A 246,644-nucleotide genomic window follows, 5' to 3' on the forward strand; every position below is an offset into this window, starting at 1 on the left:
ATTCCTGCATAAATATTTAGAGCTCATTGACTTCATTCCTATTTCTTAATATAAGTGTGTTCACTAATTTGTAATAATGAAGTAAATATGGGAAATTTACTTCTGTGGTTGAGCTTAATTATAAAATACTGATGAATGTGCTTGTCAGGGTTCCAAGTAACACCCCCAAGTTTCCTCAAAGTTCCATTTTATTAGAGATGTCATATTGGCACATCTGGGAAAACCTGAACCTGAAAGCTTCCAGGTTTTCCCCACCCAAAGGAAAGTTTTAAGTCCCTGCCCAACACCCACATGTCCATCACATAATCCAATCCAAGCACCATCCCAACTGGAGATTCTCATAGTCTGTAATGACGAGTGTTATAGAACAGTGTTAGTTGGGGGTGGATTATGAGGAAATAGGCTTCATTATCTATCTATCCATCCATCCATCCACCCATCCATCCATCCATCCATCCATCCATCCAGAGAAATTCCTAATCAGTGTGCTTGGTTTGTGCAATGGAGAGTTCTAGTGGTTACGGTCTAGTGATTAAGGTATCAGGAAAGCAAGAGATTGTGAGTTCTAGTCCTGCTTTAAATGTGAAAGCCATTTGGGTGACTTCAAGCCAGTCACGCTTTCTCAGCCCAGGATGACTTTGGGTCCAGGCACTCTGTCAGCCCAGGATGTCAGGCTTGGGCAGCAAGCTGATTGGTCAGTTCTTGTCATAGCCAATGGATCAATTCTTGGTTAATCAGAAAAAAAAGCGGACCCTGCACTTGTAGGAAAATACTAGGAAGAAAAATTGTGCTTGGTTTGTATAGCATATAGCAAATATAGATCTAGAGTGTGATTAAGTGCAGCTATTCAATATCTTTGACAAAATCAAATTTTATTATTGACTGCATTGTTTCCTTTGTGCCATCATGTAGAAGGTTGTAATTTGCACAGCTAGGATTGCAGCTTTATCAGGAGAAAATGAGAAGACAGATGTTTTCATGAAATCACTTCCTTACCCTATTCTGTAGATAATCCCTTGGTTTTCTGATTTAAAATATATTGATTTCACTGACACTAATGAAAGACTCTCTAACAACAAAATGATATATTGGATCATGCGTTATTTGGACATCGAGGCTAGGATGGCTATTTTCATTTATTAAACTTTCTTGGGGCAAAGCTGGCCCCTAGAAAAGGTCATCAGATACATTTCTGAACCAGCATGCAAGGTAATACTGAAACCATGAGGTGGTAATTGTTTCTTGTACAGAAATGTAGAGAAAATGTTGATGGAAGGAATTGCAGGATCCATTGGCAGAACCATTATGAAATGATACAAAGGACAACTCAGTTGCAGGAAAGGAAGAAGCATGAAAAAGAAATTAAAAATAAGCCTGCTTTGATTCTGTGTGATTTAAGAGGGAGCAGGGGGGAACTTTTAATGTTTTATAATGATCTCCTATCATAATAGAGTTCTAGTAGTCCTTATGGTATCTACTGTATTCCCTGACCTGGCTGATACTCTGAGGTCCTCTTCCCTTATTGACATGGAAGTAACTCTTCCATATAAAAATGGAGATTCTGAATGTCCGGATGTATTTAAATAAATTTAAATAAATTTAAATTTCAGATGGCTGGATTTATTAGAATATTTTAAGGAGCAATGTTCTGTGGTACTATGCAAATGGAGATATGGCAATAGGTGTTGAAAAACAAATTGAATAGAAGAGTTCAGAAAGAAAGGAAAGCAACAACACAAAGGAGGGTTTGGGTGGGGGGAATGCAGTGCTAACTCTTTGGCCCATCTTGGTTTTTCTGTAGGAGAAGAATAAAACAGTCTCAAGTCATTGTGATCCAAACATAAACTTTCAGTGGGGTTATAATCATTCTTGCCTACTGGATATTTCTGTGTTGTTTGTTTTTCTACATTTAGGATTATCTTGATGTTTGTATGCCTTACATCGGTTATTATTATTATCATTTAACAACTCACTATGATATAGTAAATTAACTTCAGTCTTTAAAGCCTTGTCACCTTTACAAAAGTCACTCTTTGAATAATGCACAGAAAAGTTAGAAAAGGGAAAATAGCAGTTCTGTCTGTCTGTCTATCTGTCTAGTTAACTAGCTGTTAAGTCTAATGTTTTCATTTAAGATACAAAGTAAAGATAATTTATTCTTTCTACAACCTGTTTAATTATAAAATAATCAAATACCTGTTAATTTAGGAAAGAGAAATAACTTAAAACATATTCTCAGCCTTCAGTTGAAAGCAAATTTAACTTGTTCATCTGTTTCCCAAGAAACCGAAAGATAATTAAGCTAGACAATCTATTATTGACATTTACTGTTTTATAGGAAAAGAAGGTCATGAGAAACAATACAACCATTAATTCTAATTTCTGGAGTGCATGAAGACTGCTTTTGTGTAAATTCCGATTAAGCTTGCAACTTTGATCAGTTTAAAGCATTATGGATGAAATGAATGTTGGGATTTAATATGCTCCTATTGTTCTTTTTTCTTTCTTTCTCCGCCCTCCTCCCCTTCCAATCTGCTGCAGCTCTTCAGTGGCATATCTTCAACCTCCAGGGTCAGAGCAGATACAGTTTCCTAGAACAACATCACCTTGTAATTCCCAACAGCTCCAAGGACAACAGTGTGCAGGTGTGAAAATAGAACACTAACAAATTAGTCCATTCTTCTTCACTTAATTAGATTTTTTTTTTTTAAAAAAAGATCATTTTTGTACGAGTGCATTATGGCAAAGAATTAGAAGAGAGTCATTTTGATGCAGGGATTCAAGTGCTGCATTAGAAACTGAATTCTAATCCTCCCTTAGGTATGAAAGGAGGCTTGTTACTCCATCTCAGTCCAGCCTATCTCGCTGGGTTCCTGGGATAAAATTGGAAACATTATGTATATTAAGTTGAGGTATATTAAATAAACACAGGATATAAATCTAATGATAAATGAGGAAATGAGAGGCTTTAAATACTGTACAAATGGGCTTAAAATTCGCTTAATTTTAAATACGTGATACAAAAGTATTTCATCTATTCCTCCATACTAAAACAGTCAGTATAATTGATAACTGAGTGTAGACAGTTTTTGGAATAAAAGGCTTTTTGGAGAGGGCAGAGAGAAGAGGGCTTGAAAACATTTTTTTTTTCCAGAGCAAAAGGTGGTGAAATGGCCATCTACTGATAGTAGATGAAAAAAAGCAAGATGATTCAATATTAGATGAGGTAAAACCTGATTACAGACTGAAGACACTAATCGTGAAACTAAAGCTTAAATACTTAAAGGTAAAGGTTACCCCGCACATGCGTGCTAGTTGTTTCCGGCTCTAAGGGCAGTGATCATCTCTGTTTCTAAGCCGAAGAGCCAGCACTGTCCAACGACGTCTCTGTGGTCATGTGGCCAGCATGATTAAACACTAAAGGCGCCCGGAGCACTGTTACATTCCCTCCAAAGTGGTCCCTATTTTTCTACTTGCATTTTTTACATGTTTTCGAACTGCTAGGTTGGCAGAAGCTGGGACAAGTAACAGGAGCTCACCCCATTACACGGCTCTAGGAATTCGAACCGCTGAACTGCCAACCTTCTGATCGACAAGCTCAGCATCTTAGTCACCGAGCCACCATGCCCATTTCTTAGATACTTAGGACAATGCAAAAGCAAGAGCAAGACCTCAGAGAGCTCTTTAGATTTAGGTGTGTGGTAATACCACAGTTCAACAACAAAGAGCAAATCAGACTAAATGCCTAAAGTTTCAATAAAGACAGATTTCTCCCAGATACTTCCTAACAATAACAGGATAACAGAGTTGGAAGGACCTTGGAGGTCTTTTAGCCCAATCCACTGCTCAAGCAGGAAACACTATACCAGTCCAGACAAGTGCTGTAGTCATTTGTAGCTGTTCTGGTGCACCTGATTCTAATTTTAGCGATTCGACGTATGTAGCTGTATGCTTACTTTTCCCACATGCATAATTTGCATTGATATTTCCCAATGGACTACTAAAGGTAAATAGTACAATACATGATATTTGTTATATTTCCCCCTCTCATTAACTATATTATTGAAATGAAGATTAAATATCTCTGTGATAAAAAGTTAAACATTTCAAGGGGGTATATATTTTTGTATGACTATATTTAATAATTAGAATATTTTAATTATCCACTGTGGAAAAGTTGAATAAACTTACCTATCATTTGGAGTCTATGATAATTGAATTCTTGCGTAATTTACTTAAGTACTTTTTTTTAATTTGATGCTGTATGAGAATCCCAAGAACAGATTTTTAAATTAACTTTTAATTTAATTAAATAAAGAGTCTTAAAAACAAAAGGCCTCCCATTTGGTAGAAGTGTTTGAGCTCCAGCAGTGGTAATTCTTTTGAGCCATCCTTGTAAAGCAACTTTTCAAGAAGTGTGTGTGTGTGTGTGTGTGTGTGTGTGTGTGTGTGTGTGAGAGAGAGAGAGAGAGAGAGAGAGAGAGAGAGAGAGAGAGAGAGAGAGAGAATGAGAATGAATTGTGGAGGGGGGAGAGGTGTCAATTAAAAGTTGCCTTGTCTTCCTCCACCTCTGATTAACAAAGTCATGATAAAGTGGAGTCCAACAAGTCTCCCATGGCAGAAAGTTCAAAGTATTGGGCTATATTCAGTGTTACTTGCATTAACGAGTTCAAATTTTTAAAAAGTATGCAAGTAAATTGGGCAAGAATTCAATTATCATATGGGTAAATTTATTCAAGTTTTCTACAGTGGATAATTAAAACATATTAATTATTAAATATAGTCCTACAAAAACACATACACCCTTGAAATGTTTTGACTTTTTTATCACACAGATATTTGATCTTCATTTCAACAATATGGTTACTAAAGAGGGGAAGAATGTAACAAATACTGTGTACTGTACTATTTACATTTAATAGTCCATAAAGTAAACATCAATGCAAATTATGAATGTGAAAACAAGTAAGCATACCCCTATGTTTATCACTATCTCAAATCCCTAAAATTAGAATCAGGTGCACCAGATCAGTTATAAATGATTATAGCATTCGTCTGGACTTGTATAGGGTCTCCTGCTTGAGCAGGGGGTTAGACTAGAAGGACCTCCAAGATCCTTCCAACTCCTATTTATTCAAGAACTACTTTTCCCCTTGCCCTCCCATTGCTCCCAACTCTGCTTCAAAGTCCTCTGCTCCAATCCTCCTAAGCAAACTGTGTTTGTCTGCAGGCAAACACAGTTAGACAGAACCACAGGAGTTAGAATCAAAACGCTCTTAACTGCAAGTCTGGCATTGACAGAGCATTCAGCAGGCCCTTGATTGATAACATCAACCTAAAGGCAGATTTGTTTAGATTTTTCAGAACGGCAAAGGAGAAATATTAACACCTCTTCTTTCCAATCTTGTTTTGCAGCAGTAGCACCACCACCCAGTGGAGGAATGGTAATGATGCAGCTCAATATTCCCAATAACCCTCAGCCTCGGCCCCATTCCCCTCCTCAGTGGAAGCAGAATAAATATTATTGTGATCATCAAAGAGGGCAGAAATCAACAGAGTTTGGTTCATTGGAGAGTTGCCCACAGGTATAACTTATCCTGTGTTTGGAAAACCTAGATACTTTCGGGAAGGGAAACCTCTCTTTTACAAGGTTGTTGTGGAATGTTTGTTATCCACATTGAATTTTTAGACATGGAAGGACGGATGAAAGCATTATTCAGATAGGAAATTCATTCTGGTTTTGGATCCAGGAAGGGCTGAGTTTTCCATAATTCAAATGCCAGCCCCCACCCCAAGATATATTAAGGAAGTGATCCAAGTCTAAAGTCCAGTACCGTAGGAAAATTAACAGAAGGTTACATTGACTGAGATTAGAAATTAATAAGAGTTCTTAGAGTATTGATCCTTCTACATAGTATCCAAGAATGTGTAGAAATAGAGCGTTTTTCTCTTCATTTGTTTGTCACTTACGTTGATGTTATGCCTCATAACTATAGAAAAGGAGAATCACGCTTTCAAGAAATTGCTAAGTGTTTATGCTTTCGTTAGAAAAAATATGTATATATATGATCAATCATGGATAAGAATGTACATTTACAATATGTGTATAAGAAATAAAAATAAAAAACTTTTTTCAAAAAAAATGGCTAAAGTGTGAGAGTTCAACAGGGTTGCACATCACAGAATGATTTTTACTGAGCGAAGATGATTTAAACTAGACACTTGAGTGTATTAAAGGCATATTTTTTCCCATGCTCTGACAAAATTGTACATTTTCTGTCTCTCATTAAATTAACAGCTACAACATAGTCCACAAATAGGTAGCCCTGCCACATCTCCAGCTCAGTCACCGGCACCAACTCAACTTTCAAACATGAAGAACATCCGTCCCACTTTAACACCTCTTCCTCTTGTGCCCCCATTTTCACGACATTTCGTTCCTGGACAAGGTAAGGATTCCCGTTTGCTAAATAACTGATTATGCTCTATTACTACTTTTAAAATCTAACTAGGAAGTTATATTTTGTTTCTTTCAAAAAAAAAAGGGGGGGGGGAGTTTTGCTTTCCCATTGTTATTCCTATTCAACTGCCTGCTAAGTAAGGACACAGCTTGTGTCAATTTATTTGCTAGCAGTGTGGGATTTATGAATTTTGGATAGTGAAGTTGTGTCACAGAGATTTTTAATTCTGTTATTAGAAGGGTCAAATTGACGTGTGTGTAACCTTCGCCTCCACACTTTTGGGGCACTTTGCATCCTCATTGACCATTTGCCAGGCTTCGGTGGGTTATTGTAGTTTACTTGAAGTCTTTATTGTCAGGCACAAGTAACCAGACTTGCCCATATAATGTTAAAGTTTACCACTTTATTACATTCTGCGTATTATACAGGAAACTCCCCCGACTGACAGCCTTTGGCTGAGAATAGATAGGTGAGGTTCTATGGATTTTAAGGGGACTCAGTTCCAGACCCCTTGTGAGTGCGCAAGGACTTGAGCCTCATTCCTTCCTGGAGGCCTCTCCCCCTGCCTGGCTGGGTCTCTCCCAACATCATTTCATCAGCTGTTCATTAGTATACTCTGCTAACTTTAATTGACTTCATATAAAAGGGTTTACAATGTTTGGGGCTGGCAATCCTGATTACAAGGTTTTGCATTTCTATCACATTCTTTTGGGTCATTTCTTTTTTGCATGTGAAGGTTGTACTCTTTGTACCCTCCAGTTTACAACGTAATCACTGTACATACATTTTATTTTACTTAGCCCATTCTTCCCTGTGATCCCAGACCATCATATGCGGTACTTCTTCTTCATTTTTTTTAAATGAAAAGTTCCCCAAATTAAAATTTTCTCCAACATTTTGCTAAAAATAGATCTTAAAGAGTACAAAATACTCTTTAATTTTTCAGTTACCTATTCTTAACATAAAATAGCATTGGTATTTGAAGTTGACATTATCTTTTTCTTCAGGAGATGCCAGATATCCCCTACTTGGCCAGCCTTTGCAGTACAATCCTTCTCTGCCACATGGGCACATAGCAGGTCCACAGGTACGAAAAAAGAGCTTTCTTTACAGCAGGTTACCAAACAGAATAACACCAAATGTTGTCATTGTTCAGTCTCTAAATCATGTCCGACTGCAATGAACCATAGCACACCAGGTTCCCCAGCCCTCCTCTTTATCCCGGAGTTTGCCCAAATTCATGTTCATTGTGTAGTTGATACTATCTAACCATCTCATCCTCTGCTGTCCCCTTCTCTTTTTGCCTTCAGTCTTTCCCACCATCAGGGCCTTTTCCCACAAGTCCTCTCTTCTCATAAGGTAGCCAAAGTATTTGAGCTTCAGCTTCAGAATCGGCCCTTCCAAAGAACATTTAGGGTTGATTTCCATTAGGATTGACTAATTTGATCTCCTTGCAAATCTCAAGAGTTTTCTCCACCACCAATAGCATAAAATAATCTGTCAGAAAACATGATGAAAACTCTTAATCCCACAACACATGGACAGACACAACCACAATTTCAACCAATAGATTTTTAGCATTTGAAGCCAAGTCAAATCCAAAAATACTAGGGAATTCTTGGAATCTTGGCATTCAGACAAATCAGCCGTCAAAAGACATAGAGATAAACCAGATTTACAAACCATTCAGAAGAGACAATAAAGAGAAAGGAAACAAAAAAGACCAGAACCCCTCCTTTCCAGCAGCCAACATTCAGATAAACAGAGATCAGCAATAGATAAACAGAGATCAGCACTAGACAAACAATCAGGTAGAAAACAATATTCTAATCAAGGAACCACCAAGGAGGAAACTATTCTGTCATCAAAACTAGCAAGTCAGGTTACTATAGGTAGTCCTCAACTTAACAACAGTTCATTTAGTGATCGATCGAAGTTACTGAGCACTGAGAAAAGTGAGTTATGACCGTGTTTCACATTTACAACTGTCGAAGCATCCCATGGTCACATGATCAAAATTCAGATGCTTAGCAACTGTCACATATTTATGACAATTACAGTGTCCTAAGATCATGTGATCACCTTTTGCAACCTTCTGACAAGCAAGGTCAATGGGAAAGCCAGATTCCCCCTACCAACCAGGTTACTAACTTAACTGCAGTGATTCACTTAACAGTTGTGGCAAGAAAGGTCGTAAAATGGGGCAAAAACGTATTTTAACAAATGTCTCACTTAACAGCAGAAATGTTGGGCTCAATTGTGGTTGTAAGTTGAGATCTACCAGTATATACAAACATGGAGCAAACCCTATAATCACATTTATGATGTTACTTAGTTAGGTAATAAAACATCTGCAGGCAAACAACTAAGCTCAGAGAGCACCAAGGTCTTCACAGGTTAACACGTATTTGTAAATAAAAATGTATGTGCCTAAAAAAAAACCCTTCCATCAAATATTAGCTGCTTCCCTGAGTCAGAAATTGCTTATTACACTGAGAAAAGTGTTTTCTCTAGAAAGTGATCCTTTTGGACATGTGCACATGGGAATACCATATGTATTTAGCAAGATGTAGTTATGTTCATTATCAAAATTAGGGATTATTTGAGGTGTAAACATGTGATGGTGTTCTATATCAATCACTTTGACTGAGAAAAGTGTTTTCTTTAGAAAGTGATTTTTAGATATGCTGTGCATATCAGTTTCTCTTTAAAGTAAGTCTTGGATAATTGTTCCTTAAGTCTATTGAATGTGACTTAAGTGGATAGTTAATGCTGCAGACATAGCTTATATTTGCCTCTTGAAACAGCATAACACTTAGAGCTACTAGTGTGTGATCAGAGATGTCCAGTTAAACCTAGATTTGGAGATAAACAATCACAAAGGCTTTACTTGGATCAAAGATACTTACTGTATTTTTCAGACTATAAGACGTACCGGACTATAAGATTCACCTACCTTTTTGGTGAGGAAAAGAAGAAAAAGAAATCCGCCTCTGCCTCTGAGCAATTTTTCCTCGTTGCAGCAAACAGCCTGCTTTACTTTCATTTTCGTTTTCAGCATAGCTTGATTAGCACAAGGAAAAAAAAAATCTTCTCCAGCAATTTACCTCCTTGTAGCAAGCAGCAGAGGCCCCCGAAAAACAGCTGAGAGTAAAACAGCTAAGAGTCAGGAGGCCGATCCAATCAACTTGTGCTAATTAGACTGTGCTGAAGCTGAAAGGAGCTGTTTTTTCTTGCTGTTTGCTGCAAGGAGGTAACTGCTAGGAGGCAGAGGCCAAAGGGTGGAGGCCAGTGGGTGGGCGGGGCTACATTCGGTGTATAAGACTTGCCTAAATTTTCACCCCCTTTTAGGGGGGGGAAGGGTGCTTCTTATACTCCGAAAAATACGGTAATTGCCCATATTGAATTACCTACAACAAATCAGGAGCTTTGGTGTTTTGCTATTCGGATATCATTAAAAACTTTCCAGTGCAATGAATAAATGATTTGTTATTTATATTCCACCTTTCTGTCAATAGGACTTTGAAGGCAGGTAACAATAACAAATAAAACAAAAGACCTTAAAATAGTTAACAGTTAAAATATGAAACAGTTAAAAGCATAGCTCTGTTTCATGAATTCAAGTTACAGGGTGCTAGATCTCTTTCCAAGAAGAAGCTGTAATATATCATTCAAATGACTCCATTAACATTTGATCATGTGGCAATCTTCATTCTTTGTGGTTGGAAAATATGTATGTGGGAAGTAGAAGAAATACCATTCCTGATCAATTTTTTTGTGTATATGCATCTGATCTCACTCTTTCTCTCTCTCTCCCCCTCCTCCCTCCCTCCCTTATCTCTATCACACCACTTCTATTTTAGTGTCAGCCAGGAAACAGACATGGAAATAGAGGAAGAAAACCAGCTAAAAAGGCTGCTTCAGCTGATCTTGGTGCGGGAGAACCAGGCATGTACCTCATTGTCTGGTATAATTTTGTGATGCAACTGTAGTACTGTTGGAAGTATATTCATATATTTTTCAGACTATAGGACGCCCCAAAGTATAAGACGCACCTAGCTTTTGGGGAGGAAAAAAAAAAAATCTGCCTCTGCCTCCCAGCAATTTGCCTCCTTGCAGCAAACAGCATGATCAGCTTCAGCACAGCCTGATTTAGCACGAGCAGCTGATTGGCAGTTGGATCTGCCTCCCGGAATACCTATCAGCTGTTCCAAGCTATGGGGATCGCTGCTGCCCATTGGTGCTGGCACCGCCCATCACTGCTACCACCTCTCGCCGCCTCCGCCTGCCCCATTTTTGGCATCTGCGCATCCCTTTTTCATCTTCTGCGCATCCTATTTTTGGCCTCCGCGCATCCCATTTTTGGTCCGTTCCAGGCGGTGGGGATTGCCACCGCTGCCTATCCCCACCGCCTGGAACAGGCCAAAAATGGGATGTGCGGAGGCTGAAAATGGGATCTGCGGAGGCTGAAAATGGGGCACGCAGAGGCAGTGATAGCTGGCAGCGGCAATCCCTGCAGCCTGGAACAGCTGATAGGAGGTATTCTGTGAGGCAGATCCAACTGCTAATTATCTGCTTGTGCTAAATCAGGCTGTGCTGAAGCTGACTACACTGTTGCTGTTTGCTGCAAGGAGGCAAATTGCTGGGAGGCAAAGGCCGAAGGGTGGGGGCCAGTGGGTGGGTGGCGCTTCGGCAACATTTGCTGTATAAAACGCACAGACATTTCCACCCACTTTTTTGGGGGGGGGGAGTGTGTCTTATACTCTGAAAAATGTGGTATATCTCTTTCTATTCCATGCTGCTCTGTAGGCATAACTATGATCTGGAGATGAATACAACTTACCTTAGTAATTCTTAACCTGTAGGCTGGCGGCCCAAAATGAATTGACATGCATGGGGTGTGAGGTGGGGCACCATAGTAATACTAAGAACTTGAAATTTTATTTGGCACAAGCATGATCCCCAGATGTGTGATTGATTGGATTTAGTTGATTTGACAATCTATTTTCCTTGAACAGGAGAGGGCAAGTTTGGCCTTATATGAATAGGTATGTTTTCTCATACCTTTGAGAGCCATCCACTTCTCTCACCAGCTTCTATTTTTCAGTGTCTATACCTTCCTTTTCCTGCTATTTTAAAGTGGCTATCCTTTGATTATGGAACCCGTTTGCCCTTTTCAGATCCCAAAATTGGAATAGTGATAGGTTGAGGAACAAATCTAATATATTCACACAGTTTTGTACTTGGGCCACTCTTTACTAAAAGCACCAGTATATTACATCCCCTAACAGCCATTTTAAATCCTGTGTTCTCCTTCAGTTATAGGAAAAGTTTTGGAAATTACTGAACTGCCAGAGGGAATAACTCGTGCAGAAGCTGAAAAATTGTTTGTGGAACTTCTTAAAGTTGGTGCCAAGATTCGGTGGCTACGAGACCCTCCATCAGTGCAGGTGCATCAGCCACACCAACACCACCATCGCTACTGTGGGAGTGGAGATAGCAACGTAAACACGGAACCCTCCAAACTTAGTGACTTGGCATCCACGTATACAGTCCTGGCAACGTTTCCCACCATGTCTGCAGCCCAAAATGCATTGAAGAAACAAAGTAACTCACTGAACAAGTTTAGGTTGAGAACAAGCAAAAAGCATTACGACTTTCACATCCTGGAAAGAGCTAGTTCTCAGTAACAGTTACGGCACTGAACATTCAGCCTTTATTACTTCCATGTCCTTATCTCTCTTCTACTTGATTGGCTTGATGTTTATGGTTTTTTTTTTGTTTTGTTTTTTTGTTACTGTCTTCATAAAACCCCTTGGATGTCAGACACCAGTAAAGTCTTTTAAGAATTAAACCCAGTGATCCCGGAGAAGATGCAGGGGAAAAAAATTAAGTTCAATCATCAACTTACAAAACACGGCTGTGATAGGATAAAACGGACAGTCAGCCTTCTGTAATGAATGCTATTAAAAATCCCTTTTTGTAATACTTTTATTTTATATTTCCAAATTCTTGTACCAGATCCAAAGCTTTGTTGTACAGCAAACTTTTATTCACAAGGAATAACCATATTCTTACCTGCATTTTGTAATCCCTTTGTATAAAGCCAGCACGCGTCTCTCAGTTTAAGAGCAGGGAACTGGGGTCAGAAAAGAAAGAGAAGAGCTTCAAGGGAATTACAGTCTTTCTTGCCCAATATGCAAAAGGCAAAGAAATTAGCTGATTTTTTTCCCTCCCTTTTCTTCCTCTCCAAGATAACAGAGTCCTACAGTAACTACTGAAGACCTTCTCCACCCCTTCCCTTTCTAGATTTCTTTAGGAAATGTGAATGGTAACTGCCAATAAATTCTACTTTTGAGCATTTTGTTTCTATTCCAACAGAATAAATATTAAAAAGGAAAAAAAATGACCATCACCAATGATTTTAACTGGAACCCATTAGTTTTCAGTTAACGGTTAAAAGGTGACTCTCCAAATGGTAAAAAGTTTGCACTTTAATTGTGTTCCCATCAATATGTTTATTTCTTTACTTTTTTTTTTACTGTAAGTGATCACATTTGATAAGTGCTGGAAACTTCTTAAGTGGTTTAGATATGTTTTTTTTTTTCATCATTTGTAGAGGATCACTGGACATCAAATGATTCATTGCACATATAAAGGAGACACCTTTTTCAATTTCTGTATAATTTGCAAGGCTGTACAATGTGTGCTGATGCAAGTTTGGGAAAAATAAATGTTTACAAATATACATTTTCTGGAGTGCTGTTTTAAAGAAGACGAGTTCAGAACTGAACTATGTTGGGAGATGGATCCTCACTGCAAAGGGTCATATATCTAATGATAGTTTGGTTATAAATGTGAAAGATTTTAATGATTTATTAATATTTTTAACTATTGAATTTGTATTGTTCAGGTCTTCATGGGAGAACTTGAGTCTATTCACAAATTCAGAAACAAAGATGGGTTTAATAAAAATGTGATATTTTAGATACTGATTGGAATATATGCTGTAGATACAACAGAATATAGTAGAAACTCAGCTGTGGGTCATTGATTAATCATGGGAAGTCTGGTACAATCCAAATGCTTGCCTGAAATTCCCATAAATTCCGGTCATTAACAATCCTAGTTGTGATTCTGGGAATTTGTGATCTAAAATAACTGGAGATGTATGATTATTTGCTCTATACTAGGCCCTAGAAACTACTTGAAGGATGATTTATAGGCAATCAGGCCTTTTTTGCAGTCTAAGCTAGTTTGGCCAATTACAAGGAATTGATAAATTTGTATTCCCCCAAAAAAAGAAACCTGGGAAGACTGGATGCCATTTATCATGCAGTACAACATGATAGTTAACATGTCAGTGGTCTGGGTAAAGCCACGTATGGTGTCTGGAGCAGAAAGTTATATGCAGTTCTTTCATGTGACTGCTAGAACTCTTGAAACCAAGATTTGAAAAGCAATTTCAAAAGGAAAATGAAGGGTCCTTGGTGCTATCATGAGCTTGGTTGTTTTCTTGCAGACATTCCATTATCCAAACATCAGTGATGATGTTACCTAGTTTGGGAAATGAAAACATCTGCAAGAAAATAATCAAGTTTGGAGAGCACCAAGGACCCATCATGTCAACCCTGAGCCACAAATATTCTCCTTTATTGAAAATGTAAATGTAAAGTACAATATAATAAAAATCTGTTTATGTGAAAAAATAACCAAGTAGATAAGAGCAGTTCTCTTTTCTTTACATATCACACTATTAATTGGTGTATAATGAGAACATGACAAAAGATTTATATAACATACATGTACACTATGCCACAGCTTAAACTATATTGTGCAGGATTCACATCATAAACTTGTTTACAAACTGCAATGGCTAGTTCACTTATGGATTTGGCTTAAAGTGTTCCATGAGCCTAACTATAGTAAAAATCACTGTATTGCTCTGGATTTCACAGAGGGCTTGTGGGGTCTCATACAGAATCTCTGCAAGCAGAGGTGGGTGGCACATAAATGAACAACCGGTTCGCCCAGCACCGAAAATTTGAGAATGTGTACACGCTCACTTTGCTCGTGTGCGAGCCTTCCGCACATGCGCTTCACTCACCTGCGTGGCTTGCACACATGCACGCGGCTTTAAAAACACGGCTAAATAGGACTGCATAGTGCCGGGGCCGCAGGTCGCAATTATTGGTTCGCCTGAACCAGTCCGAACCGGCAGCAGCCTACCGTCTCCAAGTGAATATCAAATAGTAAAAACAAAATGTAGTGAACTCAGGACTTTCAGTTAAATGGTCAGGAAAAAAAAGTATGTTCCAGTCATGAAAAACCAGTAAAACTAGATATTGCTAATTGTGTCTTTGAACAATTGGTTTTGGAGAGAGGAAATCTTGAGTTAACTGCCCAAAAGTGTAACAATGACTAAGGTGGGTGGATTTGAAAAGGAAATTCATAAAAGGTAAGATACTAATTGTGATAATTGTTAATATGGCAAAGAATATTTAGAAGCAAATCTAAAAAGCCATCACATCTAGTGCCCTGCTCAGTACCGAATCCACTAAAGCAACACCATTAGTCTTTGTTTAAAAGACCCCCATGTTGGGCAGCCAGCACCAAGCACAAACAATCAGAACAGCTCCAAGACTTAGTCAAGTTTATTGAATCACCGGTTTACAAGAATCTCTCTAGACTTGCCTGCTTTTCCCTGGGAAAGCCTAATCTAGAGTTGTTTTTGATCTTGTACACTTCCTCCCACCAATAGCATCCAAGCTGGAATGTCTCATTGATTCCATCATTCCACCACAGCCATTACTCTGGTTATGATTATGAATTAATAATGGTTTTCTCAATTTTTCATAGTATGCTAAATGTTAATTTTAGGAGCTTGGATTTGCACAGCACAGTAGACTAAAATGTTGGCTAGTCTGTAGTTTGTTGCGTAATCTAATGCAAAAAAGAGTATCAGAACAAGTGTCTCTCTAGACAACAGCTTTTGATGAAAATGAGGATACAATTACAGTAGCCTTCCATTAGTAGTAGTTATTTTCATAAAATCATGGACCTGTAAGGGGCCATATAGGCCATCAAACCCAATTATGTTCCATACAGCAATAAAAATTAAAATATGACCAACAATAGCCATCTCACCTCTGAACCTGATTGTAAGGCCTGCCACATTACTGGACATTATTGCAATCTTTCAATCTAACTCTTTATTATCTTTGTTAGTAAATGTATTTGTTTCATTAGAAAAAGAGGCATACTCTTCCCTAGGCACAAATTGCAAACCTTTTCAGCAAACTAGCTCCTTATTTTTTTACAACTTGTATAGTGATCAGTAAAAGTTTACGTTACATCAGGGAGGAGAGGTGCAATAACATTTATCAGTCATTGAGGACCACAGTGATTAGAACTGACTGCCCTGTGAATAAGGTCCATGAGCTCACTTTTATCTTGATTTGGCATGACAGTTTTTAGTTTTTAAAATCTGAAGGAAATTTTAGCATTTGACCTATTTGGGTGTTTGTCAATTGAATGGAAACTACCATACATTTCGGAGTATATGACGCACTTTCCCCCTCTAAAAGACGGTGGAAATGTCGGTGTGTCTAATACACCGAATATGGCCATTTTTGGCCGCCTGAAACCCCGCCTCACGCATTGTTTTTGCCAAACATGGGCCCGTTTTTTTGCAAAAACAGGATGTGCAGACGGTTTGGGAGGCCTGCAGAGTGCTCCTGGAGGCTGGGGAGGGCAAAAAAGGAATGCATGGGAGGTTTGGGAGCCCAAAAACAGGCCCGTTTTTTTACAAAAACAAGCCTGTTTTTCGCAAAAATGGGATATGCAGAGGGTTTGGGATGCCTGCAAAGTGCTCCTGGGGGCCAGGGAGGGCAAAAACCAGATGCACGGATGCCAAAAACTATTTTTTTTCTTGTTTTTCTCTTCGAAATCTTGGTGTGTCTTATAGTCCGAAAAATACAGTATTACTTTTAGAAATACCAGAGGCTTCAAAAAAATTCCCGAGTTAACTCACTTCTGAATTAGACTGGGGAAAAAAATTAAATAGAGATTTTAAAAAAGTGGCAACACATTTATACAATTTTAACAAGCTTTTAGATGCTGGAAAGTGTATATTTGTTGGTCTTGGTTACTGTAATTCACAGCTAATAATTCTGAGGCAGAAGTATTGCATTGTGCTTTGCATGGGCCAGCCTTGGAAGACCGATCAAAAATTGCAATTGTTATAGATGGCAGCAGTCTGACTGTCAGCCGGTGAAATTCTGTAGAAATAGGACAGCAATATACAGGTACTGCATTAGGTACCAATAGGTTTCCGGATACAATTCAAAATGTTGGTTTTGACTTTAAAAAGCCTAATGTGGTATAGTTCTAGATATCTCCAGGACTACTTCCTTCAAACAGAATGTCCAACCTGTTTGCCCAATGCAGGTGAAAATGCTGCAACTCTCCCTCTCACAAGAATTGGGGGGGGGGAAGTAAAGTGCTTATTATGATACCTAGCCTCTGGAATGATCACATTCCAGAGACCCCAATGGCTCCAAACTTGGTGGTACTCATAAAAATAGCAATGAGAGGGCCTTTAGATTCTGGTAGATTGTTCATTGGCGGGGGCTCTGGTTAGTTGCTCCCGTTGATCTGTAATTTTGCAAACTTTCTGTCTTTGATTGGCACCTTGTCTTTGATTGTTTCATGGTATAATTGGAGGGTCTTGTGATCTTAAGCTTTTAAATAAACCGCCTTGAAACTGAGTGCCAAAGAATTGAGACCTTTGAATTATCGTGCGACTCCCTTGGACTGCAAGGCGATCAAACTGGTCAGTCCTAGAGGAGATCAACCCTGACTGCTCTTTAGAAGGCCAGATCCTGAAGATAAAACTCAAATATTTTGGCCACCTAATGAGAAGGAAGGGCTCATTGGAGAAGAGTCTAATGCTAGGAACGGTTGACGGCAAAAGAAGAAAGGGACGACAGAGAATGAGGTGGCTGGAAGGAGTCACTGAAGCAGTCGGCGTGAGCTTAAATGGACTCCAGGGGATGGTAGAGGACAGGAAGGCCTGGAGGAACATTGTCCATGGGGTCGCTATGGGTCGGACACGACTTCGCTACTAACAATAACAAACTGCCTTGAGTTATTTTGGAACATAGCGATATATAAAATTTGTAATAAATTAATAAATAAGCTCTTAACCATACCATAAAATTGTATAAAAGTTCATCAAAATGGGTGCTTTACACACTGACAATATATTAAATTAGGGGAACTCAAATGCTGCAGTTCTTTGACCCCCAGAATGATGAGATTATGCAATCCCCTAAACAAAATTAATAGTTTAATTAGAGTCAGGATTCAACAAAAAGTAAATATGCCAGTTACATTTAATAATTTAATTTTAATCTATATAGCAAAATAAGGGTAAACTGCAACAATGTTTTTATAATCTGTTTTCATATGATGTTTTATTTTTGTTTGGCTGTGTTGCTTTCAGTGAGCAGTTTTTCTGATTAATAATAACTGAGTTCATGCTACTCCAGTGGCAAACAGACTTGTGTTGTCCAAAGATACTTAACTTTCGTCATACTTTCTTGAAGCGTTAATGATAGATTGCTCACCTCCAACTCTTCTATCATTTTGAAATGCTAGAAAATTAAAATAGTGGATAAAAATATTTAATTTCACTGCTATGTACACTTCTGATAAACTATTCCATACCACACCACCAAAGATAACAAAAACACCCAAATATTTCTGTGATAATCCAAGGCCAAGTATTTCAATGGTCTGATCTGACTCCTTTAAGTTGTATGTGATCTACTATATATCAACAGTCACAACTCAAAATTTGAGAACCCCTGACATAATTATTGAAATGTTCCAAAGACACAAAATTGCTTCAGTCATATTGTGGTAATATCTTTTTCCTTTAGTGTGAAAAGAAGATAAATGAATTAAATATGTATTTCACTCTGATATGTGTTTATTCAGAAATAAATCCTTTTAAGCTTTGCAAGCACAAAAGGATAACCCAGCTGACTTGGTTAATATTCAGACTGGAGACCGCTTTATATTAAAATGCAGGATGACTCATTCCATAATCCCCAAAGAATTATAGTTTTGATACCATAATTTAAAAAAAAAACTGGTTGGCAACTTGAACTTATTTCCTAAAATCAAGTTTATTATTACCCTCATAAAATACTTAGGGATCTTTATAATAAAAAAATATAACTGAAAGCCCAATCCCTACCAATGTGGAAAAAAAAGTGCACATATAGATTTAACAGTGCAAACATATGTATGTACATAAGTCCAACTGAACTCAAGGGACTTAGTCACAGTGAAGTATATCTGAAATTTCAGCTTGAAATATTAACCCAGACAGCTACTGACGCTGGTAGAAACATGCTGTCTGGTAACCATGTGCAATCTAATGGAGTTTCCTAAAAGGGTGTAATAGTGGTAACATTTATCTTGGCTTAAAATCAATAGTTATTTTAACTAAAGTTGATCCATTATGAATCCTGGCATAATTATAATGCTATTCAAATTTCAATTATGTTTCTTTAGAACAGTTCTTATTCTGTTCTTTGCTATCAATGGTCACAAGGATGGCACACATATTCTGCTATAATCGAGAGCATACTGTCATCTTTGCTAGAAAGGCTTACTTCAGGCCTAACAGTAGAGAAAATTTCACCTGTTAAGTATTTGCCTGCCTATCGCATTCAAGGGAGTGGGTAGGATGCATTAAATCCATGAGCTACAATGAAACAAAGCCAATGGTGCCAATCAAACTTCATGAGCATTATGTTTACATTTCTAAGATGCCTGTAATTTAGAATATAGAAATAACCTATTGAGGGTCAGCCATAATAGCCAATATCAATTTCTGCCCCAGAGGTTTAAATTTCTGAACAATGTTTTACAAATTTCACAAAGTGGTTTAAATCTCAACAAAACAGTAAGAACCCAATTTTAAAACAGAAGGTATTTAACATGAAACAATACAATAATGCACGATTATGATTATCAAAAGACATAGCACAATAAAGCAAAATATATCATCATTACAGAGTTCATTTCTTCTAAATAGAAAGTTTATACACCCATAGTTTATGGGTGAAATTCCCATAAACCCCCACAACCACTTAAGGTGCAAGATCTCTTCTGCAAGTTCATCGAGACACAGAAAATCTAGAGCTGATCCGCAATATTTATTTGAATTAATCCTAGCTGCATTACTTGGTATAAGTAATAACTGGCGGAGGGAGGGTGGGGAAGGGACATAGTCATACCAGCCTTTCCTCCTATTTTCCCCACAACAACCCTTTTGGGGTGAGCTGGGCTGAGAGAGAGTGTGACTAACCCAAAGTCACCCAGCCGGCTTTCATGCCTGAAGCTGGAGCAGAATTCACTGGTCTCCTGGTTTCAACTTTGGTGCCTCAACCACTATTGTGCAATATTGCACAACTTTACATGGTACTCCAATTCTGAATACGTGGGAAACGATGTATCTGTGAAATCTGCTAATCAAACAACTTTCCCAAAAATGGTCAGAGTGTATCTAGGACTAGATCATACTAGAACTGCAATATTCTATGCCAGGGGTCTCCAACCTTGGCAATTTTAAGCTTAGCGGACTTCAACTCCCAGAATTCCCTAGGCAGCAAAGCTGGCTGGGGAATTCTGGGAGTTGAAGTCCTCCAGGCTTAAAGTTGCCAAGGTTGGAGACCCCTGTATCTATGCAGTTTGCCCATGCCATCCTTTTAATTCAATTAATTTAATTTAATTTAATTTTTGTTTTGTTTTAATTCCACGCAACACCCCACATTCATCCAGCACCTGCCCCGCCTCCAATCACCGGGGCTCTCCTTACTCGCCGCTGCTAAACCTCAGCAAGGCGGTCCTCCTAGGCGTCCAATCGGAGCGCGACGGGACCTTCCTTTCTTCCCGTTCGCCTCGCTAACTCGTTGCACCCACAGCGCTTTATTAAAAGGCGTGCCTGCGTCCTCGGCGCCGACCTCCTCTTTTGAGGTGGGGGGGAAAAAGGGGGGGGGAAGTGGAGCGGAAAGTCACCGCCTCCGGAGTGAGGGTGACGTTTGTGACGTGTGTGTGTATGCGCGCGCGCGCGCACCGACGCGTACGAGGCAAACGGACTGCGGGAGGGTCAAGGGGCCGGAGCGAGGAGGGGCCCGCGCGCGCAACGTCTCACTCTCTCTCTCTCTCTCACGCACACATACACTCTCTTGCCCCCCCCCACCGTTCGTCTTCCGCGCGCGGAGTCGACGCCGCCGCCATTATGCTGTGGTTCCCTGGCACCATCCCGGCCGCCATTGCCGCCGCCAAGCAGCGCAGCGCCGTTTTCGTGGTGTTTGTGCAAGGTACGGGCCCGTCCGCGGTTGGTTAGCGCCGCGTCAGCTCTCTTGTGTCGTCCCCCCACCCCCCCGGGAACCTGGGGGCAGCCCCGACACGGAGCCGCTGGAGTCGTCCGAGGGACGCTTGGGCCTCTTCTTCCTCCTCTCTGAGGGATGGGAAAGGCCTGCTGCGAGGGGGGTGAGGGGGGTGACAAGGGACCTGTGCAGCCTCTGACCCGAGTCTTAGCCTGGAAGCCGAGCGGAGGGTTCCGTTGAAATACGCTTTAGAGAAACGAGGAGGGAGTGTGTGTGTGGAAGAGAGAAGCTTCCGAGCTGCCTCCTGTGGTTCTCCTCACGGCTTCGGCCAACCCCTCCGGACGGTGGGGTGGCCTGTAAAAAGTATCCAGCCTGTTTTGTGTCAGCCTTGACTCTTGTTAACTGCACAGCCGTAGCCCCTTGGCAAATTACTCGGTTTGCTGTTGCCTTCTTCAAGGGACTTTTGGTCAACTTTTCAGCCTGCCCTGCCGCCCATGAGCAAGAGTGGCTCGTCCAACCCTTCCTTTAATCCGGTTTTGCCTTTTGGGAATCAGGCAAGATAAGCGTGATAAGTGGGGCATTATTATCCCCAGTAACTATAAACTGGCTATGATTGTTGAATGGGACGTACGCTGGTCGAAGCAACAGCCCAACCTCTTGCAAAACTGAATATTTATTTCTCTAAGGTACAGACGTAAGCAAAAAGCATGGTACAGATAGTCCTCAAATACAACCTTTCGTTTAGGGATCATTTGAAGTTAGGGCACTGAAAAAGTGACTTACGGCCGTTTTTCACACTTACGATGGTTGCAGCATCCCTGTGGTCACGTGATCGAAATTCAGACTCTTGGCAACTGGCATGTATTTACTACTGACTGTTGCTGTGTCTCGGGGTCACGTGATCAGCTTTTGCAGCCTTCTGACAAGCAAAGTCAATGGGGAAGGCAGAATCACTTAATAACTGTATTAACGTTTGCAGTCATTCACTTAATTGTGGCAAGAAAGGTGGTAAAACGGGGTAAAACTCACTTAATTGCCTCGCTTAGCAGCAGAAATTTTGGCCTCAACTGTGGTCATAATTTGAGGACAACCTCTAAGTAGAAATTACCACTGCTGTCATGCATTGGTTTCAAATTATTATTTTTTCAGCCCAAGAATTTCATCCAAAGAATTATTTCTGCCTGCTTTCTTCTCTGCATGTTTCCTCTTCAGGTTTTCTCCATGGCAAGACTTCTAGATTTGGCATTTGAGCTTCCTGCTGTTCCCCATTTCTTTCTAATATTCTAGATCAGGTGTCTTTTATTAATCCTTGTATTCCTAGTAATTGTATGCTTATTTGAATGCTGGTGTGAATCTTTTTTCCCTATTTTTCTGACCTTTCTGTGAGAGGGCTTGCAATGTCAGCATAAGCAGCAAACAAAATGCCTTTGATGTTTCACTGACATTGGATAGATTAAGAATTGACAGTGGTCCACATTATAGTAAATCTGATTATTTTTGGTGGGAGAGAGAATGCATTGGGCGCACCTGGGTTTAAAATCTTACCTTGTCCAATTTACCACTTTCCAAAGCTGGAATGTGGTATTCCAGACCATCTCTTCACATTTGCCCTTCAACTCTTGGGCTTCAGTAAATAAGAAGAATGGAATTTTCTACTGTTTTCAAAATCACTCTCAACTTTAACTAGCCAGTTTATCAAGTATAATAAATCTAGCAATTCTGCTCTAGTGGATTCAGTTGAAGTGACCATCTAGCTAAGTTTTCCAGAATTTTATCCAAGCACATAGTGATCTGGTTGACATTTCCCAAACTATCTCAAATCTAGCGGGTCCACACTGAAGAAAAAAAAAAGCCTTGTTCAATCAATTGTACATGCACCTCCTGTCTTTATTAATTATCTGTCTTCTTAATTTCTTTGCTTCTCAACTTCTCTAATCATACTTTTTGAAAATTCTTTCACTGCAACTGAAAAGAATATCAGGAATTTCTATGAAGTGGCTTAAAATGTGTAATATTCTTTGGCCTCTTATTTGCTTATGGTAAGTAAAGATAAGGAGCCAAGAAGAAGGCCTTTGGACTAAACAAAATGTGCTTTGTGCTACAAGCTAAATCTGTCCAGGAAAACAATAATTGTGCGACAGTACTTCACTGATAAGATGATAGAATTGTTGTGTGCTAAACTATCCTAGTCACTGTATTTTCAACTATTAGAAGTGAATGTGAATTCAATTTCTAAATATTAAACTGAACATTGATAATGATATCTCTTATAGTATAGTTGACAGACAGAACCAGTGGTGGGATTCAGCCAGTTCGCACCACTTCGGGAGAAGTGGTTGTTAACTTTCTGAGCAGTTTGGTGAACTGGTTGTTGGAAGAAATCATTAGGGCAGAGAACCGGTTGTTAAATTATTTGAATCCCACCACTGCATAGAATTTAAGGATATTCTCACTAACTCGATTATTTCACTGCTTGTTTATCTTACAGCTTATTATATAGCTGATTGTTTTATTCAAAAGTGAAACCATTTTATGGTCTATTCAGTGGTAGAATATAAAATATTTTAACTCTTAGTACAAAAGGCTGTTTTCATTTGAAGATGGATTTTTTTAAGATTTCAGAATTTCTTTATATTTATTTATTTATTTTATTTATTAGATTTAGATATAAAACATTTAGATACTAATCTGATTGTCATATGATTCCTGCATGTGTTCTGCATGTTACATCACATAGGAATATCCTCTAGGGGACAAGGATACTCTTTATTTTTCTGTCTGGTTTTCTCTAGGGTAGTAATTCTGAGGTCACAGCTTGTATCTCTTTTAGCAATAGGCAGACTTGCCTTTTTCGCTACAGATCTTCCTGTTCCTATCAGTAAGGTAAATGTTTTAAGCAATGATGCTAGTTAAAACATCATCTTGTCATTTTTTAAAATTAAATAGCAACAAATATTTATATATGGTGCTATGGATTTTTCCCCCTTTGTATATTTCTATACTGTACTGTAATCAATAAACTAATGGCATAATTCTAGCACATAACTCAATGTCAACTAGAAAGTTAATGGCTAAACCATTGGATTAAATGATATACCTAGGTTTTCCCATTCTGGTTAGCTAAACCAGAACATGCTGTATGTGAAACACCATTATTATTTATGTGATCCAGAGGTCTAGATTTTACCCCCAGTAAAATCTAATCTCAGTATTCTTTCCTGAAAATCTGATATGGGAATTTATTGGTCTCTATTTTGAGGGAGTGCTATTATAGTCATATTAAAATATAATTCTAGAATAATATATTCAGATTAAATTGGTAATAAATAACATGGTGCCTTCAGTTTTCATTCACCTCAGTCAGTCAGTCAGTACAAGCTGTCCCAGATCTAAAGTGTCAAAAATCCCATGCTTTTGTTGTTTAGAACTTGTTTTAGATGCAGAAAAGAAAAATATCAAATTATATTAGAGGAGATAAAACTGTACCTACCATCTCACATGAAAATAAAAAAAGAACTTATAATAAATATTTTCATTGTTCTTCCTTTTTAGTGTAAGAACTGTCATTCCTTCCAATTGGTTGATTCCTAGTGACTTGATGGATAACAGCTGTCCAGGTTATACTGTCTGTCACAACATTATGCCAAGTACATTTCTACCTTCCCCAGTATGAAAGTATTTACCATAGTTGGATCTGCCCTCACAATGTGGCCAAAGTATAATAGTTTTTATTTCATGACCTTTGTTTCTAGTGAACATTCAAGCCTAGTTTTGATTTCCTCCGGTATTAAGTTGGTCCTCTTGACTGTACAAGGAATGTGAAGCAGTTTCTTCTAGTATCATAATTCAAAGAATAATTCTCATTCATGTGCAGCATCTATCTATTGACCCCCTCAATTTTTGGGGGATGAAATCTCAGGGTCTTTCATGAGTTTTCATAGTATCCCCCAATATCTTTTGCCTATTATTATCTGGACATTTTGTATACCCATAATCAATTTTAGAGCCTTGAAAACTGAAACAGTCAACTACTTTTAACGTTTCACCATTTATCCTAAATCCTCTACTTTTACATAAGTATAACTTTTATTTTCTTGATGTTCATAGAAAGCCTAGCCTTTTCACTCTCTTTTTACAATTATTGTTCTTAGGTCTTCTTCAGTTCCTGCAGCTAAATAAGCCTATTGACATTCCTTCCAATACTCTTGGAAATCCCCAGAAGTCTTACTCCTTTTCATTTGATTTATATATCTCATAGTAAAACAAATAATAAATATATTACCCAAATAAAATCATTATTTTATCCATATTTTAAACAAGACAGTTGTTAAAGTGGAATGGGATGTGTACATAATTCTTTGCAAACAACCACACTGGATTCATTCTTAACCTATCTTATTTGAGCACTGATATGAGTTTAATGTTTTTGCATTAAAATAAGAGGAAGTTTTTGATTCAATAAAGAACCTCTATAGATCAAAGAGATCCTCCTGCTTCAGAGATTCATTGTAAAATTGAGACTATGATTACTGAGATGGAAATATGAAATCAGCATGCTCATTCTTATTTTCCCTTCTTGATGAAGGATTCTCTTGATTTGGTTTATCTGGAGCTATTTGTCTGGGTATTACATCTATTGCCCATACATGTCTGGTCTGGATTTCTTAAAATTGATCTATGAGAACCTGATTTGTAGGTTCCCTGTTTTTTTTTTGTTTTTTTTTTTATCAAATCTGACTTTGGAATTATGTGAGCATTTCTGTTTTAAAAGTAATAATTTTTGTGATTATATTTGAAGTATGTTGTAATTTGTAATTGCGCTATAATTGCATCCCTAAAACTAAATGTTTTTTATAGGACAAGATGAACAGTCCACAGAAATGGCTGCCAGCTGGGAGAATGCAAAAGTGTCTGAGGCAGCAACAGATGACTTTGTGGCTATTAAAATTGATACCCAAAGGTTTGGCAATATCTTTTGTATTTCTCAATAAATGTTGTATTTTCAGATACTTTTAATCAGCTATTTTGGAAAAAAATGTTAATTTAGAGGGAAGAAACACTTCATTTTGTACAAGTAGACATCAGGAATATAGTTTACATAATACTTCACTTCATATTTTTCCTACTGTTTGGCCTTCAGCCAAAATAAGATCTGGCTGATATTTTTCACACTAAAAATTAAAATTCCTAATGCTTATTTGTAGAACTTTTCTTCTAGCCTCACTGTTCAGAACAGTGATGGTGTGCCCTTAAGCTTTTTCTTACATTCCCCCCCCCCACTTTTCCAGGATCTTTCTCGTCCTAGAATCTAAATACATTTTTCTCTCTAAAAGGCAATTTAAAACGGAGAAATGTTAAACTATGTATGTTTATAGGTATATATACACCAATTCATTTTTCATGATAACTCAACAGTCCTTCCCTCCACAGAAATAGTTAGTTGTATAAGATATAGTTTCTTGCTCAAACAATAAATGTTTCCTGCTTCTATCTACTTTTACAATAATGTTTGTAACTGATAACATTTTTAAAACAATGTTTAACTTCTTAGGTTAGTATAGTTTTTTTTTTTCTTCTGTTCAGTTGTGTCTAGTTCTCAGAGACTGCCTGGACAAGTCCCTGTAGTCGTTTCTTTTCCTTTCTTCTCCCCTCCCCTCTTGTGTTTTGCCAGTGCCTCCTCTCTAAGACTGAGAGAAATTGACCAGCCCAAGGTCACCCAGCTGTCTTTCTAAGACAAGACTGGAACTCAAAGACTCTTGGTTTCTAGCCCATTGCCCTAATCACCACACCACACCACATGCTCTGTAATGTAGTTTATTTTTTATTCTCTTAAGTAGGTGTATCTAATTTTTTTTAGTCAAAGGTATGATTTGCATAAAATGAGTAATGGAGAAAGGAAATATGATGGAATAAAGAGGAGGAAAAGCAGTAAGGTTAACCAATGTGTGAAGCTAACTTTGAAGACAGACACTGGGAACTGGAAGTACCAAGCAAAGGAAAATATGAACTGATCCATTCTTACCTTTCATTTCACTGAAATCAAATGAAAGAACTTAGCTGTGTAAAAAATCATAAAGCCCTTTCAGCAAAGAAGCTTTTACTTATGTTTATAATAGATAATAAATGAAAACTTTAGGATGAACAATGTTATATAACTTGTGTAGCATTATATTTATCAGTTTCAGTATGGTATCCTAAAGAATAAGAAACTTATTCGGTGCAATCTCAAAAATAATTTGCAGTAATATGGATAAATTAGGTATACTTAATTTGTTTTGTGACATTTTTTGTATTTATGGTTATAATAGTAAACTAATGCTTTCTCTTCCACAGTGAAGCCTGTTTGCAGTTCTCACAAATCTGTATCCTTTGAACACCATAGAATTATACAACTTCATAGTACACAATTGCAAAACTAAAATAAATGGTCTAGTGAATCTCTGTTTCTTTGCTATATTTTTAAGATCTCCTGCTTCCTCAAAAATATTTTGCACTTGCTGTTATATAGCTTTGGAACTGACCTTTCATTTATGTGAAACCATCAGATCGCTCCATTAAAATCATGCTTTGAAGCCTGTCTGTATCATTTGCGTAGTGTACTGTTCCACACCCTTTAACAAATTGCCTGCATGTTTTATTGAGATAGCTTCATATGCTTCTCTGTTCACCATTATATCTACTTTCCACAAGTTCTTTGCGCTCCCTCCAGTCTAGGTAGAGCTTTTAGCTGTACAATCATCTAGGACACCACTGTTGTTTTAATATTACAGTTGATGCTACTATAAAAGCAGGATATGTATGCATGCATACATACATACATACACACCTCTTTATAATTTTCAGTCAAGGAACACAATAAAAGCATTTTAGTCTCATAGATATTTTTCCTTATATTTTTTTTTTACTTCATGCTAGGTTTCATAGAACCATAGTTTGCTGAAAACGGATTCTGACAGTTACATACTACATGGGAAACTGGTTCTGAAACAGCATCTAAATGATTGTAGAATGGTTTATTGCTCTCAATGGTTCTAGAGCTAGTTTTCATATGAACTGTTTGGTGTCGATTTATTTGACTGAAACATTTGAGTACTATCGGTTATAACTCACGAGATTTCACTCAAAAGGATATGGTTATGGTCACTAATTTAAAAGACACTATTAATATAGAATGTTACACTAACATCTTTATTTAATATCAGTAAAAATAAACTAGTGCACAGAGGCAACTGACATTTTGGTACCAGATTCTTAGGAAACTTCCTTCTTTCCTACTTCTGAACACCTCAAATATCTTCCAACTTGTGGTTGGAAATGGACTGCTTGACTAAAAGTTAGGATTAGTAATTAATTCTAAAGCATGCATAAGAATTTTGATAATGCAATAATAATCTCAAATGTGGAAGACTGAAAGTCTTTAAAACAGTAAGGTTCAAGTACTGCTTCTTGTTTAGACTGTCTATTTGGTTTCAGGAGACAGCAGAAAATGGTATTTTGGAGTACCTTTAAAGTTTGGCAGATCTGCTGTATGCAGAATGTAAATTGCGCATTTCCTTTTAGTAATCCCATTTCTTTTAAACTCATTTTCTTTGCTTTTCTATTTTACTCTTAAGATAATATATTATCCTTCACTATTATTGCAAAGATCCGGTAGTATGTATTCCATCTAGTTTCTTTATAGGAGATAATGGAATCCCTCTTGAAGTAATTGCTGGCAGTGTTTCTGCAGAAGAACTGATTGCAAGAATTCATAAAGTCAAGCAGGTAAAACAACTTTGGATCTGATTTTTTTTCCCAGTAAAGTGAAGGATTGTTGAAAAAAAAATTATGCCAAACTTGTAAAAGATGAAAAGTACATTATCAGTAACAAGTCTATACTTCACTGGCCCACTCCTTACATGATGGTTCATTTATCCCTATTATTTATTTTGTTTTGTTTTTAATCCTACATTAGCTGTCAAGAATTACATTTTGTGAATTGGTGGCCATACAAACTGTATACATAACTACATAAATATATGCACACAACTATTCATTTTGAAGTTGCCTTCAATTAAACAAATTCATTATTATATTCAAAGCTTGGAAGGTAATGAGTAATGAGAACTTTCATCAGAGGATTAAAATATTTATTGTAATAAATTGTTACTTTCTGATATATATTGGATTGGATAGCCAGTTCGGTTCATGGGCTGGCCTATAAACCAGGAGGCAATTTGTTCTAAGTTTGCATTAAAAATGAATGCCACCTGTGTGATGTCAGGCCAGTCACTGTTTCTCAGCCAAAATACTTCACACTTATTGTGGGGAAAATAGGAGGAAGGAGTATTAGATGTTTGTCTCCTTGAGTTTTTATATAGATAGGATTAAAATTTAATAATAATTTCAGCTTTTGTACAATAAGAAAACTTCACTGTAAATGAGTTTTTTTCCCCTTTAAAAGCCCTGTGGAATTAATTTATTCTTTGCACAGAATTCAAATCCTCTTAATTTTTAACATATTGTTCACAATCCATGCTAGCTGCAGCAACATTGTCTTTCAATTACTCCACGTTTGGCTTTTGTTGTCAGAAAAGAGTCTTATTTACTTATCATTTAGTATTGCAGATGGCTCTTGATTAACCATTTGTTCAATGACTGTTCAAACTTACAATGATGCTGAACAAGTTGTAGTTATGATTGGTTCTTGAAATTTTGGCTGTCACAGTGCCTCCATGGGCCTATGGTCATGATCTGGTGCATTTCCGTGCGTTGCATGATTGTGTTTTGCAGCAAAGTCAATAGGGAAGTCGGCTGGAAGTTGGTCACATGAACTCCTCATTTAATGACCTGTAGTGATTCATTTAGGGTAACTAGGGACTCCTGGAACTATCAAGTGGCATTATTGCACTTTATGCCCATGTCACTTAGTAACAGAAATTCCGGTCTCAATTATTGTCATTAAACAAGGACTACCTGCAGTTACATCTTGAATGCATAGTGAGTTGATATTAAAGTATTTATTATATTTTTCTATACACCTTTCTGAAATGTTACTTACCAGGGTCAGAAGGCCCACATCATCTAAAATAATCCCCTTTTTTATATAATTGCATCATATATGTGGCCCGGTCTTTCTTGGAAAAGTGGGCTAATAACCTGTTGATATAAATGCCACCTGGTCTAGTAAATAAAGTAGTCCATGGGCAAGCAACCTGGTGCCTCCAATTATTTTGGATATCAATTCCTATCTGCTCCAGGCCTCATGTTCATACCAAGCATTATAGAAGTTGTAGTTGAGACATTTAGCAGCGATTGTGTTGCGTACTCTAGAAATATTTTTTGAAATATAGCCTGACATAGTATGTGCATACTTGGTGAAAAATAATTGTGTTTTGTTCTTTAAAATATAACAAGAGTGCACATTTTTAAATGTAAAAAATGGAATCTAAAATAAGTGCAACATTTATGTATGACAACACTTCCTTCTTTCCTAGATGCACTTAATAAAAACTGAAGGGTTAGAAAGTTCTGCTTCATGTTCCTCCTCTTTATGTAGCAACCCAGAAGATTCTCAATCACAAACAGTTGAAACCTCTGAAACAGAGCTAGAAAGATTGCGTTTAACTCCAGATGGTAAGTATTACTAGCTCATTCTTTATAGATTACTTTTCCTCTGAGATATTACTATTCAACTCTCCCAAGTTTAATGTTTAGTCTAGTAATAACTAATCACCCACTGGATCTGCCTCCTTGTGTTAGTAACCTTTAATTGCTTTGTGTGTCCCTCCAACCTTCTATATGTCTCACTCACATCTTTCCTAGTTTGCAAATGATAGTAAAGAACTATTTCTCTTTTTACTATATCTTATAATGTAATAAAACAATTTTTTAAAAAAACACAGACAAAAGTGGTGTGTTATTTTTATTACCAGAAATAATTGATATATACAACGCCCATATTAACTAATACAATTGTATAATTGTTATAACAGAAGTGTCAATTTTTGTCTTTTTTTTAATATGGGACTTCTCATTTATGAGAAGGTGAAGTAAATTTGGTCCAGACAAATGAGAAAGATGATAGACCGGTAGAACAAACTACAGATGATCTTGCTGCTAAAGTAGAAAGGTATGGTTTTATAAATACTGTTTAATGCAACTATTTAGTGCAACTTTGGTAAGTGTTAGCCTCACTGAGGTTTAATTAGGCCATTTTGTATTTGTACAAAAATATTTTTTTAAAAAAATTAAATGAAATCAGAAGGAAAATGAAACTTGTATCAATGCTTTTTCCAGAATTGTCATCCTTAAGAAGGAAGCCAAATTTGGAAAAGTAAATTTTATAAGGAAAAACAAGGATGTGTGAATGGACAAAGCTTGGAGGACAAAATAGAAATATGTATAGCATAAAATACCACTTGGAATATCTTCTGTTCATAGGAACAAATTTTTTTGCATTTTCTGAACATACATTTTTTGTCAGTATGTTATATCCTAAATACATGGAATTAAGCTATTGTAGCATAATTATCACTGGTGAATTGTGAAATTTGGATGTGACTGATATGAGATTTCATTATGCAGAAATTGTTTCAGTTTGAACTTATTATTTTCTTTCAAAATACAGAGTGACACAAAAACTTGAAGAGAGAAGAGAAGAAAAGAAGAAAGAAGAAGAACAGGTAGAATATAATTTGATTTTTTTAGCATTGCCAGCGTCTCTTCGGAATGTTCTAGTTGGAAGAACACAGATTTATTTTAATACTTCAGAAACGTGTGGAGGGGTGGAGAAATGATGCCTGCTGCATGTTTATTTGACCCTTGCCTTTGTGGATGGTTCATTCAGCCAGGCTGGGACTGGGCCTTTGATTCTGAAAGATACTTAAGTGTCTCTTTGAGCACCAGATTTTATTCTAGTATATGAAAGGATATAGTTATAATTTTTATATTTATATTTTTTAAAAAAACCATCCCTTTGTTGGGTATTGTTTCTGATTTCTAATTATAGACAAGATTTAGATATTTTATTCCCAGGCAAGGTGGTTCAAAAATTGTTGCTTGCAATTCTAGGTACACCTGGATAAAATGATTTTTTTGGACTTGGGTTAATTTGGAATTAGTTTAGAATAGAGTATTAGGGCCATTTGCTTTTGATGGGCCACATAAATAGGGGAAATGCAATTTTGCTAGTTCTTTGGGGCCTTACAGTGGCTTTCAATATTTTCAACCCACAAACCTTTTGATAAGATTGAGCTTTGGGGGCACTGTTTTGCAGTAGTTCTCTTCTTTCCTGTTAGGACATGCCAAGAAAGTAGTGAAATTACACCCTAGTAAGATGGCTGAAACTACTTAGTGTACCCATCCCATTATTCTACAAATGGCTGCTCCTGCATTGTGTTACTTGGCAGGAGAGTATGCCAGCCCCATTTGGGACCAGTCCATGCACTATACACAGGTGGATAGGGTGCTTAGTGATACATGTTGCATTGTTACTGGATATCTGTACCACATCCCACATTATATATGTCTTGACGGGAATAGCTCCACAAGGCGTTAGAAGGAGTATAGCACAAGATGTGGAATATGGAAAGGTATTACATGATCCAGCAGACCCCTTATTTGGCCGAGTACCTCCTACAAAAAGATTGAAATAAAGAGCTTTTTAGATTGTGCCAAGGAGATTGTTACTATCCTTCAAAAAGAACAATTAAAAAGATGGAAACTTCAAATCAACGTTTTCATAATTGGGTAGAACTGCTTGAGTTGTGTGGAGGTTCAGAGGTGGAATGGATGGTTTGGAGATTTTTAAATAGACTGTGCACTGGTTTTAGTTAGAACTAAAGACCACAGGGAAAAATGGGGGTTTCTCCCAGAGGACAAGGATATTTATTGTAAATATTCAAACACTATCAAACAACTATCCATCTTTTACAGTTTCTCCTGGGACCAACATGTACAGTTGCACACAGAACGACTTGCTGGTCGGAAATATCCTGCCATCAGTGTGGTCCAGCATTGGACTAGAACTATAGAAATCTGTTTTTATTAAAGTTTTTATCTTTTTAAATTTAAATTAATAATTTCTAGTGCCTATATTTCTGACATGAGATGAGACACTCTAATCATTGATCTGTGGTGTGTCCCTAGGTCACATATTTATATTTATATTTATATTTATATTTTATTGAATTTCTATACCGCCCTTCTCCCGAAGGACTCAGGGCAGTGTATAGCTAGAGATAAAACCATAACAATATAAAAGTTAAAAGCAATTAAAACAAATAAATTGGCCAAAAACTCTAATAAAACAACCCATTAAAATAGTTAGGCCAGCCCTGCTTGTTGGAATAATAATGTTTCTGGGCGCGACGAAAGGTACGAAGGTCGGGAATCCTACGAATCTCCGGGGGCAGCTCATTCCAGAGGGTAGGGGCCCCCACAGAGAATGCTCTCCCCCTGGGGGTCATCAGCCGACATTGCCTAGCTGACGGCACCTGGAGGAGCCCCTCTCTGTGGGAGCATACTGGTCAATGGGAGGCTATCGGTGGCAGAAGGCGGTCTCGTAAATACCCAGGTCCCAAGCCATGGAGCGCTTTAAAGGTAGCAACCAGCACCTTGAATCGCACCCGGAAGACCACTGGGAGCCAGTGCAGCTCACGCAGGAGCGGTGTTACATGGGAGTGTCGAGTCGCTCCCGTAATTACCCGCGCAGCCGCATTCTGGACCATTTGGAGCCTCTGGGTGCTCTTCAAGGGGAGCCCCATGTGGAGAGCGTTACAATAGTCCAGACAGGAAGGGATGAGGGCATGAGTGACTGTGCGTAAAGAGTCCCGGTCCAGAAAGGTAAATCTGGTAAATCAGGCAAACCTGATAAAAAGCCCCCCTGGCCACAGCCGTCAGGTAGTCTTCTAAGGACAGCTGCGAGTCCAGAAGGACACCCAAGTTGCGAGCCCTCTCTGAGGGGGTCAAGGTCTCACCCCCAATAGTCAGTGATGGAGTCAACTGAATATGACGGGACACCGGAAACCACACGGTCTTGGAAGGGTTGAGTCTGAGCTTGTTCCTCCCCATCACCGTACGGCTTCCAGGCACTGGGTCATCACTTCAAGAGCATCATTGGGGTGGCCCGGGGTGGATATGTACAGCTGAGTATCATCAGCGTACTGATGGAAATCCACCCCGAAGCCACGGATGATCTCGCCCAGCGGTTTCACATAAATGTTGAACAGGAGGGGCGAGAGGACCGACCCCTGTGGCACCCCACAAACTAGGTGCCTTGGGGTCGACCTCTGTACTACCTACAAATCTCTGGAAAAGGTTATCTAAAGCTTTCTAATTGAATGTTCTTCGTGAATATGCAGATGACACCCAGATGTTTTCTATTTCAAGAAAGCAATCGCCACTATTTACATTGCTTCATAATTGGCTGATGATTTATATTGAAACTAAATTCAAATAAAATGGAGGTGAGTTGGTAAGGAAAATGCTAACTTCATGGATTGTGGTTGAAACTTGGCCTAGCTGGGATTAAAAATGTCTAGAAATTGCAATTACTACAAAATATAAGCAGATTCGTGTACTGAAAGATCTGTACTGTCTATTAGTTGTTTACTAGCCACAGCTGACAGTATTGGTAATCTTTAAAAGTCCAAATGATAACCTATACTGTTGTAAACTGTCCAGTTACCATAAGAAATAAATAAATACTCAGATTAATAAAAAATGCTCTTTTGAAGACACTCCCATTACCAGAGGTTCATCTTGTAACATTGTCTTTTGTGTAGTTCTGAGGCTATGGAATATGCTTCCTAGGGAGATGCACTTGTATCCTAATTTCCCTTCCCCTGGAGGTTGGTTACATCACTTCCACCATGCTTTTAATTGCGAAATACATTTTTACATGTTAATGTTTGATTTTTAGCTGTTTTAGCTGTGCTATTCGTTTGTATTTTGCATTCTTATTGCTGTTTTGGTTATTAAACATATAGAACGGTGATTTAAAGTCCAGTAAATAAAATACATCTTTTTATTTAGAAAGAAATAAAAAAAGAAATAGATAGAAGAAAAACTGGGAAAGAAATGTTGGAATATAAAAGGAAACAGGAAGAAGATCATACAAAACGAATATTGGAAGAAAGGAACCGAGAAAAAGCTGAAGATAAAGCTGCTAGGGAACGCATCAGGCAGCAAATTGCACTGGTAAGTATTCAAGTGTATGGTTTACTTGTACAAGGAAAACTTCAGCCCATGGGTCTTAAATATAGGTCCTTGATAATTGGCACGGATTATGGTACCTTGAGTACAGTTATATTTAATCGGTTTAAGAATAATATTCAGTTGCTCATTATTGATTTCAGTGAATCTATCCAAATATAGTTTGATCTGGATCTAACTCAAATACAACAATTCCTTTTACATCAAAATCACTACGATGTCTGATTTTTGCAGCTAGTATTAAAAAGTTGTGTTAATACGCTACTTTTTTGTCTTGTGAAGGATCGTGCTGAAAGAGCAGCTCGTTTTGCAAGGTCAAAAGAAGAGGCAGAAGCTGCAAAAGCTGCTGCTCTTCAGGCTAAGCAAGCTGAAATGGAAGCTAGGAAGGAAACATCCCAAAAGGAAAAAAGGTAATTGGTTTTTTCAGTCCCCTGTTATTCTCAACCTGTATTAAACCACCCTTGCATTTTGCAAGAGCCTTTGGATGATATTCTAGCCTCATCCCAGCTCTAGTTTCAGTGCTTATTTTTTCCTCTTCCTACTCTAGGGCTATAAAGCTTCTTGGCAGATAATTTGGTTATTCTGAATTCACAGATATGTTTGTCCATTGTTGTAAGAGAAGGTGTGGCAGAACCTGTGGGTGGGATCCAAAGCAGAATCCGCCTAGAGTCACTTCATAGCCACAAATTACCCCGTTTGTGGCTGCAGAGCGATTCTAGGTTGATTCCTCTTTTGACTCTACCCCAGATTCTACTACTCTTCTCCCACAATTGTTGATGTAAATAATGAGCTCTTTTTTTCTGTAGAACCACCTTTTTCTATAATTTAAGGTGTTCTTTGTAAAACCAAATGTTTTAATGTAAAATATCTTCCCTAGTGCTATAGCAAGAATCCAATTTCGCCTTCCAGATGGATCTTCTTTCACTAATAGTTTCCCTTCGGATGCCCCCTTGGAAGAAGCTCATCGGTTTGCTGCACAGGTGAACAAAATAGCTGTTCTTCTTCAAAAAGTTAATTAAATGGAAGCTGCATTAATAGTTGAACTAAATTATTGTATTGTATTTAAAATTTTTAAGGAAATAGGTTTAATAAGGAGGCTTTTTAAAAATTGAATTACCATATTTTTCAGAGTATAAAACACTCCGGACTATAAGATGCACCTACCTTTTTTGGTGAGGAAAACAAGAAAAAGAAATCTGCCTCTGCCTCTCAGCAATTTTGCCTTGTTGCAGCAAACAGCAAATAGCCTGCTTTACTTTCATTTTCATTTTCATCATAGCTTGATTAGCACAAGAAAAAAAAATCTGCTCCCAGCAATTTATCTCCTTGCAGCAAGCAGCAGAGGCCCACGCAAAACAGCTGAGAGTCGGGAAGCCGATCCAATCAATTTGTGCTAATTAGGCTGTGCTGAAGCTGAAACCAGCTGTTTCTTCTTGCTGCTTGCTGCTTGCTGCAAGGAGGTAAACTGCTGGGAGGCAGAGGCCAAAGGGTGGGGGCCAGGGGGTGGACGGGGCTACATTTTGTGTATAAGACGCACCTAAATTTTCACCCCCTTTTGGAGTGGGGGGGAGAAGGTGCGTTTTATACTCCGAAAAATATGGTACATACTACAAACATAGAAGTGAGCAACCCATAAGCATCCTGGTCAGTGTTTATGCTATTACAGCCTGTCTGTCTATCTACCCACGCATTGATTGCTCCAATAGTGCAATTGAAATTTGGTGTCTCTCTCTTTCCTTGTTGTGGGAAAAGGATTGTTCTATAACAAGAAAAACGTTGTTGCCCTACATAAAAACTGGGTAAACAAATGAGAGTAAGCACATTTCTTTTAAAGTACATTCAGGACCTAATAACCTTTTTAATACTCCTACTTAATTTCTGCTTTGAAGGATCATTTAAATTATTGGACATAAGTAAGGCACGTTGTCTGCTACCGAACATATCAGTAATCATATCAGTAGTTGAGCAATCGCTGAAAGTGAACATCCAAATATTCATACTGTCAATGAAGAATTTTTCAATTCCTCATGAAAACAGTTTTGGGATGAAAGTTTATTTGTCTTGGAAATAGCATGTCATTTATATTTCCTCCTGTTTGTAAAGAATATAAATGAATTTGACTTGTTCTGTTGTTACAGATTGTTGGCAACACATATGGCAACTTCTCACTGGCAACAATGTTCCCCAGAAGAGAATTTACCAAAGATGATTATGAGAAAAAATTATCAGACCTGGGACTTGCTCCAAGTGCTTCAATAGTATTGCTGCCTGTAAGTGTGTAAAAAAGGGAAATGAAAGAAATGTGCAGGATTCAAATAAATAATTATAAATTTACTACAAGTTATATGTGTTACATAATACTGTACGAGGTTTTTTTAAATAAATAAATTCTAGTTTCTAAACAGTACTTGCTTGTTTTCCCATAAATAGGCAGGAAGGCCGGCTACGGCAGTCGTACAGTCTTCCAATGGAGATTTATGGAAGTTCCTTGGCACAATCCTTTACCCACTGATAGCTGTTTGGCGATTTATTAGCAATTTCTTGTTTACCAGCCCTCCTTCGTCCCAGCCTCCTGCAAGACATCAACAGCAGCACTCAAATCCTTCAGCACCTAACACTGCAGAACCAAACAGGTACAAACACTTCCTACTAAAGCCATCAAGGATCAGATTTCAAGATTTTTATCAGTTGAAGAAACGATTTTTTAAAAAAATTTTAAAATACAAACTTTATTGAATTTAAAAATATTGACAAGAAAAAAAGAGAAAATATACAAATTTTCTCACTCATAAAATTTACATTTTCAATCCACAATTACAAACTAAATATACGTGATTATATAAACACATATATACAAATATACAAACTGACTTATTTACCTATTCTATCCATCTGACGGTGCATTTTTTTGTTACATTTCCCCTAATTCTTATCTTTACCTTTTTTTCCTTTGGTTTATCCACTTATACCATCTATTCCATACTATAAAATATTTTGAGTCTTCCTTGTCTTTTAATTCTAGAGTTAATTTATCCATTTCTGCGCATGTATAGATTTTTTGAATTACTTCCTGATCTGTTGGCATACGATCTGTCTTCCACAATTGTGCTATAGCCAATCTGGCCGCCATGATTATATGTAGTGTCAAATATTTTATGTCTTTTCTGATATTCCTTTTTATCATGCCTAATAAGAAAACTTCTGGTTCTAATTCTATTTCTTGATCTGTTATTTCTAATATCCATGTTTTTATTTTTTTCCAATATTTCTTTATTTCTGGGCAAAGCCACCAAACATGGAAAAAAGTATCCTGAGCTTTTTTACATTTCCAACAAACAGGATTTATATTCAGGTACATTTTCGCTAGTCTCGAGGGAGCTAGATACCATCTGTACCACATCTTATAAGGGTTCTCCTTGTATGCTGCCGATTTTGTCATACTATATTTTCCCATACCCTCTTCCAATCTTCTAACTGTATATTATGCCCGATGTTCTTTGCCCAAGCTATCTGTCCTTTTACCAGTTCTTCTGCCAGGTCAAATTCTAATAAGTATTTGTAAAATTTTGAAACTAATTTTCCTTCCTTGGATTCTAATAATTTATCTAATCTGTTTGGTTTTGGATCTATTCCTCCCTCTTCCTGATCTTTTCTATATCTTATTTTTATTTGTGAATAGGGCCACCAGTCTATTAGTATTCCTTGTTCTTTAAATTCTTCCCTAGTTTTCAAAACTCCTTGTGGATCTAATATTTCTCTATATCTTAACAATTTTTGTTTTACTAATAAATTGGGATGAGTTATTGCTTCTATCGTTGATAACCAACCGGGGGCTTTCATATGTTTTCTTTTTATCTCTTGCCATATGTCAAGTTAATGATTTCCTAATAATATGGTTGTTAAAATGCTTGAATATTTTATTTCTAGGACTCCATAAAAAGGCATGCCATCCCTTCATTAAATCATGGCCCTCTAAATTTAATAATCTTTGATTTTCCAGGGTTACCCATTCTTTGATCCATGTTAAACTTGAGGCTTTATAATATTTTTCCCATGCCGGGAGTCCATATCTGCCTCTAATTTTGTCATCTTGTAATATACTTAATTTAATTCTTGATTTTTTTCCCTTCCCACACAAATTTTGTAGTTATTTTGTCCAAATTGCTAAAAAATTTCTTGTCTAATTTTATTGGGATTGTTTGGAATAAATAAAGAAGCCTTGGTAGTATATTTGATTTTATTGCTGCAATTCTCCCCAACAATGACAATTTTAATTTTCCCTATTTTTCCAAATCTTCTTTTATTTTTGGACCAAAGGTCCATAGTTATTCTCTTTTATCGTTATACTTCTGGCTGTCATGTTTATCACTAAGTATTTCACTTTCTTAACTGCCTGCAATCCTGAATCTTTTGCTAATTTCTCTACCTGTTTTGCTGTTATATTTTTTGTTATCATTTTAGTCTTCTCCTTGTTAATTTTTAGACCGGCTACATTTCCAGATTCTTCAATTTCTTTTATTAATTTGGGTGTTATTTTTATTGGATCTTCTATGAAGAAGACAAGGTCGTCCGCAAAGGCTTGGACCTTGTATTCTTCTTTTTTTACTTTTAATCCTTTTATTTCGTTATTCAACCTAATTCTAATTAACAAATTTTCCAGTGTCATAATAAAAAGTAAAGGCGACAATGGGCAGCCCTGCCTTACTCCTTTACTTATTCCAAAAAATTTTGTTGGGTCCCCATTTACTAATACACTAGTCTTTTGGTTCTTATATATTGACAATATCATTCTTGTAAATTTCTCCCCGAATTTCATATTTTTAATTTGGTGTATCATAAACTGCCAATTAACTTGGTCAAACGCCTTTTGTACATCCAGAAAGATCAGTGCTACCTGTCTTTCTGGATGCATCTCATAATATTCTAAAACATTTATTATCATTCTTATATTGTTTTTTATTTGTCTTGTAGACAAGAAACCATTTTGATCCTGATGTATTCTATTATTCAGTATTTTTTTCATCTTATTTGCAATTATGTCCATAAAAATTTTATCATCGGTATTTAATAAGGAAATTGGTCTATAATTTTTTATTAATGTGGTATCTGCTCCCTCTTTTGGTATCAGGGAAATATATGCTTCCCTCCATGTATTTGGTAACTTTGCCTCCGTCAATGCCCATTATATAGTTCTAATAATATCTCATTTAGTGAGTCCCCTAAACTTTTATAAAACTCCATTGGTAGGCCGTCGGTCCCCGGTGTTTTGTTATTTGTTTGTCTCTTCAGTGCTTCTTTTAACTCCCCCATAGTAATTTCCTTGTCTAGTAATTCTTTTTCTTCCTCTATTAGTATTGGCATCCCTTCACCACTTAAGTATTTTTCTATTTCCTCTGTTGTTATTTCACTTTCTCATAAAGCTCTTGATAGTATTGAATTATTATTATTTTTCTTCTCTAAACTCTGTTGGGTTATACCCTTTTTGTCCTGTAATTTCTGAATTATTCTCTTTTCCCTCTCTTTCCTCAACCTCAATGCTAACCACCTCCCCGGCTTATTTACTTGCTCAAAATAATTCTGTCTCATGTATTTCAATGTCATTGCATATTTCCCCTGTTCTGATATGTTCAGATTATGTTTCGCTGCCATCCAATTAACCTTAATTTGCTCATCTCCTGGATTCTCTTGTAATTTTCTTTCCCATTTTTGAATTTCTTCTAATGCTTTATTGTAATCTTTTTCCCTCTCTTTTTTCCGTTTTGCATTATAGGCTATCGTCAGGCCTCTTACATATGCCTTAGTTGTGTCCCATAAATTTTGTAGGGAGGTGTGTTGTTTTGTATTTTCCTTATAAAACAATTCTAATTCCTTCTCCATGTACTCCTTGTATTCCTTTTCTTTCAAGATCTGTATATTCATTGTCCATCTACTTTTTTTTCTCCACCGTCCCTTCCATGTTAACATTATTGGGTTATGATCTGCCCATTTATTAGACAATATTTCTACGGATTCTATTTCTGGCATCAACGTATTAGTAACCCATGCCATGTCTAACCTGGACCAGGACCTATGTGGGTTCGAATAGTATGTAAAATTTTTAACTTCCAGGTTATAAAATCTCCAGCTGTCTACCATATTTAACTCTTCTACTAAGTCTTTAAATGTTCTAGGCAATACATTTTTCTTGTTTTTATTTCTCTGACCACTTTTATAATCTTTTCTTACATCCATAATCACATTAAAGTCACCGATCAAACACACATTTTCTATTTTTTGTTCTATTATTTTCTCATGTACATTTTTATATTAAGTGAATCTGGGTTCCCCATTGACTTTACTTATCAGAAGGTATTCATATGATCTGGGGACACTGCAACTGTCATAAATATAAACCAGTTATCAAGCATCCAAATCTTGGTCACGTGACCATGAGGATGGTCATAAGTCATTTTTTACAGTGATGTCATAACTTTGGTCATTAAATGAACTGTTGTAAGTCGAGGGCTACCTGTACTAAAAAGCTCATTCCTGTAGCCATTAATTGGGCAAACATAGGCCAACAATTTTGGAACTAAGCTACTTAAGTTGGTCTAATTTACAGAATGCATTCAAAATCCAGGACCCATGACTCCCATGGAATTGAAATACAGCAATTTTTAAGAAATATTTTATGACACAAAACAGTTTAATACAAAATGTCATAAAACATTTCCTGTGCTGATATTTGTGCTGTACAGTTCAACTTGGCCTATTCTCAAGGGAGATCCATCTCTGAATGTACCCCAATCTTTCCAGTGTAGGCAGTACGTTAGCTCTGCCATTGTTAAAGACATTGAGGAATCTGGTAAGGAAATACCTCTGAAACAATGACTCAAAAGATCATGGGTTGTCTAGTTGTTTTAAGTAAAGCCCTGAATTATGCTTGTTCTGTCTGATCTCATGGGATGGACTGAAAACTTCAACAAGTTTTGTCCTAGTTTGTTGCATCTTCACTGATGAAGTTAAGCCATTCTCAGGAAATGGGATGGGATGACACCATTTGCAAATAGCTATTATATAACTTCCATGTTTTAGATGCTCATTTATGCTTTGAAAATAAGTCAACAGTCCACCTTACGGTTAGTCCTTGATTTATGATCACAAATTGGGACTGGAATTTCCAGAGCTAAGTGATGCGGTCATAAAGTGAGACATTACATGACAGCATCACGTAGCGACTGCAATCCCTGCATCCTGGTTGCTATCATTAACTGAGAATTGAATGGCAAAGGATGGCCCAACAGGACCTGTGGAGCACAGGGCAGTGGTAGCAACTGGGACTTGTCCCCTCTATTTTAGCCCCAGCCCCACTGCTGGGTACCACTGTGCAGTGTAAGCCAAAAAAGCATGGATGGGTGGGGAGGAGTTGTAGCACCCCTGGAGTTGTAAGTGTGGGTGGGGCTCCAAGCACCCAAATGTTGATCACATGACTTCAGGGTAGCTGCAACAGCCATAACGTGGGCATGGGTTGTAAGTCCATTTTTTTAAGCATCATTATAATTTTGAATAATCGCTGAACAAATGGTCATAAATGCTGGTCTGTGTATACATTGTGACATGAATCCATGCTTTATGATCAAATTAAATCTTCTCGTCTCATAGAAACTTCCTTAAATTTGGAATGAAAAAGACAAAAATTTGATCAAGAATTAATATTGGCCTGAATTCTGCCACTATTGGAATTTGTATTCAATCTCTCTTTCTTTCTTCTTCAGACAAGCAGTTAGGAAACGAGTATTGGAAAAACGGAATGAAGAGTTTAAGAAAGAAGGCAAGATCTACCGATTGAGAACTCAGGATGATGGAGAGGATGATAATAATACTTGGAATGGAAATTCGACCCAACAAATGTAACCTGACTAAACTGTACATAGAAATCACTGATTATTTTTTTCCTATTTGATTTAGCTTCAGTTAAAACATTCTGCTGCATAGTGGGCTTGGTTGGGTATTCTGCCTGGAATAAACGCTAACCCACTTGTGCAGCTAGATTCTGCAAATGTAACTACTGCCAAAAACAATATAAAAATCCTCCATGTCTCATCAGCATTTAGAATTTCATATTTACTACTTATACAGTCCTCTAAAGACACTTTTTATCTATATAAAATCTTTGAACAAATAGGCATCTCCAAATACCAAACAAATCATTCGGCCTAGAAGAGTGTAATCCTAATGACTTGGATAAGGGTTTTTTTTCCCCTGTAATGCTTCTGTAACAGCCCAATATTCATAGTTTTTATCTCACAGCATTCAATAAAGTTTTTTTCCCCAAATACTTGGTACATAACATGATCATTCTTTGAGGTGTCATACTTTTTATAAAGAGCGCTATGGAATGATCCCCATGCTGTAAGAAAGAGACTCGGTTCTTACAATTTCTTGTCTTCCTGACTTGTATACATGGGGATTTGGAAAAGAGACAGATCCTATTTGGGGCCTAGGCCTGGTGATTCAACATGGCTGCTGTGGTTACCATTAATTATACTGTATCACGTGTTTGGTTCAACTATTTATTTGTACATAGCAACAGAAATACAGGAGGGGTCAGATTAATTTTTAATGTTTCTTGCCTCAAGACCTTTTAAAAATCAAAGGGAAAAGTAGAGTACAACAGAAAAATGAAAAACACAATTACTCAGATTCACAGTTCAATCTAGTTCACAGTCTTTTTACATATATAAAGTATGTTAAAATACAAAAATAGATGTCCTGTTTTTCTCTTACACCTTTTTGGGTACAGGATCAATATCAACATCCTTCTTTGTTGCCTCTTATTTGACTTGAGATGATCCAGGGGTGTTCAGAAGAGATTTTAAAGTCCTTAAATGCTTGACATTATGGCTAGCAAGTTCAGTCCAAGCCAAATGTCTTAATAACTTGTGCTGCTGCTTGAAAAGTAATAAATTATAGTTCTTTTTTCAACCCCACATTTGTGCTAATGTGCTTCAGAGTCATGTTTGTTATATATTTATTTCATGCAGTATAGTGCAGTAGAACAATCGAAAGAAAAGACATTTGTAGAACTGGCTACAGCAGGCAAACTACCCATAGGAAAAAAAAGGGTTCTTTTTAGGCCTTCACTGAAAATGCAGAGCTATCATAGGCAAAGATTGGATAAACACTAGCCATTAACCCCAAAAATATCGTTTTGTATAATCTGTTGACTACAATTTCTCCAGGCATGCTTTTTTTTTTTTTGGGGGGGGGGGGGAGGCTGATTGGATTGAGGTTGGTTGTTTTATGAATGGACAGATTTCACAGAAAAACAATTCAATTCTGCCCCTTTTTCACATCGAAGTGTAAGCAGAATTCACTAACCACCTATCTGGCTAAAATTCAGTATCTTTATCATAGCAAACACTGATATTGTGAATGTGTTAACTTTAAGCTATGCTTTCTGTGGAATTGAGAAAGTTAATGTCACAGTAAATGAAGCCCAAAGGTCTCCAGCTAGTACCTGTTACAATTATTTGGTTCTCAGAAATAATTGCGAAACTTGGCAAATGTAGTGAAGCCATTAACTATTTTTCTTCTTTATTACATTTGCATACAAGAACCAATTTTCATTGATTAGTTGTGAAATTCTGAACAAATGGCCCTCTTTTTCTGAAACACACTTAAATACTTTTTACGCACAGGTGCATGTGTGTTTCCCACTACATTAAGAGTGTGTTAGTTTGAACTTCATAGTCACAGCAAAACAATGTCCCAAAATTGTATAATTCTTAAGGAATTATATCTTGGGTGCAAAAAAAAATCAAAATGATATCCCTAATTGATGCACATTGTTACATACTTGTACAAATAATGTACTTTTAAAGTTCATAGATGAGAGGGAGCTTCAAATATGCATGGCTCAAAGTCTTCAGATGAGAAAGCAAAACATGTTCCTGATTACTAAAATGCTGATTATCTCCTCATATTTTTGGCCTTTTTAAATGCACATAGGGAACCTGCGAAACCTAGTATAGCCAGCAAGCATAGGACAAATAGAACATAAAGAGCTATTTCAGCCTCAGATGAAGTCAAGTCCAGTCCCAAAAATGGCACTTTCTTGATATCTTCCAGTCCTGTTGGGCTTGTAAGTGGCAGAGTAGTGTTTGTAATTGGTGGTTTAGTAGCTGTTGAGCTTGTAAGTGGCAGAGTAGTGTTTGTAATTGGTGGTTTAGTAGTTGTTGAGCTTGTAAGTGGCAGAGTAGTGTTTGTAATTGGTGGTTTAGTAGTTGTTGAGCTTGTAAGTGGCAGAGTAGTGTTTGTAATTGGTGGTTTAGTAGTACCTACAAAGGTAAAGTAATTATGTAAGATTTGTAAACTGGTACATCAAAATATGCTGCCTAAAAAATTGCCCTGGTAACTTTCAAACACCTCAAATCAGGGGTGGGTTCTACTTACCTTTACTACCGGTTCGCGTGCACTCTTCTGCGCATGCGCAGAAGCTTTTTGGTGACGTCGGGATCAGTGGGCGGGGCCTCCCGCCGGTTTTACTACTGGTTCTATAGAACCAGTGCGAATTGGGGGCAACCCACCACTGCCTCAAACCAACCTCAAGTAGAGAAGATCATTACTGTCAGTGGCATGTATAGGGAATAAGACCCATTGGGTTTGCTTCATAGTTGTAAAAAGGAAAATTCCTGTATTCTAGCTTCAATCTCGGAGGCTGTTCTCTTGAGTATTCCTCTTGGGGATGCTCCAAAATCAAAGACAAATAGATGCGGACTAATTTGTTTTGGCATTTTTAGAAAGATGCTCATTAAGCTGTTCCTTTCAGCACCAGATATGACAGTATTTCGTATCAATACTAGCTGACTATTGCATTGCAACTTCCTTCTGAGAATCTCAATCTCTTGGGGGGTTTTCCTACCATATAAAATTGTGTCCAGACTGGTACAATTGTTACAGTTAAAAGAATAGTAATACTTTTAAAATTCTCTTAACATACCCTTTAAAGCTGGTCCTTTTCTGCTTATAATATACCTACCTTCAGGCTGTGGTTCCAAACACAAATGAGGTCCATTAGCTGGATCTGGAAAGCCGTTACAGCGGATAATAGATGAGTAATATTTGGAAGACTCTTTTGGAATTCTAGTTAGATTGGGGTCTGTGTAGTTGGTGTAATACAGGCCAAATTTTTCAGAGAAGCCCACTGCCCATTCAAAATTGTCCATCAAAGTCCAAACTGTGTAACCTCGGAGATCAACACCATCAAATACAACTCCTGTTATATATATAAAACAGGGAAGGGGAGAGATTCTTACAGTGTGGTTTTATACAAGTTTAATTACAAATTCATACACAATGCAGACTCCTAAATAATTTGGGTTGCAGCCTCTCTGTAAGCATCTGGACTGCTTTCAAAACTTCATCTTGAAGGAGTATGCACAGAAGGAAATCCTACAGCCAGGCATATAGAGTGAGTAAACTTAAGTTTAATGTAAAGTGTGTTGAAAAAATAGCTTTTAAGATAGCCTACTATACATTAATTTTACAAGACCGCCTGCTGCTACCAATAACCTCCCACCAGCCAATTCGCTCCCACAGAGAGGGGCTCCTCCGGGTGCCGTCGGCCAAGCAATGTCGGCTGGCGACCCCCAAGGGGATAGCCTTCTCTGTGGGGGCTCCTGCTCTCTGGAACAAATTGCCCCCCGAGATGTGGAGGATTCCCGACTTATGCACCTTCCGCCGGGCCCTCAAGACGCTTTTATTTCAACAAGCCGGGCTGGCCTAATTTTTAAAATTTTTTAATTGTCAATTCTTAATTTTTTAAACATTTAAATCGGGTAGTTTTATTTTAATTAGATATGGGCCAACTATTTAATATTTTTAAATTGTTTTTAAATTTTATATTTGTGTGTTTTATGCTGGCTGTACACCACCCTGAGTCCCTTTGGGAGAAGGGTATATAAATTAATTAATTAATTAATTAATTAAATTGAAAACTATGCACTTTTTATTTTTTATTTTTATTACTGCACACACACACACACACACACGATTATGAACATGCCATGTTCCTTTTCCCTCCTATTTTCCCCATAACAACAACCCTGTGAGGCGAGTTAAGCTCTGAGAGAATGACTGGCCCAAAGTCAATCAGTTGGTTCTCATTCCTAAAATGAGACTAGAACTCAGTCTCCTGGTTTCTTGGCCTGCACCATAACCATCTTAACTACTACACCAAACTGGCTTTCAATATTTTCAGTAAGGATAGCTGAATATAGGCAGTGAATAGATGGTTGCCATTTTGCTGCTTTCATGTTTTTTTCAGGGAGAGATTGATTATATATTAGAGGTAGTTGATCATTAGCCTCTTCCTTCCTTTAGTAAAACATCAAGCCATCAAGTTGGAAGTAACCTCAAATGGTCAACTAGTTTCGATTAGCTCTCTTTTCAGGAAAATCTCCATTCTAGTAGTCCTGATAAAGTCTTAGCATCCTTATGTAATATATTTTAACTAATTTTTAATATTGTTAACGTTACAAATGCTAACCTATTCTTGCTAATATTTTTAGAGTTTATTTTTTCTCTACACACCATACACAGCATTTAACACACTCACAAAGGTTTAAAAAATAATAAATAGCAATTACTAAGCTAGCTTGTTCCAATGCTACACAGTTAGCAGAATAACTAAATCTGCAATAGGGATTAAATTTTCAAAAACTCTGGAAATTCTGCACCATATCATTCACTATAGTCATTCACAAGGTTAGAATTTATTTTCTCACTTCTGTACTCAAAACCCATCTCCATGCCAGCAAAGGTTCTTTCTCCATTACATGCATTCATTGGAAAATTAGCTAAATGCTCACTCTTTCAGGGAAAATAGAGATAAAGTAGAAGGATTAACTGGATTTGGAGACAATTTGTGGAAGGAAAACCACATACCTTTTAATGCTTCGTTGATGTAACTCTTTAAATAATGCATACGCCAGGTATCATTTAAGCCTCTATCTATACGTTCAGAAACTCCATTCTCAGTCACATAAATAGGTGGATTATTGTATTCTTCTTTGATCCATTTTAAGAGCCTTCTGAAGCCAAATGGAGTCACTTTCAACCAAAACGAGCCAGAACCCAGCCAGCTGTGGTCTACTATGGAAGCAACACCTCTGTCAAAGCAAACATAAATATATGGGCTCTTTGGTGCTATTAAAGACTTCTCATTACCCCCCCAAGGTAACATCATCAATGCTAGAAGGGTATGGGTTTACTCTCTTTTTATATGCAAGTGGCTTGCTCTGTCAGTGTTGGTGGAAGTGGTCTTGTTGGTTCCTCGATTAGGCTGTTTACTGTTAGCTTACTTGACTGACTTGGTTAATTCTTTGATTGGGGTATTGTTTCCTTTTTGATTGTTGGTCTAATGTTAATCTTGATGTTAATCTTTGCTCATCTGGGTTTTGATTGCTAGTGAGGTGTTTTATTTCTTTTTAGGCTTTTTGATTGTCTCTTTTGAATAGCATGTAGATGTTGTTTATCACTATGGGATAAACAATGTAGAGATAAACAACAAGTTGTTATTTGGTTTTGAACCCAGGCTTTATGCTTACCAAAAGGATTTACAATTTAGAGTTATATATAAGATTATTTTCAAGAAATTATTGTTGAAATAATCCGTAGTTTTCAAAGCATTGGCTTTCAATTTTATGCTCCAATTATTTACTGGTGGCTTGCAAGGATACCATAAATGGCCCATAGAGCAAGGCTAAGTAAAAATGAAAGTAACAAAAAATTGGCCAACATCTTATGCGATGTCATGAGATGTTGACATTCTCTTAAAATCTCATGAGATTTTGGCATTCACTGTGATCTGCAAAAATACTGGTGTCCCTGTAATAAAATAAACGTTTGGAATTGTTGCCTTAATTTGAACGTACATAATGTTAAGAACATTTTATGTATTTACATTTCTTTTTAAAGTTAACATTCCAGTGATTCCCAAAGTAACAGCATCTGAATATTGATCACTTAGGCAATGAGATGCATAGAGCAAAAGTGAGGACACAGACAACTGTAACTATAAGGAGTTGGGCCACTTATGCACTAGGATTTCATTTAAGGACCTATTCGATAGAAATGATATCCATTTACAGACATGCTGGAAGTAGTAGAGGTATCCACAAAATTTATTTTTTACTGGACAAACAATACATATGTATACCAAAGATCAATACATAACAGTTTCTGGCTCTTTGAGAACCAGCCATCTACATAGTCTTATGGAAATTTGTGCCTGTAACAAGTGATGTATAAGTTGCTTCAAAATTGGCTTATACACCACTCCACACTGCTTTACAGACCTCCCTAAATGGTTTACAGAGTCAGCATATTGCCCCCAACAATCTGGGTCCTCATTTTACTGACCTTGGAAGGATGCAAGGCTAAGTCAATTTTGAGCCCCAGCAGGATCGAACTCCTAGCTGTGGGCAAAGTTTGCCTGCAATACTGCATTCTAACCGCTGCACCACCAGAGTTCTCAAAACATGGGAAGATTCTCATTTTATCAAATAACAACATAATGGTAAAATGCTGTGCAATCACAAAATCCAGTAATTTCATCCTCAACAACGGCTAACTTTGTATTTTATTTTTATTAGGATTACTTGGTGCAAAATTAATGCAATACAAAATCATGCTGGCAGCTTACCTATCCGCATCATAGGATGTTATAAAAGCAGGGAAATTTAAATTGGATGCCAGGATTGTGGTATAATGATTCAAGCCAAAATAGTCATATGTGCCTTTAATTCTTCGCTTTTCACTTTCAGTAAATTCAGGGAGCCTGCATCACACATAACACAAACATATATGGAAATAGAAAAATAGATTTTTACATGATACATTTATTACAAAGGAATAGCAAGGTTACATATTACTATATCAGCTGGGCTCTGTGATTTATAATGTAGCATAAATGCCGATGTAGGCACTTAGTCATCGCAAAAAGGCAAAAGCAGGGCACTGAAAACTGACCTTTTATCAAGAGCATAAGAACAGTGGATGTTCTTCGGTAATTCAGAATTTGGTCTGAACATGCCCAGTTTCATTCATTCATTCATTCATTCATTCATTCATTCATTCATTCATTCATTCATGCGATTTATATGCCGCCATTCTCCTGAAGGACTCAGGGCGACGTACAACAACAATCAATAATACAAATCACAAAATAAGTTAAAAACCCCTTAAAAACCATATTTAAAATTATTACAGTTTGTGCAACCCCTAGCAGATCAAGTTATTTGACGGAAGAGCCACGTCTTCAGTTTGCAGCGAAAGGAGAGGAGGTCCAGGGCTATCCTGAGCTCGGTGGGCAAATCATTCCAGAGGGTCGGCGCTCCGACAGAGAATGCTCTCCCCCTGGGGGCCGCCAGTTGACATTGTTTGGCTGACAGCACCCTGAGGAGGCCTGCTCTGTGGGAGCGCACGGAGCGATGGGAGGAAGGCAGAAGATGGTCCTGCAAGTACCCTGGGCCTAAGCCATGTAGGGCTTTATAGGTAAGCATCAGCACCTTGAAACAGACCCGGAGAGCAACTGACAGCCAGTGCAGCTCGCGCAGGAGAGGTGTTGCACGGGAATAACGAGGAACTCCCATAACTACCTGCGCAGCCGCATTCTGGACCAGCTGGAGCCTCCGGATGCATCCCAAGGGCAGCCCCATGTAGAGGGCGTTGTAGTAATCCAACCGAGAAGTAACAAGGGCGTGGGTGACTGTGGCGAGGGCATCTCGGTCTAGGAAAGGGCACAACTGGCGCACAAGACGTACTTGTGCAAAGGCCCCCCTGGTTACGGCCGTCAGATGGTCATCCATGGACAGCCAAGAATCCAGGAGACACCCAGATTGCGAACCCTAGCAGAGGGGGAAAAAGTCTCCCCTCCTATCACTAAAGATGGTACCTCTAGATCCTGAGATGCTGGCATCCACAGCCACTCAGTCTTGGATGGGTTGAGTCTAAGTCTGTTCGTACCCATCCAAGCCCGCACCGCCTCCAGGCAACGGGACATCATGGAAAGGGCATCCCTAGGGTGATCTGGGGTGGAGATATAAAGTTGGGTATCATCCGCATATTGGTGATACCTCACCCCAAAACCACGAATGATCTCACCCAGCGGCTTCATATAGATATTAAAGAGCAGGGGGGAGAGAACCAATCCCTGAGGCACCCCACAAGTGAGGGGCCTCTGGGAGGATCTCTGACCCCCCACCGATACAAGCTGCAAGCGGCCCGAGAGATAGGACGAGAACCATTGCAGAATAGTGCTTCCTATCCCCAACCTCCCGAGTCACTGCAGTAGGATACCATGGTCGATGGTATCAAAAGCCGCTGAGAGGTCAAGAAGGACCAGGATGGAGGAACAACCCCCATCACAGGCCCGCCAGAGATCATTCACCAGGGCGACCAATGCCGTTTCCGTGCTGTGACCGCGCCTGAAACCAGATTGGTAAGGATCCAGGTAGTCAGTTTCCTCCAGGAATTGAGGGAATTGCTGTGCCACGATGGATTCGACAACCTTCGCTAAAAAGCGGAGATTGGAGACTGGACGGTAGTTATTAAGGGAGTCAGGGTCCAGGTTGGGTTCTTGAGGAGGGGGCGAACCACTGCCTCTTTGAGTGCAGTGGGGAAAACCCCTTCCCTCAGCAAAGTGTTGACAACAGCCTGGATCCAGTCTCTGGTCATCTCCCTGGCTGCCGAAACAAGCCAGGAGGGACACGGGTCTAATAAACACGTGGAGGTCTAATAAACACGTGGAGGTCCCCGACCCATAATCCTGTCCACTTCATCCAACGAAACAGGCTCAAACTCAACCAAGATGTCCCCGCCCCAGTCTCCTCAGTGGATTCTGCCCAGTCAGAGTCCAACCCGGTCCGGATCTGAGCGATTTTATCTTGCAGAAACTGTGCAAAATCCTCAGCTCGGCCCTGCAAGGTGTCCTCCCTCGCTCCAAGATTAAGGAGGGAGCGGGTCACCCTAAACAGGGCGGCTGGCGGTTTTCTGCAGATGCAATGAGAGCGGCGAAGTACTGCCGTTTCGCTGCTTCCATTGCCACAAGATAAGACCTAATATGGGTTCTTAGCTGTGTCCGGTCAGATTCCGATCGGGAGGATCTCCAACCACCCTCCAGGTGTCTTTTCCGACGCTTCATTTCCCTGAGCTCCGCAGTAAACCATGGAGCCGCCCGGGATCTGGAACCAGGAATTAAGTTGTTTTACTGCTGGTTTTGTTGTACCACAGGGGTGTCAAACTCAAGGCCCACAGGGCCAGCAGGGAAATAGCAAAGGACCGGCCTGCTGTGCCTCTGGCAGCCAAAATCGGGTGTGGGGGGCTGAGGGCAGCCTCCCCGTGCCCTGTTTTCAGCCTGGACAGCCTCCTGCAGCACTCTGCCAGCCAAAATGTGGCCCCAGGGCCCCTCCACACCCCATTTTGGCCAGCAGAGTGCTGCAGGAGGCCATCCAGACTAAAAATGGGATGCAGGGGGGCTGCGAGTGCCCCCCATGCCCCATTTTGGCCAGGAGAGTGCTGCAGGAGGCATTCGTTCCATCTCCCCCTGGCCTGGCACATGGAGAATGAGAGTGCTGATCTGGCCCTCAAAGAAATCCAGTTTGACACCCCTGTTGTAGTAGAAATGAACACTAGCCTTCTCTTGAACTTCTGCAGTTTCACAAATTTCATGAACATTTAGTATCTATGGAGATTTTCAGTCATCCAAGTCATGGTTGTCTCAAGGTGCTTTTTCAAAAGGCAACTGGACTATGTTTGTTTTCCCTCCCTCCTTTCTTTCTTTCTTTCTTTCTTTCTTTCTTTCTTTCTTTCTTTCTTTCTTTCTTTCTTTCTTTCTTTCTTTCTTTCTTTCTTTTTCTTCCTCAATGAAAAAAAACATAGTCCAGTTGCCGTTTGAAAAAGCACCATTGAGATGAGTATTTAAGTGTTTCCACTAGCAAGAATCCTCTGCTCCCATGATTTCATTTCATCTCACCTTATCCCACCTCCCAGCATCTTTCTCCTCTTGTCCTTCATAGCTTTTTGAAGTCACCAGAAAAGAAGATATCCTGACAGTGGGTTGAGGAAGCTGACCAGATTGTTCCAAGGAGTTTGCCAACAGACTCCTCACCACCATTTAGAAACATTCAAAAAGCTCTGAAGAAACACCAACCATCAGGGCCCCCCAATTCCCATACGGTTGCTGAGATAATTGGTCATCCCCATAAGATTATTTCATTTTTAACAGCTGGCACTTGGATTCCCTTTTCCTTCTGTCTCCCATTCCTTTTCCTTTTGTGACATAAGGCAGTGGAGAGCGATGGCTTATTCAATGATTTTTTTAAATATAGTTTATCCCGAGAACTATTCTGCATTAGTGAATCACTTACCGTGATTTGCCAGAACTTCTTTCCTGTATCCTCTTTTTCATCAGATCACTATAATCGCCGGTTTTGAAAATGGGATGAGCAAACCAACCAGCAAAAAACTGTGGCGGGACATCACAAGAAATCAAGAACTATACACACATTAACCAACTTATTTTTGAAAGAGCAGCTCCTCAAACCTCTTCCCCAAGACACCAGTTGAGTCTCCACATTGTAATCTTGATGTAGCTGCTTGGTAGTTACAGCTGCAGTCACTTGTCTTCCGAGGACATCTTGTTGGTGTCCTACTAGCCCTAATCTCTGAGAGTGTCTGAGCTATACTCTCCATCTGCTGAATGTCTAATCTCTGAGAGTGTCTACCTATACTCTCTGAGAGTGTCTACCTATACTCTCCATCTGCTGAATACAATGCAAAAATAGTACTAGTACTTATAGCTACAGCTAGAACACCAGCTCCTATCCACATAGCATTGGCGGTGTGTGATTAAAAGCATCAGCCCTTCCCTCCTTAGAAATAAAACAACATCTACAAGTTTTTTAAAGTATTCCCAAATATTGCACATTTATTTCATACTACTTTCATTTAGGAGCTCAAGGCAGCGTGTATAGGGGTCCCCCTTTTTTCCCCTTCTTCAACAAACTATGAGGTAGGTTGGGCTACAAGAGGACTGCCTCAAATTTATCCTGTGAATCTCTGTAGCTGAGGGCAATTCGTACCTGAACCTTCCCATTCCTAGTCCACCAATTTAACCATTACAGCACAAGTAATAATAGAAGCATGAAGCTCTTAAGGTTCATGATTCCCCTTCTGAAAATGCTTTCTTAAAAAGGCATGAATTAAAAAAGACAAAAAAGTAGATATGAATGTCTACTCATTAGACTATATTTTTCTTCCCAAGGAATTCACTAGGTTCCACTTCTAAGTGTGACACTGAAAGGCATGTATATGAACAGATGTACCCTAAAGCATAGCCGCTTTGAATTATTTACAAAGATAATAAAAATGGGCTATACCGTAAATAAATGTTGCACATTTCAGCTACTCATAATCTTAACCAGCCTATTCCAAATAAACCACCTTCCAGATTTCTGAATATAAGCTTACAGTATTTCTAAAGTAGCACAATTATTCTGAACCAAGTTGGAAAAATCTGAGCTGGTCTTACTTCCTAGCATCTTAGGTGTGCATGCTGCCATGCTACTCTTGTTTTAAAATTGGAGTAAGCAAGGATTAACATATAGAAGGCATGTTCCATCTAGAAGAACACAAAACCTGATCAATTGTTGTTCTCTCCTCATACTTGAAGACTGAAGCTGATTGTGCACTATTTTATATCTCAGGGATATTAACATTTTTCATAATCCAAGTACAGATTAGATACTGATACCTACTGAATACCCAAACTGTTTCTGTTGATTTTATTTAATAGAACAATACATACTCTTTGGCTTTAAAACCAAGCAAAACTATAGACCTTATTGGGATTACATGATAGAGTTTACATCGTAGTGTCCAATCTGGGCAACTTTAAGATCTGTGGACTTCAACTCCCGGAATTTTGAGTGTTGAACTGCACAAGTTTTAAAGTTGCCAAAACTGGACACCCCTGGTTTATATCATTATTTAATTTATGAAATGGTGGACCTTCTCAACATTGTGTCCTGATTACCGATAGCTTGTATCTCAACTGCTCCTTAGGTAATACTGTATAATTTGTGATGAAACCAGATGGAAGGTGTGGTCCAGCAACAACCTAGAGTCCAGGGGGGGGGGGTATCCTCATTGTTACAGATATTGTATTACCTGAACGTATCTCTCAGCAGCCTCATAATCCTCCTGTTTGTGAGGGTTCTTTGGTTCGGCCCACTCGATACTGATGGAAAGTGAGATCAACCCTTTTTGTCTGGGACGGTAGGTTTCATTGTAGAGATGCCACACTTCTGCATGTGCCCTGATCAAATTGTGTCCCACAATGTAAGGGGCACGACCAGGTCTTCCAGATATGCCTGAGAAAACAGTGACAAGGGAATGGTTAACTCTGCAGCTACAGGAGTACCAATGGTTATATTTTAATCATAGATTTTAATCTATTTGCTTTTCTGCAAGGAGATAACCTCTTAAAATGTGCGTTTTCTTCTTCTTTCAGAATATTATACTAAAGTGGTGGCAGAGATCCATTTTACTGCTTTGATGATTGGACAATCACCGACATAACGATACTAAATTTAAAGGCGATCCTAAAGAAATAATTCCCTTGTTCAAAAAAATAAATTATAATTAAACATTATACATATTATATTTCTGAAATGTATATCAGTTTCTGGCCTGTGTGAATCCCCACTCTGTGGTTAACTAAAAACTCTAAGCTGAAGCTTTTCCGCAACTCATTTACACAGTTACACGTCTGTCTTAAAGCCATTCTTCCCTATGCCCCAATATCAGTATATAATATAATATAAGTGGCTGAGAATAACTTGTGTTGCTTAAAGAACAGCAGACTTCCAAATACATGCAGTTGAAGTTTATCACGGCCCATTGGCTTAAGAGGAAGAACTAGAAAAATTTGAATAGGTTTGGCAGCATAGCCACAGCAGATCTGGCCTAAGATAACAAAGGAGTAAAGGGCTTATACATGGCTTATAACAATTTCTTGCACGCTCTGTTGTTCCTGTAGAAATCTATTGGATGTTTCCTGTGACTTTCTCAGACATTCTAACAAGATTAATTAACAGACCCAAGAGAAAATTCAGAACTTGTTCATCTAAGAAGAGATTTGCTATTCGGTTTTTCCAAAGCTCTTAGCTCCATTAATGTCTTTCATTAATTACTTCTGTTCCTGATGCTCTGTTTAGAAGAGTTAGGAATACTGGGTTAAGGGTAAGGAACCCGTGAATCCCTCACAATTGGTCCTGATTGGTCCTTGAAGTGGCCGAAATGTATAATTCAGTAACACTTGAAAGCAGGGGTGAAATCCACTTACTTTTGCTACCGGTTCGCAAATGGGAGCATGTGCATGCTCACTTCGCTCGCGCACAACACCTCTACGCATGCGCAGGACCTTCTGTGCATGCACAGAGCGTCAAAAAGGGGACGTGATGACGTCCGGGCGGGTGGGCGGAGCATCCTGCCGCCAGTGCTACCAGTTTGCCAGAGTCGGATAGAATCAGCTGCATTTCACCACTGCTTGAAAGGCTAAAGGCTACTTTTATATTAGATTAAACCTGGAATTTTAAGTTCTCTGTTAATTGCAAAACTATCCTTTCCTGGGTCAACAAAGATTTTAATAATCAACAATATCCTCCCGTTTTTCTAAAGTATTCTTCCTACAAACAAGAAGAATTAGCAAAAGACCTTACCTGGTGCAGACACTCCATAACCATGACCAAGGTTGGAAATGACATAAGGCTCATTTAAAGTTATCCAAAATTTCACCTTGTCTCCCAATCTTCGAAAAACGAGGTCTGCGTAATCTTTAAATTTCGGAATGATGGTCTCGTTTTCCCACCCTCCAATATTCTGGAGGGCCTGAGGGAGATCCCAGTGGTACAGGGTTATCTAGAATTTAAGACATGCATTTACAATAGTCTTATCTTTTTTTTTGTTCAATTAACTAGTTATCTGTGTAGTGGCAAGCTGTAAAATATTACTTTGGGAGAAATGGTTTATTAAACTCTTCTACAAAACCACAGTCAAGTCATGGGGTGCAACTATATAATGCTCGAGTCAACAAACGTGAAATGCTTCCACGTTGAAACCTTTATGCTATCAATTAAGAGATGTTGTACATGCAATCATACTGTATTCGGCTTCTTTGCAGATATTTGGGTGGAAATAAAGAAAGAGTAGTGCAAATCTCACAAACATGCATATTCTTGCGACATTTTGTTTATTTTAATTTTTGGGAGTATTGGAAATCAGTTGACGGTACAGGTAGTTCTTGACTTACAATAGCTCATTCAGTGACCGTTCCAAGTTACAACGGCACTGGAAAAAGCAATTTATGACCATTTTTCACACTTACAATCTTTGTATCAACCCCATGATCATGTGATCAAAATTCATATGCTTTGCAACTGGTTCATACTTATGACCATTGCTGTGTCCTGGGGTTATTTGATCTCCTTTTGCAACCTTCTGACAAGCAAAGTCAATGGGGAAGCCAGATTCACTTAACAACTGTGGCAAGAAAGGTCATAAAGGGGGGGAAAATTCACTTAACAAATGTGTCATTTAACAACAGAAATTTTGGGCTCAATTGTGGTAATTTATTTATTTATTTATTTATTGGTTCGATTTATATGCCGCCCTTTTCCAGAGACTCAGGGCGGCTTACAATGCGTTAAGCAATAACCTTCATACTTTTGTATATACCTGCTTAGTAGGGCTTTCGCCCCCCCCAAAAGCGGTGTTCTTTTTTATACAAAGTCAGCTTATTGCCCACACAAACTGGGTCCTCATTTTACCTACCTCGAAAGGATGGAAGGCTGAGTCAACCTTGAGCCTGGTGAGATTTGAACTTGCAGTAATTGCAGGCAGGTGGTGTTACTTAACAGTGCTTTAGTCTGCTGCGCTACCAAGGCTCTTGGTAGAGGAGTTCCTGTACCTACCCTGTTTCCCTGAAAACAAGACCTACCCTGAAAATAAGACCTAGTATGATTTTTATGTATGTGCCTAATATGAGTCCTACCCCCAAAATAAGCCCTACTTAAGAGCCTGCACAGCCAGCCTCCTGCCCCACCATGAGCAAGCAGAAGAACTGGGCCTCCTGTACATGGGGAAAAAAATAAGATACTCCCTGAAAATAAGCCCTAGTGCCTATTTTGGGACCCAAAAGAAAATAAGACCCAGTCATATTTTCAGGGAAACACAGTAGTTCTTCTGAGTCTTGTATACCCAACCTTGACTATAGGTAGTCTTAGACTTACTACCATATGTTTCGTGACAGACGTTATAGTGACACTGAAAAAAATGACCTACAACTGGTTCCCATACTTATAATTGTCACAGCATCTCCATGGTCACAGGATCAAAATTCAGGTGCCTTGGTAACTGGCATATATTTACAATGATTGCAGCATCCTAGAATCATGTGATAACCATTTTTGACCTTCCCAACCGGCTTCCAAAAATCGAAGTCAATGGGGGAAACAAGATTCACTTAACAGCCATGCCATTCACGTAACAACTGCAGTGGTTCCCTGACAACTCTGGCAAAAAAAGGGCATAACACTGGGCACAATTTACTTAACAACTACCTTCCTTAGCAATGGAGATTCTGTCCCCAATTGTGGTCATAAGTTAAGGACTACCTGTATATAACAAATCATCTCATTCTAAACCTGAATGATGACATCTTATTCCCCCTTACAAACATATGCTGCAGTACAGAGGTCTCCAACCTTGGCAACTTTAAGTCTGGCGGACTTCAACTCCCAGAATTTCCCAGCCAGCTGGGAAATTCTGGGAGTTGAAGTCCGCTAGGCTTAAAAAGTTGCCAAGGTTGGAGATCCCTGCTGTAGTAGATTGTAAGGAATCTCACGCTGTTTATTTTACCTGAGGTTGGATATTTGCTGCAAGAAGTGCATCCACAAGTCTTTCATAGTACTTCAGGCCAGCTTCATTGATATGCTTGGTGGTCCCATCTGGGAGAATGCGAGGCCAGGAAATTGAAAAACGATAGTGGGTCACCTTGATATCGTTCAGAGCAGCCACATCTGCCTCTATTTTGTGGTAGCTGTCACAAGCTACATCTCCATTATCATCGCTGTCGATTTTCAAAGGCGTGTGAGCAAACTGGTCCCAAATACTGAGGCCTTTCCCATCCTCTCTCCAAGCTCCTTCGATCTTTAATAAAAGGAAAGTTATTTATCTTAGGTTTATTACAATTTTCCTGCTAGTAAATAATCACACATATGCACCCTGTTTTGATGTCCCAAAAGTGCTTTTTCAGGAGGCAACTGGATTTTTGTTTTTTCTTTGAAGACATTTTGCTCCTCATCCAAGAAGCTTCTTCAGCTTTGACTGGATGGTGGGGAACGGAAGGCTTTATATTCCTTGCAGACATCTGGTCATTTGCATCCTTTTAGAGCGTCGTTAAGGCCATCTGCAGGTTTATCTGTGTTCTCAGGGTCACCTGAATGGTGCAAATGGTTTCTGTAGTCTGCAATTTTTTTTCCCTCTGGAAATCTGTTCATCCAGCATCCAGTCAGGGCTGAAGAAGCTTCTTGGATGAGAAGCGAAATGCCTTCAATGAAAAAACAAGAAAAGTCCAGTTGCCTCCTGAAAAAGCACCTTTGGGACAACCATGACCTGGATAACTGAGAATTTCTATAGACTTTTAACCCCATTTTGATCCTTACCAAAAGACTGTAAATTTAGATGGAGAGAATGCGAATGACAGAGGCTCTTTATGGTTGAACAGGAATTTGAACCCAGCTCTGCTGCCCAACCCTAGACTAAGACGTTGGCTCTCACTTCAATGACTCACTGCTAAGTACAAATTAGCAGCATGATTATACTGACTATAAGAAAAAGAGAGACAGTTTAAGAACTGGCAATATGTTTCCTCCCATTTTTTTTTCTGGAGTTTGAATAAATTTGCCAAGGGAAGAATTCCTGTTAATCTTATAAACTTCATCTGGTCTAATAAGCATGTTTCTTTATTATGTGATTTGAATTATCATTAAAGTGGTAGCTCACCATCATCAAGATAAAGACTAATTTAGAAAAAAGAGTAGTCCAGACATCCTAGAACCAGCATACAGTTACACCAATTACCATTTGGGAGAAGCCAATCTCTACCACGTAGTCCATGAATTTCTCAACCAGTCCCACTCTCACAGTGAATGGATTCTGAAGTTCCCCAGCACGACCAGATGGGGAATCCAATCCCTGTCAAATTATCAAATCCAGCAACTCAGATAAGGACACTGCTGGCCAGCATGTTGGGTGATAAACAAGCAGTACCGCTAGCAAAGCAGAGCATCTGATCATAGCCAAGGGGATCATTGCTCTACTCTGGCCCTTCCTTAGACTTATAGCTTTTGAAACATGAATATCTCCAAATTAGGATACAGTTATACATACAGGCCTACATACAGACTTCCCTTTCCATATAGCAGAGGATTAAGGCCTTATTATAACAAGATTTGGCATTTAGTAATAGCACCCTGAGTCCAAGTCTCCCAGCTACCTGGCATCCAAAAATGCAAGTAAATCTTGAAACTTATTATTTCAAGGGGTCACATTGTCGTCACGTGACATTTAGCGACTTCCCCCCTTCACTAAACTGGGGATGGGCGTGGCTAGTGTGTAACGCATCCGGCCCGCAGGCCCCGAGTTTGATACCCCTGGTCTATATTGCTCTCTGCCAATCTCATTCCTTTGCCATACTGTCCAGTTCCTCTTCACCCTTCTAACCCCAGTCTGTAATCTCACAAGCTTTTCCCCCACACAAGCCCCTTCCATGGTAGTCTAGTTGGTGAATCCCCTAATTTTCCACTACCACCACTTCATACAAGCATTCTAACGGTCTATCCAGTGGCTATTCAGGCCAGATCTAACAAATCTCTCAATAATTTCCACAATTTTCTTCATAAAGTTCTATATCAAGGCATGTTTCTTTTTATAACCTGATATGCTGCTGTGGCCACACTCCAATAGAAGTTCTTGGGAAATTCTCCATAAAGGAACTCATCGTCTTTTGACAGCGGGAATCCGTTGTTACGTATGATTTCTGAATAATATATAGCAGACTCCTTAGGGGTTCTAGGCCTGTTTGGATTTTCAAAATCAACCTGATGCAGGCCAAATCTTGGCTCGTAACCATGCAGCCATTCAAAATTATCCATAAGTGACCAAGCAAAAAACCCTCGAAGATTTACTCCATCCAGTTTGTAGGCTAAAAAAACAACAACAGAAAAATCAAAAGACTGTTTTTGTATTAGATATGTTTACTGTAATGCTAAAAAAGAAAATGAAGTTAAGAAACAAGGAAAAGAGTTGATGATTTGCTCCTGTTGACTTATGTGTAAGTGTAGGTAGCAATCTTGGGAATAGCTGGAAGTAAATTGTCCTTCAGCCTACAGTTTTATGTACATTTAATGGATTTATTCCCAGATTTCATGATCCATGACACTAAGAATACAAACGCAGCCTTTCTGAACTCGGTTCTTCAGACATGCTGGATCTACAACACTCAGAACTACTGGCCAGAACTTCTGTTGGACAAGGCTACAGTACTACATGTTTTTTTCTGGGAAGAAATCCCTTTGAACTCTGAAGAAATAACTTCATTTGCAGGAGACAGAGAATACATGAGAAATTTCCTCTAAGAAAGCATTACTAAAACTCAGTGGCCATTCCAGAAAACAATTATTTTTCAGATGTAAAAGTAATTGAAAAGTTAATTAAGACTTATTGTATTTAAAATGATGACTGATACAACCCTGCATACTTTTATTCTGAATTCCTACATGGTCAATAGCATTTACTGTCAGGAATGTATGCTTAGGTACGCATGCTTGATTTAATTAACTTTAAATGTAATCATTCTTAATTTATATTTTTATCTAAGAGTGCAATCCTAAGGATATTTTGCCAATGCTAAATTCCACTGAGTCCTAAGTACTTTGCTTCCTTTCAACATTATTTAAAGCTTGGATTAGTTTAGCTGAGTAATAAGATGACTATAGGCAATGTGTCAAATTTGGCTTTGCTCTTTTTTTGTTTAGCTTTTTCTAATAAAAACAAAATTAAATCGATACCTAGCTTAAAGCAAAGCAAAACAGCCTCTAGTCTAGATTATTTACAGGAATGCCTCTGGGCTTGCATTCATTGCTTGGAAGAGTCCAAAGGTGAGCTGAATTAGTGCACAATACTCAAGGTTCCCTCTTGGAACGTAGATGTTCCATGACGTCATCTTGGCCACCAGATGATCAGGATGCCCATGATAAGTCTAAACTTTCCAAGGAGGTCCAGTAACCACTGAACCCAAAAATGTATCCATGCTTCCTATCTGGTACCTACAAGCAGATGTTAAATTGCTATTCTTAAAGCATCATCAAGAGCCATTGGAAGTTGGGCAGCATATAAATTTAATAAATTATTATTATTATTATTTTCATTACCTTTCAAAGCTTCATCAATGTGGGTTTTATAATAAAATATCCTTTTGGTATCATCAACATCTGACTTAGCTTTTATTCCAATTCCATTTTCGGTAATGTAAATAGGTAGATTGCCGTACTCCTCTTTGATCCAGTTGAGGAGCCTCCGGAGCCCCCATGGCACGGCTGGCGTATTTGCCAGGGCTGTGGTTGGCCATGAAAAATCTCTCTCCAGGCCTCGTTCTTGGTCAGTTTCATAAGAAAATGGTTTCAACTTGGTGGTTTTGTGCTGTATAAAGCTGGCGGTATAATAGTTTAAGCAGAAGACATCTGCTGTGCCCCTGATAAATTGTTTCTCTTCTTCAGTGAAAACGGGAAGGCGGGTGACGGGCAGTTTCTGTAAATCAGTCCTGTTTCCTACTGTCCATTTCATGGCACTTGGATAATCACCGTTTTTAAAAATTGGATGTGCAAACCATCCTGCAGTGAACTGGAGGAACCGATCTGCTGCTTCTACATTGCGGGAATTTCTCCGTGTCTTCGGCTCGACCCAATCAATGTTGAGACTTATGGAAATTACACCTTCCTGGCTTTTCCTATACTTCTGGTCATATGTATGATATACCCTGGCATGAGCCTTCAGTATTGTATGACCAACCTTATAGAGGGCATCACCTGGATTGTTTTCTACATTCGGAGGATGGACTCCTGTGTCATAGCCAAACCATGAAATTATGATAGGTTCGTTGAAAGTAATCCAGAATTTAACCCTATCTCCAAAAGTCTGAAAACAGAAGTCGGCATAACTATTAAACAGTTCAATCAGATCAGGGTTTTCCCATCCACCAATATCTTGGAGAGCTTGAGGCAGATCCCAATGGTATAAAGTGGCCATTGGTGTAATATTTGCAGCCAGTAAACCATTGATCAATCGGTTGTAATAATCAACCCCATGACTATTTATAGATTGGTTTCTGCCATCTGGAAAAATTCGAGACCATGAGAAGGAGAAGCGGTAACTGTTCACCTTTAAGGCTTTCAATAAATAAAGATCTTCATCTACTTTATTGTAGCTGTCACAAGCTATATCTCCAGTGTGATTGTTCTTAATTTTTCCTGACGCATGAGTAAAATTATCCCATATGCTAGGCCCTTTCCCATCTGCATTCCAGCCTCCTTCAATCTGATAGGCCGAAGTGGAAACACCCCACAGAAAATCTTCTGGGAAAGTGTCATAAAAATACATGTCTCTTTCAAAATCAGTCTGACCAGAAAACTTTTCCCAAACTATCTTTGCCTTTGATGGGACTTCAGATGCTGACAAATTAGGCAACCTCGAGAACATGGAAAAATGCTTTCTGAATGGCTGGGTATGTTTTATCATGCTTGCATTAGGAAATCCATTATTTTCAATCACAGAAGAGAAGAAATATGCAGATTTTCTTGGCGTCCTTTGTCTATTGGCATCTTCAAAATTCACATTATGGAAGCCAAATTTTTGACTATAACCTGACATGCCTTCGAAGCCATCAATCAATGATCGGGCAATATATGCCCGAACATCCACACCATCTTCCTTTACAGCTGTTGAGCAAAGAACAAACAATTTATTTAGTTTTTCATTCAGTCCTGTAAAATACACAGAATAACCAAAAATTTATCCTTCTTTCATCTACACAAAAGTGATGTGAATATGTGCAGGCCATAAGTGGTCTCTCAATAGGATCACAACCTATCAGGCATGAAAGATCAGGTCCACATATAAGGATCCAATTCAACTGATTTATTGCTAAATATGGACAGAAATCTTTTCAAGTAAGAGCACCTGCTTGGAGTTAGATAAGGGTCCATGGAATTCAAAGATGGTTGATCTTAGTTTACTTGTGGCTATGTAGACATTCTAGACCAGTGATGGCTAACCTTTTTGCCATTGCATGCTAGGAGGGACGGGAAGGGGGGTCACGCGCACGTGTGCCCACACCCATAATTCTATGCGGCCCGTCCCCACGTATGCACGCATGACCCCCACGCTCCTGGCATGTGATGGCACAATGGGCCCAGGAGGCCTGTTTTTCTCTCTCTCCAGGCTCCAAAGCCTTTCTAGGAGCTTGGGGAGGGTGAAAACAGCCTTCCCCACCCTCCCAGAGGCCGGAAACGGCCCGTTTGCCAACTTCCGGTGGGACGGAGCTGAGCACGCGTGCCATAGGTTCGCCATCATGGTTCTAGACAATCAAAGGCCTTTTATCTCTGCCCCCTTTTATCTCCGCCCCCAGGTTCTGCCATTCCTTCCCCTATAGAACCAAAACTATATTCAATTTTATTTAGCTTGAAATACAACTGTTAAAAGTTATACTTTGGTATCGGGTTATGGAAAAGTTCTGGGATTATACACAAGACTTTGAGGAACTGCAGCCTACCCTTTTTGTTGTACCTTTTTGACATACAAAAGGCATAAAAAGGGGTGATATCTTAACAAACCTCTTAATTCAGGGTAAAAAGCTAAAAACATTATTGATTGTAATCATACATAACTCACAGCTGGACAAGTGAACTAACATTTTAAAAAGTAAGTAAAGCCTTTTGACAGTTACGTCAGCAGTCTCTGATTCATCGGGATGTGTAAGTCTCCACTTATGCTGTAGTGACTAGATGACAGAGATGCTTCTTTGATCAAGGATTTCATTGCAAGGGGCCAGGTATTCCAGCATTACCCATCAAGCTTCCCTGAGCCTTTCTGCCCAACCCGTAAGACTATGCATGAGAAATGGCCTTTGATTCTATCAATTGATTGGCTTTACCAGTGATGGCTGCCAATCCTTTGTGCTACCTGAAGCTCAGTAGTAGACCCCAAGCCAGTGCCATCCATCTTTCATGGTCTGGTATGAGAAGGCAAACAATAGATTTGTATATTTTAAGCCAGGATAAATAACAGGCCAATATGAAGCCTTGAAGGAATGCTTCTCTCTGGCACAGCTCTAGGAAATGAAGTAGCTCTCCATTTCTGGGCAATGTCATCAAACTGATTATTTCACTAGACTGGGGCAATCTTCTGAGCAGAAGACATTTCCACCAAAGTATAAAAGTCAAATAAGGTGCCCAGTCTTGATGTTTTCAGTTGGAGGCAAAGAGGCACTCTCTTGAAGAAGGCCACAGCAGTGATTGAAATCAAGTCACTCTAGAAAGTGAAGTAATACCCCTTGGAAGTTTTATAGGAAAAACCTTTGCAACTGGAGTCACTCTGCATGTGTTTTAATGATTTGGCTCCCGAAAGCATGGGAGATATGAAGTGACATTCAAACATTTTATGCGTGTTTTGAGAGTATGTGAAGTTGATTGAGATGGAATAGGTGTGCTACACCTAGCATCTAAAACGGTTACATTGCCAATGGGTTTCAGCAGAATGATCTTTGGAGCTGTAGGGACTGCAGGTCTTCCCTGATTTTTGGGTTGCTCAGGTAGACATGCAAATTTAACCTATCAGGCCAATATAGATAAACAATACATGGGACACTAACAACTAGCATCTGGTGAAAAAGCCAAATATTCACCAAGCTTTCAGACACTCGACATGAAAACCTTCTGTACCTTTTAAAGCCTCATTGATATAGAGACGATAGTAATCCACCCTTGCGGTATCATTAATCAAATCAGCTCCATCATCAATAGGTGCACCGTTTGCCGCGATGTATATGGGGATATTGCTCTTTGTATATTCTTCAGACACAAATTGCAGCAATCTCCTCAACCCCCAGGGAACAACATGCAACCAAGGTGCAGCTGTCGTCGGCCAAGAAGGATCCACATGCCGGGTAAAGCCCCCAATGGTCTCATAATCTGAATTACAGGTTTGATTATCCAAAACGCCAACAAGTCTAGAAGTATAATGAGAAAGGCCAAAGAAGTCAGCTGTTCCTTGCACCATCTTCTTCTCCTCGCTGTTGAATGTGGGGAGCTTGGCAATGTTGACAGAGCACTGCTTAATTGTCTCCGCAATCTGGGTTTTCAAGATCTCTGGATAATCACCATTAATAAATATTGGGTGAGCAAACCAACCCAACATGAATTGCAAGTAGCGCTCGGCTGCTTTCAAATCCTGGGGAGATCCGGGATTTCGGGGTTCAGCCCAATCAGAGTTCAACACTATGCCAACCTTCCCTTGCTGTCGGGAACGGTACTGCGTGTTGTAAACATGCCAAGTTCGAGCATGTGCCTTGAGGATGATATGAGCCACCTGTTGGAAAACAGAAACATACAATAAAATCAGTAAGACGTTACTCCACTGAATATTTTATTCAAAGTTACAAATTCAGATGCTACAGTAGTATCTCTGACAAGAAGGAATACGAAAAAGTGCTAATCCAGGTGATATTATATCAGCAGGTGCTAATGTTCATCTATTGAGGCTCCTGATTTAGGCTTGACTAACCATACTCTGAAGTATGAAGGGACACAGTAGCTCAGTGGCTAAGACCCTGAGCTTGTCGATCGAAAGGTCGACAGTTCAGCAATTCGAATCCCTAGTGCTGTGTAATGGGGTGAGCTCCCGTTACTTGTCCCAGCTTCTGCCAAAATAGCAGTTCGAAAGCACATAAAAAATGCAAGTAGAAAAATAGGGACCACCTTTGGTGGAAAGGTAACTGTGTTCCGTGCGCCTTTGGCGTTTAGTCATGCCAGCCACATGACCATGGAGATGTCTTCGGACAGCATTGGCTCTTTGGCTTTGAAATGCAGATAAGCACCGCCCCCTAGAGTTGGGAATGACTAGCACATATGTGCGAGGGGAATCTTTATCTTTACCTTTAACCATACTCTGAGAAGAAAAATCTAAGGATTTTTCTTAGCCCATTTTTGGCACAGATAGCAAGCAGATGGGTTACAATAGGCCAAGCAGATGGGTTACAATAGGCCAAGCCGGATTTAAGAATTTGGCCCTTTCCATTCCAGATATATTTGAAGGGTTCTGAGAGTGTTTTGGGGACCATGAAGGAGAAGTTGGTACCATGTGCAACCTATCGGTCACTGGTTGCCCACTTTTCTCTTAAATGCTTGGCAGTTTGATCTTAGTCTTCAGGACTTGGATTTCTCCTTCTTCTTTTCAAACTGTTAAATACGTGATTTATATTAATTCAGATTAAGTAGCAATTAACAATGACCTTTTGTCCTTCAACCTTTAAGTAAGGGCAAGTTTTATTGCTTCTGGTACCTGATAGGATGCCGTGCCTGGACTGACGATTCCTGGAGGATGCTGCCCTGTACCGTAGCCAGCATAGCTAATGACCCAGGGTTCATGGAAGGTAATCCAGAGCTTGACGCGATCTCCAAAAGTGGCAAAGCAGAAAGCTGCGTAGTTGACAAAAGCATCAATGATACTTTCATTCTGCCAACCACCAAAGTCCTGCAGCACTTGAGGAAGGTCCCAGTGGAACAAGGTCACCATGGGTTCAATGCCAGAATCCAGCAAGTTGTCAATGAGTTTGTTGTAGTAATTCACTCCTTGAGGATTCAGGCTGCTGTTGTCCCCATTGGCAAAAATCCTAGACCATGATATAGAAAATTTGTAGATCTTGGGCTGAAGGCCTCTAAGCAGATAAATATCATATTCGGCCTTGCGGTAACTATCACAGGCAACGTCAGCGGTTTGATTCTTATGGATTTGGCCTTGATGTCCATATCGATCCCAGATACTCTCTCCTTTCCCATCTTCTGCCCAGGCTCCTTCAACATTAAAGGATGCTGTTGATGTACCCCAGAGAAAACCACTGGGAAACGTATCTGCCAAAAAAGAGTCTCTTTCCAGCTCAGTTTGGTTAGCAAATTTTCCCCAAGTCTTTTGATAGTTTGAAAGCGGAGTCCCAGCTCGTGTAGAGTCTTCCTTCTGCTTTGGTTGAACAGCTGGATCCTTGTGGGAGCTTTAAAAAAATGTGACTATATCAATAACTGCACTTTTTATCATGACTCGTTCAAATGAATTCATTCAAATCATTCAAATGAAATTTTGGCAAGTAATTTCAAAATACAGATTATGTTATGCAAACTTGATGTGAAAACCATTATATTTGTTGGGCGAATCATCCAGGGTTTTACACAATCTTTAGTGTATAGATTTTCATAAAACCCACCACGAATATAGAAATTCAAAGCAAATGTTGAATTGGCGGTTGTGATACCTGCCTTTTTGTACATGCGTCATGACATTACACCCATGTACGCCAAGGGTGGAATTTGTGCCCAACAATATGATGCATGTTGGTTATTCTGATGACTAGTCTAGTTTTGCCTCTGTAAATCAGACTAAAATGTAGAAAGTCTGTTGGCTGGCCCAATGAGTCATCTCTTCATTGGTAAGAGAGATATTATAAAGTTCAAGCCATATTGGCTAATATTTTGTCTGCACGTAGGAATGTGTTCATGTGTATGTGTATATGTATGTATATGTACACATACACACATGCATGATAAAAAAAACCCTGCATTTGAATCTGAATCCCTCCAAAGATTTTGATATTCAGCTCCAGGGCATCAAGAGAGCTGATCCAGCCCATCTGAAAATCAACTATGTTGGTGATGTACGCACCAGATTGGGAAGGAGAGTGTACAGGAAGTTCTTGACTTACAATCACAATTGAGCCCAAAATTTATGTTGCTAAGTGAGAAATTTGTCAAGTGAGTTTTGCCCCATTTTACGACTTTTCTCGCCAACTTTATTAAGTGAGGCACTGTGGTTCTTTAAATGAGTAACACGGTTGTTAAGTGAATTTGGTTTCCTCCTTCACTTTGCTTATCAGAAGGTCTCAAAAAGGTGACCACATGATTCTGGGACACTGCAACCGTCATAAATGTGAGTCAATTGCAAAGCATCTGAATGTAGATCAGGTGACCATGGGGATGCTGTAACGGTCACTAAGTGTGAAAAATGGTTACAAGTCACTTTTTTCAGTGCCGTTGCAACTTTGAACGGTCACTAAATGAACTGTTGTAAGTCGAGGACTACTTGTATACACCACCAACATGCTGTTGATGAAAGGAACTATTTCAGAACTGGGCAAAATGTCAGCAATCTCTTCTCTTGATCTAGTTAATATCTCTTGATCTAATTAATATACTAGGTGAAGCCATTTTATGAGAGCAGCATGAATAAGAGTTCCGCTTGATGTGGAAAAGAATGAAAATCTGACTTTGGGTTTTACTGATTAGACTGATAGATCTTTATAGAAATGGCCTTGTTCATATGATTATGAAAAAGCAAAAAGTTGTGATTTGATGTTAATCCCTTATTTTACTGTAACAGAGAGAGTCGGAAGTCAATGCTTCTTTTTCTTAAAAAAAAAGAAAGGGGGAAAGGGGGAAGAGAAGTGAAGAAAGATAAGAAAAGAAATTCTTATCTTTCTTCACTTCTCCTCCCCCTTTCCCCCTCCCTGCTTTTCTATTTATTTTTGTATTTTGTCTTTTATAATACTTTATAACTCAATAAAAATGTTAATCTAAAGAGCAAACAAAGCAGCCAGTTGTAGGACTGACTTCTCATGATCTGATAATCCAGGGGTACTTTAGGAGGAAAGCAGAGGGCAGTAGTCAAAACTTTGGGGAAAGAGCTATGGCTTAAAGCAAAGTTTCCCCAAAACTTTGGGGAAAGAGCTATGCCAGGGCTTTAAGAATTCCTGACTAGATCCCAGGATTCCTTATTTTCAAAGCAACCAAACCATTGTCGGAATATTTTGTATGAAGTTAAGAATAGCGGTAATGCGTTTAGGCAATACAGTGTTTGCCCTCTTTTGAACTGCCAGATTGCTCTCCCAAAACATTTGAAGTTTAGAACAGTTAGACTAAAAATATATGGCCACATATACAGCACCCCTGAAGTCAAAAACACAGTTTTGGTCAAGCACGGGATTTCTGAAGCTAACACGAAATATATTTTTGATTTACTGCAATGGCATTACCCTGTTTCCCCAAAAATAAGACATCCCCTGATAATAAGCCGAATCAGGCTTTTTGAGCACACGGCAATAAGGCCAAGCGCTTATTTCAGGGTTCAAAAAAATATAAGACAGGGTCTTATTTTCGGGGAAACACGGTATTTAAGTGCTGACCAAAATGCTTGCACTTACCAAATATTTATTATAAAAGAGGCATATAAGGACTGTCAAAAAAAACCATGCACTTTATTTATTTAATCACACGTAAGAAAAAAAAATTAATATTTCATACCTTGCTTTTGGAACGGCTAAGTTCTCTAAGAAGGAGTTCACATCGTAGCCTTTCACCTGTGCTTCGGCTTCATGTATGGTTGGAAAATAGAGAACAGATTCAGTGCAATGAATAGAAAAACAAGAATAAATAAGAACTTTCGGTTTGACTACTGGCCCTTCTTAGGCATATCAGCTCTTTAGCAAGAGAGGTCTAAAACATTCTGCTAAGTGCAATATCCTCTATCACACTCAAGAGAAACTGCTTAATTTGCAGCTCATATAACAAGGTTATCCTCTAATGTGAAGTTATTGCTCTCAACCTCTAGTATCCATTTGATTTCCCCCTCCCCATGGAAATAAATAGCATTCCCCCGGGCAGTAGTGCAGGAGGAAAATTGCTGTATTTTTCTTGCTTCCTAATCCATATGCGTCTAAGCCACACAAAAGAAACGCTTGTCCTAGTTCCCACACAAGAAACATACCACTGAAAATGGAAGCCATTGTTGTAGGTAGGTTTTCTTCAACAGAAGAACATCCAGAGAAGTTTAGAGTAAAGAGTAGAACATCCTTATCATGTATGAGATGCTGAAACCAAAACATATTAAGTTATGACATGTGCTAGTCTTAAGTGAGAGTCAAGATCATCTTGGAGAAAATCTGTGTGGTTGCTAGGAATTGAATGACTTGACAATCAATCAGTCAAATCTTACTTAAGGGAGAATTACTCCAGTGGTGGGATTCAATTTTTTTTGCTACTGGTTCTGTGGGCGTGGCATGGTGGGCGTGACATGGCTTGGTGGGTGGGTGTCGCATGGCAGGGGAAGGATACTGTAAAATCTCCATTCCCTCCCCATTCCAGGGGAAGGTTACTGCAAAATCCCCATTTTCTCTGATCAGCTGGGACTCGGGAGGCAGAGAATAGATGGAGGCAGGGCCAGTCAGAGGTGGTATTTACCAGTTCTCCGAACTACTCAAAATTTCTGCTACCGGTTCTCCAGAACTGGTCAGAACCTGCTGAATACCACCTCTGAATTACTCCCTATAAAAAAGGCAACATTGCTTTTCCTAAGTGCTGTAGAAAGGTTTGGTAAATGCTGGTGATTAATGCTGTATGAATAAAACTCTCCATCAACATCCTTCCTCACCCTGAGTTTTCCTGCTATGTTTGGTCAAAATCCTCAGACAGCACATCAGAATGGCCCTTAATTGAAAATGCCTTCCCATTTAGACCAAGGGCAACATTAAAGACTCATTCTCATGCATGCTTAAAAAAAATAGGTAGTCTGAACCAAAATGGATATTGATCAAAAGGAAAGATTTGGAGGATAGAATATCAGACACGCACACACACACACACACACACATACTGGATTTATTACCCAGTTAGATGAAGGCCAGAGTTTTCTATTCAGTGGAGCAAACCCAATAAACACAGGTCTTATTTGCAAATAAATACATAGAGAATTGAGCGGTGTGCAAGGTTCAGGCAAATTCTGTGGCTTGTTTCTAAGTGAACATTCTGTAAAATTAATTGCAGCGTATCTGCTTTGGAGATGAACAGCCAGCTTAGCACCAAATTGCACTCACATTAATTCAGGGAAACTTAGTTAAGGTTTCCTTAGATAGGCAACGTATCCCACCCAGATGTGTTTGATTACAGAACCTTTGGAGAAAGGTCGATAGTTCAAGACATCGGAAAAGCACTGAATTGAGGAAGGCTGCAAAAAGTCTGTATTAATATCAGCAAGGCCATTCAAGAAAGTTTGCAGAATACCACAAAGTAAATTGGTGCAATTGATCTGAATTACCTTGATTTCACTGAGCATCTTTTCAATACTCGCTTCGGTCTTACAGTTGTACCGTAGGCTGAGGGACAGAAAATCTATAGAGCCCTAAAATGAAACAGAACCTTGTTATGGAGAGGCCATAAATATCTGCAACCATTTCTGCAGTTATACTTCTGGAAGAACATTCATCAGGATAATCAGGGATATCTGCCAAGGGAGGTGCCTACAGGATCAAAATGGGAGGCATGGCTAGCCCCGTTTTGGTGCATGTGACACATATAGATTCTGACGCTGCTGACTGTTAATCCACACCTCCTCCCTCAATGCTCCTTTTACATTATATTTTGGAACGAGGTTTATTTTTAAAACACCCATTTATACTTTGATGGCTGGCTGGTCTGAAGGAACATAACAGCATTATACAAAGAGAACGAATTATGAAGCAGAATTATTTTAGCACGGTGATGCCCGATTTTCAGATTTTAAAGATGGATTAGCTACTCTTGCATGCTAATGCAAATCTGAGAAAAATCCATAACCCCTGAAATTATGCAAAACACAAAATCTCAAAGATCTATTCCCACTATACATCCTCCAAATGTAAAGGTGGAAAAAAAAATTACTGCAAAAGCAGAGAAATCACCATTTGCAAATCTTGAATAAAATATATCAAAGTTATGTATGCATACAGCAAAGTACATCAGCAAACAGGTACATTTTCTTCTAAAGCATAGTACAGTAATGGCTAACCTTTTTGCCGTTGCGTGCCAAAAGCAGGGGGAGTGCAGAGGTTGCACTATGGTGTGGCTATGCTGAATCTAGCTACAGGCCTAGCTACCACCTAAGACATGGGTGTCAAACTCGCGGTGTCACGTTGCAGTCTCATGACATTTTGTGGTTTCCCCCCCTTCGTGTAGCTGGGGTGGGCGTGGCCTATGCATGATGCATCTGGCCCTTGGGCCACCAGTTTGACACCACTGATCCTACCATTATTTCTATGGGATATAATTTTCAGCTGTGAAGACAGTGATCAGTTGCAGTTCCCCATGGAGACCAAAAAAGGCACATGCATTCAGTTGGATAAAAAAATAAATCAGATCACTTCTGAAGATATTCTGAGAATATTAAAGTCTTGTTAGATTCATCTGATCCAGCATCTTGCTTCCTAAAATAGCTCACTTGCAGATTTAGGAAGATTTCTCAGTTAACCTCAATGGAAAAGTCCTCTTCTACTCCCCAAAGGCCAGGCTTCAAAGGTTGGTATTCCCATGGTGTCATTATAACTAACAGCCATTTCATGGGCTTATTTCTATAAATGTGTCATATTCCCTTTTGAGATTAGCTAGGCTACTGGCCATGGTAACTAATTGCTGTGAATTCCATAAAGACAACAGGTACAGTACAAAATGTTTTGTGCTATATTCTTTTCCAACAGGATCTTCAGCTTGCCAGATGTTGGACAATCTCAAACAGGCTACAAGAACTGCTTCATTAAACTGCTAATGGGCTGCATTTGCTTTAGGAAATTCTGTGTCATGTTTTGCAAGGTAGAATTCTTTTTTTTTCCAGCTACAGGTTGGAGACTAATCTGATTCCAAGAAAATTAAACACATTACCCAAACTGAAGATATGAATGATTCTGGAAGAACCAGCTGATTATCACTAAAGTCCAAGGAAATAGATACTTTTCCATCTGAAAATTAGGGAAAAAATACATTGTTAAAAGAATCCAAGGAGAAAAATGAATGGAAAGAAAGAACCAGTATTTAAGTAGTTAGGAGTCTTCAGGTAAGCCTTGAGGATTTGGCAGTACTAGAGAATGAATGAATGAATGAATGAATAACTAATGAACTATTCAAAAAGCAGGATGCATGCTTTTGTCTGTGCCTGTGGATAGGGAAGATGCATTTGGCTTTGATGGATTTGAGATAATAGAAGAAAACAAGCAGCTTCTATTTAAGAAAGGCACAATAAGAAGTCAGGAATTCAACTGAATTAAGACTGATAAAATTCTCTTTGAAAAAATGTTCACCCTTAAGATTACTCTGCTAGTCTTAAAACACCTTGTGATACTTCCTAGAATATGTGGTATTAGCTCATTAAGCATTGCACTCACTTACACTATGTTCCAATCTCTAAAATTCACGTTGTCCAAAACTGCAATTCATTCATCGATTCATTCATTCCAACTTACCTTTAAATGAGTGCTTTTCATGGTAGATTTTATAAGCTTTTTGATGTGCTGAAACTAGCATTTCTAGAGGAAAGTCTTTTGGATCCTCAAGAGGTAATTCCTTGATATTTTCAGGCAAATGGCTGAAAGTGATCCAGGTGCCCACTGATTCACCAAAAGTCCTAAATGAAAAGTCTGCATATTCAGCAAAAAGATCGGCAAAAGTGGTAGATCCAAGCCGAGCGCCTAAAGATTTCGGCAAACCATGTTGATGCAGAATCAAAACTGGCTTAAGATCAGCATATTTGAGAGTTGTGAGAAGTTGTTGGTAGCATTCCACGTTTCTCTTGTTGGGCTTTTGAGCCTTCATTTCTGGCAGGATACGAGACCATGGCAAGGCCACCTTAAAATGCGTCACACCTTTTGCCCGGAGCTTGGCAAAGTGTGATGACAAAGAAGTGAGTGACTGTTGATGGCAAAGACAATCTAGCCGAGCTTCTACAGAATAAAGCATAGGTTCTCCCATACATCCACTCTTGAAATTTAATGAATTCATTAACTCAACAGAAAGAGGACCTGCGATGAAAATACGCCCTTGACCAGGGCCAAATTTCCAGCCTTCTCCAAAGCAAAAAAAAGGAAAGAGAAAAACTAAACATATTTTATAAACTAGCTCCATGTCTGTGGATGCTACAGCACAAGGACTCATGCTGCATTTATATTAGATCAGAGATAATAAAATTTAACATTTAACTTTTATAACTGCTGAGATACAAAGGTGCCTAATGGTGGTGTACTACAATAACACCATGAGATATTTAATTCTCTGAATGTCTTTTATTAAAGGTAGGGAGCAAGCATTAAAAATGCAACTTAAGTGGCAGAACTTATTACTTATTAATGTATTGCCAAGTCCATAGGTCACTAACTATCCAAATGGAGTCTAGGCAGATGTTGAAAAGATAACAGTCAACGATGCCAGTGTAACTCTTGTGGGATACTTGGTATACAGTATTCATAGTCACATCCCGAAGATTTTTTTTAATCCAAATTGTGCTTCAAAGGATCAGAAGGGGGTTAGAACCAATACAGAGGGTATCTCTACATCTGGCTAGCTCACCTGGATTCTAAAATACACACAGAAACTATGAGTTTCTCCCCAACATGGTATTCTCAATACTAAAAATTCACCTTGACTAATAGGTAGCAATGAGATTTTCTGGATTAAAAAAAAAGTGCCATGTATGAGAATTAAAACGATCCTTGTAGCATGAGCCAACCTGAATTATCAGGACCATATACCTTTTCTTTAAATTAGATTACATTTACATCTTAATCGGTGTGTACGTGAATTTCTTTCCATTTGATCAAGGCTAAATAACAAAATTAGCTTATTCCCAAATTATCGTAATAATATTTTAGCATCACAACTGTAAAATTCAATTTTGATGTTTGGACTAATGATCTTTATCCAGCAAGATCAACATATAAGGATGTGTAAAAGGCTATAGAAATTGAATAAATACATAAACAATGAATAAAAGGCTTTGACCATGAAACCCCTGAACTTGTGGCATTCTGAGATCAGACAAACAACACACATGCTTTGAAAACTTTTGTCCCAAACATAAAACAAAACTTGACTGTTTTTAGTTTAACAATGTGTTTTATCTTAGTAATTCCAACCTGAAAGTGGTATTCCAAAAGTATGAAGCAACGTATTTTCTGTGCCACGCATAAACAATTCATTCTGAAACTGAATGCATTTATAGTGAACTTTTTTAAATTTATTGGACACAAATAAGAAGAGATTTACAGAGTAAGATGGCACTACTGAACTACTGCATACAATTTTTAAAATGTAAAATACAGAAGCAGCAGATGTCAGCTCTGAAAAAAATGGTTTCCTTTACCAGGTTTTACAACTCCTCCTTTTATCTCTACAAAAGATTACTTAAAAAGGCAAGGTAGGCGAATTCCGAGATAAATCTCGGATTAGTCAGCTATCTACAACTAATGCGTATCAGCTAGTGAGCTATTATCTCACTGGTACGAAATGGATTTTGTAGCACTGCTTGCTCAGTCTCTAATCTTCCAGCAAGTAGTTAGGATTAACTACAAGGTAGGGGTCTTCGTCAAAGCTCTGTACCTCCACGGAATCTTTTAATCCTGAATGTGTGAGTTCAATTAGAATGTGATCCTGAAAGAGAGAATTTTTGGTCAGATCATGTTTATAAAAGACCTGAAGTGCAATCAAACTAAGTGCAATCAGTTTCACCTTATGCCAATTTCCAAGTAGCAATTAATATTTTGCTATCTTAGTCTTGCTTGCTATATTATGATGAATACATCCATTTTTACAACGTTGCAATTTTAAAAGTCAGGAGGAGAAAGGTGTAATTTGCATAAATGCTAACAAAGCTTAACGTTGCATTTTTATATATTTCTGTTCCGAAACTAAAGACTTTCCATTTTTTAAGAATTCTAATGTTTATCTAGGAGTAGGAGTACATATTTAAATACAAACCCACTTAACTCACAATTGCCTTGCTTAGGAACAGAAATTTTGGTCCCTGTTATGACTCTAAGTCAAGGACTGCCTGTAATAACGAATAAACTTCATTTATATCAATGAAGTTTATTGATTATTACAAATAATCCTTGACTTTAAGAGTCACAATTGGGACCAAAGTTTATGTTGCTAAGCAAGACAATTGTTAAATGAGTCATGCCCTATTTTACAACCTTTTTTGCCATGGTCGTTAAGCGAACCACTGCCATCATATTCATCATCAAATCTTTATTTGGTTAAGCCAGCACGGTTGTTAAATGAATCACATTAACAAAAGTTGTTAAACGAATCTGGTTGCTTGTAGGAAACCAGCTGGGAAGGTTGTAAATGGGGATCACATGACCCCAGGATGCTGTAACGTCATAGATACATGCTGGTTGCTAAGCACCCAAATTTCGATCATGTGACCATGGGGATGTTGCCATAGTCATAAGTGCAAGGACCATCATAAATCACTTTTTTCCAATGCTGTTAGAATTTTGTATGGTCAGACTATATATAAGGAGCCTTGCATAATATCTGCGTTCAAACAGAACCCCAGGCCCTGGAGTCTATGTATACGTACATAGTGTGTAAGACGATGAATTACTCTTTCAATTACTTTCTTTTTATTGATGAGTTCTTCTTCAGAATCTATTTCAGATTCAATCTCCTTTAAATACCAGTTGATGAGCTCACTCTTTTTAAAGGCAGCATCATCATTTTCTGCAATCAAGAGAAAATATTTTTATGTTACGTTAATAATACATTTGACAGGTATGTAATTTTAGCATACTTTAGCATATTCACATCTCAATTATCTTTATATCCTTGTAAAGTCTGATAAAAATGCTGTGCCTCCATGGCTAAGCAAGTTTATGGCTGACATGAAAACCGCAGCATTTCGTACAAGGTCCCTGCCTGCACGAGAACTGAACAGATACATATCACAAAAGGAAAACACTCAAAAAAAGCAGGGCATTGGAAATAAAGCTTTTGCATAGCGATCTTGAAACTTATAAGTCATCTGCACTCTGAATATTATTCATATAGAATTCAATTCTTTTTCTTCTACCTTCGTAGCAACAGGATTGTTTGAAATATTGCAGGCATCCAGAGGTAGGATGTAGAGGTGAATTCTCTTAAATAATGGGACTGGGATGTATGCAGTTACTCAAACATACAAAAATGGGCGACTATGCCTATATCTATAGTAGCATGGAGTTTTTCCTATAAAGATGGCAATTTTAGAGTAATTGGAACTCCCAGCTTTGAGCAGCGTTGTTGATCTATCTCTATCTCGTGAATTGTCTTGTTCTGACTATCTAGAACTATCCAATTTCATTGTTCCGGATCAATAACCATACACATCTGAAAAAAGATTATAATATATCTGTTCTATCAGGATTTATATTTAAAAATCTTCATTCCTATCAGAGGTGAAGGAAATTTGCATATGTTCTAACATCATTTGTCCAATGAAGGGCGGATCTTAGAAGTGGAGGATGCTTGCTTCCCCTGAGGGAAGATCCTTACCTTCTTCAGATCTCCTTAGATGCATTACAATGAGGTTAGAGATTCTTTGATATTCAAGAAAACTAAGTCTCAGAGAAGCCTTTGGTGCCACATCTTTATTTGAATCATCTACAGGGTCACTGGTACCATTTACTAAGCCATTAGTAAGTATGTTGTCTTCCTCTCCTTGAAAACATAAAACAATTTTCATGCATTAGGCTGGAATTGATAAACCACAATGAAACTTTATCAAGAAATGAATGGGATTAATGAATTTCTTGCTTCATTCATTCAAAATAAACACTCACAAGCCTAATGATTTCTATTTGTCAACTCATTTTCTCCAAAGCTTCTCTTATCATTCCTTGCAATAGGAAGGAATAATGCCTATGCTGGTTTGGGAAACTTATTTTGAGAGGTTGAGGATTTCAAACTTGCTTTGGTTCAACCCTCCCACAAACACCCCCTTTTTTGAAACTTTTAAATGGCTGTAAAAGAATGTAAACCTGGTCCCAGGAATCGAAAAGGGATGAACTGTAAAAGGAGCAGTAATAAAAAACAGTAATAAAAAACAACTTATTTCTGGGAAAGAAGAAAGGGGTGAGAAAGAATCTCAAACTAACCCAGGTCTGATTTTGTTTTAAGATCTGAACAAAACTGATAGGTTTTCAAGATTCTGTTATTATACCCTATCGCAATTAAAGCATTCCTGAAATCCTTGCTGTTCCTGTTCTTTGACTTTGCCTACCTCAAAGGACTGACCCTGGCAAGGCAATGAGTTATATCCTCCTAGATTTAAAAAAAAAATTTTTTTTTTGCCCTTCAGGATGATTTCTCTCATAATGTGTAACCATGTGGTTTATGGGCCTTTTTTTGTGATCTTGGAATCCCTTCTAACCATGATTGTTGAAAATTGATGGCAGTTTCTTTTTTCCTGAGGTGTAAAAAGGATAAAATTTGTGGTTGAAATCCTAAATAGCTAAAAAAAAAAAAAAACAAAAAAAAAAAAAACCCTCCCCTTCCCCAATGATTACAAATATGTGATGTGACTCTATTTATTTTGTGTACTTCAGTTTCCTCAATATTGTGTTGTATTTTTGTCTATTCAATATATATATTTTTTTGCCTCTTGGGCACAAAAAAAGGGGATCTTTACCACAGCTGTTTGAAAACATTCAGTGGGAACATTATTTCCCTTCATGTTACAAAATTTTTCCAACAAAAATATTCACTGACTCCTTTCTGCAACTATACAGGTTTGGAGACATTGTCTTAATTCCAAACTAAAAATTATGCTAGCTAGCTTTGTTTTGGGCACAATTTTCTCATACTACCATATTTTTTGGACTATAAGACGCACCAAGATTTTGAAGAGGTAAACAAGAAAAAAATAAGCTTTTACCCTCCCCGGCCCCCAGGAGCACTCTGCAGGCCTCCCAAACCCACTGCGCTTCCTGTTTTTGCGAAAAACAGGACATGCACAGGCTTTGAGAGGCCTGAGTGCCCCTGGGGGCTGGGGAGGTCAAAACGTGATGTGTAGGAGGCAATTTTTCACAAAAACGGGGGCATGTTTGCCCTCCCCAGCCCCCAGGAGCACTCTGCAGGCCTCCCAAACCCTCTGTGCGCCCCATTTTTGTGAAAAACAGGCCTGTTTTTGGCCCCCCAACCCCCAAGTCATGTTTTTGCCTTCCCCAGCCCCCAGGAGCACTCTGCAGGCCTCCCAAACCCTCTGGGCATCCAGTTTTTGCCAAAAAGGGACATGCAGGGTTTTGGGCGGCCAAAAATGGCTGTATTTGGTGTATAAGACACACCAACATTTCCACCGTCTTTTAGGGGGGAAAAAGTGCATCTTATACTCTGAAAAGTACGGTAACTCAGAAATTAGCCCAACATTCAATGAGTCTTACTCCCAAGTAAATGAGTAAAAAGCTCATACAAAGCTCTGCAATAAATCTCTCTTGGCATTTCACAATAGGTATGATGAAATAATGAAGATGTATAGAAAAAAGTTGAACCAAGTGCATTCAACTAAAAGCCTTCTGAAAATAAAAGCCTTCCTAAATTATCACTTAAAGTTAGTTAAAATGGTACCAAGCATATCTATGGTCAAGGCATTATTAAACTTAACGGTAGTAATAATTAAGTAAGATAGACTTAAAGAGGCCCAACATCACTCAAACTGGATTGGAAACAAGCAGACCCTAAGAAGTAACACTCAGGTGGCCCTGCTACTTTGCCTTTTTGCCTTTGGTGGGTATCTCCTCACTTGAAACCGACATACACCCTGGGCTAGACTTATCTGGAAATCACTCACTTGCAACTCCATCCTGGTCCTCAGGTTCTTCAATTGATTGTTCTTCATCTTGGTCTAAATTGATATCTGGAGTTTCAACTCGGATGATAGATTTGTTCAATAATCTGAAAGCTTCCTTCACGTGTTTTGGATGAACCTTGTAAGAACATTTAGGGAGATTCAAAGGAAAGGATTTTGCTTCGTGTGTGTAGTATAGTATCACACAACACTCCTGCACAAGTTTTACACATAAAGCATGGAAGAACACAACTGCTACCACAGATGGGAGTCTGTGGTTCACCAGGTGCTGATGGACAACTTCCAGCAGCCTCCCCTATTAGCTGGGCTGGCCAAGGCTGCTGGGAACTGGAGTCAAGCAACAGCAGAAGAGACACAGATTGTTCTTCTCTGAGGCTTATTATTCCCTCTTTTTGGCAAGGAATAGAAAAAATAAAGGACACTAGATTTATTGGCAAAGCCAAAGCTTTTTATATACATGAAGGAAGGCACATAAAATTACACAATATGATACTTTTAATGAAGTTGGTACAGCACTGCACAACCTTGAATTACGAAATTGTTCAAGAATATATATTAAAGGCTTCCTTGATATACACATACCCTTTCAGGTAGTTCTCGACTTATGACCACAACTGGAACCAGAATTTCCATTGCTAAGTAAGGTGGTTAAGTAAGTCATGCTCAACATTACGATCTTTTTGCCACAATTGTTAAGTGAATCATTTGGCCATTAGACAAATCCTACTTCCTGCAAATAGCAATAGCACTTAGACTTACATACCGCTTCAGTGCTTTACAGCCCTCTCTAAGCGATTTACAGAGTCATCATATTGCTCCCAACAGTTTGGATCCTTCATTTTACCAACCTCGAAAGGATGGAAGACTGAGTCAACCTTGAGCCAGTCAGGGTCGAACTCTGGAGTGAGCAGTGAGTTAGCCTGCAGTACTGCCTTCTAACCACTGTGCCACCACGGCTCCTGTAAATACATGCTGGTTGACACGCGCCCAATGGTGTGACCATGGAGATGCTGTGCGTGTGAGAATCGATTGTAAATCACATTTTTCAATGCTGTTGTAACTTTGAATGGTCACTAAAAGTGGTTGTAAATTCAAAGCAACCTGTAATCCAATTACTGAATTAATCTATTTTCTGAGTTTGCACAATAAACTAGCTAATCACACTAAACTGCATATGCTAATCCACACAACGCAAACTCAAGATAAAGCTAACCATGGTTAGCATACTGAACAAATGCAGCTGTTCGATTTGCAGCTTACCTAATTAAAGGTCTGCATGAACACAAACTTGCAGATTGTTGTTTAAGTTGTACTTTTTGAATAATTATGCTATCTCTTAAAACTATTCTTACCAAAATTAGAAATGGATAAGAAAGCACCAGGCCACTTAAAATTGAAAACTTTATAGATTTTTTCAACTTGAATTCTTGCAATCCTACAATACCTATGCAAATATTAGATAGATCGTATGAATAATTGGTGAACATTTGGAGTTTAAACAAGAGGCAGCATATAATTTGGGATCCAAAGAAAAGCAGGGAAGGGACAGTTGACAGTCCTACTGATAGGAAGCCATGATGGAAATGCAGGGCTGTAGGTCAGATTGCAAAGTTGAAAAATGAATCCAAAGAATGAATCGGCAAATCACCTCCATTCCACTATCCAAAAACCTGTGCAGATGCATCCAGGTACTCATTGCAGTTTAACTCAAGAGTATCTTACTAACCATAAAAATTTCCAGCAAACGCCTTACTGGCAAGTATGGTATATGCCAGCGATTCCCAATCTTTCTGGCTCTGCACAGCGGTGGAGTTGGCAGCAAGGAGATGGTTTCGTGTATGCACGCCACTTTCAGAAATGCAGCTTTGTGCATGCGCACTCACCCACCACTTCTGTGGCTCAGTTCCTAACAGGCTGTGGCCGGCACCTGGCCACAGACCATGGGTTGGGGACCCTGGTATGTGACATAAACAGGAACAAACAAATGGACCTAAACAAAGCAAGGAATGATCTCCATTCCCCTTTAAACTCCATCAAGTGTAGCTACCTCATCACTGCAATGCATCCGTGCCATGGCTTCCGACAATCGTATCATGCTTTCCAGTTGTCGTACTGTGATTCTCCACGATGATTTTGTGACACCAGAACCATCCCTTTGGCGTAAGCGCTTATAGTGCTCGACAATAAAATCCTCCGACTCTTTAGAAATCTATTGGAAGTGGGGAAAATGATGAAAGTAACAATCCGCTCTGCTATGGTGGAATTCAGTAAAATTTCCATTGAAACTTATTGCAGAATTACATCATGGATCAAGCAATAGAAGCCCTAACCTTTATAGAGAAATTCAGGGAGTCATTTCAGCAAATTGGACGTAAGTGCTAAAGAGCCGATATTAAAAATATACTATTTTTAAATAATAAGGAAGTTTAAAGATTCTCGTTACCTTTGGTTTAAATTGCCTGGCAAAGAGTAGGTATCTTCGGATGTCATCAAGCGTATACATACGATCAATCGATTCATCTATCCTAGAATGAAGATCCACAATGCGCCTTGCAATAGCATAATCTGTAACCTAGGGAAATATTAGGCACCATTACTAAAGGCATAAGGAGCAACATAACAGAAAAACCTTGGTATGTCTAGATCTCAATTACAAATATATTACTGTTACCTTACTCTGTTAAATAATTTTAACAGAAACTCCAAAAAGGGATCATCTATGACATGTCTGAGTAACATCTTTATTTGGACAATGAGTTAGTTCATTTGGATTTTGCGACATTCTGTTTTAAAATTATTATGTGATTATATTAGGTTTATACTCTGCCTTTATTTTACATCATTCAATGATACACATAATGCTTCTGCCTCTTAATAGCCCAACAATGATTGCATGACACGGGCTGGGTGGAGAGAGAGAGAGAGAGAGAATGAAAAGCCAGCTTTCTAACTACTAAACCAAAGTGCCACTCAAAATAAATACCACGATCACAACCAAGCTACTGCATCTTTAATAACTTTTACATAATGCTAACTCTACAACCAGCGGTTTCATAAATGTTTTTATTTCTCCCATTCTGCAGACTATTCTTATCACTGGCAGTAGCATCCCTCAAGAGTCCTTGAGTGGTTTTTAAAGGGAGAAAAGAAAGATGAATGTAATAAAGAGAGAGAGAATTTAATTCATCATTTCCGTCTTTTAACTTAGGTAAAAGGTTAAAAACATTGTCAAGTCAAACTTGGCTTCTGATGGATCCAAGCCATTTCATATGTCCCATGATCAGCACTTAACCAAGTATCACTCTGACAAGGTTATTCTTACTACTCCTGGTATATTAAATAATATGCTACTTCTAACTTTGTAACATTTGCATATCCTTAAGAGCTACTAATATGTTCAGAATGTTAGCATAGTGTAGGAAAATATATTAAAATATAATGCAGCTAATTAAGTACAAAATCCCCTTTAAAATCCCTCTTAACCAGGTAAAATATATATATGAAAGAACAGATTAAAAAACACAGAATTGTAATTAATAAGTTGCATATAATTTAATCTACCACGCATTACATATACTTGTAAATTCTGTGTTACCTCATTGCATTCATCCACAAGAATAAAGAAGAGATCAAATCTAGACATGATAGGGGCTGATAAATTTATATTCTGTTTCAAAGACTTGGCTCTATCATAACGTCCACCGACTGGATTTGCTGCTGCCAAAATTGATGTCCTAGCATTTAAAGTGGCCTGTTAAAAAACAAAGAAAGTAAATAAAAAATATAACCCCCCCCCCCAAAAAAAACCTTCCTGAGAAAAATAGTTAATATGTACACATTTATTTCATAAAGCTGATCAAACTGGGAACAAATAGTAGAAAGCAGGAAGAACAAATTATATTCTTTCCCTCTCTTATCTTTAAAGACAGATATTACTAGGTCAAGCAGACATTTTTTGATGTATTTTGTTGGTAGATAGCAGAGGCTTCTGTTTAAGCCTTGAATCTAGGCTCAGTTATCATAAACCTACATAGCTAGCTCCATCCAGACTATGCATATCTGCTGGAAACAAAAACTGTAGCCTAAATAAAACAAGATGTTTTTAGTTCAGAGCAATCAAGGTACGATTGTTGCCTAAACATCATGGAGCAGAGATAAATGTTATTTTCAAACAGTTTGGAGCACCAAACTCCTCGTTTTGCATTTTTCGAGCTGTTTTCCCAGCCAAAATCAGCCTGAAAAAGCAGGCTGCGAGAGGAAGAGAAGCCAAATGAGACACTTCCTGGGTTTCCTCGTCTCAGAAAAAAGCAAACTTGCACTCTTTCCCTCTCTGCTAGCCCCCTTCTTCGCACGGGATCGCCCAGCAACGGAGAGGGAGAAGGGGGCAGCGTTTCTGTGTGACACCCCTCAATGCTAGCGGCCACCACTGCCCTCTTCTCCCTCTCCGCTGCTGGGCGATCCTGTGTGAAGAAGGGAGCTAGCAGAGAGGGGAGAGTGCGAGGTTGCTGCTTCTGGGATGAGGGGACCCGGGAAGCATCTGGGTCCAGCTTACCCAGCTTCTCTTCCTCTCACAGCCAGCTTTCTCAGTCTAGCTTGACGCAGTCTCTCACTCTCTCACACACACAAACAGGTTGGATCTTTCTTTCCTCCTGCACCCCCCCACCGGAAACCACTGGATTCTCTCCCCAACCCTGCCTGTCCCATACAGGTACCACCCACACAAGTGACGTAGAGTTGGCCATGCCCACTCAGTCACATGGAAACACACACACCCCCGCCAGTCATTAGGGCAGAGAACCAGTTGTTAAAAAAAATTGGAGCCCTTGTGTGCTCCAGATTCCTTGGATTAAACAAGGTTATCTATTGGGATTCCATAAACACGATTCCTCTGTAGCAGCTCCTGGAATCTGGAATGAGGTTCCCCTGAAATCTGGATGGCCCCCATCCTACTGATGTTTTGAAGGGGCTGGAAGATATGGCTTTTCTCCCTTAATGATTTTGTGTGCAATCTCTGCTATTGTTTATTCTTTTTCCTGCTTCTTATTGCATTTTTAAAAAAGTGATTTTACTTGAGACTGGAGCAACATATTAATTAATGTAGCCCGACTCCAAGTGACTGATGGCTTATACTTATGTAAAGACTGATTCTTTTATAGAGCATAACCTCTCTAAATAAACAATTTAGTCACAGAATAACATTCCGAAAAGAAATGACCAGAGTGGATCCAACTACATAAACCTGCCAAATAATCCATACTAATCCTAAAGACTAATAATATCAATTGGTAATTCTGGCAATGAATTGTTTACCTTAACTCCAGCCTTGGTAATGGATATAGTTTGCTGCTCCATTGCTTCATGGATGGCAACTTGGTCTCTCATATCCATTTTGTCAAATTCATCAATGCAACACACTCCCTGGGGAAGAATTGCAACAGGAGGCTTGTCAATTCCCACTTCCATTACTGGGATAAATAAAATGAATGGTTATTCCTTACTTGAAGCAGAAAGAATCACAATTTGGAGAACGTACATTATCTGCCAACATTAGTGCCCCAGCTTCAATAACGAATTCATAAGACTCTTCATCTTTCACCACAGCGGCAGTTAAGCCAGCCGCGCTCGAGGCCTTTCCACTGGTGTAGACGGCTCGGGGACTGAATTCTTCCACATGTCTGTTGGATCACAAATTGGCGACTCAATGAGCAGCAACTTTACAAAAGATAGCAACAGCAGCAGCATTTAGACGTATACAGATAGGCCTCAACATGACCGCAATTGAGCCCAGAATTTATGCTGCTAAGTGAGAAATTTGTTACGCGAGTTTTGCCTCAATTTACGACTTTTCTCACCACATTTGTTAAATGTGAATCATCGCAGTTCTTAGTAACACGGTTAAGTGAATCTGCTTTCCCGATTGACTTTGCTAGTCAGAAGGTCACAAAAGGGGATCGTGTGTCCTTAGGACACTGCAACCGTCATAAATGTGAGTCAGTTTTCAAGTATCCGAATGTAAATCACGTGACCATGGGGATGCTGCAATGGTCGTAAGTGTGAAAAATGGTCATGTCATTTTTTCAGTGTGGTTGTAACTCCGAATGGTCACTAAATGAACTGCTGTACGTCAAGGACTACCTGTTCACTGCCCCATAGTGCTTTATAACTGTCTTGATTCTCCTTTTACCAACCTTGGAAGGATGGAAGGCTGAGTCAACCTTGAGCCAGTCAGGATCGAACTCCAGACTATGGGTTGAGTTTGCCTGCACTACTGCACTTTAACCACTGTGCCACCAATGCTAGGGTGACATAAGTGCAAAGCATAAGACTAGATTCTGAATAAACACTCATCAGCAGCAAATAATAATAATCTGTGATAGACTTGTCTCCTGCTTTGGATTCAAATAATAAATAGCACTCTGAAGCTTGCATGAAGTAGTCCTCAATTAGGACCAGACTTTCCATTATTAAGCGATGTGGTCGTAAGCATGACCGCAACGCTTAGTGATGACAATCCCTAGAGTTCTGGTTGTGAATTTCATAGTCTTTAGATAAGGCAACTTCCTGATAAATTTTTATTTTTGAGTTTAATCATCTCTTCAAAAATTTGCACAGCTGTACTAATTCTATGTCAGGCAGATGTTTCCTAAAAAGACCAAAGTAGATCATATTTGGGTCAAACATTTGCAAGATTTCATTATATCTTTTCATTTGTTGTAAAAGAAGGTTGCAACAATTGTACTCCACTGAATATTTGTTTAAAAAGTTAGCAATACAGCATAATCTTTTCAACTTTTATCAAAAAATTATTTCACATTATATGCAGAGATCCGTAAGCCATGCTGATCGTACAGCTAACCTTGCCATAGTGTTAGAAAAACTTACTTTAAAAACTGGCTTTTGGCAGTACTTGGATCACCAACTACGCAAACATTGATGTCACCACGTAATGAAGTGCCCTCTGCTGTTGTCTTAGGAACTCCACCAAATAGCATGAGTAAAATCCCTCGCTTTACTTCATCATTACCTAGATCACAGCAAGTGAATGTTAGACGTATTAAAGATTTTAGAAATGCACATTCAAAATAAATTCCTTGGGTAAATGTATATAAATTAAAAGGCAATTTACTTTCCAGCTATTGTGATGTTGGCCTTAAAAAATGCTCAAAACTCATTGCTTATAACTGAGCAGCATCAAACAGGTCAAAGAATCATAGGAAATTCTCCACATTCATTATTTCATCCCATCTTTTCAAGATGTACAGAACATGAGGAAAAAGCATTACACTGGAACATTATGTCATAAGGCCTCCTTATAGCCTGTAATCTAGTCTTAGCTTGCCTTTAGACTGCTTATTGTATGTTTTGTGTGCTTTGAGTTTGTTTTTGATTCCTGGTAACAGGCTGGTTAAGCCACTGAAGTTTTCATGGCAAGATTTTCAGAAATGGTTTGCCTTTGCTTCCTTCCTAGGGCTGAGACAATGTGACTGGCCCAAGATCATCTAAGTGTCTTTATGCCTAATCTGGGTGTAGAACTCAGTCTCCCAATATATAGCCTGGTCCCTTAAATGCCAGACCAAACTAGCTATCTACTGCATGACATACATATATACACCTTGGCTCTACCCACAGTGCTTGGAATCTACTAAGACCTCAAAAATTGTGGATGTTTTGTGCATGATAAATAGCTACAACAATCGTTTAAAATATTTGGAGAAAAAATCTACACCCGATTTCCAAAAAGAACACTAGCCTGTGTCATTTATAAACATTTGGTATTTTTTAACAAGGGATAAGGAAGAAACTTTTTGAGCAATTTGACCACTTTAGAAACTATGTGAATGATGTAGTTTTTAATGCCTTTCCCCACTTCCTTTAATATTATTCACATTATTAGTGTAGTCATATATATGTAAACATATTTAAATTTATTTTTCTATTATTTCATTTGTTATAATAAAGTATACTGTAGATATTCGTTATTTTATATCTTTTTATGGCACTGAATATAACTATTCGTAAAGAGAAGTCCTTTCTGGGGAAAAGGTTAAGAACCAACAAAACCTTTCAGAGAAAGATTGGAGGAGACAAAATTATTTTCACTAATGAACAATTTGTTATGAACCATCTCTCACTATGTTTTGAAGGGCCCCAATCTCCAGAAGGAACTTTCCAAAGGACTTTGGGGGGGGGGGGATAATAAAATTTGTCTCCTCCATTCATGGCAACTCTAGATTCAGCCCATTATCTCTAAAATATGCCTAAATCAGAGAATAATCATGGTTCAAAAACAGTCTATATTGGACTGCTGACACAAGATAGTTTAACAGGCCAATGTTGCCTTCAGTTAAAATAAGCAATTTAAAATAATCTGTGAAACAAAGTCCAAGTTTATCATTTTGTTATTAAAGTGCAACGGTTACTTGATAAGCAAAGAGACAATGAGGTATACTGATTAAAAGATTATGGCAAACTTCTGAGTCCTTTCTCCCTTCAATATCTATGGAGATTCTCGGTCATCCAAGTCATGGTTGTCCCAAAGGTGCTTTTTTTCAAGAGGCAACTGGACTTTCTGGTTTTTCTTTGAAGATGTTTCGCTTCTCATCCAAGAAGCTTCTTCAGTTCTGACTGGAAGGTGGGGAATGGAAGGGTTTATACTCCTTGCAGACAGCTGGACATTTGCATTCTTTTAGCGGGTCATTAAGGTCACCTGGAGGTTTATCTGTGTCATCGGTACCATCTGAGTGGTGCAAATTGGTGTGGAGCCTTCTTGGAACTGTTGAAAGGACTGTGTTATAGATTGGAGATAGATGATGTCATATCCCCCCCCACCCCCCCCACCCCGTTGAGAGATGGCTGTTCAATTTTGGGATTAAAGAGGCCATCTATGTCAGAATTGAACAGCCCTCTCTTAACAGAGAGGGAGGGATATGACATCATCTATATCCAATCTACAACACAGTCCTTTCAACAGTTCCAAGAAGGCTCCACATCCATTTGCACCACTCAGGTGACCCTGAGGATAGAAATAAACCTCCACTAAAAGAAGCAAATGTCCAGCTGTCTGCAAGGAGTATAAATCTTTCCATTCCCCACCATCCAGTCAGAGCTGAAGAAGCTTCTTGGATGAGAAGCAAAACGTCTTCAAAGAAAAACCAGAAAGTCCAGTTGCCTTTTGAAAAAAAAAAAAACACCTTTGGGTTCTCCCTTTGATGGATTGCCAGTCACTTCAAGTCAAATACAGGCACGTGCATGTGTCTGAAGCCTATATTATTTTCTGGATCACAAACACACACACCACACACACACACACACACACACACAAAGACTCCTAACAATTAATTGTTCTGATCTCTTCAGAAGAGATAATATTTATGGAGAGAGTTCGAGATTAGAGTTTATATAATTCTTTTGAAAGATTTCCAAATAATTTTTAAGATCTTACCATGTATGGTGGGAAAGAGGCTTGTACAAAGGTTATGGTACAGGTTTTTATCTTGGCTCATTTCAAATACTTTTTCCCATTCCATTACAGACATCTGATTTTTAATGCTTTCTGCAGTTTGTTCCTCGTCTCGAAGTTCTTTTCCTCCGAACTAAGATTAAGACAAAATAACAACAAATTCAAAATACTGCAGCAAGTAATTCAAGAAAATTTAAATCTAGTCATCAAATCAAGAGAAAAAAAAATTATGGATTGTGTTATTCCCCCATGAATAATTTTTAAAGTGAAATGACAGTGAAGAATGTGTGATCTCAGAACACAGGTGGCAGAACAATCCCAAAATTAAAACAACTTCCATGTGCAGAAAGCAAATGTATCAGGGGAAGAAATCTTCTAGGGAAAAGTTATTGTTGATTTTGCAGTCAGTACCTATAGAAGAAGCTGCAGCAGCCCAACAATTCTACCCCCTCATTCTTATGCTGGACAACCTGGTGAAGGCACACCCAGAGAGCTCTATTTTAAATTGGGCAAATTTGAATGCAATGCATTTAAAAATAAGTATTGCATGAATTTTTTTTTTTTTTTTTTGCTAATTATTTAACCACATACTATTATCAACACATAAAAATGTTTAGGCAAAAACTCCCAACACTCAGTAAGAGGGAGTAGAACAACAATAAAATCCCACAACTGGTTTCTTTAAAATGATCCTTGCCGTTATTTTTCCCTTATCAAGACTCACCCTCGGGTTTGTTGGGGCCACGTAACAGGCCAGAAAGACCAATTTATAGGACAACTCTCTGACTCCAAGTGCCCGAAGACCTCGGATGCCTTCAGTTTCATAGCCTTCTTTTCCAGTCACACGAGAACCAGTTTCTGCTCGTACGCCTATAAAATTAGGACTTTGAAAGTTGTGTTTTGAATATACTGGGGAAAATAAACCCAGCTACCCACAAATATCCTTCTAAAGAATTGAAGAGGACATTGGGCAGGCTACCATCAGGGTCCCAATTCATGCCTCATATTAAGTCGTGGATAGCTTTAACCATAGATCACTGAAGTAGCCACAGGGACCAGGATTCATACATAGCGCTAAGCTAAACTCCATGAAAGTTTAATATATCTAACCCTCAAAAGAGAATAGTTCTACGATTTTAAAGCAGTAGAATAATAGCAAAACAGCCATCTGATACGGCCATTTTAAAAATCAGGCAGTGCAGATACTTGGTGATTGTTCAAACTTCCGCCAGATCTCTGCAGGAGGTACTTACAAATGGGCCCAAAGGTTGACACCCCGTGGTCACATGGTATCTCAGATGCTTAGCAACCAGCCTACACTTACAACTGTTTGCAGCATCTCAGTCATGTGACCATGTTTCTGCTTTTGCTGAAAAAGTCTCCATTTACTTAGGTTTTCAGCATTAATTGGCCCATAGCGAACCACTGGTTTACTTAACAACTGCGGTGTTCACTTTATGACCATGTTGGCTTAACTGCCAAAAAAATAAATAAAAAAAAAATAGTCATGTGATTTATGACTGTCATGACTTATGACCAGAGGTGGGTTTCAGCAGGTTCTGACCAGTTCTGGAGAACCAGTAGTGGAAATTCTGAGTAGTTCGGAGAACCAGTAGTAAAAATTCTGACTGGCCCCGCCCCCATCTATTCTCTGCCTTCCAAGTCCCAGCTGATTGGGAGGAAATGGGGATTTTGCAGTAACCTTCCCCTGGAGTGAGGTGGGAATGGAGATTTTACAGTATCATTCCCCTGCCACGCCCACCAAGCCACACCCACAGAACCGGTAGTATAAAATTTTGAAACCCACCACTGCTTATGACTAATGACGGGCAGGCTCCATTAAGGTCGTAAGTCAAGGACTACATGTAATTATGTGATTCCTAACCTGCAATTTAAAGCAACATATTTTAAGACTACAGGTAGTCCTCGATTTACAAGTTCATTTAGTGACTGTTTGAAGTTACAATGGCACTGAAAAAAGTGACTTATGACAGTTTTTCACAATTACCAGCGTTGCAGCATCCCCATGGTCACGTGACCAAAATCCAGACAACTGGCAAATGACTCATATTTATGACGGTTGCGGTGTCCCGAGATCATTATCACCTTTTGTGACTATCTGATAAACAAAGTCAATGGGGAAGCCAGATTCACTTAACAACTGAGTTACTAAATTATCACCTCCAGCGATTCACTTAGCAACTGTGGCACAAAAGATCGTAAAATGGGGCAAAACTCATATAACCAATGTTTCACTTAGCAACAGAAATTTTGGGCTCAATTGTGGTCATAAGTTGAGGAGTACCTGTATACCATATACTAGGAATATATAAAACATCTTCAATACTGAAGACTCTAGATAGGAGTCACCAACCTGGGGTAGACAGTTGAGATACATCTGGCACAACAATGAGAGACCCTGTGAAGTCACACTTGTCACCAGCCTGCGCAGACTCTACAGCTTCAGCACGCAAGATGACTTCGACGCTGCGAGGAATGCTCCCCCGAGGCAATTCAGCCTGGGTTTCTTGAATGCGAACCTGGGAAGGCAGGAAAGAGACCTTCAAATGCCTGACCTTAGCTTGATTAAAAATTAAACCTCAATATTTCTAGCACACAGACTTGGAAAAACAAAAAACAGATGCTTGTGTTTTATTCCAAATTGACATGTAGCTAAAGAAGTTCTAAAAGAAAGCAAAAGGAAGATCTTTAAACTGATTCCCTTTAACTTCTGAAGTAGGAAAACAACAAATCTTAGGAGACATAACGCCAGAAAAGCAAGCTTATTTTTATCCTTGGTTATGGCAAAAAGCAGAAATAAGATATTTGGGGGATGGGGGTGGGGTTATTATTAAAACAACAACAAAGAAAATAGAAATTTCACAAGTAAGCATTAAAATAGATACATGAATTGATTTAAGTTGGTGTTAACGCACTTTTTTTGGTAACCAAAATCTCATAATTTGTGAAAAGCAAAAACTTGCATACGATAGCTAAAAGACTAATATGAAGATAAATGTATATACATAAAATCAGAATGTATTATATTATTATAATATAATTATATTATTACTAGAATTGTTAAAATCTATGAGAAGGCAAATATTGAATTGTGAATTACAAAAGCAGAATATACATGCTGATACAGAAAGCTGTAAAATTATATTACACAGTTGTGTTGGTTGTGTTTATTTGTTTGTATTTGTATTTATAGTTTCTTTTTTTTTACTTGTGTTTTTTAAAGTTGGAAAACGTTCAATGAAAACTATTTCAAAACAAAAAACGATAGCTAAAAGTATCTTGTCAACAGCTCTACTTTTCTAACAAGTTATAAAATCCACCAAATTCCACTAGAGATTCAGTATTAATTCAGATATAGTATAACTGGTGAGCTGTTAAGACAGGCTTGTGAAGATCATACTGTTCCTCCTTTGAATCAGGAGTCTCATGCTTCACTGCACCAGCAATGACAAGATCAGAAGGGAAATAAAATATGGCAAAAGGCAGGAAGAGGCACCAATATCTTGTTCACATTGTACCCAAAATTCACATATTTAAGTACAGGTAGTCCTTGATTTATAAATCGTCAAAGTTATGATGGAACACAAAAATGGGACTTATCACCCGAATGAGAAATTCTAACATTGGCTCCCCACTGCAGTTATGTTACTGCATCTTGGGCACTTGGCAACCAACTCGCATTTATGGCTATTTGAGTAACAGAATAACAGAGTTGTAAGGGACCTTGGAGGTCTTCTGTTGAACTCCCTGCTCAAACAGGAGACCCTATGCCATTTCAGACAAATGGTTGTCCAATCTCTTCTTAAAAACCTCCAGTGATGGAGCACCCACAACTTTTGAATGCAAGCCGTTCCACTGTTTAATTGGAAATTCCTCACTGTTAGGAAATTTCTCCTCAATTCCAAGTTGCTTCTCTCCTTGATTAGTTTCCATCCATTGTTTTTTATCTTGCCTTCTGGTGCTTTGGAAAATTTATTTATTTATTTATTTGTTTGTTTGTTTCCATTTATATACCGCCCTTCTCCAATAGGACTCAGGGCGGTGAACAGCCGAAATAAAAACAGAACATACAAAATTTAAAAGCAGTTTAAAATAATTAAATATTTTTTTTGGCCGTAATTTAAAACAACCCAATTTAAAATCAATTAAAATTTAACTCAAAACTGTGGGATCAAGCCAGCCCAGCTAGTTGAAATAAATAAGTTTTCAGGGCCCGACGAAAAATCCGGAGATCTGTTATTGTACGTATCTCTGGGGGGAGGTTGTTCCAGAGGGTGGGCGCCGCCACAGAGAAGGCTCTCCCCCTGGGGGCCGCCAGCCGACACTGTCTGGCGGACGGCACCCTGAGGAGGCCCACTCTGTGCGAGCGTACTGGCTGGTGGGAGGCTATTGGTGGCAGAAGGCGGTCTCGTAAATACCCCGGCCCTAAGCCAGGGGTAGGCTGACTCCCTCTTTGTGGCAGCCCCTTCAAGATTGGAACACTGCTATCATGTCACCCCTATACCTTCTTTTCATTAAACTCAACATACCCAATTCCTGCATGTTTACTCTCCAGGCCCTTAATCATTTTAGTTGCTCTTCTCTGCACTCTGCTCTAGTCTCAGCAACTTTTTTTAATAATATGACCAAAACTGGATGCAGTATTCCAAGTGTGGTCTTACTAGAGCTTTATAAAGTGGTACTAAGACTTCCAAATGATCTTGATTCTATCCCTGTTTATGCGACCTAGGATTGCATTAGCTTTTTTGGCGGCTACAGCACGCTGCTGGCTATATTTAACTGACTGTCCATTAGAACGCCAAGATCCCTGTCACAGTTTCTGCTATTAAGCCTCGTTTCACCCAGTGTGTACTCTTGGTTTTCCTTGCGTTAAGTGAAAAACATTACTTTTCTCTACACTGAATTTCATTTTGTTAAATAGGGCCCACTGTTCAAGTTTGTCAAGATCCATCTGGATCTTGAGCCTACCATCTGGGGTGTTGGAAGAGGTATGGAACCTTTGGAGCATCTTGCTCGTCAGAGCTGCACCTTCCACTTCCCACCAGGTGAAAGCCGGATTCTGTAATGCCAATGCAGTAATCCCTAGTCATGTGAACACGATTTGCAATACTTTTTTGCTGGAAACTGGTGTTTAATTTTAGTTTCCAGGAAAAGCTATCACAAAGCAAATAATGGATTCACTTAAGTGCTCATTTACAATAGCTGAATCTGTTTAATCATCATCATCTTTTCTTGGCCCCATAATCCCTTGCGGGGTGGAGTCTGGGCAACTGAATGGAGTTGAGTGTTTACTGGCTGGATGCTCTTCCTGTCGCCAATGTGGAATTATAGCTGAATGTGTTTAATGACCTTAGCAAAAAAGGTCATAGAATACGTTGTGTCGTGACACACTTTATTACCGTCATGACTTATGATTAAAATTGTGGACTCTATTACAGTTGTAAGTTGAGGACTTCTTGCAGCCTGCTTGAGAAATTGAACTGAGAATAGCACACTGTTGTTTAAAAACCAAAGGCAGCAATTCCAACAACAATACCTTTTGGAAGTCAACAAACCGGGATCTGTTTGTATCCAGAAGAAATCGCTTCCTATTGGCACAGACTGGGTTTCTACAGATGTTGGGCTGTGTGTACTTGAACTGCTGCTCCACGTCTTTTATCACCGTCTGGCAATCCAGACAGAGAAAGGTTCCACTGACAAGCTCTGGGTGAACAGGGTGAGTGCGAACTACCTGTCCACTTATACGCATGAGGGATCCGATGCGAGCTGACGTCATTTCTCGAATTCTTTTCAGAAAATAAAAAGTCAAATTTAAAACCTTTTCATCTTTAACACACAATTCAGAAAATCAGATTACAATTACCCAGCTGATTGTAGCCTATTGTTTTCTATGGAATGGTAGCCTTGGCCAAGTACAAGGCTTTCTGTAACTAAGGAAAGAATGTTCCTGCTGTGCTATCGGTTAAGACAATGCATATGGCTGTGCTGACGTCTGTGACATTAGGAGCAGAATGTAATCAACCCCTTATAGCAGTGATTGCTAACCTTTTTGCCGTTGCGTGCCAAAAATGGGGGGAACGTGGGTGGGCACACACACGTGCCCACACCCATAATTCAATGCCCCCCCAGTGCCCGGCCCCCGTGCATGCACACGTGACCCCACTGCACTCCCCCTGCTTTTGGCATGCGACGGCAAAAAGGTTACTGTGAGGCTTTCTTGGAGCCTGGAGAGGGCGAAAACAGCCTTCCCCATCCCCCGGAGGCTGGAAGCGGCCCATTTCCCAACTTCTGGTGGGACAGCTAGGCCCGAAAATCAGCTGGCTGGCGCGCATATACGTACTGGAGCTGAGCTAGGGCAATGCTCGCGTGCCCACAGATATGGCTCCACATGCCACCTGTGGCACGCGTGCCATAGGTTCGCCATCACAGCCTTATAGCATTATAATCCAGGAACATCAGTTGCAGAATTTCCACTATGCTCCACTTAGCTTTTAAAATGGCTTGGGTAAGATACCTTTATTAAATCCTATACAAATTTCAGATGAAAAATTGCACAAGTGCAAGACTACATTAGACAAGCTGTATGAAACTTTGAGACTATCTTTTATATACCCAATAGAAAACAAATATTGCAAAAGTATTTTATTTATTTGTTTACGGGGTGCTCAGCAATACATAGGCAAGGAATAAAAACAATCAAGATGAAACTAAGCCAATTCACCATTCAGGCAAATAGTTACACCAACGCTGTCCCTGAGGCTTAATGAAACAACCAAGTCATTGCAAGTTTCTGAAAGTCAAATATATGCAAACATCTGAGAGGAAAATATCTCAGAAGAGTAGTGATTGAACAGGCATGCTTCCATGGTCCCTATATATGACAGCCTGTAAATGAAGGGGCGTGTAGCAAGCTCATATTTTTGTGTCTTAGCAGGTGGACATAATGATACACAGGCTAACAAAATGCTCCTTCCGCTTATTTAGAGACAAATTGCATAGATTTGCCAGTAGCCTTTGCTTATCTGTTCAGGGCAATGCCAGAATGGATTCTCCTGAATTGTGGATAATCACAAGCAGAAATGCCTTCAATACCAAATTACTACCCTGTTTCCCCGAAAATAAGACTTCCCTGGATAATAAGCCCAATCAGGCTTTTGAGTGCATGCGCTAAAATAACCCCCCCCCCCGAAAATATTTAAATGCATGCCCAGCCGGTCCCCATTTCCTCTGGTTAGGGAGTCAGCGCTGGAAAAATCAGATAAGATGGCAAGAGGAGCCCCGTCTTGCTCCACGCGTCCCAAAATAATAAGACCTCCTCGAAAATGAGGCCAAGCGCTTATTTCGGTGTTCAAAAGTATATAAGACAGGGTCTTATTTTGGGGGAAACACGGTATTTCCTTGTTACATAACACTGTAAAAGTGACAATTTAATCATTAAGATTCTTACTTGTGCCTGGTAGGTAAATCTTGGAAGGCCACATAAAAATCTTTGTTAGGAGGAACATTTCCGTGATCTTTGGCAAATGTTTTTACAGCCCGACACAAGAAAGGGTACACTCTAAAATAAAAGATAGATTTGTAAGTGAAAGAATTACGTAAGCTTTTGCATCACCCTATGGGTATGTTATAAATTTCTGTTGGCTTAGAAGTTTAATGAAACAGACAATGTTTAATGCAAGTTAAGTTTACAAGTATAAATACTGAATTATTTCCCACAAGTCATAGGATTTTGTAAACCCTGAGTTTCTGTTTCTATTTTAATTTAAAAGGCTGGACATTATAGGAAGCAACTGCCAAACTATCTTGAGATGCGAATGATAAATCATAATTTTTCTTTAATTTTTCTTAAAGTAAGCTTTATAAGTTTTTGTTATCCACAAAGTTAATATAGGTAGATCTCAACTACAACCAAAATTGAGTCCAAAATTTCTGCTGTTAAGTGAAGTATTTGTTAAGTGAATTTTGCCCTATTTTATGACCTTCCTTGTCACAGTTAAGTTAGCAACATGGTTGTTAAGTGAATCTGGCTTCTCCATTGAGTCTCATTAGTCACAAAAGGTGATCATGTGACCCCAGGACACTGCAGCCATCACAAATACAAACCAGTTGCCAACCACCTGAATTTTGATTATGTGATCGTACAACAATCATATGAAAAACAGTAATGTCACTTTTTTCAATGCTGTTGTAACTTTGAATGGTCACTAAACAAATGGTTGTAAGTCGAGGACTACCTACCTTAAGTAATTCCCTGATATGCTTGAAAAATTTTCCATTAAAACCAAGAATATTCAGACTAGTGATCTTGAAACTACCACTTTTATGATGATTATTATATGAACATTTTGGATATTCTTACCTATAGAACTCTTCTTGGATTGTGGTAGCAAGTTGTTGATTGAATTGCTCCAGATCTTCAAAACTTACAGTTAAGGTGTTTCTCTCTGGACGAATTAGCTCTTCTGCATCTTGCAAGTATTTAACTTCTCCATCACAATTCTGGAATCTTTTAGGGAACAATTTTGTAGAATTATTTCCTACACAGCCAGTTTAATTATGCATTACCATTATGTAGTTAAAATGAAAGGATTATACTGAGACCCCCCCTCCCATTACTTAAATATTTCTGTGAATGGAAATTATTCTCTATGTAACCTTTCAAATTGCAAAGTTTGACACAATTATCTCTGAAAATTAACACTGATGTTTTCTCTACAAAAGTAATAAAACATTAACGAATCAGTTCTGAACTGTGTAAAATAAAAAAGAAAACATTCGTTTAGGCTGTCTTTTCCCCATCTGATAAATTAAAATCAGTTCAAGGAAAAGTAGCTTGTTTTGATGCAACACTGTAAAATAATTTCAAGCAAATGTTACCCGGTTTAGTATATCAATAATATCAACTAAGATTTTATTCTTTAATAGATACAAGCCTTGATGCAGTTTACTTTTCATTCTCTTACTCAGAAAAGAAATGAATAAACAACTGAATTTATGTGGGGGTAAATAAACCAGGATAGCATTGCTAAAAAAATAATAATCATGTAGCACATAAATGTTCAGTTGCTTAAGAAGCAGATTGAGTTATTTCTGCTATTCATTTGTTAAAGGGATATATTCCACTATTGCTTTAATGTTGCTGTTTATTAGAATGTCATCCTGCTTTATCCTCCAGACAAATACAAGGAACCCAGAGTACTTTTATTATTTGATACATGAGATAATAAACAAGAAACTCAACATCCAGAATGTACAGTTCCTGTATTTCCTAGAACAGGATCTAAGCGCATTCATATATCTAACCTCAAAAATTTCGGAGAAATACAGTCAAATCCATTGAAGGGCTGTAGAAAGATACCAGGACCAGAACTGCAACCTTAGGATGTGTGGAATACAAAGTTTTCCCCTCCACTTCATCACAAAAGATTGCATGTGTATAAAACCACAAATGTCATCTCGATGAGCCAAGCTTGATCTGGGCTAAAAAGCAAGAAACTGTTGAGTTCCAGTCCTGCCTTAACCATGAAAGCCAGCTGGGTGGACTTCAGCCAATCATTCTCTTGTCAGCTCATCCCACTTCACAGGGTTGTTGTTGCAGGGAGAGCAGGAGGGGGAGGCTGTGTGGGATGTTTGCCACCTTGGGTTTTTTTGTAAAATAAAAGCGGGATAAAGACAAATAAAGAAAATAATATAAAAAAATGGTATTTCTTCAGAGCTACCTATGTTGGAAAGCTGCAGCTTTTATAAGGAATTATTTGCATTCTGCATTATTGCATTCTGCAAACAGCGCCCGCGGAATTGGAACGGCTTTACTCCAGGTGTAGTTTTTAACCCAGTGAATGCAGGAGAAATGGAGGCAAAACACACGGTTCCCCCACCCCCAAAAAGATGCTGTTGTGTACAGTGGAGCCCACCGTCCACCACCCTGTCTAGAACCAGGGCTGTCACTCACTGTTCGAGAAAGTCCTGAAACAACTTCTGGCATTTCTCGGCCACCTCATCGCGGAGCTGTTTCTGAGCAGCGGCCAACCCAGCCTCCCCGGCGGCTACCAGATCCATGCCAGTTCCTCCTCCCTTCCGACAGCCACCCGGGCAATGCTGAGAATTCGCGCCACTGCTGAGCCCCGCGTGGCCCAGCCTAGCCAATCGGAAGCTTCACAGTGGAACGCCCGCCCCCTTCGAATGTTCCCCGGGGAAAACTTTTCGCGCCAAATGCGAGTCAAAGGAAGAGGAAGCAGAAAGTAAGGGGAGGAGAGGAAGCGGGGAGCCGCGCACGGCGTTGCAAGGGCAGTCTGGGAGTCGGGAAACCGAAAGGCGGGAGGGGTTAAACCTTGGTTGAAAACCACCGCCAAGTACGATCGTTGCGTACTTGATTGCGGAAGCGTTAAGTCAGTTTTGGAGGAAAGGGAGGGGAATGCGCCACACAATGCAAGTCTTACAAGTGACTTTTCAGAAGCAAGCGACGTTGCTCTTGCAGGAACGAGCAAGAGATAGTGGGAGAGAAAAGTGGCTTGCTTGCAGAATGCCGATGAATCCCCTGTAGAAACAGAAAAGGGGAAGGGTGTCATTATTCAATGCTCTTTTTTTTCGTCGTAAATCTTCGATTAAACTCGATTAAACCCAACATGCCTTTTATTTTAAAGAATCAAATCTCAAATAATTTTGATGCATATAATAATTATAGAATTATTATAAGTTGCAAAATACCAATGACTTAGTTGACAGCAAATAAGGAATGTTTTCTGCGCGTTTTGTCGTCCAGTGTTTGCAGGTAGTTACTGCAATCCTAATGTTTTACATTACCAGGGACTTCAGAGGATAATTAGAACTGCAGAAAAAACAATTGCTACCAACTTGCATTCCATTGAGGACCTGTATACCGCACGAGTCAAAAAGAGGGCTGTGAAAATATTTACAGACCCCTGGCATCCTGGACATAAACTGTTTCAACTCCTACCCTCAAAAACCACGCTATAGAGCACTGCACACCAGAACAACTAGACACAAGAACAGTTTTTTCCCAAATGCCATCACTCTGCTAAACAAATAATTCCCTCAACACTGCCAAACTATTCACTAAATCTGCATTACTATTAATATTTTCATTGTTCTTATCACCCATCTCCTCCCACTTATGACTATGACTGTAACCTGTTGCTGTATCCTCACAATTTATATTGACTGTTTCCTAGTATGATTTAATTGCTTATTTGTACCCTGTGACTATCATTAAGTGTTGTATCTTATGATTCTTAACGAATGTATCTTTTCTTTTTATGTACACAGAGCATATGCACCAAAGATAAATTGTGTCTAATCACACTTGGCCAATAAAGAATTCTATTCTATTCTATTCTATTCTATTCTATTCTATTCTATTCTATTCTATTCTATTCTATTCTATTCTATTCTATTCTATTCTATTCTATTCTATTTGGAATTTGGGAGTTTCATTTTAATCGTTTGTGAACCCTCAGCATTTTTTAAAAAAAGAAGATTAAAAAAACTCAAAGCAGAATACATTGCAGATGGATTCAGATCTGTCGATCGCAGACAACAGACACAGAACAACTTAAGACAGGTAGTCCTTGACTTCTTATCAAACTGAGCCCAAAATGTATGTTGTTAAGTGAGATGTTTGTTAAGTGAGTTTTGCCCCATTTTATGACCTTCATAGTCATCACAGTTGTTAAGTGAATCATTGCAGTTAAGTTAGTAACACGGTTGTTAAGTGAATCCGGCTTCCCCATTGACTTTGCTTGTCAGAAGATTGGAAAAGCTGTTCACATGATCTTGGGACACAGCAACTATCACAAATTTGCACTAGTTGCCAAGCATCCAAATTTTGATCATGTGACCACAGCAATAGTGCAATGGTCATAACTCTGAAAAATGGCCATGTCACTTTTTCCAATGCTGTTTTAACTTTGAACAGTCACTAAGCAAACTTGTAAGTCAAGGTCTACCTGTATAAAATTCATAATTGGAACAAGTAGAAAGCAAATAGATTTCACAGTAAACAAACATCCTTTAAAAATGTCTGAGTAAATTTTCATCTGGTTTTAAAATGATAGCAAGATAGCAGTGTTGGTGGCAGCTATCACTGAGTTACAGCTGAGTTACTAGAAATGATGTAGTGTAGTCCTGTCTTTGCCATAGTTAAATCCTGATTTTCTAGGTATGGTTTTCTGCATTTGTACAAGACTCCATAAGTAAACCATAAATCATAAGAGCTGAGTTTACACAACATGGTAGCCTGCAGTAACACATAACAGAGCCTCAGTGGTGCTAGTACTGCAGGCCACTTCTGCTGACTACCGGCTGCCTACAATTGGCAGTTGAAATACCAGGCTCAAGGTTGACTCAGCCTTCCATCCTTCTGAGGTGGGTAAAATGAGGACCCAGATTGTTGGGGGCAATAGGCTAACTCTGTAAAACTGCTTAAAGAGGGCTGTAAAGCACTACAAAGCGATATATAAGTCTAAGTGCTATTGCTATTACATTTGAATGTTTCTGAGCAAAGAACCCAAATAGAATTGTTCCAATAATTTTTTTTTCTGACACCAATTATAAGTTTTGTCTCCTGAATTTGTTCATCTTCTGATTAAAGAGTTACAGTATCTATATTACCCCGAATATTTGGACTTGATCAAAATATCCTCTGAAAAGTTGGCAATAATCAATTAAATTTATATGCTTTTCATCTCACCGATAAAGTGACTCTAGGCCTTTTGCCAGACTTCCTTTATCAGTTTAAATTGGATTTCCCTGTTAAGTTTTTGAATGTCAACTTTTATATTTCTTGTCCATTTTGTTTTATTGGATATTTATTAGTGCGAGTTAAATATATTCTTTTGAACTGGAGAATTGGTAAAGAGAAAAGTCAAAAAAAGCAAGACAGAATAACCGACAGCAATTTTCTGTTGAAGCTGGATTAAAAGCTATAGGTTAGCTGCCCAACTAATGAGTTTATCCTTGAAGATTAGGATGGATGTACAGCAAGGGACATCCCCTCAGAAAGGAAATATGCTGAGGCTGCAATGGGAGCAATAAATTGGTGGCTAAATGGAGCAAAGTATTATTTAAAGCTATAAGTAAGGGGTAAATGAGCAGAAAAAGGCCTTGATACTGCAATTATTTAAAAGAAATATGTACTTTGCTGCCACTATCTTTCACTCTTGTTATCTCTCCTTTGCTGCAAAATGAAGATAAAGTAGTTTAAGGCTTGTAAATCAGCTGTACTTTGATATGTTACTTCTTTGATATGGAAGTATCATCTCCTTTAGGAGACTGAAATCATCACAGGAGTCGTCATCAGCAAAATTAAAAAATGATAACTACCGTAGATACTTCTCACATTGCTCTGGAGTCAGTGACTTATACACAGTCCATTTGTTTATGTAAGAGCTGCCCATGAGTTCAAGGGGACAACTGAAAAACATTAAAATGTCTTCCAGTGAAGAGCCTGCACCATGTTTTCCAGAAAATACAGTTTTGTTAGTTTCCATGTAAGACTAAAGTCTTTCCCTTTACTAAATGTCTATAGAGATTCTCACTCATCTAGGTCATAGTTGTCCTAAAGGTGCTTTTTCAAGAGACAACTGGACTTTCTTGGGTTTTTTTGAAGATGTTTCGCTTCTTATTTAAGAAGCTTCATCAGCTCTGGATGGAGGGGAATGGAAGGAACTCCAGTTTGAAAGAGGGGTCAAAGAGACCGTCTATGTCAAAATTGAACAGCCCGCCCTCAACAGAGGGGGACGGATACAACATCATCTATTTCCAATCTACAACCTTTCAGCAATTCCAAGGCTTCACACACATTTGCAGTATTCAGGTGACCCTGAGGACACAGATAGACCTCCAGGTGACCTTAATGACCTGCTAAAAGAATGTAAATGTCCAGCTGTCTGCAAGGAGTGTAAATCCTTCCCTTCCCCTCCATCCAATCAGAGCTGAAGAAGCTTCTTGGATGAGAAGTGAAACATCTTCAAAGAAAACCAGAAAGTCCAGTTGCCTCTTGAAAAAGCACCTTTGGGTTTCCCTTTACTAAATTCTAATACAGATACCATGTTGGAAAACTAATGCCGTTAAATAGGTTTTTGAAATAGCAAATTCAGCAACCTCTGCATTGCTTTGTGCTTTGCCATGTCTTTAGATACCTTAATTACAACTTTGAATTATGCTCATGGACAGAATGGGGGCCAATTAAGCTGCTGCATTTAGCAAACAATTAGCACACTCAGATTAACAGGCCCTGCTTTGGCTCCAGCATTCTGGAACTGTTTAAGCTGTCTAAACCTTTTAAAAAGGCACCTCTGTGGAAAAAAACCATCCACAATAGATGAAATGGTGTGTAAACAAGGAGCATGGCCTCTCCAGGAACTGCTACATTCATTACATTGCTTTTTACTGAATCTGGAGTATTCCCAAATTGCAGACCTGGGTGTTTTGTGGGTAGAAAGTCCTGAGTTTAACCCCTGGCATCTCCAGGGATGGCAGATAAAGTTGTGATCAATTGTAACCAGTATTGACCGTGATAGTCTAAATGGGCCTTTTTCAAACTGGCTTCCAGGAACCATAGCTTTAAAAACATGAATGGATTCCACAAGAGATTAAGCGGGGAGGCGGAGAAGAGGAGGGGAAAGCCAATTTTTCTTGGGAAGGGACTATGGGGAAAAAAGCCACCTTCAAAAACACTGAGCCATCTGTTCTTACCTCAGTGTTATAGTTCCTTTCATTGGCTGGACATCACCAGCATTTGCAACTATGCTGCACGCATGGGGTAGCTAACTACTGTTCCCTCACAACGTGCACCCAGACAAAATCTGATTCCCTGCCTACCCCCAAATTCTGGCAAACTTTGCTAATTCTGCAAGACTGATTGCAGTGAGTTCCTCCTCCTTCACTTCCCTATAGTAGAATATGCATTTGTCTGTCCCCCAAAGTTCCAGCCAAAGGCAGCATCATATGCATAGCTATAGCACTTAGACTTATATACCGCTTCACAGTGCTTTACAGCCCTCTCTAAGCAGTTTACAGAGTCAGCCTATTACCTCCAACAATCTGGGTCCTCATTTTACCCACCTCGGAAGGATGAAAGGCTGAGTCAACCTTGAGCCAGTGAAATTTGAACTGCCAAATTGCAACTAGCAGTCAGCTGAAGTAGCCTGCAGTGCTGCACTCCTTTGCACTGTGCCACCTCGGCTCTTATGCATAGCTACTTAGGAGTACATAGAATTGAGCTGTGTGGCAATTAATCAAGAAACACAGTTGCATCATTCATCTGGTCAATTGGCCACCCTAGTTGCATTCCTTCTATCCTCCTTTTGTACTGTCAACCAGAGTTGCCTTATTGGGGAAATGGGTGCCATATAAATGTAATTAATAAATAAATACAATTTGTTTCCTTTTGTACCGTGACAGTGACACCTAGAAACTCTGGAGATGATGGCAATTGAAGTTCCAAAGGTATAGAGCAGGATTTTTCAAATTGTTTGATGGGGTGTTGTGAGGAATTAGAAAACAATTCATTCTAACACAGCCAATTTGCTATTATTGTGCTGTCTTTTGATTAGAGGTTCTGAATTTTTATTTTAATTAATAGGTTACTTAGACTGAACATTTTGAAAACCTCAGGTCTGGATGGTCTTAGCTGCCTACGTTCCTAACATCAAACCTGCCCCATATTCTTAGTTGCAAATATTCAGGAAATTCCGAGAACTTCATTTGGAAAATAACTTTTCAAAATCTCATTTAGGTGCTGTTTTAGAATTATGTTGTCGGCATCACAGATGAGTCAACAACTTTGCTTTACAGACTTGCTATATTTACGATAAACCTTTAAAAATATTTTTCTATTGGGATTAACATTATTTTTTTGCTTATTTTGAGAAAATGTTGCAGAATGATTAGGTATGTTCAGCATGTAATATAGGGTGTGTTTGCGTGACATGCTTAGGTGAGCCTGCCACGGTCCATGGGTAAGTGATTTCCCAAGTGACCAAGCCCTATACAGATGCTCAGAGGACTGCTTACTTGAGTGCAGCTATCTTGGCTAGTGTCCAAGCCATCTTTGCAGGGTTAAGCAGTTTCGCAGTAAAAATGGTAAAACCCAGAGTGTTCTAATCAGTGTTAGTGCTAGTTTTATCATCCCTTCCCCCAAATTGTGTACCTGTTTCACCTTCTCAGCACTTGCAAAGGAATGGAAGAAAAAGCCAAGCATGGCTAAAACAGCCCCATTAAGTAGTTGTTCTAGCTTCCCATTTTTCTGTTTAGAAGTTGAAAGACAGTAATCCCAAATTTGTCTTCTGAATTTGAAACTGTACCCAGGATGACAAATTACCAATAACAAACCTCAGATACTAACTGGGATCAAGATATTCTGCCTTTGGCAATTTCTTCTCAGGTTTCAGGGCCACCCAGTGAACTTGGTCTTATGTATTACAGAAGCACTCCATAAAATAGAAACTATGTTTTTGAGATTTCAATCTCGGGTAGATATAGATCTACACATACTATTATCTAACATTTACTTGAACATATCCTGTGGAGTTGATCTCTCTGGGTAATTGGATCCACTGTTGAATTGTTCTGTTGGGAATTTTTATTCTAATGTTCAGTTGAAATCTGGCTTTTTGTAACTTAAATCCATTATTCTATCGTACAATCTAGAATGAGGAAGGTCTTGATTTACTTCTTCAGTTTTCTTGGCAAGATTTCAGAAATGGCTTGCCATTACCTCCTTCCCAGGACTAAGAAAGAGTGTTTGGCCCAAAGTCACCAAGGCAGCACTAGAATGCAGTTTCCTAATTCCTAGCTGTATGCCTTAACCACTAGACCAAACTGGCTCTCATAATTTACTTCCATTTAGAATAGAATAGAATAATAGAGTTGGAAGGGACCTTGGAGGTCTTCTAGTCCAACCCCCTGCCCAGGCAGGAAACCCTACACCACTTCAGACAAATGGTTATCCAACATCTTCTTAAAAATTTCCAGTGTTGGAGCATTTACAACTTCTGCAGGCAAGTTGTTCCACTGATTAATTGTTCTGTCAGGAAATTTCGCCTTAGTTCTAAGTTGCTTCTCTTCTTGATTAGTTTCCACCCATTGCTTCTTGTTCTACCCTCAGGTGCTTTGGAGAATAGTTTGACAGCTTCTGAGATAATGTGAAGATTCATGTGCTTCAGCCTTTGTTGGAACTCATTTCTAATCCCAATTTTTTTTTTTTGTTGCTCTTCTCTCAATCCTTCTTAATGCATTGTTCCCAGAATTGGGACCTAACCAAGGCCACAACTAGTTCCAAGATTTAAAAAGTACATTTACATTGATGAAACCTAAAATTACATTTGTTCTTGTTATAGTCGTGTTGTGTTGCTGGCTCATATTCAATTTGTAATTTACACTAACAATCCACACATGCACCGAAAATACTAAGATGGAGCCCTACCCAAATAACACAAGTTCCAATCACAGCACCCATGAAAGAAACAAAAACTATTACTAGCCCCTTCACCCGTCATAATTATTAATCCACAACCTACTTTGAAGATCTTCCCTCCCCTCTTGCCATGTTATAACTGAATTTTTTTTTTTAATGGAAAACATTACAATTGTCTTTTGGTTACTTTCAGACCATTTCTGTAACTTGCTGAAATCTTCTGAAGTATAGCTATCCCATCCAATTTAATTGAAATTTTGATAAGCACTCCCTAAATCTTTTCATCCACTGATAAAAGTACTAGAATAGAGGATGTAGGGTTGATTTTTTTTAAAAAAAGTACTCTACCTGATACCTCTTTTTGATTTAGCGAATTAGTCAAAAAGTAAGATTGAGAAAAGAGTTTTATCCAGAAATATTAGATCTAATTGGGGAAAAGTAATTGTATTTGATTCCAATTGGATTAACTGAATATAAGATTACTAGGAATAAATCTGAGATAAATTATTATTTTTATATTCCACTTTGTAACATAAAACACGGATAATTGCAAGCAGCAATTATAGGTAGTCCTCATTTAGTGACTGCCTTATTTATTGACCATTTTTAGTGGACAAAAAATAACTTTGTGATCAAGCTTGGTATATACAATACAACCCTGGCATATATGACTTTTTTGGAAAGAAGTCAGAGAAGAAAGATGATTAGGGGTCTTAGAAGCTATAACATACAAAGAACAATTTGTTGTACTAGGTATGCCCCGCAGGAACGGGGCATACCTAGTCTAGTAGGACCAGGGGTGACCTGATAAGAATACTTGAAGGGCTGCGACAAGGAAGAGGGGCCCAAATTATTTACCAAAGCACCTGAAGGCAAGACAAGAAACAATGGATAGAAACTAATCAAGGAGAGAAGCAACCTAGAACTAATGAGAAAATTCCTAACAGTGAAAACAATAAACCAGTGGAACAAATTGCCCCATCACTGGAGGCTTTTAAGAAGAGACTGGGCAGCCATTTCTCAGAAATAGTACAGGTCTCCTGTGTGAGCAGGAACTAGAATCTGTTGTCTGTCTTACTGACATTTGCAGGTTTGTAAAGCAAAGGAAAGCTGAAGTAAGATTGTAAACACAGTCACAAGTTCACTTGGCAACCACTTCACTTAATGACCATGTTGCTGGTCCCATCTGTGGTTGCTAAATGAGGACTACCTGTATATGTTGCTGTGTATGTATAGAACTGCTTTACTAACATAATTACGTTGCTTGGTTAAGTTCACAGGTCTTAATATTTGAAGATATGTATTTTTTTAAACTTTCATTTCATCATAGCTTTAATACAATTTCTTTAACTCAGTATCAGTAGTGAGTTGCTCCCACCTGCACCATCAAATCTACTCCAGGATCCTTTGGAAAAATCTATGGATGCACAGAATAGTTGGGGAAGCAAGTGGAAGTTCTAATGTACAAGAATAAATCTGATTGTGTATTGCTAGATCTAGCTTTAAATGTACATTTTATATGTACATTTTTGCAATGTACCTTAATTTGTGGTAATGCCCTATGTAAATAAAGCTGGCATAATTTTAGCATCAGGTAAGCATCAAGTACTATTTCAAAATAATATATTTCTCCTACAAAATGAAAAAACTGACACACAGAATTGTTAGAAGTTTTATTGCAATCTTTTTCATTTTAGTAAGATCAAACTGCTCACTATTTCCAGTTGCTTCTCAAGAAAATTCTTGCTCAATTTACTTTTCACACTGCATTGTTATTGACAAAAATGTAATCTGAGATTTTATTACCTTGCTGTCACATGTTGAAATAAACTATGCAAAACTATGAATTTTATTAAAATTTGAGGTTTTTTAAGAAATTTGCTTACCTACAAGGCAATACTGTAGTACTTTGATTTATTATTTTCTTAAAAAGTTATGACATTTTCTGTAGCACTCCAGATCAGTTAAAGTAGCTGAATTTAAACATTAGTAATGAGTTGAATGATTGTTATTGTGGCACTTGAGTAGATGAGATATCCTCCCACTGCATATTGATTTATGCTGGATTGTTGGAAGCAACATTAAATCTTTGAAACCTGACGTTGTAGTCTTCTTAAGGTGTGAGACGCTTTGGATCACGGGGAAACATGGATGTCTGCCGGACATTGCTCAACCCAAGATACAACATGGTGACTCTTTCCAAGCCTGTCAAAATTAAATCCAATCTAATTAATCTGAAGATGGAGTTATATGTACAACATATATTGAAATATTCACAATAGAGAACAAACTTGCTGGGTTATTTGTGATAAACCAAAGTCAGTACCAAATATTTTTCTCCAGCTGCCTCTGCCAAGTGCAATCTGGCAAAGGTCTGAGACAAATATCAGCAAAGTGGAATTGAAAGAGAACATTGGCAGGGTGGTGCAGTGCTTTCTCTGACCTATCTAGATATCCTGTAGTCTTCCACATAATTTGCGTTTAAAGGAAAAACTGGATTACATTTTTTATAATATCTAAATTGGATTTTGTAGTAAAAAGGCGGTGGGTGAGATAATAGCAATTATTTTTATCACATTAGTAATATGAACCATAGAAACAGATCCCCATCAAACAGCAATTGTTTCTTTTCCTCATTATTCTATGCCCTGCTAGATGAAATAGAAAGAGGAACATGGCAAATAAATGTTATGATTTCTTTTGTGATTAAGGATCTTTCACTGTCATTTCATTACTACTTTGATAACTGGTTCATAAGAAAAGAAGAACACAAGGTTTATAACAAAATTTTAAAAAAAAACCTACCCTCAGAGATAAATGGTCGGGAATTAAAATCATGTGAATACAGACCAAAGTGAAAATATAATATAATGAATGTAAGCTACATTACCTATGCCACCACCTGCATGGGGAGGTGCACCAAAACGAAACGAATCGATATAAGACTTAATTTTCTCTAAATCTGAAAAGAAAAATTATATTTCAGATCAGGCCAAATTCTAATTAGCATCATGGAAAAAGTATTCAACATAGAAGAGAGCACCAATATTAACCAATGTTTCAGCTCTTCACAACGTTCCAATACATGTTTTTGCATTAATTCAACATGACTATCCAATGTTAGACATCTAGGTTGGTTTAGAGGTTAAGGCATCAGGCTAGAAAGCTCTTAAGTTGTTAATGGACTTTTGCTGCTTAGAATTAAATGAAGTTTTATCTGTTTATAAGTAAGAGATGAGACATGGGAAGAAAAGTGCTTTGTTGTAGTATTAGAGAAGATGAAAAGCTATTGAAATTGTACTGATGAAGGGGGAACTTGTTTATTTATCATTTTTTCTTTTAACATATTTTCCTTTTTGCACTTTTTAATTTTTTCTCATTTTACTCATAATTTTCTTAGCTTGTATTAGTTTCTTATCTTTGTATACTTTTAAAAATTTATTATTTTGTTGCCGAAGGGCAAGGCAGTTTGGCCAATGTAGTAGTTTTTGTTAGGTCAACTCACACATAGCTAGTAAATACACTATGAACAATGGCCTTTTTCCTAGCCTTAAAATACACTGACTTTCAGATGTCTAAAAGTACACGGAACGCCTTGTAAAAGTCCAAAATATGGAGTACCCTCTCTCAGATTTTATATTTTCCCTTTTCTCAACTAGTTTTAATAATGATTTTGTTATTACTTTTAATTATTTTCTGTAGGTATATTTACTATGTTAGTGATCCAGATGGCGTGCCTAGGGTGGGATAGTATGGAGTAAATAGGTAAGAAATTTATAAACCCATTTTAAGAAAAATTCCATACAACAGCTTTTATTATTTGAATGATATGTACTTTTTACTTTCCGTTAGACAAATATTTGACTTTCTTTACAAGGGAAAGGATATTCTAGGAGGCAACAATCATCTGTAAAAATTCCAAACTCCAATCCTATTAGTCCTATTTTGAGTTCTGACTCTGTTCTATTTGCTATCCAACAAGCTACTCAAATCATGATGTGGCCCAAGGCCCAACTTTTAAAATACGGATAATATAAAAGTATTATTTCTAGTTGTGCCAAATGAAGTATAGCCAACATTGAAGTCCACACATGTTCAAGTTGCTAAAGCTGAGAAATCCTGAACTAGGGAAAAAATACAGAATTATCTTTTTGCAGTCACAAGGATCATATGAAAATAAGCAATACCAGGCTCCTCTAATAAAGAGGTATCTTTGTTAGAAATGATATATTTAACTAATAGACCTTAGGAATTACCAATGCCATGATGTAAGGCTCTCTCAGTCAACAGCTCTGGATCATGAATTCTCTGTGCCCCAGACAGAATCTCTTCTCCTCTCATGAACATATCATAGGAGTTGGAGGTTATCTGGGGGGGAGGGAGGGGGAAATGTGATTTAGTAACCAATGCTTAAGTATGCTTCAAAACTGGAATCTATAGATAATAAATGACATAGGATAAAGGCACTGACTACCATAAGCAATGTAACAGGAATATCTGCATAGGAGAAAAATACTGCTTGAGGCAGCATCTGCCTGCTCCAACAATGATTGTATCCTTCCATCATGGTCTCCATGAGAAAAAGCACTTTTCTCTTTCCCTTGTGTACAGTTTTCAGAACTGCTGCTGTGTATTAAATGGTGGTTATTTGTTTTGTTTCACTTTGTCTTTCTTTTCTGGTCATAAGATTTATGTTTAGCCTGTAGGATTCTGACTACTGATAAAAAACTTGCATTCTTTAATTTTATTTCTTTCAGTTTTGAAAGCACAACATATGAAGGAAAAAAGAAAAACTCAATAAACTGCTTTATTCTGTGAAGATTATCCGGAAAGCAATCTTTATAACAGAGGCAGAGACAATACCCTCTTCTTGTACTGAATTATTTCAAGTTCACAGAAAACATTCTAGGGTCCCTGTTTAAGGAAAAAGCCTTTTCTAAACCTCTTTTCCAATTAAGATGATGTAATTTTTAGTGTTTAGAAGGTTCTGCCTCCTTAAATCAATTTACTCAGAAGCTATTGAGTAAAACACATGGTATTTGTGTTTTAGCAATACCTTACTAATACCACCACCCAGTTTTCCAGTGTGAGACTCAGTATGATATACACTGTAATATTGAGAAGATATACCACAGGGGTGTCAAACTCACGACGACACATCGTCATGTGATGTATCACAACTTTCCCCCCCTTTGCTAAACTGGGGGTGGGCGTGGCCAACGCATGACACTTCTGGTCCGTGGGCTGCGAGTTTGACACCCAATATACCATGAGATACAGAAATTACCTCTAATTTGCATAGCTGTAAAAATAACTGGAGGAGAAAAACAGATCATTCCAAATAGGTAAAATGATAGGGAAAATTTACCCTTCTTTGGCAAGTGGCTAATGTAAAACAAGGCTTTGTGGTTTCACCACTGCTTAAAATGGGAGTATTTCAGCAGGTGGTACTACCTAGAAGACTTTAGCTCATCTTGGAAGCTAGTGCCTTGGTTACTATTCCTGTATAGGCAAGATTAGGCAGTTGAAAAAACATCCTGGAAAAAATCCAATGGAAAACCAGTTCTATAGAGCTATCATGAAAACAGCATAGGTTTATATAATCACCAAGAATAGGAAATTAGAAAGAACCAAGACACTAAGAAACATTTGATGAAAGCTCAGCTTCGTATTAGGAGAGATGGATGCTTTCTAAATTTGATAAGCAAGCAAGCAAACAAACAAACAAACAAACCCTTTATAAAATTATAAAATAGGCATTTCTGGCTGCAAACTATAAACTGCATTCTAGTCAAATCACACTTTTTTTTATAATGTCCATTTACTAAGTTAGAACTAAATACTATCAAATAAACTTTTCCTCCAGAAATCTATGCAAATTAATTTTTTAAAGTGTTTGTCATTTCCCCATTCTTTCAATTTTTTTGGCATTCATTTTTTGTGTGTGGATAATTGTCTATACATAATTGTCATGACATTCTCCCCAAAACAGGAAGGATAGCTGTAGTAATATCTATGAGGTATAAGGGTTCTTTGGCATAATAGTTTTTTCTTGCATCAGATATTTTTCACAGCTATTAGAAAGACAATACTTAACTAGAAGGATTTTGCTTTGGACACTGAAAATCACCTAAGAATTTAAAATTTCAAAATTTCAGGATCAAAAGACTATTAAATGATGGTATCCATATCTCTTATACACTGCTTAAAAAATAAAGGGAACACAAAAATAAGACATCCTAGATCTGAATGAAATATTCTTAGTAAATACTTTGTTCATTACATAGTTGAATGTGCTGACAACAAAATCACACAAAAATTATCAATGGAAATCAAATTTATCAACCCATGGAGGTCTGGATGTGGAGTTACACTCAAAATTAAAGTGGAAAAAACACTACAGGCTGATCCAACTTTGATGTAATGTCCTTAAAACAAGTCAAAATGAGGCTCAGTAGTGTGTGTGGCCTCCACGTGCCTGCATGACCTCCCTACAATGCCTGGGCATGCTCCTGATGAGGTGGCGGATGGTCTCCTGAGGGATCTCCTCCCACACCTGGACTAAAGCATCCCCCAACTCCTGGACAGTCTGGTGCAATGTGGCGTTGGTGGATGGAACGAGACATGATGTCCCAGATATGCTCAATTGGATTCAGGTCTGGGGAACAGGCGAGCCAGTCCATAGCATCAATGCCTTCGACTTGCAGGAACTGCTGACACACTCCAGCCACATGAGGTCTAGCATTTGTGTGCATTAGGAACCCATGGTCAACCGCACCAGCATATGGTCTCACAAGGGGTCTGAGGATCTCATCTCGGTACCTAATGGCAGTCAGGCTACCTCTAGCGAGCACATGGAGGGCTGTGCGACTCCCCAAAGAAATGCCACCCCATACCATTACTGACCCACTGCCAAACCGGTCATGCTGGAGGATGTTGCAGGCAGCAGAATGTTCTCCACGGCGTCTCCAGACCCTGTCATGTCTGTCACTTGTGCTCAGTGTGAACCTGCTTTCATCTGTGAAGAGCACAGGGTGCCAGTGGTGAAGTTGCCAATCTTGGTGTTCTCTAGCAAAAGCCAAACGTCCTACACGGTGTTGGGCTGTAAGCACAACCCCCACCTGTGGATGTCGGGCCCTCATACCACCCTCATGGAGTCGGTTTCTGACCGTTTGAGCAGCCACATGCACATTTGTGGCCCGCTGGAGGTCATTTTGCAGGGCTCTGGCAGTGCTCCTCCTGTCCCTCCTTGCACAAAGGCAGAGGTAGCGGTCCTGATGCTGGGTTGTTGCCCTCCTACGGCCTCGTCTCCTGATGTACTGGCCTGTCTCCTGGTAGCGCCCCCATGCTCTGGACACTACGCTGACAGACACAGCAAACCTTGCCACAGTTCGCATTGATGTGCCATCTTGGATGAGCTGCACTACCTGAGCCACTTGTGTGGGTTGTAGACTCCGTCTCATGCTACACTAGAGTGACAGCACCGCCAGCATTCAAAAGTAACCAAACCATCAGCCAGAAAGCATAGGAACTGAGAAGTGGTCTGTGGTCACCACCTGCAGAACCACTCCTTTATTGGGGATGTCTTGCTAATTGCCTATGCTTTCCACCTGTTGTGTATTCCATTTGCACATCAGCATGTGAAATTGATTGTCAATCAATGTTGCTACCTAAGTGGACAGTTTGATTTCACAGAAGTGTGATTGACTTGGATTTACATTGTGTTGTTTAAGTGTTCCCTTTATTTTTTTGAGCAGTGTAATTATTAGGAGGAATTGAAGAATCTGGTTGGGCTCTTATATTATTCTTTTAGACATGTTTCAAAAACTATTTATTTTAAAATTTAATAAAGCAGCTGTAACAATTAATTCCAAAGAATATTACCATCAATCTAAAGCTACTAATAGTTTATATTATACTAATTAAAACAGAACTTTTACTTGGCAAACAAGATAGAGATCGCATAATCTTTTCTACTCCTTTCAAACAGTATTTCTTTTGCACTGAACAAATGGTAGAGTTAATATTCTCAATCCTTTCCTACAATTATATTATCTCAACAATATCACACACTACAACGATTCTGTCATGGAGAAAATCTATCTATGTGACTGCTTGGAGTTGAAAAATGACTTGACGACACATAATCAATCGTTCAATCAATCAATTCTGTAAGCAGGCACAATGCACTGGGAAGCAAAGGAAAGAAACACAAGACAACTAATGACTGTGTAATACGAAAATAGATGTTTTCATTTTGGGAATGACCTATATCAGACTGTGAACTTGCAATATGTTTATGGCACATTTGTGGCACAAATCCCACATCAGATTTGCAATGTATTCATATTTGTCATTATTTCACAGTATTTTTTCAATACTGAGAGACATACTTACAGGATTTGCTGGGTCAGGCATTGTGTAGAAAGGTCTTACAGCCAGTGGATATTTGTCAAGAATATAAAAGTCGGTGTCATACTGCAGATATTAATAAAATAATTTTTAAAAAGAAAAAGAAATGGTAGAAATTAATTAAAACCCTACAGTGATATGAGACCTACTACAGAAGAATATGCACCAATACTGTGATATACAAATCACAAGTAATTTTATGTGACAAGGTATGGTTATTTAAGCTTATATCAGAAAGAAACTTCAGTGCTTTTTAAAGAGATTTTTTTTTTAAAAAAATTACCTTTTCCTTCACCAGACGGCCCAAGAGCTTTTCACTTGGTGTACTGAAAATAAACAATCAGATGTAAACAATGTTAGCTTTTAGCATGAATGTCTCTGAGGTATTACTGGGTTTGTGTTGTGTGCCTTCCAAAAAAATGTAAGTGAGATAAAATGTTTATGGTTAAAAAATGCCATTTAATGCTATTTACTAGCTCAACTATAGCAAACTGGGAATTAAATCTTGGATTCAGTTTTTGTTGAAATAGGGCGTAGGGAACCTGACCAGTATACTCAGAGGTGTATTTCTTATAGCACACTAGATTCCTTGCTTCCTGATTTTTAAAAAATCCTTCCTATAGTACTGTTTTTTCCTATCAAGCTCCAATCCAAGTATTAGACATGTCAGGTCCTCCTGAACTCTTGAGCTGAGGCAAGATCAACTGGTGCTGCTACCTGCTCAGAACATGTTTCGAGTCAGAAAGAACTACCAGAGCTCCTCATAATTTGCAGAAGATAAAACAGTAGCATTTTGATAAAATGAATTGATTGCTTCTGAAAAGTTCAGTTTAGGATTGTTTATGTATGTTTTCTATAATTCATAGTTTGATTGATTCAGAAAGCCCTTTGGTAATTCCATTTGTTTTAATCTTATTCTCTGAAGATCTATCCATGTCTTGGGATGTGGAGGTTTTACTGTTACGGGGGGATGATGTGTTATTTTATAGAGAGATTTAAATGTTTTTCTATTCTCTGCATAGATGAACAGCAGTAGCCGATTCCTAAATCCAGAAATAGCATCAGAGGATCCCAGGAACGGGTATACTCTTGCCAATAGATGGCGCTCTTCCTTCTCCCTGGAAAAATCATACCTGAGGTCATCTTCATCACCCATCTCCACTCCAGCTTCCCGAAGCATAGCCAGGGCCTCCCGGTACTCCAGCCTCAGTGTTGGCTCCAGGAACTTGAATGGCTCACATGGAAACTGTTTGCACACTGTCTGGATTTCAGTCTGAAACCTGTATGTAAAGACAAAAGACTTTTCAACATAGCCAAGCAGAAAACAAAGAGGTATTGCCTTTCATTACCACAAGAGTTCACTCTGTCACTGTAATATTTAAGATTCAGTTTATTGCTTTCCTGCAAGGAAAAGTAATGTCTTGCGATAAGGTGACCGACATTTACACCGTATATGTCAAAGCATTTACTGGGCTGTCTGATGTGCTAAATGACTAAGCAAGTTAAATTTTACAAAAATTATTCTCTATAAATTGAGCTTCAGGCAGTAATCTCTGAATAAAAGCTGCATAAACAAAAAATAAATGAAATAAGCTACACCTCTTAATTCTATTTTAATCCACACATGGATTTTATATGTCATGGTTCTTTTATTTTAAAAATTAAAATGAGATTTTCCAAGATGTGCTATAAAAATATGATGCTGAAGTAAAAGTCCAATAATTTCAATGAATAAGAAGAAATATATATAGGCTCTTAAATATTTTTTTACTTAACCTTAGCTTGGAAACAGAGCGAAAACCATAGGACCTATAAATCTTAGATTCTGGGCCCTCAACAGCTAATGCCAGAAACATTTTGACTGTTCACCCATTACCATTTTTAGTTGGTCTTCATATGGAGATAGTAATGAGCTATTTATTGATAGAAATCAGAATAGAATACCTGTCATATAAACTGAAGCTTATATGCTCTTGGTTACCATTTCAAATAGGTTTCAATGGGGAATCCTAGTGCAGGAACTTCTATGTTCTCCTAATCATTATTTGTGATATTATGAATTTGCTACATAGGAAATTTAAGGACCAATGCTAAATTATGATTGATTTTCTTGCAGAAAGACTAACAGCCATCCAAAAAAAAGGTACGTGAGCATGTAAGATATTAACTTGTCAGCTTCTAAAATCTAGTGATGATGTTTTACCAGACATTTCCCCAGTTTTTCTTTAAACTGGCTAAAGTTGTTTTGGTCAGAATTATAAAATTATAAAACACATGCCAATAAACCTTCTGACTTAAATTTTTAAATAATTTAAAGTAATTAAAGTAATTAAATTATTCTTATTCTTATTCAATAAATAATTGAAACCTAAGAAAAAGACAATGGGTTTCCAGGTGAACTCAAATACTAATTACTGGACACATCTGTTAGATTTCTTTGCAGCAATATGGAAGTGGTTTTCTATTGCAGCCTTCTAGGCATCTTTGATTTCTTAGTCTAATTTTCTGTTTATTTAACCTTCCATTCATCTGTTTCACTGGATAAGTAGTCTCCAGCATTCTTTGATAAAGAGTAATCACTATTTGACTCCAAGATTTGGCAGCTGAGGCTCACATTCTTGTTGACTAAACAAATCAGATACTGTTAAATCTTTCTAATTGCATCATTGCTGCAGCTATGAACCGGAACAATAGTTTAGAATTCCTCCAAATAGGTAAAATAAAAAGTAGCCAGAATATTTGTTTGAATATATAAAAACTGTTATTGCTACTACTTTTTTTACTATTTAGGCGCAATGGTTAGAATGCAGTACTGCAGGCCACTTCTGCTGAGTGCCGGCTACGGGCAGTTTGGCAGTTGAAGTCTCACCATCCTTCCGAAGTTGGTAAAATAAGAACCCAGATTGTTGGGGGCAATATGCAGACTCTGTAAAACTGCTTAGAGATGGCTGAAAAACACTTTTGAAACTCTCAGGTTTACTCTTATTTCCTAAAGTAGTATAAAAAAACTTTTTTTTTTTTTTACCTTTCTTGGAGTCCCTTGAAAATTTGCACCAGGGTATCTGCAATCTCATCCACCACTTCATGATAATGGTAATTAAAAGCCATTTCAATATCCAGACCAACAAATTCCGTCAAGTGTCTATGAGTGTTAGAATCTTCTGCTCTAAATACTGCATGAGAAATATACTTTTAAAATTATATTAAATGGTTCTATCGATGCAATTAAAAGAAGCCCTGGAGATATTATAACATCCATTGCTACTATCAATTGCTCTAATATGAAATAAAGTTCTATTTCCCTGAGAGGAACTCAAATCCCCAAAGGGAGAACAGGCTACTAATATTTACGCTAGTCTTGCATTCATGTCAGGAAAAAAATAAGAATGGGCAAAAGCAATATTTAAAAGCATTATTTTTTTAAAAGGCTACCATCCAATATTCTACAAGAAAACCTGCAACTTAAGTCACATGTATTTTCCTTCCTTTTCTAACAGTTCTGAGGGGCTTGATTCTGAGGAACCGCCACCCAAAATATTTATCTGAGTAAGAATTCACTATCCCAGCAGTAAGATAACAAAATATAAGTGAAAATCTTCTATAATCATGTTTAAGGATTAATCTGTTAGGAGATAGTCATTCAGTAATAGCACATGCTTTTAGTTTATAATTTGGGTAGTGGCATAACAGTTACTGCATCTGTATTGGTGATGAGCATGTATGGTTTCATTGTACAGCTGCCAATTTAACTCAAGTTACATATTGAAAGTGTCAGGATCAATAGGATGGGTGAGGGATAATATTGGTTTGGCTTACTAATATGGGTTTACTTACAAAATTGAGAACATAAATATTTTGCACACATTTTGTAGGGCTGTATTGATTTCCAGTGAGCTGCTTATAATAACAAACCCTTGGCCCTGCTAAGCTTGTATGTGTGCAATAAATTCAATAATGGTTGAACCATGCCAAGTACAATCACATTTTTAAAAATGGAATGTTGTGTGATATTCTAATAGCCACTAGAGAACACCATTGCTCTGTTCATAAGCCAAATTTCCGCTCAACATGTTATTTGTTCTGCCTGCAAACACTGAAACTGTCATATTGATTAGTTGTTTTCATGAAACTTTTGTCTGTTATAAATCAGATGGGAAAAGGTGTTGGAAAGTTAGTGTTTACATAATCTGAACATTCATGATATTCTTGCTCCAGAGATATGACAACTGCCTTTCAGACAAAACACTTCCTTACCTGGTCCAATGCAGAAAACCTTATCAAAGTCAGCACAAATACACATCTGCTTGTAAAGCTGAGGGGACTGTGCAAGGTAGGCACTGCTTTTGAAGTAGGACACAGTAAATACATTGGCACCACCTTCACTGGCAGCTGGAAAGCAAAGCAAGAGCCAATTTGGTGACACATCTTGAACAAGGTACCTCATGATAAAAATGTTTATCCCACTCCCTCAGTTTAGTTACATTTTCTTTCATGGTAAAATAGGTACCTGGTATGTATTTGGTTTCAGGCTCCTCCCCCACTTTCAAGATACAAAAAGTACAAGCTAGAGACTATATGTGGCCTGCCAACATACCTTCTGTGGTCCCCAGAGGCCCTTATAAGTGAACAGCCAAAAAAAAAAAAATTGGCTATTTTCTTTTTTGGCATTTTTGGAATTGGGGGCAACTAAAAGGAAAGGCTAATCTTCCTTGATCTATTTCACCCCTTAACCTCCCTCCCACAAACCTTTGATCTGTCCCTGCCTACTTTGGGAATGCTGCCTTCAACATTTCACCCCAAACCGTGGTGCAACCCTCAAGCCAACCCAAGTTAAGCCCTCCTACCCTACTCCAAAGTTCTGGGTCAACAGGTCAAGTTTTCCCCAATGCCTACAACAAAGGGACTTTCCAACTCAATCCTCAATTGGTATCTTTCACTTTAGCAGAGCATCAAAGCTTGTTTCAGAAGAGAAGGAAGAGGCAACAGAAACTCATAGAGGTGATTAGGAGGAAAAGGAGGAATCACAAGCATGAAGGTCTTGCAATCTCTAAGACTAGAGAACTCTTTGCTTTGTGTGACTGGCAATATTGAGACTAATAGGTAAATTCTCTAATCCAGTTTTAGCATATAAATTCTTCAGTTCCACCCATTGCTCTAATCCCACAGGACTTTTTTTTATATATACTCTTGATATAAGTGTCAGTTTCAAAGATGAAAATGACAGCACCAGAAACTAAACAAGGATAATTTTTTTTCCATACCATACTTGAGAATGGAAAGTGCTTCAGCTTTTTAAATCAGCTACTGTTTCAAAGGAGGCAGTAGCAATTTAAAGAGAAGTGCTAATGAGCAACCAAGTATTTAAAATAAATTCATGTTGGCTACCGCAGAAATGAGATTTCCCCAAATTCATGTGTTCAATGTGTGAATTCTTCTGAATCCATTAAAATAATGAATGCATACCAGAAATAATCTTTGGAGTCTGAATTTCCACAAATCCCTTATGAATGAGAGTTTCTCGAAAAAGTTGACAAACACCAGACTGGACACGGAAGACAGCTTGACTAGTGGAAGTCTGGAAAATAAAGATACTATATTAAGATTCATAACTTAACTTTACTTGCTAGACCAACTGTTTGCCTTGATCAGGACTATGGAAGTCATTAAAATATTATTTCAAAGCCTGAATATTATTTCAAAATATTATTTCAAGACCTGCATGTTTACCCAAAAGCAGTAATATCAAGCAGTAATACCAAGAGTAACAGCTAAAAACACTTACTAACAGTATGTAGTATTGTAGGCAAACAGTAGATAAAGGAGATTATTATTTATTTAACCATTCACCAAAACTATTTTTAATTGTTTTTCTTTTCTTGGAATATCAGTACTCAAGTAGAATACAAATCAAAACATACTGTGCAACATAATGATATTCCAAAATATCACAACAACAACACAAAAACAAAGCATGAAAACATCAAGCTAAATAGATTAGTGGAATATTTTAACATGCTGGCAAGTAAGAATATGTTAGCCTAATGATAATATAATAGCAGTGTTAGTCAAGCATTAGTGGAGATTGCATTTTAGCTATATGAGTTGATATAGAGAAGGTAGTTTCCGAACAATGAGCTTCTCCCGTCAAAGGAACTTGGGAAAAGTGCTTTTGGAAGCTCTTAAAATGCTGTATAGTATACACACTTCTTCGACAATATGGATCTCAAATTGTTTAGAGCTTCAAAGGTAAGAACTGACTCTTTGAGCTTGAAAACAAATATAACTAGTGTAATTCATTAAGAACATGTATAACCTACTCCCATCTAGCTGCTTCTGTTACAATTCTGACAAGATTATCTGTAACTATTTTTTTTTTTATTATCTTCAATATTAACCCAACATTAACCCTATCAAAAGGGTGCACAGTATAGACAATCTATTTCTAACAGGAACAGTTGAAGCTATCAAATCAATTAAAAGTTATTAAAGGCCTTGCTTAAACATACTAATCCTCATCCAGCCCATTATTGATTCCAGGATAAGAGATTAATTAGCGTTTGATACTTTACTACAGATTGTAGATAATATATACACACACACACACACACACACACACACACACACACACACATATACATGTATGTATGTATGTATGTATGAATGCAGAAGATCAAATTCCAAGGGACCTTGCAGCAAAAAATATGCATTTCAGTATACACCCAACTTTACAAAACCTGACTTGGATTACAGAAGCAGAACTATCTTATTACTCCGTTTCTACACTTATACCATAGTTATACCAAAATACAATAAATAATAGAAAAACTGAAAGATCAGAGAGAATGAGTGAGTATAATCCTCCACTTCTTTTCTGACAGAAGTTGCTCATCGAAATGACCAAGGCTATTCTATATCAACCCTAGCTCTGGGGTATATTAAAATGGACATATTTTAACATATCTACGTTTAGATAAGAGAATTCTCTGCCATGCCATTATAGCCACTAATGATGGACGCTGTTCCAAAGTGATACTACTCTTATCCTAATTAGATCTATGGTTGTTGTTGTTAGATGTCCGACCCATCGCGACCCCATGGACAATGTTCCTCTAAGTCTTCCTGCCCTCTACCATCCTCTGGAGTCCATTTAAGCTCACACATACTGCTTCAGTGACTCCATCCAGCCACCTCATTCTCTGTCGTCCCCTTCTTCTTTTGCCCTCAATCTTTCTCAGCATTAGGCTCTTCTCCAGTGAGTCCTTCCTTCTGATTAAGTGGCCAAAAGATTTGAGTTTCATCTTCAGGATCTGGCCTTCTAAAGAGCATTCAGGGTTGATCTCCTCTAGGACTGACCTGTTTGATCGCCTTGCAGTCTATGCAGATCTATAGTATGGGCATGCAAAACATTAAGAATGCAAACTGTTTCAGATTCAAAATGCTCTGCTTTAAATATGAAGTGGGTTTGGAAATGTTTCAAGCGCCAATGTTCCAAAATACTTTCAAGATGAGAAAACAGTCCATTTCATACTCCAAATGGGACATTTTAAGTCTGAAATGGTTCAAATTTAAAATATTTTCCACATGTCCAAATGCGGATATAATAATAGTTATAACAAAAATAGATGGGATGGAAAAGCTGAATTGTTGAAAGAAAAGGAAAACAACGACAAATCAATCTGTTAAAATAAGAAGTGCTTCAATATTACAGCATTCAAAAAGCAAGCAACAGGTGGCTGTACAAAAAAGATAGTTCAACAATAATAAAATAACAAACATTGTTTTGTATGAAGGTGAAAGGATCATTCCTTCTATTAACTTCTCCAAAACAATATAGACAAGCTAGCTAGTTTTAAAAAAGGTTACAGGGACCGTTTACAAACTGGCTAACCCACATATTTATAAACAGACTAACAAGTTTTGTGGCTCAGTGAGAAGGAAAAACAATATGATTCAGACATCCATAGTAAGTGCTAAACCCACAACTGATGCATTTTAATGTTGGTGAAGTACTAGGAACATGCAGCTGCCAAGCTTAAAGTAGTTACAGTTTTTGGGGGGGTTTTTTGCTAAAAGGGATATGCGTCATAGAACTCTGTTTACTATTAACTTTTTTTAGGATGCCTATCTTTTTTGTTAGGTTAGAACATGTGGTTTTTCACATGATATATCAGCAAGCCACACACATGCAAAAAAACAAAGGAACTGTAACATAACTGTCACTGTTATGTGGGTGTAGAAATTTTAAACGCAGCAGATTGTATTCTTCAAAATAAATCAAGCTTCATCTTCTTTGCATCGATGGAAGGCTAGCCAATCGAGTTAAGAGAGAAAGGGACCAATACAATCTTGCTATGTTGTTGTAGTAACTAAGTTATTTACAAGTTAAGTTATTTACAAGTTAAGAGCTTGTAACTAAGCTCTTAACTACAATTATGCTCAAATTTCTAATGATTAGCCAGTCTTGTTCTTGGTTATTTAGCAGAATTTACTCATGGTGGGCACCGCTAATTATAAAATATTCATTTACTGTAAAGGGTAGGCATCTTATCTCTTGTTGGAAGTTGTACCTTATTTTTATTTTTGGTCTCTGAACATTGCAAGAGGTATGGACAGAGGTCTCAGATGTTCAGGTTCTTGTTTCTGAGATTGATGGTTTGCTCAAAATATCTATAGTTTAAATAATTACTCTTGAGCTTAAACATGTCTGTGTTTTAAAGAAAAATTGTCACCAAAGATTGTCAAGTATTTGGAAATGGGGTCTAGAGAGCTAGGAGTTCTCCCTTTAGATTTATTTGAAGAAAATGATTAATGTAATATTCTCTAGCATGCACCTCTCAAATAATTTCTATTACACCTTTGCCTTTTCTTTCTGAGCAGGTGAGCATTCTGCCAAAGGAAATACTGAACGTTTTTATTTTCTAGGGATGTAGGTTAAAGTCTATGTAGGAGACAGAAGTCTTCTTATAAATAAAAATGCTAGGTAAAGTTGGTGTTTTGCACTGTAGCAGTTTTCCCCCTTTTCATCCAATCTTAAACAATCTTAAAATAAAATAGAATACAATAAAATCAGAGAGTTTGCCAAGTACAAGAAAGGAGACTGAAGGTACACTAATGACCACAGGCACCACATTATTTACCAACAGAGAAAAGCATATGAGAGATCTACTGCAAGCTGTAAAATACCTGGATGGTATTGAATTAATTTCTTTGTTAGTATAAAGGCTTCTGTCAGGAAGAGAGGAAGGGGGGCATTTTTCTTGACACTGAAGCCCCATTTTTTTTACAAATTTAGAAGTGGGAGAATTGATAGGAAGAGAATCAGACAAGTCTCACAACCTATAACGCAAGGTTTCAACAAAAGAACCAAATGATTTATTGATACCAATCTTTCTTCAAACCTTTTAGGATTTGACTAGTGCATTTATTTACTTATTTAACATGTTTAGACACCTCCCCAATGAAAGACTCTTATGACTCACTAATAAAAAAGACAAGTAATTACCAATGCCTTTAAAAACAAACATAATAAGTAAATATCAGTAACAGAAATCTGGAAACCTACTGGCAACTGTATGGCTCTTACCCACTACCAAATGGGCTGCTATATTCTCTACCTACCATTGTTTCTGAGTAGTCTTCAAAAGTAGCTCCAATTAAAGCACATTACAGCAATCTGAAGAGGCGATAAGGGAGAAGGGCTCCAAAAAGTTGCCACTGTTCTACCAATCACAGCTCTCTTGGTCACCACATCAACTGGCCTGTCAAACAGGAGCTAGGAATCCAAGAGAGGCCCCTGATCATGAAGCTGCCTTATTGGGGGCTTTGATAACTTTATAACTTTGATAACTGAATTACTTTATCCAAAGTAATTCAGAGCTAATATAGAGCAAATAATAGTTTCTGGGCAGTCATTAGCTCTCTTTTTCTAGGATTCATCATCCTATGTCTGTTCCACTCCATCCAGTCCCTCTTAGTCTTTAGAGGGTGAGTTAGGCCCTTCACTGTTTGGACTGGAGTTCAACTGTATAACCTGGTGCCTTCTGTGTAATGATAATATTCATCCAACTAATAGATTTAAGCCAATTCTTGAGCCATTCCACCCAGGAGTGACCAGGAACTCAACTTTTCATTTCCCACCAATATCGACTGGAACAGTGCATTCAAGGATCAAATCATTATAATCTAGTGGAATCAATTACCAACCCTTGCAAGTGGCTCAATAGGATATTCAATGGTATCATATAGGGTCATAATTTCAAAGAAGATGTTGACACCCTTGAAAGAGTGCAGAGAAGAGCAACAGAAATGATAAGGGGTCTGGGGGGGGCAAACCATATGATGAATGATTGAGGGAACTAGGTATGTCTAGTCTAATGAAGAGAAGACTAGGGGTGATATGATAGAAGTCTTCTAGTAACTGAAGGGCTTTCACAAAGAAGAGGGAGTCAACTAATTCTCCAATGCAAAACAAGAAGCAATGAGTCATTAAAGAGAGATCCAACCTAGAACTAAGGAGAAATTTCCTGACAGTGAGAACAGTTAAACAGTGGAATGATTTGCCTTCAGAAGTTGTGGGTGCTCCATCACTGGAGATGTTAAAGATTGGACAGCTATTTGTCTGGAATAGCATAGGATCTCCTGCCATGGGCAGGGGTTGGACTAGAAGACCTCCAAGGCCTCTTCTAACCTTATTATTCTATGTTCTATATTCTAATGAGATGTAGCAAAGCCAGAATTGTGGTAGTCTATTCAAAACTTGCTAAATTCAATTTCTCTTTCATGCCCAGGTCCAAATCCCCCCCAAAAGGGATCCAGATAATTCATTTCATCCAGGATTTTCTGCAGCTGTCCCCTTACCTTCCCCAAAAGAGAGAAATTTGAGTTTTGCCATCTCTCAAATCGAGTCACATGTCCTTTCCTTAGTTGTTCAAATGAACTAGGAAAATCAGGTGCTGGTCTACTAGTGACTGAATTCATACTGTAGGACAGGGATGTCAAACTCAAGGCCCATGGGCTGGATCCAGCCAGCAGGTGCTTAAATCTGGCCTGTGGGGCTGGCCTGGAAATATCAAAGGACCAGCCCATTTTCGGCCTCCTTGGCCTCCAGTAGCATTCTGCCAGCCAAAAATGGGCCACGCAGAGGCCCCGCGTGGCCCATTTTCAGACGGCAGAGTGCTGCTGGAGGACTGAATTACAATTATGTGGCCTCAAGTAAGTGCCTGATCTGAATATAAAACAAGCAACATCCTATGTTAATACTAGAGTTTTATGGCAGATTTTACATACTGTGGGTCCATATTTAATCTACAATGAGTAATCTCTAACTGACAGCCATTTCTATTTACTATCCTGGAAATTTATGTATCCTGTAAGATCTTGTATTATAGTAATAGCAATTAGACTTATATACCACTTCGTAGTGCTTTTACAGCCCTCTTTAACAGAGTTAGCATATTGCCCCCAACAATCTGGGTCCTCATTTTACCCACCTCAGAAGGATGGAAGGCTGAGTCAACCTTGAGCCGATGAGATTTGAACTGCTGAACTGCAGCTAGCAGTCAGCTGAAGTAGCCTGCAGTACTGCACTCTGTATTTTTATTATTAGTTGAATAATGAAAATACAATAGTATATAGCTTTTCTGCCTGGAAAACCAACTTACTATTGAACAATGGGGTATAAATTTAGAAATAAAAAGTTTACTGGAGTATGAAGAATAAGTAAAAATGTTTGCCAGTAATATCTGGTAGAAGAAACAGGAAAATGGTTATAGTAAAGAACTGTGGAAAGAAAGAAGGGAAAATAATCCATCTTGAGCCTGTGTCAAACGCCTACCATAGCCACATACCCGGACACATACCCACATACACCGGCCCTCTGAGGTCAAACACAACCCTGATGTGGTCCTCAATGAAATCGCGTTTCACACCCCTGCTGTAGGATATCTTTCATGTCCATTCCTTTAAGACTCCAGAAAATGTTGTCAGTCATTTAATTTGATTTACACATGTGGCATCTAACTCTGAATGAATGTGAGCAATCACAATGGCATTACACTATTACATGGAAAATATAAATAGTCGATAGAGTATTATCAATGTTAGACTGTAAACATTAAAATGAATTGCTTGGGTTATTTTATTGTTTTGAAATAAATTGGTATTAAAGTACTTATTGTAATGTATTGAAAAGTATTATTGTTGCATTACTGTTGCACTGTTCAGATGCTATGAACAGAGTTATTGAAAAGAAATGACATAGAAAATGGTAAAATAAGAGAGTTGATTGTCTGTGGCTCAATAGTTTCTCTCAAACAGCCTCATTATATTTGTTCTAAATATAGAAACAGGTATAATGAGCAGAATGTATTGCTTGGATTTTGAGGTCATCTTAATATATTGAATAATTTGATAAATCAATTATGATAAACTTATGATTGGTATACCAAGATACCACAAGATTAAACTGCACATTAGTTTTGTAGCAAAAATAAACCCCCCAAAACGTATTATTTATTCCTTTCCAAAACCTAAAATTAAATATTTCTCAAGCATTTAAGACAGTGAGTTTTATGAAGTGGGGAAAATCCTACCCAAGATATATAGACATAAACAAAGAATATGAGGTTTCTTCTCTGAAACATAGCAACCCTAGGAGCAGACAGACTACTCCACAGTTATTTTATATAGATTGCCTCTCTCTAAACAAAAAAAATAAATAAATCAGTAGAATAAAAAAATCCCTGGAATAATCTTCCCTATTATAATTAGAGCATTGACAGCATATTAGACTGAAGCACAGTAGTTCTCATATCTCAGTGACAGTGATAGTGCTTGTAATGGGTGATGATCTGAATAGTTCATAGGACTATTTGATGCAGGTCCAATGCAGATTAACTGGAAGTCTTTCCATGTAGCTTGGTCCAATATAGGAATAAGGAAAGAATGTGTGAATCCTCTGGTCATATTAAGCTGCATTTAAGCCATGGTTTGTTGAACATTTTAACAGTATATTTATATCAAATTATATTTAAAAAGCTGGAATATATTACTCTAAAACGCAAAATTAATATTCCTACTCTAACACTCCGCTCTCATCTCTAAACTTGTCTTACTCTCTTGTACAATTAACTAATGCTTAATTGGAAAAGTGTTAAAAGTGTTAAATTGATGGAATGCAGTGTGAAAGAGAAAACTTTTATTGTTGGATCTTCCATTCTTTTGCAATATATAGTAAGATACTGAACTGAAGAGTGCTAAAGAACATGTGAAATATATTCCTGAAGCTTCAGTTTCAAAAACAAGCCTTAGATAATTGTGAAATTCCTTGCTTCACTACCTCTCATAAAACGTGAGTACTGCTTTTCGAAAGTTAGAGGCAATATTTTATATTTCAAGTACATTTCCAGTGTTCACATATGCATAATTCTATGTTGGTACAATACTTTGCTACAGTTTAAGGAAAACGTTGCAGCCTCCTTGTACAATTTGAAAGCTGGCATATTCACAAGGGCCCAATTAGTAAAATGCTAATTTCTTTTGGGAAACAAACAAAGCGTCTCCATATAGAAAAATCAATGTAAAACCTTTAGCTCATGGAAATGCTGCCTCCAATATATGTATGTGTTCTGATACTTCTCTCCCTCCTCCCCTCTCCCCTGCTTTGCTATGTGCTATTTTATTTGGTGGCCCTTCTCCCAATATCTGAGCCATAGGCACAGTTCAAGTCACCGCTTCCAGTGGCATCGATCTAGATGCAAAATTGTAGGCAGTTCACAAAGATGTCTGTTGTAATTGCTGTTACTCTAAATAGGTCTCCTGATGCCCTCTCTTAAGTACTTGGCTTTTACTAGTAGTTTTAGAACGAGAATACCTGTCAATATACTAAGATGACGACAATGATGATGATGAAGAGACCTGCAGCTATGATTCCTACTGTGAACACTAGTCTTAAATGGCTGAGATATATTTACATAGTATCTTTCTCTAGCCTGGGATCCAGTGGTTCCTATCTCACCAGCTTCAGTCTGGTGAGACCTGTCTTTTGTTTAACCCATATGCCATCATGAAAAATTAATTTAAGCAATCAATATGAAAACAGATGAAGCAATAAAATTGAAGAGTTTTCAGTATGTACAGTTTTTTTCCCAAAAGAAGGCCTTCCCTCAGTGCTGAGTTATTAATTTAAAACATAACTGGAAAATAGAGAAAGGCAGTTGTTCTAAAACTGAATTAACATTGCTGAAACCAGCAATCCAAACTTAACTCTTGTATCTTGTATCACATATCTATACCACCCTCAGAAAGATAACCATTACTAGGGACTGGGCTCTATCAGGCTAAAAGGTGAACATGTTGCAACAAGAAAATATGGCATAACAACATATAAATGACTCTAGTATCACTTTAATTTCTATTAATTTATTTTCATTTTTTTCTATATGTAGGAAAGAGCATTTAATCCTGCCTGAAATGGGCACTGACCATATATTTTCAGCATATACCATAGTAAAACAGGCTAAAAATATTTTAAAAATAAATTTAATTCTCATGAGGCTGTTTTTATGCAACAAATATATTCCATCCCATAAGTGTGAACAAAACTATCACTGGGATATTGGGAAAAAAAGAAAAGGCACAACAGTATCCACTTCAGTTGTGATGAACATATACCTAATATGTTAATAGTGCTAAACAACTTCATCAATGCCATCTGATCTAACCCAGATGATTCAAATAAGAAATTTTCAATCTTGAATTCACAGAGAGTGATGTGGTCTGTGACAGACAGTCACTTATGTGAGGGAGAGGCAGTTAAAAATAATTTGAGACAATTGTCCAAATCCTATTGTATCTTGAATTTTGTAAGATTTTGGTATTCCCATTCAAATTCTTATAAGGTTATTTGAATTTTTATTTAAAAACTGTTTCTGACCCTTAGTTTATATAATGCTTTGCAAAAACTTTCCATGAAGTTTACATAACAAAAACATAACCCCAAAAGTTCATAACTGCTGACTTAAGGTTGATGCAATCTGTTCTACAGAGACTAGAGAATGTCAACAAATTACTGAACTTTCCATGAGTGCTCATCTTCCTTATAAGTGAGTAATTCTATGGGTTAAAACAATTTGTAGTCAGGTTTCTTAAGAAATCATTTTTGATCTGCGTAGTTTACCCAGAGTTTAACTAAAATACCAGTTATAATAAAATTCAATCCAGATTTTATGAAACCCGAACTTTGCTAGAAAAAAAGAGGAAATACTTCACATATAACTGAGCAGTTCTTCATCATGTCATACATTTGTGACTAGAATTATTTATATAATTCTAGTTGAATAAATATATATAAATATAACAGTTGAATTGTTTTTATTCACGTTTTATTTTAAAACCCACAAAAGATACGGAAATACACCCACACATTAAATAATACTTGTATTTATTTGTGTAAACAAACATAAAATAGAGTCACTTTGCAGAGTGAGATAGGTGGGTGGGCATATAAATGTAATAAATAAAAATGTTGAGAAATGAAAAAATCTATCCTTTTTCAGACTACAATATAGTTTTAGCCCTATGAAGATTAAATGAGTACGTTTTGTAACTTGGCTTTCCTATTGCTAGTTGGAAAGGTGGTTGTATTACTTCACCAGCAAAACAACTCTGATTTGTCTCTTCCTATATCTGCATGTATAATGATCTGTATGTATTACAATACTGTAAACTGGAATTATAAGTTGTGATGTTGTGGTGGAATACACTGTAGCCAAACTGCTGAGCAGAAACAAGGATGTTCTGGGTTTTGACTGATGACATCTGAGATTTCTCCTGCTTTCAGCATGAAGATAGCTAAGGGGTCAGAAACTGTTCTCTAAATTTTATAGATCTTAATGTTTTTGTTCTGAAATCTCATATTCATAGGAATTGTAAACTTTTGCAAAATTTCAGCCATTTTTACCAATCATTTTTATTTAAGGAAGTTCTAAAGATACTATATACAGGAGAAGAAAGCAACGGCAAACTCTATGTCATACTGCAGCTAAGAAAATAACATGGACATCTTCATGAAGATATCATTAAGTTGATGTGAAGACACCTTTATCCTACTTTTTAACCGTATACCGCAAGCTACCAAAATTATTTTTCTTCAGGAAACTTTTGCTTCTGTTGAGAAAATTTTATACCTTATGATTTTAGTTGTTCTGCCTCCATTCCATTGCATTTTAATGTTGTAATTTTAGAGTTTATTTATTAATTTACATTTCATCCATTTCACTATCCTCTGGGTAATTTACAGTAGTATAAAAGCACAAATATAAAAATATTACAATTAAGACTACTGTAAGTTTAATAGTAAGCTACCTCAATTAATCAGTATATTAAGAATGTGATACAAAACCCCACATATAAATAAAGGAATGTCTATCTCTTTGGATGTTTGTTGACCAAAACAAACAAACAAAAAACCTACAATAACTGTCAATGTCTTTTGAGATATATTTCATTCTTAGATGAAGAATGCAATGAGTAGATTATAAAGAATGTCAATTTTTAATTGAAAAGGTAATGTAATATTTGTGAGAGATTATACTTATTTAAATACCTCTAAATACCTTGTGACTGACATACAACTAAAATATAATTTAATTTAATTTAATTTAATTAAAAAACAGGGGTTTGCATATAGCTGACGAAGTCTGGCAATGAACCATCTTTCCCTTTTATACAATTTACATAATGCAGCTTCCTGCCACCTATTTTCCATGCACATATATTTATGAACGTTTAAGAATACAATTTGCTTTATATATTCAACCTTGAAATTACTCTACATAAATTTTCTATCTCACTGTCACCATTTAGAGCATCAGAAATAGCTAAAATAAAATTGGATATCTCTGATAAGAAAACTAAGTGGTATATGGTATGGGGGGGGGGATTTTAGCAAGTTATGCCAAAGTCACTTATGGCTTGATTATTGAAAATGATATGCTAATTAATTAATGATTGTCAATTAAGTTAATTAATGATAGGAATCCCATATAGTTCAACTAAACTTGAAGGGATGATATAATACATTATCTGGTTAGTTTCAACTGTGCAGTTGAGAAACTAACCATTTTGAAGGATCTAGAATAGAAATATTTTAGCAAAATTCTTTTAGGAAAGGAAGATTGGATAAAATTTGTTCAATCTGGTTTTGAATGCCACAGAAAATATAGTTAGGTTAATTAGATAAGCTAATAAAATCTTCTAGTGTTTTTGTGCAATCCACACCTTCCACTATTGCTAAGTAAAATGTCTTTATAACAATGTATTATGCATCCTTTGAAACATACATTTTTATAACACTGTTCTTGCCAGGTTTTGATCAATTTGATCAGTTACAAGTCATTAGGTTCTTACCCTCAAGTCAATAACTCTGTTGTCCAATCTTGTATCCTGGTTCACTGTAGCTCTTCCTTCCTGAATGGTTACAAAGAAATAAATATTGAAAACCACATGTAGGAAAGAGGGAGAAAGCAAAATATTTTATAGAATAAGAAAGACTTACTTTGTTGCATGTTCAGGACATAAACATGAAAGATGTTTAATGTCCAAAGACACAGAAACAGATAGTCCTTGTTTAGCAACCATAATTGGGACCAACAACTCGATTATTAAGCACAGCAGTGAAATTACAATTGGGCTTTTGATCTTACTTCAGCTTTACTTTGTTTTAGAGACCCGCAAAGGTTGTAAATGCAAGGATTGATGGTAAAGTTACTTTTTCAACACCATCATAACTGTGAATTGTCACTAAATGAGATAGTCACTAAACAAGGATTAGAAAGTCTCTTAACACAATAAGAGTGCTTGACTTTTCAGTATGGAGAGATGTAACTATGTGGTCTGTATATTGTATACTGCATTAACTGTATAAATATATTTGTGAATGAGGGCTTCTGATATGTATTTCAGTTTTGATATTTAAATGTTAAATCACAAATGCAATGTGACCCCCCCCCCCAAAGTAACAGATGTATGTTAGTTCTATCATCATAACCTCCAGCCTCAAGTGGAGAATAGATAGTTAAACTTTGGACAGACTATAGAATTACAACATCCAATTAGTAATCTCCAAGAGACTTTAGTCAGTCAGTCAGTTATCAAATTTATAAGGCCACCAGATTATATAGCAATTCTGATGGCGCAGACTATTAAAAATGATTTTTTAAAAAAGAGAAAAATAAACAACAAGAAGAAATAAAAACGAATGCCATCTCTCAAATAGACAGCATTTCCACGAGGGACCACCCAACTTAACCCAAGGCCTAGGGGAACAGGTTTTAAAGGCCCTTTTAAACAGACACCAGAATCAAACTCCAACAACAAAAACGAAAGAAAAGCCAGATGGCAAATCCATTAGCAAAATATTTCTCCACTAATTAAGATTCATTAATGCTTCCAGCAAGTCTTACCACTGCTCAAACTGGCTGGGACAAATGCAATACAGTTCAATAGCATCTGATAGGGGACATTTCCCCCACTTTCCTCTTAAAGCATGTGTTGCAAGCTGGTACCTGCAACAACTTCAATTAAGAACCAATGTAAACACTGAATGTACAAATTACTAACCGACTACAATCTTATGAGATTTTGCAACATTGCAGGTGAAAAGAGATTGTACTATATTTCAGCATTCCCATAAGGTTTTGGCCATTTGAAATGTTTTAAAACTGAAAAAAACTCACTATGTTTAAGATCCCACAATGACAATGCTTTTGACACTTGCCTCCAACATTGTTTTTTTCTTAGCTTTTAAGAATATTCCAAGCCTAAACCTTTTTTCAACCACTACATTGAGAACATTTCTTAGGGTTAGTTTTCAATCTCTTTAATTTTGAAAGAAACTAGTACTGTCGTTTTTGAGGTTGCTCTATTAACACATATACAAGAAAATTCAGACATACATTTCCCATAGGATTAATCAAGTCCCCTTTGAACTGAGATTTCTGTTTAGAAGGGCCATTCTGGATATGGATATCTATAAAATTTCCCTTATTAATTTATTAAGTCTTAGAGTGTAGACCGTAATTGTGAGAATATTTCCATATTACTAAGAAATAAATATGGAGCATACTCTATGCACAAAATATTGGCATACTAGATATTGCTTAAGGCCAGGTCACTATGTGTTATCCAGCAGTAAAAATTATTTCCCATATTTATGAACTAGGAAACAGATAATGTTGGCTGGCCCAACATTCAGGATTCAACATAACAGTATTATTAACAGCAGCTAAAATTTCAAGCCTTTGTCTAAATATTATTTTTAATACAATGTTACTTATTAGAAAGCACATCTTCACCTCTTCTCCTTCAACCTCTGGCCGAATGGCATCATCCAGCTGCAAGGGCAGTCGCGGTTCAGCCAAACTGATTACATATATCTGAAAGAGACATGATATATACATAGTTAATAAATGCACTGCAAGAACTACAGTGTGATTTAGAGAGGGATGGTTCTGCAAGAAATATGAAGCCAAGCCAATTGCTAAGACTATGGAGGTCAAAAAAAAAAGATACAACATGCATGTTTGGATAGCCCTTGATTTATGACCGGTTGTTTAGCAGTTGAAATTCCAACAAATTTACCTGGGGAGTACTTGCATCCTATATTCAAAGTTTCTACAGTTGCCCCCCCTTGCAGTCACATGACTGCACTTCAGATGCTCAGCATTTACAGCTGTTTGCAGTGTTCCATGATCACATGACCAAGTTTTATGACTTTTTTTATAGAAAACCAGATTTACGTAGTGAATCACTGGTTTGGTTAATAACAGAGACAACTTTTTCTTAATGATTGCCACACCAATGGCTGTAAAATCAGGTGACCAACCCATTTTACAACTGTCATAAATTAGAACCATGATGGCAGGCTTCCTTACATCATACCTAATAATAATAATAATAATAATAATAATAATAATAATAATAACTAATAACTAATAAGTAATAAGTAATAATAATTACTGCAATTCCCTCTACATGGGCCTGCCCCTGAGATGCACCCGGAGACTCCAGCTGATCCAGAATGCAGCTGCACAGGTTGTTATGGGAGCCCCTCGTTACTCCCATATAACACCACTCCTGCATGAGCTGCACTGGTTACCAGTGGTTCTCCGGGTCCGCTTCAAGGTGCTAGTCCTCACCTATAAGGCCCTTCATGACTTAGGTCCGGGATATTTGCATGACCTTCTCCTGCCTGCCTCTCACCGTCCTGTTCGCTCACATAGGGCCGCTCTCCTCAGGATTCCAACGGCGAGCCAATGTCACCTTGCTGTGCCCAGGGGTAGGGTGTTCTCTGTGGGTGCTCCCACCCTCTGCAATGAATTGCCTACTGAGCTCCGGACAGCTCCTGATCTCCGCTCCTTCCGTTGGGACTTGAAGACTTGGCTTTTCAAACAAATAGGCTGAGACTGATTCCGGGCTTTATTATTTACTACTAATTAATTATTTGGATTAAATTATGATTTTATTGTACTTGTTTCTTAACTTGTGTTCGCCGCCCTGAGTCCTTTGGGAGAATGGCAGCATATAAATACATTTAATAAATAAATAAATAAATAACTCGAGGGCCACCTGTATTTGGTTAATTTTCATATTTCTAACAGAATTATTGAATAAAGATAGTATTTTTAAAATAAAATCCAGAAACTGTATTATAAAAGATATTAACCCAACTTAATCACTTAAAAAATAACGGGCCTGAAAGAACTGAACTGTTTTGAAACTACAAAATCAGTTTCAGTTGTAGCAAAAACGAACAGATAAATACTGCTGCAGTTGAATGAATGTGAAGGTCTTGAACAGAATTATAATCTGCCTGTCCTGTCCTGTTAAATGTAAAGTATAAACATAAACTTATATACTAATAATATGAGAATCTTCTGGGGGAAGTATAAGAACAAAACAGCAAGAAGGAAAAAAATAAAAAAATAAGTTCATAATTTTAAGTGAGTAAATATTTAGGAACCTGCTTCAATAAGTGATTGATAAATAGCTCTTTCTTTTTCTCTTGACATATTCTTAAAACTGTCTTTTGTTCCAATGACAGATGATTGAATTTGTCCAGAAAAAAAAAGCAAAGATAAATTACAGTAATATGGAACTTTATTATGAGCTGGTGGAGTTGGCATGAAGCCGCTTCACCATCCCGAATTCAAGTGTTTAGTGCCTGACTATTCCCACCATGACAGTCATTTTATGAACATGTAAGCCTGAACCTAGGCAGCCAATTTGCAAGTCTGCTCATAATTCACCCCCAATATTGCAAAATTCCTAAAAGGTTCCCTACATCTTTGCCTTCCACTTCCCTTTTAATAGGGAAGGCAATATTTGAAAAATCCTGGAGTCTGGACATCTCCCATTATTTCTACTAGAGGAAAAACTATTACACTGTCTGAATTTGTTTAAAAGACAGCTAGAATTTTAGTGGCTTGTATTGAGGGATGCACATGTTTATTTGGATTACATTATATATCTGTTCTGAACTAGTCATATCTACAGAAAAACAGAGCCTGTATCTTTTGTCATTGTTAGAAACCAATTTAGAATAGGTGAAAACAAATCTTCATTGCCTTATGAAACTAAAATTACTTCTTGATTTCTATTTCAGTTGAATTTGCTACATAAATGAGGAATTTTTTATTTTATTTACAAATGTAAACCAACAGGACTGCAGTTAGGGAAGTTATCCCTCAAAAGGGTAACCAGAAACAATATTGTCAAGGCACATTTTAATTTGCTGATAAAAATATTACCCTCTGAATGTGGAGTTCAACATCTTGCTGGGTGCAGCTGCCAATTTTATTTGGCACTTTTCTTATTACACCTTCTATGTCAACAATGCTCTCTTTGTTGATGCTGTTAATAAAAATAAAATCAGTAATTAGCTCAAAGATTCATTTCTGTTTGGAACAGTTATTTAATTATGCAGATAGCTATAGGTAATTTCTGTCTTAAACATTTGTTTAACGATAGTTGAAAGTTATGACAACTTTGGGACCAGCAACTCCATCGCTGAGTGACACAGACAAAAAAAAAAAATGAAACGTGACTGTTTTTATGATTTATGGCATCAGTCCAGTTGTAGTCATTAAGTAAATTACTGTGGTAGTTAAGCATGTCACGTGACTGCAATTTGTGACTTCGCTATTAGTTTTGGTTATCAGAAGCCAACTGTGAAGGCTGCAAATTGAGATCATGTGACCAGATTGCTATGATCGTCGTAAGTGCATGGCGCCTGCCACATGCCTGAATTGTAACATGAAGCATGCGGTTCTTCAATGGCTGCAAGCTTGAGGACATGTTTATAGGCAGGATTTGGAGTATATTGTTCAATAATTCAAATCGCTGGGATCAAATAAATGTCCAAGGATGTTGATAAAGGTAAAGGTTCCCCTTGCAAATATGTGCTAGTCGTTCCCGACTCTAGGGGGCAGTGCTCATCTCCATTTCAAAGCCGAAGAGCCAGCGCTGTCTGAAGTCGTCTCTGTGGTCATGTGGCTGGCATGACTAAACGCCAAAGGTGCACAGAACAGTTACCTTCCCACCAAAGGTGGTCCCTATTTTTCTACTTGCATTTTTTACGTGCTTTTGAACTGCTAGGTTGGCAGAAGCTGGGACAAGTAATGAGAGCTCATCCCATTATGCGGCACTAGGGATTCGAACTGCTGAACTTTTGATCGACAAGCTCAGCATCTTAGCCACTGAGCCACAGAGTCCCTTCTAGAATGTTAATAAGGCATCCCTAAAAATGTGTTCAAGTAGTCCTTGACGTACAACAGTTTGTTTAGTGATGGTTCGAAGTTAAAACGGCACTGAGAAATGTGACTTATGACCGTTTTCACGTTTATGACTGTGGTAGCATCCCCATGGTCACATGATCAAAATTCAGATGCTTGGCAACTGACTCACATTTATGACTGCTGCAGTATCCTGGGGTCATGTGATCCCCTTTTGTGACCTGGCAAGGAAAGTCAATGCGGAAACCAGATTCACTTAAAACTATGTTACTAATTTAACAACCGTAGTGGTTCACTTAGCAACTGTGGTAAGAAAGGTCATAAAATGGGACAAATTCACTTAAAAATGTCTCACTTGGCAACAAAAATTTTGGGCTTAATTGTGTTTGTAAATTGAGAACTACCTGTAATCTGCTTGGGCACACACACCGTTTGCACTTGTAAACTGAATAGATAGAAAAACCACTTGTTTGTATAGCTCTTAATTAAGCTAGGGTTTTCAAGCTGAAGTGATGTTGAAATGAGGCCGTAACAATGCCCTACATTCAATTGTCAGAGAGTGTTCAATTTCAATTTTCAAATGAAAACTTCAGTTATCCAAATATTAGTCAAGACTTTCTATTTTAACCACAGGACTGCAGCTTGGTAAGATCTGTATAAACATCTTTCAGCAACAACTCTGGATTGCAAGATCAAACCCACTTAGTGGTGAATCACTTTCTATCAGTTTTCTCACAAACAATTCTTTTTAAAGAAAAAAACCCCTTCACGTCTTTAGTTAGGAAACAAATACATTTGAAGTTGTTTTTAATTAACTAAACATAGTGTCACTGGACCAGTGACTACAGCCTGATTCAATGAAAAACAAATTCGTTTGTTTTTCTCAATATGATTAATTTGGTATCCATTCTGAGAAACATGACACCTTCCTAGCTGTTTTGTGTGTGTGTGTATGTGGGTGTGTGGGTGTATTTATATTGCCTTAAGGCTAGTTTTTAACACAAAACACAGTATCCTATTTCCCCCCCCTTATCACTTATTGTTTCTGTAGCTTATTTTCTTACATTTTGTATGCAATTAATTATATGGATTATAACTTTGAAATCTAGCATACTAGTGAACAGGTAAACTTGGATTCATTTTAAGTATTATTGGTATTCAAAAAAGAGCCATTCAACGGCATTTCCCACTCTTTTATAAGCCCTAATAAACCTGGTTCTCTTGAAACAGTTAAAAGTTTTGAATTTATCTCAGAGTATTTCTTGGCATTTTATTCAATTTCATCATCTGCAATCTGAAGTCTTTGATTTTGAAAATATTGTCAGTCACGAAGTTCCATGTTATTGTTTTATTTTTATAATAACTGTATTAAACATCACAATTAAAAAGATTAAAAAAACTAATAGAAATTAAAAAAGAAAAGAATAAAAAGAAAAAGTTTGGAAAAGAGTAAAGAAAGAAAAATAAGAATATAGTAAAGGGAAAAATATTTTTTATTAAAGAGTTTTACAGAAAAAAAAACAAAAACAAAATTTTTTTTACAAGTATTTCCCCCTTCCCCCTCCCTTCCTTATCCCCCCCCCCGAACTTCCCAGAACAAAATACAGGGTATAACAATTAACAATCATATGCTAAACTAAGCTAATAAACTAAGGATTCCTATCCCCCCCTTCACACTTTAACTCCCCTTTTACTAACTAAACATAAATACTCTTAATTTTTCTATTCATTCATAAACTATTTGATACTTTTTAGTCCGATATTTGTTTTGAATATAATCAATCCATCTTCTCCATTCCAATATATATCTTTCTTGTGAATGATCTTTCAAATATGCTGAAATTTTCGCCATTTCTGTCAGATTCACTACTTTTAATGTCCATTCTTCAATAGTAGGCAAATCTTCCTTCTTCCAATATTGCGCCACCAAAAATCTAGCTGCAGTTATTAAATTTAAAATTTTGTTATGATTATTATTATTTTTGCTATCATTATTTTTGCTACCATTAAAGCAAAAAAGGGGAATTAATTATAGAATGGGTACTTTATCGCATAAAATGCAGAGGGACTTGGTAACTACTAGTATAGTTTTATATTGTATTTAATATTTGAAAGCATATAACTTCAAAGGTAGATAATTTGATGGAATCTTTAGAAATTCTCTTATGATTAAGATCCCGTGCCATTTAACATGCTAACTGGGACTGATAGGATTTGAAATCGAAATGAATTAAAACTTAAAATGAGAATGAGCAATCATTTTTCTATCAAGGATGTAACCTGCTGACATTTGACTGTATAGGACAGGGGTGTCAAACTTGATTTCATTGAGGGCCGCATCGGGAGTGGCCAGGGCCAGCTTGACATAACTCGTGTCAGGGGAGCCTGTGGCGGCCTGAGTGCTCTGCCAGCAAAAACGGACTCCCAAAGTGCTCTCCCAGTGAAAACGGAACTCAGGAGGGCCGAGGCACCGTGGGTCAGTCCGCTGTTTCCAGGGCGGCCCCATGGGCCAAATCTAAGCACCCCACAGGCTGAATCCAGCCTGCGGGCCTTGAGTTTGACACCCCGGTATAGGAAGATGTAAAGTAAGCAGCAAGTAGAGCCAGAACAAAAGTGATTAAATATCCATTTCTTCCTCTCCCATCCCTTTTTCTATTTCTTCCTCTCTTCAAAAACAGTGTATACATTAAGGTGAAGATTGCTTTTGATACACATGTGAACAGATCAATTGTAAAGGTGATCATACATTTTGAAACTGTCATCATTATGTTAGAATACAGAATAAATATAAACTCAGATTTTGGTCAAAAATACCTATATTAATAATATATTAATAAGCCCGAATAGTTAACCTACTGAAATGTACTAGATTTTTTCTAGTAAAGAAAAAAGTAAAGGGATTGTAAAATGAAATCCAGATTTAATAATAGAAGGATATTCTTGTCAATGGTTTTCTTATGTACAATTAGCAGAAAGGTTTAAAGTGGATAAAACATTTTATGTTTTTGAACAAAGGACGACTGAGTTTGAAATAGAATTATGTATTAGCGATGAATGTGTAAAATGTATAAACTTTTACTGAAGTATCAGACAGAAGAACAAATGAAAGAATGCATGATAAAATGAGCTAAAACCTTTTGCTATAATGTACAGAAAAACCAGTTGGAAAATGCATGGTTGAAAGGACTGAAATTTATGTTCTAGTCTTAAAGATATTTTTATAAGATATGTCATTGGGATTTGTCACTGGAGAAATTGGTATATAATGTATAAAGATACTTTGAATTGTTGCTGGAAATGTGAACAGTATCAAGGGACATTGTGTCATGTTTTATGGTTGTGTAAATATTTTGGATACAAATATGTGCATTGATTCAGAAGATTTTAACGATTAAAGTACAACTGAAACAAGAAACTTTTCTTTCTGGACTAATGGGCAAGCGATCAGAAAAAACTCATGGGACTTTGTTTTTATATATGACAACTTTGGGAAAACTATTATATGCCCAAAATTGCAAAAGATCAATATTACTTACAACGGAAGAATGGTTAGTGAAGATGATTGAGATTGTGAAAATGGCTAAACAATATCTATGTTTAGAGACTATGGTATGGTTTGTAATCAATATTTGCAATCAATATTTACATAAATTACAGTAATATGAATTTGGAAATTAGGACAGTGATGATATTATTACTTTTTGTTAAGTTGCCCACTACCTGAAATATATGATACTTATTTTCCATCTAAATAAAATATGGTTCTTCCAAAATGTTAAATATTTACAACAGCTGAATTAAAAAAAAATCCTCAGGGAAACTCTGCTAAATGAACATATTAACACCTCCTTTTGACCTGAGCACCATTCTTGTTGCATTAAATGTTGAGTTGCAAACAATAATCTTTACTATTATTTCTGAAGAACTGGCTCATAGCAAAGCTAGTAAAGAGAGTAATTGATCGATTTTACCTCTATAAAATGTTCTCCTAAATCTCAACATTTTACCATTAAATCAAATCTGGGCAAGAACGTTTCACAGTTAGTAATGCAAATTTCATCTCATCAACAAGGAAGTTAGGTTTTCCTCTAAAAAAGTTGAACAGCAGATGACAATGGTCTTTTTTCCCTATTTGGTGTCTTCAACTATAGTTTAACAGGCTGAGAATGAGCAATAGATATATTTATTCTTCAGCCCATTCTTTATTCTTTCCAATCCTATGTAGATTAAATTCAGTTCAATATTACAGTTAAAAGAAAAACCTGTACTATTGTTTAATTCCAGATGCTCGGCAGCATCCTAACAATAGGAAATTATGGTACGATTACAAATGTGATTCAAGATCTTATTAAACCAACATTAAACTATTTTCCATCTTCAGTCATGGAACTAGAGTAGAACACTAAAGCCAGATAAAGAAAAATATGTGAGAAGATTGAGTGGGCTAGCTAACATTCATTTTCAGATATCCTTTATAATAAATTGGGAATACTGTATGTATTTCAGTCTATTCCAATTTCAAAGCATCTTCTTTTTGGTTTTAGATAAAACTAACAAGTTTTACCATTAATCACTGTGTATTTGTAGGCTTGGAAAGACAAAGGGATCACAAAATTCTCTGTCCAGATTTACAGTGAATTAGCTTCTGACCAGAAACATTATTTTAATTAGGAGTATTATCTAATGCTCTTGAGGTATCAAACAATTAAAATGTCCAACTGAAACAAATCGTACACTAAATTAAGTCTTGTAAAATAAGTATTTTGAAATGTTAAATTCTAGGACAATACAGCAATGAAATGAAAGCAGGAGTGAAATGCTCCCGGTTCAGACTGGATCGCCTGATCCGGTAGCGATGGTGGCGGGTGGTTCGGAGAACCGGTAGCAAACATCCCTGCCCCCCCCCCATGCTCAGCTGAGCCGCACAATCATCAGAGACTTCTTAAAAAAATTTTAAAAGCATTTTTTCTACAACCTCTTCAACCGAAAAAATGCTTTTAAAAGTAAAAAAAAAAAGCCTCTGATGATCGCGTGGCTCAGCTGGGATCGTCAGAGGCTTTTGAAAGCATTTTTTTACAACCTCTTTGGCCAAAGAGGTTGTAGAAAAAATGGTTTTAAAAGTAAAAAAAGTTGGCCATGCCCACCCAGTCACATTACCCCCCCCCACCAAGCCACGCCCACAGAACCGGTAGTAACAAATTTTACATTTCACTACTGAAACAAAGTGATAGTTTTCAGTTGTACACAACAGTGAGAAATCATCTGGCCTATAATAAGGGGAATAAAAAAGTAATTCTCCAATAGGTGAGGTGAGTAAAATAAAGACACCATGTTGACCTTGACCTTGGAGTCCCAGTGGACGATCAGTTAAATAGGAGCTAGAAGTGTGTGGCAGCAGTAAAAAAAAAAAAAAAAGCTAATACAATCCTTGGTTGTATAAACAGGCATAGAATCAAAATCACGTGAAGTATTAGTACTGCTTTATAAAGCCTTAATAAGGCCACACTTTGAATACTGCATCCATTTTGGTCACCCATTACAAAAAAGACTTTGAGACTTTGTAAAAAGTGCAAAGAGCAACTAAGATGATTAAGCCTGGAGCAACTAAGATGATTTAGCCTGGAGACTAAAACATATTAAGAATGGTTGCAGGATTTGGGTTTGGCTAGTCTAGAGAAAAGAAGGACTAGGGATAACATGATAGCAGTATTCCAGTATTTGAGAGATTGCCACAAAGACGAGGGGGTCAACCTATTTACCAAAGTACCTGTAGGCAGGACAGGAAACAATGGATGGAAACTAATCAAGGTGAGAAGCAACCTGGAATTAAGGAAAAACTTCCTAACAGTGAGGATAATTAATCAGTGGAGCAGCTTGCCATCAGAAGTTGTAGGATGTTTTTAAGAAAAGACTGGACAGTCACTTGTCTGAAATGGTACTATAGGGTACCCTGCTCGAGCAAGGGGTTGGACTATAAGACCTCCAAGATCCCTTCCAGCTCTATTCTGATTGATTGACCATCTCATACATGATTTACATGTGAGATAGTAAGAACGGCAACCTTAATCTGGTCTTCCTATTACATAGCCCCCCCTCCCCCCAAAAAAGGTTAAAGCTGTGAGGTATCTCCTGCAATCAATGAGTTCTTGCATTAAAAAAAGCAAAATGAACATTGATACAGAAATAAATATATACAACTTAAACAACTCCATACCCTTTTTCTTTGAACTTCAGACATAACAGCTTTACTCTATTGATTTTTTTACTGCTATTAAATCTGCAAAATGCTTTCCGTTTAAGAAACCGTTTCTTATAACGAGTATGCAGTAGAAACCAATTATCCAGAATTTGCATAGTGTGTGAAAGCCAAAATAACATCAGCTCAGTGCAACTGTGCCTACAGTTACCCCCACAGTTATGAAAGTTCTCGGTTATGTGCTAATACTAAGAAAGAGGAACTATTATTTAGTTGGCTAAGGAAACATTGTAGAAAAATGGACAAAGCTGCATAACCTCCAAAACTCTTCTTTCCTTATTATAGGAACCTCTCTCTTATAAGCTGTTCAAAGCAGGTTTCTTGAAAAGGCTTGAAAAGCCAGACTCATTAATTCAACACCAGGTTGTTCATTTGTGTGTTTGTGTGCACGCATGTATTGAGTCTTCAAAAAGAAGCTAACATGTTAACATTTTTAAAAAATTTCTTCTCTACCAGTTTATGGAAAACTAATCAAAAATAAAATTAAGAAGCAGCCATAACTTCTATAAAACATCACAGAACAGAACTTCTTTGTAGCTCTCACAATACAGATTTATTTTGGCGCGTATGACTGGGTTGCTTCTTTTGAATTTTTTTCTTGCTTAAGCAATAAAGCAGCAGGGGCCAGTATTTAAAAACAGAAGGAGAATTAAAAAACGATCTTAATCACCAGACATGCTACTATGTTAAAGAATGGAAGAATTTCTTTTATCCATAGCTATGTGTCTTGTACTTTAAATTTTTTATCCTTAACACTGATCATCCAGGGCAGTAATAGGTTCTACTTACCTCTGCTACTGGTTCGCAAGGGAGCGCACGCTTGCTTTGCTCGCTTCTGCGCATGCGCAGATTGTTCATGACAACGTCCGGGTGGGTGGGCGGAGCTTCCCGCCACCGTTACTACCGGTTCACAAGAACCAGACCGAACTGGGAGCAACCGACCACTAATCCAGGAGTTACTTGTGTTTTTTCCCCTTCAAAATACTGGCATGCAGGTAAACTCTGCACATGCTCTGAGAGATGCTGATGTGGGATTTCAATGTGTATTTGATATTGAAGAGATTCTATGTTAATCTGGGTACATTTGTTGAGCTTTGAAATGTGTGTGGATTTTTCATATGTTCTTATCTTACTGTTTTAAAATTATTAGTGTAATTAAAAAGCACATGGGCTGTGAATGAGTGCCTTTGAGTCACTCCTGACCCTTAGCAACTTCCTGGAGAAGTGCATGAACTGCCCCTCTCAAGCTAGCAATCATCTCTGTGAGTAAAGTAAAACATTATAACTAAACAATGTTGTTGTTCAAGCTGGGCTTGTGATTGGCAAATAGGTTGCAATACAAAGTTCATCAAATCTGTTGTTTAGACTTCCTAACTAAGTGAGGTATTAGCAGCTTCACCAAAGAGTCCCATACACACACACATATATATATACACACACACATATATACATACACACACACACATATATATATATAAAATATCAAAACATTAGGAAAATGTCATAAGGGAGATGTGTTCATTGAAAGGAATCTAAAAGGGGCGAGCTGTTCTCTTTGTTTTATAACCTGTGGGCTGCGCAACCTAGATTTACTTAATCTAAAAACTTCTGTTTTTTCCTCCCTTTTGGGGCGGGGGGAATAGAGAAATGTTTTGAAAGCAGATTCTTACTTAAGAAAATTTCAGTGGGTGAGAACAGAATAGGTTTTGTTGTTGTTTCCAATTGAAAATTATTCTCAGAGTTTCAAGAATATTTTAAAAACCACCCCTGAGACAAATTTTCTGTAGTCTGACTGGTAGGTAGACTCTCAGCACACTACTTTTTCTTGAAGATGTGGAGTGAAAAGCAAGGGAGTTACAGCTAGTGTCTAATTCCTTCTGTTTTCTATGACCAGGACACTTAAAACAGTTCAGATTTTACACCAGCAGAATACAGAATACTCAAGTTGAATTTTATTCTGTTACAACTAAAAAAAACAACAGGATTTTATGCAGCTACATTGGCTCCAACATGTATTCTGTTGTCTCAGACAGCTAACTTGAACAAACCAGAGTAAAGCATGATAGAAGACATGCTCTTGTTTAGTTACTAAATCTGGTAAAACTACTAACTTACTTCTTACTTTCTTACTCATCCAGAGGGTACTCTCCAGGAAAAATGACATGTTAACTCACTGTTCAAACCTGGTTGTTAACGCATAACCTTCAATAAGAATCTCTCCCTCATTTTTCTGACTTCTGATATCTGATATTTGAAGTTAGTACCTTTACTAACCTTCCAGATTACCAGTAGCTAGCTGCCCACAGCTCAGATATGTATGATCAGAGGTGAAGAAAAAGCGGTGCTCCTCAAACACCAACTTATGATTATCACATTTTAGAGTAAATCACTGGTTACATTATTTGGCTGATATACAGTGTAGGACTTGCAGGCATGCCTAGTTGAGTGATGCATCCTGCATGAAGACCTGATAGTGATCACTCAGATAGATCTGAGTGATCCATACTGAAATGTTCCAGTCATGCTACTACCTAAAGAATGCACCCCAGAGCCTCTGTAGTCATAATACCACTTGACCTAATATAGGATTCAGACACTACTGCCTTTGATAACTGACTCTATCATGACTATTTCCATTCTAGAGGAGTGATGCAGCACTGCAGGCAAACGTTAAAGAGCAGCACTGCAGGCAAACTTTGCCCACAGCCTGGAGTTCAATCTTTCAAGGTTGACACAGCCTCTCATCCTTCTGAGGTTGGTAAAATGAGGACCCAGATTGCTGGGGACAATATGCAAATAATGCTTTTACATTGTAAACTGTCCAAGGAATGCTGTAAAGCACTATGGGGCAGTATATAAGCCTAAAACATTACTGTTATTGATATACTTCAAGCAAGGTTTTGATGGGCATCAATCATGGATCAGTTAGAGTATGTTTATCCTGAGCCTATCCATCAGCGCTCCCCAAACTTTTTTCCTTCATTACCCAAAACTGCTTATCAGAAATCTCTTATTTAAATGTCCCTGTGGTGATTGAGTAATGGGTTTGTGTATCATTATCCAAAGAAAAACCACTTTTCTTAAATTTTGGGTAATTTACCCAGGTTTGGAAGAAGTACTGCTATTATAAACACTACACAGAGCACATACTGCATTTGTGGATAAATCCAGGAGCATTAGGCTTGTCCCAAATTCAACAGACTGAGCACAGCTCTGCTCTTTGAGGAGCCAATGGGGCTGAATTAGGAGCTAGTGAATGGATTGGCTCCTTGGAATTCTTCTCCAAATTAAGGAGAGAACAAGGATCACCCATGTTTGGCTCTATACAGAAACTCCCTACAGCCTTCATGAAACAGTCTTCATCAGCAGATTTGAGAGGTCTGGAGGCTGGGGGAACTGTGCCTAAGCCACAGTTTGTCACTTTTCAGAGATAGTGGGTTCGCCTATTTTCTCTCTTAACTACTTTAGGAAGTTGCATGTTATACGTTTCTTTGGAGTTAAGAACCTTCAGAAAGGCAAGTATATTGCATCCCTGGGAAAAAACTCCTTCTATCCTGGATGAAAGAAACTCCAATGCAAAAAGAGGAATAGAGGAATTTTTAAAAAAATGCTGTTTACAAAAGTTGTATGGTGAAATATGCTGTGGATCTGAAAATGGATTTTAGAATGTTTGTGTATAAGAGTGATATGGAAAACAACGCCAAAATTGATTTACAAATGAAACAGTTGGATGTCTTAATAATTAAAGGGCACATACAAATAATAAATCAGAAGAGTGAGCTGGAAAGCTTTTTTATCGCTATTTACAAAAGGACTGTATGAAACCAAGGAGAAGAGACAAAGAGAAACGTCTGCAGCTGTCCTTGAAAGAAGACAAAGAGAAAATGTTAAGGAATCAATGTGGGCCACTATTTGATGGGACAAAAGATAGAACATTTTTTAAAATAGAAAAGTTATAAAATGAATCTGCTCAATCAAGATTATATATATATATATATATATATATATATATATATATATATATATATGCTATTATTTCTGATTTATTTATAATGGGATTTCAGCTTGACCAGGACTGAATCATAAGAAAGCTATTTTTTTAAACTGAAGTACAAGAAAAGATGTTAAGATGTTGCCTGGAGGAAGGGGGAAGTCATCTTGTATTTATTTGTTTTTCTTTTTTCATATCTCTTTTTACTTTTAGTTTTTATCTTTTCTTTAATTCAGTTTAGATTTTGATCTTTGTATTTGTAAACCTTAATAAAATTATTGTAAAAAAACAAACTCTCAATGTTTCCCAAAGCAGTATGAATTACTTCTCATACTGGGCTAATAAAACAGGGAACTGATGCAACCTATTATGTCTTCATAAAGAAGACATAGAGCTTTTAGCTCTAGACAAAAAAAAAGTGGGAAGAAAGCAGATAGGAGTAAATTTGTAAACAGGGTACTAGTTGCAATTATGTTGTAACCGTAACCTTTCTTCTACTAAAAATTATTAAGAAGATTCTTGTTCTATGAATTAACTGTTGCCTGTTTAGACTTCAAGGAAAGAAATCTGACAAGCTGGTAAACGCTTGGGATCATTCAGCTTTTGTTACATTAATATATGGAATACTTGACACCCCACACGTTATTCCATAGGAACTCTATGGGGAGCTTTTATTTTGTGCACAACCGTGTACAATAGTTGGAGAAACCCTGCCTGGCACTATACTTTCAAAATTGTGGGAACAGTGTCTAAATAATGTGGAGGACATCAGATTGGGGAATACTTCAATAGAGATTGGTTCTAGTGAAGCTTTATGTCAGAACAGTTCAGAAAGGAGAAGTAATAATCTCCATCTTGCTAGATCTGTTGGAATTTCTCTTTTTCAGAAAGTAGAAATCTCATCATCTCCTTTTCTTGACCATCAGAAGTATTTACACTTGTGATATTTCTATAGGTTAGAGCACAGATAGACACCCACCTCTGGTGGCTATAAATGGCCAACTGGGTCTCTACTGGCTTTTGGGGGGAAGCCAACGTTTGCAATAGTAGATTTAATATTTCTGCTTACTTCAGTTCAGAAGGGGCTTTTAAAAACATATTAAGTCAAGTTTAGGCTTACATTGTAATTTTTAATAGTATAAAAAATTGAGACAGGGCTAGAAAAAAAGGGGGGGATCCTGTTCTGAGATTTCAATTGACTAAAACCTGGATTATCACGAGAGTTCATTCTTTACTGACAAAAGGAAGGAAAACAGCAGCATTTCGAATATCTTGTACTAGTATGTTTTTAATCACTGAAGTACCAATAATCCTTAAATATGGATACAACATATTAATTAAAAAGTGAATAATTGTAAGTATGTACATTTTGTTATTCATTTTAAGAACAAAAAGACTCCTTAATCCCCAACTCCCTTTCTCATTCTCACGTTTAATGTAAATATCAGGAAACAGACTCAGATTTAAACAGTTCTAAAAGCAAGCCTAGAAGTACTCTGGTCCATTGTTTAGTTTGTTTCCAGGAAATCTTGCTTTCTGTACTTGTTTCCAGTTTTTATTTATTTATTTGATTTGTATCCTGCCTTTATTATTGTCTATAAATATCTCAAGGCGGCAAACATATTCAGCTCACCTTCTTCCTCCTATTTTCCCCACAACAACAATCCTGTGAGGTAGTTTGGACTAAGAGTTTGTGTGACTGGCCCAAAGTCATCCAGCCAGATTACTTTGGTAACCCAAGGAACCGTCACATCATCAGGCCAAAATTTTAAAGACATCTACAAAAAGGAGGAACCCATTGATTGCAGTCCTTTTTGGTAAAACAGAAACAGAGTCAATTACTATTAGAAAAATGTTTGATGAGGGGAAAAAAATCCTACGCAGAACAAGATTAAGCACCAGTGAGACCAATTAATGGAATGTAAATTAGGTTCTTAATGCTTTCCCTTTTAAGAAAAAAAATTGCAGTGCTGAACTTCTAAACACCTTTTAATTTGCCCTTGCTCTTTAGACACGATAAAATACATCGCATAGCTAGGAACTGATACTTAAAAGGAAAAAAAAAGTTGAGACTGAGTTCACAGGGACACAGAGACATCCAAGAAAATAACGTCTCAGAGCTGAACTTGCCAATTGTTTTGTTAGCTGAAATAAATGGGAACTGTCTGTGCAAAGAATGTCCCTTTAGCAGTTCAGAATGAACTTCAGGCCTGGGTTCCATTTTGTCTTTTGTAAGTGTTAAGACGTTCAATGTTATAGTGAACTGACAAATTTTAAATACCTACATTAAAAAAAAACAAGTACAGCATTGATGTTAATGTGTGAAAAGGGTCCCAATCCCCGGGAGCCAGAATTCCCACAATTGTCCACTGTGGTAACAGGATATAATTGCTTACTTACTTGGCAGCAAACTTTACCATCTGCTTACTTGCATGGTCTCCCACAGCCACTAAAGCCTGGATGTTAAACTGCTGCTGACGTATGACTAAGAAACACTGTTTTCCTGAAAAGAAAGACGAAGAAATAATGCAAGTGTTTCCAGGACAAATTACATGGGAAGTTTCTGAATGAATTTTTTTTAAAAAATGGTCTATTCCTTTAATATCAGGCTAGACTTTAGACGTATAAAGCAAAGTACAATCACAGACATGTACTGCATAGTCTTTGCTGCGGCTTTTCCACAATAATCTTGAATTTATTTTTCTTATTTTTGTTAAAGGAAAGTGTCCTTCAGGAAAAAAAATATCAGGAGATAGTATATACAACATTTCAGAAAAAAGCTCAGACTTACCTTTGCTAAACGATAAAAATAATATGATGTAAAGAATAATGTAGTTACTTATTTGTAAAGATATGCAAACATTTTAGATGAAGATACACAAAGCAAGGCAATACCTCCAGATCTAAGGTAACTAAGGTTCAAAGCAGAATAGGCTGATTCTGAGGTTTCTAATCCGCCTCAGTGGTTTTACCTTTCTGACTTAATTTGGCACATTCAAAGCACTTAATAAATATCATTGAATAGAAGGGAGAAGACAGACACTGAACAAACACAGATGCTTTTTCAGTTACTTCTTTAATACAGAGTTAAGCAACCTAATGCTTTGCAGATATTTTAAACCACAATTAGAACTGAAGGCTACAGGTTGCAGATTCATGCCCCATTCTTTGCTAGACTATAATTTACTTCAGGTAGAGCAATAGCAATAGCAATGTCAAGCAAAGCCTCCAGAGCTGGCTTTCTATAGGTTTTCTCCAGTACCCTATGTTGGATGAGCATTTATCATTTTAATTTGGCTATTCCAAGATGTCAAAAATGACATTCAGCATCCATAGTTCTGCCTTCTCCAACTCATCTACCATTTCTTCCCGGTTGCCCAGTACAAAAATGGCATCATAATTGTGAATCAAGCTCTATAAACAGGTAGCTTAATCTGGATTGGTTATCGGGTTAAAAATACTCTAATCTTTCTCTTACCTATGTCTCTTGACAGATTTGGTTTCAAAAAGGAATCTTGGCCTATGGTATACTTGTTTCAAGTAACGGTAATAAATAAAAATCACAAACAAAAAAGATGAACTCAAATATTTAACACGTGTATCAACTATAGCAAATAAATACTTTATGAAGAAAAAAATGAAACCGAAGATCATATAATTAGTGGATGTAGCAACACTGCTCAAACAACATCTTGACAGAATAGTCACTATGATTCTTGAGCATCTGTACAAAAAAAATAAAGTTACACATTTCCAGAAGGTAATATGACCACAAAATTGAGCAAGCAGTTGAAAATTATGCTAAAATTTTGTGGGATTTTCACTTACAAACTGATCGCCTTCTACAACACAATACACCTGATGTAACAATAATTAAAAAGAGTAATTAAGAGATATAGCTAAACCTGGGAACAAAAGAATCAAGGAAAAAAGAACTGGGAAAAGATGAAATAGAGATTTAACATTCAAAACACATAGATTATGGATAAAATTTGCAGAGTCATTCCTACAGTTATTGGCAGTGGGTGAAATTAAAACAGATTAAATATATTTAACAAGAATTAAATATTTGTACTATATCAGCTACATATTTGCAACAAAAAAAAATGATGGGGACATGTTATATCTTATAATATTACTTGGATAATTCCTAGGTTCCTGGCTAGAACTCAAATTTTCAAAGAATACCAGTGAAAGATGTGATTTTGTGTCTTTCATTGTGCTTTGTTATTTCTAATAATAACACTTAGTAGAATAATAACAATATAAATAATATTTTGGGAATTTTCTGTTAATGCCTTATTGTAGGTTAGTTAGCAAGTTATGCCATATAACAGAACAGATATTGTACTAAAAGGAGTTTCTAAAATTCATTTTCAATTAATTTTTAAATATGAACCTGCAATTAACCCTACTCCATAATATACTTTTATATATAATTTTTATTCAAAAGATTAAAATACAAACTGCAAAAAAAAAAATACAAAAACAAAGCAAAATTAGCTAAAACAAAAAATGTGCATAAAAAGAAAAAAAATCAAGCATGCACATTGTCTCTCCTAGTTGAATACTGATAAATGTATTTTAAGAATAATGGTTTCCTCCCCTTGTGAAACAAGCCCAGTTTATGAACTTCCAAGACTCTCTTTGACCTGGCATCTATCTACTATATAGAAATAATATAGAAACATATGAAAAGAGACATTTATTCAGATACTATAAACTCAACATCATGAAGAAATCTGTAAATCAATACAAGAGTTTTGAATTGGGCCTCAAAAATACTGGGAACCAAGGAACAACATTACTATCATAATCATAAATATTAATTCCAGTTATTGTATTTAATACCAATTGAAGTTTCCAAACTATGTTTATGGAAAACTCACAAAAAGCAAAGTACAATAATCTAACTGAAAGTATATGAGGGTATGGATAGTGCACTAAAGTCTTTTGTATCAGACAGAATTATATCTAGGATTTCACCCCAAGACATTTTGTGCCACAGAGGTCACTTCTATGGCAGCTTGTGCAAACATCCACCATGGTCCCTTCCTGAAACAACTCCATTCAAAAGAACATGGTGGTACAAAGTAGAATATTTTTTCAGAATAGTGAACTAGACTACCTTCAACCCTAAGCATTTAAATTGCATTATTATTATTTATTTATTTTATTTATTTGTCAAGTACGTATTAGATAATATATATATAAGCATGAATTGAATACATAAAATGAATACAAATAAAAGGAACATTAGGACAGGGACAGTAGGCACGCTGGTGCTCTTATGCACGCCCCTTATATATTATATTATATAAGTCTCCCTTGTCTCCAATAGTAATGTCTCCTGAGAGATGCTGTGAGGGAGCAATTGGGAAGAAAATAAAAAAAATCAGGACAATAAAAATGCTTATGATGTCTATTTTATACTTTGAATAGGACAGAACAGGACTTTATTGACCTGTTAACAGTTCCCCTAAAGAAGTAATTATGATTTTTATAGGAGGTCACCTTGGGGAAACCAACTGGAAGCTGTTAAGACAGTAACAGGTGCAGAAGTATGCACTGAGACTAGGGAGGCATGGAAGACTGGCTCCTCTGGACTCCCTGGGGTATAAGAGAGAGGGAAGGAGAAACCCAGGCAGACTTGCAAGATTTTATTACTACAGTATTGTATGTCTCAGTAATATACAATTCTAGTCTTCCTATGGAGTCAGTTTCCAGATCTGGTCTACCTAGTAGGGATGAGAATTAAGATGTATTCCTTGATCAAGCTTTGATATTCTAGGTCCATGTGAGCAAAGTGGCAATTTTTAAATCTTGATGATTTGTTAGTTGAAACTCCTCTTGCATCAGAGCAACCCACATTTTAGTGAACTATGCTATAAGGCTTTTAACATTAACATTTTGTCAAGACTTCCCTATTTCAATTTGGAACTGAATGCGACTGTCCAGTTATTAAGTTGTAGTACAAGTCAATATGCTTTATAATCTGCATTGGCTTTCTTTTTATTTGTAGCACCTTAAAACCTCATTCTTTTTGAAGAATGCCACGTTATTAGATCATCTTCACTGATTGTTTAATTGTATTGTTTTAACAGCTTCTGCTTTATACTTTAATCTACTTGATGATAAACCTTTGTAATATCACTTAAACAATTTTCCAATCTATAAATATATAATAAAACTGAGAAATACATAAGCCTGATGAGCCTTCTGTTGATAAATCAACTTTTTAGTCTGTAAATCAGAATATTGTTATATGCGTTCTAAACTTTCACTTCACTATTACAGTACTTAATTGCACAATGTGAGGCTCATGAAATTAACTCAAAAATCTTACTAAAAGCAAAAATAAAAAAATCCTAAACTTTTATTTTAACAATTAACTTGACTATGGATTATTATTCTACTACACTTAAGGAAGGACAACCAAATCTTCCAAAGAATTTCATGTTATTTTTAAAAGTATTCCATTCCATGAATTGCAGTAATCGACATAGTTTCTAAAACATTTATTTTTTTATGTATAAGTGACATTTTTATCTCTTTAAAGGTGAAGGAAAATCACCATCTTCCTCACTACAACGATGCTGCCCAATTTTTATAAGTCACAAAAGTTGAAAAGTTGCCATAGTTGTTAAACGAATCTCTGCAGTTGTTAACTTAGTAGTACAGTTCTTAAGTGAATCTGGTTTCCCCATTGACTTTGCTTGTCAGAAGGTTGCAAATGTGATCACATGATCCTGGATCACTTTATAAATACATGCCAGTGCCAAGCATAGAAATTTTGATCTTGTGACCATGGGGAACCTGCATCACTCGTAAGTGCAAAAATGGTCACAAATCACTTTTTGGAATGTTGTTCTTCGAAAGGTCACTAAAAGAATGGTTGTAAATCGAGGACTTCCTATACTGAATTGATATGCTTATTCATCAACAGAATTTTAACAGAAAATAATTAGCAGCGGGATGAAATCAAAGACGATATTGAAGAACAAACCTATTTACAGTTGCAAGAAAAAGTATGTGAACCCCTTGGGATTACGTGGAGTTTTGCATGAATTGGTCATAAAATGTGCTCTGAACTTCATCTAAGTCACAACAATAGAAAAACACAGTCTGCTTAAAATAATACTACACAAACATTAGATGTTGCCATGGTTTAATTGAACATAACATGTAAACATTCACAGTGCAGGGAGGAAAAAGTATGTGAACCTTTGGACTTAATAACTGGTTGACCCTCCTTTGGCAGCAATAACTCAACCAAACGTTTCCTGTAGTTGCAGATCAGACCTGCACAACGATGTGGAGTAATTTTGGACCACTCCTCTTCACAAAACTGTTTCAGTGTAGCAATATTCTTGGGATGTCTGGTGTGAATCGCTCTCTTAAGGTCATGCCACAGCATTTCAATCGGGTTGAGGTCAGGACTCTGACTGGGCCACTCCAGAAGGCGTATTCTGTGCTGTTGAAGCCATTTTTTTGTTGAATTACTTGTATGCTTTGGGTCATTGTCCTGTTGCATCACCCATCCTCTGTGGAGCTTCAGTTGGCGGACAGATGGTCGTACATTTTCCTGCAAAATGTCTTGATAAACTCTGGAATTCATTTTCCCATCAACGACAACAATCCGTCCAGGCCCTGAGGCTACAAAGCAGCCCCAAACCATGATGCTCCCTCCGCCATGTTACAGTGGGGATGAGGTTTTGATGTTGGTGTGCTGTGCCTTTTTTTCTCCACACATAGTGTTGTGTGTTCTTCCCAAACAACTCAATTTTGGTTTCATCTGTCCACAGTATATTTTGCCAATAGTGCTGTGGAACATCCAGGTGCTCTTTTGCAAACTTCAAACATGCTGCAATATTTTTTTTGGACAGCAATGGCTTCCTCCGTGGTATCCTCCCATGTCCTCCATTCTTGTTTAATGTTTCCCTTATTGTAGATGTGTCAACAAAAATGTTAGCATGTGCCAGAGATTTCTGTAGGTCTTTAGCTGACACTCTAGGATTCTTCTTTACCTCATGAAGCATTCTGCGCTGTGCTCTTGCAGTCATTTTTACAGGACGACCACGCCTAGGGAGAGTAGCAACAGTGCTAAACTTTCTCCATTTGTAGACAGTCTGTCTTACCATGGACATATGAACATCAAGGCTTTTGGAGATACTTTTGTAACCCTTTCCAGCTTCATGCAAGTGAACAATTCTTGATCATAGGTCTTCTGAGAGCTCTTTTCTGCGAGGCATGGTTCACATCAGACAGTGCTTCTTGAAACCAGTAAACCCAAAACAGGTGTTTGTTTAAAGGGCAGGACAGCTGTCAGCAACACATCCAATATCATCACACTGATTGGAGTCAAGGTTGGCTCACTCCTGGCTCCAATTAGCTCTTGGAGAAGTCATTAGGCTAGGGGCTCGCATACTTTTTCCTCCCTGCACTGTGAATGTTTACATGTTATGTTCAATTAAACCATGGCAACATCTAATGTTTGTGTAGTATTATTTTAAGCAGACTGTGTTTTTCTATTGTTGTGACTTAGATGAAGTTCAGAGCACATTTTATGACCAATTCATGCAAAACTCCACGTAATCCCAAGGGGTTCACATACTTTTTCTTGCAACTCTACATATAAATATACAACACCTCTATAATTCTAGGAATTACTCAACTTCCTTGACCTGTTTTAAGAAGTTTTGTTAAAGAAATACATTTCCTAAAATTGTGAATCAGCTTCTGCAGAAATTGATACTAGCTCTAAAACTAAGGGAGACTAAGGGAACCCAAAGGAGACTCAATCTGAAAGTTTTGAGTTATTATCAGTCCAACAGTTCAGGATACAGTATTATAGCTTACACCAAGAAAATAGGGGAATTCCGTTTTTCCCCAACTGCTTACCAGGATCTACCTATTGGAAATCTCATATAGTAAAAGCTTAGACTTGGAATAATATTTTTTTTAAATTTGATTTATATGCCGCCCTTCTCCGGAGACTCAGGGCGGCTTACAATGTGTTAAGCAATAGCCTTCATACTTTTGTATATTTATACAAAGTCAGCTTATTGCCCCCACAAACTGGGTCCTCAATTTACCTACCTTAGAAAGGATGGAAGGTTGAGTCAACCTTGAGCCTGGTGAGATTCGAACTTACAGTAATTGCAGACAGCTGGTGTTAATCACAATGCTATCAGTCTGCTGAACCACCAGGCCCTATAATGAACATGGCTCTAACCAATTCAATTACTAAAAGCAAAATTAGTGTCACAATACAAGAATGTGAACTGACAGTGGCTGGCTCTGTTCACAGACTTGATGAGCCACAGAATGAATGCTCTTAACATTTGTTTGTATCCTACTTTTCAGAGGTATATATATGATTTTCACAGAATTAGTGGCACAAAATAATATGTCATTTAATCTACTTTACTATAGAACTATAACGTACAACCCTGTTTGTTGTTTCCAGCATCAATAAAATGTTTTTTTTAAAAAAGCAACAGCTTTTGTCCTAACTACTGTGATCTTATATAACACTGTTTTTGTCTATAGAAATAAATTTTGACCAACACAACTGTTAGTTTCAGATGTCACCTAAAGATGTCAAAACATATTTAAAGTTTGTGTGCTAGAAGCAGATGTCCAAGAAAACTTGTTTCCATAGTGAAGAAAAATGACAGGCAGGTGGGTCTGCATAAGACATAGTATGGAGCTCAGACTGAGAACTTCCTCTGAGGTCGCTGTTAAGAGCAGATTTCTTTTCTTTTTTCTTTAAAGAACTGAACTGAAGCATTTGCATTTGTACAACATGAAAGCTCAATTTGTTCCAGAGTTTCCCATTTCTTTAAACTGTATGATAGTACATAAAAAGCCATGATTTTAGCTTGAAAAAAAGAAATTCTAGCATGACTAATTAATTCAGGAATGCTTTGAGACTTTAAATCTAAATGAATTCTAAATATTTTTATGACCTTAATGACGTTTAAAAGGGTACTTAGCTGTATTCTCATCACAAAAAAGTTTACCAGTTGTAAAATCCAACATAACAATTAAAGTAAATATACATGTTTATTGTAGAAGTATTCACAAAACTTCAGTAATTAAGAGAATGTGCTTTTCTTATTTAAAAAAATCCATAAAAATCCATGAGGAGGAGAGTAGAAAAAAGGAGGCAGAAACCTAGAGCATCTACTATCAGAATTATAATCTAGAAGCCAACACTTTGTCATGTTACACCTGTCTAGAACATGGCATTCCCACGGTCTCATCCAAAATGTCATGCTGACACATATATCTCCTGTATTGTTCCCATGAGCAAACTTCCCAGGCTGCTATTTCAAACAGAAGATGGGAACACTTTACTATCTTAGTCCTTTTATCAATTGTAACTAGCAGCTACAATTATTAAAAATATTTGTATTTGCTTAACTCAAGTTGTGCTTGACATAACCTGGAATTCTGATTTGCAAACTTCCTATGCTATTACTAATTTTCCTGGGTATTTAGCCTTTAACAAGTTGCTCTAGAAATGACTAAAGTCACTCACATCCAAATTATTTCTCATCTGGATTATTGTAAGGTGCTCCATATGGGGTTGCCCTTGAAGCTATCACTGGTCCAGAAATTATTTATTCTTAAAATGTATATAAAACAATTTATATGTTATGTTTATATGCTATATGCATTTATATAGCTGCCCATCTCTCAAACCAAATGACTCAGGATAGAGTACAACAAAGTTAAAAAAAAACTATAATTCACAAATAACAATTATTAAAATTATTAAAAACTATAAAACACAAATAATGGGCAAAGAGATGTTAATAATAATGGCTCCACCCATTAGTCTGGGAGTCTGGGAATTCCAGGCCTGATGGTACAACCAGGTCTTGAAAAACTTTTGGAAAGCCAGGAGCAATGGTGCTAGAATAGCCTCAGTGGGAAAGATATCCCACAACATGGGCACCACAGCTGAGAAGACCACTGCCTAGGGTCCACCAAATGTAGGTCCCTAAATGATGAAAGCTGCAGCATACCCTCTCTACTACCTCTGGTGTGATGGGAAGATGTAATTGAGGAGAAGCAGTCCCTCAAATAACCTGGGACTATGCCACATGGGCTTTTAAAGGTAAAACCAGCATTATGAATTTAGATGATAAAAATGAAAAAAGAAGAGGGGATCAACTTATTTTCCAAAGCAGCAGAAGGCAAGAGAAGAAACCATGTATGGAAACTAATAAAGGAGACAAACAACCTGGAATTAATGAGAAACTTCCTAACACTGAGGACAATTAACCGGTGGAAAAGCTTGCCTTCAGAAGTTGTAGATGCTTCATCACTGCAGGTTTTTAAGAAAAGACTGGACAGCCACCTGACTGCAATGGTATAGGATCTCCGCTTGAGCAGCAGGTGGTTGGACAAGATCTTCAAGATCCCGTTCAGCTCTACTCTGATTTGATTTGATTTGATTTGAATTGGATCTGAAAACAAACTGGTAACCAATGCAGTCACAGGGTAGAGGTGTAATATGTGTTCTATGAGGAATACAGAACTGCCTGTGCCATTGCATTTTGTACCAGCTGAAGTTTCCAGATACTCTTCAAGGGCAGTGTTATGCAGCACATATTACAACAGTACAACTGAGAGATAACAAGGATATGAGTGAAGATAAGAAGACCCTCTTGATCTATCAATGGGTGCACAACATAAAATTGTGCAAAATCCCTCTGAGCCATGACTGCCACCTGCTCCTCAAGCAGGAGCTCTGAATCCAGGACGACCCCTAGATTGCTCATAAGATCTGTTTGGAGCAATGTAGTCCCATCTAGCATCAAAGATGCCATAGCACCAGAACTAGAGGGTCCCTAGAGCCACTCAGTCATTCCAGAGTTCAGTTGAAGCTAGCTTTTCTTTAGACCCTCACAGCCTCTAAACACCAGAATAAGATGTCCACATCATTGCTTAATTCACTAGGAGCAAAGAAGAACAATTGAGTATCATCAGCATATTGATGATACCTCAGCCCATGGCAATGAAATGAAGCATGCAAGCAATTTCGGTGCATCTACATGACTTTTCTCTTCTATGAGGTGCATAATTTACCAGTGTGCTTCTGGTACAATTTGTTAATTGTCATCTATAAGTCATATAAAGTTGTATATGACTTTTAAAAGAGTTATTTGTGGCATTGTCCTTCACCAATTGTCTTTGCCTGCCCTGTAAGATCTCACAGAGTGGGCATATTCTGGGTTCTATCAACTAAATAGTACATCCTGTCATACCTCCTTCTGTTACTGTCACCACTATCTGGAATACCATCTTCCCAGAGGCCAGAGAAATTTGTGATCCTAACTGGTGGATGATGGGTAGCTAGTATTTTTACCTGTATTTTTTTCACCCCAATTTTCTGTTTCAGTGGATTCCAATTTATTTTATGATTTTTAACATTCACACCATCTTGAGTTTTTGAATTTGGTGATGTTTAAAAGCAAAATAAATGTTATGCGCAGATCACAAGTATATGAATACGTGAAAAAGAACATATAGCTGCAATGGAAGTAGAAGTGGAAAAAGATAGGATGCATGGGATGTAAATACCTATAAAAAACACACCAGGGCAAGGAGATAATGCTTTAGCTTTTCTGACTCGTGACAATGTCAAAAGAAACCTTACCTTTTGCTCTACTAGTATGAATCCTGCCACGAACCCAAACAGTTTCATCAGCTTTCTCTCCTGTCAAATCCTTTATTCGTACCAACACACGATCTGCATATAAAAGACATAGTGACATATATTGAGAACACTTTATTCGTATTTACATGAAAAACTAGAAACAAAAACTAATTTGAGGCCACAACCAGCACTATATTACTTATTGTATCACTACTTCTCTGTATGTTTTACAGAATTTTGAAACTGACCTGGTTTTTCCTGTGACTGTATCATTGGCAATATTCCATACCTTTCTTTTGCATAATCCTGAAAAGAGAAGAGCAACAAATTATAATAAAGTGCCATAATCAAACAGTCATGCTTTGATATATTTCATTATAATTCCTGATGGGTGAACAACATATTCTACATATGAATCTTAGAATTAACTAATCTGCACACTAGCCTGAGATTCTGAAATATACAACAGTAATGGAGTTAAAAATAAATTCACCTCTGAGCACAAGATACATGAATCACTTACCATGTTACACATATATGTAATCACTTTGTAACGTTCAGTCCTGTGTACTAAATTACTTTCATCATTTATTATTAGTGATAAGCACAGGAAAATGTCCACCATGTATGACTTCATTCTCTTTCAATTTTTGAAGCATGGTATAATTTGAACCCTCAGAACTGTATAATAACTATACTTCTCTACTATAATTATAAAAGGATGGAAAATAAGAGTTACTAATAGTAACAGATGTAATTCATGTATTCAGACATAACTTGTGAGAATGCACTACTTTCTGAAGAGAAACTGGACTATGGCATTCAATATCCCAGTTAATCTGAAGAACGTCAAACCAGTGGTGGGTTGCCCCTGGTTCGTACCGGTTCTATAGAACCGGTAGTAAAACCGGCAGAAGGCTCCACCTACTGACCCTGACATCATCAAAACGCTTTTGCGCATGCGCAGAAAAGCGTGCCGCCCCGCTGCGAACTGGTAGTAAAGGTAAGTAGAACCCACCCTGCTTCAAACCCTGAAACAGAGTTCATTGGTTATTTAGACTTGCACTTGACAGGTGTGCAAATGAGAATAAAATAAAGTATTCCCAGAAATAGGGCTATGCAAAATACGTCATGCACTAACTAAGGCATAAAAATAGAAAGGCAATCATAAAATGAATTGAAATTAAGATATTAACACTACAGTAAAATGTATGTCCTGAACAATGCAAACATGATGTGCAGCAAGTTTTGAACACATCATGCTCATGTTGGGGATTTTGGAAAGGAATATGTTTTTTAGGGATGCAATAAAGTTAGTTTGCAACTCAGGATATATGGCTAAAGAAAGGCCTGTCTGATGCCTGTCAGCTACACCAGGCAGAGGAAAAGGCATTTTTGGTTTTCCAAATGCATCCATAAATAGAACTGAAATGAACAATCAATCTGAAACAGTAGATACATTCCTTTATTGAACTGTGTTCAACTCCCATTTAGACAAACAATTTGATCCTTGCAGACCACTCATTACCAAGAACACTTTAAAAAGCAGTACATGTATCCAATTCTATAAAACAACTGTGTAAGAATTAAAATCGGGATTTTAATAAATTCTGCTATAAAATAAAATTTGTGATAGCAAAAGAAACCTGAAAACAGCTTGAACAAACTTCTTGAGTAAGTACTATGTGAGCTTGAAGAAGTTCATACCATTTACACTTTGTAAACAAAAATGGTTCTGAACAGAATGTGACAAAAATACTTTAAGTACAGCAAGCTGTCATAAAGATATGCATTTGGACAAAATATTTTAATTTTACTAATGGGTACCCAGATCCTTTATTCATGGGTCCCAAGTCCTTGATATAAACAGTATTTTCCAGGTCTATGTAAATTTCCTGTAGCAAATCTGTAGGAAGTTTCAAATAAGGGGAATAAAAGTCTACTGCTGTAAAACTTTCCCACATTTAAAGGACAGAACATCAAATCAGGGAAAACTTGCAGTGCAAACAGTGAACCCTAAATCAATTTTCTTTAAATATTACATAATTGTAAACACCAGGGTAACTTCGATTTGCCTACTTTTAAGCCCATTCCTATTGCTTGCAAAAAAAAAAAAAAAAAAGTTGTATCTGGCTTTCATTTTGCTTTTTTACCATGACAGATTTTGAACAGAGATATCCACTTCTCGGTGTTGCACATAACAGTGTTATACACCTGCTTGGCTCTATTTTTAATTAATCTTGTCTCCTCAAAACCTATGTTTTCTCCCAAACTTAGTCTGAAAAAGGCTTCCTTTGTAATGTGCATACCTATTTTGCCTTGGTCTTTCTTTCTTTCTTTCTTTCTTTCTTTCTTTCTTTCTTTCTTTCTTTCTTTCTTTCTTTCTTTCCTCCCTCCCTCCCTCCCTCCCTCCCTCCCTCCCTTCTTCCTTCCTTCCTTCCTTCCTTCCTTCCTTCCTTCCTTCTTTCTTTTCTCTCTTTCTTCCTTCCTTCCCCTTTCTTCTCCTCTCTTCTCCTTTCCTTTCTCTCTCTCTCTCTTTCTCACACACACACACAATACATGGCTTATCCAGATGAAACGTGACAATTTAAAAAGATGCTGAAGCCACCCCCCATGGGGGTATTCACCCTCATTTATTTGACCTATTTTGCCCCAAACCTCTCTCAACGCCTACTTTCGCTTCCGGCCAATTCCCATGCCTTCTAAACGCAACCAGGAGCGGACAAAAGTGAAAAATGAGGTGAATGGAGAGTCTCGTCCGAAGGACAGCGAGGCGGCCTTGGAAAAGGCCCCAAGAGGGGGAAGGGAAGCCGTCAGGACCCCTCCACGGCTCAAGTTTTGTCCCAGGAGCGAGGTGACGGTTGGGGGCTTTTGGTCCACACGCTGGGCCTTTTGACATTTGCAACTCATCCTCCGCCTCCCCCTCCCCACCCCCGCAATACTCCTCGCCCACCGACCCTCCCTACCCACCGACCCACCCAGACCGCTTCCATCCCTTCGGAAACCCACATCGGCCGGCGGCGGCGGCTCCATTGGGCGGTCGTTATTCCGTTCTTGATTCTTACGAACGCCGGGCATTTTTACCACATGCAGCGAAAAGCGAAAGAGGCGGGGGCGGCGGAGTGGGCACGCGCACACTTTTTTTTTTTTTTTGTCCCCTCAAGCTTCCCGTAGCACCTGACAAAAGCCTTCCAGCGCCTGTCGCTGGATTCCCGGGGCTACTTTTTTTTTTTAACGCTCTCTCCGCGTGTCCTCCCGTACCACTTCCGGGCACGTAAAGCACGCCAGGGAGAGGCGAGCACGCTGTAAGCATTACGTCACGGGGGAATGAGTCTCCTCGCCTTTCAGGACCATCCTGCCTCTCCTCCCTCCCCCCCTCCCATCCAGGGAACGTTTTATCGCGAGCTTTGGAGAGTTCGCAACTCCAAGTGTTGGTGGTGGTTGGTGGGTCATCTGTCTGTCTCTGTAGGGTTTGAGAACGGATATTCTGCACAGATTTGTGGAGGAAACCTGCCTATCCCGTTCAAGATACAATAAAACGATCATATTTCATTCTACTTAAAAAGTGTGAAAAATTGTCCTCTTATGCCTTATTTGCCCTCTTATGCAAGATTTCTGAGTGCACTGTTGTGTGATTGCGAATGAGTGACCCAGTGTACCTTCAGATACATTGTTTACCATACTTATTTTCCCATGCTGTTGAGCCCCAAAGTTACCATCCATAAAACTAAACAAACCACGCACAAATGTACAATTTAAAACTTAAGTCACATCCCCCTATGTGTGACGTTGCACGCACACACAAAAACAGTGTTGATAATGGATAGCTATCCACTTGATAGCTGGATGAGTGAGAAAATGGTGAAATTTCCTTCCGGAAAGTTGAGACTTGGTATAGAGAAAGAGAGACTTTGGGATTGAGATTGTTGGAAGAAATACCCAGGTCCAGATCCAACCCGGGAGAAAGGCACTGGAGACAAAATGGAGGCTGGAGTCTGATTGGAAATAAGTTTTAATGAAGAAACAACCACATGGATGGTCCTGGGTAGTTGACACATGGAGTTGAGAGTGGGGGGTATTTATACCTTCTCTTGGGCTTTGCACTTGAACTGTTCAAGAACATGTATTCTATTGGCTGTTGTCAGACTCCAGTGGGGCCATGTACAAATCCTAGGAGTTTGTCTGAGCTAAGTTTGGTTGAAGTTTGGGTTGATGCAATGAAGGGGCTTGTTGGGCAATTCCTATTGTGGCTGAAGGCCTCCCAGAGGGAGGCTCCACCCACCAACCCCGACATCATCAGAACACTTCTGTGCATGCGCAGAAGAGCGTGCACATGAGCGAAGCTAGCATGTGCGGCCCCGTTGCGAACCAGTAGTAAAGGTAAGTAGAACCCACCCCTGCTGAGCACTAATCCTACCTTTGTTCAGACCCTGGTGTAGGGAATTTTTGCCTATGAATAGAGCTACCTAGATCTCAATAAGCTCTTTATCTCTTAAGTGCTGACATCTGCTGAAGGATATTAAGAAAGATGGGAGCTGCTTTCTGTCTCCAAGAGCATGTTTCTCAATTTCTCATCCAGGGAAATATAATATTCTGCCTTTTTAAATATTTCTCAAAATATTTCATTCTTCTAGGAAAACGGTGGGTGCTAACTTTCTACAAGATAAAGTTTATTTTGGATGGGGTTATCCCTACAACAAAGAGTTTCTCAGTTCAGACTTATCAAAATTTTGTTAGAGCCTTTTGGACTCTTATCTCTTGTACTGCTAATTTCAAAATGAAGACAACTTGGTATTTTTGTAGATCATGGCTTCATATTGCTTTTTATCTCTACTGTAGTTGGCTCGAGAAGTAGCACACATTAACATTTAGTACTGTACACATAGTCCTCATTCAGCAACCACAGCTGGGACCAGTCAAGTGAATTGGTTGCTAAGAGAAAGTATGGCTGTGCTTATGATTTTTTTTTTTTAATTTGATTTATATGCCACCCTTCTCCGGAGACTCAGGGCGGCTTACAATGTGCTTAGCAATAGCCTTCATCCTTTTGTATATTTATACAAAGTCAGCTTATTGCCCCCACAACTGGGTCCTCAATTTACCTACCTTAGAAAGGATGGAAGGCTGAGTCAACTTTGAGCCTTGGCGAGATTCAAACCTGCAATAATTGCAGGCAGCTGGTCTTAATAACCAGCTTAAAACAGGGTGCCTTAGACCTCTGTACTACCAAGGCTCTCTACCAATGATCTTACTTCACCTTTCCTTTGCTTTACAGACCCATGAAAGTCGTAAATGTGAGGATTGGTCGTAAAGTTACTTTTTCATTACCTTCAAAACTGCTAAGTGTTACTAAGCAAGGCAGTCACTAACAAGAACTACCTGCAATTCTTGTTCAGTAAAGGTGTTTCCCCTCTTCTTCCAATCATATTGAAGGGAACCAATAATAAGGATATAATAAATAATACTAGAATATGATATACTGGTATACTAGATTCTGTAACCATTAGGTTCCTGTAATACATATATACCTTTGTATTTGTATCACATATATTATGCCTTTATATTTGTATCTCCTGTAACAAACATATTCTGTTATTAGGTCTCTGTACTGTATCTGGTATTTGTCAGACATATGTTCCTGCCATTTGATCTGAACCCATATCAATCTTCCTGTTTTTCTTGTGCCATCTAAGAGCTTGGTACATATCTCAGTTGGAACTGCAGACATCATCCGAGGGATAATTTACACTTCAGCTCTAATTTACACCTTTGATCTGTATAAGCTTGTTCCTTGCAGAACCAGGGGGCCAAATGAGCAATTGGGAGAACAAAGGAATGCTCAAGGAAAAGATAACGCTAATTGGGAGGCTTCTATTCCTTTGCAGGGCAACAAAGAATACTTGAACCTAAATTAGGAGGCCAGAATTGGGCACTAAGCTGATGTCTCTGAGGGTATAAAAAGACACCAAACCTTCCCCAAGGTGTGGCTATCTCCTCGCATGCATTGTATTTGTATGTTCTGCATATAGTCCCACCCAGTATTTTGTTTTTGGCCATAAATAAAATCTGCTTTTTTTGCAAGCCTCGTCTTGAGTCTCTCTCTTTGGCATTCTGGTGACTCAAGTATATTTTGGGACCTTACAATACAAACAATGGATAATGTCTCCACAATGAGGCTGAAGTTTGTGATCAATAACTAATTCTGCCTAGCTCCTATTGGCTATCTATTGTGGACATGCTCGTTCCCCAAAACTCTGGCCATTGCTTGCTTTATTGGGCAGCATCCCACTTCCTTCTTGTCGAGCACTTCACTGACTGAACCACCTCCTTTCTGCAGCTCAGGTGTTAGATCACTTGATTTGAGTCTGGGGCATTCTATTCTGTAAAACAGTATCGGCAGTAAGAAATGGATTCTGCGCAGTAAAATGAGAGAACAGTTTCTGTTTTATAAAAACAAAAAAGCAAAAATCACACATCCTAGATAACAGCCTGCTTGGAACCAGGTATTGACAGATGGCTTAGCCACCTGTCAACACGTGCTTTTTCTCCTAAGAAAGTGCCACCAATTGCCTTGTTTCAATTGTCACACATTACATTTGTGAGAGCAGCATCGTTGATCCCATTGCTGACATATTTTAAAAATATGTGCTCAAATGGACATAAAACGGTAAAATTGCAGTATATGTTTTTAAAACAGATAAAAATCTTCCTTAGGTAGATATTAATTCTCAAGCCAGTCTGAGGAACTAAAGCTCAACCTCAAGATATTTTGGTTACGTCTTTTAAGTGGCACTGATATTATTTGGTACTGATAGGATAAAGCAGGGCAGGATGACATGTTCTAGTTTTATGCCTTGGGTCATCAATATGGAACACAGTGTGACATTTAGCCTGGCAACACGTTCCTTGGCAACTGCCATCTTTTTCCCCCACCTTGTTTATTTTGTAAAATCTTTTAATTAACAATAATGAATGGGAAATGGCATGTTGCACAACAAAGCATCAGCCTCAAACTTAACCTACATTGGCAGCAATGCCGCTGGGATCCATTTAGATTTTAGCAGCATCAGATTTTTTTTGAAAAAAATTAATAATAGTGGGCTGCTTCAGCCTACTGTTTTATGATTGGTGGGATTTTTCATGATTGCCTGCATCCATCTTGGGAACTATTTCATGAGAATGGGTGTAACACTCTCAAAGTTCAAAATGTGTCCATAGGCTGAAACTCCTGTTATATACTGTCAACGGCACTTTTGCAAAGAGATCATTTATGAATGCCGATGAGTCAAAAAAAAAAATACATATACATCTATATTACTATCAATAGAAGATAATATTTGTAGTTCAGAGTTCAAATGTGCGGTCCTGACTGCGCTTGGTTGTTTTCTTGCAGACATCTCATTACCCAATTGGTAACATCAACAGTGCTAGAAGGGAATGTTCTCTTTTTATATACTAATGACTTGTCTTGTCACTGTTAATGAGGGTGTTCTTGGTGGTTCCTTGATTAGGCTCTTGTATATTAAAAGAAAGCAAACCCCACTCTCTTATGACACTGATGATGTTACCTAGTTGGCTAATGAAACATCTGCAAGAAAACAACCAAGCTCAAAGAGCACCAGAGACCCCACTATATATTACTGCCAGGATATATAACAATATCAGAATCATCATATGTGTGCTCAAGATACTATCTGATTAACATGGAATATGAAGAATTTCTGCCTCCTGATTAAGGAATTTTGCAATAGAAAAAACCAGTGACACTTAGAATTTTCTTTTTGCAACTGCAAACATTTTAGAATTAACTTACTGTGTTGAATAAGAGGGCAAACGTAAATTGTGGCATATGAAATGATGAGAAGAGGGCAAATATAAATTGTGGAAAAATTAAACTTACTGATCTTGCATTTTCCCCCTATATGGATAGAATCTCAATTCTCACAAAAAATAATGTAGTATTAATAAAATTGTACAAAAATAAATATTATTCATTGTACTGTGCATTGAAACCGAACAAACAAATAATCCAAAAATACTTAATTAAAAACATATATCTGAATCAAATTATAGGTGGTTATAGTTAATAAAAATCTAAGAGGAAATAGACAATGCAAGTTGTGAAACTGCTAAGATTGTTATCTCAAAATGTGTATAGTGTGAAAGTATACTGTAAGCTTACAAGGCGTTATGCAAAACAAAGAGCCATTATCTCTATATAAAATAACATCCTAATAGATGTTTTTGTTTTGCTTGCAAAGAGGAAGCTATTATTTTTTTATATCTTCTCTTTAGAAAGAACTGTCAGTAGGTTAGTGCAATAATTAGAAAAAAACAAATAACTGGAACCGGTTTCCCTTGCACATGGTAGTCTCTAGCTTTATAATAAAGAAGCACTATTCAATAGGTTATCAGAAATATGAAAAAGTAGCAGATGAGATTGCTTTATAGTGAGTTGAATTATTGGTCCATTTGGTGCAATATTGTCTACACCGATTGACAGTGACTGTTCTGTGTTTCAGAGCTGATTTTTTTCAACTCTACCTGGATGTGCTAGTAACTATATTAGAGGCCCTCTGAATACGAGACATGTAATAAATATGTTCAACAACACTTAGATAATAAACATTAGGAGAAACTAGACATTGACAGATGTTGAGTATTTTGCATCTGCTCCAAATATGATGCCACTATTATTGCAGAATCTGTTGAATTTGCGGGAGCATTAGTTCGACAGATTATGGGAACAGTTTTACATATTGCAGCATAAGGAAACAGACAAGATGCTTGAGTATTAGGCTATCCAATAAATTTGTTTCCAGGGTTCTCGCTGAAGCGGCTCATTGGCTTAGGAATTCGAAGTACAGAATGAATGGTAATCCATTCCTGGCACAAGCGTGTCAGCTGGAGGTTTCCGTTTGGATAGTCCTTGTGTGATGGAGCTCCTCTGTAAGATTCTACTCTTTCACTCCTGCTGTTAAATATTTACATGTATATATTGCTGATGGTCATCTGGAGATTTGGAACACAGTACCTCTGCCTCTCCTTTCTACCTGAATCAGAAGGAGTGTGAAAACCTAGGTAAGGGCCAAGATAATGAATTTGAAATCAGGTAAGACTAATAAGAGATTCTCAGGTCTTGAAGAATATTGGGTATTCTGGATGTGGTAGTTCTTTTCTGAAGAAACAGGTGCATAGCCAGGCTTCTCCTCAATTTCTATCTGTCACTTGTTGGAAGAAATATCCTTTGGGTTCAATTCCAAATGGGGAAAAAGATACTGGATTCATGGAAGTTGCTTGGAAAGGTTTATTGATGAACAGGATGACATGGCTTGAGATCCTGGGCAGAAAAAAAAAGGCAGAGATGCTAAGAGTGCCTGGGTTTTATGCCCTCTGTTGGGTTTTGAATTTGAGCTTGTGTTCTGATTGATTGTCAGACTCCCATGGGGCCATGCAGGGGTAACTTTGTTGGTTGTCTTTTGAGTCCCAGGCTTGGTTGACTCTTGCTGGGTGATTATATAAAATCATCTATAAAATCATAATCATCTACTAATGATTCACAAAATCTTCAATAACAGAATGCTGTTATCTTGTGTTTGAGGGAATAATCAGGTTTAATTGCTTTACTGAAAACCCAAAGGAAAGACCAGATCTCTTTGGGGAAAGAACTTATCCTTTGTGGTTTTTCAATCAGGGTTTATAGTTGTGAGGTAACCCAGCCAATTGTAGTTTGTTCAATAAAACATGGTTTATCAAGATGTATGATCTGTCCTGGCTGTAGCAAAACATTATTGCTGAGATTTATACACTGCAAACTATAAGGATGTTAAATATTTGTAGATTATTTTTGTTTCATAGCTGAAATAATATTTAATTAACTGAACAAAGCTATTTAAGAAAGTAAGTCCACTTTACATTTAGACTAAGTATCAATTAAATAGATGGATTGTAGCCATCTGTTTAGGAACAATGCTAATAAAAAAGCAAGAGGCAGGGTTTAGGAATTATATTTGATTAACATTAAAAAAAAAAGGACAATGAAGAAATCTGCCTCTTTTTCTGACGGAGAATTTTCTTAACAGCTGCACTTAGCAATAATGCAGCTTGATGCACCTGTTCAATTTCAGTCATATAACTATTAAAGGCACAGTGTGTGTTTTTCAAAGAAAATGTAACTATTTCTAGATAAGCCAAATTGCCCAGCTTGCTATGTCTGGAGTGCCTTTTTCATAGCTTCTAAAAGCTCCCTTACCCTGCACGCTTGACTGATACACTCCATTGTTCTCCTTCTTAACTGCTAAAATTAACCAGCCTAGATTTTGACTGCTTTGTTATGCAAGTCAGTCTGTCTAACCCATATCCTGTAATGATGGCTGACAATTTTTGTCCAGTTTTAGACACGTAGCACCCGAATCTAGAGCCAGTTTGTTGTAATGATTTGGTATAATGGTTTGGTATAATGGTTAAGGCATCAGGATAGAAATTGGGAACGTCTCACATTTAACCCTGCTTTGGGCAAGAAGCTAGATGGGTAACCTTGGGCCAGTCACTATCACTTTGCCCTAGGAAAGAGACAATGCAAAACTACTTCTGAAATCTTGCTAAGAAAACTGCAGTTGTCCAGGCAGTCACTGGGAGTCAAAAACTGACTCAAAGCCGCCCACTTCATCCCCAAGCTAGGAAGAGATGGCGAGAGTTGAACATGCGGCTTTTTGCATGCAGAACATGTGGTCTAGATTTTCTGAATGTGTAAGCATTTCTTCTCTTTGAGGAATTGCATATAAAATCATAATGTAGCTGTATTTAACAGACTGTTTCCTCTGTGTAGGGCCTTAGAGCAGGTATGGGGAACCTTTGGTCCAAGAACCAAATCCAGCCTTGGAGGACTTGTCTAATGGAATGGGACAACCTGCCACAGCCAACTCGCTGCGGCCAACTTGTCATGGTCAACTCACTGCAGCCAACTTGCCATGGCCAACTCGCCATGGGACAACTTGCTGCAGGACAATTTAACAATTCTGTTTAATTATTTAAAATAAATAAAAAAAATATTTTAATTTTTGCAATTCACATTTAATTTTGTCCCTCCTTTTGCATCCTTTTTTGATGTTAGAATCATCAAAGATTCTATTTCTTTGCTATTGTTGTAACTCTTGTCCTGCAGCGAGTTGGCTGTGGCGAGTTGTCCTTCAGTGAAATGGCCATGGCAAGTTGGCTGTGGCAAGTTGGCAGTGCTGAGTTGGCTGTGGCAAGTTGGCCGTGGCAATTTGGCCATGGCAAAATGTCATAGACCCATGATGGCAAACCTATGGTATGCCTGCCACAGGTGGCACACAGAACCCTCTCTGCGGGCATGTGAGCTGTAGCCCCAGCTAAGCTCAACCACGCATGCGTGCCTCCTCCTGCTGGCCAGCTGGTTTTCGGTCTCTGCCATGCATGCGTGGGGGGTGGGGCACATGCGGGAGATGCAGCCGCATGCGTGGGGGTGAGGTTCATGTGCGGGGTTGTGCATGCATGTGTGGGAGGCAGGGCACATGGGGGTCGCACATGCATGTACGGGATCACACACACATGCATGGGTGTCACACGTGCATGCATGGGGGCAGGGCGCACACCGGGGTCATGCAAGCATGTGCAGGGGGCGGGGTGGACGGGAGGGTTGAATGTGCATTGCATTATGAGTGTGCGCGCTTTCGGTACTTGGCGACGAAAAGATTAGCCATCACTGTCATAGACCCTTGTCCATCTAAACCTCCAAGCTTCTTCCTGATAAAAAGAATCTCCAGTAGTTGACTAAACTTCTTCCAGCTGGGGCATTTTTATTTGCATCCTATTTGAGAAGAAGAGCTGATCAAACATACTTTTTCTATTTCTGCTGCAGCATTGCTGTCTTCCACATTTCAAAGAAAGCCACCAGGGCCATTTTTTCCAACCTGTCTCAATCCATCACACATGGACCTCCCAAGGGAATCTTCTAGTGGGTTGCCAACATTCATAAGAGGAAAGGATGTTATTTTTTTGGATAGTGTCTGCTCTATACTATTAGCTCCCACTTCATCAGCATTTCACAGACTTTTTTAAAAAGACCTATATAAAAAGCATTTAAATTGGTATTGTTACCTTCTGCTTATTTATTTTACTTATTGAGTTTATTTTGGGTTTTTTTAGGATACTGATATTTTATTTATAGACCTATTTTAATGTTTTATTAATATTATAACATTGTAATGTAACGTATTGGAAGATAGTATGAATTGTTGAGAGTCATTTCATTACAGCTGATATATGCACAAAAGATTTATACAGGCAGAGCAAATCCCCTCTTCGGTTGTTTTTTTTTTTTTTTTTACAATAGAGAAGACAGAGCAAGGTGCAAGTGACAAAATGCTGTTCTCTCTGCATCGTTGGAGATGTTGATTTTAAACTGGGCATTTTATAATTTCACACTTGTTCATCTCTTTCACGGAAAATCTTTGGGGCAAAAACTAAATAAAAATAGATGTGGTTTATCTATTATGTATTTTTCATCATTTTTATATTGTACTATCAGAATATAACATTTCTAGATGATTGAACATCATGTAACATAAAAATATCCTTTTGGCAGTTTTTCAATTATATGATGTGATTTTTTTTAAGAAGCAAAGAGAGCCACTTTGGTGTGGTGGTGAAGATGTTGACCCAGAAACCAGGAAACTCTGAAGTTCTAGGTCAGTGATGGCGAAACTTTTCGGCACCAAGTGCCCAAACCGGTATGTGTATGTGTGCATGCATGTGCATGTGTGCACCAGCGCCCCGGAAACTCTGAGACTAGCTAGCCGGTGCACATGCACGAGCCGGCCACCTGGTCTTTGGGTTTCCGGTGCGCCAGCTGGTCTTCGCATGTGCCGGAGTACCAGAGTGTACAGAGTGACCAGGTTGCAAGCACGTGCATGCACACTGGCCAGCTGTTCTTTGGGTTTCCGGGCTCCGGCATGCACGAAGATTAGCTGGTCGGCGCGCATGCACACACCGGAAACCAGAAGAGCAGCTGGTGATGACGCGCGTGCCCACAGAGAGGGCTCTGCGTGCCACCCGTGGCACACGTGCCATAGGTTCGCCATCACAGTTCTAGGTTGATCATCATGCTTGGAATGAGAAACAGGCAAATAATAATAATTAAAAGAATAAAATGAATAAAAGAGCAGGCACGGTACAGTACTGCAGCCATACATTTCCTGATATTTTTCACATCCCTCCTGGCTCTGCAGAAGGACATGGGCTGATGCAATGGTGGGTTTCAAATTTTTTTACTACCGGTTCTGTGGGTGTGGCTTGGTGGGTGTGGCAGGGGAAGGATGCTGTAAAATCTCCATTCCCTCCCCAATCCAGGGGAAGGTTACTGCAAAATCCCCATTTCCTCCCGATCAGCTGGGACTTGGGAGGCAGAGAATAGATGGGGGCGGGGTGAATCAGAGGTGATATTTACTGGTTCTCAGAACTACTCAAAATTTCCGCTACATGTTCTCCAGAATGTAGATTCTCCAGCCCCTCTTGGGGAATAGAATAGAATAGAATAGAATAGAATAATTTTATTTCTATACCACCCTTCTCCCGAAGGACTCAGGGCGGCGTACAGCCTATTAAAAACACAAGACAACATCAGTTAAAATAATTTAAAATTATTAAATGAATTCGGCTCAATTTAAAACCCCAGGAATTTAAAACCCAATTTAAAATTGTTATGTTGATAGCCCAGCCTGGCGGAACAACAGGGTCTTGAGTGCACAACGAAATACCCGGAGGTCGGAGATCTTATGCATTTCCAGGGGCAGTTCATTCCACAGGGCTATGGCTCCCACAGAAAAGGCCCTCCCCCTGGGTGTCACCAGCCGACACAACTTGGCCGATGGCACCCTGAGGAGACCCTCTCTGTGGGAGCGAACTGGCCGGTGGGAGGCTATTGGTGGCAGAAGTCGGTCTCGAAGGTACCCGGGTCCCATGCCATGGAGCGCTTTAAAGGTGGTGACCAACACCTTGAATCGCACCCAGAAGACCACTGGGAGCCAGTGCAGCTTGCGCAGGAGGAGTGTCAACCTCCAACTCGCGCAGGAGGGGCAGGAGGGAACCTCAACCTCCCAGCTCCAAGGAACAGCTGTAAAGTTAGGAAGGGTGACACCATTGGTTGTGTGAAAATGTCATTTTCAGACTTCATTTGAAAACATCATAGATTTCTTCCCTTTAATTTTTCAGCTAGCCTGAGACAGATTCCAATTGTTGGAAATGCAGTTAAAATTACTTCCAGTGTTTCGTGCTTATTTTGTTTGTCATGTATTGTCAAACATTTTATAAAATCTGAATATTTCTTTATACTTTGATTTAGACAATGTAATTGTTCCTTTTATTTCCATACTGGTAAAAAGCCAAAAAAGTCAGAATAGGACCTTTGAGTTCTATGCTATTTGATCCATGTTCTTAATGAATTATAAAATAAAGTTAAACATTTGAGGCACAGTCCAAATGTCCAGTCAAAAGTAGATGCAAAATCCCACAAGGCCCAGTAGTGTTCTGATCCTCATTCCTTCACAGCAAGCTTTCCATTTATCACTAGTAGCCATATCCCATTATGGTGCTTTTGTTAAAAAGAAAGATGAATGCAGGAAGTTCTCGACTTACAACAACCATTCATTTAGTGACTGTTCGAAGTTACAAAGGCACTGAAAAAAGTGATTTGTGATTGTCTTTCATGCTTACGACCTTTGTAGCATCCTCAATGGTCATATGATCAAAATTTGCATGCTTGGCAACTGACTCATATTTATGACAGTTGCAGTTTCCCAGGCTCTGTCATGTGATTGACCTCCTGACAAGCAAAGTCAATGGGGAAGACAGATTCACTTAATAGCCCGGTTTACTAACAACTGCAGTGATTCACTTAACAAGTATGGCAAGAAAGATCATAAAATGGGACAAAACTCCCCTAACAACTGTCTTGCTTAGCAACAGAAATGTTGGGCTCAATTATGATTATAAGGACTACCTGTATATGTTTCCTCTCTGTTTCTCTCTGTGTTGCAGATGGTATCCTTACTGTTTTCTTTTAATCCAGAAATGAATACTTGCAATATATGTTTTTCTTTGCAAATAATAATCATGCTTGGACAGATTACAAACAATGCCTCCAGTTTCCCAGGAGATATAGTTTTAACTATTCCTTACTCACCTGACAAAATAACAAGTTAGAATTCCCAGATGTTCTATGTTTGAAGGGAGTCCCAGTAGTGGGATTCAAATTTTTTTACTACTGGTTCTGTGGGCGTGGCTTGGTAGGCATGGCATGGTTTGGTGGGTGTGGCTTGGTGGGCATGGCAGGGAAGGATACTGTAAAATCTCTATTCCCACCCCACTCCAGGGGAAGGTTACTGCAAAATCCCCATTTCTTCCCGATCAGCTGGGACTCGGGAGGCAGAGATAGATGGAGGAGGGGCCAGTCAGAGGTGGTATTTACTGGTTCCCCGAACTACTCAAAATTTCTGCTACTGGTTCTCCAGAACTGGTCAGAACCTGCTGAATACCACCTCTGGAGTGATCTTTCTTTCTTGAGCAACACAGTTCCTTGGGGCACAATGCCCATCTCTTTTCATAGGGTTTCACAAAGCCAACATCACAGTTCCTTGCCTCTTATTTTTCAGATTCTGTCTTTTCTCCCAGAGGATGTCAAATTATATTACAAGTCCATTATGGCATATGAAGACCACACTGCAGCTAATCCAAAGTACAAAATGATATTTGTAATGTTCGGGTAACAGAAGACATATTATTTTAATGATCTGAATGTTTCAATTTCCATTTCCCATTTGTGGTAACTAAAATGTTCGGTCTTTCAGATAGCGAATGTAACAGCCAGTAAGTTTATTCTGGAACAGAATTAAAAGGAGTTTATTCTGTGTGTTCTGCCTTAGGAAAAGCAGCCCTAGTTGCCATTTAGAATCTCTTATTTAAAACAATAACCTTTAACAGGATATTACCAGCAGGGAATGTTCCATGGTGAGGCCAAATATATATCTGCTGGTGAGGGTTAAACGAAGGAGCACATTGTTCAAAAACATTAAATTTTTCCCCCTCGCTAATTATAAAGGTTTAGTAAATGGGGGTGACATCACCAGTCGTCCATTGGATGGTCCCCTTGGGGGTACACAAATGAAAGCCCTATGGCACTTAAGGAACAAGACATGGCTGATCATGTCTGAGTGCTAAATAATGTATGCCTCGGGCTACAGTAAGCCACTAAGCCAAATTGGAAATATATCAGCAGTTGGGGATTTCAGTCATTACTGCTCCCCACCACCACCAGTCCATAAAAAAGGAGTTGAAAGCTAGCAAGTGTAATGTAAAACACACACACACAGCCTGAAAGCTAAAGAGATGAATTTGAAGGTTAATGTCTCAATGGTATACTTGTGCAAATGTTTAACACCGCCCTGAGTCCTTCGGGAGAAGGGCAGTATACAAATTTAATAAACCTAAACCTAAACCTAAACCTAACAAATGTATGTTAAAAAGAGGAGCCCTACTTTAAGAAAACTGACATTGCCTCTTTGCAGGGTTCTTGTTTTTAGTTTAGCTTGCTTTCTTCCTCTACTGCAGGGGTGTCAAACTCGTGACGACATGTCATCACGTGACATATTGCAACTTCCCCCCCTTCGCTAAACCAGGAGTGGGTGTGGCCAGCATGTGATGCATCTGGCCCGCAGGCCGCGAATTGGACCCCCCCTGCTCTACTGCAAGGATGAGAAATATGGATATACAAAGCTTTTGTCTTCTAGCAGGATCTATCCTACAAGAGTGCTAATTCTCCAGTGTGATTGTTTTATAAGATAATTTATTTCAAAGTGCAATTACATTTATAAAGTGCATCGTTAAATGTCTATGGAGATTCTCAGTCATCCAGGTCACGGTTGTCCCAATGGTGCTTTTTTTCAAGAGGCAACTGGACTTTCTGGTTTTTCTTTGAAGACGTTTCGCTTCTCATCCAAGAAGCTTCTTCAGCTCTGACTGGATGGAGGGGAATGGAAGGACCATTGGTTTGAAAGAGGGATCAAAGAGGCCAATATGTCAGAATTGAACAGCCCTCTCAACAGAGGGGGAGGGATATGACACTATCTATCTCCTGTCTACAACACAGTTCTTTCAACAGTTCCAAGAAGGCTCTGCACCCATTTGCACCACTCAGGTGACCTTGATGACACAGATAAACCTCCAGGTGATCTTGTCGACTCACTAAAATATTGCAAATGACCAGTGTCTGCAAGGAGTATAAATCCTTCCATTCCCCACCATCCAGTCAGAGCTGAAGAAACTTCTTGGATGAGAAGTGAAACATCTTCAAAGAAAAACCAGAAAGTCCAGTTGCCTCTTGAAAAAGCACCATTGGGACAATTACATTTATACTTTGGATCAGGGGTGAAATGCTCTTGGTTTGGACCGGCTCGGGTTAGTAGGTAGCAATGGCGGCGGGCAGTTTGGAGAACTGGTAGCAAAAATCCCTTCCACCCCAGCCTCCAGCTTGCTTACCTTAGCTGCTGGTTGCAACGCCTGCTTTGCTTCGCTTGCTGTAATCCCTGCAATCCATTGCATCAGCAAGCAACTGAATCTCCCTGCCTGCAATTAAGCTCATCAGTGAGCAGCTCTATCTGCCTGCCTGCCTGCCTGCCTGCCTTGTCCTGGTAAGTTTTTTTCCCCTTTGGGAGCTTTAAAGAAAATAGTTAATTGGGGTTTTTTTTAGTTGTTCTTTTTTTAGACCTAGCCATTTAAAGTTTAGGAAATTTTAAATTTAGCTGCTTTTATATAAAAATAAAATAAAATAATATTTGTGCAGGTTTCTGAGATTTTGTGTGTAACTACACAAACATACAAAATCTCACAAAGCTGTATGTGGAATTTTGTGTGTGTAAAGTGTGAAAGTTGTTTTTTTGGACTTTTTGTGGTTGTGTGAGGTTCCTGCTTGTTGCAGGGGCCATTTTGGGTCTAGCACAGCTGCTTTTACATTGTGTGAGCCTGTTGTGTTATGTTGTGTGTGTAAAGTGTGAAAGTTGGTTTTTTTGGACTTTTTGTGGCTGTGTGAGGTTCCTGCTTGTTGCAGGGGGCATTTTGGGTCTAACACAGCTGCTTTTACATTGTGGGTGAGCCAGTTGTGTTGTATTGTGTTTTGTAGGTTAAAAAAGGGCAAAGAAGTGACATCAACCTGGCCACGCCCACCTGACCAACAAGCCATGCCCACCCAGTCACCTTACCAAGCCACGCCCACTAATTAAGCCACGCCCACAGAACCGGTAGCGAAAATTTTTAGATTTCACCCCTGCTTTGGACATAATCTGACTATGAAAATAAACTGTTAGGAATCCTTAGGTCAAACTATTGGATTCCAAATAGTCATGTTGATTTTTGAAGGAAGAAAGGAAGGAGGGAACATTTCTATTTTTAAAAACCATCTTGCAATTTTAGCAACTTCCTTAGTGAACTATGTATAGAAAAATTATCTCCTTTTTGAATTTGGACTTGATTAAGCCAGACCTTCCAATAATGCTGGCTTTCAGCTGCGCTTACCATACCATGTCCCATTTTTTCTGCTATTGAATTTCCAGTCTGGAGGGGATTGTTTAATTGTAACATATTCATTGTAACTTTCTAGTACTGGAGAACACACATGGTGTACAAATTTTATAAATAATTACCATAAGGCAAGTGAATTAGCATTCATACGCCAATTCTCTCTCAGGGAAAGGTTCAGCCTATAGGGCAACTAAAACAAATTCATGACTAAAATCAGTCTAAATCCTGACTGAAATAGATTTAGAATGAATTCAATCAAAGGGCATTTAGATCTTTTCAGTCACCATTTATTTAAGTACCTAGCACAAGAAAGGTTATTGCTCAATAGCCTAAAGTTATTCAAGTCTTCTGGGTCCATTTTTTTTCCAAAGTAGTGTTTCTTTCCTTTCTTTTACAGAGGTGGAGTAACATTTTAACTCAAAACAGGTCCTATATTTGTGCAGAGAGTAGATTTTTTACTCCTAAGGTTCAATCTAATCATAATGAAGATCTCTAACTTTCAAATTATTTCATGCCAAGTATGGAAACCAAGTTCAAAGTATGTGTATGTCCAGCCATATATTGGGCTACTTAGAGTTTGGCTATCCCATAGTTATCCCATTGACCATGAAAGCTTCAGTAAGGCTAAGTCGTCCTGACAAAGAGATTAAAAACCTCCAGAAACACCACACTGGAAGTCATCAACATTAAATCTTAGATCACCTTCATTTGTAGGGAAGTTGGCTTTGGTTGCGTAACTAACAAATTCCTCCACTTCAGTTCCTAATACAACATACAAATATATAGTATCTGCTACCGAAACAAAGCTGGTCTCTATGTGGCCTTAATTTCCCCTATATAGAAAATGCTGATGACTTAGAAGGTCATTATTTCAGTCTCTTGGCAAATAATGGATGACTTTCATTTTTCATCAAGAGTCAGTTACTGATGGTATATATGGTGTTAACTGATTTTCTAATGTTCTGTAACAGAGGTTTTCAACCTTTTCTTCACCATGGATCCCCTTTAAATACCTTTGGTGGCCATAGACCCCCCTCAAGACTTAACTCAAGACTTAAATCATTACATTTCTTTAAGCCTTCGCGGACCTCCTGTGACAACATCTTAGCCTCCCCAGATTAAGAACCACTGTTCTAGAACGTTCTTCCTTTGGTTACTAAAGGCTCAACAAAACTGAGGATCTTTTTCACTGTTTATATAATTCTCTATCTCCAGGCGATAAGGGAATACTATTTTGCTCTTTATCTGGCCTTTGGATGATTATTTTGTTTTTTAAAATAAAGATCTCAGATTAGTCTAAAGAAAAAAATATCCAGTGTTTTAATGGTGCTAAAAGTTGCAAATATACTTAAGAAAAAGTTTCATTTTAGATGTCTGGATTCTAACAGCATACAAAATGAGAAAATAATAAAAATTGTATTGAACAGAGTTGGATGTCAGATGGAAGAACAGGATGATGGGCCAATATCTTAACTACTGCCAGGATTTTCCTTCCAGATAGCCTGAAGCAAAGCCCATTTCCCCAGATGCTGTTCATTCATCACTTCAGTTTTCCTGATAAAGTAGAAGGCGAGAATATAGCACTTACCAAGATGCCAGCTTTCCACCAAATATATCAATTGCCAATTCCTGCCTTATTAAAATTCTTCTTCCACGCAGATAGATAGGTAATCAACCTCAGGATATTTAGATCTAGTATGGGTCAGGGGACTCAATATTAGGTTTGGAATTTGACTTCTAAAAATAAAAAATATTATTTGTCAGTCTCTGATGCACAGTATTGTCACATCAAGTGGCACTGTGGCCGATTTTGGAAAAACTAAGCAAGGCCCAACCTGGTTGGCAGTTGAATAAGGTCCTAACAGAATTTCCAGGGTTATAGGCTAGATTGGAAGATAAAAATCCTGATATGTTTTGCCTATAATGATTTCTACAAGGAAAACAATATTTAAAAAACTAATGTTAGTGATTAATGCATATTGTATGCAGATTTATCTTAGAACAAGTTTCATTAAGCTCACAGGGATAATTCTGAGACAACATCAATAGTACTGATAGGCGTAGTCTATTTTTTACCTAACATTTTAAGAGGCCCAAAGGGAAATTGGTTTCCAGTAATGTAGGTTCCTTTACTCTGTAGCTATCTGTTATGTCTGTGCAGATCAGAACAACATAATAACAGACTTAGAAAGGGCCTTGGAGATCTTCTAGTTCAACACACAGCTCAGATAGGAGACCCTATAACTTTCCTGACAAATGGCTGAGCAATTTCTTCTTAAAACCACCAGTGATAGAGCACCCATAACTTCTGAAGGCAAGTCTTGAAAATCTTTCATGGAGAACTGTGCTTTCACAGAGAAGAGTCTCAGCAAAGCAGCATCTTGCTTTTAACCACTCAAACAGAGCAACTGCCTGTGGGAAGAAATATCTTTCTGTTTCAGTTCCAAGCTGGGAGAAAGGCACTGAAGACAAAATGGAGGCTGGAAGCTGATTGGAAAGATGGTTTATTGATAAAGCAGAACCACATGGGTTTGTGGTTCTGGGCAGCTGACAAAATGGAGTTGAGAGTGGGTGGCTTTTAAACCTTCTCTTGGGCTTTGCACTTGAGCTTCCTGTTCCTGTGCAAGAACATGTATTCTATGGGCTGTTGTCAGACTCCCATGGGCCATGTAGGGGTCATAGCTGGCTCTATAGGCAAAGTACAAATCCTAGGTGTTTGTCTGAGCTAACATTGGTTGAAGCTTGGACTGCTCTGAGAGTGATGCAATGTCTGAAATACCCTTAGGAGATTGTGCAACGTAGTGAGCTCTGTGTCTTCTGCTAAATGGTAGTGGGTTAATCCTATTATTTCCTGAAGGATAATCCCATCAACCTGGAGCAGAAGATCTTTTGTTTTCTAGATAGGCTGACCCACTCTTTCTTAATGGGCACAAAATATCTGCTGGAGTTATTAAGAAAGACTTGGGGCTGCTTTCTGTCTCCAAGAGCCTGTTTCTCCATTTCTCCTTTAGGGAAATAGAATATACTGCCTTTTTAATATTTCCTAAAATATTTCATTCTTCTAGGAGAGGGATGGATGCTAACTTTCTACATGCCCCATTTAACAAATTGTCTCTTTTCTTTGTAGGGTTTATGACCAGGAAGCAAACTATTCATCCTTTGGGGTATCCTACCATGTTGAAAACCTTTGATAACCCTTGATGAGCCTAAGTTAGTACTTCTCAAACCTGGGTAAATTATCTCAAATTGGGGAAAAGTGATCTTTCTTTGGATAATAACACACAAAGCCAATACCACAATCACAACATTTAAATAAGGAATTTCTGATAAGCAGTTTTGGGTAACAAAGGAAAAGGTTTAGGAAGCACTGGTAAATGCTTTGGAAGGCAGCCCTGTCACAATCCTCACAGCCAATATTCAGTGACCCTTTGCAAAGAACAAAACGTGTGTGTGTTTTGTATGCAGCAACACAAGTGGGATAAAGAAAAGTAATTTAATTCAAGGATATAATCCAATTTGGTGCTGTCAGGTGAGGAAATGATTCAGTTATTTATATATTCTGGGCTACTAGCAACTCTATAACTGATTTTACATAAATTCCTTTTTTTTGTGAATAACAAAGCCCTTTCAATGTGTGTAGGGCCTGGATTTGTGCTGCCTGGGATTTTTATTTAGGAAGTTGCTTCCTTAAGGAAGTTTGTACTCAATGGGAAACAAAGCCTTATTCAAAAGATTAAATGCTACGGATATTCTTTTTGTTTCTCCACTTCAGTCAAAAGGCTTTTCCTCTGACAAACTACAATTCAATTAATATGCTAGTAAAACAGGAACTTTGAGGAAGTGCTTTGCCTATGATAAGAAGCGGAGTATTTCTTTTTCCACAAGAACTTCACACAAAGGGCCATCCTTTTTTAAATTAAGTGCCTGAGAAGAACTGGGGTTTTAAAATTAGGTTTTGAAGGGTTACTCTGCTGTCTGCTCAGCAGTAAGTCATGTCTACTGATGAGTTGTCTTAAGGAGAGGCGATTTCATCAATACTTTCTGTAGGGTGAATCCAGCTTGTTTTTTCCCCCCTTCTTCTTACAAAATGGAAAGAGAAGGAATTGCTAACCTGAGGAAGGAGAAACAAAAGTAATCCTATTCATCATTGCAGTAGAGCTCCAGGCCAGAGGTGGATGGCCCATGAATTAACAACCAGTTAGCCCAACACTGAAAATGTGAGTGTGTGTGCTTTGTTCTCGAACAGTGCTTGCATGGATGCGGGCGGCTTAAAAAATGCAGCTAAATAGGACGGCATAGTGCCGGGGTGGCTGGGCAGGCCCACCCGCAGGTTGCAACTACAGCTCTGCCAGAATCAGTCTGAACCGGCAGCAGCCCACCACTGCTCCAGGCCTATGGAAAGTTATCTTTCCCAAGTCTTTAGAGAAAGGTATAGCAAGCTGAGATTTGAAAGAGGTGACATTCCAGGGGTGAAATGCTCCCAGTTCGGACCGGATCACCCAATCCGGTAGCGATGACGGCGGGTGGGTTGGAGAACTGGTAGCCAAAATCCCTGCCCATCCCCCATACCCAGCTGAGTCGCACGATCATCAGAGACTTTTCTTTTACTTTTAAAAGCATTTTTTCTACAACCTCTTCAGCCTTTACTGCATTCTAACCACCATGGCTCTTTTGATGATATTTTTAATTTGTTTTGCTTCTTTTCCTATTCCCCGCTCTGTATCTTTCAGTTGTTAATACTCTCTGCATTTGTCAAACTACTGTAGTTTCTCCAAAGCCATTTTATTATTTTTTTCTTCAACAAATAACCGATGATTCCAGAGAACTGGAATCTTAGCTCCATTTCCAAAACAACTGTTTCCATTTTAATGTGGCATGTACCATTTTTATTGCCCCCTTCTTTTTCATCCATTCCAGTAGTTTATACTGTATATTAACCAATTAGTTGAGCAGGGCCCAAGCCTTCCAAATTGTAGGTCAGCTCTGCCTAATTAAAAAATAATAATAATGCCCAAGATGTATTATTTACTTAATTATGCTTCTGTGCTGCTTGAATCTCACAGGCCCTGAATGGCTTAATAAGATTTAAACTCAAACAAAACAATAAGCCCATTGTAGCCATCAACCTGATGCACCTTGGATAGAGCACAAATTCTTCTCCATAAATGCTCTCCTGAAGAGTCGTGTTTACACTACCACTAAAAAACAACATTAATCCAAATATTTAGGTGTAGGCCTTCATTGAGAAATTCTTACAGGTGCCATTCTCTCAGTAGGGGGGTTCTCAGTAAGCTTTCTCTTTCTTCTTGTACTGGGCAGACAGATTCAGCCCAGGAAAGCCACTGTTGGATCTGTCCAAGCCTCAGCCATATAGGTAGTCCTTGACTTAAAAACCAGTGGTGGGAATCAGCCAGTTCACACCTATTCGGGAGAACCGGTTGTTAAAAGAAATCTTATTTTCATTTTCTTCCACTTTACAGGGTTAATCCTGTAACAAAGGCAGGAAGGAAACATTCTGGTGTTGTTTCTAGTCTAATCTTTATTGCCCTGCTTACAGAAACTGCCTCTCTGGTTAACCCTTATTACATTGTAACAGCTAAGGCGAAGCGTCCATCGACATAGTGATGTTGAGTTGGCCATGCCCACACGGTCACATGACCACTGAGCCATGCATACCCAGCTGGTCATTCGGACAGAGAACCGATTGTTAAATTATGTGAATCCCACCACTGCTTACAACCATTCATTTAGTGACCATTTGAAGTTTTAATGGTACTGAAAAAAAGTGACCTATGACTGTTTTTCATATTTATGACCATTGCAGCATCCCCATGGTCACATGATCAAAATTTGGATCCTCATATTTATGATAATTGAAGTTTCCCAGGGTTATGTGATCACCTCTTGCGACCTTCTGACGTAAAGTGAATGGGAAAGCCAGATTCAGTTAATAACTGTATTACTAATTTAACAATTGCAGTGATTCACTTAACGACTGTGGCAGAGAAGGCCATAAAATGGAGTAAAACTCACTTAAGAATGGTCTCACTTGACAAGAGAAATTTTGGGCACAATTGCGGTCATAAGTCGACTATCTGCATGAATAAATCCTTCTGTTTTTTAGTCCATGCTCTTTGGTAACTACTGTCCTACTATTTCTTATTTGGGAGACACTAAAAAGGGAAGGCTGAAATTTGTGTCCTGCCATATCTGGGAATCGGTCTCTTATGGTCAATGATTACATTATATTGATGGAGAACACAGTTGGTTTCTTGAGTTGGCCCTATCCCCCAGCTATCAGCTTTATTTATTGTGGGAATCCAGAATTCATTCAATCTAATAAGGATATTCACATTACAGGTAGTCCTTGACTTACAACGTTTTGTTTATTTACTGTTTAAAGTTGCAATGGCACTGAAAAAAGTGACTTATGTTCATTTTTCACACTTATGACCATTGCAGCATCCCCATGGCCATGTGATTTACATTCAGATGCTTGACAATTGGTTCATATTTATGACAGTTGCAGTGTCCTGAGGTCATGTGATCCCCTTTTGCAATCTTCTGACAAGCAAAGTCAATGGGGAAGCCAGATTCACTTAACAACCGTGTTACTAACTTAACAACTGCAGTGATTCACTTAACAAATGTGGCAAGAAAAGTCGTAAAATGGGGCAAAATTCACTTAACAAATTTCTCACTTAGCAACATAAATTTTGGATTCAATTGTGGTCGTAAGTAATTGTAGGTGCAAATTATTTGGGTATATACGTATCAGGCTCTTGATTTGTTCAGACCAGCATTATTTACTCTAGCAGAATAATTTAAAAAACTCTATCTGGGAATTGCAAAAGGTCTTTTGCATCCAAAGCATGCAATCTGCTGAAGAAGTATAAACAGGAATCATAATGAAGCAAATGAGTCAAGAAGCATTGTTTAAGACACATTTTTTTCTCTCTTGTCTTATCATGGAAGTATTGCAAGAAGAATAAAAACTCTATTGATACTGAAGGAAACTTAAGTGCTCTTTCTTTCTATACATAGCAATGAATCAGACTTCAGGATGACTGACAAACGTACACGCACACATCTCATTTGTAGCAAGTGGGCTGAGTGATCCCTGAAGGAAATAAATGGTAGCATGAGAACAACAGCTGAAGCAAAATCCCATAAGCCAGGAAAAACAGCTACACAATTGCACTAACAGGTGGCTGGTTTCAAAACAAATTTCAAGGTCTGACAGTGCTGAGCACCTGCTGTAGGCTGTTTTCCTTTTAACATGCTGAATTTGGCAAGATCCAGAGATAGAAAAATTAAGTTTTTCCTATTGATCAGTGAGCTTACTGCTCAATATACTTATGAGGGCACAATTTCCTTAATTCCACAATTGTTGGAAGGCGCTGTCAGTATACCGCATCAAGTTCAATCATAGAATAAGCCATTCCTTTGAAAATTACAAACAAACTCTCTAGTGGCAATAGTTATCAGGGCAGACAAAATGCAAAGAGTGCAGGTAGTCTTTGAATTACAATGATTCATTTAGTGACTGTTCAAAGTTACAATGGCATTGACAAAAGTGACTTATGACTGTTTTTCACGCTTATGACCATTGCAGAATCCCCATGGTCACGTGATCAAAATTCAGGTGCTTGGCAACTGACTCATATTTATGACGGTTGCATTGTTCCGGGGTCATGTGATCACTTTTTGCGACCTTCTGGCACGCACAGTCAATGGGGAAGTCAGGTTCACTTGACAACCATGTTATTAAGTTAACAACTGCAGTGATTCACTTAACAACTGTGGCAAGAAATTTAATAAAAATGGGCAAACCTCACTTAGCAACTGTCTCGCTTAGTGACATAAATTTTGAGCTCAGTTGTGGTCGTAAATTGAGTACTATTGGTACTTATTTTTCAGCTGAACATTTTCAAACCAAATATCAAATCATTTTTCTTAATTTATGCAAATAATGTTTCAGAATTTATGCTAAAGCTTTTAAAGGCAAACCAGAGCTTCCAAAAAGCAAAAATATAAACTTACCAGGAAATGATGGAGACCCCATAAAATGGCGGACGTGCTTTTAGGCACAGAACCAGTGGTGGATTTCAAAAAATTTTACTACCAGTTCTGTGGGTGTGGCTTGGTGAGTGTGACATGGCTTGGTGGGCGTGGCTCGGTGGGCGTGGCAAGGGAAGGATACTGTAAAATCTCCATTCCCTTCCCAATCCAGGGGAAGGTTACTGCAAAATCCCCATTTCCTCCTGATCAGCTGGGACTTGGGAGGCAGAGAATAGATGGGGGAGGGGGCAGTCAGAATTTTTACTACCGGTTCTCCGAACTACTCAAAATTTTTGCTACCGGTTCTCCAGAACTGGTCAGAACCTGCTGAAACCCACCTCTGCACAAAACCACCAGATTTCAGAAAATGTATCTTTTTATACTTGATATGACTCATGTTCCCAGAACATCATGGCAAAGACCAAAAGCACAAAATTCTATCTTAAATATCTTTATGTATCTCAAATTTTCTCCAGGTTTATTGGATCTAACATGCCCATGTATTTTACTATTACTATTAATATTAATGTTTACTATTTTTAAAATTATTTTTCCAAATAAAAGAACTGGATGGATCCTTTTATTGCCAGTGTATATCAATTTCTCACAGTCATAGATCTGTGAACTTCCCATGCATTTATTCATTAAGCTTGCACTGTGCTGTTTCTGCAGTAAATTTAATATTTAAAAAGTGTAAGAAAATTCATCATATATTTTAACACAACTTCTAACGTGCATTGGAATTTTGTAGCAAATAATTCTTGGGACAAATATGATGGTATGTAGCATAATTGCATTTCTATCTATCAATTAATCCAGGAATATAACAAGAACAAAGGCTTCAGGCATCCTGAGAGTTCATATGGAAGGAGTATATTTTCAGAATGAAAATAAAACTGGGGTACTAAGATAAAAATATGCACAGTAAAAATTAGGTTAACTGTTCCTCTAGAACTAAACAGGTAAAATACATCACTAATCTGGCACATATTTACATTAGAACGTTTTCAGCATATTCTGTGGAGCTCATTCTCAAGTTTGCAGAGAATTCTTTCTTTAGGTCATGGCATAAAACAAAGTGTTAAAAATAGCCCCTGATTGCATAGACATTACAGAACTGCAGTCAGTTGCTACTAGCTGAAAAATAATAAATTACAAATGAAATTCTTATTAACTTTAGGCAGCTTTCTGGGAACCTTGTTAGGTGGAGAGTCGAATAAAAATGTTTTAAGTAAAGAAATAAATAGGTACAAAAATGACTGTTTGTAGAGGATGGTATTTAATATGGGCTGTAATTCTCTGTGATACTGAGACACGTGTGTGTGTGTGTGTGTGTGTGTGTGTGTGTGTATATTTATATATAGTTCTTGAAGGTTTTTGAGAAAAAAATTGAATGATATAATATGTACAGTATATTATATATAATATATGTTTTTGCCTATTGGACTTGAATTAGTGTCACAATCTTGCCCAAAATAATGATGAGAGTATAAGGAATGATACTATTAGGGCTTTATATTTAAAAATGTTTTATGGTAACATAGTTATTAGATACTAACACTTATAATTAATAACACTTATAAAACTATAATATAACTATATATAATTATAACACTTATAATTTATAACACTTATAAAAACACTTATAACACTAACACTTTCAATAATTCATTCCCTGATAGGGAATGGTAGGAATATTTTCATTCAACTGAGGAATGGAAACTTACACATCTCTGTTCAGTGATGGGTTCCTTTGCAATCCAAAAATAACTTAAATACCTTCAATTTAACGTGTAGTATGCTACAGAGGTTATTACAGAATCATCAACTCTCCTAGGTGCCTTTAATCCTAATTCACATGTTTGTAACGTCCTTCAGTTTGAGGGCAGCACAAAGCTTTGTAGAACAAGATGAGGACTGTGTTACAAAAACAGACAGGGTCAAGAAGCTCTCTGAGAGGGACTCAGGGAAATGGGTGCTTTAACCTATTCTGAAAGAATTGCTGAGGAAGGAAGGAAAGAAGAAAAGAGGGGGGGAAAGCAAGAGGTAGTAGCTAGCCACCTGTGGCCATTCTTTCCCACACTGTTTTTAAATGTTTTTCCTGCCACAAAGGATCATGATTTCTTCATATAATGGTGCCAGTACTTCCTCTCGCGTTGTTGAGTTCCTCATTTCCTAGCTATTAAAATTTGGAACCTGCTATGTAGCTTTTGGCAAGAGAAGAATTACTTGTCCTCTAATCACAGAGAAAAGAGATGTATTTGCACAGGATAAATAATCATTTGACGTTAGTACTTAAACAGTGTGATGAATCCTGAGGGAGATGCGAATGGGACCAAAATTTGAAAAACAAGTGAAATTCATTCTGGAGGCAAACACACAAGCACACACAGAGAGAGATACACACACACACTCACTGGAAAAGTGTCTGGTTTCAAATATCATCCTTCCTAGTGCTTATGGAAAAAATAGAGGACCATTTGAATATGAATTTTGAATTAACTTGGGTAGAGAATTGCTAAAACCATTTTTAGCTGTGTTCTGCATTAAGGATTCATACAGTAGTATTTCTTGTTGAATTAGCAGAGTAATATTTACAACAGCCAGATGAGATAATTTTATCAGTCCTATAATGTGGGTGGGTAGAGGATTTAGGCATAAGTGCAATGTTTGCCTGTGATTGTATAATAAATTCACAGCTTATACATTTGAATTAGATGTTTCTCAATTCATGTTTAACTTATACTTGATTAAGAATATACTTGTATTCAAAACATATATTCTGCAATCACAAGATGTTTTCCATAACTTATATGTAGATTATTCTTGGTATTCATTGGAAGATCTATCACAACAGAAACACCCTGCAAAATTCGAACTTCCCTACAGTAATTATTTTTCATTAATTTCCAAAAGGGAGAAAAGGAAAAACCCAACACCATAGATTAATGGAATCTATTTAAACTAAAAATGGTTTCCTTACTTCAGATTTCAATTCAGCATTTCATCTAGTGTCAGAGTCAATGACACTATATTGTCATCACATATTATTGGTATCTTGACTCATTCTATGTGTTGTAAATCATGCAAAGTCTCTTTTCTCTGTGGCCAAATAACATGTTATTGCTACACATTTAATGCTTAGAGTTCTAATTTTCCTTGATACATCATAGGTGGGAATGATTTAGGGCTTCCTCTTATGAAAATTGGGCAAATCTTTCTGTGTTCTAATGAAACAAACAATTTGAATTAAAATCACACTCCTCCTCTCTCCAAGCTGTTAAAAACTTCAGGAGTAAAGTTATTATATGAACCAACGGCATTTTGTTGCTGTTGTTAAGCTCCTGGCTGTACCTGAATGTGTTTGTGTGTAAGAGAAAGATCATTTTTGTTTAACAGTTTTGTGTCTATTTGGAAACTGCTTCTGGACTTCACAGTTGAAACAGAAAAAAAATGAAACTTTTATCTTAGATTTTGATGATTAGATTAATTTATTATTACAGAAATGCTAGTACTTTCTAATTTATACTTACTAATTGTGCAAAGTATAAACTTAAGACTGTAACTGGACTTTGTATTCTATTGCACTGCAAAAAGCCACTCTTCCCCTCCTTTTCCCTTGCAGCCTTGTCCCTTTCTTTTCTTCCCCTATCTCCCTATTTGTTTCTATTTGTAGTTTATAATGAATTTCAGTTTTAAAAAAGCCTGTGCTCCATGCCAAAAGAGCAAACCTACACCTATATTTTTTCTTAATTAAATTAGGATTAATTGAAGAAGAGACTGAGATGTAAGTTCAGGCTCTGCATTAGGTGAATTTATAATTTGATCTTCAGGCACTGCTACAGTAGTGTTGCCAATTACTGTATTTTTCAGACTATAAAACGCTCTGGACTGTAAGATGTACCTAGCTTTTGGGAAGGAAAACAAGAAAAAAAAATCTGCATCTGTCTCCCAGCAATTTGCTTCCTTGCAGCAAACAATTTGGTCAGCTTCAGCACAGCCTGATTTAGCACGAGCAGCTGACTGGTGGTTGGATCGGCCTCCTGGAATACCGCCTATCAGCTGTTCCAGGCTGCAGGGATTGCCATTGCCTGCCGCGGTGGCCCATCACTGCTGCCAACTATCGCTGCCTCCGCGTGCCCCATTTTTGGCCTCCGCGTGCCCCATTTTTGGCCTCCGCGCATCCCATTTTTGGCCCATTCCAGGTGGCAGGTATACCTGATAGGAGGTATTCTGGGAAGCAGATCCAACTGCCAATTAGCTACTGGTGCTAAATCAGGCTGTGCTGAAGCTGACCAGTCTGTTTGCTGTTTGCTGCAAGGAGGCAAATTGCTGGGAGGCAGCGGCTGGTGGGTGGGGGCCGGCAGCAACATTCGCTCTATAAGACGCACAGACATTTCCACCTACTTTTGTGAGGAGGAAGTGTGTCTTATACACTGAAAAATACGGTATGTTAAAATGAAGTCTCAAAATCAGTTATTTCAACAGAGACCAATAAAGTTGCTCTAATCTCTTCGAGTGTTGTTTGTTTTTCCCAGAACCAGTTCCTCGCTTCAATTGTTAATTTATACTTAAATAGCTATCAAAGTGAAGTAAATTTAGCGACTGTTTTTGTTGAGATGCATATCTCTTTTCCCTTTCCCTTTTTCTTCCCTTTCTATTGATAAAAAACATGTCTAAATGGGAAAGTAACTGATTTTGCAGGCTTCTTTTTTATGCACCTCCAACTTGCCATTTTTTCTCTCTTTCATAATGGTTTTGGAGAATTGTATGAACTCCTCATTGTGATTTATGATTCACAGTTCCTGACTTAGAAGGTTGTATGAACTCCAAAACTGGGGGGACAGGGGTGTTCAATAAAGTATGGTTAACAAAATTGTGCTTTAATGTGCTATGTGAAATAGATGATTGATTGATTACATTTGTAGGCTGCCCAACTTCAAATGGCTTCACAATTCCATAAAACCAGCGCCGATAAAATAATTGTCCGGGGGGAGGGGAAATCACGTCACATTTTCCTTCAGTGTATTTTTAGAAAGAAAATCTGGTTTTTGATCATACTGGAATGCCATGTTGTCTCTGCTTTCAATATCACTGCTTGAGTCTGAAACATGTGAAGGAATAACCGCCATGTTTAATAATTCAGCCATGTTCTGAAGAACAATAAAACAAACCAAGGCAAACACCCTGATATTCGTTTCTATATAATAGAATAGAAGAACTGATGTTAAAGCGTTTACAATAATAAGGTCCATTATCCTTCAGGCTAGAGATGAGCTTAAATCCACAGAATTTTCTGTATCAGAGTTTGGAACACCTGTATTTAGAAGCAGTTTTCCCTTAGAGGACTTTGCACTTGCTGGACATAATTTGTTCCATTAAGGGAAGGAAGTAGAAAAAAAATAGAAGTGGAAGTGGCAAGGTCACTTTTAATAATATATGAAGTACTTCTGAACAAGCTTTACAATTGCTTTGTTTCTTCCTCCCAGATCATTATAAGCAGCCACCGTCAAAGCTTTTGGGAAAACAACATAAGGAAGCTGCACATGCTCTTAAGAAAGAAGAATGGCCAAGAATGCAGCATTGTTCAACACCTGAATTGTGAGAAGACATCCACTGGAGAAAAGTAATCATTCCAGAATAACATTGGCCTGGAATTCTTGTGCTTTAAATATAACAAGAAAGGCCAGAGAGCTATGACCTGCCAAGGCATAAGGATCAATGGTTCTGATTGATGCCATTGTAATCATATTAGGAAAGAGTAATTATTTCTGTTGTGATGAATGACAGTGACCAGTGCAATGTCATCCAAAAGACCTCTTGAGCCTTAGAAAGGATCCAAGGCTTTGTGTTTTCTTAATTGTACCGTTTAACTTACTGTGCTTTTAAAAATGTGTTGATTAGGGGGAAAAAAATCTTTAAAGAGCTGCATTGGGTGGTTATTTTCTTCTTTTCTACTAAGTCACTTTTTATAGTAGCTCTGTTTTTATACTCTACTGAGAACATGGATCAGACTCAGGGGTGAAATCCAGCAGGTTCTGACAGGTTCTGGAGAACCGGTAGTGGAAATTTTGAGCAGTGTGGAGAACTGGCAAATACCACCTCTGGCTGGCCCCAGAGTGGGGTGGGAATGGAGATTTTGCAGTACCCTTCCCCTGCCACCCCCACCAAGCCACACCATGCCCACCAAGCCATGCCCACAGAACCGGTAGTAAAAAAAATGGATTTCACCACTGATCAGACTCATCTACTGGTATTGTTTGATTTGTATGACTGATGCTTTGTTATAAGGTAAAGGTAAAGGGTTTCCCCTATGCAGTCCCTATGCACTCTTTGTTATTAGGTAAAGGTAAAGGGTTTCCCCCAGTGGTGGGTTGCCCCCGGTTTGGACTGGTTCGCAAGAAGTGGTAGTAAAACCGGTGGGAAGCTCTGCCCACTGACCCGGAGGTCATAAAAGTTGATCTGCGCATGTGTGGGCACGATGCAAACTGATAGTAAAGGTAAATAGAACCCACCCCTGATTTCCCCTATGCAGTCCCCTATGCAGAAATTGAGATGGTGCTGTCCAAAGACCCTTCCATGTTTGTGTGGCCAGCATGGCTATATGCCAAAGACGAATGGAACCCTGTTACCGTCTTACCGAAGTGGTGCCTATTTATCTACTCTCATTTGCATGCTTTCGATCTGCTAGGTGGGCAGAAGCTAAGGCAAGAATGGGAGCACACCCCATTGCATGGTGCTTGGTCTTGAATCTGGGCTGTCAGCTTTCCAGCATCTTTAACTGCCGAGACATCACACACCCCTGCTTTGTTATGAATCCCTTTAATTAAATTCTATCACTGTCTTTTTTCAAATCTGAATTTCACATCTCTTCAGGTTATATATTTTAGATCCCTTAACATGCCTTAAAAACTTCCTACTCTAATAACATTCCAAGTGATTATAGGGAGAAAAGAGAATACTGGGAAGACTTGTTGGTTCACTTGTGATTAGCAAAATGTTAATAGAGTAGAGAAGCTATTCCTGAATATTTCAGATATTACAAGCCTGGCACTTTAAAAAATGGATTCGATCCTCTGTTGCCTCTCTAATAGGTTATAGTTTGCTTATCATTGTAAAACATCTTGGATACGACAATGGTTGATGTTATTAAGTTATGTTTGCTTATGCTTTGAACAAGTTATCTTTCTTTTTATTGTGCTGGTGAGTGGCTGCACATGGCCTTTAACTAAGCTATAAATCTGATTTATTCCTGATTAGTTAACACAGGGTACAAGGCTGTGATTTGCACATAGTGTAAAGTTTACTTACTTTCTTCCAGAGCATTGCGCTAAGATTTTCCAATCTGCCCCATGAGGCATGCAGAAGGAGCAGCGTGCCTACTGAAATATTTGTCAGCACCTCCTTACCTATTTGTCAGCCAAACTCCTTACCTTACCTAAATTTATTTTAAGATTAATTTACTTTAACAGGTAAAAGTAAAGGTTTCCCCTGTCCAGTCATGTCTAACTCTAAGGAGTAGTTCTCATCTTTGTTTCTTAGCTGAGAGAGCCAGCATTGTCCGAAAATATTTTCAGAGGTCATGGAGCCAGCATGATTATATGCCAAGGCAAAATAGCAATAGCACTTAGTCTTATATACCACTTCATAGTGCTTTACAGCCCTCTCTAAGAGGTTTACAGAGTCAGTATATTGTCCCCAACATTCTGGGTCCTCATTTTACCCACCTCGGAAGGATGGAAGGCTGAGTCAACCTTGAGCCTGGTGAGATTCGATCTGCCAAACTACTGGCAGCTGGTGATCAGCAGAAGTAGCCTTCAGTACTGCATTCTAACCACTGCGTCACCATGGCTCAAAATGAGTGCTGTTACCTTCCCACTGAAGTCGTATCTATTTATCTACTCACATTTGCATGTTTTTGAACTGCTAGGTGGCCAGGAGCTGGAGCAGGTTACAAGAGCTCACCCCATTGCGGGGGATCTTGAGTCTCAAACTTGGGCTGTCAATTTTCCAGCAACCCCAGCATCTTAACCTCTGTGCCATTGCGTCCCTCTCTTACTTTAAGAAAGTGGAAGATAATTGAAGTGAAGCACCAAAGTGTAATGTGTATGTCCAGTAGTCCTTCACACACAGCAGAAGATGCTGGCTACAGGCAATCCTGCCCTTCTCACTTCACATGTATGCTATCATGACTTTTCATGGTCCTTGAAGACTACCTGGACAGTGTAAGTGGAGCCAAAGCAAGGTAACTGGGACAACCAAGTATTGTTGGGCAACCCCAATATTGCAGGAGCTGCATTGGTGGTCAGTTTTCTGGTGCAACTCAAAGGGCTTTCAGATCCGACATGGCTTATAGCACAACTATTTTTGAGAATAATGCTGCAAACAAAATTTGCCTACCTGAGACATATCTGTAAAGAAGGCTTGTTGAGAACCCCTCTCTCAAGGGTGAAAACAAGGATTCTCAATAGGCATTCTTTGCCCGAGTTCCCCTCTACGGCACATTTCCTCGTCAGATCTAAAAACTCCACATTTATTATTAATATGCACTTGGGAAGTGAGAAAAGAAGGAAAATGAATGCGTGCTAAGCAGGGTTGAATTTGGGTGACTTGGTGAGATAATGCATCATGGCTTTTATGATTCAAAATCATTGGGTTTATTATTCTGATATATTTAATAATTTTGATAGCTTCCTACACTAGTACAGGTAGTCCTCTATTTATGACCACAATTGAGCACAAAATTTCTGTCGCTAAGAGAGACATTTGTTAAGTGAGTTTTGCCCCCATTTTACAATCAGTTGTTAAGTGAATCACGGCAGTTGTTAAGTTAGTAACATGGTTGTTAAGTGAATCCCATTAACTTTGCTTGTCAGGAGGTCGCAAAAAGTGATCACATGACCTTGGGGCACTTCAACTGTTATAAATATATGAGTCAGTTGCCAAGCATCTGAATTTTGATCATGTGACCAAGGCGATGCTGCAACGGTCTTAAGTGTGAAAAATGATCATAAGTCATTTTTTTCAGTGCCGTGTTGTAACCTTGAATGGTTACTAAACAAACTGTTGTAAGTCGAGGACTGCCTGTAATGTTACTGTACACAGTTATTGCATATTCTTGTTTTAAGCTCTTTTAAGTCAATGGCTGAAGCAGCATAAAGGCATTTGTCACAAAGAAATGCATTTTTGGAAAATATTTTCAGGAAGGACCACTTTCTGTCAAGATTTCAAAAGCCGTTGTTGATTTCAAAAGGTTAGAGAAGAAGATCCTTGCATTAAAGCTGCACAAAAATCAATCCATGCTTTTCTTATGCTGCCACTCTCATATTGACTACCGAGCACCTGAACTGTTCTCAGATGTTTCGCTGGGAACAAATATATTGTATGCATATATGTATGTGTTTCTCTGGAGACCTGAGAGGGTTAATTCTGATTGAACAGCAATAGCGCTATAAATGTGATAACCGCTAGACACAACCACAATCCCGACACTGTAATTTTACTCTTTCCAGACACATTAATTTTAACCTTTTTCATGAAGTTCAGAAGATCAATGTTTTCATCGTCTACCTACCTGGTTCAATTTTTGCCACCCGTTGTTAAGAATAATGGGTTTGTGATTAGGTATCTCTGCCTAGGAAACCGAGTAAATTATGAAACCTGAAATAACAAAAGAAAGCAAACTTTCTCAAGAAGTTGCTCTGGGTCTTTCTCTTCTTGCAACTAATTATAGTAGGAACATGCTCTAACAATTTTATTTTGCCATGTCCTTATGACATTGATACTGTTCCAAGCAGTGGTGAAATGTAAAATTTGTTACTACCGGTTTTCTGGGTGTGGCTTGGTTGGGGGGTGGGTGTAATGTGACTGAGTGGGCGTGGGCAACTTTTTTTTTTTCACTTTTACAGCCAATTTTTTCTACAACCTCTTCAGCCGAAGAGGTGGTAAAAAAAAATGCTTTAAAAGCCTCTGACGATCCCAGCTGAGTTGCCTGATCGCCAGAGGCTTTTTTTCCTTTTAAAAACATTTTTTCTACAACCTCTTTGGCTGAAGAGGTTATAGAAAAATTCTTTTAAAAGCTTCTGACGATCCCAGCTGAGCCGCGTGATCATCAGAGGCTTTTTTTTACTTTTAAAAGCATTTTTTCAGCTGAAGAGGTTGTAGAAAAAAATGCTTTTAAAAATAATTTAAAAAAGCCTCTGATGATCGTGCAACTCAGCTGGGCATGGGTGGGGGGCAGGGATTTTTGCTACCGGTTCTCCAAACCACCCGCAGCCATCGCTACCGGATCGGGCAATGCGGTCCGAACCAGGACTATTTCACCCCTGGTTCCAAGCCCGTGATGCAGATAGATTTAAATCATCCTTAGTTGTTCCAGTTTTATAGTAGTATTTTCCCCTTCATGTGATAGCAATGAGTCCTGCATGGTAAAGAACTTTAGTAGGCTAAATCCTGCCTTTAAAAAAATTGCACAACAGCTAATAGGTTAATGGGGAGGAGATTCCTAATAACAGACCTTAACCCGCGCTCCCCCCCTCCGTAACTTTGGTCTTTGAGAGATATGGAATGGGACTTTCCTAAGCTATATTGTCCTTCTTGCAGTTAATAGGAAAAAAGGCAGGGGGAGAAATTGTTGCAGGTACTCCTTGACTTACGAACACAACTGAGCCCAAAATTCTGTTGTTAAACGAGACATTTGTTAAGTGAGTTTTGCACCATTTTACAACTTCTATTGCCACAGTTGTTAAGTGAGTCACTACAGTTGATAAATTACTAACAAGAGTTGTTAAGTCAATCTGGCTTCCCTACTGACATTGTTTGTCAGAAAGTTGCAAAAGGGGATCACGTGATCCTGGGAACACAGCAAAGGTCATAAATATGAACCAGTTGCCAAGCGTCTGAATTTTGATCCCATGATCATGGAGATGCTGCCAAGGTTGGACCTGTGAAAAATGGGTTCATAGGTCACATTTTTCGGTCTCGTTGTAACTTTGAACCGTCACTAAACAAACTGTTGTAAGTCGAGGGCTATCTGTACAATAATGCTCTTTGGCTTATAGAGAAGTGCGATTCAGCCCTTCTTTTTTTCCTTGGAAGATTGACCAATCCCTCCAGAGTCAAAAGAAACGCAAGCTTTGTTTAAAAAAATACAGAAAAGAAAACTATTAACACTTTTATATTTAAGGCATTAAGATAAAGTGTCTTGGATACAGAGCAGTGGTGAAATCCAAATTTTTTTACTACTGGTTCTGTGGGCGTGGCTTGGTGGGTGTGGCGTGGCTTGGTGGGCGTGGCTTAGTGGGCATGGCAGGAGAAGGATACTGCAAAATCTCCATTCCCACCCCACTCCAAGAGAAGGATACTGCAAAATCCCCATTCCCTCCCCACTCCTGGGGGAAGGATATTGCAAAATCTCCATTCCCCCCCCACTCTGGGGCCAGCCAGAGGTGGTATTTGCCAGTTCTCCAAACTACTCAAAATTTCTGCTACCAGTTCTCTGAACTGCTCAAAATTTCCGCCACCGGTTCTCCAGAACCTGTCAGAACCTGCTGGATTTCACCCCTGATACGAGTTGCCTTGATCAGAGTCAGCAGCTAAACAAAAGAGCCCTAAAAATAGATGCTCCACGGACAACAAATTGGTGCAAGTCTGTTACATTTAAAGAGATTGGAGCAGTAGTCAATATTACTGCAGAATACAAGTTTCTATAGGAAGTATATGTCTATGAAGTTTCTCAGTCATCCAGGTCATGGTTGTCCCAAAGGAGCTTTTTTCAAGCTCCTTTCTGGTTTCCACTTTCTGTGGTTCCAACCACTTTCTGGTTTCATATTTTGGACAGAGAGGACTGCTGGTTTGAAAGAGGGATCAAAGAGACCATCTATGTCAAAATTGGACAGCCCTCTCTCAACAGAGGGGGAGGGATATGACATCATCTATCTCTAGTCTACAACACAATCCTTTCAACAGTTCCAAGAAGGCTCCACACCAATTTGCACCACTCAGGTCACCCTGATGACACAGATAAACTCCAGGTGACCTTAACGACCTGCTAAAAGAATGCAAATGTCCAGCTGTCTGCAAGGAGTATAAATCCTTCCATTCCCCACCACCCAGTCACAGCTGAAGAAGCTTCTTGGATGAGAAGCGAAACATCTTCAAAGAAAAACCAGAAAGTCCAGTTGCCTCCTGAAAAAAAGCATCTTTGGGATATAGAAAGTATATTTCATTAATATGTAGTTCTCTATCCAGACAGAGAAATAACAAGGACAAGACGCTTTAGCACAGCACAAAAAAATAACTGAATTCAATCTTCCTCCCTAAATGCTTTTTACACTTATTTCCACAGATCGCTGTTCTCTGAAGCAGATAAACCCTTTTAATTTTATTTCCCGGAGAATCCAGTAATTTATTTCTAAGGCTGCTGGGAAGAGGGTCTGAACCCCAGTTCTTTTCTCTGTCTTGGTTCCAGCTTCCCCACCCCACTCTGATTCCCTTTCCTCTGTTCTTCCTTCCGAGTTTTCCTTTTGTTTTGAAAAAAAAAAGAATTTGAACCTTCTGTCTCCAGGAAGGAGGCAGTGGAGTATCTCTCTAACTCTGCATGACATATGTCATCTCACTCTTGTAAAGAAGTTCATTCTGCTCATTCTGGGTGTTTGGCTGACTAGCAGGGAGTTTGGCTGCTGGTGAATGTTCGCTTTGGAAGGCTGCTCTTTACATACAGCCCTCATACGACCTCCTCACAGACAGCCCTCTCGGTAATCAGTTTTGACAGCCAGCTGAGCCCATTTGTTAAAAGCATATGCCCTTCGCCATAGGTTTTAATTGGTGTCTGTGTGGGGGGTGTTTCCACCAGCTACTGATGTCAAGAAAGGGGGAGGACAGCAAAGCCAAAAGCTTTAACCAATGGCTTTGCTTAACATGCCCTGCACAATGCATATCAGGATATTATAATGTACCCCAAAGGCTGGAAGTCAGGCGAGAATGACAAGAGAAGGATTGGCTGTGTGGACAGCAAATGTCCTGCTAGTTTAGTTTTCTGCTGACTTAAGGACAGGTGGGAAGCAGGAGCAGGTTGTCCATAGAAATGAACTAGACAGTTGCCTGATGTGCCATGTTTAATGAGATAGCCCGTTTTAAGAAGAAGAAGAAAAAAATCTGCCTTGGGGTTTGGGGATGGAAGCCAAGGGCAAAAGCTGATGACAGTTAAATTTAGGGTTTCATCTGGTAGAGAGCATTTAACTGAATCATGGGGAAAGCCGCTTATTATATTGACAGTATATTATGTTCATTAGAGGTTAACTGTAATGGGAAGAAGGGATAACCTTGAAGAAGAGAAGGAAGAGATAATAATAATAATAATAATAATAATAATAATAATAATAATAATAACAACAACAACAACAACAACAACAACAACAACAACAACAGCACTTAAGACTTATATACCGCTTCACGGTGCTTTTACAGCCCTCTCTAAGCAGTTTACAGAGTCAGCATATTGCCCCCAATAATCTGGGTCCTCATTTTACCAACCTCGGAAGGATGGAAAGCTGAGTCAACCTTGAGCCTTGTGAGATTCAAACTGCCAAATTGTAGGCAGTCAACAGTCAGCAGAAGTAGCCTGCAGTATTGCATTCTAACCACTGCACCACTACGTCTCTTTTAGCTACTTATCTTTTAGATAATGATCTACAGCATAGCCATCATGCACTTAATAAGTAGTATAAATCCACCAATGTCACAAAGCATATTTCTCCATGTTTTTTTTTTTTTTTTGGTGAACCAGTTATTTGTTTCTATTGGGTGTATTCAAAACAATGTTAGATAACAGTAATCTGAGTCTGGGGCAGAAATGTAATTTGAGAAAGCATCTCAGACAGGACCCTCCCTAGTTTTCACAAAGATAACAATAAAGAGAGGGAAGAGGTTAGGCATATTCAGACTTGGAAGTTTTGGTTGTAATAAAAATAGCATTAGCATTCATAACTTGGTTTCCTAGTCTGCCCTACCTCAAAGGCCTGACAATTATAGATATGTTTAAATTTTGATTCAACTTGTGTGTTTATTGATGTTCATTTATTATAAGTATCTTTGAGTGGAGCCAGATGAGTACTTTTGGAAAACAACAGTAAAGAATCCACTTTAGTCTCAATAGAGATGTTCAAATTAAAGATTAGATCAGGTTTCCTTAGTTGCTACTCCAGGGTATAATAATATGCTAATATAATACTCCCAACCTAATGGTCTCCAAATGTTCAGGGATTACAACTATCAGAAACATCACGACAGGAGAAAATCTGTGATTTATAGTTTCGACTCATCCAAAGGGCAAGAATCTGATGCTATCACTGGATCATTTTTGTTGCAGCTGATCTGGGCATCCGAGCCTTAGACTTTGCTAATATCACAAAGCTATACCAAGAAGAGACAAAAAGCTCCTGCTGAAAATATTAAGACAAAGATTATTTTGCAACTAATTTAAGAATGGGAGCGAGAAAAAAGGTGGGACAGCCATCATTGTAAAACCCCTTTGTTTCTGGTGCCAATTTGTTTTTTGATGTTATCTGGCAGTGCTGAGTGATTTCTTCCTGTAGGACTCCCATTTGGTCCTGCAAAAGGAAGGGCTGGAACACTGGAGTCTTTTGACTTTTGATTCAGAATCAAATGGCACAACTTGCTCCCTGCCCTTTCCCACCTTCCTTATCTCTCCCCTGCCTATTCAAAAAGGCAAGATATGTGCAGCAGACACCACGTCTTTACAGCAAATAACAATTGTCTGTCTCGTACACTTAGGTCATGAGCCCCAAATGCAGCCAGAAAGTAATAACTGTTGATGTAAGTTCCCTTGTTCCGTTTGTGAGTTTTCTCATTGGTTGTTGTGGAAGCAGACCAGGGTGGCTACAGAATGCCCAATTATAGAGGCATTAGGTTTGATCTCAATAGTTCATCCTTATCTCCCTTTCCCTTAGCATCAGAACAAAGCTAAGTTATGAGAAAAAATATAGACTTTTTTTTCATTATGCCACTACAGGTTTGGGAAGAGCTAAGATGGATAGTCTTTAGTATTTGTTCTAGTGTGATTCCAAATCCAGAAGTGAGACAGAGTGTTGAAGGAACAAAGAAGTGTAACGATGGGCAGGTTTACCCAGCAATTAACCATCCAGCTTTCTCGTTGATAATTGTTTCCTGCAAACATTGTATGCATCAGCACCATTGCCAATTGCAGCGTGGGCACAATACTGTACAGATACTAATGTTGTGGAAGGTTTGGGCTGCATTCCCATGGAATTCTGTATCCAGAATGGCTTGGATTCAAATACATGGATCCTTGCTTAATGAATTCACAACTCTCAGTTAAGGAGGGCTGCTAGGATTGCAGTGGCTATGCAATGCGGTCATGTGATATCTCACTTTACGAGCACATCGCTTAGCAACAGAAATTCTGGTTCCAATTGTGATTGTGGTTGAGGACTACCTGTAGATTCATAGTGGAGAAGAAATTGGTTGCAGAAGACCAGCAAAAGCTTGACTTCCAGTTAGTTCTGAATAGCAACCACAAAGCTTATTTCTGTCCAAGTGCTTAAAAAGTATACTTAGGGAAAAGCCAAGAATGGATTTTTTGTGAGATCAGCTTAAAGACTCCTTCAAACTCCCTATGACTAGATGGACATACCCATGAAGTTTCCTTGGAAACAGCATGGATGTGGTTTATTATTTTTCCAGGATTTTTTTCCCATTCCCAACTCAGCCTATAATGGGGGCTCTTCAGTGCTCTCTGAACTTGGTTATTTTCTTGCAGACGTTTCATTACCCAACTTGGTAATATCATCAGTGCTAGAAGTTAGTGGGTTTTTCTCTCTCTTTATGTACAAGTAGCTTTTCCTTCAGTGTTGGTGGGAATGGTCTTGGTGGTTTCTTGATTAGGCTGTTGTTCACTGTCAGCTTGTTTGTCTGAGTTGGCAGTTCCTTGATTGGGGCATTGGGTATTGTTTGATTGTCTGTCTAGTATTGTTCTTGGTGTTGATCTCTGCTTATCTGGGTGCTATCTAGCCTACAATGCTTGGATTTCCTAATGGCCTTTTTTCCACAATACAGATAGCCTCCAACCTAGTGGTGTTCCAAACTTAAGGACCTGGCTTTTACTTAGGCATTTGGCAAGGGTGATTGAAGCCACTTTGAATTGCGTAGATCTGTGTCTTTTGTTGTTATTGTTGCTATCTGGGTTTGTTTGGTTTTTTGGTCAACTCTGGCATCTTATACTCCTTATTCCGTTTATTATTTTATTTCTTTTACTTTTGAACTGGCCAGGATCATTGGGAGTCATCTGAGATAAATAAATAAATAAATAAATAAATAAATAAATAAATAAATAAATATGAATGAAGCAAATATTAACCAAGTCCAACATTGCTTAACTTTTTGAGATTAGTCAAGCTCAGCTAATGCTGCCATCTAGAAGAGAGAAAAAGAGTTATTACCCCTTAATTCTTAGTGTCAGTCTGCCTACTTTGTTAATGTTTAATTCTTGTTTGGTTTCAACAGGTGGATGGATGACAGAGTTCTTATTAAAAAGACAATAGGACTTACAAGTTGAAAGTACCTATCCTTATCTATATCAAATTTCAGAAAGTTGGAAAAAATTGTTATAACTTTATACGATGTTATAACTTTTTAACAACCATTATAATGTTTCAATGTTAAGTTACGGTTATCTAAGAATTTTATACGGCCTTCCAACTCAAACAACTCAAATAACCCTGGGTGGCAGGCAGAAAACAAACAGCAAAATGAAGAACAAACCAAGTATAGCTAAAGTTACCACTTCTATTTAACTTCTATGCCTAGTGAAATATCTAACCTTTGTAAACAATTGTGGCAGTTGATGGTGATTGTAGGGATTGCTTTGATTATATGGACCAAATGTTTCCAATTCTTTGCTTTGGAAAACTAACAAGAGGTGGTAAATAGGCTTTAAAAGGTAATTACCCTGTTTTTCCGAAAATAAGATATCCCCTGATAATAAGCCCAATCAGGCTTTTGAGTGCATGCGCTAAAATAAGCCTCCCCCCGAAAATAAGCCTCCCCCCCGAAAATAAGCCCTCCCTGAAAATATTTAAACGCAGAGCTGGAAATCAAGTAAGAAGGCAAGAGGAGCCCCATCTTGCTCCATGTGCCCCAAAATAATAAGACCTCCCTGAAAATAAGGCCAAGCACTTATTTCAGGGTTCAAAAAATATAAGACAGGGTCTTATTTTCAGGAAAACATGGTAGACAAATTTGTGGATGAATACTTATTTATTTATTTATTGGTTCGATTTATATGCCGCCCTTCTCTGGAGACTCAGGGCGGCTTACAATGCGTTAAGCAATAGCCTTCATACTTTTGTATATACCTGCTTAGTAGGGCTTTCGGCACCCCCCAAGCGGTGTTCTTTTTTATACAAAGTCATCTTATTGCCCCCACAAACCGGGTCCTCATTTTACCTACCTCGAAAGGATGGAAGGCTGAGTCAACCTTGAGCCTGGTGAGATTTGAACTTGCAGTAATTGCAGGCAGCTGGTGTTATTTAACAACAGTTTAGTCTGCTGCACCACCAAGGCTCTTTTTAATTCACTTGCCATGTGAACCTCCACGTTCCTTCCTGCAGAGGAATTAAGCCTCCACATTCAGTGGCAAGCAATGTTTGAGTATCAGATTCTGAGTGTGAAGAAGAAGTGGCATCGATAAGGTTCATATCTTGGATTGCTCAAAGGAATCCGGCTATTGCAACAAAATGCCAGCACTTTTTGTTCTTTTTTACTGAATCTATAGTTGAACAAAATTTATTGTGAAAACCAATTATCAGCCTAATCAGATTATTTATGGATTTATATAAATATTATAGAATCCCACTCTGCACACATAGAGCCCTCTCAGTTGCATAGCAGTTGTATGCTGTATTGCCTGCTTACTTGCTATCATCAAACAAATAGTGTGTGGGCAACTATTATGCAGCAGTCCTGAGTTTTCTTTCAGTCCCCAGAGTTGACCTTTGCTGCTAACCCTGCTAGATCCTCCACCACCATTAACAAAACCCAATTCCTTGTCTTGAATAAAATCCCTTTCCCCTGGCTTATTATTGTCCATATATTTTCATAGCGGTCTTCTGAGTTTTTCATCTACAACAGGCAGGATTACACCTTGTGTGTAAAAGACCACATCCTTTAAGTCTCTGTCCAAGTAGACTAAGGGATTGCCTTACAACTTTCTGTTCATCAGCAATATGAAACTGACTTGATTCTTGCCCTCTTGGCCTGTCTGCTTTTAGCAGTAACCAACTTGGAGAGAAATGAACAAGTAATAATAGTCAGTTCCTCTCTAAGCCCTAAGGCGCTCGTCTTTTACATAGCAGCTGAGGAAAGGAAATGCACTAGGATTAATCCATTTCCCTTTGAAGACAGCTGGGTGCACTCAGTGCAAAGAACTGGAGTATTATTTTGATTGTTGTCGCCTGGCAGAGGCCCTGAATCTGCAGCGTCATTGAAACTGGCAGGAGAAGAGAGACAACAGAATATAGAAAATGGTAGTTTGCAGCATCTGTGTAGAGGGTGGGACTCTACTTTTCTCATAGCTTCTTCTGTTTCTATTTTATGATTGAAACCTGGCATAAAACTGGTACACACACACACACACACCCCTTGCAAAAGTACCAGCTGCAATTATTGAATAGGGTGTTGTGGACTCACCCATTTTATGATAGTAAACACAACTATTTCCCTACCATTATCCTTTCCTGCTAATAGAAAAGACTTTGCAGAGCTGTAATTTTATCTTCTGGCCCATCTCTTTTAAATTCTTAGCAAACAAATGAGCCAATATAAAATAGAGGTAATCCTTGACCTACAACCATTCATGTAGTGACCGTTTGAAGTTACAATGGGCCAGGGGAAAAAATTATTTATGACCGATTTTCACAGGGCAGTTGCAGCATTCCCCACGGTCATGTGATCAACATTCGGGCACTTGGCATCTGGCATGTATATGATAACTATACTGTCCTGGGATCACATGGTCACCATTTGTAACCTTATCAGCCGGCTTCCCACCAGCAAAGTCAATGCGGGAAGTCAGATTTGCTTAACGACCGCATGATTCACTTAACAACTGCAGTGATACATTTAACAACCATGATAAAAAGGTTGTAAAATAGGGCACAACTAACTTAATGCCTTGCTTAGCAATGGAAATTTTGGGTTCATTTGTGGTTTGTAAATCAAGGACTATCTATAGTAGTTAAGGTGTCGGGCTTGGACTATGGATTAGGAGGGTGAGATTCCCATTCAGTGATAGAGGTTGCTGAATGATGTAGGCCATTCATTAGCTGGATTTATGCAATACACTACACCCAACTTAACAAAACATCTCGACCTTTCAAGCAAAAACAGGGAATATATGGTTTAGTGACCTCTATTGGAACTGGCAACTCACTCATTAAGAAGAGGGGTGCTAAGTGAAACATCACAATTTTATTATTTTACTCCAGCTTTACAGACTCTTGAAGGTCATAAATGTGAGGACTGATTGCAAAGTTATGTTTTCATCAGCTCTGTAGCTGTGAACAGTCGCTAAATGAGTCAGTTGCTAAATAAGAACTACCTGTATGGGGAGAAATTATGGGGAGGGAAGCAAAGAAGGTAAAAAAGAGAGTAGATCTAAAGAACCAAGAGATGGGGTGATTCAGTTCCAGCAATAAATAGAGTGATGAATACATCTTAGCTCAGGTGGAGAGAAGCTCTGGGAAGAAGTAATTCAAAGAGCCTTCCTTTTAGTTAATTCTTTCTAAGAAAGGCTGGGAAATTTCTTTTCTTTTCAATACTTTGTATTTACCCAGTGGGCATTATCAATATACCTTCCTGAAAATGGTGTGTGTGTGTGTGTGTGTGTGTGTGTGTATATACCTACCTACCTACCTACCTACCTACCTACCTACCTACCTACCTATCATCTATCTATCTATCATCTTTCTTTCTTTCTTTCTTTCTTTCTTTCTTTCTTTCTTTCTTTCTTTCTATCTATCTATCTATCTATCATCTATCTATCATCTATCTATCTATCTATCTATCTATCTATCTATCTATCTATCATCTATCTGAGCATGTGGGCACACACACGCACACACACACATTGCCCAACTGAGTGGTGGTGCTTGACATATACAATAACAAATACCGTACAAATAGCTCTGTGGGCAAAAAACAGACTAGAACAGGGACCAAGACACCGGAAGAGGGAGAATACACCCTTACTTCCCTTCATGTTATTTCCTAATCCTAAATAAACTCCTTCCAGTTTCATATATCATCTACTCTGAGGTAAATAACTTCTATGGCAATTTAGTCGGGAAAGAGCACAAACATTCTTCATTCCTGAGCCAAATTCAGTGTGAACACCCCCATGGCCTTTTTTAAAAAGAACTGTAAAAGAGACAATGAACTACAAATGAATGGCTGATATATCTATTGAATCACTGGCCAATAAAATATTTAGAAGCAGATATCAATTACAATATGGTTCTACTGTAAAACTAGGAGGATAATTCTTGTTACTTTATGTGATTTATATTTATATACAAGTAGTCTTCAACTTACAACATAACTGAGCCCAAAATTTCTGTTGCTAAGCAAGACAGTTGTTAAGTGAATTTTGCCCATTTTACAACCTTTCTTGCCACAGATTAAATGAATCACTGTACCGGTAGTTGTTAAATTAGTAACACTGTTGTTAAGTGAATCTGGCTTCCCCATTGACTTTGCTTGTTAGAAGGTTGCAAGAAGTGACCACATGGCCCTGGACACTGCATTGGCATTGCATTGGCATCCTTCAGTCTCAGGAGACTATGGCATCGTGCTCTGGAAAGAGGTCCTAAAACAGTATCTAGTGTGACTAAAAAGACCAATTCGAGAGTGGCAATCCCTTCCACACTGAGGGCAGATACATTCTGTTCCCTGCCCAGGCCCATATTTCGCTGGTTCCGGGACTGCCTCTTTGCCTCAGCCTGCCGAACAAGTGTCTCTTCGAATTGGAGAAGGCCATGCTGCGTCTTTAGCCTCCAAGCTGAATGATCGGAGGTCAAGGTTTCCCAGCTGTTAATGTCCATTCTCAGGGCCTTTAGGTCCCTCTTGCAGATATCCTTATATCGCAGCTGTGGTCTCCTTCTGAGGCTCTTTCCCTGCACTAATTCTCCATACAGGAGATCTTTCGGAATCCGACCATCAGCCATTCTCACAACATGCCCCAGCCAGCGTTGACACTGCAACTGTAATAAATAAGAGCCAGTTGCCAAATGTCCAAATTTTGATTACATGACGATTGGGATGCTCCTCGATTGGGAAAACTGGTCATGTCACTTTTTTCAGTGCCGTTATATCTTCGAACAGTCACTAAAAAAATGGTTGTAAGTCAAGGACTACCTGTATGTAAGTGCCTAATGCCCTGTCTTTTGGTTAAAAAAAAGTAAGATATAAAAATGACAATGGCACATACAAATACTAATTTGTTCTAATATTTTTACATGGCAGACTAGGGGCTAAGAAAAGTTTCTCAGAAAATTTGGTACCTGTTGCTTAAAAAAAGATAAACAAATCCCCCTCCCCACCCAGGATAGCCCTTTAATGGTATAAACAGAATAATGAAACAGCCATTAGGGAAAAAAATAGTTCGTAAGCAGATGCCTTTGTCTTAAGAGCTTACAGCTAAATTTGTTATATGTCTCTTATGCCAAATGCTGTTTGAAAACGGCAGTCATTTATAAGACACTCCGAGACACTCTGAATTCAAGCAATTTGGCAAATGAACTTCAACACCCTAGTCTGGAAGACCCAAAGAAAAAGTTCTAAGCCAGCCAATCAAATTGAGGCATAGCAGATAATTCAGATAATTCAGCCACCTCAAAGCAAGTCCCTTTCCGTCCCGAATACAGAGCATCCCTAAAGTCGTCTGGCTTTGCTCTATCTGTGCCGCCAGCAGCTTTTGCTCCCTTTTTCGGGAATGTCACCTGGCAACGGCATGCTGACTGCCCGAGTAACGGCAGGAACCCATTGAAAGTCAGAGAGGGGCAAAGAGAAGAGGAGAGGGGAAGAAAAGGAGAGGGAGGGCCAGAATGAGCTCACCAGTTTAGGCTGGCTCTGCTGACATTCATAATGGAGGGGGAGCTGAATGGGAAGGGCACAGAATTAGCCATGCAGCTATGTAGACATGGGCTTTCATTCTTTGGAATGTCACCGCCAGATGTATGTGGCTCTCAATGGAAGGGCTGCTTTGTGTTTGAGAAAAAAGAGAAGGAGAAAGGAACACAGGATGGTGTTGGAAGCTGCTTCCGAAGGAGAGAATGGAAGGGTGTCCTGATTGGGATTTGTGTGTGTGTGTGTGTGTGTGTGTGTGTGTGTGTGTGTGTGTATGAGAGAGAGAGAGAGAGAGAGAGACAGAGACAGAGAGAGACAGAGACAGAGAGAGACAGAGAGGGAGGGAGGGAGGGAGGGAGGGAGAATGACTTCTCCAAAAATTAAATGGATGAGAATGTCCATATATTGTATGTGACCTGATTGAGGTTCACATTTTCTGGATGGCATTTTCCAAAATGAAAACGTGGGGACTGGGGATTAATGAATTGGCCATCACATGTTGTGTGAAAGGGAGAAGCTGCTTTAAGGAATGAATAGGCAATTCAATCGGAGATGGTCTTGGTGAGTATTATGCATTCATTGTGGCTTGCTGGAGTTCCAGAAATCTAGACAAATTGACTTGCCATGAGCACTATTTCAAAAGGAGAAATTTGCATGCATGTAAAGAAACTCATAAGCACGAGCCCTGCATGAGAATCCAAGCCCAATCATAAATGCCGTGATACAGAAGCCATTCTCAATCTTATAATTTTATGAGTGGTTACGCTCTCTCAACGGAGGGAAACCGTACTTGCAAATATATGAACCTTCGATTGCTCTCTTCAACTCACATTCTATTCGCATCTCCCAGAAAATAAGCCTTCCTGAACAAAGCTGGGTTTAGTTATGTACAATCAGCGTTAGATTTTGAAATATTTTATTCCCTCTACATACTGGAATAATGAACTGTGAACAGATATAATACGATTGATTTGAGTCCAGACGTTTCATGCAAACAGTATGAAACCATTAGACAAACAGTACAGGTAGTGGCAGCCTAAAACTAATTTGGCAAATGTAATCTTTAATTTCATATTAACGGCTTGAGAGGACCAGGTTCAGAACAGCTGAGCAAATGGAGTCATTCAAAGAACTGAAATGACCCTCCTAAATGTGTGACATATTTGAGTTTAATTCAGACCTAGGATTCAGATGCCCTGGATACTCGTGGAGGCTTTCATCAGGCATATCGTCTCAATTTTTATTTTTATTTTTTTTTGCAGCTCATTGGTTTGTGGAGAAAATAAATAAATACATCTCCCCAAGGTCCAGGAAATGAGCCATGCAAATTACCCATCAGAGGTGAACCGATCTAAAGGTCAGCATTCTGTTTCTGTCTGTGATTAGGAGAAATAACAGTCCAGCTGACGAAAAACCCACATAATTTTTACTCAGCAGTTGAAAACACATGCACAATCATTTCTATTGAATAGTCGTGGGATATATTGACATACAAGGAATTTTTAAGCTGGAAGAAATGCATCGTGCTGTGTTAATCCAGCCTTGACCTTTACAGTTTTCTTATCAGTTTTGCCAGCATTATTACACACACGCACACACACACTCCCTCTCCCTCTCCCCCCCTCCCTCTCCCTCCCTCCCTCCCTCTCTCTCTCTCTCTCTCTCTCTCACACACACACACACACACACACAAACATACACTCTTCAAATTGCTCTGGGTCTAGGTGCCCACAATTTATACTTTCACTTATACTTTCAGTTAGGATTGTGAAATGCTGGGGAACATAGTCTACTAATCCATAAGCATGTTTATTAGAAAATAAGTCTATGCAGTTCAGTAAATTTCATTCAAAGGAAAATGTGACGTGACCTCACTCGATGCTGATATATAAACAACCGTAGATATCTTTGTGAGCAGATTATCCTATTCATTCATATAAAGGTAGTCCTCAAATTACAACAGTTCATTTAGTGACCGTTCAAACCATTCAAACAACAGCACTGAAATAAGTGACTTAGGACCATTTTTCACACCTAGGACCATTGCAGCATCTCCATGGTCACGTGACCAAAATTCAAATGCTTGGCAACTGACTCATGTTTATGACGGTCACACTGTCCTGGGATCGTGTGATCATCTTTTGCCACCTTCTGACAAGCAGGTGGGAATCTGGGAAGCCAGATTCACTTAACAACCGTGTTATTACCCTGTTTCCCCAAAAATAAGACATCCCCTGATAATAAGCCCAATCGGGCTTTTGAGCGCATGCACTAAAATAAGCCCTCCCCAAAAATATTTAAACGCAGAGCTGGAAATCAGGTAAGATGGAAAGAGGAGTCCCATCTTGCTCCACTTTTCGTCTTACCTAATAATAATAATAATAATAATAATAATAATAATAATAATAATACCCAAAATAATAAGACCACTCCGAAAATAAGTCCAAGCGCTTATTTCGGGGTTCAAAAAAATATAAGACAGGGTCTTATTTTCGGGGAAACATGGTAATTTAACAACTTCAGTGATTCACTTAACAATTGTGGCAAGAAATGTCATCAGATGGGGGCAAACTTAACAAATGTCTCACTTAGCAACATAAATTTTGGACTCAATTGTGGTTATAAGTCAAGGACTACCTGTAAGTGTGTGTGTGTGTGTGTGTGTGTGTGTGTGTGTGTGTGTGTGATTTTATTAAAGGTTACAAATGTTACAATTAACATTTTTTCAAAGCCTTTGTTAGTTTATACTGTAAAATTATAGATAAATCACATAGCATATGACTATATAACTATATGATAGTTATAATAAGCTAATTTTTGAAATCTGTAGCACAAGCTACAGAGGAGCCTGTAGTACAGTGGACTAAAGCATTGTTATTAACATTTGCTGCTTGCAATTACTGCAAGTTCAAATCTCACCAGGCTCAAGGTTGACTCAGCCTTCCATCCTTTCAAAGGTAGGTAAAATGAGGACCCAGATTGTGGGGGCAATAAACTGACTTTGTATAAATATACAAAAGTATGAAGGCTATTGCTTAACGCATTGTAAGCTGCCCTGAGTCTTCGGAGAAGGGTGGCATATAAATTAAAGCAAAAAAAAAAAGCATTCTTCCATGAATATATATTGAGCTTTTCCATCACAGTCTAAGCTCAATATCCAAACTATCCCAAAGACTGGAAGAATCCAATTTTAGGGATATAGTTTAATAAAATATTAACCCTTTTAATCTTTAATGCAGTGGTGAAATCCAAATTTTTTTACTATCGTTTCTGTGCTGTGGCTTGGTGGGCATGGCAGGGGAAGGATACTGCAAAATCTCCATTCCCACCCGACTCCAGGGGAAGAATACTGAAAAATCCCCATTCCCTCCCCACTCCTGGGGGAAGGATATTGCAAAATCTCCATTCCCACCCCACTCTGGGGCCAGCCAGAGGTGGTATTTGCCGGTTCTCTGAACTACTCAAAATTTCTGCTACCGGTTCTCCAGAACCTGTCAGAACCTGCTGGATTCCACCCCTGCTTTAATGGTTTTTCAAGAACCTGGTTCACTATAGTAACCATAGTGGGCTACTATTTCCATTGTAAATGATTAGAAGTCCATAAAATATGTATCAAAGTTCCTTCAAATATTTTACCTTTCCGGCATTCAAAAGATGAAAGTGAATCTCCAGTAAACATCAAAGACAACTTTGTATTGAACTAAATGAGTTTTTAGAACATAAGAAGCTCATGTTAGATTCCTTAAAATGATTTTGAACACATTTTTGTAATAATCAATTGTTGGTTTAGTTTCAATAAGGGCCCTTTCCAATGTTTTCAGGAATTTCAAGGTCAGTCTCTCTCTCTCTCTCTCCCCTCCCCCTCTCCCTCCCTCTCCCTCCCTCCCTCTCTCTTTCTCATTTAGAATAAAAATATAAAACAGAGTTAACAATAGATGTGGCAGGGATTAAAACACTGTTTAAAATAATGTGTATTAATAATTTCTTAATACCAAGTTCCTTTAATCCGATAAATAGCATATCACAGAGACCAGCAGTAGATATAAACGTGTTTTAACATGGCAAAATTTCTTTATATTCTTGGGTTACACTGTAGTTCAGCATGTCCCTAGGATATGTGTGAATCCTCAAATTATAGGGCAAAAGCCCATATGTTGTGGCTAAAATTAACTCTGCCAGAATCCTTCCATATCACCGACACTTTTTATTCTTTGACATACTTCTTCTTGCATCTTGGAAGAAGCTACAGTTCCATGGCTCTCAAATCACCAAGGAATGTGCGTGCCAAAGAAGGAGAAGGTACATGTGCAAATCTGTCAGTGACTATTACACTACTTGGTGATGATTTCTTTTCCTCCTTTCATTTAATACTTTTGCATGATGTAAAATTGACTGACCTGGCCCCAAATCTAATGTCAAGTATTTTAATTAGATAAATTTGAGGATCTGCATATTTTTTTAATGGGCAGTATACTAACATTTGGCTATGATTATGATTTATCACTTAGTGCTGTGTGTACACTGAGAGCTTATACACAGGAGACAAACTCCTTGTGTGTCCAATCACACTTGGCCAATAAAGAATTCTATTCTATTCTATTCTATTCTATTCTATTCTATTCTATTCTATTCTATTCTATTCTATTCTATTCTATTCTAGTGAGTAAACATATTGGCTTTGAAGGCTATATGTTGTGCTAGACTGTGGATATGCATCCACATTTATTTATTTTATTTATTTATTAATTTAATTTGTATACCGCCCTTCTCCCAGAGGGAACTCAGGGCGGTGAACAGCCAAAATTAAAAAACATACAAATACAAAAGTTAAGATAATTAAAAAAGAATTAAATCATTAGCTTCCCAATTTAAAACCCCCAAATCCATAAAATTTAAAATCCCAGTTAAGAACCATTTAGGCTAGGCCGGCTTGGTGGAATAAAAATGTCTTCAGGGCTTTATGGAAGGTCCGGAGGTCCGGGATCAATCGTATTCCAGGAGGCAGCTCGTTCCACAGGGCGGGTGCCCCCACAGGGAAGACTCTCCCCCTGGGGGCCGCCAGCCGACATTGCCTGACCAACGGCACCCTGAGGAGGCCCTCTCTGTGAGAGTGTATTGGCCGGTGGGAGGTTATTGGTAGCAGCAGGCAAATATCCTGGCCCTAAGCCATGGAGCGCTTTAAAGATGAGAACCAACACCTTAAAGCGCACCCGGAAGACCACCGGGAGCCAATCCAGCTCACACAGGAGAGGTGTTACATGGGAGCGCCACGTCGCTCCCATAATCACCCGCGCGGCCGCATTCTGGACCAGTTGGAGCCTCCAGGTGCTCCTCAAGGGGAGCCCCATGTAGAGAGCGTTGCAGTAGTCCAGGCGTGACATGACGAGGGCATGAGTGACCGTGCACAAGGAGTCCCGATCCAGAAAGGGGCACAACTGGCGTATCAGGCGGACCTGATAAAAAGCCCCCCTGGCCACAGCCGTCATATGCTCTTCTAAAGCATATGTCCATGTGTCCAGGAGGACACCCAAGTTGCGAGCCCCCTCTGTGGGGGTCAGTGACTCGCCCCCAATAGCCAGCGATGGCACCAGCTGGCTATATCGGGACGCCGGTATCCACAGCTCCTCGGTCTTGGAAGGGTTGAGTCGAAGCCTGTTCCTCCCCATTCAGACCCGCACGGCCTCCAGACACTGGGACATCACTTCGAGGGCATCATTGGGGTGGTCTGGGGTGGAGATGTACAACTGAGTGTCATCAGCGTACAGATGGCATCGCACCCCAAAACCATGGATGATCTCACCCAGTGGCTTCACATAAATGTTGAACAGGAGCGGCGAGAGGACCGACCCTTGTGGCACCCTGCAAGTAAGGCACCTCGAGGTCGACCTCTGCCCCCCTGCCAACACAGACTGCGACCAGTCAGAGAGATAGGAGGAGAACCACCGCAACACGGTGCCTCCCACCCCCAATCCCTCCAGCCGGCGCAGCATGATACCATGGTCGATGGTATCAAAAGCCGCTGAGAGGTCTAACAGGACCAGAACAGAGGAACAACCCCTGTCCCGAGCCCTCCAGAGATCATGCACCAATGCGACCAATGCCGTCTCCATGCTGTACCCAGGCCTGAAGCCAGACTGGCACGGATGTAGATAGACGGTTTCATCCAGGTACTGTGGGAGCTGTCGCGCAACCACACTCTCCACAACCTTCGCAACAAAGCGAAGGTTGGAGACCGGACAGTAGTTTGCCAAAACGGCCGGGTCCAGAGAAGGCTTCAGAGAAGGTACTTACACAAATATACAAACATCCGTTCATTCACTGATGTACACACACACACACACACGATATTACACGATATTTGGAATGGAAGATATTTTAGTCTAATTTGTTTCATATCACTGTTTCTCCATTGGTAGTAGCAGAAGGGACCCAACAATCTTGAGCAGACTCACTCATGGTATTTGGGGACAAGGTGACTTCCTTTCCTCCCTCCCTCCCTCCCTTCATTATATTATATTGTACCACAGTGATTCCCTCAGTAAACTTGGTTCATTTTGACTCTTTTCATTTTCTTCACACAATATTGCATAGCTTCTTTAATAATATTTGATACACTTGGGTATAGTTCAAATCATATCAGCTATATTAACATGCATGTCATTCCAATATGTTGTACCACAATATTCAGGTCCTACTGATTGCCTACACCCCATCCTTTTGGAGTAAGCTGTGGTCTGCAACAAATATTTTACAGAAGTCCAAAATCCTGCGATAATGAGTTGCTGTGACTTCTAGCATTTCAACAGAAATCCATAATCCCCTCCCCCCACTTTGTCTCATTTTATGTATTGAAACCGTAGTATATTTTTGCCCACATTGACATGGAAATGGCAATATCCAAATAAGAGCAAAAAGGCAAATAGAACCAAGCAGAAAAGAAAGGAGAATAAACAGTTATACACTGGTTTGCTTACTATAAATAAAAAGGTCTAGAATAGGAAATGTTGAAGCAGAGATCTATGAAAAACATTTAACACCTGAATAGATAGTGGCCCAACACGGTATATTTGAAATAACTGACTTGCATTAAATATTAACAATATGAATGTAAGTAATACTACCACAAATCAAACATCTAATTATCCAGTATGATTTTGGCATGCTTATATGTGCACCTGTATTGGGAACTTGGCCTCATTTTTCTTGTAATTCATCTTCCATTTGGAATGAAATATAAAATGGAGCAGTGTTTCTTTTTCTGCTCAGCTGCTACCGCTTCTCTCTTTTCTAAGAGCGATAGAGGAGATAGTTTGTAGCACAGGGTTGAAATGCGGGATCCTTGGTGCTCTCTGAGCTTGGTTGTTTTCTTGCAAACATTTCATTACCCAAGCGGCACTGATGATGTTGCCTAGGTTGGGTAATGAAACATCTGCAAGGAAGCAACCAAGCTCAGAAAGTACCAACGATCACTTGGTTCTCTTTCTTCCTTTATTTTCGCTTTTTGGCTCATGGAATCCTGCAAGAGCTCATTTCCAGTTTCTGCATACTTTGGAAAATGCAATTTTTCCAGGATCCTAGAGAGAATGCCATTTTGAGAGTGACAACAGACTACAATTCTCTAGACATTGGACTAGGAAAGGTGGGGAGGGGAGAATGAGGAGGGAATTCTTCTCTGTTGCAGGGGTTGAGTAAGAGGAATAAAGATTAATGGGTGGTTTGGGTTTCCTGGAGGGTGGAAGGATTTGGATTCAGTCATGCATCCAAACATATACGTAAAAGGGAGCAGGATTGGACTCCAAATTCTATTGTCTGACTTTTTAGGAGACGCAGCATGGTTTTACTGGAAGAAATGTCCATCTGGGTTCAGTTCCAAGTGGGGAGAAAGACACTGGAACATAGAACACAGAAACATGGAAGCTATTTGGAAAGATGGTTTAATGGTGGACAGGACCATGTGGTTTGAGGTCTTGGGCAATCAAGCACATGGGTGTGTGTGTGTGTGTGTGTGTGTGTGAGAGAGAGAATTATACCTTCTCTTGGGCCCCGCCTTGGAGCTTCCTGTTCCTGTGTAAGGGCAGGGGCCTCCCATGGGGCCATGCAGGGGTAACTTTGTAGGTTGTCTTGAGTCCCAGGCTTGGTTGAATCTTGCTGGGTGATGAGGTAATGAAGCTATTCCTATCATGTCCTGAGGGTGAAGGTTTTAATCCTATCACCCTGGAGCTGAAGTGGGGGGCAAGGATCTGCAGAGAGCTGCTTTGTCTTTAAAAACTCCTTTTCTCATCCAGGGAAATATAATATTCTGCATTTTTAATATTTCCTAGAATATTTCATTCTTCTAGGAGATGGGCAGGTGCTAACTTTCTTACAGTTTACTAAACTGGTGGGGGGGGCGCTTTTACCTATTAGTAAAAGTGCATTTTTAATACTTCTCAATTATTATACTACTCTTGTAAGCATGTTCATGCTGCTTCCTCATTATGGGAAGTTCCAAAGCATCCTATAATCAGCACTAAGAATCCATGCCATGTGTAAGAAGGTTGCCTTCTTCGAAGTTTGTTCCTGGAAGGATAAAATGAGGAAAAGATGATGCACTGGAATAGCCTGGATTGTCACCATGTTGGATAGAACATGCTCAGTTTTGGAACTCAGTTTTGGAACTCCATTGTTCCCATTCAAAGCCTGCCAAAGGCTTAGCTGATTAGCTTATAGATAACTGTTTGATGGACAGGACTTGATGGAGATGAAGCCACTAGCAGCTGCTACATGTTTTCTCTCCAAAGCTTTTTGGTGCCAGGAGGCGGCAGTAAAAGTGAGGAATTGCACAGCCACCATTGTCCAAGTACATACACTTGCTGAACTGCCTTGGCATGTGTACAAACTGTTGATATCAGTAGAGACACCTTCAGTCAGTTCTTGCGCTGGACCATCTGCAGTGCCATTCATCATCATTTCCCAACGTCAAAAGAGAAGGACAGGAACATATTCTCCTACCCTCCGTCCTTTGTACGGCAGAGGGGCCTCTAGTTGTTTCACTGCACGATCCCCTGCCAGACTTCATAGATAGTAGCTGAGATGGTGGGAAAGGGACTAAGTTAGAAAACAATCAGTGGGGTGGGGTGTTGGGAGGGAGGGGGAAAGATAAATAGAAAATCTTTTTAAGGGAACAGCGATTGCTTTTTTGAAATTCCACTCAGAATAAAGTTTAGGAAAAAAAGAGTAATAATTACAAGTGAATCTGTCTGTCTGTCTCTCTAACTCTTTCTCTCTCTGTGTGTGTGTGTATCATCTATCTATCTATCTATCTATCTATCTATCTATCTATCTATCTATCTATCTCTAGCTGTCTATCATCTAGTTCTCTAGCTATTGTTTCTCTCTCGCTCTTTGTCTGTCTGTCTATATCTATTTATCTATCTATTTATCTATCCATCCATCCATCCATCCATCCATAGATGGGATTCATATAATTTACTACTGGTTTGCCCAGTGCCGAAAATATGAGTGTGCCACCTCCGCGCATGCGCCCAGCCTACCGCACACATGCCTAAATATGACAGCATAGAGCTGGGGCAGGCCCACCTGCGATTTCCACTACTGGTTCGTCCGAACTTGTCCGAACCGGCTGAATACCACCTCTGTATCTATGTCTAGCTGTCTATCTATCATCTAGCTCTCTAGCTATTGTTTCTCTCTCTCTTTCTCTCTCTCTCTCTCTCTCTCTCTGTGTCTCTCTCTCTCTGTCTGTCTGTCTCTTTCTCTCTCTCTCTAGCTGTCTATCTATAGCTAGCTCTCAAGCTATTGTTTCTGTCTCCCTCCCTCCCTCTCTCCCACCCCCACCATCTAACTAATCTATCTGCATCCATGACACTGAGTTCAGCTAAAAGTTCAGTGGTGGCTACCTCAACAAGCACCAAATAATCTGAACATCTGAAATGTGCCTTTTAATAGGCTGCCTTCAAAGGAATCAATTCGATATGGAGATTGCCTTTTTTTTTTTTTTTTGGTGCTGATGTCCAGAAATACCAGAAGGCCCTTTCAGAGCTTGATCTCCTTTCATAAATGTGCACTGTTGACTCCACTTTTCATTCTTTTAATGTCAACTCCTGCTTTTTTTCCTTCATTATTTTCTTCAATCTTCATTATTCATTATTCAGAGTCTTCATTATTTTCACTTTCCCTATTACATTTTTAACAAAATGGTGAGTTGATTAAAATACCAGGACCCAAAACTGAATGCCCTTCCTATCATGGCTACAGATTACTGACTGAGTTGGCAGGAGCAGCAGCTTTTCCAGGTTGGCCAGACCATGTCCAATGACAGCAAATCGTAAGGGAAACCTCTTGCATAATTCTCCCTCTCTTCCCCACCCCCCAGCCCAAACCAGGGTCTATCAAAAGAGTAACATCAAAGCTGATTATTTTACCAAGGGGCACCACACAGTGCAGTCCTTTGATTTCTCTCTTTATGGCTTACACGGTCAGATAAAGCTAATTAAAATGAAAACTTTCCAAGTTCTTTTTATTTTTATTTGGGAAACTCCCCCCCCTTCTTTGTACGCATGCATTGGTTGAATTGTGTGGGCCGCAGACTAATAAAAGAGGCCATCTACACATTCTGATGGCCTGATCTTTTCAAAGTGTTTTTCTTCTCTTAGGAGTTAAAGAAAAAGGGAAAAAAATGAGGTCTCTCTCTCTCCATCCTTCTCTCTCTCTCTCTCTCTCTCTCTCTCTCTCTGTGTGTGTGTGTGTGTGTGTGAGAGAGAGAGAGAGAGAGAGAGAAATCTTTAAAGCAACAACCCTGAATTACACGCTCGCAGAACTCTTATGCTGGGCATAATGCTACACTACAATTACTTAGTCCACTGATTTCATTGGCAAGATTTGTTCTGATTGACTGGACAAGTGAAATCATCTGGTTATTTGCCATGAGTTAACACACACACACAATATTTAGAAAGTCACCAGTTAACTGAGAGCAGGGAGATTTTGTGGAGCAGCAATGGTAAGCAGATGGACCCCCTCCTATTCTAATCCCTTCATTGGTTTAGAGATGAAAGATTTCTATTGCTTCAGAGGAGAAGGTTTATACAATGACTGTACCATATGTCACTGCAGAGAAACACATTAAGGGCTGGCACACTTGGGTGAAGCATTATTCAATATATAATTGTCAAATTTTCTTTAATATTTTCTTAAAATAACAGATTTTGTGCTTTATCGTTTTATTTTTAGTCATCTTTATCACAATTCTATCTATCTATCTATTTTTTATTATTATTATTATTATTATTATTATTTTAAATTTGATTTATATGCCGCCCTTCTCCAGAGACTCAGGGCGGCTTACAATGCATTAAGCAATAGCCTTCATTCTTTTGTATATTTTATACAAAGTCAGCTTATTGCCCCCACAAACTGGGTCCGCATTTCACCTACCTTAGAAAGGATGGAAGGCTGAGTCAACCTTGAGCCTTGGAGAGATTTGAACCAGCAGAAATTGCAGGCAGCTGTGTTAATGACAGGGTGCACTAAACCACTGTACTATCAAGGCCCTTTATTTATCTATCTTCATCATCATCACCATCATCATCATCATCTATCAAGCATCAATCACTCTCCCTCATCTATCTCTTATCCATCAATCAGAATACAGCTGGAAGAGACCTTGGAGATCTTCTATTCCAATTCCCTGCTAAAGCAGGAGACCCTATACCCGTGATGGCAAACCTATGGCACGCGTGCCACAGGTGGCACATGGAGCCATATCTGTGGGCATGCGAGCGTTGCCCTAGCTCAGTTCCAGCGTGCATGCGTGCACTGGCCAGCTGATTTTCGGGCTTTCCGGGCCCACCAGAAGTCACTAAACGGGCCATTTCCGCCCTCCAGAGGGCCTCTGCGGCGGGTGAGGAAGGCTGTTTTCACCTCCAGAGGCTTTCTTGGAGCCTGGGGAGGGCGAAAAATGGGCCTACCGGGCCCACCATGCCGTTGTGTGCCAAAAACAGGGGTCGCACGGGGAGGGAGGTCGCACGTGCATGCACGGGGGTGCGCATTGAATTATGGGTGTGGGCACGTGTGCATGTGACGTCACTGCACTCCCCCCACTTTTGGCACGTGATGGCAAAAAGGTTAGCCATTACTGCCCTATACCAATTCAGACAGGTGACTGTCCAGTATTTTCTTAAAAACCTCCAGTGATGAAGCAAATACAATTTATAAATGCAAGCTGTTCCTAATTGTTCTCATGGTCAGGAAATTTCTCCTTAATTCCAGGTTGTTCTTCCATTGTTTCTTGTTTTGCCTTTTGATGCTTTGGAAAATAAGTTTATCCCTTGTTTTTTGTGGCACCCCTAGTCTTTCTTTTCTCTAGACTAACCATACCCAATTCCTATCTGTCTGTCCATCCATCCATCCATCCATCCATCTAGACATCTATTGTAGTGTTGCTCTTTAAACCAGAGAGCCATTAATTCCCTAAATTTTAATATGCCATTGGAAATACATGTTTTTCAGATTAAGCCATCTCAAATTTTTGAACGTGCTCCAAAGATACGGACAATAACATGGAGATCACCCAGCAAGGGAGCATCGATCCATCTGGAGCTGTGACACTACAGCCGACCAGAACGTGATGCACAAATATTTTCTAGAATGCATAGTCCCATTGACCTTCAGCACCGAATGCTTGGGCAAAAGCAGAGAAGGGATGCCAGGAAGCAATATTACTACTAACATCCTACAACTACAAGAAAAATATTAGCTTCTCATTGGGTAGAAAGAAATCCTATATTTATTCAAGGAAAGACTAGATTTCCTCACAACATTTGCTTTTATAATAGAGGGATTGTTTTACATTTTACTTTTCCTGACAAGGTGGCCCTACTTGGGCCAGCAGAGAGGGCCTACTTCAGATCTTGTCAATCAAAGAACTCCAACTATTGAGATTCAGAAGAACAGCCTTCTCTGCTGCAGTGCCCGCTCTTTGGAACATCTTATCCTCTAAGATCCTTCCCCATCCTACTATCCTTCCTCAAGAGCCTGAAGACCGGGCTCTGTTGGTTGGCCTGGGGACCCAACAAGGGAGTACATGACTGGAAATGGTTGCTAGATTGATGGCAGCCTCCATCTTCTCCTCTGCCCTTCCTCCCTGCTCTCCAGCTATCCATCTTTTTGGTTATCATATTGATGTATTAGTACTTGTTGTGTTCCTTTGACATTGATTATTGCATTGTTATATTAGTTGCTTCTGTTCTTTTTACACTATTTTTATTTCTCCCTTTTTATTAATGTAATCCACATAGTAGCCCCCCAGACAAATAGGTGGCAAATAAATTTAACAATAATAATAAACATGATAACAAAGGAGGTAATCATTTTTTCTGTATGCATTCCTTTGTGAGAATCTTCTCAAATTTACCTTTTAGATGATTATAATATGTAAAAACCTTAACAGTGACTTTGATTCTAATTTTAACCCATCCAACCCAGTTTGTAGCACCCATAACCCTTTCAAATACAAAGTATACTCCACTCAATATAAAGAAATAATTTATGCAGTAATCTTAGCCCAATTTAGGTGCATGGCCTACTAAGTATTTCTTATTCTTTCAACACTTGAGAACTAATGTTGGAAGTGTTACATTAAGGCACTGCTATTGGCTATTTTATGTTATTTGTGTTATGGTAATTTTATATTTAATACATTTTTAATATTGTAATTTGTTACTGTATACTTCCTGGGGATGTTGCACACATGGAGTGTTGGTATATAAATATTTTAAATATAATTTAGAATGAAATATATATAACTGAAATTAGAAGAGGTAATTTACTAGGGCTGAGTGGTGTTTGGATCTGAAGGCAATAAGATTCTTTGGAGCCTGTGGGGACTCTCAGGGATTCCCTGGCTGCAATATCTTGAAAGAACTCCTTCTTTTAAACCTCTGATCCTGGTGACCGACCCAAATTGGAAACTGGGACATGTATATTTGCCTTCTTTCACCTATTTCTGATCTTGGTCAGATTCCTATATATTTCTTCTTAATTTCATTTTGCCTATTTTCCACACCAAGCTCTGTGTGTGCATGTGTATGTTTACATCCGAATCAGGGTTACTACCAGTTCGGAACGGGATCACATGTGCAGATGGCCGATGACAACATCTGGGGTGGTGGGTGGGGCCTCCCGCCAGTTTTACTATCGGTTCTTGTGAATCGGTCCAAACGGGGGGCAACCCACCACTGATCCAAATGTATATGTATATATCTGAATGCATATGTACTGTCTTTATTTGAAAAAGCATGGGTTGTAATTTCAGAAGGCACATTGGAAGAAATACATTACATAGCTACTTTTGGGGGTTCAGACTAAGATGGTTTTGGTCATGGTTGCTGATGACTTCTGGCAGAAGTGGGAGAGTGGTATTGAAACTATTTCTCAGATCTCTCAGAAGAACAGGAAGCAATGGATGGACACTAATCAAGGAGAGCACCAACCTAGAACTAATGAGAAATCAGTCAGAACAATGATAGTTAGAACAATTAATCATTGGAATGGTTTACCGCCAGAAGTTATGGGTGCTCCATCACTGGAGGTTTTAAGAATAGATTGGACAGCCATTTGTCTGAAATGTATAGGGCTCCTACTTGAGCAAGAGGTTGGACTAGAAGTCCTCCAAGGTCCCTTCCTACTCTGTTATTCTCAGTAGCTTTCAATACTATTGTTTGTGATATCCTTCTGGGTTGACTATAGAGATTAAGTGTGGGAGGCATCGTATTGCAGACTAAGACTCCTGACCTGTGGGGTGTCACTTCCTACCTACCTTTTCTACTCTCTGAAATGGTAGAGGTTTGAATTGTCCTTGCCAAACAGGCCTCTTTCCTCAGTGCTAGGTTAGGTGTTTGTGTCTTTATGACAGTTCTATCAAGGAGTTGGTTATTTTAGTCCTTGGATATTGCCTTTTTGTTGTTGTGATTTCATTTTGTATTGGATTTCTTTTTCATTGCTCACTGTCACTTATAAATAAATATAACCCGCAAATGCTATCACCACATTATCAAAGGCATTACGATCTTGAATGCGGCTGCAAAAAAGTTATGTGTCTTTTTACTAGACTGACATTGCTGCAGTTAAGCTCAGGTATTGGGGGATATATAATGGGATGCAGCAGCTGGAGGAAAAAATTAAGTTTTTGTGGAGCAATCTGTCAATAAAAGTGAGACATGGTAATCTGTCAAACTCAATAGCTATTCAGATGTTGCTTGCATCATTGAATTGTACCTTTCTTTAACTTCCACATTTGTGAAAGTTACATACATACATACATACATACATACATACATACATACATACATATAAAAGTTAACCATATACATAACCAGTATATATTTTTATTAGCACATACTCTCTCATCATTTACTGTTATGATCAGTGGACTTATTTAACAGATTTCTCAGGTACAAGGGCCCTGATTTAATTTCTTAGCATGGTTATCTAACAGATTCTACTGCATTCACAATATTTTTGATATGACATCCAGTAGCATAGTTTATTGCTGTTCCAGACTAGATCTTCTTTTAATAGTCAGTAGTTGTTAATCTCATAACATTTTCACAGCAACCAGTCCAGGGGTGGGTTCTACTTACCTTTACTACCGGTTTGCAATGGGGCCACGCGCAAGCGCAGAAGCTTCTGCACATGCACAGAAGCATTCTGATGATGTCGGGGTCGGTGGGTGGAGCCTCCCACCAGTTTTTCTACCAGTTCTATAGAACCAGCGCGAACCGGGGGCAACCCACCACTGAACCAGCCTCTATTTGTGTTGCTTTGCTAGATCTGTTTTGCTTCAGTCTTTTCCCTGGTCTGGTTTATCTGGATGATAAGAGATTTAGGTGCATTGAGAGAGTTGCACAATATTGTGTCTAATTCCACAATATTGTTTCTAACCCGTGACAAGAAATTGCTCCATTTGATGTAAAATTCAGCAGTAATTCTATTGAAAATTATTTCACTATAACAGTTTTCTCCAGAAAGTTCTAGCTTAATAAATAATACCCAAGACCTGAAAACCAACATATCAATATTCTGTTTTTGAAAATGAAGCCGTTGATATATATATTTTTTCCAAAAGATGTTGGGCCACATTCACTGGTGTTTGTTTTATTTTCCTTTTTGAAGGAAATTTATCTGAAATTCTTTCAAAGGAGCTGTCATTTGTGTGGAAAGCAGTTTCTGATGAACTGAATGGTAATAAAGTGACATATATTTTCTCTTTGTTATTGTTAGCAATGAATTTCTCTTGACTACTGACAAATGCTTGTCAGTAAGGGCCTCTCTCAATATTATTTTAAAGTCAGAAACTTTTTTTGTAGCTGGCTTTTTTTGTAGTCTACCTCTTCCCTTGCTATTACTGAATCAAAATTGCATATTTTTTCAGATGATTTATAATAGTCCAATGTCTATAAAAATCCGGATGCAGTCAGCTGGGCTTGTTTTATTTAAATTAATACAGCATAAAATTACAAAGTATCTCTGGTAAGACAGGTGTTATGTACAACTTTGTACAATACAGTTTTATATATAATAAGAGAAAATGAGACTGGAACTACTGCTTATGACTATATTAAGTCATAATATTCCCTGAGAATACTGAATGTATTAAGAGCTGAAATGCACAGTTAACTCTATTCATACGCTAAAAAAAACTTCCCTCATAGTATTTGCTAATTAATATCCACTCCTAATATAAAATAAATAAAATTCCAAATTTCTAAGGAGAATAAGAGGACAAATTATTCTAATGTTCCAATTATTTGCACTTTTCTTTATGATACTTTGTGTGATTGTGATTTTTTAAAAAACAGAAACAGTTTCAATTTGATAAGATTTTTTTTTATAAAGGACAGCAAGAATGAAGAATTATTGAAGAAAATGGATATCATAAGGAAAGTACATATAATATACATTCCAACATGCTTCTGAATATTCTGCTTTTAATTATTTATTGCATAAATTCATTTATATTAACAGGAGACATAGATCCAACTTTTATAAGCTAAGCAATTAATTAAAGGGCACATTTCCCCCCACCCCATTTGTATCCTTTAATTTAGCTTTCATGCTTAAGAAAGGAAATTAATTGCTTCTGCTGGTACTTTTATCACATATTTCAAACAATGCCTAATCCCTACATATTGGTAGGAAAAACTGCCACTTTATAAAAAGTGTAAGATTGCATTAGTATAAAATAATAAGAAAAGTTTTTGAAACAGATGGAATTAATGATAATAATTAAAAAAATCTTTATTCAGAAATTTTATTGTTGGTAACAGGTGCTTTCTTCTAGGTAACTTTATTTAATTTATACCTTTCGTTCCAGCTAAAAAAAGTCTTAGGTGAAAGCTGGCTGGTCTTTGAAAATTGCAATGCAAATAAGCCAATGCTGTCTTTATGCTTCACTCCCTCACTGAACATCTCCAAGACATTGTTATCATGAATAACCATATAATTGTTTCCTAAATTTTGCTCCAGCCCTTTAGAAGAAGACACTGTATATGATATTTGACATGGATCATCATTGGGTCTCTTATCTTGGGTTCTCCAATTTAAGCAGTTCTATAAAACAGCCCTGGGCCATTTCAGATTTGTACTAACCCTGTTTGTTCCAGTATTTTACAGAGAGAGAGAGAGAGAGAGGAGAGAGAGAGAGAGAGAGAGAGAGGGAGAGGGAGAGGGAGAGGGAGAGGGAACTGTGTGAGTTGAAAGACAAATATTTCCAGTGGAGAACTAATGTTCTAGCTCTCAACTTTCATGCAGTTGGGAATCCTGATTTTTCAGGTTTCTAGATTATTCATGGTGTATACACAAATAGAAGAGGCACCTCCTTGCAATTCACCCCCTTCCATTTCCCCTCAGTTGCAGAGAGCACACAGAAGATTATAAACCTGGAGTTAGAAAGGTGAGATGAAGTTAAAAAGCAATTGCCTTTCTTTAATGCGCTTCAAATCAATGAGTTAAAACAACCAAATTGTTCTTCAGAATTCTTCTTCTTAGTTTAATTTCTCTGGAAATCAATGGTGTGAACTCTTTTTGTGGTGCTGTTTTTTTTTTTAAGTGTTTTGATCAATGAACATTTAATTTAATTTATTTATCTTGATTTATTTATTTGTAGCCCATCTTTATTATTTTTTGCAAACAACTCAAGGTGTTGAACTTAGGGAGATAAAAGGAACAATTTCATAATTCTATCACACAGGCACTGAATAGGGACAATGAAATTATGCACATTGATCTTCAGCCTTCCTGTTCACTAACTTCATTCAGCCTTTCAGATGGTAGGCAAAGGGTTGCCCCACTAGGTAGACTAAACCAGGAAATCAAATTCACAGGAAGACTAAAACTAATTGGGATTGGCTATAATAATAGAATCTTGCAAATTAGATTGTGCTGCACCTCTCCCTTCTGCCTTGTGGTTCAATGAATTGGGGAGATGTCGTCTTGGGACATTTCCAAATGTTATCTCATTATAGACTTAAACAGTGCTTTAGTTCCTTTTGCACGACTCTTTAATGTCCTTTTCCTAATTCTTTACACAATTAATTTCCTAATTATTCACACAATATCTACATGCAATGAAATATTAGGGATTTATCTAATCTTAATTTCTAAGTAAGTGGGTAGCCTACTGTTTGCTTTAGACCAGGGGTGGACAACTATGGCCCCTTTACAACCTGTGGACTTCAACTCCCAGAATTCCTGTGTCAGCCATGCTCACTCAAGAATTCTGGGAGTTGAGGTCCACAAGTTGCAAAGGGGTCATAATTACTCACCCCTGTTTTAGACTGTACCCTGTAAGTGTGGGGCTGGTGAATTGGAGCCACTGATTTTATACAATTGTGTAGAGTGACTCTCTACACAATTAAGTGACTCTCTGGAGGAAATATTGAAAAAATTGTCTGTATGCTGTAGACACCTCGACTGCCCCATTTTAAACTCCCTTAAAACCATCTGCTGTGCACTCAATCAGAATTGACTTATGGATAAATTAGGGTTTTTAAAAAAATTCCCTTTACACCTGCGAAGTTGAACTGCTTCAAAAATCAATCCTGCGGTTGTTTGTTATTCCAGAATCCTTGCAATCTGGCAGACTGCCCTCCGTGGGCAACAAAAGAGATTTGGAAAGCATTATAATAATATTCTCTGGATTTAAAATGAGTTATAAAGGAAGTCAATGACTAATTGTTATGAGAGAACCATGTGGGAATTGTGTCCTGGTGTTTTCTTCCCAGGGTCCATACAAGAGCATGCACCTGCAGGATGAAAGCGACTAGGACAATAGAGAATGGTGTCTTGATGTGATTCCACTTGTGATAATCCCTTCACTCCCCCACTCCCCATCTGATACATTGGTGGGGGAAGGAACGGTCCTTTTTATCCTCCAGATATGCCAGATCTCTTTCTTACGTTTTTATATTTTATATAGAGGTCATCCTTGACCTAAAACCATTCATTTAGTGACCATTTGAAGTTACCAAGGCACTGAAAAGGGTGATTTATGACTGTTTTTCACACTTCAGCATCCTCACAGTCCTGGAATCAAAATTTAAATGCTTGGCAACTGGCATGTATTTATGACAGTTGCAGTGTTATGATCACTTTTTTGTGAATTTCTGACAAGCAAAGTCAAAGGGGAAACAAGATTCACTTAACCACTGTGTTACTAACTTGGCCACTGCAGTGATTCACTTAACGACTATGGCAAGAAAGATGGGGCAAAACTCACTTTACAAGTGTCTTGCTTAGCAATGGAAATTTTGGGCTTAATTGTGGCCGTAAGTCGACAACTACCTGAATTTGTTTTAAAGTTGTAATCAATTCAGTGTTCTATGTACAGTTTCACATGATTACACTTTTTGTTTTAACAAAGGAACAGAACCTCCCCATCACTAAAACCCTTTTATTTATGGAACTGTAAGAGAAGATATAACTGAAAATGTCACCCTTTGGCTTAGTCAGAACTGCATCGACTTCTCCTTTCCAATGTTCTAGCCAATGAATGTAGAAGGACGACAATGATTCACAATATATTTTATACTGTGCTATTTATATTTAGGGATTTTTCCCCCTTCTTTTTTTGTTCTTTTCCACTGATTTATGAGGCTGACCCTGTGTGCCCTTAGATGTCTTCCTACAAAAACAGAGGCTGAAAGGCAACACTTTATATAGGATCAAGAAACAATTGCCATTCAGAACTCAATGGACATATGGACTGGTGGAAACCATAAAGGAACAGGAATAAAACAAAGCATCACAGCAGGTGCTATCTTTGTGGCTTGGAACAACAACTGCTTGACTCAATCCTCTTTATCAGACATTGTGTGTTGAGCAAGTTTCAAATTTGTTTACCTACTTCAACAACTTTGTCAGCAGAAAAAGGGAAGGAAATTGCATCTAACCTACACATGAATTTGAGGTCAATTGCATTTTTTTTTTTTGAAGAAAACAAATTCCAGTGCTGGGGGGGGGTGTTGTTTGTTTATTTTGTTAAATAAAACTAAGAGGAAATCTTTTCTTAAGTCAGGCTGAAAATATGGGGACTTTCAGTCTTCCCATATTTAGAAGGTAGGTGGTTGGGGACAGTTGTGATAGAAATTCACAAAATTATAGCTGATAAGGAAAAATGTGGATGGAGACATTTTCACCTTTCATGATATTTCTACAGCCCAACTTCATATTATGGGGCCAAAAGACTGTTCAGTTTATTTTTTTTTACATTTATTTTTTAACATATATTTTAGACATACTTATACATGCTTATATTCTTTCAGAATAGGCAGTGTTATTTAAAGTGCAGCAAGGGAATCAGTATAATAGGAAATGAAAAGGATGAGCTAAGAAAAAGAAAGGAAAATACAGCAAAATCTAGTTTACACCAACTTATTCACTATACTTCTCCATACCTTTCTATCCTTGCAAATCATCTTCCATTGATCTATTCATTCCCATTTTTCTTGACAGTTCTCCTCTCCTACTTTTTGGGAAGCTTGTCAATCCCATCTATCCAAGATTTCTTAACCTTTCTCTGGACCTTTTCACTCTTCCTATTTCTTCTGAAATTCAGTCTTCATTCATTCTCTCTATGTGACCAACTTTCATACTGGCTACCCATTTATATATTCAATCTCCAAAGCAGGCAGGACAAGAAGCAATGGATGGCAATGAATCAAGGAGAGGTCCAACTTAGAACAAGGGAGAAATTTCCTGACCGTGAGAACAATTACTCAGTGGAATGGCTTGCCTCCAAAAGTTGTGGGTGCTCCATCACTGAAGATTTTAAAGAAGAGATTGAACAACCATTTGCCTGAAATTGTATAGTGTCTCCTGCTTGAGCAGGGCCCAGACTTTTGGCTTATTGGACTACTTGGACTAGAAAATGACTTGCCTTCAGAAGTGGGTGCTCCATCACTGGAGTTTTCAAGAAGAGACTGGACAACCATTTGCCTGAAATAATATAGGATTTCCTGCCTGCGCAGGAGGTTGGATTAGAAAACCTCCAAGGTCCCTTCCAACTCTGTTATTCTGTTAATCTTCAAACTGTTTTTCATACAGGGCTCATTATTTTCTCTTTTTGCAGTCATTCTAATCTTCACCCTCTTTCTTCCGTGTTCAGATAATCCCCAAACTCCACTCTTAACTTTTAAAAAAAAAAAAACTTTGTCCCATATTTGGAACCTCCCTTTACTCTTGTAGCCTTTACTAATTCAATCAGTCTAATTACTCATGCTTCTAGATTTTACTAATTCTTTGCCATGTATATATGTGAACAGATGTAAAGCATAACTAATAATTCCGAAATCATTGCACCTTGCAGTATTTTAAGCTGTGATTAATCAGCCATCATTCTCATCAATTCAATTCTCTAAATGACACAACTTTTTCTGTACTGTACTTTCCCAGGTTATTCTGATTTCTTTGCTCATGTCACCTAAGATAATATTTTTTTTCTCCTGTGTGCCATTCTTTCAGAATATTGCACCATTTCCTCTGAAATTGTGTCTTCAGTTTTATTATTTGCTGGAACCTAACTTGCAACTATCACTAACCTCTGGGTTGCTATTTTTAGGTTCACCCACAAAACATAGATTACATCAGTTCATAATTACTGGCAGGCATTTTAACTTTTTCATTCATAATTAAACTGAGACTTTCATTTCCTTTTTGATATGCATTGATGTCACTGCCATGAAATCAGGCCATCTTCATTCAGACATGTTACTGTACATAGTTTCTCTTTGTTTCGGAGATACACCCTATCTGTTTTTATGCTTTACATTCCATAATTCAAACTATCGTGCAATTTACTGTTTTTTTTCCTTCTATGTGCCATGATCACCAGCTGGCACCGTCAATATTGATCTCCAATACTCCACCCCCCGCGCATGCACGGCAGAGACGCGAAGACCAGCTGCCTGGTGGGAGGCGTGCTCACATGCGCAGTGGAGCTGAACTGTGTTGATGGCTTGTGTGCCATCAGAGAGGGTGCTGTGTGCCATCTCTGGCACGTGTGCCATACGTTCGCCATCACGGATCTAGAGGTTTCCTTGAAAGCTAATATATTTTTCACCATGTTGCCCTAAGTTAGACTCATACTTAGATACTTCATTTAGTTCTGCTTTTCTTTAAGTATGCATGGTTGTGATTAACTACAGTAGTGACCAAAATTGTGGAAACCTTTTGGGAAAAGTGTATTTTTGAGGTTTGATGGCTAATAACACCACTGTTTTTTGGAGTTTCAAGATAATCATATTCCACTGTTGGAATGGCATGGGAATAGCCCAGACCTTAACCCAATTGAAAATCTATGGAGCTGAATAAAGAAACTTGTTAGTCAGAAGCAGTGGTGGGTTGCCCCTGGTTCGCACCGGTTCTATAGAACCGATAGTAAAACCGGTGGGAGGCTCCACCCACCGACCCTGACATCATCAAAATGCTTCTGCGCATGCACTGAAGCTTCTGCGCTTGCACAGAAGAGCACATGCATGAGCAAAGCAAGCGCCCGCGCACAGCCCAGTTGCGAACCAGTAGTAAAGGTAAGTAGAACCCACCCCTGATCAGAAGCGACCCAGCAATAAAACCCAGTTAATAGAAGCAATCATTCAATCTTGGTTTCACATTATAACAGCTGCAGAACTAAAAGACTTGGTTCACACCATGGGAAGATGTTGTAAGGCCATAATTCATGCTAAAGGTTACCCAACTAAGTATTAATTGACGTGATAATTTTTGTATATCTCATTTTTTTCTATGTGTTTCACTTTCTTCTTTATACTGTAAGTGCTATTCTAATAGCAAATCCTTCATAAAAATTATTGCATTACATTCTTGATTAAATTATCTTTCTATTGATATATAATTTTATGGTACTACTCCAAGAAAAAGTGGTGTCATTAGCGAGTTTTAGAAAATACACTTTTCCCAAAAGGTTTCCACAATTTTGGCCACTACTGTAACTACAGGTAGTCCTCGACTTACAGCAGTTCATTTAGTGATTGTTTGAAGTTACAATGGCACTGAAAAAAGGGACTTACGACCATTTTCCACACTTATGACCATTGCAGCATCCTCATGGTCATGTGATAATGCTTATAGTGTCCTGGAGATCCCCTTTTGCAACCTTCTAAAAAGCAAATTCAGTGGGGAAACCAGAGTCACTTAAGAACTGTATTACTAATTTAAGAACTGCAGTGATTCACTTAACAAATGTGGCGAGAAAAGTCATAAAATTGGGCAAAAGTCACTTAACAAATTTTTCACTTAGCAACATAAATGTTGAGCTCAATTGTGGTTGTAAATTGAGGATTACCTGTACATTTAACTATATCAGGGGTGGGCAAATGTGGCCCTTTTACAACCTATGGACTTCAACTCTCAGAATTCCTGAGACAGCCAAGCTGAACCCATGAACCCATACACATATGGAAGTCATGTCACACATGTTTTGTACCATCAATTGTGTCCCCTTTTTAAAAAATATTTTATCTGATACAAATCATTATGATTACAAGTTATTTTCTACTTTAAAGTACTATCTATTAAACAAATCTGTATAGCCACACAACTCACCCCTCAAGGTGGTCTAAAATATTAAAAGACCACAGTTAAAAATTTACAATTTAACCCCTCCCCCACATGGCAGTGATGACAGAATCAACAAACCACTTGATCGGCTCTAAATGGGGCCCTCAGTTCCACATGTCTTCAAAGCTTTGTGGAAAAGAAACACAGTGGGAGTAGGCCTCAGACTTATTTGTTTCTAGAGCAATGAGAGTTGCCCTCAAATCCTGCTGATGCACTTTCAAGATGTATCTGTTTGACCAGTAGATAAGATTGGCCTTTATGATCTTTGGTGCTCTCTGATCTTGGTGGTTTTCTTGATGATATTTTATTGGCAAACCAGGTAAATCAATAATACACTGATGATATTACCTAGTTTGGTAACAAAACATCTGCAAGAAAACCACGAAGCTCAGAGAGCAACAAGGATCCCATAATTCAACCCTAAACTACATGTATTATTTCTTACCGCAGATTGGCCTTTGTTTTGTCAGTAAAATCTTTGTATTCTTAACATACTCTGTACTTAATTAATTTCTTTCAATATGGACAGTTATTTCTATAACTATTAATGTTGTCCATCTGGAAGCTTTATAATCAACAGCACACACAATGCACCTGGATATGTAAAAGGTAAAAACTATCTGAATTTTTCTGACCATTTTCCTGTTTAACAAATTATTTCCAGTTGCATTTTTTTTTTAAAAAAAACAGCCTGCAGTTAATCTAGCAAAGTCATCTCTTCCTTTAAAGTATTCCATTTTTTAAGGAAAGGAAGACGTTTCAAACGGAGCTTTTTAATCTGAAAAAAAGGGGACGGTGCAATTTGTCTTCTCCTTTGAGATTTCAATCAAACAGACAAAACTTTGTAATCATTTGTTGACTTCTAATTACAGGCAAGATAACTTGGGGTTTGTTTTGTCTTAACCCTAATTACTGTAATTGGGAATTGTTAACAGCTTACAGTCTTTGGAGTGAAGTAGCCTGAATAAATAAATAAATCAGTAAAAAAAGATTCAGCTTTTGATCCCAAGTGAAGAGCTGGTGAGTGGGAGTATGAAGCAGTCCAATGTGACAAGTTTTCAAAATTGTAAAATAAGATTGGAAAGGAATCCTGTGATAGGCCAGACTATTATTTTCTCTTTCCCCAATTCTTAAATGAAGCATGTAAATCGGTGGTGAAATGTAAAATTCGTTACTACCGGTTCTGTGGGTATGGCTTGGTGGTGGTGGTGGGTAATGTGACTGGGTGGGTGTGGCCAACTTTTTTTTTTTACTTTTAAAAGATTTTTTTTCTACAACCTTAGGAGGTTGCAGAAAAAAATGCTTTGAAAAGCCTCTGATGATCCCAGCTCAGTCGCACAATCATCAGTGGCTTTTTTTTTCTTTTAAAAGCATTTTTTTTGGCCAAAGAAGTTGTAGAAAAAATGCTTTTAAAAGTTTTTAAAAAAGCCTCTGATGATCACACGGCTCAGCTGTGCATGGGGGTGAGCAGGAATTTTTGCTACAGGTTCTCCAAACCACCCGCTGCCATCGCTACCGGATCGGGCGATCCAGTCCGAACCGGGAGCATTTCACCCCTGATGTAAATATATCTTCTTCCATCATCCTTAGGCTTTGCCACATTACACAATTTTGGGACAGACTGCAAAAGAAAATCTTCTGATGATCGGGATCATAAATGATATTGTGGCAAACATGTTTAGGGATATAGTGCTTTTACAAGGTAAAATGACTTTCTTTTGATTAAGTTCCTTATTCAGTCTAATAACTGACTCAGGCATCTGATGTTGCTAGAGGCGTAATAGTATAGATCGCTGGACTATACTGAATAATATGCTGTTAAAAACATAAGAGTCAGGCTAAAATACAACAGTGCCCCAAAAACAGCAAGTAGAGCCTTCTCCAGACAATTCCACAAAATGGAGGTGAATGGTATCATTATGTCTCACTGAGAGTGCAATCAGCTGCTAGGGTTTCAGGTTGAAAAATATTTTCACTATCATTTAAAAAAAATACTCCTCTGTATGAGTTTCAATTTGCAGGTTTCTCCCTCTAATGGGGCTATATGGAGGATAGCAGCTGATAACCCAAATGATATGTGATTGCAACATGCTTGGAAATGCCAAGAGTGATAATCCCTTTTGCCATCTATACATAAAGCATTGCACTAACGCTAAGGCCCACAGCTAGTGATTCTGCAACTGCAATGACTGTCTAATCCTGAATCAGCAGCCATCCCTGAAAAAGGCATCTCAGTTGCTGTAAATGAAATTATCTTGACAGTTAACGTAACCAAAGGTCAGTCAGCCTAGCACATTAATAACAGCCCCCTACCTTCAATTTCTCGTAATATCTGTAGTTACCTAGGAGGTCATGTCAAAGCTAATGTCTCCCTGTCTTATGAAGGTAACCACAAGTCCCTTTTAAATCAAGTTAGTGCTGAGGATTACTTCACTAAATCATGGCTAACATTCTCCAAGCAGTTTCATTGGAAAGGCTAATTTCATTTGAACTGCATTTCTTCTCAAATGTGACCGTCCTAATTGTCTTGGAGTATGGCTGCTAATCAATATTCAGGGATTCTATCTTGTAAGATGGCAGAGAAACCGTTGTTGGATTGTTGCTTAAAATAGGTAAGTGCCTTTGGATCAGGGGTGAAATCCAGCAGGTTCTGACAGGTTCTGGAGAACTGGTAGAGGAAATTTTGAGCAGTTCAGAGAACCGGTAGCGGAAATTTTGAGTAGTTTGGAGAACCAGAAAATACCACCTCTGGCTGGCCCCAGAGTGGGGTGGGAATGGAGTTTTTGCAATATCCTTCCCCCAGGAGTGGGGAGGGAATGGGGATTTTGCAGTATCCTTCCCCTGGAGTGGGGTGGGAATGGAGATTTTGCAGTATCCTTCCCCTGCCACGCCCACCAAGCCACGCCGACAAAACCGATAGTAAAAAAAATTGTATTTCACCACTGCTTTGGATTATTACTTGGGAATGGCTATTATGGGCTGTGACACTTTATAGTACAGTTATATACATTATATTGTGAATTCTTTCCACAACTAAAGGAATTCTTGAGAATCTGAGAAGGTGAAAGAGGAACAAAATAATACTTTCTGTTCCATCGAAGCATAAAATTCTGAATTTTATGCAACACCATCTAAAATAACATTTTTACTCCCACTTTGGAACCTTTTAGTTCTAAAAGGCACATTCCTACCAACACTGGTAAGACAAGCTATAGATAAACAGGGTGTTGTGGCCCGCCAGCGGTCTGCGCAGATTGTGGCTGATCCTGACAACGAGGAGGCTGGTGTGGTGTCGCGCCAGCAGCCTGTGCAGCTGGGGCTTGAGTCGGACAGTGAGGAGGCTGAAGAAGATGTGGTGACAGAGGCAGAGATTCAGCCAGGGCCTTCAGATCCTCCAGAGGCTCCTTCAAGTGAAGTGAGTGAAGTGGAGGAGCCTCTTCTCAATGCACGAGCATGCAGAGCTGCCAAAAGGCAGGTGTCAGCGTCCCAGCACTGACATATAAAAAGAGAGGAGAAGCTTGAACTTTTGCCTACTAAATCCCTTTGAAGATTCTATCTCCTCAGAGATGGGAGGGGGGAGACATTCCTGTGATCTGACGAAGAAGGGATGAGGAAAGTGGCTTGGAAGATAGCCAATGAGAAGCAGAGAATTGGGGATTGGAAAGGGAGGGATTGGGGGGTAAAAGTCAGTACTGACTGCGAAAGAGCCAGGATCAGATCGCTATGCTCAATAAAGAGAAAATTTCCTCAAAGATTGGCAGTTTGGAAATTCATTTATTTTGAGATAGCATCGAAACCTGACAGCAAGAGTGGTTACTCAGGAGGAGGTCTCCTCAAGAGTGAGGCTTGGGGCTAATTGGCCACTCCCTTAGCCTATTTAAATTTGCACACAGCTGGCAAACGTTGTAGGAAACAACGTGTGTTCGTCCGGTCATTTGTTGAGCATTTGAGAATGAATTTTCCTTGCAAACCTGGTTTCTGGGCTAATTGCCAACTATTGTAAGCCTTTATCTAATCTTTGGAATTTCTGGCAGGCTGTTAAGGACAAATGTTAAGGCTGTTAAGGACAAATGTGCAAAAGCTTCTGTGCATGTGCAGATCGCTGATAACGACATCTGGGGCAGTGGGCGGGGCCTCCCACCAGTTTTACTACCGGTTCTTGCGAACCGGTCCAAACCGGGAGCAATCCACCACTGGTGCAAACCCACAGCCACTAGCACTGATGATGCTACCTAGTCAGGTAAGGAAATGCCTTCAAACAAACAACCAAGCTCAGAGAGCAGCAAGGCCTCCATGGGACTGCTGTGCTAAAGCAGAAATAGATTTCATATAGAAAATATACCCTGATCATGATTCTATTTTTAAGCCAAGGGATTGTACTACCCAGGAAATGTTTGTGATCAACTCATTACAGTATTTATCTTTTGTTTCCTCTTCAGTCTTCAGGATGTAGGACATATATATGGAGCAATCAGAGTTTTCCCTAACAACAGCTCAGTGAAGGTAAGCACACTAGACAGACGCTAAGCGCCCCAAAGCAGACTTTGAGCGCATTTGCTGCAACTTGATTTAAACTTGTTCAAAAGTTCAGGGTAATCCATTTAAAGAGACTGACTTAGCAGGATGAGGGGGATAAAACCCCAGTCTAGTTTCCTCTCTGTAATCTCCACAACAGGGATGGACAACTGTTTGATAAATAGATGGAGTTCTTAATATTGGGGTACATGTGCATTGTGAAATATGAGATGGGACTTATGACCAGATGACGGGCATACAATTTTCTTGTTTTGTAATGGTAATGGTCCATTAGAAGGAGGAAGATATTTGGAATATGTCTCACGGATTACATTACATTTTTCATGTGCATCTTACCCAGAATGATAAAAAAACCCTACTATATGACACCATTTTTGAGTGGTGGGAGTATATTACGCAGTCTAAAAAAAGTGCTAATCCATGGATTGGGAACCTACTCTTAATCCTAACCCTATCTCTGAGCTACCACAACACAGTTCTCTTTACTTTTACACAGTTCAAAGCTTCTGTTAAGAAAAGTCTCCACTACAGATGTTCCCAGGCAGTAGAATGACTTCATGATGTATGAGGTCACGTTCTTGGATGCGACTATCAGGTATGGCTGATGATTGCCAAGAAAACACAGTGTTTGAGGGCCAAACATCTTCTAACATCTGAACCCATGTATCAGCCTGGCTCTCCGGTGCATTAGCTCATACGTATTTCAAAACCCAAATTCTGAATATCCTTAGTATCATTTTTTGTGAGGACTGATACGGAATTTTGGATGGTTAAAACTCAGCACTGATAAAGACTATTGGAACCAGCTTTCTTCCATTAGCAAAAATCAATAAATAAAATTCCATGTTATTGTTTCAAGTTTTTTTTAAAAAAAATAATAATACGTGGGACTCAGAAGGCAGCGGACAAATTGAGAGTCTCTTAAGGCTACATTATGTTAAATTGAACAGATGTCATCCATGAGCAATCAGCAAGAAATAGCCAAGTGACAGGGACAGACTGCTGTCTGCAAGGTCAGGCCTGCCCTCCTGAACATAAGAAGGTGCCTCTGAAGCCACCTGTCGAACCATAGGTAAATATGGCTAATAAGGAATTTATTTAGGCTCAAAAAGTGTCAAGAGCCAAGGAAAACTTTGGAAAAGTTTCCCTTTTAATCATCATTGGCATTCTTCAGTCTCAAGAGACTATAGTATCGTGCTCTGGAAAGAGGTCCTAAAACAGCATCTAGTGTGACTAAAAAGGCCAATTCAAGAGTGGCAGTCCCTTCCACACTGAGGGCAGATACATTTTGTCCCTTGCCCAGCCCCCAGATTTTGCTGGTTCCGGGACTGCCTCTTTGCCTCAGCCTGCCGAACAAGTATCTCTTCGAATTGGAGAAGGCCATGCTGCGTCTTTAGCCTCCAAGCTGAACGATTGGAGGTCAAGGTTTCCCAGTTGTTAATGTCCATTCCCAAGGCCTTTAGATCCCTCTTGCAGATATCCTTATATCGCAGCTGTGGTCTCCCTCTGAGGCGCTTTCCCTGCATTAATTTTTTAATGCATGTATTTACTTTATTTAGAGCGTGTCTGTCATACCCAGGTGGGTTACACAACAATCTATTAGGGAATGTTTGAATTTGTGCACGTTTCCAGGTGGTTCAGCTGTCAACCCTAAAAACACACAACATAGATGGAAAAATGAATTGGGAAAAAGAGAAACAGGAAAAGAAAATGCTGCAGATACTGATCATTGTAGAATAGCTAGGGATGATCATAATGACATATGGTACTGTTTATAGAAATATTTACAAGTAGTCCTTGACTTATGACCACAGTTGACCCCAAAATTTCTGTTGCTAAGCAAGACAACTGTTAAACAAAATTTGCCCCATTTTATCACCTTTTTGTCACAGTAATCAAGCAAATTGCTGCAGTTGTTAAGTGAATTATGTAGTTTTAAGCAAATCTGGCTTTTCCCCATTGACTTTGCTTGTGGAAAGCCAGCTGTGAAGGTCACAAATGTTGATCACATGACCCCAGGACAGTGCAACTATCATAAGCACATGCAAGTTTCCATATATATATATATATATATATATATATATATATATATATATATATATATATATATATATATATATTTATATATACACACACACACACACACACACAGAGAGAGAGAGAGAGAGAGAGAGAGAGAGAGAGAGAGAGAGAGAGAGAGTTTGGCTTTTGTAACCAATTCATAAATTGGTGCTTGAGGGAAAAAACCCCTCAAGCACCAATTCTTAAAGCAAATATTGTAAGTGAAGAATTTGAAGAGCTGCCTAGTTTAGCTGACCATAATAAGGACAACTCCTTCTTGTTCTTGTAATAATAAGTTAATTTAGACTAAAATATGACTATTTTGTCTGTAAAGAAGAGCTATTAGCAATAAATGCTCTTCTTTGTTCTATTAACAACATTTTTTTTCATGGATGAATGAGTGAATGGTTATTGCAGATTTGATATGTCAGAACAAATTCCCTCAGGGCCAGGTCTCTATGGGACATCAAGGAGATGAATTGTAATGTTACATAGTTCAATAAAAATAACTGCTGCTTCCCGCTCTGGCAGTCAGGCAGGGAAATCCCAGCTGTTCTTTCAAGCTAGGGTTTGTATTGTTTCAAAATAATCTTTGACCCGACTAACCATTGAACAGGAGAAATGGTGTCTAGGTTATAATAACAGAATAAAAGCGTTGGAAGAGACCTTGGAGGTTTTCTAATCCAAGTAGTCCAATAGTCCAATAGTCTGGGCCCTGCTCAAGCAGGAGACACTATACAATTTCAGGCAAATGGTTGTCCAATCTCTTCTTAGAAACCTCCAGTGATGGACCACCCACAACTTTGAAGGCAAGCCATTCCACTGATTAATTGTTCTAGCTATCAGGAAACTTCTCCTTATTTCCAGGTTGCTTCTCTCCTTGATTAGTTTCCATCCCTTGCTTCTCGTCTTGCCTTCTGGTGCTTTGGAGAATAAGTTTATGCCCTCTTCCTAGTGGCAGCCCCTCAAATATGCTGTCATGTCACCTCTAGTCCTTCCTTTAATTAAACTAGACATATCCATCCATATGTTGTAACCTCCCACTAATCATCTTTGTGGATTTTCTCTGGACTCTTTCTAAAGTCTTAACATATTTTTTTTATATCATAGCGACCAAAACTGGATGCAGTATTCCAAGTATGATCTTACCAAGGCATTATTAAGCAGTACTAATGCTTCACATGACCTTGAATTCTGGTGAGGCAACCCAGAGAGAGGCTGCAAAATCTGAATGGCCAGGGGACAGCCATAAATAAATAACAAAGACTGGTTAACATTTCCTTCCCATCCAGATTTTTGTAACCCTGCCTCGTGTTCACCAGCCTTCTTATCCAGGCAAGGGAAGTTCAGGGCAACTGAACATCTGTACCAGTGGTGGGTTGCCCCTGGTTTGTACCAGTTCTATAGAACTGGTAGTAAAACCAGCAGGAGGCTCTGCCCACCGACCCCAACGTCAACAGGAAGCTTCTGTGCATGCGCAGAAGCGTGCGCGCGCGCGAAGCAAGCCCTGTTGCGAACTGGTAGTAAAGATAAGTAGAACCCATCCCTGATCTGCACCGACTAGTATACATGCGTGTTGGCTGGGGATTGTGGATGGTGTAATGCAACAAGCACATCTGGAGGTTATCAGTACATCTTCTGACAAATGAAGCCCCTTTCCAAGGAAGTGTAACCTTCAAATAATTAGGTTTTTTCCCCCTTCTAGATTTAATAATGATATGGTTTTCTGCCAAAGCCTGGGAGTTATGGCAGACTCCCTTTGACTTTCATTCCAGGAAATTCCCGACTGTTGCCAGGGATTGACCCTCCCATCTGTATCTTCTTAAATTTGGTGATCTTATATCTACTACAGCAACTGGAATCTGCATTGCATGTTTTTGTGTTGCTTCCTTTCCCCAATATGTTCTCTGCTACACAATGCCCTTTATAACAAGCAGAAAGCATGACGTTTCTGTGATAGAATGAAAAGACACCAGAATCTTTACTAAAAGACACTGCTACATTTTCTTGACATAGTGCAAACGTGTTGGGATATTTATTTGTAGGCAGTCTAATATAAAACTGATATCATATAATAATATAATAGATAAATTCCACCATTTAAACAGGTTCCCAGGATGGCACTGGATTTTCCAATGTAGCATTTATGTTTTGGGGATTAACAAATGTTCATGGTACATAAATGCTTATTTTCCTGAGACGCTCTGAGAGACATGCAGCAGGAACTGATGTTGAAAATCTCAAAGCAGTGAGAATTAAAGCACATTATGACAGTACTAATCAAAAGGGCCTGGTGGCTCAGCAGACTAATAGCATTGTGATTAACACCAGCTGTCTGCAATTACTGTAAGTTCGAATCTCACCAGGCTCAAGGTTGACTCAGCCTTCCATCCTTTCTAAGGTAGGTAAATTGAGGACCCAGTTTGTGTGGGCAATAAGCTGACTTTGTATAAATATACAAAAGTATGAAGGCTATTGCTTAACACATTGTAAGCCACCCTGAGTCTCCGGAGAAGGGCGGCATATAAATCAAATTAAAAAAAAGAAAAAGAAAAAAGAGGTAGATTTTATCTTATTCAGTTTTCCTTTTTAAATCTATCTGTGCATTTTGGATGCTCTTCATTAGGAAACAGAAAAGTCTGAATTATGTTTTGGAATTGGATCCTGATTCAAATTGGGCAGCTTTCATTCAGTTTGACCTGACTTTGTATTTTTTCTAAATCACCCAAATGAGGATCCAAATCAATTTTTTGTTGATGCTTCTTCCTACAAAGACCATTATTTAAAGGGAAGCTGCGCAAGGATCAGCAGTCTTTTTTATATTTATAGGCAGATGGAGATAGATGGATAGATAGATAAGTAGGTAGGTAGGTAGGTGGATAGATAGATAGATAGATAGATAGATAGACAGACAGACAGACAGACAGACAGACAGACAGACAGACAGACAGACAAATAGATACTGGTTGATAGATAGATAGACAGACAGACAGACAGAAAGACAGACAGAAAGACATAGACCTAAATGTAGGAATAGATACATACATATATAACACACTCAGCCCCTTATCATTGCAGAAACATAGCCAGCATAAAAAGTATTAGAATTTTCTTGCCTGATTATGTGTTGAACATGGCTCTGGTGGCCTCAACGTTTCTTCTTGACATAAAATGTGTTTGCAGAAAAGAACTTGCAAGAAAGCAGAGAAGTACACATCTGTGCTTCAGGTCATGCAGCCTCTGGTTCCATAGACAAGCTGAAATTGCTTGAGAAAAAAAAAAGCCATTCAGAGCCACCTCACGTTTCCAAGCATCTTTTCATAATGCCCGGTGTCATTCTCACTTCCTATGCATTCAGTGCTTTTTGTAAATAGGATTCTTTCATGCTCAGTAGTTTAGCCTAAGGAAATCCCAAGAGAGCAACCTGTGAATCAAATACTTATAGTTTCCCATCTGGTTGCAAGGCCTATCAGGGCTGCTTAAGCCAATAGAAATGCCCTCTTTCAGACACAGTTCAAAAGCCAGTGCAGAATCATGAAGATGCAAGCTTCCCCCCACCCCCAAGTGCTAGATAGTTGCTGGACTCCAGGTAAATTATCCTCAAATTATGACCACAACAAAGCCCAACATTTCTGTTGCTAAACAAGGCAGTTCTTAGCTGAGTTTTGCCCAGTGGTGGGATTCAGCCAGTTCGCACCACTTTGGGAGAACCGGTTGTTAACTTTCTGAGCAGTTTGGCAAACTGGTTGTTGGAAGAAATCATTAGGGCAGAGAACCGGTTGTTCCCATCTTAAATGAACCACCTTTTCTATTTCCCCTTCTGTTTATTCCAGCTGCAGGACCCAGATGTCAAGTTGGAAACATTGCTCCCTCAACAGTATTTAGCTCGTTTCAAAGCTGTGAAGTTGACCATAAGATAGTGAAGGAAGCAGAAGCATGCAGACAAATATTCTTAGTTTGCTTTGAGATATCTTTCTTGGATCCCTTGATTGCATAAGAAATGCAATGTATTTTTTTTTCTGTTTAATTCTGTCCAGTTCTCAGAGACTCAAGCCCTTGCAGTTTTCTTGGTAAGGTTTTTCAGACATTGCTTCTTTCCTAAGGCTGAAAGTTTACCCTTGTGTCTAAGGCAGAACTAGAACTCATGACTTCCCTGTTTCTAGTCTGATATGCATATAAAGCAAAAAATCAAAAAATTAAAATAGACATACTCAGTAATTATGTACGAAAATATACCGGTATTTGCATAGATGGAGGAAATCTGTTAGAAATGACTCTGTTGTTATAAGCAAATGGATTCAAAATACCAAATTATAGGATTCTTCAAGATTTTATTTTATTTTGCAATGCTTCAGCAATGGTATTTCCTATTTGTTTAAATACCATTGAGTGAAACAAAGACATACTTCAAGGTTTGGGGGTGGGGAATTGGTTTTGCTGGATGACATTCAAAAACTAAAACTAAAATTGAATTAATATTTTGTGTTTTACCATTTTATATCACCTGAGAACAAAAAACAAACAAACAAACAAACACGTAAAACTACACTGGTAATAATTATAAAAGACTGCTATGTAGTCTTTCCAGTATCTTTAATCTAGCCTTCTGCTATACTGTTTTTTTTTAATGGAAATATAATTGATGGGGGTTGAAACTGATTGCAATACCTTTGCAATTTCTTAAGGAATTGAAAAGTTTCTGGCTTATGCATATATATTGAGTAAGGGTACAATATTTCTTTTGTTCTGCTTCTCCCTTTTTCTTAGAACAGAATTTGGCACTAATAAGTCGCTCCTCAGAAATTAGCATTGTCTTGTGTTCTGTATTATAAACCTATTTAGTTGGCGGTATAACAGTACTAGCTTTTTGATAGGTTGGCAGAACGTGCTGTCTATTTGGCCATCATCCTGTTTTTTGCAACAGGAATATAATAT

General features: G+C 38.5%; 5 protein-coding genes and 2 long non-coding RNA genes across 25 annotated transcripts in view; 3 read left to right on the forward strand and 4 right to left on the reverse strand.

Moving 5' to 3' along the window:
• Positions 1 to 13,209, forward strand: part of R3HDM1 (R3H domain containing 1) — a 61,220-nt gene extending 48,011 nt beyond the window's left edge. For all 16 annotated transcript variants that reach the window (XM_087884405.1, XM_034424203.3, XM_034424210.3 and 13 more), the window contains 6 exons: positions 2,542 to 2,645; positions 5,416 to 5,585; positions 6,299 to 6,449; positions 7,469 to 7,548; positions 10,325 to 10,409; positions 11,781 to 13,209. In XM_087884405.1, the coding sequence (XP_087740531.1) occupies positions 2,542 to 2,645; positions 5,416 to 5,585; positions 6,299 to 6,449; positions 7,469 to 7,548; positions 10,325 to 10,409; positions 11,781 to 12,151 (961 nt within the window). In that variant the 3' untranslated portion in view covers positions 12,152 to 13,209. The remainder of the gene's footprint in view (positions 1 to 2,541; positions 2,646 to 5,415; positions 5,586 to 6,298; positions 6,450 to 7,468; positions 7,549 to 10,324; positions 10,410 to 11,780) is intronic.
• A 4,701-nt stretch (positions 13,210 to 17,910) lies between these two features.
• On the reverse strand, positions 17,911 to 20,474 carry LOC117669679 (uncharacterized). Its single transcript, XR_004592493.3, has 2 exons — positions 20,356 to 20,474; positions 17,911 to 18,118 (listed from the first exon to the last, which is right to left on the reverse strand). It is a non-coding gene; the product is annotated as an uncharacterized LOC117669679 (long non-coding RNA).
• UBXN4 (UBX domain protein 4) lies at positions 20,406 to 43,380 on the forward strand. Of its 2 annotated transcripts, none has more exons than XM_034424298.3 (13): positions 20,406 to 20,860; positions 25,727 to 25,829; positions 27,203 to 27,231; positions 28,515 to 28,633; positions 30,346 to 30,484; positions 30,893 to 30,980; positions 31,479 to 31,533; positions 34,886 to 35,050; positions 35,348 to 35,475; positions 35,943 to 36,045; positions 37,204 to 37,335; positions 37,496 to 37,698; positions 42,820 to 43,380. In XM_034424298.3, the coding sequence occupies exons 1-13, from the start codon at positions 20,596 to 20,598 to the stop codon at positions 42,956 to 42,958; spliced, it is 1,668 nt and encodes a 555-aa protein (XP_034280189.2). In that variant the 5' UTR covers positions 20,406 to 20,595; the 3' UTR covers positions 42,959 to 43,380. The 2 variants fall into 2 exon arrangements, with proteins under 2 accessions (XP_034280189.2, XP_034280198.2); XM_034424307.3 differs by having other exon boundaries at positions 20,413 to 20,860; positions 30,896 to 30,980.
• A 223-nt stretch (positions 43,381 to 43,603) lies between these two features.
• On the reverse strand, positions 43,604 to 75,506 carry LCT (lactase). Its single transcript, XM_034424272.2, has 17 exons — positions 74,751 to 75,506; positions 74,173 to 74,249; positions 72,578 to 72,661; positions 71,252 to 71,354; positions 70,789 to 70,855; positions 67,784 to 68,489; positions 66,166 to 66,811; positions 62,602 to 64,164; positions 61,105 to 61,373; positions 59,027 to 59,317; positions 56,830 to 57,028; positions 55,277 to 55,479; positions 53,476 to 53,573; positions 49,752 to 49,886; positions 47,993 to 48,216; positions 46,086 to 46,322; positions 43,604 to 45,384 (listed from the first exon to the last, which is right to left on the reverse strand). Exons 1-17 carry the CDS (start codon positions 75,436 to 75,438, stop codon positions 45,017 to 45,019), a joined length of 5,958 nt encoding a protein of 1,985 aa, XP_034280163.2. The 5' UTR covers positions 75,439 to 75,506; the 3' UTR covers positions 43,604 to 45,016.
• Positions 75,507 to 76,494: 988 nt separating this feature from the next.
• Positions 76,495 to 100,844, reverse strand: MCM6 (minichromosome maintenance complex component 6). The gene is made up of 17 exons (XM_034424286.3): positions 100,561 to 100,844; positions 98,968 to 99,114; positions 98,056 to 98,166; positions 96,145 to 96,394; positions 92,962 to 93,127; positions 91,312 to 91,457; positions 90,570 to 90,720; positions 88,010 to 88,151; positions 86,661 to 86,802; positions 86,438 to 86,545; positions 84,723 to 84,878; positions 83,571 to 83,699; positions 83,175 to 83,336; positions 81,110 to 81,245; positions 78,817 to 78,981; positions 77,867 to 78,006; positions 76,495 to 76,929 (listed from the first exon to the last, which is right to left on the reverse strand). Exons 1-17 carry the CDS (start codon positions 100,665 to 100,667, stop codon positions 76,816 to 76,818), a joined length of 2,472 nt encoding a protein of 823 aa, XP_034280177.1. The 5' UTR covers positions 100,668 to 100,844; the 3' UTR covers positions 76,495 to 76,815.
• An 8,860-nt stretch (positions 100,845 to 109,704) lies between these two features.
• DARS1 (aspartyl-tRNA synthetase 1) lies at positions 109,705 to 165,553 on the reverse strand. 2 transcript variants are annotated; one of them, XM_034424337.3, is made up of 16 exons: positions 165,177 to 165,553; positions 162,416 to 162,473; positions 162,168 to 162,260; positions 151,895 to 151,997; positions 138,264 to 138,366; positions 135,810 to 135,890; positions 133,864 to 133,923; positions 121,921 to 122,032; positions 120,712 to 120,846; positions 119,483 to 119,630; positions 117,591 to 117,737; positions 116,741 to 116,783; positions 116,443 to 116,523; positions 112,302 to 112,413; positions 110,936 to 111,007; positions 109,705 to 110,250 (listed from the first exon to the last, which is right to left on the reverse strand). In XM_034424337.3, exons 1-16 carry the CDS (start codon positions 165,243 to 165,245, stop codon positions 110,159 to 110,161), a joined length of 1,509 nt encoding a protein of 502 aa, XP_034280228.2. In that variant the 5' UTR covers positions 165,246 to 165,553; the 3' UTR covers positions 109,705 to 110,158. The 2 variants fall into 2 exon arrangements, with proteins under 2 accessions (XP_034280228.2, XP_034280222.2); XM_034424331.3 differs by lacking the exon at positions 165,177 to 165,553 and adding an exon at positions 164,842 to 165,063.
• A 5,530-nt stretch (positions 165,554 to 171,083) lies between these two features.
• On the forward strand, positions 171,084 to 194,750 carry LOC148116570 (uncharacterized). Of its 2 annotated transcripts, none has more exons than XR_015731799.1 (5): positions 171,084 to 171,248; positions 174,810 to 174,919; positions 177,839 to 177,921; positions 183,886 to 183,989; positions 194,309 to 194,750. It is a non-coding gene; the product is annotated as an uncharacterized LOC148116570 (long non-coding RNA). The 2 variants fall into 2 exon arrangements; XR_015731798.1 differs by having other exon boundaries at positions 183,886 to 183,968.
• Positions 194,751 to 246,644: the final 51,894 nt, after the last annotated feature.

Source organism: Pantherophis guttatus, chromosome 1, assembly GCF_059756535.1.
Source record: "Pantherophis guttatus breed Tessera chromosome 1, ASM5975653v1, whole genome shotgun sequence".
In the NCBI taxonomy this organism is placed as follows: Eukaryota; Metazoa; Chordata; class Lepidosauria; order Squamata; family Colubridae; genus Pantherophis; species Pantherophis guttatus.

Bases quoted from the DNA above. Each gene is read 5' to 3' on its own strand.
- UBXN4 (XM_034424298.3), top strand. From the start codon at position 20,596: ATGCGCGCGCGCGCGCACCGACGCGTACGAGGCAAACGGACTGCGGGA. The intron at 27,232-28,514 runs GTATCCTTTGAA...ATTATTGCAAAG, and splicing joins TTTGCAGTTCTCACAAATCT to ATCCGGTAGTATGTATTCCA. The intron at 36,046-37,203 runs GTGAACAAAATA...CTGTTGTTACAG, and splicing joins CTCATCGGTTTGCTGCACAG to ATTGTTGGCAACACATATGG.
- LCT (XM_034424272.2), bottom strand. From the start codon at position 75,438: ATGAGTCCTTGTGCTGTAGCATCCACAGACATGGAGCTAGTTTATAAA. The intron at 66,812-67,783 runs GTACCAGAAGCA...GTTTTCCAACAG, and splicing joins CAGGCACGGCATCCTATCAG to GTGGCTCATATCATCCTCAA. The intron at 46,323-47,992 runs GTATGTGGTTTT...TATATATAACAG, and splicing joins CATCAACGAAGCATTAAAAG to GAGTTGTATTTGATGGTGTT.
- DARS1 (XM_034424337.3), bottom strand. From the start codon at position 165,245: ATGCCCGGCGTTCGTAAGAATCAAGAACGGAATAACGACCGCCCAATG. The intron at 135,891-138,263 runs GTAATATTTTTA...TGTCTCTTTCAG, and splicing joins TTGAACTCCACATTCAGAGG to ATATATGTAATCAGTTTGGC. The intron at 133,924-135,809 runs GTGAAGATGTGC...GTAACCATTCAG, and splicing joins CAGAGGTTGAAGGAGAAGAG to GAAGGAAGAGCTACAGTGAA.
- MCM6 (XM_034424286.3), bottom strand. From the start codon at position 100,667: ATGGATCTGGTAGCCGCCGGGGAGGCTGGGTTGGCCGCTGCTCAGAAA. The intron at 83,700-84,722 runs GTAACACAGAAT...ATATTTCCCTAG, and splicing joins TTGTGGATGAATGCAATGAG to GTTACAGATTATGCTATTGC. The intron at 78,007-78,816 runs GTAAGGATCTTC...TCTTGATTGCAG, and splicing joins TCTAAGGAGATCTGAAGAAG to AAAATGATGATGCTGCCTTT.